General features: G+C 40.6%; 5 protein-coding genes across 7 annotated transcripts; 3 read left to right on the top strand and 2 right to left on the bottom strand.

Moving 5' to 3' along the window:
• The first annotated feature begins 49,890 nt into the window (after positions 1-49,890).
• On the top strand, positions 49,891-124,609 carry TRPM1 (transient receptor potential cation channel subfamily M member 1). Its single transcript, XM_083871237.1, has 27 exons — positions 49,891-49,972; positions 84,527-84,606; positions 85,343-85,538; positions 85,810-86,023; positions 86,726-86,850; positions 87,525-87,696; positions 90,146-90,320; positions 91,814-91,937; positions 92,705-92,777; positions 93,729-93,829; positions 95,345-95,518; positions 96,190-96,324; positions 96,579-96,629; positions 103,036-103,176; positions 103,784-103,813; positions 106,220-106,509; positions 107,070-107,298; positions 108,750-108,872; positions 109,212-109,343; positions 111,308-111,436; positions 111,752-112,003; positions 112,556-112,730; positions 115,866-115,886; positions 117,503-117,647; positions 119,699-119,898; positions 121,060-121,192; positions 123,048-124,609. Exons 1-27 carry the CDS (start codon positions 49,916-49,918, stop codon positions 124,309-124,311), a joined length of 4,941 nt encoding a protein of 1,646 aa, XP_083727363.1. The 5' UTR covers positions 49,891-49,915; the 3' UTR covers positions 124,312-124,609.
• A 9,310-nt stretch (positions 124,610-133,919) lies between these two features.
• On the top strand, positions 133,920-170,201 carry MTMR10 (myotubularin related protein 10). Of its 3 annotated transcripts, XM_083871238.1 has the most exons (16): positions 133,920-134,021; positions 135,310-135,370; positions 147,524-147,660; positions 148,749-148,821; positions 149,927-150,069; positions 156,887-156,977; positions 159,362-159,536; positions 159,912-159,999; positions 160,178-160,266; positions 161,258-161,388; positions 161,514-161,583; positions 161,762-161,832; positions 162,708-162,877; positions 164,159-164,329; positions 165,098-165,280; positions 165,786-170,201. In XM_083871238.1, exons 1-16 carry the CDS (start codon positions 133,968-133,970, stop codon positions 166,383-166,385), a joined length of 2,307 nt encoding a protein of 768 aa, XP_083727364.1. In that variant the 5' UTR covers positions 133,920-133,967; the 3' UTR covers positions 166,386-170,201. The 3 variants fall into 3 exon arrangements, with proteins under 3 accessions (XP_083727364.1, XP_083727365.1, XP_083727366.1); XM_083871239.1 differs by lacking the exons at positions 133,920-134,021; positions 135,310-135,370 and adding an exon at positions 139,980-140,090; XM_083871240.1 differs by lacking the exons at positions 133,920-134,021; positions 135,310-135,370 and adding an exon at positions 140,057-140,226.
• Positions 170,202-170,926: 725 nt separating this feature from the next.
• Positions 170,927-186,194, bottom strand: FAN1 (FANCD2 and FANCI associated nuclease 1). The gene is made up of 14 exons (XM_083871156.1): positions 186,146-186,194; positions 183,854-185,284; positions 181,509-181,649; positions 180,983-181,178; positions 180,457-180,690; positions 179,850-179,981; positions 178,628-178,736; positions 177,774-177,893; positions 177,183-177,347; positions 176,087-176,255; positions 174,169-174,272; positions 172,661-172,855; positions 172,162-172,290; positions 170,927-171,332 (listed from the first exon to the last, which is right to left on the bottom strand). The coding sequence occupies exons 2-14, from the start codon at positions 185,160-185,162 to the stop codon at positions 171,195-171,197; spliced, it is 3,141 nt and encodes a 1,046-aa protein (XP_083727282.1). The 5' UTR covers positions 185,163-185,284; positions 186,146-186,194; the 3' UTR covers positions 170,927-171,194.
• Positions 186,195-187,520: 1,326 nt separating this feature from the next.
• On the bottom strand, positions 187,521-194,484 carry MPHOSPH10 (M-phase phosphoprotein 10; the record flags this gene model as incomplete). Its single annotated transcript, XM_083871209.1, has 11 exons — positions 187,521-187,715; positions 188,546-188,776; positions 189,304-189,411; positions 189,649-189,759; positions 189,965-190,102; positions 190,780-190,847; positions 191,271-191,412; positions 191,703-191,874; positions 192,264-192,427; positions 193,217-193,871; positions 194,381-194,484. 11 exons carry the CDS (start codon positions 194,482-194,484, stop codon positions 187,566-187,568), a joined length of 2,043 nt encoding a protein of 680 aa, XP_083727335.1. The 3' UTR covers positions 187,521-187,565.
• Positions 194,485-196,673: 2,189 nt separating this feature from the next.
• On the top strand, positions 196,674-206,928 carry MCEE (methylmalonyl-CoA epimerase). The gene is made up of 3 exons (XM_083871026.1): positions 196,674-196,746; positions 200,772-201,097; positions 202,623-206,928. Exons 1-3 carry the CDS (start codon positions 196,716-196,718, stop codon positions 202,773-202,775), a joined length of 510 nt encoding a protein of 169 aa, XP_083727152.1. The 5' UTR covers positions 196,674-196,715; the 3' UTR covers positions 202,776-206,928.
• Positions 206,929-208,036: the final 1,108 nt, after the last annotated feature.

The following is a 208,036-nucleotide window of genomic DNA, read 5'->3' on the forward strand; positions in this document are numbered from 1 at the left end:
GAGGAAGTGAACATCTGTTCCAAAACCAAAATACTTTTGGTGTTAGGTTGAGCAAAAAGTTGGTTTCATACATGTGAAAATACCACATCCAGGAGTAAAGTCTGCTTGTGCTACCACTGTGCTTTGTGAAGAAAAATGGGATTTATGCTCACATGCAGCACTGCCCCTCAGGAGTAACCTGTTCCTGCCCCAGTGCCCCAGGTCTGCTCAGAACAGGGTAGCCCGTGGTGCTGTCTCTAGCAAAGAGAGAAATAAGGCACAGCCAGTGCCGGAGGATGTGGTTTTATGCTGAATCGAGACAGAACATTGTGATGCAGACATACCGTACTATACCATTTGTTCTGCTGAGCAGATCTACAGGAAATGTTAACACATTTCCAAATAAAAGGTTGAGTTTGAGACTTACCCATTAGATGAAAAGGGAATTCTGTGGAAAACGTCTTTATAAGAAATATTAGTTGTGCTCAAGCTCATCCTCCTCCTTGAGAGAGAACTGCTTTAGTAAACCTACCTGGCAGTTCTTTACTAGTAGATTCAGAGAAGAAAACCCTGCAGTTCTTTCAGCTTGAGAAGAAATGGGCCGTTTTCAGGGAAACGAGGAAAGGGCAATATTTAGCCACAAGTTCCCAGCCTTAACTCCGGGATCAAGGACAGTTATCAGAAAATGTACAGTAAAAGGGAGACCCGGACTATCCTGGTTGCCAACCACCAGCAGGCTTTGCCTCAACACTGATGGGTGTTGCAGAGGCTCCCTGGTATTCTCTGTGCCCTCAGCCCACGGCAACCTCCTCAGCGCTGCTGGGGCCGCTCTCCTCCCGCCTCTCCTCGACGCGCTCTCACCCCGTCCCGCTCTGTTCTGGCCGTGCTCTTTCCCACTGAGTAGCAGTGGCTTTCCCGGAGTCAGAGGGGCCGCTGTGGCCAGTCCCCGGCCGGGGCAGAGGTGCCGGCAGAGCCCACGGGGAGCCCGGCAGAGCCCACGGGGAGCCCGGCAGAGCCCACAGGAGCCCGGCAGAGCCCACAGGGAGCCCGGCAGACCCACAGGAGCCCTGCAGAGCCCGCAGGGAGCCCTGCAGAGCCCACAGGAGCCCGGCAGAGCCCACAGGGAGCCCGGCACATCCCGGGAATTCCCGCGCTCAGCCTGCCCGGCGTGAGGGGAGAGCCCCTCGGGAGAGACAAGAACTGTGATTGGCTATCCTGGCCCCCTCGGGATGGGCCAGCCAATGGGGAAGGCCCTTACATGCCGTGCGAGGCGTCCCTCAGGCAGGTGCCGGCGTGGACAGTGCGCACGGTGGAGTCCGTGTCGCCGGAGGTTTCTGTGGGGACACTCTGCTGCTACTGCTCATGTTTTGTGTTCATGGCGTGAGCGGGCAGGACACGGCTCACCACATTCATGGCGTGAGCGGGCAGGACACGGCTCACCACGTTCCTGGCATCTCTGGCCAGCGGAGAGCGGTGCAGCGTCGTGTGCAGGGCCGGGCCCGGTGGCAGAGGCGGCTGTCAGGGGGTGATGGCCGGTACAGCTGATGGCCGGGAGAGGGGTGGAATTTCTTTTTCCAATGATCTGTTGCGTTAAAGCCTTGTCTTTAACCAAGAGTTAAACTGCAGTTGTGTAGGAGTCCCTTTCATGTAAAGCCAGTGGCTGTAACCAGGCTCCCCATGGTCCCTGGCCTCTCCCGTCGTTCTGCCGCTGTGCGCTGGGAGCTTGTGTTAGTACCGGGAATGTGGCACAGGGGGGTCCAGGGCGGGGAGCCCTGGGGACGAGCTTTGCTTGGATGAGAACTTGCACCTGCCTTGGTTGGACGAGCCCTATGAGCTTCATTCTTCATCTAGGAAAGACCAATGTTATGAAGGTTACTTATAATAGAAAGGCTTTTATATGTGAAATAAAAGTTAATGATATTTGGCAGATGATTATGTAGTCCAGTTAGGGTTCATGTATTACTCTCTTTTAAATCATAACTATGAACAAAAATGTGCTTTTGACTTTCTAATAGCTCATTAAAGGAAAAAAAAAATTGTCATGTCTCACATAGTTAGTATGAAAGTCACTGTTGCTTCGTGTTCAAGAACAGGGTGTGAGGTAAGTGCATTTGTCACATGGACATAATTCCAGCTGCCCAGTGGGACCAGCTTTGGCTGCAGTGCAGGACTGCAGATCTCAAATGCAGCTGTCTGAACTAAGAGTAGTAAATAACCTCCCTGCAAGTCACGGGGGTAGGGAGTCAGTCTGCTTTTCAAGGAATTTCAGTCATTACATTAGATCCCTAGAACAAAAACAATTTATGGAAAGTCACTAGACAGAATATTGTGCCCATTTATCTTTCTTATAACGATATATATTTACCTGCCTATTAGTTCATTGTTAATTACTGCATGTTATTTTTTCTGATAAACTGGAAAAGTGAATTTCTATAAGTTCAGTAAATCTCAAAAAAAGTTCAGTAAATCTCAAATTCACCTCGGCTGAACAACATATACCTGACTTGCTCTCACCAAAGGATGTGCATTTTGCAACTGAGATTACAAAAAAAAAAAAAAAAAAAAAAAAAAAAAAAAAAAAAAAAAAAAGTAATAAAAATAGATCCTACCTCCTTATTTAATTTTCTTTATTTGATTATATTGTTGATGTGTTCTTACCTGCAGGCATTTGTTCCCCAGACTGAGGGGAGAATTTTTCCCTCTGTTATGGCACTATTTTTCTATCCACTCAAGAAATACAGCCTGTTTTTTTGGCAGAGGTTTTTAGTATTTATTGTTTTCATATTACACCACTTAGAGTTTTGTTTAGCTGCAAGTACATAGAAGCAGAATAATTTTACATGGAATCCACCTTGTTTTGCCTTTCCCAAAATAGCTCATTGTTTTAATTTACAGGAATAAGAAACTCTAAAATGCTTTGTGAAATGAAAATAGTTTTATGGACTCGGGTAACAGGAACTTTAAACAGAATAGAACAAAGTCCTTCTACAAATACCAGACTGATGGCATGGCCAAAATAAATAAATAATTGAGCTCTAGCAATGCTTTTTATAACTGGTGTTAAAACTGTTATTCCAATTAAAAGTTTGCTGTAAACCAAATAATAGTGGAAGACTCCAACATGCAAAATTGGGCAATCTGAAGGAAGAATTTTATGAGTGGGAGATATGAGGAATTTTATCTGAGAGAAGTTAGCTTACTATTCTGAAGAACATTATAAGATCAGAACATGCATTTTATAGTAGCAGCACTTTTCCTGTATGAGTTTGCTGAGTAATTTTATTCTCTTTTCATAACTTCTGCTTTAGGTCCAGTGAGTGAGGTACAAAAAGTGTAAGCCACAGGAGTTCTGTGGACTTCAGGGAAGTAACATTATTTTGTATCATCTCAGGAAGCACTTTATGAGAACAGGAAAAGGAAAAGGCCACATAGCCACTCTCCCTGTTTCAGTTCCTACAAAGCATCTGTAAAATGAAAAGATGTAGTTTCATGTAGTTTCATTTTATTTTGTCTATGTAAATAGTTCCTTTTCCAATAAAACAGAAGAAACAAAGTAAAAAGGAAACAGAGAACATGGCAGATGTCTCTGCCTGCTCTTGCAGTACTTGTAGCCACAATCCTACACTTCGAGAGAATCTGTCAGTCTGTGCTGATGCTTTCTGTGGTTCTTCCTTAGTGCTTTCATGGTTTGAGGGAGGGCTCTGGAAAGAAAAGGGAATAAAAGTGGACAGAATTATATGGCCTGCAACTCTCTCAAAGATAAGCTTGCCTAACACTGTCTCTTTTGTTGGTATCAGGTTAATAATAATGCAGAAGTGCAGAAGATAAGAAGAGGGGGAGGCAATGAACAGGTTCCTGCCAGAAGTGAGCCACACTCTAACCTGAATGTTCTGCACAGTGTTGTTTTTACCAGGTGTCCTGGTGTCTTAATAAAAGGGTGAGTATCAGATGTTTAGCCTGATCTTCAGAATCCCTTTAGCTCATTTTAATTTGGACAAATCACTGTGTTACATCAAGTAATTGCCTGAATTCATATCAACATCACTAATAAGTTTCCAGTTGCTAAAGACTTGGTAAAGAAAAATAAAAATGTTTTCGTGGCTTGTATTTGGCAGTACTTTTGCAAAAGATGGAGGCAAGGCTTGAATATTAAAAAAGTCAGGAAGCCATTTTTACCTGTGAGTCAGCAGTCTGCAACTCTTGACATTTCAGAAACACAGCAAGAAGCTTTGGAGGGCAGAGAAAGCACTGTAAGCTCTAGTGACAGCAGTGTGCTCTGTCACTGAACTCCCTGGACTGGCTGTGACAGGAATCCACACTGCCAGAATATTGCCCATTGTGCTATTGATTGCAGCTAATGATTGCACACAAAATGGGAGAAGATATTGGCATGGCAGTGATAAAAGTAGAACTAGGAAAATTAACTCTGAACGAAAAAGAAAATATTACATTTAAGAGGCATTTTGATACTTTCAGAAGATGGGACAGAAAAGAGATTGTGTTCTCTGGTGTGTACTACATCAGTTTGTGCTATTGTTTGTTCTGTGGAAAAGAGAGTTTAACATAAATGTAGACACATTCTTGCATTGAGCAGTGATTTAAAGGGTTTTTTTTTTTTTTTTTCAGCTGCTAATTTCTGTAGTAGGAGACTGAAGTGCCCACTATGGCAATGTAAGGGCAGGGAAATGGAGAGTCCCAACTGGGCTCCCTCCCACTGGTCTGAGAGAATTGGCATTTACTGGCTAATGATGAATCTTTGTGGAAAATGGTGAAAGCTGAGAAACAAAAGGGAGCACATTTGTTGTTCAGTGCTTAGTCCTTTTCTGTCATGAAGCATGAAATGATAGTTTAGATCTTAGAAGTAAACAGCAGTGATGTTGTATGCAAACTGAATCGATTTTAATGGATTTCTTGAGAGGACACAATGACACCATCCACAGAATCATCAAAGCCAATGTGTGTGCAAATAATGCTTGTGAATTTCTAAATGGCAACACTGATGGGGGGCTGTGGGGTGCCTTACATGTTTACAAGGTTCTGTGGCTTCTGGGCATTACCCCTTCCATAGTGGAAAGCCCAGAGGCAGAAGTCAAGCGCTCCTTTGTGACCAGCAAACTGAAATTTTGTAACCTGGAATTCAGTTTCTGCCTCAGCTGTCAGACATTGCATTGATTCCAGCAGATCACAGGAGATACCTGCAGTTGCTATGCTTATGGCATTCTTTCTTACAGACAGCCTCTGAGACAGCTGTGATCAAAGAAATATCATGTATGAGGCTGTAAAAGACTATTTCTCTAGTTTCTTTCAGCCATGAAGCAGGAAGTGAGGACTTCAAGGTGCTAGTGCTGTTTCTTGCAATAATGAAGAGCTGGTCATTATCCAAAGCTGCACAGTGATCAACATCACTGTATACACCAAGCAGGCTGTTCCATGGTGTGCCTGACCTCTGCAGCTGGGGCACAGGAGTGTCTTGGTTCAATTCCAGATCCAGATCTGTTTTTCTGCTCTGGTCAGACCTCTGAAGTAGTGACCCACAAGTAAACATGCAGGATTTTTCCTGTAAATTTCCTTTTTTATCATCCTTTTACCTTTCTAATTTCTATAAGGTTGCTATTCATCCTACATTACAGAAGAGTAATTCATGGAGAGCCAAGCTGTAGGTGAGTGGTCTGTAACACACTATGAGAAAACTTCCAGGTGAAGGAGTTGTGTTTGATGGCCAGTGGTTCTGAGATAAGTCAGCAGCTGCATCACTAAAGAGCCTTCTAACTGTTGATGTAAAAACTTAAGAATATTGGGAAGTGCAAATTTCCTGCCATAAGAAAATCATAGAACTTGAAAGGATGACATGAAGTTCTGTGCTTGCTATGTATTTGTGAGGACTATGGCCAGAAAAAGAGAATAACTTCTTTTAAATGCAACATCAAGTTGAATAAAGCTTACCAAAGAAAAGGAGAATGTTCAAGTTAAGGTACGGCAAACATGGGAAGGTAAAGCATTAAATAATTACTTCCTCTATTTGCACTCTGTAACCAGACTTTTCTGTCAGGTTTTGCCAGCTATGAAGCAGAAAGTGATGAAGTTAGAAGCTGTGTATTGAGCATAATCACTTCCTCTGGATTTGATCCACAGAGTCATTACTTTGAGCTCGGTTTAACTCATTTAAGTGTTGGTTTTGGTCTTTTATGATTTACCCATTTATTATTTCTGTTTCTTAACTTCTCCGTGCTTTTTGTAATGTGTGAATATTGCATGTTGTCACTTCTGCTAAGCTTCTTTTCATTCAAAAGCACTGAAAATACCAACATGTCATCAGGAAGTGCTCAGATGAATGAATTGATCCAGTAGTTTATTCAGTAAAAGTTGCATAACATTCATTCATGTTCATGCTTGCAAGTCAGCAATGACTCACAGGTGAAAACACCACTGCAAAATATTGCAAAAAATGCTGGATATTTTTGCAATGTGCTTTCTGAAGCAGATATTATAATGTCAGATGAGTTATATGTTAAGCCTACTGGAGTAGTCAATGCTCAAAAACCAGCATTTTATATTTTCAGAATCGTTAAAAAAATATACAATGCTTGTGTATAATTGATGAGTACTGAATACAATTGATGAATTGCTGTTGGGCAGTTGGTATGTTTGTGTGAGACTGCAAACTGAATTTGGAATAGGGAGTTCTGTCAGTTTTTCTTCTGCCTCTCAGTTGAGCCACTGCAAAGAATAAAATAAATTCTTTCAGACAGCGTCATGAGGTGGTGAAATACTGTGTATTTCTGGGTAGCTGTGCATCCCAGTGGAACCTCCATGAGTAAGAAAATGGCTGCTTTCCATGGCAAAACATTATTTGTAATCTGAATCTGGACATAAAGGTAAGAGATTCAAGAGCAGTGATTATGTGATGAGGCTGATGAGAGCTTAGCAAAGTAGCTACAAATTATACATAAAAGCACCTCTGCTTAGCCTTTTTCTTTTAAGGAGAGTATAGGCATACTGCTGGTGGAGGAAAGATAGGACATGGAGGGAGAGAAATCTGTTTTGTTGCTGCTTGAGTTAAAGGTCAGCTAAAGAGAGAGAGTCAGAGATTGAATGACACTGAACTGGGTTGCTCAAAGACTAGATAAGATATTAGAGTTGTGAGGTTGCTGAAAAAGTGGGCAAGTCCATGTGTGTGGTTATTGTGTCTATATGAGCCTGTAATTGTGATATGTAAGGTAAAAGTAGCTGGTTTTCAGCAGGCTCACATGACCTGTATATTTGCTTTCCCTGAAGATTGCCACTGAAGGCAATAAATAAACTGTTAATCCAAAATGTCCACTTAACTGGGAGACTTTGACCCATTTCAAGAGTCTGAATGTAGATGGGTCTAGGAGATCCCACCTCAGCAAAATTTGCTCCCCAGGGTAGGAGTGCCCTGCAAAAACCAAATCCAGCAGAGTTTGCAGTGTGTCCAAGAGTGTTACCCATGTCTGTGGCAGGAACACGGAGTTTTTAAGTGTGTGTCCTTTTTTAAAAGATTTATCAGTGCAGATTTCAGCTTCACTGGCCTTTGTGCAGTAAAACTTCCTGTTATTCCTGTCTTTAGTCTGCATCTAGGTCACTAGCCCAGGTGTGTGGTCTGTCCATCCATCCACACAGCCTCCTGTGTAAGCTGTGCAAGTCAGCTCCCTGAGTTTCATGTATAATAAGTGAATCTGTCTCTTACTGATTCATTAAAAAGAGTGAGGCACCTAAGCCTGAATTGCACTCCTCTGGAAACCATTACTCAAGTGCAGATGGAGGCTGAATATGGGATAATGGCTGTTGACAAGGTTCAGTCAGCTTTAACTGGGTGTGACTGGGTCCCTGTATTGGGTTTGCCTGAGATGGGGTTAACTTTCTTCCCAGCAGCTGTGCAGTGCTGTGCTTTGGATTTGTCACCCAGCAGTGCTGATATCACACAGATGTTTTAGCTACTGCTGAGCAGAGCCTTCCCACTGGCCAGGCTTTCTCCATTTCTCACTGTGCCCCTGCAGTGAGGAGGCTGGGAGGGGACACAGCCAGGACAGCTGACCCCAGGTGACCAAAGGCACGTTCCATACTCTACAACATCATACTCAGCAATGAGGCTGGGCTGAGTTTTCCAGGGGTTCCCATTGCTTGGGAACTGGCTGGGTATTGGTGTAGCTGGTGTTAAGTGATTGCATTTGTATAATTGTTTTTCTTCTTGGTTTGTTTCCCCTTTTCCTGATTAAACTGTCTTTATCTTGACACACAAGTTTTCTCACTTTTGTCCTTCCGGTTCTCTCCCTCATCCCACTGTGGGGAGAGTTAGGGAGCACCTGTTGTGGGACTTAGTTTCCTACTGCTGTATACTCTCTATGAAAAACAGTTCCTTCTCCTTGTTCTGCCTCCTCTGGGCAGTGTCCTGGTGCTCTGTTTCACTTGTTCCAACCCACAGCTTCTGGTGACTCCTGCTCTGCATTTTCTTGGCAGCAATGAGAGATTTGCCTGCGTTGATTTTTTTTTTCCCCACTGTCAGTTCTTTTGCAGCCAAGAACTTTTATTGTCTCCTCTGCAAAGGAGATTTAGACAGCAGGTAATCCTGCTCTCAGAAACAGGGCCTGAGAAGCTAAGCCAGCCTTTCTCAGCTGTGAACACACACTGCTTCACTGCCTTATTACTGTAAACTCTGTGATTCATTGTCTCCTATGTATTTAACACGTGTAGTCTCTTAAATGCTGTGTTTGTATGATTCCTTATGAACAGAAACTGTTTATGAAGCAGTGATTTGCTCTTCTCTCCTCCTCTTCTTGTTTACTGCCCATGTTTGCACTATACCCACTGTCAGCACAAGACCTGCATCTGGCCCACTGTGCTGGCACCTTTCATGATAGTGTTATGACTTCATCTTTACAAATAACCCTGAGACTCACATTCTGACACCTGAGTATCAGCCCTACTGATGCCTAAAATCCAGATACTTTGATGGAGGTAATTGAGTTACCCCATAATAATTCATATATGCCCAAACTTAATCCATGTGGGAAGGTAATATAAACTAGAAAAAGGCACTCACTCTCAAGTCCAACCAAGAGACTATCTTGTAGAACGAGAACTGGGATACCTTTGTGTTTTGTTTGAGAATCTGATCCTTGCATTTTCAGAAATGCTCAGGCACAGATTTTGCTGACATCCTAAAAGCAAATACTTTTTACCAGCACAGTTTATGCCAATAAATGGGTTACGTGCTAGACACACAATTAGGATGCTATGTGTCATATGCAGACAGACCTCAGAGAGGTCTCTTGGGGTTTTTTTAGGAACACTAGGTGACAGTGACATCATTTAACATGACAGGATGTTCCCCTCTCCTGAGTCAGTTCTTGATGCAAAAGATAGATCATATCTCTGTAGCAGAAGACAGTTGCAGAAATATGTCATCAAACTACAAAAAAGGCTCAGCTTGTAGAGTGAAGTACAGAAATGATCACACGTATGACTAAGTGCTGTGCTTTCAGAAACTTAGAGATATTTCCAGGAAAGTCAGGCAAAGGAGGAAAGTTGGACATGTCATATTATGGCACAGAAGCATGAGCTGTACCAGCTGGTGCTCTGAGAGCTGGCCCACAAGTTTCCCCATTGTCCAGTATGTCCCTGCAAAGCCATATCAGTGCTCTCCATTTCTGAGAGCCCTGGGCTCAAAGACATTTTGAGAACTGGGCTCCTTTAGTGTAATTTTAGAGACCTTTGACAACCATTTTGTAAATTCTGGCAGTAGTTTCTTCTTTTTAAGCTAGGAGTAGTTTAGTTTACTACCTGAAAACTTGTTCTGAGGCAGGTCTATGTGTGGCATTAAGCTTTAAGTGAGTAATTCTCTTTGAGCTCTGGAAATATTTATTTCCTAAAACACATTACCTGAGTGCAGTGTGCAGTGCCCTTCACTCAGCACTCGTGAAGTTGCACTGCTGCACCTTGAATATTGTATCCAGTTTTGGGCCCCTTGCTACAGGAAGGACTTTGAGGTACTTGAGTGAATCCAGAGAAGGGCAACAGAGCTGGGAAAGGGTCTGGAGCACAAGTCTGATGAGGAGCTGCTGAGGGAGCTGGGGGTGTTTAGTTTCCCACCTGGGGAGAAATATGCTCAGGGGTGACTTTATTGCCCTCTTCAACTCCTTGAAAGGAGGGTGTAGCCTGGTGTCAGCCTCCCAAATGACAAGTGAAAGGCCAAGAGGAAATGGCCTCAAGTTGCACTAGGGGAGGTTCAGACTACATATTAGGAAAAATTTCTTCACTGAAAGGGTTATTAGACATTGGAACAGGCTGCCCAGGGAAGTATTTAAATCACCAATTCTAGAAGAATTTAAAAGATGTGTTGATGTGGCACTTAGGGACATGATTAAATGGTAGGCTTGACAGTGCTGGGTTACAGATTGGACTGGATGATCTTAAAGGTCTTTTCCAGCCTAGATGATTCTGTGATTCTCTAACTTGCATGCTGATCCACATACTGTAGACATCTGAAATCACCTATGTCCTTCAGGAAAGGCTTACCATATCAGTAATTATCTCACTAGCTCAGACTTAAATAGGCTTTTTCAGGATCAGGAGTGATTTTTCACAGTAATGGTTTTCCCTAGGAGTTATCCTAAATCTCCAGCATTTGTCATTCAGGCCGATCATCCCATGTTTGAGGAGGAGAATGGGCCATCTTTCTGCAAAGTCAGATTTACCAAAGAGCTTCTTGGTGCAAATGGTTATGTTCAGTAAAAGTGAGCCCTAAAACTTCTTCCTCTCATTCCTTTAATGACTGGTGAAATTGTTACTGTAGTTTTTGTAAATCTTCAGAGTCCTTAGTGTACAATCCTGGTTTTTATATGACTGAAATCAAAGGTACCTTGCTTGCAACACTTCAAACTTAGCATCAACTATTAAAGCACGTGGTTTTGAATTAAAGGAAAGAAAATCTGGATCTCATTAGACTACAGAGGAACCAGTGCAGTCACCACATAAATTTTGCTCAAGGAAAAACATAAAAATCCAGAGCCAAATTACTGGAGTCTCCTTTGCGTGATCCTACTTCCTCTTAGTTGGTTGGTTGGTGTGGGTTTTTGTTATGGAAGCCAGGTTTACTCAATTCCATGTTCATTTTCTCCTTAATACATTTTCACCTTGTTGTGTGAGTTCAAGAGATAAAAACAAGTAATAGTAATAAACAATAAACAATGTCATAGATGTCCTTTGAAAAGAGGTAAGTGTCTAGAGGACAGGTCCCTGTCTGTGATAGGAAGCTGCAGCAGAATTTTCCCCTTTTGGGGCATAAGTCATTCCATGCTGATTAGCCTAGGAAATAGTTTTTCTTCAATTCATCTGCCATAAGAACTATTTGCTTATTGTTGAGCTGCCTGTGGATGTATCACAAACATGGTTTGCTGGTTAGCACTATTCACACATTATCCTGGGGAGTTCTAGGTATGCAGATGGTTTGCAGCCAGGTGACTGAAAATTTGCCATTTGTTTTTTGGTTAGTTTCCCAATTCTTACAGTAGTTCCATTTCCTGAATATAACGGCCACAGGAGAGCACTGACAGCATGGATTTCCAGGGCATCTTTTTATATTGCTTCAGAGTAATTATGTAATCCAGAATTTACTTTAAGTAAATGTTGAAAAAATAAATATGGACTTAGTTAGCTCTTCAGAGAACTTATCATTCACCAGAATCAAATGCATTCACTCAGATTCAAAGAGAACAAACATAGAAGGGCTCAAATAGCACGGACTAGAATGTGTTTAGAATACAGACTGATAGTTTTCCAAGTGCATTGGTTGATTTACTCTTAGCCCAGATTATTTACTTGGGGAATGAAACTGACTTTTGTTTTGTGCATTCAGCTGTTTTCAAAATAAAAATGTAGTGGAAAATGTGGTCTGGCTAGGTCTGCTAGGCAATGGGTTTGTGTTCTCTGCAGTTACGTGGTTCAATGCATTCTGCAGTGGGAATATTCATTGCCTGCCTGAGAAAATTAATTTCCTTTTTGTTGGTTTGTGTATAAAAAAAAAAAAAAAAAAAAAAAAAAAAAAAAAAAAAAAAAAAAAAAAAAGGAAGAAGCTTGTTCAGTAAGAGGATGAATTCAGTGACATTCAGCAGTGTACATAACATGCTGGTAAGTCATTTGGATTTAGGACAGAGACTTACCTGTGTACTTCAAGTGGACAATGAACTTAGGATCCCCGCTGGAGATGGAAGGAGTGAAAGGTTTTAGTGGTCTATATAACAGTAACCACCTTAGCTTTTTGGTGCAATCTGTGAGTAGCTCTTCTCAAACCCTCTCTTGTCTTCCCCCTGACAAAAAACACCTGCAGCAGAAGCCTCAGCATTTCTGCAGTTGGGCCTGCCTGTACCTAGGAGGAACGGGAGATTTCCCCTTAGTAACATTTAATTTCTGGGGTATACTGTGCTTCACTAATAATATCCAGGCAATGCAACAGTTGCTTGTCTGATTTGTAGTGTTCTCCTCGGTGTAGTTACTCTGTCTTTAGTAGCCTCCTTATCTATCAGGGGACAGCTTAATGTTGTGAATGAGGCTTGTGAGTGCTGTGATGGCAGGTGCTGGCTAGTTGCGTGTGTTTGTCCCACAGCTGCCAGGGCTCTTCTGTCCAGCTGAGCACGTCAGGGCTCATCTGAACCGTCACTGTGGTCAACAACAGCCCAGAACAAGGGGCTGCTTGTCCCACAGTGGTGACAGCAAAACGCCACAGGGTAGGGCTGACTGTTTAACAGTTTTTCATGATTTTGCATAGCACAAGTGCTGAACAAAACACAGTGAGTGAGGGACATGATGTCATGCGTTTTCCAAGAAACCTAGATACTAAAAAATTCATAATGAACGTTTTCAGTGAGTGTGATGCATTTTGGGGAACCAACTGGGCCTTTCTGATAGCAGTGCATTTATTCTGTAGTGCAGACCTGCCATGCTGTGTCTCGGAATAAGAGAAATAACATCATTATATAATCTCATTCAGTAATTTTGGACGTGTTTATGTCCTTCTCCCATAACTGTCTGGTTTTTCAGCTATACTATGAAGGCTGAGGCTTGCAACAGAAATCTTGTACAGACAAAATAAGGATGCAGGCTAAATTACTTGTTGTAGTAACTAGCACAGTACCATGACAGCACTTGTTTGTAAATTATAAACCTTCATTTAATAAGTAAGGTAGATTTTATTTTCATTCTTTGTGTTTCAATGCTGTAAATTGCAATACCTTTCAGAAATAATCCCATACAGGCAGTTCAGATTGGAATGTGATGATACTTAATAACATATGGAAATGCTTTACTGATTGTATGGTGAATATATTAAATAATATACTTGATGCCATTGGTTGGGGAAAAGTGTTAATGTGTACATTACAGTACTGTGAGTCAGAGCACACAGCCTCTAGCTGGAGCTCACAGAACCTACAGAAGTGAAGAAGATGCCTGTGTATTTCAAAGTAGCTGCACAAAGATAGTGTTGTCTCTATAGCTCATCTCTAAACAACATGTTTTCTTTGGGCTAGGGGATTCCCCAGGTGAGAAATCTGCAGATGAGGACAAAACAAACACAATGAGGCAGTTAACAGCTGCTGACCCTCAGTGAAAGGGCAGGTGAGTTGTGGTTTCCTTGGGGCAGGAAGGAGTCCACCAGGTGCTCACCTTAATTGAGGCTCTGCTTTCCAGCTCTTCTGCCTGCCACCAGTGAGGCCTTTTTACCTCTCAGGTCTGGCTTTTTTCCTTGAAGCTGTGCTCCAGCCAGTGTCCCTGGTTTGGAAAGAGCTGTATTCAGTAAGGGCTGCCTAGTTGTGTCCTTAAGGTCCACCAAAACCAACAATATTTTTCTGAATTAGAGTTTTTTACACAGGCAGGGAGCAGAGCTGGTGGTGCTGCACTGCATGGGTACAGCTCAAATAGAAAGCATCCAGAGAACAGAAATGTTTAATAAAACAAACTAAGACAAATAAATTCAAATAGGGAGAAAACACAAGGAAACCAAGGGGGAGGGGGAGGAGAAGGCTAAGTAAGTAAAAGACAATATCAGCAGCAAAAAGTCACTTTGAGGTACTTAGTCCAAACACTGTCCTAGGTTTGGAAACCCCTCTCTGAATTTCTCAAAGCTGTGTTCAGGAGATACATCACATATGTTATGGACTATGCACCATCTTTTGTTGAGATTACTAGAAGGACTTTATGTAAGTAGTGAATGACATAATTAAAAACACAAAAAGCATTCTTAATCTGAGTGAACCATGGGGCAAGGATACAGGGTTCCAAAGGGGCCTTTTCCAACCCTGGAGCTCACTGCTTGTAACCCAGAGGATTAGCTCTGCTGTACAAAGTGCCCATTGTATTCTGCACACACACTGTTCCTGTACATTTCCAGAGATGTAATGCACTGTAGGAAGTAAATGGCACAATTACAGACAAAGCCTGTGGAGGATGTCTCAGAGAGGATTTGAGCAATAAATCATCACACTCTTAATTAGCATGTTCCATGTAGTAAATAAAGATGCTCTGATAATCAAGAGAGGGAAGGCTGTGAAAGCTTGAGTGTAAATTTTGCTTAAGTGAAGACTGCATTTACCTTGTAGGAATATTTCCTGTGAATAGTTTATGCAATATTAAGAATAGGGATATCCTACAGTTTTGTATTAGGTGGGGAAACTGCTAGAAGAATCTCATCTCTCTCATTTCCTGCTAGAGTAGGCTCACCATGTCATCTTTATTTACTTCTCCAATTTCTTTTTAACACCCTTCTTGCCCTTCCGCCATAACTCTATTTAAATTAGGTCTGATTAAGTATTTACAGAAGTGCACCTTTCCAGCAAGCTGGTGCAAACCCCAGCACTGTGGGTCAGAGACAGATGAGGAACAATTAGCACAGTGGAGTTTTAGCGTTCTATTGCATCTGTTATATGGATTATGCACAAGTAACCCATCAACTAAGACTGCCTGATTAATTCTCTGATAACAGAGATTTCAGGCTCTGCAGAAGAGTTCTTCGAGGGCTTTTGTCCTCCAGAAAGCCTGGTACTTCTGATGTTGGAAGCAGTGCAGTGCTGGTAGTAGCTGTGAACTAGAGGAAAGTCCCATCTGCTACAGATCTTGCCGTTAAAATAAGCAGGAGACACAGATGTTTCCCAGTTCAGCAGGTGCTGGGAGAGGCTGAGAGACAGACAGGAGAGAAGGTAGTGGAAACATTTGTCTCCTAAAGACCTGGGTGTGGAGGAGCAGGAAGAAGAGGTTTAGTTTTCCATGGAGGCAACTGAAGAAGGTTGGTTGTGTGAGTGCTGGAGTGGAAGAAGACTTGTTCCTTTCAGAGCAGGGCTCTTGGCTTAGAGAAGAGGGAGGGCATCTGGTGCTTGGCTTACCTGCAGTGAGAGGAGTGGTTGAGTCAGAGGCATGGAAAGGTGGAACAAATGTCTTCAATTTTTGTCAGCCTTCTGCCCATTACCTAATTTAGCTGGTAGTCATCAGTGAGGGGAAAAGGATGTATCTCAGGGCAGCAGAAGAGGAGTCATTTGTTGTTCTTGTTGCCATGACAACCCCCCCAAAGTATTTTAGGAAACCCACATTAAAATATTGAAATTAATAAAGAAGTGAGTGGTGTGGGACAGAAGTTGCTGTTTTTAGGTAAAAGCTTGCTGCATTCCTGTGCTAAATCATGTGGATTGTTGTGTGCTCATGAGCTGGTTCTGAATATGTTTTCTAGAAACTGAAATTCAGTAGTGACAGCCCATTGAGTCCTTGCTTCTGTAATAAGACATATATGAATGCAGAGCCTTTGAGTCTGTAGTCCTCCATTCTTTGCCCTTTAGGAAGGCTGGGAGCACAGCCTACATAATTGGGCCTTTTTTCCTTTTTGTGTATAGGGTAAAAATTAAAAAAAAAAATCAAAGTAATTATTTACCTTCCCTTTTGACATAATATCTTGGGACTTCCACTGAGATTAAACCCTCAAGTTGTCAGTTATTTTCAGAAATAGATTCTATTCTAGACTAATAGAGGGTTACAGGGAAAGATTCTTATTTTTACACATTCTTCATAGGATTCATGCTTCAGAGAAACAATAAAAACAAGAACTGTGATTTCTGATCAACTTTGTACCTATGGGTCGTGATGCATTTTGTTCTTTGTGCTACAAGTGAGAACAAGCAATTCTAATTAGGATCTGACAAGTGGCACATGCAGTGAGATGAGAGAGGAGGATGAGATGTTGTGAGAGGGGCTGCCAGTCAGTACAGCAGCTTTGTGCAATGCCTTCAGGCCAGTTAGTCATAAGGAGTTGTGCTCTTGTCATCTGTGACATTCTTCACCAGGGGCAGGTGTGACTGGCAGTCAGATGAGTGGGGACAAGCCAGCAGAGGGGCACTTCAGCAAGGGAAAGAGTAAAAAAGTGACTGAAGACCTGAGAGTACCTGGAACAGAGCAGAGCCAAGAGCTAAGGAGCAGAAAATGGCACACAAAGTGAAGGATTTGGGAGATTATTGTTTGAGTATTGCAGTATTTAATGGAGGTATGGTCTGTCCTTTTTTCTCCTGTCCCCTGAGCAGATAGCAGTAGGTAGCAAATACCCAATGAGGGATACAAGACAAGCTGAATGGGCTCTAATTGACTCAGATGTTCAGATGCATGACTCTGACTCTGTGTAACACTGAATTAATTGTATAAAGTATTTGCATTCTTTCCGTCATCTCCTATTGCCAGTCATAGAACGAATTTAGGAAATTTTTAAATCTTGTGTGAAATCTTGTGAGCGCTGCTCAGCAAGGAACAATAGGCTCTGGGCTATATATGAATATCTGTATCTAGGTTTAAGGATACTCAGCCAGTGAAAAGAAGTGAGCTGACTTTAGTAACTGGAAAGTGGATTAAATCATGCAGTGGATATCCATTATTGCCAGTTGTCTGCTGGTAGAATGGAGCTTCAAACCACAGCTTGTTCTTCAGGGAGTGGTGACATGAGGTAGATGATACCTACACAAGTGTTTTCCCATTACGGAGAATAAAATATAACCTAGAGGTGCTGCAAACTTCAGCTTTAAGGAGTGTTATCTTTTATAGCATGTGTTATTGGGGGTGTGAGACCTGAAGCTGAGGATTTGTTTAAGGAGTAACTAAAAGCTTTGGCCAAAGTCCTGGAATTTCGATAAAACAGGAGTACTCAGCTGGCAGCAAGTGGCCTGGCAGTGCTGTTGTAGAGGCCCAGGATGGCTGCTGGAGGCATATGAGGGTATTGCTGGAAATACAAACTGCTTAAAAATCCCCATCAGTACCTGGAGGAGGGCCAGTGTCTACTGAAAATGATGAATAAAGTAGGCAGTCACAATTGTAGTCAAGCCTGGATGAACACTGTACTTGCCAAGGCCTTAAAGTACAGAAATCTTCTTTGGCCACCCTCACCCCTACCCCAAAGCCAATCAAAGGGCTTTGGATATGTTTTCCCTGTGTTTACTACTCCATGCAGTTTAGTCTAATGCTGCCATTGGAGAATTGTAGCAGGCATTCCTGGTTGTTTGAAGTAAATGGTATCCATGGCTTAGAGAAGGAGTGCTTTTCAATCTCTGCCAGGTTTCTTTGTTTCTCATGGATCAGCACTAATGGTGCTCATCCTCGTGCAAGTGTGGGTTCTCCAAGAGTATTAGTCTATACATCCCCACCACTTCTGACTCAGTGCAGTGAAACTGTACACCAAACTCATTGTCTAATTGTTTATCCACTCCTGGTTTCTAAAGCTGAGACACTGAATAGAGGCAATTCTTCTAGCTCTGGCTTCATGCCTCATAGCAAACATATCATTCCTGCCATTTGCTTCAGTTTTACTCTTGGCTGAAATTTGAACTTACAGCTCAGGGTTATTTCACATTACTTTTTCTCCCACAGGCTGGTCTCATTATGGAGGATCATCCTCACCATTGGATAAGTTTTGTGTCCTGAGTGGTGGAAGTGTGGGAGTTGGTTGTAAGTGTGGTGCTGCATCTCATCTGTGCATGAGCCATAGGCAGTGGAAATTGTTCCCTCAGCAGAAAGTTTTTGAAAAATACCATATTTTGTTTTGCTAGTAGCCAGACTTTCTGGAGGGGTGGAGAGTAATGAGCTGGAAGTGGTTACCAGATTTTTGAACTGCAGACTATATAGATATAAGAAAGTTATTTAAATATCAGTTAGGTCCTCAGGTGACTTTTAATCCTTTTATTTCAGTAGTCAGGGATCAGTGCTGTGGGAGGCAGACACTAGCTGCAGTAGCACTTGTTTTTCTGTTCTTGTGGTTACTCTTCAGGGTTAGGCAATGTTTATTTCCCAGCATAACTGCTCAACAGCCTTTCTTTCAGAGCTGTCAACACATGCTAATAGGTGTTTGAGGAACTGCTGCTACAGTGTAACCAGTTGGTTACACTGTTGGGTTTTTAAGTTCAGTTACTTGTATGTTGTAGGTTAAAGAACCTCAAGAATGCCACTGTAAAAGTGTACAAACTCAGCTGTGTAGTTAGTCTTTGTGTTTAAGCATGCACTGTACTTACTACTTGAAACTCTGCTGCACTGCTGCATTAAGGCTAAATATTTGTGAATTAATAACTTTCATAGTTTCAGACCAGCGGGGCTTCTTCCACCCTTGCTTTTCCTTAAAAACACAAGGCTGGGGGGTGAGTGGGTGGGGTAGTGTGTCGTGTCCCTGCAGAACAAAAGCATATCTTGTTCTAATAGTTTCATGTAAAAGCTATCAGCCTTGCTTGCATAAAGGCAGACTTGAAGCCAATCTCTGTCTTTCAAGGGCCACCAGACTCTGCACTCAACATAAACAGTGAAATGTTTGTGTCTGTCACTGTCTCCCACTGCACTAGTTTTTCATTCACTTCATGATCAAATCCAAGTTTTCTCTCTCTGCATGAAGTGCTGCCTCAGTAAAACAGCACTGGCAAACCCACGTTGACTTAAATGAGGGAAACGATTTCAAGTTTTGTGTTTTTTTCAAAGCTCCTCATATGTTTGTTGCAGCCTGTGTCAAAGACCTCTTCCTGTATCTTTGCCTCCTGGATTCCTCATCTATTTTTAAGTTTTATGTTCTTTCCTGCATCTATTTTAACTCTGTTACTGTACCATTTAACCCCTGTGGGATATGGAGCTTGTGGGAAAGAAATGGCATATTACAAAAAAAATACACTGGTAAATCTGCATACTCCTCCAAGGGTTTCATGGCACAGGACATGCAGAAACCCTGATTAGGTATTATGCATTTGTTTGTCAGCTGCTGTAATATGAACTGATGAAGAAATACTTAGTAAGGGTGTCATAATGTTTCTGTCTGATCTCTCTGCCTGGACTAATGCCTAAGCAAAATATGTAGTTTAATGCCTATGATTCAGGGTTTACCCACAACTCTGAAGTGTTTTCCTAATAGGACATGTACTGGTTTGGACTTGTTGTGGGAATTCTTTTCCCTCAGCAGTATCAGTCTGTGCAATGTCCCTGTGCTGTGCAAAAGTAAATAATATTCAAGCCTTGGATCTCTTAAATGTATTTTGTGCTGCAGATCCCCCAGGCATTCCTATGAACTTGTGTTACCTTCTGCTTGTGTTATTTAAACTGCTTGAACTTGTGTTACCTTCTATTTCTCCTTGATTCACTTTGTCCCAAGTCCTAAACAAGGCTGGAGAAGTATTTAATAAGACTTAATTCGGACTTTGGAGGGACAAAACTGGAAACAAAAAGTTGCATTTAAAACAACTCAATTTTAAATTTAGCAACTAGATAGCTCTCTAGTGGCTTACCCTCTGCTATGCATAATCCTAATGACATATCTCATTTTTGGGAGCTGGAAATTAGTGTTCATAGCAAAAATGTCTTCCAGGCATTTACAATAGGTCCAAGTGACATTTTACTTTTCTTTAGGAATAAGTTTTGGGGCACAAGTATGAATTATGTTGATTTGAGGTTTCCTGTATTGCAAACAGCAATTCCTTCCTAGCCCATGCTTATTTAGCCAGGCAGTGTGTTAATACAGACAGATGTTTCTTTATAACTTGTTCTGCCCAGCTACTTCCATGGGAGTGTGTTCCAGTTCCAGGTGGTAGCTGCTGGAGGTTGTGTTGTGCCCGTCCTCACTGCAGGCTCTGTCACTGTTGCTTGCTGCTTTGGTGCAGTTCAGGACAGAGCAGCCAATCCTCCAGAATTGGGTGTAAGCTGTTGCAATTCTAGTTTTATATAGTCAATTCCTATTGAAATTCCTCCATTATAAATTACCTTAATGCTGGAAGACTAACAGGCTGCTTGAGTCCAAAACTGCAGAAGTTAAATTTTCAAAAACTCTTGCATTCAGCAGCATCTTAATGTCTCACGGGTTATGTTTTCAGAATGGTCAAAATTATTTCCTTCTTCAGGAACGTTTTTAAAAGCATGTAAGTTTGCTCACAGACATATCTTGTCTGTTATGTTACTTGAATCTAGGAAATGTGCCACTGAAATAATAAAGTCCCACTGAAGTTCGTACGTGCCATGTTTGCTTTTCTGAGTAAAGCCAGTAAGATGCCAGATCTCCCGTGTGGCCTTTGGCAAGCCATTAATCTCAACTATTTCAAAACTTTCCAGTCCTTTTGGACTTTTTATTTTGGATGCCGAGTTGGAGGCTGCTAAATCAAGTACAAAACTTTCACAGCTTCCAGCTGGACCTGAGGTGGTCTGCACAGCCAGTGCTTAGCTTATCCAAAACTGCACAGCCTAAAACTAAAGAACATTCTGCCAAATGTTGGGTTTTTCATCCTGACCTCCACAGCCTCACCTACAACAGCAGGGTCACAGTACCACCTCTAACCCTGCTGCCACTTGATCCCAGGCCATAAGAACTGAGCCCTGTTAGGCAGAGAGACTTTTGAGCTTTGTGTTACTGCAGTACAAGCTGCTACTTATAGATACCAAAAAGCTGAAGAACAAAGAATATTGTGCACATTCTTTAACACTATAAGGACTTAAATTCTCTGCTGGATTTTAGTTCCATGTCAGCCATTTCCTATCAGTTCAACAGACTCCAAATAGTTCATGCAGCTCATTTATTTATTTATATATGATATATGCACGTCTTTTTTCCTCACTCAATTGCCTCAGCATTTTCAGTTCTTTTTTCCTGTTGACGTCCCATTCAAAGTTTTCTTCCACTGTTCCTATTAACTTTGGTATTGTCTGTTTTGAAAAATATTGTCTGTTGTTGAAAAATATTCCCATTCTTGTAGAAATGCTGAATGCTTTTTGCCAGTCATAACACCTCCTCTTTGTCCTGTTATTTTCTTTTGTTTTCTTTCTCTTTTAGAGACTCTCCCCCTCTTTTTCTGTTACCATTGCATGTTCCTACACATGTGACTAAAGTTTAGTAATCAAAATATGTGTTATCCCCAAGTAGGAAGGTTAGTTTATCTCTGTATTTGTTTGGGCTGAGTAGATTGTTTTGGTTTTTGACTTGATTGAGACTTCCTTTCTCAGCAGTCTGTCTGTTTGCTCTTAGGTTCACCATGAACATGTAATTTAACTGCACATAAATTTCCACTCTGGGAACTGTGGTGCATTATTTTCAGCAGGCTGGAGATTAAACTTTGGTGATGCCTCTGAAAAGTATGCATGTAATTTCAAAACCAAAAGAATCATGTTAGTTGAATAAGATGTTCCTCGTGAAACATCTTTATGAAAACAAGAGTAGTCTGTGGCTGGAAAGAATAACAGCATAACCTTTATGGCATATGTTTACATGCTTTGCACAATACCATGTTTTGATGAAGCATTGTTCATAACTTGGCAAAGATCTCTTAAAGATTGTTGGCCAGAACAAGCTGTTTTTTACAAGAAAAACAACATTTTTGAAAACTTTCAAATTAAATGTGTATTAATCCAGACAGACCCCACTATAATTCCCTTCTTGTTTGTAGAGGCTTAAATAAATTAGCTCCTGTACTTCCACCATCCCAGCCTCATGGGGTTTCACTTCCATAGGTGCAAAGATGCAGATTCATTCAAAAACTGGTGACAGAGCATTCCAGCTCATGTGTCTATGGCTGTGTGTATGGCATAGAAGACTGGAAAATCAAAGATATTAGTTCCAGGTCTGGTTGATATACCATAACTGGTAAATATACTGTAACTTGTCAGAAAATCACATGCTATAAATAAGCTTACCAAAATATATTGTCTGCCATGAGGGTATTCTGGCAAGTAGGGGTAGGGGGTAGAACATCACATTGGCCTGTGGTTCTGAAGTGTGCTTTAACACTTGGTCAATGAAGAATTTGGTCTGTAGAAAAATCATGGTATTGGCTAATCTCATGTCATTGTGCCACCATGCAGTGTAGCTGGTCAGCTAAACACTTAAAAGGCTGTGAGATGGCAATAATTACAGTAGCATTTGTAAATTCTGTGTATCTGTGTGTATCCTTATTGTAACTGCATGATGTAAGACACAAAAGGCAGCATGATTTAACTCTGTATGTGATTGTTTATTTTCTTCCTGCATACAGATTTCAATGTAGCAATAATCCCAAACCCATAAAAAGTGAGCATATGTGTGTATCTCTGTGTGGAGATGCAGAGAAAGAGCTGTTGGTATAGAACCGGGTCTGTTCCCTTCAGATGGTTCAAAACAGGCAAGTTCAGATTTCCATTTGTGACAAGCATGATGATAGCAGCAAGAAAATGGAGTCAAAGGTAGCATAATTACTTCAGAAAAACTAGAATGAGAGTTTTATTGCTGTTGTGATTAAGTTGATTTCTAAGAATGCTAGCAATAATCCTGCTAGGTGTAAAATAGCCAAGCAATCCTGATGCAAGAGACAGATTTCCAGCTGGTGGGCACATTCTGTTCTTATTTTGGCTTCTACACGATTGGGCTTGAGTGAGTAGCAAGAAAGAGAGTAGTCAGCAGCTTGTGTCAAAGTGCTGTGTCCAGGCCACAAAGTGAGGACTTAGGGACCTAAGACAAATGTTGCTGACTACATTAGAAATGTAGTCATCTTGCAGAGTTCAAGGTTGACTTAATTCAGCCAGGCAGAGGGCCAAGCCAGTAATTTCTGTTTAAGCCCTAAAGATTGAATGTAGTGTACCAAGTTTTGTGGCTTGTTGAGAGTGAGGGAGAGGTGGAAATCAGCAATTAATGTAGTTTCCTGGTAAGTGAGGTGCACAGCCAAGTATAACTCTATAGTCCCTTTCATGGAATATGGATTCCAGCTCTCTGTGACCTTCTGGTGAAACTATTGCTGAACTGCAGATTCAGACATTATAAATGTACTGGATGCTCGCAGTTGTGCAGGTAGGGCCTGATACGATCAAAGTCCTGTCTGCTGAGGTTTTTACCTTGGTCAGAGCATGTGCTTTGCATTCAGAAGACACAGGGTAATGTCTTTCTGATCTTAGCAAAAGTAGAGAGGCTTTGGAGGTCATTGTTTGGGTTATCTCAACCTTTTAAATTACAGTGAGGATCACATAAGAGGGGCAGGCTCTCTCTTCAGCTGCTTTCTTCCTGACAAAATCGTCCCCTGTGAAATGGAAATTTCCACTCCTGATGTATGTACCTTACTGCAAGTGGTATTCTGTCAGTCAGGACCAACGCTAGGCAAGTTTAGGCAGAAGTACCGCTGTACGAAAGGTTAAACCTCAGAAACTTTTGCTTCTTGGTCTTTAGATACGTTCTCTTTTACATTTCCTGCTGCTAAAAATGAGAGAGTATGTGAAATGTGGCCGATTTTGATATCCGGCGTATCCTTGTTTACTAGGCTCAATCTCAAGGATCGCCTGGAATGCGATGCTAAAGCCACAGAGCGGGAGGACCCAGAGGAGGAGCAGTGCGAGGTCCGGCGGACACCCGGGGCAGGGGCCGCGGGGGAGGTGGGGCCCCGCTGGTCGCGGGCGGGCCCGGCTGGCGTTGCCCGTTTAAGCGGCGGCCGCCGCTGTCCTCGCGTGCCCCGGCGGGCCCGCCCGCGCCGCGCTATTTATAGACGGGCGGGGGCTGGGCCGCCTCGACACGCGAGCGCCGGGCCCGGCCCGCGGCCTGCGGGTGTGCCCCTTCCTTCCCCCTGCGGGGAGTGCTGTGTGTGCCCCTTCCCCCTGCGGGGAGTGTTCTATGTGCCCCTTCCCCCTGCGGGGATCCTGTGTGTGCCCCTTTCCCGGGAGGAAACAGCGTGTGTGCCCCTTCCCCCTGCGGGAAACGCTGTGTGTGTCCCTTTCCCCGAAGGGTACAGTGTGTGTGCCCCTTTCCCGGGGGAACGCTGTGTGTGCCCCTTGCCCGGGAGGTACAGCGGGTCTGCCCCTTCTGCCTGCGGGGGATCGGGCAGGGCCTCCCTCCCCGCCGCACAGCCCCGCGGTTTGTGCAGCTCCCGCTGAGCAGGGGAGGGAGAGCGAACAGCACTGCTCTGCAGGCCATGCAGCAAAGATTTCTGACCTGTCCCTTGTCCCCTGAGGAGAGAACACTGTCTTCTTCCCTTCCCCCGTGTTTCTTTCTCCCGGGGGTTTGGCACAGGAATCTCCACCTGTTCTAACTGCAAATGCTGGATTTTCCCCTTCTTTCTGGTCAATGGGAAACATGCAAGAAAAAGGCCGACGTGTGCTCACTGAGCAGTCCACCCACGCTCTGAGCTCTGGAGAAAGGAATGGAATGCTTTCCCTTTGCAGAGGGATATCATTTACTACACACAAATCGTACTTTGTAAAACCAGTGAAGAGCCTTTGTCTCACTGCAGAGGCTGTGTAACTGTGTAATGTATTTGTATATCCCCTGTAATCAAAGAGAAAAAGAGGCCATGCTGAATGAGGCATAGGAATTGCCATACTGGATTAGAGCCATCTGCTTCAGTATCCTGTGTGAACCCAGACAGAAAAAAAAAGCACTACTGAGGAAGAGAATGTGCATCTCCTTTATTTTTTTTCCCTAACTTCAAAAATACTGCAGTATTTTGCTGCATAATACAAAAATTACTTCAATAGTTAGCATGCAGTTTGGAACCTTAATTTCTATTGGCTTTTTATTTCTATACAATGATAAATACTCCTGTTAATCATTAAAAAATGACATTATTTCACTCGAAGTCCATTGGACTATGGCAACAGTTTCCCTTCCCCCAAGTTATTTCTGTATTGCCACTGTTTTTAACAAAGGATAAATCTAGTCTGAAACACTCCATCTCTGTCAGTGGAGATGGGGAGCAGGTGTCTACATCTGATGCTTTCAATGTTTGCACCTTCTCTACAAGTCTTCACCTGAAAAGCAGCAGGTTGTTACCACTTTATGGTACAGCTTCCCTCCGCCCTTACCCTGGAGCACAACTGGATGCGCTCAGCACCCAGCCCTTTGGCAGGAGTGGTATCTCTCTGATCAGCAACTGCCCGAGTGTGACAGGCATTGAAAATAAGGCCAATTGCTTTAATGCCTCTGCCAGCAAAGCCGTGTGAGAGCAAATGAGCATGAGTCACTGAGTTGGAGTGGGTTAGGAGAATCTGAGACACTAATTTTATAGCTTTCCCTGGGTATTAGGGGATTTGCTCGCTTTTCGGGAGAAATGTTTTGTTCCTTTCCATACCCTTTGCTATCACCTCTTTTAATATAAAACAAATCAACCAGTGGCAGAGAGAGTTTACCTTGGAGGTATCTAGGGTGAAGAGAGCAAAAGTAATCTCTTAAGTGCAGGAACGCCCTCAGCACTTTAAACCACAGCATTAGAACAGGAGTCTCAAGTGTGCATTTGTAATGCTTTTGCCCTTTGCTCTTTAGAGGGTTGATTTGCTCCACAAATACTTTATGAACCTCTTGAGACTGTGGCACCATGTTATTCTTCAAAAGTGTCTGCTAGTAAATTCCCACTGGATTAGAACATGGGCTTCTGTCACAATGTGTTAAATAACCACAGGCAAATGTTGTCTCCATAAATACAGGTCTGTGTGCATGGTAGAATCACACACAAAAACAGCTGAGACACAATAAAAAGATCAATCTTGTATGAAAATAGTGAGAGGGTTGAGTGCCTTGTGTGTTCTGAAATGGATAAACAAAATTTGTAAGTCATTCAAGGGTAGCCTTGCTTGTATGCTGTGTGTGCTGGGGTGTCATCTTTTCTTTGAATAGTTGACAAGTTGAGCACAGCTGAACCAAATAAACTGAGGGCTACATATCCACAGATCTTTATTTTGCTGTGTAGTAGCAGTAACTGCACTGAGACTGGTCGTCTCACCATGTGAGGAGATTTTACTGATGAAGTTTGTAGCACCGGGAGTTTTGGTCTGGAGTTTATGGTCTGTCTGTTGTAAAGCTGAAATACACAATTATATTTCTGAATGTAAAAAGAGTTTAACTGCTTAGTACAGCTTCTTGTGTCAATGAAACTACCTGTGCTGCAGGCCTGATCGATCTGCTGGACCTCAGCTCTTTGCATACCCAAGAAGCTTTGGCAGAGTAACAATAACTTTCTTTCATGTAACCTTGCTGAAAATCATACTATTGGGGGCTTCAAAAGATGAGGAATCTTCTCTTTTCCCTTGGCTTTTGCTTACTGTGTTCAGCATGTTCCTCTTTTGGACTCTTCTCAGGTGCCAGTTGGTACCACACTGCAGGGAAGATGGGCAGCACTTTTTTGCTCAGTTGGAACATTTTGGCAGTAGGCAGGAAGTTTGGCCTTTGGTAGACTTGGGCTGATGAGCCTTTGTGGTGCCAAAGCTCCTCACAGAGACTGGCCTGTTAGTTCAGGCAACTCTGCATGAATCATCACTCAGGTACAGGCTAGACGTCATTCTACCATCACACCAAAACACCAAAGAGAATTATCAGTGAACTAACAGAGGAGACACAGTAAACCAAATCATAATTCTTCAAAGGACAGCAATCTCCTGGCACTTTCAGAACTCACTTTCAGCAACTTACAGTCTCCCTTTTTGCTCTTGAACTTATTTTGTAATCTTTTGGACTATTTGGCTGATTATTATTTTGTGTACTATGAAAAACTCTTTAGATTTCACTTAGTTTCACTCCTTGTATAACAGATGATCTAAAGACATAATTGCTTAAATGGTTTTTTGTCAGAATAGTAAGTATTTAGTCAAGCAATCCCACCAAATTTGATGGGAGTAATTTGGTAAGTTCATTTGTGTTGATTAAACTTTGATGCATATTTCACTGCAAATAATTTCCCTTTATAATGTGTTGCATTTGAAATTTACAATCTGAAACTTTAGGGACTGCAGAAATTTCTCAGAGTCATACCTGAAAATATCTAATGAAAAAACAAAAGAAAGAGAAGATTATAGTTAGGAAAAAGCAGTAAGGGTTCAGAAGTTCACAGTTGATGGTAAAATGGGCCATATGTCCTTTTAATCCCCATTCAGGAGATAAGTAAAGATCTATGTCAGACTCCTTTTCAAACATGTTTAGAACCACAGAAGGAAGGGATACATTTTAACAGTGTCTGTCAGTATTTAACCTTTTTTATATATAGGCAAGAGAGAAATGGGAAAGAATTTTCTTTTTTAAGCTGGTTATACCAGTTAGGAAAGGTTGGCTTCATACTGTGGATTTTTTTGTTTTGTTTTGTTTTAGGATATCTGAGACTGCAGTCAGATTGGGACAGTTTTGTGAACAAATGGCTTTTTAATTATCATCTTTGTTCAAGAAAAACTTAAGTAATTTTGTTGAGACCCTTACGAAAAAAACTCAAAACATCTTATGGAAGTGAATATGTGGACTAGAAAATATCTGCCCACGTGTGCTTCAAATTATCTGTCCAATATGCTCATTTTCCTTCTCTTGAAGATACAATAATGTTTAGTTCACTCTGGCCAGTTGCATGTTCAAAATTCTATAGGTAACACACAATCTTTTAAAAAATATTGCAGTAAAGAATGTTATATGCCGTTGTCTCATTCAACAAGCAAAAGATGATGGAAACATAATATGATTTTACTCAGGTCTAAAGTAATTTAGTACTGATAGTGCTTTGTTAGTGGGCATGTCTTGGTCAACTGAGTATATGTTCTTTTTAACATTTAAAGCTTATCCTCTTCCTGGATTTTTTTTTTAAGGTCAGGATGGAAGGACAGCCAAAGGGAACCTGAGGGATGTGAACACAGTGGGCTCATCATTCCACTGTGTCTTTCAATGAAGCAAGTTGATTTTCTCCTTGATGAGTTGAAGACACACAGGCTGTCCTGGTGTATGAGGTCAGAACTGTTAAATATTAACTTTCCAAATACCTGGGTAGGCCTGTGATTCAGGCGCTGTTCTGCTAACCAGGCAGTATTAGGTCTGGGGAATCCTATATTTTTGTAGGCTGACTGGAGTTTGGCCTCCAGAAAAGAATTTACTCTGAATTCTGTATTCAGAGAGTCAGAGTAAACATGCTCAGAATGTTAAGAATGTTCTCTTCCTGATCTTTCCTAACAGTAATTTAACCATAGTTGTGCAGAAGATGGATTATTTTTAACCTAGATTCCTAAATCTGGGAGAGACCCAAAGCAACTTTGCTGTTTGTGTGAGTAATATGGATTTCCCTGGCTAACTTTGTCTGGCTTTAACAGCAAAACAGTGTCTGAAACTAGACTGAATAGCATCATAGGCTGGAAGAGACCAAATAATTCTGTGACAAGGAGACTGTATCATGAGCTATGCAGCAGTGAGGGCCACAGAAAACTGACTTTGTCAGTGTCTGTGCTCATGGAGTTCACTGATTGACGTTATTTGGTGACAGTCATGTGGAGCACAGTGCTGTCTTGACTATGCTCAGTGCTGTCCAATCCAAGAAGCTCTTCTCCCACTGGAAAATAGAGATTTTCATATGAAATTTGGACTGTACTTGAACTGCTCTTAGAAAAGCAATGTTTATTACTTATAAGTTAAAATTTAAACTCAACTGTTGGCCTAATTGCCATCAGTGAGTCCAACAGAAACTGCAGGTAGTGACTAAGGACTCATTCCTACCAGTGATAAGGTACATAGGCAGGACTCTGTGTCACCAGCCCTGTCACCATCTAACTGGACCTTGCCTGAGGTCTCTGGAAAGTTCCCATGCAAGAGGAATCTCTTGGCACTGTGGGGCTTCCAGGAATATAGTATTTGAGTGTCATGAGGAGGAGTTGGTGTTTGTTGTGTACAGTCTGGCTCTGTACTGTGAGCTATTCTATTCCTCTCACATACAGAAGTTGTACTCTGTGATCTGAGTTTTAGGGAGCACGGCACGTGCAACTTCAAAGAGAGTAATCAGGATGAGATTCATTGCTCAGTACATCACAAGGCCTCATATACCTTAGCTCTCACCAGAGATGGGAAAATTCTCTTCTGGCCCCAGCACAGGCTGAATTTCATGCAGGAATGCATTTCTTCAAAGGTATTTAAGCTTCTAGAAGTTCAGATAAAATTTAGTGGGATTTTCAGAGTTGCACATCTCAAACATCTACAGCAAAGCAAATGGTATTAAGGTATACAGTGATATTTTTTGAAGTATTGTCTCCATCATGAGGCATCTATTGAAAAAAAAGTACTGTAACAAATTCGGCTCCAAATGTCCATTTATAATTGTTCTAGAAATTTTCCTTTGACTTGAGTGGGAAAGAATTGTAAAAAAACTGAAATAATTGGCATCTGACTTCATTATAGCACAGTGTGGTTTTATAATTCATTGAATAGTTGCCTAGAATGATTGGCCTGTATAGTTTGTTTATTTGGTATTAGGAAAAACGTTTATGCAATTCTGTTATGAACTCTCCTCTTCTGAAGAGATGTGTTTGTCCCCTCTACAGGGTTTACTTCTCAGACATTTTCTGGGAAATTTCCATGGCAAGAAAAATTGCATCTCTCCTCTTCTCCTCCTCTTCTCTCCCTGCAAAGAATATCCTATTGTTTGTGAAAGGTAAGTGCTTTGGTAGCAGCTGCAATCAACAGTGTGATAGATGGTTAATATTAACAGTGGTGGTTTAGTGCATAAGCCAAGTTCTAACTATCTGAAAGTGAAATTAGAGCTGTGGGGCCTCACACTGTCCCACTGCTGACCACTGAAAATTTGCTAATCCATTGCTGTTAGTGTGTTTGAGAAGCTTTTGGTGGAGGCAGCAGACTAAACCTCAAGATTATTATACATCAACTTCCTCTTAATCCCAGCATGGACTTTCAGATGTGTCTCACTCCTGTGTGAAACAGCTTCTATTTCAGCCAAGGTACCACGGTGAGGAGGGCAGCTTTGGGTGTCACTGTGTTTATGTACCCAGATTACTGAGAAACCAAGTGAAAATGCAGCTGTGACCCTTTAAAGCAGCATGCCATGGAAAAATAAAACACAAAGTGTGTATGTGCATGGGGGAATGTACCCAGTGTTTTGCACATTCCAGCAGAGGCCTCAGTAAAGACTGGAATTTTAATTCTCATCTGACAACATTCCACGAAGACAACTTACATTCCCTTCCTGTTTCCCCCCCAGGAGATTAATGTAAAAAAAAAAAAAAAAATTGGCTGATTATTTATTCTGCCTTGGCTATCAAGTAACTGTGGGAATGCCAGCACTCAGAGTAGCTAGAGTACTTTTGGTTAGTTCCTCATTTAGCTTTTCTGGGATTTGTTAGTGTTAGCTCTTCTTCTGTTATATTGCCATTCCAAATCAAGATTAGCAATGTCTGCAGCTACACTTGTATCTCTGCAGGGACTCTTCAAGTTTAACTACACACATGGTCCAACCCCTCCACCTTATACTACGGCTGTTGGTGTAGTATAAGGCAGGAAAGAGGTGAAGCAATGACTCATGTAAACTTCTTAACAGCACAATTGAAGTACAAAACCCCACCTATCTCAGTAGGAACTAAGATCTTGAGCTGCACAACACCTGCTGTACAGTATTCTTATGTTTGTTCCAATTTTTTTTGTTCTGAATACAAATATGGAAAGTAGGCCCATGTTCAAGGAATTTGAATGAAGGAAATGTTGGTTTTGGAACTGACATCAGTGTGAGATCAGGAGAACCAGACTTTGCACACAGTCGTCTGTTCATTTCTGGATTACAAACTATATACAAAAAGGTGTAGAAGTCTGTTTCCTCTATATAAGTGGGCCTGCCAGCATTCATAATTATCCCACTTCAGCCACAGCTCATGACTAAAATAGTCAGTTGGTTGTATAGCTGAATTCATAAAACAATGAGTCTAACCACTTCAAATGAGGATGTTTTTTTTCCCTCTTCTTCTAATTCCAGTACTAGTCACAGTAAAACTTCTTTATTGCAGAAACTTCTGTTTAGCACTGTTTAAAAAAAAAGTGTCATCTTAGGAAAAAAAACGTTGTCAGTGGGTTTCCCTTCTCTATTCCCTTTGCCTTTTAATTGATAGTCATGTCTTTTAGAATGTCAGTTTTGGCCCATACTGTGGCACAGCTGTAAGAAGCAGAGCACAAGATCCACAATCCAGCAAGGAGGAAGATGACTTAACTTATCCTTTTCTGCTTCTGTGATTCTAGACAGCTTCAGCAGCTAGGGAGATTTACAGAACACAGAGACTATCTCATGTGTGACATAGATAATAACATTGTGTCCTGTAGTGCTCTCCTTGGCACACCTCTGGCACCTGAACTGTCACTGGGATGTTCAGAAGCCCCCAATGTATTGTGCATTACTTGACTTCATTCTTCTCATGCACCTTTTCCCTGGGTAAGGTGGGTGAGAATTTTTCCTCATGACTTCAGTTAGTTCCTAACTTAGATTAAGACCTCTGGAGTTGTCCAAAGAGAGACACTGCAGAGATTTGAAAGCTAATTAATGTGTAGGGGGCAGAGCTATTTTTTTCTCTCTGGATTACACTACTACTTTTGAGCTCAATCATGAGCTACTAGAGGAGATGAGGGCAAGCATCATACCACACTTCCTATACATGGCTTACCTGTGTCACTGGGCTGTGCTCAGGATGGCAGGGAAAGCTGTCCTGCAGCAGTGCTACACATGGTGGCTGGGAGGGATCTTACAGGGAGGAAAAGGAGCAAACCATCCATTGCCTGTGTCCCTGTTTCCTGTGTCAGCCATTTGAGAGGGCCAAGCTGTCTCACCACAGGAGAGGCCCACTCTATTCAAGATCAGTGTTAAGAAATTGACTCAGTGCCTACGAAAAAGGCATCAGTTATTGCCCAAGCCCCACAAAACCCCTCAGGATGTCTCAGAATCGTTGCCCCACCTCATTTCCAACAAAGGCATCATATAACATGACTGTGAGATCAGCTCTTCTTATATACATTCTCCCTCTGTACCATGTTAGCAGCATAAAAGGAAAGGCAAGTGGAAAGTGTCCCTTAGGAAGACCCTTTACAGAAGGAAAGCATTTATTTGCCTTTGATTGTTCCTTGGACCATTTTAGAGAAGATGGTGGCTCTGTGCCAGCATATCTGCCAGAGTGTGCTGTGCCATGGCCCCACTGGAGGTGTTATGAACACGGTGTGCCCTGGCTCACTTCTGCTTGGAACACCCTGAACCTTCACGGGGTCTGTTAACAGCAGATGAGGAAGACAAGGACTTAAAAATTCTTGTCCCCTAATCAAGCTTAAGAACAAAAGCACTGAGCAGGAGAGCTGGTATGTGGGCTGGCTGCCTGGAAGGGAGCCCTGGGTGTCAGAAGGAAGATCACATGGTTGTGTCAGTGGGGTTTGCTCACAGAGATGGCTCTGGCTTAGGAATCACCCGATGCAGTGAAGCACCTGCTTCCCTTCTGGTAAGGAGGAAGAATAGCTGGGGGGAGGTTGATGGGCCAGAGTGGGAGCTAGAACATTCTGAAAGCCTTGCTGGGAATTGGCAAATGCTCTGGGACTTTGTAGGCCTAAGTATATAGTATATTAATCTATTTAATTACTTTTTGCCCAGCATCCTGACCAGTGGTGGGGCATTCTGAGTCTGTGAACACTAACCAAACCCAAAAGTGAATGTTCATCTCTTTTTTTTTTTTTTTTTTTTTAAGTTGGACTAATTAAAAGCAAAGCCTCCATTAAAATATTGTATTTTGCAGAGTAGTTGTAGTTTAGCATTAATGCCTGGGCTTGATACTGCTTACAATAGCAGTGAACCAATTGTCTTTTATGGTAGCTATAAATCTCCTAATTTTCCAGAAGTTAATAGTTTTAAGGCTCTCTTATTACCAGCTGTAAGTCTAATTTTCTAACAAGATGCTGCTAATTGTATTACTCTGGTTTCAGCAGTTTTCTTTGTGTCAGAGCCCCTTAGAGGGGCAGTGGATTCTTAGCCAGATCTCTTGTTTTGGTCCTGCAAAATGTAGTTTTATTGTAACAGTAGCTTCTTCTTAGTGATTTTTATCTGCTATATTAATTTATTATAGTCTAGATTTTGCTACATCAATTACTTTTGCATTGCTGACGGCCTAACTGCATGTAGTTCAGATAGATCAGTATCCCCAAACTGTCTCAACTGATCATAATTACATTACTCTCATTTCAGTGAGGACAACATTTCCCTCACCAACTGGTAGAATTTTGATTGTATTAAAAGTAAAATTCTCAAAACATTACATTACCTGAAAATTAATTTGGAGAACTATCCCCAAGAGCCTCTTTCACAGTCTGCTTGTGTGAAAAATAAGTGGACGTGTTAGAATCTGCCTTCAACTATGAGAGTTCTTGGGGCAAGTAATGTGTAGTCTGTTGGCCACATCTTGCTCATGACCTTCCAGCCTTCACAGCTGCTCTTGAGCATGTCTCAGTGCATGGCCCAACAGATCTGAAAGGGAAGGAAATGAAGAGCAGGGCTATAGTCAGTTCTGTACAGGGAGATGAAAATCCATCTTATGGGGTCATGTTATCTGGCTGAACCTGTTACACAGTCTCAAATTTAGCTAGGTAGAGGGATGTAGTGTTTTTGACCGATGTTAGCTCCCATTTTCAGAGACTCCCTTTAAAGGCCAGTGTTCCAGCAAGGGTTTTTTTCAGTTTGTGATCTTTATTAAATTAGGAGATTAGAAATTACAGTTGCATTTGGCACATTCTGTACTGTTAGTCCATCATCCTAAGAAAAGGATCACTGTAGCTGAAGAGGCAACCAAGGAACTAAGATTCTTAGAGAACATGTTACTTCCTTTTCACTGTTGGAAGCTTTGTTCCATTCTGAAATAAAAATTTTAGGATCCTCTGGAAATTTGTGTTATTGATCTTCTTCTATCTCCCATAACCCTCATGTCTTTCTTGAGTCTTGTTCTGGGGTGTGAACCAGATCTGTTCTGACCTGTTCCTTTGTCTTTGGGAGTTGCTGCCAGATTGGCCTCAATGAAATGTGTCACTTCACCTTCCTTTTGGATGAAGATAGATCCATGTTTTTGCTGTTTAGTAACATCTGGGACTGGTAAATACTTAAGTAGGGAGTTCACACCCCTGGCAACGTGTGACGGTGACAAGAAAAGCTGTCAGGTGTGCAGAGGCAGCTCGCGGGCCCTCTGCGGATCCGCCTTTCCTTGCTCGCAGGCGGGTTGCTCGCGCCATCTGCCGGAGCCTCCTGCTGGGAATGCTGGGGGAAGCTTGGCTGCGCACACGGCAGAGTGCGGGAGAAAAGGGAAACGTGCCTAAACCAAAAGGACTCGGTGTGTGTCATCACACTGTGAGCAGCCAGGTACGAGCAACCATCTCCAGGATGCATAAAGCGTAGAGAAAAATTAAAGGTTTGTTTGTGGTTGCATTAGTTACGATCTTTCTGGTTGTTTTTAGGACACACAAAACTACTGCAGCCACTTATATTTAGAACAGCGTACAAGTCTGTATGATCCTGTCTTTTATGGCATATGCTGCTGTGCAGAAAATAAAACTCTGAAGGTAGTTTAGTGAAAGCTAAATAAGATAATTACTAAGTGGATTAATTTAAAATGGTTTACTAGTTATGGGAACTAAAGCATTGTTTCAAAAGCAGCAGGCCATAGAGTAATTTCAGTTACACGTGGGTATTATTCTGTGTGTTTTAGATAAGAACTCCGTGGCTACTAATAGACTTCGAGAACTTCTACGCCTCTCTTGTCACCTCTTTGAAAACTCACCTGCCCATTACATTACTTTTTTCCTTACAAATCAAAACAAAGTGGAAGGTTTATTTGCAAGACAGCTTCTTATCTGCCACTTTGTTCTGCAAAGATTGTCTTGTGTTACCTAAGCTAAATGTCACAAAATAGTTTGTTCAAACATAAAACACTACCATAGGAGAGGTCAGTCTACACCAAAAATGCCTCATTTAGGTTTTTGTCAAAATTTACGTAAAACACAGAATTTCCCTTACAGAAACACAAGCTGTGATGCAGAATGTCATTAAATTCATGCCTGTGCTCATATATGCCTTGGACAAAGCCTTACTGACTAGTGGCATTTCCAGGTAGTTGGTGAGAGTTTCATATTGGTTACAGCTGGGTTGTGAGGTTTGGTTTCTTTTGAAGTATTGGAAACATCAAACAATGTCTGCAGTCAGTACCATTGTTCTTGTTCCTGCTCTAGGTGGAGTTACAGGTGTTAACCCCTCCTGGGATTTGTTTCCTTGTTTGGTAACCAGCCTTGGCTCTTAAGTTACGTGGTTAAAAAAGATTAGATGGCCTGCACTCAAAATTGAACACTGAACACAAGCACTGCTTTTTCTGACATGGCTTGACCTTCTCATAATTGCTGCCATCTGGGGAGTGGTATCAGCCTGCTCCCATCTGCTGTCATTGATTCTTCGAGTGCCAGTTTGGCTTGTGAGTGGAAGGGGTACATGACCTTACTGCCTATCAACTAATACTGGAAAAGTGAAACATAAATACCTGCTTGGTTCTCAGGCGTAAACAGCTACAGACTTAAAATTTGGATCTTTTCATTCAAAGCTGAACTTTGAGAAACCCTTTACCGTATCACTTTCATGATTATCTGTGACACAGCACTGTCACCTTTGGCAACCGGTAAGTCTCTAATAGGAATAAAGCCTGTAGAAGTCCATAGCAGCAAGCAGGCTTACTCAAGGGAATTAGGAATTAGCCTTTAGTAATACCCTGAGTGGACGTTTGCACATCCTCTACCAGAGCTAAAAGAACCTTTACATGCTGAAAGCTATGGGGAATACTTTGATTTTAGATGGAACATTATCTTTCTGTGTCTAATTAACACATACCCCAAGGATGTGGCGCTTTCTTCAAGTCTGACAAGGTAGGTGCTTGTCATTTTTCAACGTTAAGGAAACAAGGAAGGTGCAAATTTGGTACAGGCGAGGAAATAAATGTGTTTGTCTTCTTACCACTGTTCTAGTGGCCATTTGCTTGGGTCAAAGATCTTTTGCAAAGCAGAAAGCTAAATCAGGGTCATTCTGTCTTCAGGGAGATGAGAGCTGCCTGTGTTTTTCTCCCAAGAGGTGATTATCTCTTCTGGTGTGTCTTCTGATACTCCTTCATCCTAAGGAGTTTAAATATGAGCTCTTCTTTTAATACCACTATATTTCTGTATTCTCTATCTTGTCTTTAGAATGTCTCAAGACATTCTCTATCTTGTCTTTAATAGAAGAGAGGGGTTCTTTTTCTTCAAAATGAATAATGAAAGTAAATTTTTAGCCATCTGACACATGCTTGAGGAGAAAGTACAGAGGTACATATATGTTTTGTTGTGTATTTGTTAAATGCTTTATTGAAGTTCAGGGGGTTTAGTACTCATTGTACTTGTAGGACAAAATATTGCAGATACACAGAAAGTAGAAGAAACAGATGAATGAAAAATGCTTGGTGCTGTAAGCATGATGCAAGGCAAAGATTCCAAATTACCTGATTTTGTTTAACTGGTGTTATTTTTGTTTCACTGTCATGATTTTCTCTCCAGTGCTACTTGATCTGAATCAAAGGGATAGAGCTCTGAACATCTGTAGTTCATCTTACTTTACCAACCACACTGGCATCTGTTATGAACACAGTTACTTTGAGATGAACACAAAACAGAAAATCAAATCAGATCAATAGAGTAGCTTTCTTCATATCTGTATTGATTATGTGGCTGCTGAAATGGAGCTTGGCATGGACTTAGTCATCAGCTGGGCCTTGAGTGGCTGAGGTGAGAAATTCTAGCCCTGACTGTTCCTGGGATGAGAACTTGGGAGTTTTGCAGGGACTCAGTGCACAGCAGCTGAGAAGCACTGGTGAATATGGCAGTAGCAACTCCAAGAAGAACTCAATGGCAGCAATAAAATCTCAGTCTTATGGTCATCTGCTTTTGTTTGTGAGGACTCACTCTTTTGCTGGCTATTCATGCAACCACATATGTCATAAATATAAACTATATAAATACAGCTCAGACATCCTCTTTGCAGCCCTAGCAGCCAGTTTCAAGGGTCTCAATGGGAAATTCTTCAAAATATCTTTCTGCCTGGAATTTCTTACTAATTTTGCTGCAGGAATCTTGCTTGATGTACAGCTTTCTGCTAATAATACCAAGCTGAATTATACCAACATGTGCCTTCACACTTTCATCGGACCACTCAAGTTTGGAAATTAAAAGTTCATAAAAAAGTTGTAGGCAAACATAGTTCTTCCAAGAATCCATCTTGCAGGGACAATTTGGATAAAATATGGCTTAAGCTGAACAAGAGTAATGCATTATCAAGGAAAGTGTCTGCAAACGGAGTCCATCAGGGATATAGTCATCAGGACTAATTGCATATGTGTACGTTAAAGGCTACAAATGCTTTCTTTCAGTCTTGACTCCACTGAAGCCAGTTGTCAGACTTGCTTGAAACTACTTGCCATCACAACTAATTTAAAACCTTTTGCATCAAGCTGAGGCCAAGATTTCATCTGATAAATACCAGTGGTTCAAGTTATCACCATACTTCTTCCTTGTTCAGTTTGGAAATTTTTTTTTTGTTCACAGTTAGAACTACATGTGTCCTGAGAAAATAGGTCTTCAGTGTTCACTGAGTTCTGTTTAATCTACTTATTGCTTCCAAAAACAAATGTTAAAATTCTGATTCAAATGTGTGTATGCTGAGAATTGGTTGGCTGCAATGAAATGATATAACAACAGTTTTCTAATTTAGCAGTGGGCCCAAACTTACAGATCCTGGAGAAGCCTAGTTCATATCAACTTCATTAAAGGTGGAATTCAGCCTACTGCTGAGGGCTGGCATAAAGCCAATCTATGCTTAACTCTCCCTAAGTCCTAAAATATGCGCTGCTTTTGTTTCTGAACTATGGTAAATTTCATGTGGAGAATTTAACACCTGGAAGGATTGGGCCCCAAAAGCTGTAGTAATTGCTAAGGGGGAAAAAAATCTGAAACGTTCTATTGCACAGCACAAAAGAGTACTTCTTGATGAACTAGAAATTGTTTTCATAGTCAAGAATTTTTCTTCATCTTCTGTCAAACTAATCTTGGATTTCATTATTTACAAATTTTGTCTCAAGAAAGTACCTACTTATAAAATATTTCATGAAGCCTTCATTTAATTTTAATTCTGTTGTTCTGGAGCATGTGAAGATGAAATTTTTTGAGGACACGTGGGGAAAACTACTTTGGGTGCACTAATAATCAGGTGTATGTTGACTGGATATATGTGTATGTATGTTTGTAACCAAGTGGATGTGTTAATTTGAAATTTTGCACTTTCATCTGTTGAGACAACCTGGTAAGTTCAGCAGCAGTAGCAGAGTATGATGGTGCCATGTGGAACTCTGCCATGCAGGCAGAGGCATTGCTGTTCTGGTACTTCTGCAGTGGTGACTGTCCAGCAGTTTGCACAACCTGGTTTTGGTGGCACTTACTCAGTGCCTTCAGTAAAACAGTGTCTGTCAGCTCAGCATCTGGGTTACCCAGCTTTCCCAGGTACAACTGTCAGCCACGTTATCAGGGGACACTGAGCTGTGATTGTTTCCATGAGTAGAAAAACAGGAATGTGAGGAAACCCTGCCAAAACGTGGTTTATTTCTGTGGAATTCCCCCAGTCCCCCTCTTTCAGTCATATGTTGATATTTTGATGAAAACTCAAACTAGAGACCCTGGAATACATTTTAATTAAGAGAGGCGAAGGAGAGAAGTCTGCAAAAATGAGTGTGAGCAGCCTGGACTGAGATGGGTAGTTCCTAAAGATGTGCAGATTCATAGAATCATTTTTCTAGAAAAGTGTGATGTATGCACCAGAAAGGGGCTTCCTGTGAGGAAGCAAATGCCTCCAGCTCCACCTCAGTCCCTGGGCAAATGGGATGGGCAGATGGACAAATGCCATTACTCTTACTGATTGGAGAAGATGTGGTTCAGTGGTGTTTGGCAGGAAACAAACCCCAAACATTAGTGGTGAGCTGTGATCACAGGGTTCAGGGGCAGGGAAGCACAGTGGTTATGCTGCTCCTCCTCAGAGCTGCCACAGTACAGAGAGAGAGCTTCTTGTTTGCAGTCAGAATGGAACATTGCTCTGCCAGCCTAAGGGAGCCTGTCCCCCTGCCTGCAAGGCATCTTTTTGGTGGTGTGCAGGATGTCTCTTCTGCAGTCTCTCTGCACTGTTTATCTCAGGCAAAAAGTTGACTTTGAAAATGTGAAGTGGTAGAGTCTCAGAATTTCATAAGTCAAACAGTATAGTTTAAAAACCAGTTTAAAGAGTTTTTCCTTTCTGAAGGCACCTTAAAGTCAGTGTTGCAGCAATAATTCTGCTAAACATGCATTTAGCTGCAGTCTAGATTGTCTGTTCTAACTGATAAACATTTTACACTCGTGAGTTTTTCCCAGCTTAGTGAGTAAACATATAGTCTTAGGTGACTGCAAAAAGATTAATTTACTTTGGTGGGCTTAATCTATGACATAGACTAATCTTGGTGTGATCCTATTACAGCAAGGTCAGCTGGGATTGTAGTGTTTGATTGTCTTGCTTTGCTCACTTGATTCCAGCATTTGTGGTTTGGAGCAGTTTTTGTCTTTATTGGTATCTCTTAGACTTTGTAGTCTGGAAGAGAAATAGCTGACTCATGTGATCCCAACTTTGAAAAGAGATTGTGAAGGAGGGAAAAGGGAGGTCCGTGTCTACCCTCTTGTGTACCCCCTCATCAGTGTTACTTTTTGAAATTTAAGTTGCAGCAAAGGAAATCCAGCATCATTTGTCAGATCTCTGAAGATCTGTGTGGCAGGGGTTGGTCACCTGGAAGGTATTGCAGTGATAAATGTTCCTAGCAGAAATGGAGAGTCTGCCACTGATGGAGCTGGTAAAAGTGGAGATTCTAAAATTGCCCCTGGACCAACATCTGGCTAATGGGTCTGTCACAGGTAACTTCTCTTTGCCTCTCAGCATGGCAGGCTGGTGGCTCAGGTCTGGGTGTTGCTGGTTGATCTGTAACTGCCCAGAAGCTGTTTGTTTCCAGTGATTAACTTGGCGCATCTCGCCACTGAACATGAACTGCAGCTGATGTCAGAGGGACGAGGTGCTCCTGACAGCCTGTGAGTGAGAGTATGTGGTGGTGTCTTTCCCTGGCATAAGCACTACAGCAGCTCCTGTTGGCAATCCCAAGGAAATCAGTGAAAACTTTAAGTGGTTACCCCCTTCCTCTACAGAGACTGGCAGCAAATAGCACAGTTGCTTTTTTCTCTAGTGCCTGATAGACAGATGGGAGCAATGGATTTTTCTCCTAATTGGTGTTTTCAAATCTCCTCCAATTTAATTAGGTTTCGCTGTTTCAATGCACCTTTCTTAACAAATATTAGTCAACAGAAGGTAAAACACTACAGTCAGAAAACATCCAGCATAATGGCAAAAGTCACTGGAATGTCACAGGATTCTGTGAATTATGCAATGACAGTGATGACAAGTGCTAAGCTCTGTCAGACAAGGCCACCTAGAACATGCTGATTCACTGCTTGCTGAGGTGTGCTAGAGTTGTTTCTGGAATGCATCACCTGTCATGAGTAAATTTAACTGAAATAAAGAAACCTCTAAGTTGTAGAGTTATAATACAGAGAAGGAGAATCATAGTATTATGTTTGTATTTCTCCTCCCTTTTCTTTCTTCTGGTGATGGACTCTGAAATGAGATGTTAGGGGTTTTTAGCCATTCCTTTTAAATTAGCATTTTTTGGGGTTCAGTTGAGGCTTCTCTTTCTCTTCTCTTCTGTAAACAGTTTCATTAATTTGGGGAAAGTACTTAAAACATCTTGTAAAACTTGGAAACCATTACCATAAAGAACTGTAGGCTTGTCAGTACAGCTGAAAATGTTCTTTAAAAATGTAGGGATTGTTTGCTCAAGCACTTTTCAATCCATAATCAGGCTTGTATGTGTGAAAGAACTCCAACTGATTTTACAAATATAATGGAATTCAGTGTCTTTGCATAGGTTTATATGATTGATTCTTGTATTCAGATAGAGAAACCAAGATATTCAAGATATGGGGTGACTTGCATGTGGTCCCATAGAAAATCAGGGACAGGAAGAGAATATCTGATTCTCAGTCCCTTACTTTACATTGAAACCTGTTCTACATCTTATCTTTACAGTTATTTTAAAGCTAACTCATCCTTCATACGGTCTTGTTCTTCTGGCACCAAAATGTATTCATATGCACATTTCATAGGTCTTCTCTAGTTTTCAGTTACCATTACTGATAACTTCTCCAAGTTCCTTTTGTGTATTTTATTTACTCTTTTCATTTGAAAAGTATTTTTCACAATCAGAGCCAACATCATGGTGTACAATAGCAGTATATCAGGGTTTACGAAAGGTCAGTGGCCAATAAAATTCTTTTCGTACAGAGAGGTTTTTAAACCTCTTCTGGACAATTAATTGTGCGTAACAATGAACACATTTGACCTTTCCCACATGCCAATGTGTTAAATATTAGCCCTGGTTGTATTTCTGGGGGAGGACGAGCAATACTCCATGAGAAAATCCTGTGCATTGCCAAGGAAACAGGCGCTGCAAAGCAGCACCAGGTGGCGCCGCCGGCACCCGAAAGGCGGCGAGGGAGAAACGCCGAGTTTTGGGGAGTGGGAGCATTTCCCAGGGATCCCACACGGTGGATGCAGGACTGGGGCATTCTGTGCTTGGAACTTTGCAGCCGAGCCCAGTGCTGTAAATTAGAGAATTGATGCATTACCAAAGCATCTCAGGGAAGTCTGTCCTTCCCCGTTTTCAAAATTGGTAGCAATTCAGTTATTTCCTAGTAAGAGCCAATTGCTTCTTCTACCTCGGGAATGATGAAGCACAGTAGGAAGCCTTGTTTAACCATTTAATATGTTGAATATTAGCAGAGCTTCCAGCACATCTGCTCTTCAGACATTCCTTGGTTACCCAAGCAGGGAGCAGGTTTTTTGTCACCAGTTGCAGCTACTGGCTTGTGGTGGGAAGCAGAAAGAAGTGACTTCCAGAGCTACAACTTCATTTGTTCAGTTCTCAGATCAGTGGAGTTTTGTGGTTTGGTTTCCAGTGGGGCATTTCAAGGTTTCCATGCTTACTTGTCATTAAATTACTCATTTTGCTTATGCTCTAATTTTTCGGTTCTCTCTTTTTCTTCACTACCCTTTCAAGTCCTCTGTTAGTAGCTTGGTAAGAAACATTCTTTCTTGCAGCCTTTAGTTTCTCATAGATATAGAAATGCCCTGGATTTATTTAACTAGCTTTGTTTGAGACATGGTAATGCATTGATACATGAGTGCTATATTGAATACTGAAACAATGATTTTACTCAAATCAAATGAAATGAAAACAAAACCTTGTGTAATTCTTCTGAGATCCTGTTCTCATTGAAAAGTGGGTCAAAACTTGCTTTTGGAATTATGAGGCTGAGGCTGATTTCTGCCTGTGTTTATGCAGTATAGGTTAAAGTCACCCAGCCTGAATCTCATCTTCAGTGAGGGGCCACAATCAATGACAATGGTTCTCCCTGTGAAATCAGTCTAGTTTGCATTTTGAGTCTAGGTTTAGACCCTGCTCACACCTAGGAGGCCCCCAGCATCTTTCCAGTCTACCCAGCCCAAAAAATTCTTGGTGCTCCCCTCTAGCTCCAGATTGTGGTTCCAATAACAGAGTTAGCATTCTGTTTTTGTTACAGAGCAAAAGTAACTGTATAGATGTACAGACAGTTTCAGACTGCTTAAGGCATAGGAAAAAAACATTCCAAACTATATTTAACAATATTTAAAGGCATTTTGTTTATGACATCCAATTGTTTGAATAGAAACAGAGTGCTTGGAAAATAATGAAAATATAGGGAAAATGAAGAAAAAAATGTTGATCTGATTATTCAGACAAACTGATCATAATGGTCATGTGAGGTGAATAGTCTGTCAGTACTTTCTATCATTTGTCAGTCTAGGCTAACAGATGTTTTACTTTAGGACAAGGAAGCACCTTGTCACATAGATGAGTCTGAGACCAGTGAGAAGTCCTTTCTCAGGGTTATGATGCGCAGAAAATGGAAGACGATACAGCAAAGCTGGTTTGTAAAATAATCACATAAAGTGCAGTGTAATCCTTTCTGTCATCTAATTTATTTTATTACTACGGCTGTGAGAACTGGAAAGAGTTATGGTTTTCTATCTGTCTAAAAGGAAAGTCACTTCTGAGTCTGCTGAGACTGAACATCATTGTAATTAATTTGTTGTCATTATTCTTAAAGTGGACGTGAAATCATAGAATGTTTTTAGAGGCTTAGCTTTGTATCCAGAATAACAATTTGCTTATTCTGGTTTAGTGTACCTAAAACACTAAATGTTATGAAGTCCAGTCTCAATACAATTTTTCTTATTATTATATTCATAACCCTAGTTTTTACAATTCAGGTTTTACCTCCCTCATGTTTCAAAGAAACACAAGTCAACAAATCAATTTTCTTTTCTTAGCTTGAAGACCTATCCATTTGCAGAATCCTAGGATGAGACAAGGGCCTGATTTGTCAGACTGCTCCCAAGGGATTCTAAATGTGCCACCATCTCTTTCAGCTTGGTTGGAAGGTGAATGTGATCCCATAGTGAAGGAATCCAGTGTCCTGGTTTCAGCTCTGCCTCTCTGAGAGCAGCAGGAAGCTGTCACTAGCTCTCTAATTCCAGTAGGAGGAAATTTGGATAGATGTGAAGTAAATTATTGTACATGGGGGCATAGAATATAATATACCATTGAGGCCTGAGTTATCAGAAATACCCATTAACCATGAGCTAGATCTCCATAAATGCCAAGATTGATTTAGATAGTCTTCTATGCTGGATAAGATAGGTCTTTATCTGCTTCAATTTTTGAAAAGTCATTTGAGGCAACAACAATCTGAATTGAAGAAAAGTGGCAGCTTCCATTTGCTATTATAGGAGCTGTTGCTTTTTCAGCATTTTTCAAAATTAGGTCAGGAGCTGTCTGGGCTTAAGCAATCAAAATTAGTAAGTGTCTTATCAATATTGGAGCCTGCAACCAATTATACCGTTCCTTATCTGTAAAATTATGTTGGAATTCTGGTTCTACTCTGGTTAATATTTATAGGAAGAAAAAGGGAAAGTGAGCACAAGCAGAAAAATTATATTGATGTGTGAAGTATGGGTCTGTTACCCTTTCTATGGAAGGTATTATTTAATGCCTTCCTGATACTTAGTGCACATCCCCTGTTACATGAGCAATTCATGGATGAGGAAATGTGCAGCTCAGACAAGCTGGTGGCTGGTTTTCTCCTGGAAATCAACCCTGCCATCAGACTGTGGGTGAAGGGGAGGACACCAGAAACCAACCAAAAGGAAAAAAGGTGTTCATCAAATCTGGAGGTTCATGCTTTGTACATCACACAGATCTTAGCCACTCTCTTATTTGTTAGAGAGGAGAGTGCTTCCTTGCTTCCCAAGGGTGCTGAAGTTCAGGTTTTTAATGTTCAAGTCACTTGAATGTTAAGATGGGAAGTGCTGCAGAAATAGCTACCAAGCTCTAGGCAGTGTAATCAAAGTATAATTCACTATTATGGATAGGGGCAGATGAATGCACATAACATTTTGTGCTGTCCTCAGCCATCATTTTTTGTGTTGCTATTTTTTCCATCCCAGGTAGTTTCAAACCAGGGAAAGAAACGAACCAACTCAGTTTTATTAATCAGAGATTAACTCTGTTAATAGTAGCCAGAGCTTCTTGTGATACTGTTTGAAAACACAGTAATGTCAGAAGTGCAGTGCTGGACAAATTTTCCTGTTAAAAATGCTTTCTCAACACCATTTTCTGTGATGTGAGGTCTTCATTTCCATTTCTAATGTAACACCTATTCACTGAGATGGAAGCTGATTGTGTTTTAAATTGCTGTGTGCTGCCTGTACAAGCCTTAAATGTACTCAGGAAGGGGAAAGGAGCCACAGAGCTCCGAGAGAAGAACTTACTGTGGTGTTCTGTGGTCAAATGAAGCCCATTCAACCACAGTTGCTCAAATGTTATTACCAGTGATCATGTAACCACATGGAAAATGGTTAAACAGCTGGCAGCCAGCCCTGTGTATGCAAGAAGTTATCAGCTGGCTCAGCCTGCTGTTCAGTGGACTTCTGTCTGCTGAAAAATTGTTCTTCTGATGTCTGAGGATGCTGTAATAAAGCAGGACATAAGGAACACCCTCTATCACAAATTCAAACTCTTAAGTTATGTCTGTGCTTCAATTCAGCACATTCTAAACTGTTAAGATGAACAAGGGTTTTTAATTTTCAGTTTGAATATGTCTTTGTAGGTAAAATGTGATAAAGAATGGGCCAATGTAGTGTAACATCTTTGATAACCCTGGAAAATGGGCTGCACCTGTAGGAAATTTGCAGCTATACCAAGGGGAGCACAGCTGGAGGCTTTCTCCAACGAGCTGGAGGAATCGACTAACACAAACTTAATAAAAGTTTCCTAAGGCAAATGTAAAGCCTTAGGAAATGTATTAGTAGGACCTGGAATCCCAGTGAACAGCAAATTGAAGGTGAGTGAGCAGAGTGCCCTTGCAGTGTTGAAAGCTGTCTTAGTGTGAGGGAAATGTTTGGTCCCTGTGATTGGTACTTAGGAGTTTGCATCTGGAGTGCTGTCTTTATTTTGGGAACCTCATAGTACGGGATTGACAAATATCTTTGTAGGGGCCCTTGGGATGAGGATGGTTGGAGTATGGAAGCCCCAGATATAAAGATAGGCTGGAAGAGCTTGTTCCCCTGGGGAGAAGGAGGCTAAGGAAGAGTTAAGTTGCAGTCTTCCACTAACTAAAGGAGTGTTACAGGAAAGATGGAGTCAGATTCTTCTCATAAGTGCAGAAAGAAGAAACAGTACAGCAAAGGAAAATCCACAGAGACATAATGAAAAAATTCCTCTCAACAGGGGAATGGTGGAGTACTGTAGCAGCTTACCCAGAGGACTGGAAACATTATCCTTGGAGATTTTCAGCATTCAGCTGGGCAAAGCCCTTGACCACTTGATCCAGCTCCCAGGTTGTCTCTCCTTGGAATGGGAGGTCAGACTAGATGAGCTTTGCAAGTTCCTCCAACTTGTTTTTTTTTCTGTGATTCTACAAATATAGGGAAGCTGATGGTTGATCACACCTAAGGCTGAGGTGACAGTGTGACCTGGTGGGTTTCTACTCTCTTGGCAGGTTATTGATATAAGATTACTTGCCTGTGTTTTGTTATTTACTAGCATGAGGTTTGCTGTTCATGTGATCAGTGCAGATTATTTCTCGTATGTGAGAGTGCTCACATGGGCACGAGTTTACAGGCCCACTGGCACAAACAGAGTATATTTGTTTATCCTTTTCAGTCCACATCTCATGAACTGTTTTAATTTTTCTTTAAACTTGCTGTTTTCCTTGCAAAAGAAAAAGAGGGGGCAGACAGTTGCTAAATAAGAAAGGCTCTAGAATGGAGAAACAGACAATGCTGAAGTAAAAGTACCACAAATTGGCCCACAGTCTTCCTCTGAGTTTAGATGTAGAATTGACAACATGGAACATCTTCCCTCTTGCTGTCACCTGCCAGTCACTTGCTGAGTTTTTGTGTAAACTGTTCCATTTTTAATCCAAATATGCTCTTGCCTAGGTTGCTGCAGCAGTGCTTTGAGGATATGTAGTTCACAGAAGAAGTCGACTCTTCAGCCAGCAGTCCCCAGTGACCTCCAGAGTGTTTATTCCCATGGTAGGTAACCAGCACTGAGCAATATCCTGTCCGTGCTTTGCTTCAGGAAGGCAAAATAAAAAGTCAAGAACTGTTAAGTGTGTAATGGACCCTAGGCTGGTTTTTCAATTAAACACATGATTCTTGAAATTTTTATATTGTATCACAAATGTAAAAGGACATCAAACCAGCATGCTTTTTTTACAGAAAACATTCTTTTAAAACATCCCATTATTAAAAAGTGGTTTTAAAAAATCCATTGCCTATGAAAGAAACTTGTGTTTAGTTTACTACTCATGTCAAATGCAAAGTGAAGGAAGGCCTGATTCTACATGTCTTGTACATGTAAGTCTTTACAGAGGTCTAAGCCTCTCTTACCCCTTCCTGTCAGTGTAAATAAAGTTCATTGGATTACAGACTGCTGCTTTCCATATTTAGTTTGCTAGGGTGAGTGGAAACATTTTAGCTGACATGATGACACAGATCAAAGCTTTAAATCTATTGCTTTTTATTTCAAACTAACATCAAACATCTCTGATGTGATATCATAGAATACGGCTCTATGAAGAGCAAGAGCAGTGTTGTTTTATTTTCCTATGGACTGAAACAACTGCAATTGTCTCTAACCAAACTATTCACTTTTTAAAAACATGTTGTGTTTTTAGGGCCTTTGGGACATGGATCTGTTTGTGATGCTGATATTAAATTCCCATGGTGTGGTATCAGTAAGATGTACAACTACCTAGGTCTTGGTGTGTTACTTCTGTGCCCTTTGAAATGAGTCCATCCTGCTTTTCCCAGAGATCAGGCTGTCAAGGACCTTGATGGGGATCTTGCAAACAGGGTGGCTTGCCTGTACTCTGCTCCTCTATGGGAGTGTATGCTCTTGTTTTCATAATCAGAGGTTGACCAATTTGATTTCATTACAAAACATGGAGGACGATGGACAGATGTGTCATTTCACATCATGAATTGTTTCATTTCAGAACCAGTTTAAGGTCTTTAACTTCCATACTGTGCCAAATACTCATTTGTTGTCCAACAATATCCTGTGGCAAGAGATTACTGCGCTTTCCTTCCTCTGTGCTGATTTAGACCACGTGGTTACACAGATCTGATCCAGGCCACACAACCCATTGAATCAGCTCAACTGATGAACCAGAAAACTCCAACATGAGACAGGAACTTTCATAATAGCATTTGTTTAAAAGGTTTCCTGATGTGAGACTACACTCCTAAAACCACAAGCTCTTTTGGAAAATCTATTAAACTTGTGCTTCTCAATCACAGAACTGTTGAAAGTGCCAGCATGGTGTGTGCCTCTGTTTTCCCAATCTAGTGGAAATGGCCCATGAAGCCTTATATAAACACAGTGGGGGCAAGAACATCAACTTAGTTGCCTGATTTTTCAGCTGGGCTTAGTAGTCAGCAGCTTCTGTTGCACTGATTACTTTCATCTGGCTCTTGAATGCAAATGTCCCTTTGGTATTGATGACTTGTAAAAATCCAGAGTGGTCCTTAAAATACACCAATGACAGTTACAGGGAGCTCAGATGTCTTAGAATCACAGATCCAAAGGGACTGAGTGAATTGAGTTAATTTTTTACTGGGATTCTACACTGTGTTTTGCAGAACAGATTTGTTTTCTAAATTTCGGCTTTCTGAGGAGTATGTCCCTATTTTTGGTCTTTGCTGACCAGAACAACAAATTGGGTGCATCTCTGTGGATCAGTCTCTTCCATGTTGTTTTGTTTTAGCTTTCCAGCACAGCTTTTTGTGCCTCCACTAACCAGCTGCAAGCAGGCACCTATGCCAACTTTACTGAGGCACAAAGGGATGAACCTAAAAAAATATAATAAAGAGAAAAGTATGACTCTCCAAATAAATCCTGTAAGTTTGTGGTTCTGACTTAATCTCACAGTTATAAATCTGCTGTCCTCGTATATTTTTCTGAAATGGATCTCTGTTTTCTCAGCACTCTCTCATCCATTGTCTTTTTCTAAACTAGACTATGTAACAAATTCCTGGCCAATGTCTTCTGGAGCCAACTAGATATTTCCTAGTCAATAATTATTTCGTTTTTCTTTTAAAGCACCTTGTCTCATCCTCATTTCTTGTTTGCCTTCTTGTAACTACCTCCTTTTCTTCTCACTCTGCACATTTTAGACAGAATAGTACAGAACAGATGCATTGAGATATTAGTGAGAATTCATGAAGGTGACACAGCACACCTTATCTACCCTCATTCCCTAATTATTTAGAATCTAACTGGTGATCTTATGGGTTGTTTGCTTTTAAAACCTTGTCACTCTCATCCTGGGGCCTGGTGTAGGCACACTTGCCATCAGCAGTTGTCCTTTAGGGCTCCACCAGGCCTGTAACCCATGGTCTGCTGAGGACCATCTGCTCTTTTCATGTGCCTTTCTACTGATACCAAAACAATTTCCATCTGACTGCCCTGTGCTTTGCACAAATAAAAACCTTTCGGGCTGCTGCTTCTAAAGTAGATTTACCTTCAATCACCATTTATTAAATCTCTGTCCATTAAAAACCATAGCTTGCAGAAGCTGTGTGCATTAAGCCTGATTATAGAGTCAGTAGAGAAGAGGGAGGGGGCCAGCAGTTGCTATCAGTGGATTGCCTTTTATTTCTGCTTGGCTGGCTGCTGGTAACACTTGTGACAGGGTCCATGTCGGAACAGGAGTCTCATCACTTGGCTTTGATTTTCTTCTATGCATTTGTCTTACTTTTTATTTGAGCTGTAACTTAATGATTGTTGGCTTCAGGAGAAAACCTGCTCAGACTGAAATCAGGGTTTTCTTTGATGCTGGGGTACTAGTTCCATTATGGAGGGGATTAAGAAAGGAAAGTTCACAGGTTCCTTACGGAGGATGAGTGGCTCCTTCAAACGCACTTCATTTAAAGGCTCAGCATCTGGATCACAGAGGGTAAGTCTGCAATTGCCCAAATAGTACAGCTAGAGGTAAACAGCTGGAGGCACTGTTTGGCCCTCTTGCTTTTAACAGCTGGTACTGTTATAAATGAGGACTATTCCCTTTGTGCTTGTTTAAGTCTCAGAGGTATCAGTTGTGTTCATTGCACTGGTTCTACAATTAATTTTATTCCTGTTCCAGGAGTTCTTTCAGAACTTCCTGGCTTAAGGATCTTTGGGTTAAATGTCACTATACAGAGCTAGCCTGTAATTTATTCCTATCCATACTCAAAATCACTTTTTGATGACTGTTGATACTCAGTGTTTATCATCAATCTAGATGGATTAAACGTGAAGACTGGTAGGATGTATATAAGATTTTGATGTGATTCACTGAACTACAGATGACAGATTCTATGAGAAATATAGTCTGTGGTTAGACTATTTGCTGGGTAGGTTATGAATGAAGAAGCAAGGCAGAAGAAAGAAGACATGAGTGACTGCTTTATAATGTATGAGCTCACTGTTGTTATCATAAGCTTGCATGTAGTACATGACTAGTAAGAATTCATTTCTTAACTGTTTTCAAGCTATTAAGAGAATATATGTACATATTTTGTCCATAGATTGATAGATTCTTTTTACAACAAATACAGACTAACTTCAGCTCAGGATTACTTAGATTCCAGTTCAACTGGCCTTTTTCAAACTGATTCTACTCAAATAATGAGAAATAGTTTTTGTCTCCTCTTGGAATCCCTGCAATCCTCTTACCTCCAATTTCTGCTGATTGTCATCACAGTGTTAGAGTCAGATTCTAACTAAAGTGGTGGAAGGAAGTTTGAAGGAATATAAACTGAGAGAAAAATGCCACACAGGCAACTAAGTATGTATTAAAATGTTTTCTTCTCTAAGAGGATTGTTCTATACTATGTGCAATATTGGTCATAGTCATCTGTGATTGCAAGAGAGAATATGTCTCTGTTTGAGGGACTTCTTCAGCAGAGACTGATGGTCATGGGCCATCACCAGGGGAATTCCAAGCACCATCTCAGTATAAAGTCATTTACAGATGTACAATGGTGGTTTTTGTACTGACTGTGGTCAGGCTGTATGTAATACCTGTATTACAAGCCCAAATACAGACAATGAGTGCTAGATAGAAAAAAATGCTTCAGCTGTGATTTCCTTGGCACTAGGGCCAAGCCTAAACATTTGGGATCAAAACCAGAAGGTGTTTGCAGTGGGTTCATTTTTTCCTCCCCTGATAGATGTAAGGCAAAGTGGCAAAATGAAATGTCAGCTAATCCTTAGCAAGTGTTACTTTAGGTAACTTTGCCCATTACTTGCACAGTTGTGTCCTGGGTGCCTCATGACAAACCAGGCTGTCCTTCAAGAATCTTGAGTTTCATGAATCACTGTGTATTGCTTGCTTTACCCCCAAGATGACTTCAAGCTTCATAGGCTGGTAGTATTAACTTTATTTCTTGAATAATATAAAGAAATAATGATAAAGGAAGTTGAAAACTATTTCCCCTTTAAAATGTCCCCAAGCCTGCTTTGATACTGAAAAGCATACACCATTTTACTTCTTGAATGGAATAAAGTCAGAGTAAAATACCTAGGCAAAAATTGCTTAATTTTGTCCCACTATTCCCATGGGAAAGACCAGTCAAGTGACGGTAGATGGAACACAGTTTAGGTTTTGTTTTTCTTGACTACTTATAAGAAAATGTTGCCTTTCAAAAGCTGAAAATTTCTTTCATGGCTTGCTTATTTTAGTCTTCCTAATTCTTTTCGTGTTTATTTCTTTTAAAGTTCATTTCAGAAACAGAAACTTTACCTTTTGTGGAAAAAGTTAGACTTGAGTAAAAAACTAGATTTTTATGCTTATTTAATAGACTGAGTGTTACTTCTGCCAGAAATTATGTGGGTTGGCTCTCCGATGTCAGTAGCACACTGTCATCATCCAGGCAGGTGAAGTGTCATCTCTGGGAGTCAAGACATCTTGAGGCAGGAAACTGGGCACAGTTGAGCTTGACAGTATTTTGTGCTGAATGTTAATTTTTGCTAATGATACAGCTGAAAATCAGAATTGAAACTGGTCTTGAATGTGTGTGCCTCATAAGGGTGTAGTGCTTTGGGATATGTCTGGAAAAACTGTGCAGGAAATGGTTAAAGGCACATGATGTAGCCAAGCATTGAGATTTATAATGAAAATTTCACCTGCTACTCTAATCTTTTCGCCTTTTGCCAATGTGACTCTTGCTTTTTGCTGAGGAATGTGTAACAGTGTGTGGTCCTGGCCCGTGATTTTAACTTCCAGTTTTTATTGCAGTAGTGCTGGATACCAAGACTACTAAAAATGTATCCTGCTTAGCTCTTTACTCTGCTTAGCTTTCCTGTGCAGTCCCCTAGTTTTGACAACAGTGCTGTAGAGGAAGATAAAATTTTATTTCCTGAGCAGTTTTACAAAACCAGCTGTTGCTACTTGCTGTACAATTAAAGGTGTAATTCTCCACCTCAACAGAGAATTCACTAAATGAAATGTGAAACCCAGAATGTTTAAGAAAGGAGTGTCCTTGTGTGTCTGTGTTTTGATTTTGTGTCTTGTAAACATCTCAGTTTATTAACAAAAAAAGCAGCTTATCTGGATGCACATCACTGGTCTGTCTTTCCCACTAATGGGAATTACTTCAAATTACTTTTCTAGTACTAAACAATGCTTTCATCTCTGCTTGCTATCTCCATTGAGTTGATCTAAATGTCTTTAAGATGGACCTACTATGACTCATTTTCTGTTCCTCTGAAGAGAAAACCATTTTATTGAAACAGCTTTCCTCTGCATTTATTTCTCTTTGCCTATAATTCTTCTATGCTTGTAAATTCTCTGTGATTATCTGTATAAGGGTATATTCAGTACAAGCCTTCCAGATGCTCAGATTTAAGCTTTTATAGAGCCACTAATGTATTTTATCACTGTCTCCTTCCTGGCTATCAAATGTGGTACAAGAAATTACAGTAATGCCTAACAAAAAATTTAAAGAATATTTTATCTAGATGCAATAGAAAACTTTAAAATTCACAATAGCACTACTGTAGAAAGTATAATGGGTTTTTGTAATATCTTTGAGGTAGTGCAGTATTACCCAGTGGTTTATTGGAAAAACTTCCACGGATTACAAAGGAGGAAAAATTATTAGACCTTCAGACTAAGGCAAATAACTTGTTCTATATTTTGTAAATGAACAGACAAACCAGTGATGAATACATTCACTTTAGATCACAGAGAATGTAGCTTCTTGGCAGAAAACCAATTTTGTCTCCTCTTTAAGTCACTGTTTTGATCTGTCTTACCATTTGTTAATGAAGCTCGAAAATTGGTGTGAAATCCCTTGAAGTGAGTTGCAGTTGTTAATATTAAATTGTATGTTTTGTGTGCTTTCTTATTATAATACTAAACTTCAAATATGAAAAAACACTAACAGGATGAATTCACTTTCTGCTCCTAAACTATTATTCAAGCAACTGTGATTCCTTCAAATTGCATACCTTTTGATGGTTTAGGTTTAAGATGGTCATAGGTATACTTGGAAGTTTTCTGCAACTAGTTAATACTGCACTTATGGTTAAACAGATCCTTTGGTAACAGTGAAATAATTTTCATGCTCTGTCCCTTTGAATTTTTTGATTTCTGAATTTTTCCCCCCAGATTTCTGCTGTGATTAAGATGTGCCAGTATTTTAGTCAATAGCTCAAAAGATAAAAGTGATGTATTTTTTACATTTTGGGCAGTCAGTTGAGTGATGGAAGTGAGAAAATAACTGGGACATAATAAAATCAATTTCTGAGTACGACAGAATAGGTTCTATATCTTCCTTAATGTTAAAAAAAAACAAAACAGGGCAATAATTAAACTGTTGTCACAGGTAGACTTCCATGGCCCTTCCATAAGGGGAAATAGAAGCAGACTCATGTCTGAAGAACAGCCAGCAGGTTATCAGTTGCCCTTTTTCAAATGAACCAAGACTGTACTTAGTAACCTGTGCAAGGTCCCAAAGTGAGACACAGCAATACAGCCTGTGCTCCTCTCTGTAATGACTGAGGAAAATGTCAGTTTGGAATAATTTCTATCAGAGTAGCTGCTTTCTTAAGAGAAACTGAAATATGTTATAGTTGGGTGTATAACTTTGTCCAGTTTTGACAAATCTTTTCTACAGAGAGCATTCTGCAGGCTCTGTCACTTCCCTGCCCTGCTGGATCAACACCAAGGTGCTTTAGTGTTGATTGGATATCACAATGTCCTTCAACAGCCTGGATAAGAGCATTGTGAAAAACATCTATAATAGAGAATGTGTTAGACAGCACCAGCTGATCTGAATAGGAATTGGAAATAAATCCTTTAACACCCTAAGCAGGATGCACAATTGGCCAAGTGAGTTACAAGGCTTTTGTTTTGCTGTGACACACCCTCCAAAGGAAGCATATCAGTAGAGGAGAGGATTTGTCCAGTTTGAGATGTAGAACCTAAAGGTTCTCCTTGGCACATCCTTGACCTTTTTCTTGTCATCCTATTTCTTCCCAAGACAGACACTGCAAAGTATGGCTTTTAGGAATCTCTCAGTTGTCAGGAGTTGCTCCTGAGGACTCGTGTCTCTACTCTGCAGCAATGACTCATCCAGCACAGTCAGGCACGCGGCATTGCAGTAAACCCTGTCCCTACAAGTCAGTGCATTGCAGACATCCAACAGAAGCAGCTGGTGTGTGCATTCAGGGAGTAATATCTGATCTGTAGCATGAAGGAAAGGTTACCACAAAGGCATGGAAGCTTGCTACTGAGGATAGGATAAGAGCGTGGAATCAGTGACAAGACCTCTTGCACTGTATTGCTGTTAAAGCCTCATGTACCTCTCCCCAAGGTGTGCCTAGATACAGCTGCTATGTCATGGTGCCTTTCAGCAAGGTGAATGTCATGAGTTTTGTGGGAGCTTTTTTAGTTAAAGCCCAAATGTTTGGCAAATTCTTAAAACTGATGGTAGCTGTTACGTACAAGGAGCATCTGACAGAACATCTGTATGTCTGGGCAGATACTGCATTACCCCCAGAGTTTAGAGCCAGTGCAGCCTGTCCCCCAGCTGGACATGACATGACTTCTGTACAGGACTCATGGCATGGACTGAGTGTCAGAGTCACCTTGTGAGTTATGGGATAATGTTTCTGCTTTTCAGCAATTTGCTGCTGTTCTGTTCAGCAGATTATATTCACTCCTGGCAACTGTGGGACTTACTGCATTTGTGTCTTTTGCAACTCTATCTGCCGGTGTTCCAACATGAATTCCACCTAGTCTCACATAAAAATATCTGCCATAGTTGCTTGGTTCATGCTGCCCCTCTTGCTATAGTTCTTGCTTACAGCATCTATTCAGTGACAAACTCAAACAAGCCTAATGCAGCTCTGAACAGAGAAAAATCAAAGCAGAAAACCTTGAGCAGTTTTCACTTTGAGTATAGTTTTGTTGAAGGAATCCGTCAAGGATGCTTACTACAAACTGAAACAAATGTTCATAAATACTGAAAAATCTCTGACTTTCAGGCACAGAGAACAACAAATGCATGTTAGACTGTTTCTGAGGTGGAGCACGTTACAGTAGCAAGAGATGCAGAATGTGACTGTAAGAGGCCTAGAAAACACAAGTGTGAATAAAAAAAGATTAAAACATTTTTTCTGGAAAGTGATATTAGTTCATGTCTCATGCAGCAATAGCAGGTTAGTTGATCTTGCAATGAAGGATGTGGGTTGGAGTACTTACTGCTTTCTAGTTGTAAGTTTGAAAAATCAGCCACTGCTCTAGAGAACAAAACCTTTCTGGTGCTTTTTCATTTCATTGCTAGAATCACTTCTACAAGTGATTGAGATTCTTTTAATCTAAAGAGTTAAAAATGAGATGAAAAACATAGGCAGGAGAGTAAAGCAAGATTCAGCATTGAAAAAGGAACATTTAATGGACAACATGGTGGATTGTATCAGCAGTTGAACTTCACTGTTTTGTGAAATTGAGCAACTCCCTTTTCCTTTGTGTTTTTTTTTTTTAATGTGTCTTGTCCATAGAAATAGTTTTCTGCTGTGTGTGGGTCCCAATCTCTAGTACAACTTCCATGATCTACATTAATGTAAAAGTTAAAAAAGCTATAGCTGGTTAAAACTGATTATTGTTCCTCTGCTGGAGCCCCCCCCCAGTCCAAACCTCTTTTTAAATAAGAAGTAAGCCATAAGATAACCTGCTTAAGGGCTTACATCTGGGCCCCAGCTTTACCTCCAAGTATGTGTGTTATTTTTTGTGCTGTCAGTACTTTTTTCTGCCCCGTGCTTTTGCCAGCTGTTAGCAGTCAAATTATTGATATTAAGCAGCAGAAGTGTCATTGTAGGGTTAGCACTTAATCCAGTTTGGAGATGGGAGAAGTCCTGTAGATAGGCATTAGCAGGGTGGAATCAGAAAGCCAGCTGGTCTTGGAAAGTGTCATGAAGCTGAGAGGAAATAGCAAAATGTGAATGTACTTATTTGTGAGGAGTGGAAAAGGCCTGGAAACCAATGTTACATAACCAACAGCTGGTTCATCAGCAGCTGAAAAGGAGGGTGGAGAGGATTAAAGACAGGTAGCAGGGGTTGTGAAAGGCAGCTGTACATGCCAGATTGCTCAGGCTGGAGGCAGCGGGGCTGGAGGCAGCAGCTGAAGCAGATCAGCTTGCTCAGGCAGAACATGGGCAGTGAGAAAATGGAGCCTCTGCAGGACTTGAGCAAATCTGGGGAGGGTGACAGGGCAGTGGTTGCTGAGCAGACACAGAGAATTGCAGGGAAGAGTGGGAGAGGCATGACACAGCCCACCCCAGGCTGAGGAGCTGCTTCCTCACCCTTTAGGCTGTGCTAGAAAACCACCACACATTTAGTCTGGAGCATCAATCTAACGTCAAATGAGTGAAAAAACAAAGATACCCTGATGATTAATTGTGACATAATTAGAGAAGAGTCTTGCATTTAAGAAAATGAGGGGACTGCAGGTATAGAGAAGGTTGATTTTTTTTTCTGTAACTATGACAACTGATTTCCTTAGTGCAGCTGATAGTATCTTATCCAAAACTCAAGAAACTGATTAAAAGCTTATTTTTCATGCTAATCTCATAATCTTTAATGGTTAATGCTGGCCTTTTCTGCCAGCAATTTTACTTTTTGGAGGAGTGTGACTCTTTTTGTGATTTTAATAGCATTCCATGAACGTGTGATCCAATAGGAATTTCTCTGGAGTGTGCAGATGCAGTCACCTATGAAGTGTATCCAATAATTAAAGCAATTGCTCTTCCAACAGCCTGGCTCACCTGACAGGGATTTATGCTTCATTAGAGAATTCTATGCTCACAGTGTTGATTGTGCTTTGTGAAAAATCTGTTAAAATCCTAGATGTTCCTCATTAAGGCTCCATCAGCTAGATCATGTTAGAAGTTTTAAACTGGATTAATTCCCAGGTAACTGAAGATAGAAAATTGCATGACCTTGAACTTTCTGTAAGAGAAGATTCAATATCACTGGGAGAATATCCTGGTTCTTTTAATGTAAATAGGAAGCTATAATAGCAATTTTTTGCAGTCACAGTAAAAATTAACTAATCAACTGATTGTAGTGACAGTGTCTCCTCTAAGCATAAATGGCTTGGATTTTGAGGATGAACTTGAATAAAATTTTACTGTGTCATCATTAGCACCTGCTTGCTTCAACTCTTTGTGAAAATGTGCTGTAAAACAGTATCAGCTTGTATGATATCTTCCTGGAAATGACATGAAAAGGCAGCCTTGTTCTATAAAGATTAATCTCTAATAATAGCACAGTAAAAGATGCAACAGCTGGTATGGATTAATATTCCTTAATATCTACTTTCATGTGATTAATAGCTGCTTAAGCCCCTACCAGTGGAAAGCAAGCAGTGGTTACTAAGCTTTACTAAATGTACTGTTTGTAATTTTTTTAACAGAATAGACATTTAAATGTTTTCCATTTTTTATTTCCAGTGGTTTTAGTTGACTTTAATTTCTCTCCTCCTCAGTTTTCCTGTTGCAGGTCATATATTAAAAATTTTCTTTCACAAAAAAAGAGAGCAATGAGTTGTTCAGTGGTTCAATCTCTATTATTTCTGATACACAGTACCCAAGACTATTCCTAATACAATCATTAGTACAATCATCCTAATAGAATACAATCATTAACTTCTATGTTGGTTTATTACTTAATGTATTTTACAGAGATTGACAGGTGAAGAGGAATGCATTTGGTTTTAGGCTTGATGTTCACAATAAGTAATAAATATATTTGTCCAGTTCTACATTGTTGGTGGTGATTTTTATGTTGTATTTTTGTAAATGTAAAATCTTTTTCAGTTTGGAACTGAAGAGTAAAGGGTAAATTCCAAAGCTTTTTAAAAGATTTATTCAGCATGTGATTAGCTGGATCAGTGCTGTTTTGAAATTACGTCTTAATCACTTAATAATTTACCTACGTTTTATTAAAGTGAGTCCCCTAAATATTTTCAATTGTAGACGTGGATTTGCTCATGAAACTGAAGATTGGAAATCCATGTGGGAATCAGGTGTACTGCTCATGAGCTGGCAAGTTTTTTTCTATTTAATGTCTATTAAATTCAGAGGTCAGGTTTGAGTCTGTTCTGGGTCAGCCCAGACATCTGTGCTGCCCAGAGCTAGAATGGCACCGTCCAGGGAGTGCTGCAGAACAGGGAAAGGTGCAGTTCCTCTCCCCCAGAGTTTGCTCCTAGACAGAGATATTTCAGGTAGGGACTATGTGGACCAGAGGTACTCTTGGGGGGATTCAGGTGAAATTATGTTGTTGCCTTTTAGTCAGCGCAGTATCCTTCACCAAAGTGTTCTACAGCTTAGCTGCAAGTTGTACAGAAGTGTGCGAGTCAGCTTGAGCTCATTAGCTTTGGAAAATAGTTTATCTTTTATGATTTTTTTTAGCTTGACACTTAGTATCCCAAGTTGAGACTCTTTGGATTTTGTTGTTGAATTTTGTACATGCTTTTGTATTTAGTTCTAATTTCACAATTCTGTTGAACCATCCTTACAAAATCCTGATTCTTCCCATTCCCAGAAGCAGATCAGACTTTTTCTTTTATTATTCGTCAGGCTTAGTTTTGAACAGAGCAGTTGAAAGGTGAAAAATTAGTGTGTTTTCCTAAATCACTAGCTCTGAGCATTGAAACCCTGACACAAGATGACCTGAGATGCCTTCACCAAACATGAGTGAGTCTGGCTGTTCAGCAATGTCTTTCATCCTTAGAGAGTCCCAAACTGTTGTATCAGCCTTCTGTCTTCAGAGTAGCTAATTTACTAGAGAAATGCCTCCACCTTCTCAGAAGGATCTTGACATCAAGTAACACAAATTTCTATTCCATTTTAATGATAGTTCTGCTGGTAGATAGTGCTGCATGTAGATCTTCTGGTAAACCAAAAAGCTGGGAGGAAGAGGATCCTTGTAGGACCCAGGGGCAGCCAGGCTCAGTACCACACTGATCTCATCTAAAAGCATTCTTTGGTTTTGGTTCCTCCCCCCCAAGCACACAACCACAGATGATCCCCATGGCCCAGAATGCCTGATCTCTGCTGTTCAGCCTCTTCTTTCTGCTGTTCTTGCCCCTTGGTGCCTGCTCAATGCCTGAGGGGTGGGAGCAGCTGAGGCAGGTTGGCAGTGGAGATCAGCCTGAATCTGGATCCTGATCCTTTTGAGCCTTTAGAGATACAGAAACCTCCTGACAGCCCTCCTGAGGGGCAGAGCTGGGAGTGCCTGTGTTCCAGGAGCTCAGGATTACTGTTGCATTTGTGTATTTCATTCAGGAAATAGCAGAAGGGAAACAACTGGCTTGTTGGACATGGCTGGCCCAGTGCATTTGTCATTAGTGTCCCACTCCAGTCTGTGGCCTAGTTAATTTTAATCATTACTTCCCTCTCCCATAATAAATCCTATGGTATAAACGTTTTGCTGTTGATAAAGCTTTAGTAGTTGGAATAAATAAACCCACTAATGCAATCTCTGATCTTTCTGACATTCACCTGTGTCACTCAGTAGGATTTCTAAATGCTTTTTCATTTGAATTACAGATGTTCTGAGGTAATGTTTTTCAAGCACTGAGGGAGAGCCTTGTTGCCTTTATTTTGTATAATAGCATATTAGGAGGAAGGCACAAGGGCACTTGAATTTACTTGAAACTACTTGAATTTAAGCTGTTAGTGCAATTTTCCATCCTCTCTGGCCTCTAGCTGCTGAGGAGGTCTCCATTAGGCCCTTTGGGATACAAGCCCTTGGAAGGTGCCTTTGAGACACCAGGAACTGGTGTGTGGGTTCAGGCACCTGAACAAGATTTAAAAATTCTTTTGTTAGAAGATAATGTGGACTGGTCCCCACAAAGCCCTGTTAATCTTATGGGTCTAATTAGCAAACTCTGCCTGAATCAAGAACTAGAGCAAGTCATCTTGCTGTCACCTTGACTTTTTTTCTCTGAAAGGAAACAGAAGCTATGAAAAATTCATGGACGGAAGATATGGGGGGTGGATTTTAACTTGGTCAAATTGCTTTGATTTTTCAAATAATTGTCATGTTGAAAAGGTAAAATATTCTACTAATATTAAATTTTTACTAGTTTATACATGTTAATATGACTCTACTGCTCTTCAGAGTGTTGAAACCGGCAAGTGCTTTTGTTTTCTGTGCACAGGCACACAAAACATCAAATGCATTTTACTGTTTTGCTAGAATACTTAATTTGGAGCAGATTTGAGCAATTTAGGATGAAAATATACTAGTGAAACATTTCTATGTCAACCTGTGTTATGGTTGCAGAAATGCTAAATAAAATATGAGTTGAAAAGGACATGAAAACTGGGCTGCAAAGATATTTAATTCCTGTACACAAAATAAGGAAGCTGTGTTCAAGTTGCTTTCTGGAGCAATATGTAAAGAAACAGGTAGAGCTTGAATGAGAGTGTGTTTGCAATTGAAGCTTTTAGTGGTCAGAATTACCTAACCCCAGTTCTAGCAGTATTGACATGGCCCCAGTTCATTCTAACCATTCTAAAGGGTAGGTGATTTCCAGGCTTTCTGCAAAGTTACACAATGTTCAAAGCTGATTTCTTAAAACTGTAGTGTGGACTTAACCTTAAGTGGTGTTTAAAATCCAGATTATATTTTGGTTTTGGCTGTATGCAGCAGGTATGTGTCCTTTCCCCCAGCTGCAGTGCTTTCACATTGCTATTTTAATTTTGCTACACAGGTATCTGTAAGCAGGATTGCTTTAGTTTAAATGAAACTATACTTATTTATACAGTTACTAACCAGGATTATCATTAGAGCATTATTCAAATAACTGCTATGTGAATATCCATTATTTCCTTAAGCCTCTGCTGGATAAGTGGCCTGACGAGGTCGGGAAAAATGTAGGCACACTTTTGTGAAGCTTTTGTAATTACCAGCAAAAAGCAATGACCTTTCCCCCATGCTGGTGGAATCCATTACTCAGTTACACAGGACAGAAGTTAGCAGCTCTCCTTCTGCTGTGTTCAATTAGAAGCTGACACAGGTTAATGTCCAATATATCCCCTAGATGGATGATGAGATTGGGAGAAAATGCAGCAGCCTCTTGCATTTTCTGCATTGGGCTTCAGGGCTTTTTGGGTTCAATGTGTTGTGTTCACAGGGGTAGGCACCCAGCTCTGCCTGCTGAGGAATGTGTGTTACCCCACAGTGTTTATCTCTGGGCCATCCAGTGCTGGGGAACAGCTCCAAACCTTCCTGTCTCCCCCCGGCAGCAATCAAGTGGACAGACAGGCTTCCCAGCCATCTCTGACATTGCTCACACAGCCATTCTGGGATATCCCTATTGTAAGGGGTAAGCACATACATGTAACAGGCATAAAATGAAGCACAGGGACGGTGTGTCCAGCTTCACTGGGGTTATTTGTCTGGCTAATATTTAGTACCCTCCCTGAACAGGTATTTGAGCCCCTGGTTTGTTCCTGCAAATTGTATTGGAAAAAGTGTTCAGTACCAGGAGAACTCTCCACCAGATCACATTTATCAGTGTATGGAAAGGCAGGATATAGGTGTCAGTACAGCCTTTGCTGGTGTGCTTCCAGGCTTATGCAAGGTGAGTAACAGTAGGTCAGAATAAGAAAATGTCACCTTCCTAAGGCTTTCCTGGCCTTCAGGTTAATGGTTTAGTCTCCTTTCAACGGCCAGATGCACTTGGATTAATCAGCCACTAGATAGAGCTGTGTTATATAGAAAGGACCTCACTCTCCAGTATTACATTAAAATTTGGTATTCCCTAGTAGTGAGCCAAAAAAAGGCATCAGTTGTTGCACAGGACAGATATCAGATATGACAGGAAGCATTCTTTTTCCAAGATGCAGTAAATTCCCCCTCCATCCCTAATTATACAATAAGATCATGGATCTTTTCCAAGCATACCTTATAATAAGACTTCAGTGAATAGTCCAATTTAATTCCTATACATTAATTATTAAATAAGGCATATCTTTAAATTACCAGAGCAATTAATTTTTAATCAAGCAGTCATCACAGAACTGTTTTATCATGACTGTGGACAGGAACCTTGAAAGCAAAGTTTATATTACCTTTTTGATTTTTCATTTCCCATATTCCCCTTCTCCCTACCTCCCCTCTCCAGGGGTGAGAAATGCTCACATATTGATCAAAGAGCCATAAGCATGAGAAAAAGGAATTACCTGTAACATTACCTAATAAAACTAAGAACAAGAGTGCTTTATTTAATACTCTCTGCATTTTTATTCTAATTTATGTAATTTATAGTGCTAAACTTCTGAGATGTGTTTATTATAAAAAATCATTAGCAAAACAACAAGTGATAGGTTTAGTCTTTTGACTGTATTTAAGATGTTATTCACCAAATTTGTATTGAACTGGTACTAAACTACACTGTGTGCTTGAGGCTGCAGAATACAGTACAAGTCATAGTGAAAGATTTGCAAAAGTTGTATGAAAGTTGAAAATGTGTGAATTTGACAGCTTCTGCTGGCAGCAAGTATTGCTGTAAGAACAGGATTAAAGCAACCTCCCTTCAGCAAAATCTACTCTTGGCATCCTGTGGCTTCAGCAGGTACAGGCACAGACATTGTACAGATTATTCCAGGTGTATTCTGGCAGTAGGCCTCAGCCATGGACAGACAGAAATACCTCTGGGTGCTTCTTAGTGGCACATTCAGTTCTTGGCCCTCATTGGAACAGTTCCAAAGTGCAGAACTTGCAGCCAGTTCAGTAGGTGAATGTCTTGCAGCCACAAGCCCATAACAACAAAACAGTTTCCTAGCAAATTCATAGATTTCATTTTTCTAGTTTCAATTCTTCATATTCAAGTGGTTGAATTAAGCAGAGAGTCCATCATATGCACTTTATCAAACACAAGCAAAATTTTTAATAGCCAATATCATGAGTGCCTATTTGATTCCATTTTGTTCTCAATTCTTGCCAATAAAATGGCACTCAGCCTGCTGGTTGAGTGGATTTGTGATTCTTTCCAAGGATCAGCTGTGGATTACTGAGTGCAGCTGCTGTGTTTCTCACGCCAAATAGTTTGGGCACTTTTTTTAATGTCCTTCTCGAAATAAATCCTGCCTCTTTTCCTTTGCCTTTTCTCATCTTGTTCAGTAGTAAACTTCATCTTCTATCAAACTGTATGTTGATGAGACTGAGCAAACACGCTCAGTCAAATGGTTCTTTACGAAAAAGTGAATTTAAAGAGATGTTCTTCGTTTAGTTTAACAAGGAAACTTCTTGTTTAAGGAGTCTAACTCAGTAGTGAGTGAAGCTGGTGGTCTAAAATGCCAGTGATCTTACCCTGAGGATGTTACACACTAGTGTACAAGTTCTTAGAGGCAGAATTCATGAGACTTCTGTCTGATAAACCTTTTTCCATCTTCAGAGCCACATGGTAGTGGCTGTAATGTAATACTTCTACTGCAGTTCAGGACTTGTATTCCATATCCACCTTTCATTAAAGTTGCAGATAAGGAAAGTCTGTACATGATGGTAGAAATACGGCAGAGTTTCTGAGTATCTTAGAACAAATTGTTAAGTACTGAAGGTTTTGTTGTGGGGTTGTTTTGTTTTTTACTGCCTCCCATGGTTACCAGCTGGTAACACCTTCCCCTCTGCCAAAGATGGGACCAACCACAGTAAAAGCTAAAACTTGCCCTCTGAACTGGCTATTGAAGCTTAACTCAGCAAGATGCCTTTCTACACACAGCAGTACACAGCATTCAGGGTAGGAGACTGAAGTAGAGGCATATATTCATGGTTTTATTTTTCTTGCAACTTTAAGAATCCTACTCAGTTCACTTCCCTTTATATCTGCTGTAGAGGGTAGAGGCAAATTCATTCAGATACATAATTCATTCAGATTCATGTATGTAGGCTTTTATATACATGTGGAGGAACCTGTTAAAATGAACCTTGGTTTGGGAAGCTATGAATCCCTCATATCTCCCACTGCGTGGGGGGAGTGAGTAGTATTTTTAAAAGCTCTGGAAGGATCTGGAGACTAAGGCATGTTTATTCAGATGCTTATGACTTTTTTCTATCAAAAAGCATGCCCAGCATCTTAGAATTGATTAGATTTTCTGTTATTTCAAGGTTTATTTTTTATCTGAAGAAGAAATTTGTAATAATGAATTTAGCGAAGGATTTGAATTTATAGCACGTCTTAAAATACTGTAACTTCTGTTTCAGCCTCCCATGTCTGTTACTTTTGCACAGATTTAGCACAGCACTCCTCAATGTTTAATGTATCAAATGTTAATTATTTTGCTCCCCATGTGAAAAACGTGACTGAAGAATAAAAGCAACTGCAACTTAGCAAGTAATTGTACCTCAGCCATCAGAACATGCAAATTCACCATTTTATTTGCAGATTTTTCAGTCATGGTACTGTTGTTACAGGTAATTGTAGAAAGTTATAGAAACAATTGAGGTGGACAGATCCATTTTGGAGTTCTCTGTCCATAGATTCATTCTATTCAGTCAGTGCTGGCGCTGGCAGAATCCTGGCTCTGTGACTAGTCCCTTCACCAGCAGTAATCTGTTAGAGATACTAAAGGAAACCTAATGCCTGTTTTAAGAGGAGTGATGATTGCTCCATGGATGTAAAAGCAACACATCAGCTATTTCTGTAGTAGCTGTCATCAGCAGTCTCTGTTCTCTGAAGGACTAACATGAGTATTTGTAAAAATTACCATTTTTTCACTTAAAAGCAATAAATAGATGGGATTAATTATGAATAATGCTAGTGCCTTCTAAAATGTCTAGTAAGTATATTACAAATACTTTAAACCTTATTTTCTGTGTAGATATGTCTGCTCAATGCAAATCTCAGTTTGATGGTTGAGTTGCTTGGCTCTTTGCTCCTGTTTGGATTCATTTGCAGTGATAAAAAGATGCATTTACTCTCAAGAAGTTCTCAGGTGATATTTTCACACTATTCTCTTTCTCATACAAGACAGTTCCTTCTTGGATAACTGGCACATTTACAGTTCTTCACCAGACCAGTCTGAAGAGCCATGTTCCAAATCCCACCTTTCCGTGCTGGAAAAGTGAGGAGGTGTTTAGTCTGTGTAATTTGGCTGTGCAGCAGAGCATGTGGAATTACAATGTGCTTTCATCAACTCCTGCTCATAGCTTTGGGTTCTGCATCTGTTTTATTCAGTTGTGCTTGAAAGCATTGATCATAAGCCTTTTCTTTTGGAAGGACTTCTTTAACCTGTGGCCTATAACTGTAAATCAAGATTATTGCTTTCTTGTTCATAAAGCACTGTATGTTTCATGGGTCTTTTCCCAGACAGAACAAATCCATGCACAGATTTGCTCACTGACAGTCCCGAAAGAGCATTTTGATAAAATAAAGATTTCTGGCAGTACTTTAAATAAGATGCCTATTTCCTCTGTGATTCTTGTTTCAGAATGCTGTTTTCTTTCCCTTGTGCCATTCTTGAATGGCTGCTGGGGGAAAAAAAAGTAAAATATCATGCTAATGCTTTATGCCAGTGAGCTGTAGCTCTGTAGTAATCAGAGTTCAATGGAACTGCACATTCAGCAAAGTTGAACAGTGCTGAGAACATGTCCTGAGAACATTCAGCTTATCCTGAGCTTTGCAACTGAAAAGCACAAATCATCTTACCTAACCTTTCATGGGAACTTCCAGCCTTCAAAGCCAATAAAATAAGCACACTGATGCTTTCTATCATTCCCTGAAAAGGCATTCTTTTGGCTTTAGGCATAATTAAAGTATACCTATATAATTTGGCTAGATGCCTCTATCAGAAGTGTGAACAAAGTAATGAATGTAGTAAAGAGAGCTACACACATGCAACAAGAATCCAAATTTTTCTGTGTAGTGAATAGTACATGACCAGTCCCTTTATAGTGACTTTTCTCAAACCCCTCAGTGAGGCTGAATGCTCCTTGACAGGGATCTAGTACTCTCATGGACTTGTTCAGGAAGCCATTCAAGAAGAAAAGGATCATTTCAGGGTTTTTCAGAACTGTGATAGTTTGGGGACAGAAGAGGATTCAAGATAAGAATAGACATCAGCCTATATCTGTCAAACCACAGCCTTACTACCAGCTAAGCTAGGAGGAGAGTGGCAAGCACTTCCAGGGACATTGAGATAAATGCAGTGGGATCTGTGGAAGTACTCTTTGAAATCTTGGCTTTTAGAGCTGTAGGATAAGAGAACTTCATTCAGGCCTAGTGGAATTTATCCAGAAGCCACTATGCAAAACTTTTATATGAATTTCAATAAAAGAGAGACGGTGTCGTAATAGAGAAGGTCCTAAACAGGCCCAGGTAGCAAAAAAGCTTCAATCAGAAATAGGCACTTCTCCCCCTCTCCCCTCCCTCCCTCTCTCCTTTTTTCTTTCCTGCTACCCTCCCCAAGTAGAGTGCTACAATTTTGCTGAACAGATAAATACCATGAGAGTTTATGTAACTATATTGACTGGTATTGTATGGTCCAAACAGAGTGCACCCACAATGTTAGTTATGGTCTCCTTCCCAAATGAAAGAGAAAACAAGCAGTGAAGCCATCTAAGAGAAATTCTCATGGGTTCCAGCCAAAGAATATCTGAAAGAAAAGTACGGCAAATATCTTGATTAACCAGAGCACTGCAATAGTGTAATTGCAACTTGATGTGGTATAGCTTTGATGAAATATGAGAAACATTCACTCTTAAAGGGCAGGCTGAGGAGGTTGATACACACTGTGCATTCCAGTAGGATTATTACAGAACAGGTCTTGGAAAGGAGATAATGCCCCAGATTTCAGTCTGCCACATGAAAGCAGCATTAATGGGATTGCTACAGCTAAATTACCAGAGGATTGCTGAATGTTTCAAAGGTGTGTATAATATATTTCACATGTACATCCACATATATGAAGTTTGTATTTATGTTTTGCATTTTACAAACAAAAAAATCGGTGTCTGACTTAGCAAGCTCTCAGTCTCACTAGCAGGGCATGGTTGGAAGCCTAGATGCTTTTGATCATGTATTTTGTACTTCCACACCTGCAGTATTCACATCTCAAATTAGATCCAGGAGGGTACCAGACCTTTTGTAGTGAATTTATATTCCTTATAATCTGTTCAGATGAGTCAGCATGGAAATAGCCATAGAAATATGGTCAAATCTTCCCATATAAAGCCTGTTACCGAGTTTCATTAAAAACTCTGTTTACTTATTTTAAGTTTATTTTAAATTTTAAAATTTCTGCTTTGTTCTCAAACTGAGTTCTATGTTTAATGAACTTCCCTCAGACTGGACAAGTCAGAAAAGCAGTCTTGTGATGGGTATGGCACTAGCACAGGATAGGGAACGGACAGCAATATCTTGTCTTTGAATTCACTTCTTTTTTTCTTTTGCAATGAGAAATGTCTCAAGTAGTTAATTTGACAACCTTCCATTGAGAATTAATTAATTTATTGCAGAGTATACATTTGTTCAGTATCAAGTATCGCTCTCAGTTGTTGTTCCAACAGACATCAGCTGTTGGACTCTAACCATTTTAAATATTTTGCTTTTTAACCTCTATGCTGACGCAGCTTGTGGCTTATGCTGCTCTGTTGGCCACCAGCGACAGTGGCAATTCCTCTCCAGTTGTTTTTGTGGTGGTGCAAGGGGCTGGAGGTGTGTCCTGCACAGCTCTCAAGTGGACTGGGCAAATCTTAAGCTCAGCAAATGAATACATCTATAGAATGGCATTTAGGGTTAGGTGTGCTGTCAGCTCTGCTCTTGTGCCTGGTGCTGCTGTACAGAATCACCAAATTGGTTAAATTAACCGTCTTTATAGAGAGATATAATAAAGCTTGGAGCTACCATATTTGAACATGCTGTCCTCAGTCAAAGAGAGCTTGAAGATTATCTTGAATAGAAAGACAGAAGATTGTCTATATAAATTTACCTGCTGACTTGCACACTCTGTAGCATTTCAAGGTGAAATGATGGTATTGTAACCCATGTGTTTGTTTTCACTAAATGCTAGTCTGAGGAGAAAGTTGGAAATGCAAGTGTAAAGGGTAAATTATGCACATGTCTCATGGCATCTAATGAAACTGAGCATTTACTCAAACACTTGCATTTTTTCAGCCACTACTATGCTTGGTAGCAGAGAAAATACTTGCATTAAAATGTAAAACTAAATTTTCACACTAGGGTGAAAATTCCTAAATTCTTTCTTAGTGGTTATACAGCTGAAGATTACTGAAACTAAATAAGATTTAGATATTTCCTCCCCTTCCCAGTAATTCTTAGAAGAATTATTAACTTCAGAATCTCTCTAACAAGAGCATTTGCTGCTTGCTGGCATTTCTGTTTTAATTACTGGGGGGAACATAATGTGTTTGACAAAGCTGAAGGCTGCAATGCCTCATACTGTTTCAGCAACATACTGTGGTTTTAATTTATCTTAACCCATATTGATCAGGGGGACCTGAATTTATGACAGCAGATTTCCAGTCAAATGTCCCATGATTCCAAAATGCCTCCAAGCTGTTTGCCTTGGGACTAACACTAACTTCACAAGCTTTAATCAGCAGGTAAATAGCTGCATACTGTGTAAGGCTAAGTGGGACTTTGCACATGAAACTCTTCAGATGAACAGAGTGTTCTCTTTATTGTGAAGACATGGGTTTGTGTATACATAGACATATCAGTGACTGTGAAGAGCTTTCTGGGTATGGCATAATTTTGTGGCAATCTGTGGGTTCATCATGCCTGTAAATTAAGCACGAGTGTAAGCATTTACAGAATCCAGAGTTAAATATTTACAGGATCAAGAGTTAAGCAAATGCCTTTGTGTTAAAAGCTGAATGTGAGCAGTCCAGGTAGGAGAGGAATTAAAATGCTCAGCTCTCCTGTAGAGCTGCTGGCATGGATGGCACTGGTGTGTTGCTGCCCTGAGTGATCAGCACTTTTTTCTTCTTTGTCACAACTCATCTTTGATGTCAGTTGTGCTTAAGCAGAACACACAGTTCGTTGCTGTTTTTCTTGTACAAAGCCTCTTCAAACACCAAAAACAGGGAGTGGGGGAGGGAGAATTGTGAAATGTGTGCAATTGCCACTGTTGCTATGTGAAGTTTAAAAGCTTTCCATTAGGGAGGAGTAGTACTTATGGCACTTGACTGTATTACAGAAACACATATCAGTGAGTGAAACCTTGCCAAAAATAACTCATTTCCCTCACACTTCTCACAGGATCGAACAGCCTTTCTTACATTAGAACCAGATTTAAAAAAAAGCTGTGTCAATTCTTGTCCGTTCTGCCTTTAAAAATACTCTTTCCAATTCCAATCACTTGACATAACAGGAGTGCTGCAGATGAATTCAGAGTTGAACCTGGGCAGTTAAGAAAGCAATTATTTAGCTTAGTTATACATCTCTGTCATCCAGAGAAGAACTGCAGTGATACTATCACAAAGCTGAAAGAAGCAACCAATTTTATTTTATAGTCCTGTCCACCTAAAAGCACTTATTCCCTGCATAAGCAGCAGTATATATCTTCCAGGAATTAGGTGTTTTCAATGGATTGTAGATTGGGAGGGAAGGAGTGGATTGTATAAAGGAGAGAATAAAGGGAAGAAATTTTTTTTGCTGGTGCTCTGTGTGGTTTCATCGGATCCTACTTAAGGTCATAATACCTTTGCTGGGGATAATAGCCTGTACATCAAACTAGACAGATAATTCCATTCCTTCCAAACCCGTTTTGTGTAGAGATTATCACATTTCAATAAATGTACCTTGGGTTATAGGAACCAGATTGGGAATTAAGCCATTTCTCACCATTTCTGTTCATGAGATATACTGTTAATTGATTACACTTCAGGGCTGTTGAGTTGTTGTTTGTATCAGCTGTTCTACACCCAGAATGCCTGGGTAATTCATCACTGCTAGGAAGAGGGTTTATGATCATGTTGCTATCAAACTGTCTCTTCTTTGGGGTGAATTTTGGCTTTTATGAATGAATTAAGGTTTTATTGGAGTTCTAGAGGCTACAGACTCTGTTGTGCTAAGCCCACAGTGCAGTAAGGGAAGTGCCTGCCCTACCTTGTGTGTACCACAGCCACCTCACCAGTGGTACATGATTATCACACTCACAGTGACATGACTATCTCATCATTCCTCATCTATTCTGCCATCTGTAGCTGTGACATTTCTATTAATGCTCATCACAGTTCTCACTAGTTAGAAGTGTTTTATTCTGTGAAATCCTGGTCATTGGTTCAAGCTTTAATTCAGCTATAAAAGAAATAGAGGCTTCCTTGAGCTGCAGTTTTTCTCTGTTATGACAACAGGTTTGGCTTGTAAGTATCATTTGGTTCCTCTCAAATGATGGAACTTGGATCCAAGGGGATTTTGACACTGGGTTTTGTGATTTGGCCACCCTCTTCCCTTCTTCAACATTTTTTAATTATGTCACATTGTAATTACTGCTCACTCCTTTGTGACTTTCCCATTTATAGTTTACTTGGGCATTTCAAGTTTGGATTTGGTCTGATAATGACTCTGGAAAGGAGGATTACAATATATACCTTAGCTGTTTTTCATGTAGCCTGTCTCAGTTCCTACTCATGTACAGTTTTACAAAAAGTCCTACACACAAAAACTAAAACATTGCATCCTACAGTGCATTTTGGTATTTCAAAGTTCAGCTCCCACATTTGCTATCCATGAATTTAACTTTTGATCTGTGTAGGCACAAGTGTCTATATGATATGGCTTGAAAGCTCTCAGAGAATGCTACATAAACACTGCAGGAGAAGAAATTCAGGGGGAAAATAAATCCCTTCATACTATTCAAATTAATTTACTTTTATTAGGGAAGTAGTTTCAAGACCAATAAGTATCTGATAAGAAATGATACATTGTGTGGATTTCATTGCTAGACACACATTTGGGAGAGACCAGCAAATGCATCAGATCAGAGAAGTGTCATATGCTTTATCTTTTTGTTAGAAAGGCTATTGGCTGCATTCAGTAAGTGAGCTATCAAACATGACTAACAAAACTTACTACTTGGGAAAAGTTATGTGAGCTGTCCATTATTCCTACATAAATATAACTGATTACCCAGGTACTGGATTTGCAGAACTTGTAATAAAACTTGTTAAAATAAAAAAGTTGTTTGCTATCAGTGAAGCAAGAATATTTTCATTTTGATGGTGGAGTAATAAGGATGTGGTTTGACAGTGAAGGATGTAATTAAAGGTTTTTTTGGTGTGGACTCTTTATTGTATATGAAAATTCTGTTTAAATCAATAAAACCAAATTAATGAGTTGTTCCTTGCCGCTTACACCCTGTAGGCGTATGGGGACTGTTGGAAGCCAAGGGAATTTTTTTTCTGAGACAGTCACAGTGAGGGCAACAGAGATGCATATCTTTATCCCTTTCCTTCACAGTGCATTTATATCAAGCCATGTCACAAAACAAACTCCAAGTGCTGTGAGCCTTCCCATAGTATGAGTGCAGGCATCCATGAAAACTATCCTTTGTCTAGTGGCCTTTTCTCTGAGAATGTAATTTTTTTCACTCATGTGTGTTATTCCTTTGAACTCTGAATGAGCACTTTGGCTGAACTTGGCAGAATTATACATTTAGAATTAAATGCCAGCAGTTTCTTCCTCTTACCATGCAGAATTTTGTCATAGGCTTTTCAGACAGTAAGCACAGCAGACAGTGGCCTGTTTGCCCTTAACAACAGAAGTGCGTGTTTATTGGGTTTTTAGCCAACTTGGTTATGGTTTATTTTACACACATTGTGTATAAGGCCCTTTGCTTTTACAGGGCTGTTCCCCAACCCACCCCTGGAACATGCTGGTTAATTTCTATTGTATGCTATAACTATCGTGTTATTGTCATTATATTTTTAGAGATAGGGAATTATGTGTTATCCGAAGCACTGTTCAGAACATTCAGTGTAGGCATCCTGACAAGCTGTGGCATTGCTTAAAAATGCAAAAATGCTAAGTCTGAAAAATGTGGGTTTCAACATTATCAAAACTTGTTCTTTATTTGCAATAGCAGGTGAGGAAAATGTTCTTATTGCCTATAGACAGGTCTTTGATCTCAGTCACCTTAAACTGAAATCTTTAACAGTTACGATTTTCTTATTTTTGGGTAGATGCATGTCTTGGTTGTCTTTCTTGAGTCTTAAACTGAGGTGCCAGAGCAGTTATGGTGTTACCAAAGGGCTGGAAGCTGCATGTCCTTATCAGATTTCCGATAAAGAGTCTGCAAAACTTGTGTTTGATTTTTACGAATGCTGTACTTTCTCAGGTGTGCATTTCTGTCATTGCAGTTTGGGCTAACACGTGGAAGAACAAAACACACAGGCTTATATTTCCAATATTTGTCCTCAAAATGTGGCTTCCAATTGCAAGCGCTGTAGATACAACTCCCATTTTTACACAATGTCTGGCCAAGGAGAACTTGTTCAGGAGCAGAGAGGAATTAATTCCTTTTTAACTTCTATTGCAATAGAGTACCTAGCCAGAAAAACATACCACATTCTATGTCTGCATTCCATTATCAGAAGAGAGTTAAGTGCCCAAATCACCTTCTTGTATTTTTTTTTTTTTTGGCTTATATATCTTTGCTAATATTTGTTGTCCAATGGGTCGTCTTTTCCTAGCTCACAGAGTACCCCACATTCTAGATAAGAGGCATCCATAAAGGCCTCACAAATTTGATTTCCACTGGAGAAAGAAACATCTGTAGACTTCACTGTATGCCCTCTCTCCATTCCTGTGCTAACCTTTCAAGAATCTTCCATACTTCATCCTTTTTCTCATGAAGCCAGCAGGAACTTTGTCTCACTGGGGAGCCCAGGGTCTGGTTCTAAACCAAAGCTGTTTCAGCTGCACGCTTTGCCATTTAGGGCAGACAGAAGTTAAAATTATATCTGTAACATACTTTGTTGCCAACCATAGGTGGGCATATGTTCAGTACATTGGAGATAAGTTATAGGAACAGGGAAATGAGTTTAGAGCCTAACAGTGCAGTGCAGCAGGAGCAGACAGGCAGCCTTTAGCTCCAGTCTTTAGATCCAGCAGGATCCTTAGATATGATTCTGGATCTCACCCTTATCTGTTGCATTATGGCAATTATTTTGGCCCCTGGCTCAGCAAGGCAAATGTTGAAAGTTAGAACAAATAACTACCTGCAACACACAGTGTCCTGTGCTACTGGTGGTTTTAAAGTATTAGAAGATGCAAAAAACCCCTTGTCAGCAAAGGAATTAATTATATTGACAAAGGCAGCAGGGTATGAAAATGCATGTGATATGTAAAGTTACAAAATTAATGGCTTATTTACGACTTCAGCTGTTTTAGTACAGCATTTTGCCCAACTTCAAATTGTTCTAAAAAGGATTAGATATAATTAATGCTGTATGACCTCCTTTTTTCTTCTTTTCAAAGAATGTAGAGCTGTACATCTAATGAGGACCCCTGAAAGGACTATTATGTCCAATTGTCTCAATTATGCAAATAGCGTTGATATTTTAGCAGAAGGGAGGGGATACTTCAAATTAAAAGTTTCAGCTCCTGCTTTAGCCTTTCTGCAGTGCCGGCATTTTTACAGCAAGTACATCCACTGTTTGAAGAGAGGAAAGGAGGTTTAACAAATTGGAGATTTGGGCACTATCAAAGTAGATTTGTTGTGCCTTGTTCCACCATGAGATGAAAATACCCTCTGGGCAGAGAGATGGGTCATGAGACTTCTAAAGGATTACCTTCAAAGGGAGTCATGAGATTGGTTTGAACAAAGAAGCTGCTCACATGCTTATCATATGAGATTCTCTTCTTAAAGTGGTGGAAACCCATCTCCTTGGGAATTCTCATGAACTTCAGAGAGACTGGAAGTCCTAACAGTAAGATGAATGAGAAGTCTGAACAATAAACAGAAAGATGGGACAGAAGCGCAAAGTTAAATGCACTTTATTTATTCTAGCTGTAATTCATCTTTCCAAACTCTGAAACACTTCCAGGGACAAACAGGTAGGACATGATTTTAAATCATTTTTCATTTCATTCCTGATAGTCCTTCTACCTTTTGTAGCAGTGAAATGCACAACTGAAATTTGCACTGAAGAGCTGCATAGTGACCTGCACTTGATGGGAGAAAGATAATTCCGTTGAAATGACAGTGTTCTGATTAGACTTCTTCTTAGATTTCTCCTTTGGAAGGATGTGAAACATGAAGTACTAACTGCAAGAAGACAAAATGAGTTTTCATGTCCAAAAACGGTGTCTCAGACTTCAAAATTAAAAAATTGCTTGCGTGTAACTAATGCGATGTAGAAATGCCGGCAAAGAAAGATCACGTACCTTACATATTTCAATATTTTGAATGCAAATTTTGAGCTACAGAAAATGGGGATGGAGTTCTGGGGTTTTCTTTGTTTTTTAGGTTGTGACTTTTCATTTTTCGGGGGCTGTTTTGAGTTTTCAAAATTAGGCAGTAATATTACTTTCTGGAGCTCTCTTGTGGCAATACACCTTCTGATACGCAAGCTCCTTTCCGTGTGCATTTGTTTAGAGGAGAGTCTATCAAGGTCTGATGGTAGGCCAGGTATTATGGAAGCCTTAGAACGGAAAAGGGCAGAATTTATGGTGGTTTTCCCCACCAATGAGCATTGGCAATAAAGGAGTTTCCCCAGTGAAAGACATTTAACCAGCATCAGCAGCCCCGTCACATTTGTACCCGCAGTGCTGCTGCTGTCGTGTGAAGAAATGCATTCCTGTCATAAGGCTGTGAGGTGAGAGGTCTCACGGAGCCCCAGCCTACCTGTGATCTCTGAGTATTCACATACCAATCTTTCAATAGATTGAAGAGCCAAGGAAGTTCAGGTTTGGCCCTTGTTATCCCCCAGCTCTTGGAATCATGGCTCCAGAGAAGCTCCCGTGCACTGCAGTGTCCTTCCTGCCCTTTCTGTGGTCCCACTGGGGCCCTGAGCAGGCACCTACCACCTGCTGGGCCAGAGACAGCCACGGAAACAGCTTCTGGCCTGTTCCACTCTCCTTTAGCTCCCCTAATTCAGGATTTTAAAGTTTTCTTTTCCATTTTTGATAATGGATTAAATCCAGAAAATGGAAACTTTTATTATTATTTTTCCCTGCTCTCATTTTAATTCAAAAAATGGATAGACTGTGGCCACCATTTTAAAGAGAAGGAACAATGTGCTGCACAGCGTGATAAAAAAAGTCCAGGAACGTCACTTGACATACTGCTTTCTGTTCTATGGCTCCTGTTAATTCTCTTCACACACCTCTTCATGGGTTTTAGCCACATAAGGACTGAAAAGATTGACCAAATTTTCTGAAAACTCTTTTATCTATAAGCTCTGCAATCTCCCATTGCCCTCACCCTTTGTAATTATTTCAGCCCTGAAATATTCAGGTTTTCAGAAAGGTCCCAATGAATGTTGGCAACTCTCTGGTGCACATAATGCAATATTTCAAGCATAAGTTTTTAGAGCCTGCAGGAAATAATATAAACTTGAATTCCAATGTGTTTGTAAGGGTTTCTGAAAGATTATGAGAAATAATTTTGTGCAAACCCTGCAGCCCGAGAATTTAAATAGCAGGCAATTCTTTTTTTGAAAATGACAAAAAGCAGCAGGGAATAAAATGCATCTGATTGTGACATATTTTATGAAAGGTGTTAGGTCTTAGCTAATTCCCAGAAAAGAATTGCTCTCCTGAGTGTGAAATTAGCCACAGAAAGTTGCAAATTTTCAACAGCTCAAACTCTTTAAGAAGAATCTTGCTGTCAGGAAAACTCTGTGTGCTGTAAACTAATGTTAATTTCTTCAGAGGCAGATTGGCTAACTAGTGTATCACATACATATTTGCAAAAAGGTTGCATATTTACATTACACAGGAGAACAAAATGTTTATAATATAATTTCTCAAAATAGGTATTTGTTCAGCATCTCCAGAATTTAGGGACTTCTGAGATATTCATATATTCTTTATACTGTGAATATAGAAATGTTACTTCGTAGCAGTTTTAAAGTGTGTTTCATTAACGTGCATCTCAGTATGCCTTGAGTACTGGCTTTTTGTCACCACATTTTGAAAATGTCAGTGTAACAAATTCTTCAAGCCCAGCTGTTTGGTGTGCTTTGCACCTCAAGTAGTACTAATTGCAACTGTGCATTTAGAACAAACTCTCACAGATGAATAATATTCCATGCAACATGTAGTCATTTTCTTCAGATGTTTTACATTTTTGGTTTGGCCTATTTCATAAAGAAAAGGGTCCCAAACCATACTATTATGTCAGGTATGAAAAATCAGCACAACAAGCTGACTTGTCAGAAGTTGTATAGTTCTCTCTGAACTAGGAACTTCTCTAATCTTATGTATCAAAGAAGTACTTACTCTTTTAGCCCCTTTAACAAACAGCAAGCACATTTTTGATTATTTCTACTCTAATAGTCATTATTCTTAATAATGTGGACTCAAATGACCCAGATCTCTCTGAGGGAGGCAATACTCTGTCCAAATCAAGGTTATTTTGCATCTGCGTGGAAGTGTGGGCTAGTCTTTTCTGCAGGCATGATTAACATCTATTGACACAATTTTCTAAACCACAAATAGCCAAGAGAATTAAGTATGTGGGTAGTTTTAGTGAGAACCTTCTCAGGCTTAGTTTTATATTGTGGGAAGTACCTTGTCATGTTGATGATGATTTCATAAGTGTTGATGAATTGCACAAAGGAAGTTTTGCAGTTGAGGGTGTTGAATCCCAGAGGTTTCTATTATAATAGCAGTTTTATATTTCAGGTTAGAATGGCCTGTACTAAAGGCTCATAGTTTAGAATAATTCAAGAGCAATAGCCCATATGCGAATAATCTGGAATCACTCTGACTTCCTTTAAAACTATTGTCTAGCAGAGTCTTTACATTAGCCAAGACAGATAATAGTTATAATACAAAAAACATTCCTGAGCCTTGTCAAAACTAGATACCAGGGACATCTTGAATCTTTAAATAAGAATTATATAAAAAATTACAGAAGAAACTAATAATTACCAGGCTACTTTGTCTAATGTAATGTTAGAAGCTTACTGTCTCTCCCTGCTCATCCATTCTGCTCTATCAGACTTCTTCAGAATGACCACTTGCAGGCAAACTATACATAAAGGTAAAGTTGCTCACCAGTCCCTATCTTAGTCTCTTGGTTTGGGAGTAAAGCTAGCATATGGGGTGTCTGAAGGTTCTCTGGGGAGAGAAGGGCGGAGGCTCAGTACAGGTTGGTATTTGCGTTCCCCATCTCCCAGACATCCAGACAGAGGGGCTAAAGGCAAGAGGAGGATTTGGCAAGGTAATAACAGAATGGGATTAACTAACAAATGGAGTTTCACATTATTGTTAACATGTCTTCCCTGAAATTTGGTGCAGTAAAGGAAAGGACAAACTGTTGCAGGAATGCCTTTTGCTTCCTTAAAATGTGGTAGATGTGGTGTGTAAGATTGTCAGTGAATTTCTTTCTGTATTCCACACAGAAAAATTCCACACTGCAAAACTACACAGGTGTGTTCTCCCCAGGCATGCACTGAGCCAGGCTGTGCAGCAGTATACTCCAGATGGTTCTTTAAGTTGCTTTCTTATAGTTTCATTATCTGTATAGTTACATTAGTGCTGGGCTGTGCCCAGGCAGCTGTGTCTGTCTCTGTAGGAGCTCATCCAACACACTTTGCTCTTGTGCCTCCATGGACTTTGTGCTGGAGCTGGCGATCTCCACCATTTCAGAGCAAGGCAGTCTGCTGTGGTATTGAGGCTGTAGCTGTTTTTCACATTGCAAAGCCTTTGGAGAAGGGCTATCTCTCAGAAATGCAGCAGAATCATCTAAGCCTTGAAAAAAGACCTTGTTACTTCTTACTTGAATACTTTGCAAACTGTGTCCCTTCGTTAATGAACATGGAGAGAAAACGGAATAATTTCCTTGTTTCAGCAGATGTTTGCTGTGCCTCTCCAGGAACACAGAGCGTAATGAAGCCATGAAAGCTTCTTACAGCTCCCTGTGCAGTGTAGCACCATTTTCTGGTTTGCACACCAGCAGCAGGAGGGATTTCTGGCCTCAATTTGAAATCACAATATTGCTTGCTTTGCTTACAGACACTGCCATCCTGCCTGGTGTGTGTTAGTCTCTACCACAGAACAAGCGATTCCCTGACAAAGTTCTACAAGAGCCTGGCTTCAAATTAAACAATATGAAAAACACAGTGGGCTGACTGTTTTGAGATCATATATAAGATTTGATAGAACACTCTCTATCCCTAATAATAAGAATTGTCTTGTTAAAATGCAATTTTATTTGAAAGAATCTTAAAACTATTACAAATCCCTTCTTGATGCTCTTCTTATTAGCAAAAAATATTAGAGATCCTATTCCTATTCTTCATATTCTAATAATTACTAAAACTATTCTTGGTTCTACCAAAAATAGTTTTTTGCTAGAACTTATGCTAACAAGAGTTTTGGAAATTTAGTAGATTCATAGGCTATCGTTGTGTTCTGTAGTTGAGGACATTGTTCATGGCTCTGGCTTCTTCGTGACATAACACAAATTTAAAACAGCATTATAGTTTCAGGCCCTGTACTTTTTTAGCAATGAACTTTTAGCAATGTACTTTTTCAGTAGAATCTTAACAGTTTGTGAGTGGCTACAGAATTGGCTATTAACATACCTCACATAGTTTGGAGGATTTTTCTCCAAGCAAGACCCTGTTATTAGGAGGAAAGTAATTTCTGGGTAGAACTAATCACCTGAAAGATTAATTAGTTGAGCACTGGAAAAATTATTCCTTCAAAATGAAGAAGAATGATGGATAGTGTAATTGGGATGTTGCATTTAGAGGCAGTGCAAAATAGAAATTGTTCTCATGTCAGAATTTAAGTTCTAGATAACAGAGATTCTGCTAATATAATGATTTCTTTTTTTTCTCCCAACTGTTTATTGTTTTTATTTACTTTCAAGTAAGAGTGCACATGCTGTTGATATGAATTTTGTTTCACATTCAGATTACTTCTTTCTCTCACTGTCTCATCAAAGCAAACATCCCTAGACTCAAATCTAGCATAAATATCCCAGTTTAATTCTATAGAGCATTCTAATTTTATAACTGGGCAACACAGTTGAGATTTGAGTTCCCTGGTAATGCCACCTTTTCTGCAGTATACTGCAAGCCATAGGAGGATTGCCTGAAAAGTTGGTCAGATGGTGTTAACAGGGCCACAGATGAATGTTTCAATAAATGACAACAATCAATCCACATCTTAACAAGATGTTGGTCAAAGTAATTTGTATTAGTCCACAGATGTAAGCTCTGCTGCCCAGCCAGATCCATTTTTGTATTATTCTGTGCTTGATTTAGCCTGAACAGCTCTGTCAGACCCTGTATTATTCATGACATACATTTGCTTGGTCCCCTGCCTGCTCTCTCAGTCCATTTGTGCACCAGGCACTGTCTGCTGTGTCCAATCCCTGTCCATGCTCCATGCACCCAGCCTTGCTGTTCACATGCCTGCTTTCCTGCTGACCAGCTGTGCCTGGTGCAGGCAAAGCCTCTCTGAGGTGCAGCAGCTGTGGGATGCTCCTTTCTTGGGCCCCAGGTTCCTCCAAGCTGTGTCACAGTGGATGCTCTGCAGTTACAAGGTGAGGCCAAAGCCCTGTCCCATCCTGTTCCCAAGACAAGACAAGCCATTGAACAAGGACAGGAGTCCCTGTTCCAAGGAGCAGCACTCTGGGGGTCACTGGAGTTCAGAGAGCTCACTAGTGCTTTTAGATCTGCTTCAGTGTGGGCTTTGGATGTGCTCCAGTGACACAATTGACTCTCATCCCTGCCCCCCTTTCACTCCCCAAATTCTTTCAATTCCTTTGCTGGTCATTACTACGTTCTTCACAATCACTGAATACTGTGCCATCCTGCAGGGGTATATCTTTACTGAAATTCACAGCTTCTGGTGACACAATGTCATGTAAGAGTTTGTAGCATGACATTTCCAGTGGCTTTCCTCTCCTGTCTGGATTCCCACCTTGGAGATTCACCAAGGATGTATTTGTGGTCCATAGCCCTTGCTCTTGCATAAAGCTGCAGTGAAATAGAGCTGCAGGCTTTGTTTTGGTACAGCCTGAAATGCAGGCCCAGTACTTGTTCACTGAATGCTTGGTTATGCATGAAGTGAAATACATAAAATTTAATGTTAATTTAGTAGAAAAATGAAATTATTTATGTATGGGAGTGAGAGAAAATTCTCTTCAGTCGCTGCAGCCACAGACGTGCTTTTTTTTCAGCCAATAGTGTAATTCATTTCCAATAGTCAAAGGATAATTGGTCTTTGTAGAAGTAGTTCTTGTGTTTATTAGTTCCTATATTAGCAAGGTGACTAGTGGTTTAGGGTCTTGGTTTTGTTACTCTGTGATTTACAAACCAGTTATACTGATTTCCTTTCATTTCTGCAGGAGAATATATTTTTAATGCTAAAGACAACTAGTAAAACCATACAGTGGAATAATATGAATCCAGTATTAATTCATGCTGTTTCTCAGCAACATATTGATTTCTAGGCTGAAGTACAAGAATTAGCAGTGGTATGGTTTTGGTTTTATCATAGTTTAGGAGACTTGTTGTCAGTTTACACAAGGAGAACAAATACACCACTGAACATCTGAATATTTTTTTCCAAAACTAGGTTCTAATTAATATATTCAGGATTTGCAGTAACAAGCAAGTTTGAACTTCCCTACTGTCAACAAGTTGGGATCTGCTTTTTTTTGTTTTGTTTTCTTCAGAGGTGTATGGAAAACCTGCATTGGCTGTTGGTCTGAAAACTCTAGCTGATCTATCATAGTCCTTTAACAATTCATCCATTCCCAGGCTGTTAAAAAGTGCTTATTTTTTTCAAACTCACAAGAGACCATATGTGTACTTACATTTTTCCTTGAAATACCAAGAGCTTTTCAATCCAGAGAGAGAAATGTATAAAATCTGTATAAAGTAAGTGGAGAAAGTGCCCATTTTCTGACAGTAAATGTTTCTGCTCAAGTATTTGCACTGGATTATAATGAAGCTTTGGTTAAGCAGATTAAACAGACAAAAGCAGTGAAACTTCAAAGGCTGACCAAATGTGCTGAGGTTTTTATTTCCCCAGTCTGTAATGCCTGCTTTTGCCTTCCTCTCATTAGCACAGAAAAATAAGCCAGTAGAGCATAATGTGTAGTCCCTCTGTAGTGCCTGCAGCGACTGATTCCTAACGGGGTTCTAGGGGTGAGTATCCAAGGTTTTTTCCAATGTAGCAGTAGATAATAGACCTCCTATGAGAGGAGCAACTGCACAGCTGAGACTTCAGCTGTTTGTAGAGCTCCTTTTAGATATCAAGATGCAAAAGCTTCCTTCCAAACACAGCTGTTAAGTCTGTGACTTAATCCAATGGTTAATTAACTATTTTTACATGTTCAAAACAGCAAAAGAAACTCTGTGCTTTGGTAAGCTGCAAGGAATAAGGTAAAGCAGTATTCACTGACATGGTGTAACAATCCAATGATTTGATATTTCTAGGTTGAATTTTCCAGTATTCTCTACAGAACAGTTAAGGGTGCAGCATCTGTTATAGTTTTTATTTTGAAGAGTATTTCTTGCACTGTGGGGTTGTTTTGGGCTTTTGTGTCGCTTAGTCAAGGACTTATCAGAGACCACACAGGGATAAAAATAAATATGTTTCGAATACATAAAATAATAAAACCAAATTAATAAGGAAATTAAATATATACAATTTTAGAAGTACAGCAATTATGTAAGCTCTGTAACAGGTTCCTGTTAAGGTCATTTTATAATGTTGTCATTCATTAACTAATATGGTTACTTTCTGTTAATGTTATGGTTACATTAGCTAATATGGTGCATATGAGAAGTAACAACACTGGGCATAGTTGTTAAACATCAGTGAATTTGTACACTTGGTAGATTTGCGTGATTTTGGATTAATTTGGAAAAATTATTGTAATTCAAATCAAATGGACTATTTTTGAATCTCTGAATATTTTGAACTGCCTGAATACCTCTGAAGTAGCAAAATCTTGTTCTGAGCAGGTAAAAGGCATTTCTTTGGTTTAATCACCCACCTCCACATACCACAGAGCCTCATGGATCTCGCTGTCGGGGATGTTTTCTCTGGACTTTTCTAGAACTGGATTCTGATGCTATAGAACAAAAGCATTTTCTAAGCTCCACTTCAAATAATACTATTGCTAAAATTTGTCACATAAAAGCCTTGCAAGAAGGTGTATGAAAAGAACCTTTTCAATAATTTTGGATGTAAGGCTCTTTAGTTTCATTTGAAGAAGGAATCTGTGGAGTCAAGACAGAAAAGCTGACCAAGTCACATGGCCTTTTGATATTAAATTTAATACTCTTTTCTTATTATTTTGCTACATGACCAAGTTCTTTATGCCAAATGCTTAAGATACATGCCTTGTCATTCAGAAAGCAAGTTGAGTCGTAAGATATAGGAAGCTTTGTCTAAGAGTTCTTAGCTCTTCCTCACTGTTGTGCTGTGAAGTCCCAAACAACTCGTAAAATGACACAAGATGATTCTGCCTTGGTAAATCAGCAAGACGAGAGTGGAGAGCAGAATTGCAAGATGTCCCAGGCCACTGACTGCCCAGACTGGCTCACAGGCACCTGAGAGAGGTTAATGTTTGTGTACCTGAGTGATTATGGACACCTTTTTAATGAAGTAGAAGCTTGGTTTGGCAGCTTCTTGCAGTTACTTGCAATGAGAGAACCTTTAGTAGTCCCCTATAATTTTAAACATAGTGGAGCAAATGAAGAAGCCAAACAGGAAGTAACAAGTCAACAAACAAAGGAGCTTCAGAGACAGTTCTTGCCTCTCATGAGAAAGAAAGATGAACTGTGAAACCCTCTGTTAATCAGGCTGTAGCCTGTGCAGTACTCAGGGAGCTCAGCTGGTCCCGAAGCTGCTGACAGGCATCTGCAGCTGACTTCCTTAAGTCAAAATCAGCAAGGTTTTTAGTTCTTTCTCTAGGAAAAGTCCCCTTCCTCTTTTTTTAAGTCAGCCTGAAAGTTCTTGTGTCATTTTTAGCTTCTGTGTCTACAAAAATTTGATTTCACTTCCGCAGCAGAACCTAAAGCAAAACATACATTTGCTTGCAACTTGAAAAGGCAGTTTCATAATTCAAACTCGGAAGAGGCAACTTTTATCAGCAAAGCAAAGGTATCGGTGCCATCAAATTGTGAGTGTTTTTTAACTTTTTTCATTTCTTTAACGTTAAAAGGCTCCTTTGAATTCACTTTTTAAAATTGGTTTGCAAGCAGTATAATAGGCCAACAAAATTTGAAGGTCATTTTCTTTCTCCTGTTTCACAGATAACCAAAGAGTTTGTGTTTTTACTGTCACATGGTCTTTCAATTTAAAATTGCCTCCTTCTAAGGACATTCAGAGCAAGATGTCTTAGGAAAGACTAGAACTTGATTTACAATAGGAAAAAAAATATTTTACAACTTAGTTAATTATGTAGGGAAAGTTACTGAGGAGCACTTTCTGCATACAAAGAATGATACTAAAGCGTTATTTGGAGTAAATACCATTATCCATTTATTTCACAATTTATGCTGATTTTCTGTACTACATTGAGTCCATTTACTGCAGTAGGAAGGAGCATGTGCATTTTTTGGTAGACCTTCAAGACCATCATCTTTCTACATAAAGGTTTTTATACACATTTGAGGTTTGAATTTTATCCAAGTCATAGAAATTCACATCACTTTATGAATAGATGTATCTGATGTTTAAAAGTGTTGTAATATTAGTAGCTAAAAATAGAAGGTGAATGTTACTGTATCAGCCACACAGAAATATATCAGTACATTTCTGGGGTTTTTTTTCTTTTCTCTTTCAAGGGTCAGAAGGCTTGGATAGAGAAGACCTTTTCTAAAAGAGAATGCATCTATATAATTGCCAACAACAAAGACGCTACCAGGTAACATTTGAAGTTTTTGTTTCAATAGAAAAGCATAGAACCAGAGAAACTCAACTTGATTTGGGTTTGGACGTGTGAAACCCAGTTTAGTCACTGCCCCTAAGGGGAGATGACAGGGGAACAAAAGCACAAGTCATGCTTGCACTCCAATCTGCACAGAGCCATGGGACATGTCACACGGAGATGAGAGGGCTGGGAGCAGGAGAGGCAGTGAGTTGTTAGTTCCTGGCTTTGCAAACCTTAATAGATTCATTCTGAATTCTGAAAGCAAGGGTGCAGTAATGTGGTGCCATCCTTCACAGTTGGTATGATATTACCAATGACAGTAGCAGACAGGGGGATTTGATTTCTTAGTCTAATTATTAATATTACTCCATGGCCTAGCTGTATATTGTGGTCCAGCTTGTGTGGATCACAGAACAGTTAATGTCACATTTGAGCTATCACCTCTAAGTAAGAAACAGGTGGCCAGTGTTCCTGTTCTGCATTCTTCCTCCTTGCCTGACCTTTTACCTAGAACAGTTTTCTAGTGCGTAACACAAGTGAAGTGAATTTTTTTATCTTTGCATGTTAAAAAACACCTAAGCCTGTTAATTCTGGCATATATGTGTATGTGAGAGGTGTTTCTATGATTCATGTACAGCAAGGCTTGGGCAGCTTAAAATCTAATTTCTGATTTATTTATTTTTATTTTGAAGATACTGTAATCAAAGTCACTTCAAATTTTAACCTCCAGGTGCTGCTGTGGCCAGCTCATTAACCAGCATATTCCACCTCCTCCAAGTATAACAGCTAATAAAAATGAAGAAGAAACTAAGCAAGTGGAAGCTCAGCCAGAGAAATGGTCAGTCAGTAAACACACCCAAGCGTACCCAACTGATGCCTATGGAAACCTGGAATTCCAGGGAGGAGGACATTCAAATAAGGCCATGGTAAGGGGCATAGGGTACTCTAAGGTATTTATTCATCTGGTGCGCAACAGATTACTGAGTTTTCTTAGCAGTAAAAGTAACAGCAATTCAAACGTCTGGAAAAGTTCTCTTTGTTTTTCCTCTCTTCTGAAAAAATCCAAACTTAGATTTGTTTTTTTGTTTGAAAATTGTACAACTCTCTCTTCAGGAGGAAAGGCAATGGTTTCTCTTAACCATCTTTGCTCAGACAATTTACAGAACAGGTTGAGTGATTACACGTTGCTCTTTGCAGTACATCCGTGTGTCGTATGACACTAAACCAGATTCTCTGCTGCATCTCATGGTGAAAGACTGGCAACTGGAACTGCCCAAACTCCTCATCTCTGTCCATGGAGGCCTCCAGAACTTTGAAATGCAACCAAAATTAAAGCAAGTGTTTGGAAAAGGTCTGATAAAGGCTGCCATGACCACAGGAGCTTGGATTTTCACTGGTGGTGTTAGTACAGGTAAGCAATTGCCATCACTTTTAGTTTACTTAAGAATTCAGTGATGATCATTCACTAATCTTTCCCACAGGCAGAAGATTTAAGTCTACATGAATGAGTGATTACCCACTAGACCAAAAAAGGAGCATTGTAATCATTTGTGTTAATCTCCTACTCAGCCCAGACCATAAGATTTTCCTGGGTCAGTATTGATTTGCATTACTCGGTGTTTCCCCTGAAAACAAATTTCAACCTTGGTTTCAGTAGCAAGGAATCTATCACTGGTTTTAATATACTTCTTTTAGTGCTTGGTTATCCTTGTAGTTAAGAAGTTTCCTAGTCCAAATTTGCCAAGCTTTAGCTTTGGCATGGGGTTTTTTTGTACAAAGATCTTTTTATTACTGAAAGTGTGTCCCCGATGTTGTGGTTTGTGTCCAATGAATAACGTACGTCGAGATGGGCAAGGGTATAGATTACAGTGTGGTGAGTTAGTAACAGGGTAAGTCTTCCACAGACTTCACCGAATTCAGTATAATGATGTGAGAAGGTAATGGGACTTACACACAACCATTACAAAATAAAACCATGGTTGTCTGCATTACATGTTCTGCTCTAAAGTACCAGTACCAGGTTAGTAGTGAAAGCAACCCAGTAGCTCCGTGAGAGGCAAGAAGAAAATTCTGTTCTTTAGCCAAAAATGAATTTAATTAATTGTACCTATAGGTGTCATTCGTCATGTGGGAGATGCCTTGAAAGATCATTCTTCCAAATCCAGAGGACGAATATGTGCCATAGGAATTGCACCGTGGGGCATTGTAGAAAACAAGGAAGATCTCATAGGAAAAGATGTAAGTGTTTAAGGAAACAGCTGTGTAAAAAATACCCTGTTAATATTTCTGAAGTATTAATTTTTTCCCTTTCTAAAGCATGTGGAGGAGGTGAAATTGAAAAATTTCTTGAAAAAAACCTGTTGTTTAGATATATTTTTCGTGTTGTCATATATGCCTCAAAGTAAATATGGGACTAGTGAGGTTTCCATTGCTTTCATTAGTGAAGACCTCTCTGTGGTGACAGTTTTATGTCTGAACTTCAGTGTGGCATGTTGAGCCTTCTATAAATCACATGAAGGCCTTTTGTGAAAAGTTGGCATTTAATGTAGGTACTGTGGAGTGGCATATGAATTACTAGGAGCTCCAAATGAGAATGTATTTTCTAATGCACTGAGAAGATAATGTAACAACACAGTGTGTGAACAAGGAGAGCCCAGTAATGAGCTTAGGGGAATATGCAGGGGAGTGCACAATCTGACTGTCATCCTCCAAAGAAAACAATGCTCTCAGGAGTACAGATTTGGAATGTAAAAGCAAGCTCCATTTCTAATTCTCCTCTGGTTTTGGTTATAAAGGTTTGCTTGGTTTGTTTCCTCAGAAGACTCTGAGTGTGCCTCTGTTGGGTGGTGTGGGGCATTTTCCCATTTGATTCTTAGTTCTAATCTAGGTGCATCTCTTTTCTTGACACACAGGTAACACGGGTTTACCAAACAATGTCAAACCCTCTAAGTAAGCTCTCTGTGCTCAACAGTTCCCACACCCACTTCATTCTGGCAGACAACGGCACTTTAGGTAAATATGGAGCTGAAGTAAAGTTACGGCGTCAGTTGGAAAAACACATTTCCCTCCAGAAAATTAACACACGTAAGTACCAGTGGGGCAAACTGTGACCATAACATCTTGAGGGGGGATGAAGGAGGGCTTGAAGTACTTGAAAGTATGGATATTAAAGGCTTCTTCCAGGTCTTTCCAGTGGAAATATGCTCAGGACTATGTGGCTGGAATAGAACACGTGCTGTCTGATACGTGGTGAAAGAGCCCACATTGAACCGGGCAGAAAAACTATGGAGTAAGGATTGCATAAAGGGATGAAGAAAGATTGACAAATAATAGTGAGGAGAAGCTTCAAAGCAGTGAGAATCTAAGGAAAAGAAAATGCAAAGAATTTGTGCACTTCTAGGCTAGAATTCATAGGCATCAGTAAGCACACAGAATGAAGGGATTTTTTACATTTCCTGTTTATAGGAATCCTGTGCAGCTTAGTGATTTCTGATTCTGAATGTTCATGTGAGCATTTTGTTTTTTCTTTTGTATATGGATTTGTTTCATCTGAAATATCACACTCAAAATTCTTTGATCTTCCTGATAAACTTAGCAGGTACTTTGATTTTTAAGGACAATTAAGACAATTTCACCTTAGTGCTTTCATATTTAGAGTTTTGTGCAGTTTTAAAATTGCTTCCAGTTATTGTGCCCTCACTAAAATAATTTTGTAGAACTTGTCATCGTTGTTCAGAAAACAAAAATATTTTAAAACACATATTTTCATTAACATGTAAAAATAAATTTTTAAAAGGTGAAATTAAAAAATATGTGAACTATTAAAAAATAACCCTACAACTCTAATTAAAAATGGTCAAAAAATGTAAATAGTCTTTGAATTCACACAATTCTTAACATCAATTAAGAGCTACTGGAGAATCTACATCAGTTCTACCAGTTGCTTTTCTTACTTCTAACTGGTGCTCCTGTGTAGGCCTGTAGGCCTGTAAAAATAAGAGAAAAAATGTCCAGAATGGCAATTGCATTGAACTCCACAGAAGTTTCTTATAGGGTCTAAGTGCTCTTACAGATAGGGCAGAAAAATTGAGGGGCAGGTAAAGCCAAAAGATGGAATTAGGGATCAGCCATGAGGTATCCTAATGTTCTGGGAAGTCTCTAAGTACTGCCCTGTGCCTATGGTGAGCCTAATAAACAGCTCAGGAAAATGCTGCTCCTTTGCCTTTGAGCATGGAGGTGGTGCCAGGTACTGCTGCCCACAGATGGAAACAGCTCAGCCTGCTTTTGTCATCTTTGTCTTCTGAAGTGCTGGCAGAGCTGTAAGGTTGTAAAGGGGAGTATTGGCTTGGAAGATCAGGAATTCAGGGCCCAGAGACAAGATGTTCTGTGTTATTCCTTTTAATACCACTGAGGCTTGGGGGTATGGACTCTGATTTAGGTAGTGTTTGATGATTTTAGTAATGAAAAGGGCCAAGTTGGGAATACACATAGAAACCTGTTCTGTGAAGGGCTGCAGTACACCTGCTAGTTACAACGTACAGGGAGCTGTTTTGTTTCTTCTTAATCACTCCAAGCACAGGCACCTCTGCTGGAAATCTCAGGAGGAATCACTAAAGATTTCATGGACACACAGGCCGGCCCATGCTCTGTGACTCCTCCTTATCAGAGCTGGGGTGTACTGACAGGAGGATGTCAGGAAGCTTCTACTGTTACTGTGCATGGTGTTCCTGTTCTTCAGAGATTGATCTTTCAATCAAGGTTGAAAGTGTGAACTCTTTCATGCATTCTCAGCCAAACAAAAAGAGTGCATCTTTATAAAGCGCTGGTCATTTCACAGATTAAGAACTGAATTCAAATGCCTATGATAGTGGAATTAGTCAGCATTCAGGTAATGTTTTGTCCTTCATTTCCCCAAGTTTCTTGTGACCAAGGCTACTGAGACCATGTGACCTGTGGGCTTCCCTTTGTCATCCTATGCCTGGAGATCACAGTGAGGCAGGGACAGCAAAGGGATGCTCAGCTGTCGTCTCTTCCATCGGCCAACCATTTCAGCCTCATGATAAAAACACTAATTTCATTTTTTTATCTTAGGAATAAGCATAGGTATGTCACCTTACTGAAGACTTCCCATAGGTAGCCAACGAAGAGGTAAAGCATCAAAGGCTGGGAACCATCCAAGTAACAGTGAAGCTGATGAAGCAATAGGACAGTGATGTTAGCTGCTTTATCTGTACCTGTGTCTGTCGAGAGAGATTACCAGCATCCACCAACACTGAGTGGATAAGTGATCAGTATGGAGCTGATGCAAAACCAAGGGCAGAGAGACATTTTGATTTTTTCCTTTGGGACTTGGTGAACAGTATATGGATGTTTTTGCTCACACTGGCCACCAATTGTCCATCATTTTTCCTATGGGCTCTGTTCGGAAGTGGTGCTCTAACGCAGAAATCACATCCACTTATCTCAATTTCCTAAACTAACTTTTAATGACACTTCTGTTTTTCTCTTGTTTCTGTTCTTCTGGTTTTTGCAGGACTGGGGCAAGGTGTTCCTGTAGTTGGGCTCATAGTAGAAGGAGGTCCCAATGTGATCTCCATTGTCCTGGAGTGTCTGCGGGAAGAGCCCCCTCTCCCAGTTGTGATCTGTGATGGCAGCGGGCGAGCGTCCGACATTCTGTCCTTTGCACACAAGTATTCAGAAGAAGGAGGGTAAGGTTTCAAGATCTTCACCAAAGCTGTGTAGGCCTATATGCCTTGCTTTCACAGACCTTCATTAAAAAAAACCCTCAAGGACAAAATGCTGCTAACAGAGGCATTCTGCTGTCAGTGAGCTTTTGTTGCCTGCTTGAAATTAATGAGTAGAAGTTGTTAGCACTTTGAAGGCATGTTATGGTCCTTTGAAATGAGCTTGCTCTCAGTACAGCACACTGTTGTACAAGCTCCATTAGGGTTTGCTGCACTGCATTTGGTGCTCGGTTGGGCATGGTAGAAGCAAGGACAAGTTCCCAGGAGTAACTCTTTTCTTCAGGCCAGGGCTGAGGTTAATTAGTGCATGGATTCGCACAATTTGTACTGCCTGATTCTGCTGTGTCGTGTGTATGAACTTCGTTGTCCAAGAGTGCCAGACCAGCTGTGGAAAATTTGGACTTCTTCATTCTCTTGCTTTTGCTTTCCAGGCAAACACCTCATATATTATCTTAATTAGATTATGGCATACCTGTCTTGTGCTGAAGATAGAACCTGTTTCCTTGACTGAAGTTGAAGCTGAGCTTGGATTAAATATTAAGCAGACAAGTAGTGTTGCAAGCAATGTAGATGTTATCTGCTGAATTAGGAGAGCAGCTCTTAGGCTGGATATTTGTTGGTGATTTAATTGCACCAACAGTATTTCTGATTCAGCAACTTTCCTTTCTGTCTAACAAGCTTCCTTAGTTTAGATCAAACTTGGCTTGCTTCTTTTTCTTTTTTTTTTTTTTCTTATTTGTTCTTCCTATCAGCTCATAGGTAATTGAAAGAGCTTATCAGGATCAGTCTTTCTGACATGTGCTCACTGCATGACTTTCCCTCTCAGTCCATATGATGCAGTGTCCAATCTTCTTCTCCATTAATTATGATCAATGTTTTCATCTAGTAAGGCAGATCTGTAATGAGAATTTTTTGTCAGTCCAATCATTTTCTCACAATGAACTTTGAATTTTATTGCATCTCTCTGGCACCTGCTGGTAATGTTTGCCATAATCTGAAAATACATGTGTTTTATTGGGAAATGGATGAAGATTGAAGGGCTGTTTCATTTTGCTTCAGGAGATCAAACATTTCTGACCTTTCTAGAAAGTTTTCAATCTAATTTCTTTAATTATCTTTTGGATTGTTCATTTGTTTCTCAGTTGGGTATTATGAGGTTTCAGATGCATTAGCAAGCTCAGTCCTCTGTTTAAGGCCATAACCAAGGTGACATATCAGAAATGTGAAGTATTTTTGGGTTTTTACTATATGCAAAGGGACTTGGAACATTTAGAAGCAAAGGGTAGGGGTCCTGTAAGGCCTAGTGATAAAATCCTGAAGACTGATCTTGTTAACAGAAATATATCTATGATATATAAGAGGAATAACTGGATATTATAGTTTCTTAAACAGCAGGCCTTCTGAATATATATAATTATTCTGGCAATATCTTCTTTTATGTCTCATTTTTCATTTAGGATAATAAATGAATCCCTTAGGGACCAGCTTCTAGTTACCATCCAGAAAACCTTTAACTACAACAGGAATCAAGCTCATCAGCTGTTTGTCATTCTTATGGAGTGCATGAAAAAAAAAGAACTTGTAAGTATCCTAAAAGTAGTTCACAAAGGTAATTTCTGTGACCAAATTATAGAGCACTTTCAAGTCCCGTTTTCCCAGTAGTTAATGTGAATATTTGTTTTTTGAAAATGAAGAATTTGGGGTTTTTTGGGTTTGCATTTGGTATTAAGTTTGTTAATGTAATAACGTGTTGTTTGGTTATTCTGCTTTTGAATTATTAGTCTTCTAATATGTAGTTAAATGGCTAATCTTTACAATAATTATGATTTTTAAAATCACTGAATTGCAATGGGCTGAACTAAGCAAATGTGCCTAGAAATAATTGGGGGTTTTTACTTCGTTCTGCCTTTTTGATTGTCATATGTAGCACATCCTGCAGCTAAAAAGTGTATAATCAGTAAAATGGATGCTATGATAACTACTTTGGGTAGCTACCATTTCCATTACTACTGGGAAGTAATAGAACCATCAGAAAACCATCAGTTTTGCATGGCAGTTTGGTCACCACTTTTTAGATTTCATGGGTTTGGTGAAGATTTTTCATCAAGTTTGTCATGTTCACCAATGCAGGAATATTTTAGGATAACTTCACTGAAAGAGTTTAATTAAACACTTCTGTGAAAATTAAATTTCTAAGAAAAATTTAATCAAACTGTACTTTAAAAAAAACCCCTAAGTTGTAGGAAATAACAAAGCTTCACCATTCTGCTCTATTTTCTATCCACATGTTCAGTGTCTGTCTTTTCTGTGTTGTAATTTTGTGTGTTTGGTTTTGTGCTGCCCTGTAGATCACCGTGTTCCGCATGGGCTCAGAAGGGCAGCACGACATCGAGATGTCCATCCTAACTGCCCTCCTCAAAGGTGGGTGTTCCAGGCACTTTAGGAAGGATGCACAACAGCATCCCAAGTTTTCAGACTCTTTATAATAATTTATATTTACGGACTCTTTATAATAATTTATTTGGACCAAAGAGGGTAAAAATGAGTTCATTCTGGATGTGGCCATTATGCTGATGGTAAAAAATAAGTAATACTCTGTTCCTTTGTTCCTATGCATTGTCTGACGTTCACTCTTCGTGTTTTAGTCTTTGATCTCTTCACTTGGATTCTAACAAGTAGCTGAGTGTGTTTCGTTGATGTTCAGATTAGCATGAAGCATAAAATCTAGATTGAAAGTTTTGTGTGGCTTTCCCCCCCTGAAAGCGTGGGAGGAGAGTGCTGCAACAACTGTACTGCTGATATTGCAGCTCATTTTATTGCAGTTCTAGCATACATTAATAAAGCTAGGGAAAAAAATGGGAAGGCGAAAGGCTGTCTGGATTTTTCCAGATTTCAGATTGTGCCATTTAAACCTTAGAGCAATAGGATCGGTTCCATATATAATTGGGGTTTTTTATGTTTGCTGAAACAACTGTTTTCTGTCTGCAGTTGATACAAGCTCTGTATGGGATCTCTGGAGTCCCCAAAGCTAAGGAAAAAGAGGGGTATTTTCACACTTTTATGTACAGTATCAGCCAGAGGAGCTGAGAGGGGTCTTTGAGAAGAGTTAAATGTCTGTCTTTAGCATCAGAATAAAAGTCAATGTGGAAGCTTTATTAAAAAATGGAGATAATCTCATTAATCTTTTGGAAATTAGGATTGTGAGGTTAAATGGAAGATGCTATGAATTGATTGGATGAAACCATTGCTTTATGTCAGAATTATTCTAATGGTAGTATGGTATGGAGCCAGGCTTGTTTTCTAGTTATTGCAGAAGATTCTCCAGTCTTGTTTCATCATGTGTGAAATATGAAACTGTGTGTTTCTCTTTAGGTACCAATGCATCTGCCCCAGATCAGCTCAGCCTGGCTTTGGCCTGGAATCGTGTAGACATTGCACGCAGCCAAATCTTTGTCTTTGGACACCACTGGCCAGTAAGACAAAGTTTTCTCATTTGTTTGTCAGTAGTTTAAATGAGGTTGTGTAATATTTACACCTTGGATTTTGATGTTGCACTAGCAGCAATGGTGAAACACTGCAGTTCACCTGTGTAACTAAAATCTTTTATTTAAACTATGTTCATTTCTCACTGTATTGATGCTTTTTGCTTTACTGTGTGAACCATCTGATGCTGAATTACTCCAAAGTGGCATGAGGAGAGCAGCCTGAAATAGGCTGTAAGAATGAAGGGAAAGAATTTTGGTGGTTTTTTTGCTTAGTTGTCTTTCTTGAAACTATGCAATAAAAAGACACTCAAAGGAATACCATTCATGTGCATGCTGTGCATAATGGAGAGACTTATTTCATTTGGAAGCCTGTATCATTAAATTTAAACAAATCTTGCTGCATATGCAGTTTTATTCCTTCACTTCTAGTAATGTGATGATTTCAATATTCAAGGTTCATTAAATGCTTATACAGAGAGGATTTAATAATCCTAAAGATTATGAAGTATAACTACTATTAAATGTTTAATTGGATGGAATGTCCCAATCTCCATGTTATTGTGGCTAGATTTAGAGGTTCCACCAAGAACTGAAGCCTGTTTCTGGTTTGGCCTGGTTCATACTTTTCCTGCGCTGCAGTTTGTGGAGCAGTACCAGCCAGTTGGGATTTGTCATTCCATGTCCATAGAGATTGCTTTCAGAGCAGCCTGTGCTGCCACTTGGCAGTTGCAGTTTTGTTCAGGCTTTTGAATGGATTTGTGGTAGCTGGGCAGAGGAGAGGTTTTTTAGGACTAATAAAACCCCAGGAATGAAGCCTTGTTAAAGGCTTGGTCCTGGAGTGGTCAGTGCAGAGCACAGGGAGTTATAATCCAGTTTCCTTCTCTGTGGAGTTTATGTAACCTAACTATTATCTGGAGCAAGTTAAGCCTCCAAATCACAGACAAGTGGTGTGGTGCATGTGTACCTCTGCCCTGGGCAGATAGGTTGGAAAGGAGAAGGACTTTAACTGAAGAATAAATGTGTCTCAAGAACTATAAACAGAAATACTGTTTGCAGAACAAAAATGAACCAGTGAGTGGCTCTCTGTCCTCTCCTCTTTTTCTGAATTATGGATGCTGTTTGGCATCATGCAGCATTCTTATTAAGCTCTTTCCGTCCAGCTCTTGTTGCTATTTATTTTAACAACTATTGCTTTCAGAGAGAGCAAAGGAACTGAAGTGTCCCAGTCCACTCACACTGTTTTTATTTTCTGAGAGAATCGTCCCCAGTCAATTTCCTTTACTGCTTTAACTTTCATTGTTACTAAGTTAGACATAACAGATTTCAAAAGAGGGTAAAGTCGTGACTATGCAGAAAGGCCCTTAAACTCAGAGAAATTATCATTTTCAGTTGACTTAATGTGAGAAGTGGTGACTGGGGGGTGAGCTTGACAGGGTGTGCTCAATTAAATAGTTACTGTATAATCAATTGAATTTCTAATACTTTATTGCATTATAAATACAGCCTTTAGGAAGCCTTACAGCTCCTGATGGTACAGCTCCTGAGAAGGAAAAGAAGTCTCCAGCGCCCCAGACTAAAGCAGGCAGAGGGAAAGGAAAAGGGAAGAAAAAGGGAGGAAAAGCAAAAGAAGAACCAGAAGAAGAAACAGACCCAAGAAAACTTGAACTCCTGAACTGGGTGAGATGATAATATTTGTATAAAAACTGCTGAAGATTTTTTTTCATTCTGAGGTACAAAGGCAGAAGGAGGATACTTTCATTTTGTAGAATGGTCTCTTGCACATTCCCACAAGATCAGCTGTAGATTCTGCAGGAATGCTGGTTAGTGTTTGAGCCAAGAATCCCTCTCTTGTCCCATGTGCACCACATGCAGCCATATCTCAACAGTACAAGTCAGTATGAGCTGCATCTTCTTCCCTGCACTTGTCAGAAGGAAATAAGACCTCCAGTGAACATCTTACTTCTGTGAATGTGTTAGTTTAATTTGTTCCCATCTGAGCAAGCAAATTTGTTCCCATCATCCCATGCTGAGCAAGCAAATCCCTTTTTCACATAATGTGTCAAGCATGGTATGCCTGGTTTAGTTAAAAATACTGAACAAAATGATTAAAATGTGCATGCTGAAAGACTGAAAGCTACAGTTGTATTGCTAAAGGTTTGGGAAAACTCTTCTCCCTCTATTCACTTCATGTGGTAAAAACGTTACTTTCTAAATTCCTTTTTACTTGCAGACTAATCAACATATGTGGGAACTCACTCCATATCCTAAGTAGTGAAAATGGCTGTGGTTGCTTCCAAACCAACTCATTTGTACTGATGTGGTCTCCCATTCTCCACCCTGCAATTCAGGTGAACTCCCTGGAGCAGGCTATGCTGGATGCACTGGTCCTGGATCGAGTGGATTTTGTGAAACTGCTTATTGAGAATGGAGTGAACATGCAGCACTTCCTGACTATCCCTCGCCTGGAGGAGCTTTATAATACTGTGAGTGAGCAGTTTTGCCACTGTATTGTATGTATATTGAATCACCACAGAAAGGTTTATACAAAAGGAATATTACACAGCTTTTGATAGAAAGGTGTTTGTCAATGTAGCCCAGTTCCTTCTTTTCACCCCTCTGGGGTGTGATGGCACATGGTTGTTGTCTAAAGCTCTGTTTAAGGTGCCAGATTGTGTTAGTGTTTGAAAAAATATGAAGAACTGAAGGTCTAATGAACCATGAATTATTTTTGTTTCAGAGGCTGGGTCCGCCAAATACGCTGCATTTGCTAGTCAGAGATGTGAAAAAGGTAAGCAGTGTTACATTTGTGTGATTGCATTAGCCATGTGAATCAACAGTAAAAGCAAGCATAGCATGGGGCCAAGCAGGCATTTGAAATTAGATGGCAGCTGTTGAAAGTTAAATGTCTCATTGTGGCAAACAGTGATGTCAGCCTAAATTGGGTATGGCAGTGCTAGTAATTTAAAAACTAAGGAGTTAACTAAATTAAGTTTCTATAGTGTAATATGGAATTTGAGATTTAGGTTGATATTGTTTCTTCTCTACAAGAAGCTCCCAATGCAGCATTACAGGGGAAAGGCCTGCTGGGTTAACTGGAAGCCCCACTTGTGACTGCAGAATTTGTTGACTTTTGTTTGTTTCCTTGTGTGTTTTCCAGTTTCTTTTCTCCCACTAGTCCAACTTTTACCTGGGAGAAAATCTCTTCTGTCCTTAATTTGTTCTTCATTTGTTTCCATTTCATGAAAATTTGTTCATTATATGTGAATAGGGACAGTCATTGTGAGATTTGTCGTATTTTCTCTCTTAGAGGTTTTGAAGCTTTTATTCAGTAAAATTCATCTCCATGGAATCACCTGTGTTCATTTCTGTAAGGAAAACTCCCAGTTATTCCAGGGAGGTTCAGATGTGGAGATTATGCAGTATTGTGTTAATGTATAATTCATATAAATATGTTCTGGTTTAGGTTGAATTAGGGGAAACCCTCCAAGGAATCCCCTAATAACAAAACCTCTACCACCCCTCCCCCCAACCCTGGGTTTGGGAAGGAATCTCTTGAACACAAAGTGGAAAAAACCGGTTTATTAACAAATGAATAAACACCCCCCGACACAAGGGAAAAAAAAAAAGAACAGAAAAAGCTCAGGTTACTGTGAGGGGGAGGGCGCGCCGCTTCTTTTACAAGCCCCGGCGATCTTCCTTGGACTCCTCCAGCCAGATCAGCTCCGGGTGCCGGTCCTAAATCTTAAAGGGGGGGGGGGGGGGGGGGGGGAAAGGAGAAGAGGAAAAGGGAAAAAAAAAAAAAAAAAACAAACAGAGCACAGAGGCGGCAGAAGGAAAGGAAGAAAAAACAAAAGAACGAAAAGGGCAAGAAACTAGCAGAAAAATTTGCGATACAGCGAGCGACTAGAAGCGACTAGAAGCAGGGAAGCCAAAAGCCAAAGTGGAGCCAGCCCAGCAGGCCAGTGCCCGCCCCCCCCTAAAGGGGACGGATCACCTTCTTAGACATAACAAGGGTGTCCACGATATGGGATTATGGGATAGAGAGCACTGTCAACCCAGGACATTCCACCCCTTATCCCATATCGTGGACACACAATAAAAAACTCCCATCTCACTTACTCAGACCCTTGACACTTACACATTTCCATTCATCTTACTTGCTCAAACCTTTGACACTTACACGTTTCCTTCTGTTTCACCCCACATTCAGATCTCCCTGAGGTACACATCGTGTTGTTCCATCTTTCTGCATTATCCACCACGTATAACCTGGTCCTTGAGCAGAGACAATTCCACGGATGGGTTTGTCTGTACTCGAGGAAGGGTTGATCCATACTGTCTTTCCCAACAAACCTCTAACATGGGCCACTGGAGCTTTATCTCCATCTACTATATTAAGGAGCTGGGACTGAGCAGGACCCGCTCGGTTGGTAGAACCTCGGGTGTTAACTAGCCAGGTGGCCTTCGCTAAATGCTGTTCCCAGTTTTTTAAGGACCCCCCACCCAATGCTTTCAGGGTGGTTTTTAACAACCCATTGTACCTCTCCACTTTACCTGCAGCTGGTGCATGGTAGGGGATATGGTACACCCATTCAATGCCATGTTCCCTCGCCCAGGTTTTAATAAGATTATTTTTAAAATGAGTCCCGTTGTCTGACTCAATTCTTTCGGGAGTACCGTGCCTCCAAAGGACCTGCTTTTCAAGGCCCAGAATAGTATTGCGGGCTGTAGCATGAGACACAGGGTAGGTTTCCAACCATCCCGTGGTGGCTTCTACCATGGTCAGCACATGGCGCTTGCCTTGGCGGGTTTGAGGCAGTGTGATGTAATCAATCTGCCAGGCCTCCCCATACTTGTACTTAGACCACCGCCCTCCATACCAGAGGGGCTTCATCCGCTTGGCTTGTTTAATGGCAGCGCACGTCTCACAGTCATGGATAACCTGAGAAATGCTGTCCATGGTTAGATCCACCCCTCGGTCTCGTGCCCACTTATAGGTGGCATCCCTACCTTGGTGACCTGAGGCATCATGGGCCCATCGTGCTAGGAACAACTCTCCCTTGTGCTCCCAGTCTAGGTCTATCTTCAACTCTCCTATTTTTGCAGCTTGATCTACCCGCTGATTGTTTTGCTGCTCCTCATTAGCTTTACTTCTGGGGACATGGGCATCTACATGGCGAATCTTCATCGGTAGTTTCTCTAACCGGGCAGCAATATCTTTCCACTCTTCAGCAGCCCAAATGGGTTTTCCTCTACGCTGCCAGTTGGCCTCTTTCCATTTCCCTTCATAAGTCCTACGGTGATCGGGTTCTCGGACAGTCCAGGCAAGGTGTTCAACTGTCGAATACTTTCTGCCATCACAGTCGCTACTCCAAAGGCCCACCTGAACCCTTTCGGGTCTTTAAAATACCCACTCCGGAGGTAATCTATGCCCAAGATGCATGGGGCCTCTGGGCCGGTCGCAATAGGGTGTTTCTTCCACTCATTCTTAGTCAGGCTCACATCTGCCTCCACCAATGTATAGTCCTGTGATCCCCCAGTCACACCAGCAATAGAAATCGATTCTGCCCCTACACATCTCGAGGGGATCAAGGTACACTGCGAGCCAGTGTCAACCAAAGCCTTATAGTCTTGTGGCTTCAATGTGCCAGGCCAACGAACCCACACAGTCCAAAACACACGATTTTCCCTAACCTCTACCTGGCTAGAGGCAGGGCCCCTCTAAGCATGGTTATCCTTCTTCCCTGGGGTATATGTCTTAGAGGTTCCCTCAAGGGGATCGGACATGTCATCATCGACATCATACTTGACATCCTGGCTGCGAATAACTGGAGCTGCTCTCTGTTTAGTGAGACTTCCTCTTTGAATCCTACCTTCCTTCAAATTACGTACCCGTTGTGCCAGAGCAGCAGTGGGCTTTCCATCCCATCTCCTCATGTTCTCTCCAGATTCACGCAAGAAGAACCACAACTCAGCTCGTGGGGTGTACCTTCTCTCCCCATCAAAGGAGCGCCTGCGTTGGATACCAGGGCCTCTAATTTGCACAGCCGAGATTTGGAGGAAGTCCTCCTTAATCTCTTCCCTGAGTTTCCTATGATTCTCCTCTATTTTGTCCTCTAATTTCTGCAGTCGTGTTTCCACAGCTGCAATTCTGGCATGAGTTGGGCCATGTACAGCATCAGCATATGCTCGAAGCTTTTTTGCCATATCGAGCACAGTCTCATCTGTCTCCTCTCGCTTCATTATTGCTAGGGCAGAGGCGTATTCAGATGGCCCAAGTCGCACAAGTTTCCTCCACATTACAGGTGTACATGCTACCAGGTCTGGATTCCTAGTTGTTATGTCATCTGAAAAGATAAGCTCTGCTACTGCCATCTCTCTCAGACGTTGGATCCCCTGTTCTATGGTCCTCCACTGTGTCTGCTGCAAATAAAGGTCATCTGCACACAGGTATCTTTGTGCTACACCGTCCAGAATCCGTTCCCAGAGGCTGTGAGGGCTAGCCTCCCTCATCATGCCCTGATCAATAACAGGGTCTAGCGACAGAGATCCCAAATGCCTCGCTTCAGTGCCATCCAGAACTGTAGCCTCCCCTGCAGCATCCCAAAGGCGGACTAACCAACTTATTATAGATTCATCAGGTTGTCGTCTGTAATCTTTCCTCAGGCCTCGAAGGTCCTTTAGGGAAAATGAATCAATATTGGCTCCAGAATCTACACCCCTCGATGTAGTTTCTGATTTTTGTGAAGGTCCTTCTCCTGGATTATCATCATCATCCTCCACCTTGCGATCGGTCTTAGTTGTACACTTTCCACCTCTTCTATTAGCAGCAACAGCCCTTGGTTGAGCCCTGCTGTCTGATTCGACTACTGGCCTGGAGCCTGGGATACTAGCTGCAGCCTGAGTAATTGGGATAGTAACTAGCTTATCTCCCTGTTCCCTGTTTTCTGTCTGCTGCCCTTCAGTATCTAAGAGAGTGCGATAAACATATGCCAGGGCCCAGCTCACTGTAATAATCCTTTTCTCCTTGGTATTACCCTGGCACCTCTCTTTCAAATACTTAGCCACCTCGGCTGGGTTCTGAATTTGTTCAGATGGAAAGTCCCAGGCTATAGGGTCGGAAAATTCCTTTAAAATTTGGCCCATATCTTCCCATTTCCCACTCCACTCAAGATTTCTCCTACTTGGGTTTGCTGGTAACTCAGAAGTCTCATTAGCCCCTTTGGAAATCTCAGCTTTCAATTTATATAAACTGCAGACAATATAGAGAATGCTTATTAAATTAAATGTCAGAAAGATGGTCTCTTTGACACTCAGGGGAAACTGAACATTTCCTAATAAAGATATAAACAATTCAAAGGAGAAGAGGGAAAACAGAGGCTGAAAAACCTCTTCCCCTGCTTCTCCCCTAACAAACTGAGTGCCCAACCATAACAACGAATCATCAAACATATTTACAACCTTCTTGTAAACAATCACAAACAATCCGAGCCCGGTCAATATTCTGGTTAGTGCCCCACGGCAACATAAGTTACGTATAAGAAGAAATGCTAAAGCTATCTCCGGGTAAGGAAATAACCCTAGACACCACAGAGGTAATAAAACCTCAAAAAACCCTAGAGACCAGAAATATTGACAGGCTTTCACCCCGACTGCCATTACGAGTCCAGAAAAAAGCATCCTGATACACCCACCAAACAATTAGAATCACCAGTATTATTATTAAGGTTTTTTCCACTTTCTTTGACTCGGGTTTCCCGGGCCAACGCACCAAAATATGTTCTGGTTTAGGTTGAATTAGGGGAAACCCTCCAAGGAATCCCCTAATAACAAAACCTCTACCACCCCTCCCCCCAACCCTGGGTTTGGGAAGGAATCTCTTGAACACAAAGTGGAAAAAACCGGTTTATTAACAAATGAATAAACACCCCCCGACACAAGGGAAAAAAAAAAAGAACAGAAAAAGCTCAGGTTACTGTGAGGGGGAGGGCGCGCCGCTTCTTTTACAAGCCCCGGCGATCTTCCTTGGACTCCTCCAGCCAGATCAGCTCCGGGTGCCGGTCCTAAATCTTAAAGGGGGGGGGGGGGGGGGGGGAAAGGAGAAGAGGAAAAGGGAAAAAAAAAAAAAAAAAACAAACAGAGCACAGAGGCGGCAGAAGGAAAGGAAGAAAAAACAAAAGAACGAAAAGGGCAAGAAACTAGCAGAAAAATTTGCGATACAGCGAGCGACTAGAAGCGACTAGAAGCAGGGAAGCCAAAAGCCAAAGTGGAGCCAGCCCAGCAGGCCAGTGCCCGCCCCCCCCTAAAGGGGACGGATCACCTTCTTAGACATAACAAGGGTGTCCACGATATGGGATTATGGGATAGAGAGCACTGTCAACCCAGGACATCATCTGCTTCATAGTTGAACACTTTCCTCATTCAGTGTTGTCACTGTGAGTGTCACTAATGTTCCTGTGCATTCTGCTGTCTGTCTGTCTGTCTCTCCTCTTTTCCATTCCATTTCCATGCTCCCTCTTCAGCGGCAATCCCGGGGATTCAGTTGGGTTAACCTGGAGGTGATGTGCTTCCTTAGGCTGTAGTTGTTTCGTCATAGCAGCTGCTCAGTGGTGCTGTAGAATCAGTCATTGCTATAGGATGTAGTTTGGACAATGAAACACTGTTCTTTTTCCTGTAGAGTCAAAACAATTATCCAGTTTTAGCTGTGATCACCAAAATTAGAGTTTGCCTTTTCCTTTGTTTCTGGGCTGCACATTAATCATGGTCTGCATTGGAGTCTCAATGGTGGATAATATGATGAAATATCAGTTTCCATTTTAAAAGTATGTAAAGTATGATTATCAGGGATATTCACCATGAAATTGTCATGCTTTTATGCTGGATTAATGATAATCAGTACAGAAGATCATGAATATAACCCTTGTAAACAACATAAACTTGTATGGACACTAATATATGAGTAAATCAAATGGAAATTTGTTCAGAAATATAAATTCTGCTAACAACAAAACCAAAAACCTATGACCCCAAAAATTTTAATTATGTAACTCAATTTCATAGAAAAGACTGAACACAGTGGCTGTAAATAATACCCATGTGCCAATTTAATTGTGACATGCGTCTAGCCTAGCAATTTAATCCATGTCATGTTTTCTTATCCTAAATCCTTAGTAAGTTGTGGGGTTTTTTTGTAGGGAAATCTTCCACCAGATTATCATATCAGCCTAATAGATATTGGTCTTGTCTTGGAATATCTCATGGGTGGAGCCTATCGCTGCAACTATACTCGGAAAAGTTTTCGGACTCTTTATAATAATTTATTTGGACCAAAGAGGGTAAGAATGAGTTCATTCTGGATGTGGCCATTGTGCTGATGGTAAAAAATAAGTAATACTCTGTTCCTTTGTTTTTGTGAGACACTGCATATTAAATTCTAAAGAAATGCTGCAAGATAGAAGTTGAAACTCCCAGAGTGAAGTTACAAAAGACAGTTGTAAGACATCTGTGTTAAAGGGTGTGAGGACATAAGAGATGGTGAACACACTGATCTGGAGGTGAATTTCCTCCTATTCCAGTAGTTTACAATCCAAGTATTCCTAACTGTGGTGTGCTTAGAAGTATTTTTTTTTCGCGCTTTTGTGACCATGTGGTCATTTTATTCTCAAAGCATTATTTATCAAATTATTCATTTAACTCTTCAGTCTGAATTAAAATCTTTCCTTTGAGTGCAGGATAGTTTATTCCAAACTCATTGCATTCCTGCAAATACAATTTAAATGAAGAGTAACTAATTGCAGCATTATTGGTACAATTATTTATAGCAGTAAGTTTTATAATAAATGTTGTACATTTGTAAATAAAAATGGGTTTGCTTGGTATTGTTTGGTCTTTCAAATTTATCTCCCATCTAACTGACTTTCTTTTCAATTTTTTAATATTCAGCCAAAAGCTCTTAAACTACTGGGGATGGAGGTAAGTTGGATTTATTAAAATACTGGTTTTATCTAAACAGTATTTATTTCTTAATACAGTTCTGTTCTTGCTCTTAGCTTTTTCATTATTACTGTGATTTACAGAAAATTTCAACTAGACAGGATATTCCATTTTGCAAACACTGTATTAAATACCTCTGAACATTTTTTAAGGGCTGCATCTTTCAAACTGCCTAAAGCTCTGCTTAGTGGTCTTCAGGCAATTTTTAGCACTATTATGTAATAACATGCTTCATGGTGGAACATACTGTAGACTTAATTATTCATGTGTATACATTAATGACATTGAAAAGAGAATATAATCTCAGCGGTGCTACTTATGGCAAAATTGCCTTTAACCATGAAATAACAATTTCTGTGCTTAATGATGTTTTACCATATAGAAAACGTTTAACTTGACTGAATATCAAGGTGGTCAGATGCTGCCCTCCACTATAAAACATCCTTGCTACTGTGATGGCAATATGTTTTGTAAACAGTGATGCTGATCCAGAACTGTGGGTCCAGCCCCTTCCTCAATTGCTCGTGTGTCTGCAGAAATGTGTAATTGAGCAGAAACAAATCTGGAATGATACCTAAAAACTCACTCTGTTTCAGAAAACATAATTATCACCAGGAAAGCACTGACATCAAGAGACAGGTGCATTTCTGTATTGGGAAGTGGCATTTTACTAATGCTGTGAGAGTGCTCAAGCACACTGTGCATTCATGCTGCTTGTGTTACAGTTGATGTGAACCATACCCCCACACAAATGCCCCTCTTTCCCCAGGCAGATAAGCAGCCCTTTTCTCAACACAGAAAATCTGTAGAGAACCTCTCAAAGAGGCTGTGTTTAATCTCTCTGATCAGCTTCCTGTTTTCTAGTGGATCAAGGCCAAAAGCTCAGCCCCTCAGAGGTGCGACCCCTTTTGATCAGCATTGATCACAGGGCTTCTCCAAAAGCTTTCTTTGATCTTCATATTTCTTTCAGTGAGAAATGTTTTATGTGGCACAAAGTGAAATGTTCTTTCCACTTGACAGCAGGTATACCCTGCTCCTTCTTCCAAGAGAAAGAAAAAGTTAAAAGAACATTCACATTTCTTTTGCTGAAGTGATCAGTAAGTTGTTGTGACTCCATGTGGTTGGGTTTTTTCATTTCCTGTGTTAGCAGCTCTAAAACAGGAAGTTTAGACTTCTCAGCACTTTCTATCTTACACAGGGTTTTGTTTCCATTTGATTTTCCTAGGGTGTAGAGGACTTAATTTTTTGTCCTCCATTTGAGATTTAATGTCCTGGGCTTCAGAGATGGTAAATACTTTGTGCGATTGGTGACCCCTGAATTTTCCATAGAAGGCAGAGGTCACCACTTGTAGTTCTTAAAACTGCTGAAGGAGAAGTACATGCTCAGTTGCTGAGCTGAGTCATCATCTTTGGAAATGGTGTGAGAGTCTGAATTTTGAATTTGGATTTGAATTCACATTTTGTGGAAAAATAGTGCATTATGTTGGGCTTGCTTGAATGAGAACTGTTTTTGTGGAATAGCAATTTCTTTTTCTTGCAATCCACTTCTGAGATTGGACTCTAGGTCTACTATGATGATGAGCTCTGTCTACACTTATATATGCAATGTTTTTCCTACATTTTTTAAACCCTAATTTTCCCAATCATGGCTTTTCTCCCTTCAGGATCCTGCTTCATTGTCACTACTTCCCTTCCGTTACTTCCATGTTGGTTCCTGTAGTAATGGCCTATCCTCCCTATCCCTTTAAGAAATGGGATATTAATATCTTCCATGTGCACTGCATACATAAGAGGAGATTGCTTATTCCAAGGTGAAGACTCCCTTTGCTATCTTGCTGTTCTTAAGGGTGCTGTGTGTCTGTCTTTGCCTTTTGCATGTTGCCATGGCCTGCACGTCAGTGGGAAAAGTGCTCTGGTCCCTGGAGGATGTGCAGCACTGCTCTGCAGGGATAGACACAGACACACAGAGTTGGAAATGACAGTGGAGCCCATCTGTAGGAATTCAGCTTTGTTAGAGTCCCATTGAGACTGCAGAGGAATTCATTAAATAGTAATTTGTTGCACACCAGCCTGTGCAATTCCACATGCAGTAGAGGTCTGTGTACAATGCAGTGTGAAGGGATGCTTTCAGTATCAATGGGTTCTACTGCACTTTTCCAGGATGGGTGACTTATAATTATGTGTACAAGAAACAGCACCCTGAATAAAATCTGAGTCTGTGTGTGCTTGCCCAGTGCATGCTCTGTCCTATTGCATTCATGGTAGCAAATGGGAAAACCAAATTAGAACTTTGAGTATTAATGTGTTCTCTCAGTACTTGTTCCGTGCGTGGTGCTGTTGTCAAGTGAGCTGTTGAAAGCTGAAGGAAACAATTTGTCTTCCCAGGATGATGAGCCTCCCACCAAAGGGAAGAAGAAAAAGAAAAAAAAGGAGGAAGAGATTGATATTGATGTGGATGACCCAGAAGTCAGCCGCTTTCAGTACCCCTTTCATGAGCTGATGGTGTGGGCTGTGCTCATGAAAAGGCAGAAGATGGCCCTGTTCCTTTGGCAACGAGGGGAGGAGTCCATGGCCAAGGCACTTGTGGCTTGTAAACTCTACAAGTCTATGGCCCACGAGTCTTCAGAGAGTGAGCTGGTGGATGACATCTCTCAGGATCTGGACAACAACTCAAAGTTAGTAAATGCACAGCAGATTTTATATCCACTTGCTACGAGCTTGCTGAGAAGCTTTACTTTTAGTCCAGTACAATTCATTTATAAATGTAGTTTAACAGAATGCCATTTGGAGCAAATTTATCAACTACAGACAAGGCAAAACGTGATCTCAGCATCTCAAGGCAGCACTACCAAGGAGAAAACTTAGATTTTTTCTGACAGAATGCATTCTTTCTTCAGCTTCTCTCTGTAAAACTAGCTAGTTTTATTTCACAAATTTATTTTCATAATTTACTCCCATGAATTAAGGAGTATCTGATGATATATATAAACTGCCTTTAAGATGTTATTGGTCTAAGCGAATTCCCTCTGCTCACTAACAGTTGGTTTGGAACTTTTGTAGGCTGTCCCAAATCAAGCTTGAGATTACTTGTTCTTGTCACTATACATGTGTGTGGATAAACATGATACCCAGGGAACAGAACTAAAACCCCAAAGCAGACTGGGGTAACCAGCACAGGCTGGTCTGCAACAAATTACTAAGTCAAACTTCACTGATCTTATCTTGTATCTTCCAGAGATTTTGGCCAGCTGGCTGTTGAACTCTTGGATCAGTCCTATAAACATGATGAGCAGATTGCCATGAAACTGCTGACATATGAACTGAAAAACTGGAGTAATTCTACCTGCCTGAAGTTGGCTGTGGCAGCCAAACACAGGGACTTCATTGCTCACACCTGCAGCCAGATGCTCCTGACAGACATGTGGATGGGGCGGCTGCGCATGCGGAAAAACCCCGGCCTTAAGGTAGTTCTGTTCTGCATCAGTTCCAAAGAGAGTTTGTTAGATGGAGCACTTCGTCATACACAGTGTTTGTGTAGCAAAAATGCTTGCTTAGAGATGTTTTAAGAACGTATCTGTTTTAAATGTTTTAATTCCTTTTGTTCCCAATTTCAGGATATCTAAGGAATATTACGCCATGACAAAGGAAAATATAGCTCCATAAAACACTTAACATGATTGGAATCTGAGAGAAAAGTTGTGGCTTTCAATAAAGCATGAGATTTGTTAATTGAGAACATGCTCCTTCTATTGAAAATTAGTTGGAGACAAGCAAAAATATCTCCATTAGAGGTCCATGCAATGGGAGTAGAGATAAAATAAACCATATGTGGGCACATGCTTCTTATATTGCTTAATATCAGACCAGTTGTGACTCAGTGTTGAAAAGAGTGAAATCTGTGCAATTGCATTGTGTGAAACCATGTGATTGTTATTTCCTGCTTCTGTGATTTCACGATGCAGTTTCTCTTACTGATTTTAATATTTCCTAATTTTTTGATTTACAAAAAAACCAAGTGATGTGAGGGGGCTCTCACAGAAGAGAATCACGAGTGACTCAATGCTAAGAAAGCAGAGCAGTGTTTCCTTGTGTGTGTTTTTATATGAATATAATCCTTTCTTTGTTGAGTTATGCAGTTGCTGTCACGCATATAGAGGCCCATCCTGCTCACCTCCTTATTTCTTTAAATCCTCTTTACTGACAAAGTGTCTTCCCAGGTCAGACTCCCAAGTTTGCTGACACACACATTGCACTGTCTCTGCCATTCTCAGTTTATTTCCACTTTCCCATATCTCCCTCTTAAACCTGTTTAATATCTTCAGGCAACTGTCCTGCCTTTCAGATTGCATTATGATACTTCCTAAATCTGTTTATTATTCTCCTTTCTTTTCTCTAAAGAATTAATCAACCTCCTGATGTTTGTTCTAGCTTCATTACCTGCCTTCTTTTCTCTGCTCCTTTTCTGTACTTTGGCTTGTGTTTCTGTATCTAAGCCATCTCATATAGTAAGAGAATTTTCCCAGGGCTATCTGCAAAGATTCTTTCAATTTCCAACTTTTTTAACTATTAAAACTAATTACAGTAGGTGACTAAAGTAACTATAAATTCCAGTAACAAACCTGAAGACCTCTTCTAACCACTACTGTGTCCATTTCATGACATTTCTCTGTACACTAATTTTGGAGCACAATTTCTTATTTGCAGAGTATTTGTGGAGATGGGAGGCTTTCCGGGGTGCCATATTTCATGGAATACTTTATTACCAATGCTTCTTAAGTACTTACTCATTCCTATAGGCTTGAGGATGGCAGAATATCTTGAATACTGTACGAAGGAAAATTTTGGGTTGGGACCTACCTTGTTACGAAATCCATAATATAAATAAATATTGAGTTGAAATCTTTCTTGTTTACAGGTTATAATGGGAATTCTCTTCCCTCCCACCATCCTTTTCCTAGAGTATCGGAGTTATGATGACTATTCCTACCAGACATCAAAAGAAAATGAGGAAGGCAAAGAAAAAGAGGAGGAAAATGCGGTCAGTAATGGAGGTTATTAGAAAGTTCTAATATCTCAGGACTGCTCATTTTTCTGACTTCTCTGATTATGCTATAGCTCACTCAGGTTAAAATCTCAACTTCCTCTGGTGATAAAATCAGTGAAGAATTATGTGAGTGTATAGACTGGATTCTCAGGGCACAGGAAGTGTCTGTGTAGTTCCACAGATTTACAGAATTCTATTTATATACTTTTAAAAAGAGGTCTATTGCTCAGGGGAATCCCTGCATAGTTAACACTTGGCTGGGGCTGTGGTTGAGGGAAAACTACTATTTTTACTGCTGTGCATTGATGAAATCTGACAACTTTGGTCTTCCAGGATGCAAATGCAGATACAGGTTCCCGAAAAGGAGATGAAGAGAATGGAAAGAAAAAACAACCTAGCCTTCCAATTGGAACAAAGATCTATGAATTCTATAATGCACCTATTGTCAAATTTTGGTTCTACACAGTAAGTCATGATGATTAAACTGATAGTGATCATTTTTCTCACGCCTGTGAAACTGAAAGGATTCCAATGTAAAAGTAATAACTGTGTAATAAATAAATATTTTTCTGACATTTGTGGAATCTGATGAGCAAAGCACTCCCTTTATTCAGAGGAGAATGCACAGAGAGTGTAACAGAATGAATCACTGAAACTTACATTGTCAGCCTCTACAGCTCCTACATGCTGGGAAGTTTTGGTGTGGAATACACCAAACTGAGTGCAAGCTCCATGAGCCAGTCACTCAATCCAAGCTAGGCTGGATTCTCTTGCTTTCTAAAGGACCTGGCTTCTGTTCTGCATTGAAATGTCCTTTAGGACCCAAGAAGTAACCCCATAGTATCATTGCTATTTGCCCTGTTGCTCAGATGGGTGCAGCCTAGATGGGAGCACAGATCCCAGTCCGCTAAGAATTCATAGGTACTTTTATTTAAAAACAATTAAAACCAATCTAAAATAAAATACTTACTTTTGACAGGCATCTAATTTTCTGTTTATTGCATCAAGAATTATCTGCTGTTAAACTGTTATAATAAAACAGAACATCTGTTCATGCTACTGCTCACAAATTTTGGATGTGCCCTGTAAAAGGGATACTGGTTCAAGATGTGTTCAAGATTAGAGTGCCTGATACCTGATAGGTCATATTAATATGTAGGTTTTAGTTTTAGCACATTTTAACCACAAAACACTACATTGGTCCCTTTCTGCTGCCTGAGTTAATAATTTAAAAGTGAAATTCCTATTTAATTTCAAAGAAAATATTCAACATGGTTTTACAATGCAAAGAAATTACATTTTAGTAGACTATAAAAGCCCCAGGGACAAAGGGCCTGGTTTAGAGTGCTTTAGAATTGCTGGTTTTCTTCTTTCCACAAATGAGATAATTCAGCTGTCTGGATCATATATTCCACAGCCTCTATGATTCCTTTAGCTGCTGGAGGTCTGTGGAGGAAATATTTTTTCTTGTGCAAGTAAGGGTCTTCAGCAGCTGAATATTTCACACTTAGCCTCAACACACAGGTTCATATGAATGTCCTAATTAGCAAAGTTATTAGGGAACTGAGTAAAGAGGGCTTTGCTTTCATGCATTATCAGGCCCCTCAGCTAAGAGGATTTGACTGCCTTCTGTCTGGTGTTTCTTCTCCGGTGATGCAGCCTTCTCTGCTCTTACTGAATTAGGCTTCAGCAAGAAACTTGCTCCTGAGACTGGCAGCCACTTAAAATAACCAAAACAGCTGCAAACCTACTGTCCATGTAGATGGGTTTAAGTAACAAGTGTAGGAAGAGGGATTGATAAATAAACTTTGTATGTCTCTGGCTTCAGCTGAAGAGTGTATTCTGCCCAGACAGGCTCAACCACATCATTGCAGAGTGGAGAAAGCAAGTGGGCTGTATGGCTCTTTACTTTCCCTACTCCTCCAGGCAGGTGCTGCTCACAGCTTTGCTCCCTGTTCTGCTTTACATCTGCCTTGAGATGGTGGGTAAACATTTCACACTGAAAATTCCATTCTTTAGAAAACTCCATTTTCTCCCTGAAATATCTTTTGGGTTGTTACTGTTTTGCTTCCAGATTTTTTCCCTGCAGGCATTGAATCCTTTTTGATTTCTTAGCTCTGGATTTCCAAGATCTAAAATTTTTTTAGTTTGGCTGGTCAGGAAAGGCTGCTGTTCAGCTTGGAAACACCAGCACCACCAGTTTGATATTTACACAAGTGGTTGTAGAAAACTGAGTTTTAGTTCTTTTGGCTTAAGCTAATAATCCAGGACTTTGAAATGGAAATTAGTGGAGACTGGGTTTGTTGTGTGTGCATGTGCGTGTGTGTGTGTGTTTAAGTCATCTCAAGTAATTGAATACTGCCCTAATTTGGAAGGATCCTAGGACACATCATCTAGAGTCCATAAAGGATTTTCCTCTTTTTTGGCAGATATCATACCTTGGTTACTTGATGTTATTTAATTACATCATCCTGGTGCGGATGGAACGATGGCCATCAGTCCAGGAATGGATCGTCATCTCCTACATTGTGACTTTGGCTTTGGAGAAAGTCAGAGAGGTAAAGTCTGACCATACCAACATTTCATAATCCTTAGAATGAAGCTCTCTCTTAGAGATTATAATGGCATGGACTTGTGCACAGAGTTGAGAGGCCAGACAGGAGAGATGTATCCTCTCTGTATACATATTCTAGAATATACTAATAACTAAAAATACTCTTGCTTGAAACAAATTTTGCTGACAGTGGAGGGGGGGCCTCTGACACCTATTGAATATGACAAGATTGGTCTTTTTTCATTACTTCAAACATGTAACTTGGATTTTTTTCTAATTGTTTCTTTGTTGTATGTTCATTTGTTTGTTTTTATTTCAGATTCTGATGTCGGAGCCTGGCAAGCTAAGCCAAAAAGTCAAAGTTTGGCTCCAGGAATACTGGAATATTACTGACCTGGTGGCTATTTCAGTATTTATCATAGGAGCAATTCTTCGCCTGCAGAACCAGCCTTACATGGGTTATGGAAGAGTGATTTACTGTGTAGATATCATTTTCTGGTACATTAGAGTACTGGATATCTTTGGTGTGAACAAATATCTGGGACCTTACGTCATGATGATTGGAAAGATGGTTAGTGCCTAAATTGCTATAAATTCTGTCTTGAAGAACTCTGTGGGAAACTAAATTCCATTCTGCTTTAAAAAGAGGTTTTCTATGGAGTAGGACTGAATATAGCCTGTGAAGAGTTGCCATATGAATTTCACACACACACACAAGATGTTATACTCATGCAATGACAGATTGCAGATACACAAGGATCATCCAGAAAACCATCAGCTGTGCACAGGAGATAGTACAGCAATGATTGTATCATCTCTCTGCAACCACAGAGGAGGTCTGTGCTGAAAGCACAGCATAGTACATTTGATGCAAAGGAGAACAGGGATAGCAAAGATTTTAGCATTTTACGTATTTTTAAATGCAATCTGGTATTCCTTTAGGTAACTGCTTTCTCTGCATTTGTATGTATGCTTAATACTTGAGTATTACTTAAAGAATGCTGTCAAGAAGATTCTCTTGCTATTTTCTTGTTTGCTGTTAAAGCATGCTGGCAGACAGACCTGCTGCTGCCACCGTGCTCCCTGGTGGTGCTGAGAGCCTCTCTGTGCTCTCTCTGTGCAGATGATTGACATGCTGTACTTTGTGGTCATCATGCTTGTGGTTCTGATGAGCTTTGGAGTGGCCCGCCAGGCCATCCTGCACCCCGACGAGGAGCCCTCCTGGAGACTGGCTCGCAACATCTTCTACATGCCCTACTGGATGATCTACGGAGAGGTGTTCGCTGACCAGATAGACCGTAAGAGTAGAATTCATAGTAAGAGTCTGTTTCCTGTTTCTGAGGCAGATGATCAGATCCAAATTAAAGACTGCTTTTAATTTGGAAGTAGTGGTTTGGCTTTACGAGGATGTTGTTGTTGTTTTCTTGTGGCAGACCTGAGACTGAACAATTTTCTGTTCCCCACCTGCATGTCTGCTCTCTTGGTTTGTATTCAAATCCAATTAACACAGAAAGTGTTGTAGTTCGGAATATTCTCCTGTCCAGAGTATGGCAGTGTTAAGTGTTCTGTTTACTTGCAGGGATCAACAGAGATCATTCTGAAATGTTCTTTTCATTCAAAGATATACTAAGAGTCAGTTCCAGCAGAAGAAGAAAAGAAATAAATCCCTCGTGCAGGAGGTTAAAATACACATATCTTTTCATCTCCAGCTCACAAGCAATGAGCTCATACATTTTTACTCCCAGTCATACATCTGTCTGCTTTCAGAAACATTTCCATTTCATGAATCACTCATGTTGTTCTTTTCCAAACCTATGGGAAAACAAAACAAAAAAAGCTTGATTAGCTTTGAACAAGGAAATAGCCTTTCTTACAGGAAACCTGCACACTAAAAAAATAGCTGTCATTTTTTTAAAGGAGATGTAAGATATCCCGTTGCTGCTAATTTTGTGTTAATATCTGAAATTTGTATGACAGTCCAATGTGCAGCTGGCCTTCTCTAGTGTGTATCAAGTAGTTTGCACTTTATCTGAACTAATACAAGCTGTTTCAACTTGGTGCATGTGTTACTTCAGTCACCTGCATATACTGACAGGCAGGGAAGTGGAAGCCTGAAGAATCTGAAGGTCCAAGTTCAGAAACCGTTAAGATTCATCATCATGAGAAGCTTTCACTCTAAATGTCAATTAAAGTGTACTTTAACTGTTTAGAAAGAAATAAAGTCATTAGTCTGTTTCTGACTAGTGTACCATCACATCAACTTTGTTTCCTAATGAATGCTTGTTTCTTTAATGTAACATAGGGTACAGTAAGTTACTCTTGACAAGTGAAAGGTCAAGCCAGACCTGTCTGATACTGCAGTTCTGGTGCACAAGAGATCCTGAGCTTATCCTGGTTCACAAGTGGGACAATTCTCCCACGGAGAGGAAATTACTGTAATGGGCTATCCCTTATCTCACTCTGTGCATTCAAATCCTACTTCAGTTTGAACAAAGAATATTTGCCAGTGTAGACAGTTTGATTTCCTTATAAATCAAAATTCACACCTTGCCAGCCATCTCTTTAGTGTAAGAGGTGCACCAGGCTTCTCTCATGCTTCCAGTCATATACTCAGCAAACTTTGGATTGGAAATCATTTTCAGCAGTGCAAAAGATTTGGGGGACAAAAGGTTTGGACTTTCTGGTTGTACAAGTTCAGCTACTTGGTCCTTCCCAGGTCAGAAGCTTCGCTGTGTCAGTAGCCTAAGCATAAACTAATGTGTGGGTTTGTGTTATTTTAATATTAAAATAATTGTGGCTATGCATGGCATTTTTCTACACTGCCTTACAATTCTTCTGTACATTTCTCCTGTGTAGAAATCTATGGACTGACTCCCAAAGATCTTTGCTTTCAATAAGAAATTTTCACTCTAACCTGTCTGTGGTTCTCTGTAAACACACCACAAAAGCATCCTCAGAAGTCACTGGGGAGTAATGGCCATGGGCAGTCTAATATGACTCTGACTTAAGTGCTGATGGCTGGTTTTGGCAAGGCCCAGGGGTGTAAACAATTTATGGAAGTATTACATCAAATATTACCTCTGAAAGGTAGTTGGACTTCGTCAGTAGCTTCTCTGAGGATAGGATGTCATCTGGAGATCACAAGTCACCGAATTTGCTGGGCTTGGAAGGCACTTTTGGAGATCATCCAGTTGAACTGTCCTGCTCAAAACAGGGTAAATTAGATTTATCCCAGATTTCTTAGGGACTGTCCAGTCATGTTTACAGTATCTTGAAGGATGAAGACTGTGCAGCCTCTCTGGACAACCCGGTTTAGATGGAATTTCCCATCTTTCCACCTTTGCCCACTGCCCACTGCTGCTTCTCCTTTCACTGAGAAGAGTCTGGCCCTGTGTTCTTTTCTCCCACACATCATCAGGTATTTATAACATTGGTAAGATCTCCTTGACCTTCTCCAGACTAAATTATCCCAGCTTTCTCAGTCTTGCCTCATTTGTTAGATAGTCCAATCACCTTAGTAATCTCATGTGGCCCATGACTGGACTATTCTGATATGTCCATGCCTGATTTCTATGGGGGAGCCCAGAACCAGACACACAAGTCCAGTTGTGGTTTCACCAGAGCTGACTAGAGGGGAATAATTACCTCCCTTCATTTGCTGGTAGCACTTTTCCCAATGCACCCCAGGAAGCTCTTGTGTGCTTCACTCTCCTTAGAAGATGTGCACAAGCAAGAAGTTATCAGTATCTTGTACTCAACAGCATCATACTCTTAAACAATAGAGAAGCCTGGTTGAGTTTCTTTCAATAGTGTGACTTTTCTTACCAGGATTTGGGATTTGGCAAGTAAGTACCCAGACTGGTAGTCTAAAATGGGCATTAATGATACTGATGTTATCACAGTGTACAGTAGCATGCCTATTAATGGAAATGTAGCTATTCAAAAGAAACAGCTGACAGATTCAAAGCCAGGGTGGTTAAAAAGGAAAAAAAAAAAAAAAAAAAAAAAAAAAAAAAAAAAAAAAAAAAAAAAAGTTTCCATAATAGCTAAAAGAATGATTTTTGTGTGGTAGTTTTGAGTTGCTTTGTGTTGACGGCCAGTTTTGTTTACTTGCCAGAAATATCATGTATATTTAAATGATCATCTGCCAGAAGCATTTTGTGATATATTATTATCATTACTTTGCTGCCATATGTAACATTTGGGGAAAACAGCATGAGAAGGAAATTGCAGAATGCAATGCATTTTTAACAGGGACTTTTTCCTCAACATATGTCTCTACTATTCTGACATTTGAGTTGCTTATCTTTTCTTGGCAGCAGAACTGTATTTCCAATCATCTTTTTTTGAGTTCTGTTTTTTTACTATTCTATTGTTTTCTTTTTTCTCTCCCTGCCTCCTTTTCTATTCCGTTCCTTTGGAATGATGTTCAGTCTATGCCATGGAAATCAATCGTAAGTCTCTGTGGAGAGCTGATTATCTCATTTAGCTGAATATGTTCATTAATCTTTTTCTTGACTAGTTACTCATATTTTAATTACAGCACTCATCCAATATTCAGGTGTGAATGTTTTTTTTTTTTTTACTGTAATAACTTCATTTGCAAATGAGCAGAGCAAAGTGCAGATCAGAAGTTTTAACTGAGTTTAAGTTGTTGCTAAGACTTGTTTCTAATTCTAGTACACCAACAGTAAAATAATTGGGGTTTTTAAATTATGATGCATAAGTGGCATTGTATAACTAATTCCCTTTGATTACCTAGATACAATATTACTGTGGTTTTGGCGGTATTTTCATTGGTGCATTTGAATAAAATTAGGATTCATGTAACTTTCCTGCTATACTTTTCTTAGGAAAACCAGGAAAACATGTAGGTCTGATGTTTGAAATGCAAGTAAAATAAATGTTATTCATTAAAGTCCAAATACCTCTTTGAGACCTCAGTAAATAAGCTTAGTTTGTTTTTAAATATTTTGAAGTATTTTTCAAGTGAGGTTGAAGCATTAGGGTTTTTTTGCAAAATGTTTAAAAATACTAGGTTTTCTATTCACATAAACTAAATCTGTTACAAACTCTGTCAGACTTCACATTTGCTTAGATTGCAGCTAAAGAACCTGTGGTAGACAAAAACTTTACCTGCTACTAAATAGTTCCAAAAGTTAGCCTTGTATTTGAAATCAGATATGTTGGCACTGCACTTACAGACAGAACAAACTTGCTACATTTATCCAATTCCAAGACAGCTCTTACCCAAGACAACCTATTTATAGAATTACTTCAGGCAGTTATATTGGTTTGATCAATATTCTCAATTTTTGTCCCATTCTCAGTAGTCTGCTGTTGCTATATAATTTTCATTTTAGAAATTGATCTTTTTGGTAGCATTAACCTGCTGATAGCATTAATAGCCCCAGACAGGTCAAGTAATAGACTGGGATCCATCTAGGGAATCCAGTAAGGGGCAAAAAGAGACAGGGCCAGAGACAGAAGGGTCCAAGGTCCATCCTGGAGGCAGGGGTGACACAGCTCAGGCAGGGACAGGTGTGCACAAAGGGTGGAGATGTAAATTCCCACTGAAGCTGGTCAGGGCCACTAAAGGCCCCTTCAATACACTGGGCCCCCATAAATGTTGAATTTATGCTCAGCAATCTGGTGCCACAAGGCAATGCTTTTCTCTCTTTGGCAAGGTGTGCTTACAAGCAAGGTTTAATAATTTGTTTGTAATTCAACTATTAATATGTATGTATACATATTAATTAATATACATATACATTAATATGTATGTACGTATACACATTAAGATCTGGTCTTTGACTTACTGTGAGAAAAAGAAAATCCATGGGAATGTGAATAGAAGGCCACACTAAAGAAAGGAGTTGCCTTTCTGTTCACTAATATGGGAAATGTAATTAAAAGCAGAATTTGAAGTAGAAATTATACATACTTGCTCCCAGAAATAAACTGACAAAATTTGGCAATATTTATGCACGTGTCATCATTTAAAAAATGTGAATAGGATTTTTAAGTATCGGGCAATTTGTGAAAAATACCTTTGCTGTTTTTCCTTCAGCTCCTTGTGGGGACAATCTTTATGATGATGACGGTAAACGCCTCCCTCCGTGCATCCCAGGGGCCTGGCTCACTCCTGCTATTATGGCCTGTTACCTTTTGGTAGCAAATATCCTGTTGGTAAACCTGCTGATTGCTGTCTTCAAGTATGTAAACAATCATGCATCTTTGTCTTATTGTTGAGATAAAGTTTCTGTCCTGCAAGAACTGATTCTGCAAGGGTTTGTATTCAGTCTCAGAATGTCATTATTCCATGAATGTGACTGGAAAATACTGGCAGCAGGGTGTACCCTGGAGAAGAGTGAGGAAAGGTGGCTTTGAATTTGTCAGCGATTGTAGCAATGTATGAGAGAGAACCTGGCTCCTTCCAATTACCTCCTAATGGATAGTGACAGGCCTCAAGGTTGGTCTGGAAAGATGAGAAGTAGGATCCATGAAACCTGGCACACACCTGACAGAAACCCCTGCAGCCAGTGGCAGGCACAGCTCTGCAGGAGAACAGCAGAACAGAGCTCTGAACGTCAGACGCCTGAGGCATTTCCACTACATCATCTGGCTTTTTTTTTCTCTTGTTTTGTTTTCCATTTAGAAAAAGAAATAAGGGCCTTGCAGAGTCCTTTCATGACCCAAAAAAAATAGTCTGTAGTGCCTTAAACCAACAGGAAGGATGGCTATGTGTTGCCAAGGTCTGTGGCCAATCCAAGCAGCGTGCAGTATGCCATATCTCTATCTGGACTTATCTGGAGTAAACTTTAATAAATTTCTGCTGCTTGTTCTTCCTACCTGCACTTAAGTTGCATGTTTTTCCTCATGATGCAGGGATTAAAAAATAATAATAATTACTTGCTGGCAATACTTTCTGAACAGAGCACCTGAGAAAAGCAGGTGATCCGTATTTGTTGCCTTCAAACATGTCGTGATGGAGGGCTTGTGGGGTAGGTAGCTTCTGTCACAAATGCAAAAAATAGTACTTTGTGTGCCCAGAAATCTGCAGCTCACAAAGCCTGTCTTTCATTTGATGTATGTAGCTTAAAAGGTCATGAATTTAAAGTACTCAAATGCCAGTCACATAGCTGGGGAGAAGGGGAAGAATCTTACAATGGTAGCTATTATTGGCTGAAGGACCAAGGAATCAGCAGTTTGGGAAGTAGGTCATGCTGTTAACTCCTGCCATCCCAGCCTGCCTGCACAGGGTTGACATCTAGCTGGGGAATTCCTGCTTGTTATTTATCATGGATCATAGTTTCATATATACTTAACCTAAAGAAAGCAAAAGCTATGTGTATACAGGCATCCTTTGGTTTCAGAGAGATGTTTTAACTGATTTTATGAATGTAGATATTCTAAAGCACATGAAGTTAGGAAATAAGCGGACAGAAAATAGAAAAAGGAAGTTCCAGAGTATCATCACCATCGTAGAAGTGGAGTGAGCTGTCTGAAGATACTTGAAAATAGCTTGAAAAGCCTTTTCTAAGACAGAATATCAAGTCTGCTTTCTCTTAGTTGGTATTTCATAACTATTGTTGCCTCTGGATTGACTACTATCATTTCATACCAACTGAATTTCAAAATTAAACATCTTTAAAACACACCTTACTTCGCTGTAAAAATGATGAATCTTCCAAGAATAAATTCCTTTACAAGAATATGCACCATGTTTTCGAATCAGAAGTTTGAGGGAGTAAAGTTTGAATTTAGGACATTCTGTGAAAACTTGAAAAGTCTTCTATGTAGGTCAAGCTGATTAGCATATTAAAGGCAGACTATGTGAAGCTTCTGAGTTTAGCATACAAAATACTTTTCATGGATTTAATACTTTGTGTAGCATCAAATACTGGCGTGTGTTAAAAGAAATAGTTTTTAACCAAGCCCCAAAATACCAATTATGTGATGCATAAATTGTGTGAGTTTCTTTTCACTGGCACCTAAGGGATTTGTACAGTAGGAGCAAATGGTCTGAGAGGACTGTTCTGAGTGGTGCCTGAGGGATGCAGAGCACCTTCTGTTTGTTACCTTCAAAAGGAGTAGTGAAATCATGAGTTCAATTTAATCCTTAGTTCAGTAGCACCAACAGAGAGCTGAACCAAGCAAATCATGTGGCTCCATGAGGTTACTTAGCTGCTGCTTTTTTCAACATATGCTCAATGATAAGTGAGATTAGGGCCCTTGTAGAAACTGTTCCTATGTTTCCTTTCAGCAATACCTTCTTTGAGGTAAAATCAATATCCAACCAAGTGTGGAAGTTCCAGCGGTACCAGCTGATCATGACCTTCCATGACAGACCTGTCCTGCCCCCACCAATGATCATCTTCAGCCACATCTACATCATCATCAAGAGGATCTGCTGCCGCTGCAGGAAGGGCGATGGAGACCAGGACGAGCGTGACAGGGGCCTGAGTATGCAAGAAATCTTCTCTTAATTGAGCTCTGGGCACCATATTAGCAGAAAGCAGCAGCTTCCACAACACTGAACTGTTTTGTTCACCTTGACCATCAAGTGTATTTGCAGAAGACAGTATGGGCCAATATTTGTATCAAGTTAACAGCTCTTGGGCTCTGTGGGTGCCTGAGAATTTGCACCTCTCTGATGCTAATACCTCCTTTGACATGCTTTCTTAAAACAGTGAGATGATATCTACTCAGTCCAGGGCTTTACCAAGTTCTGGTGAAGCCCATATGTTGGGAGGGGCAAATAGGAATTTCAGAGGAAGGGATCACAAATGTTTCAAATGTCAGCTATAGTGTCAGCTCTGTGATATGAGCAATCTGTGACTGCCAGTATTCCCCTATCATTTAGAGATTTATCTGTCATTTCACAGGGAAACTGTGAGGATTCTTCTCCTAACATACTCTGTAACCGTTAATTAATATTTTCATTATATGCATCATGGAAATAGTCAGAGGCTCAAAACATCCCTCTATTTCTACATTTCACATGAAACATTTTTGCACAATAGGAAAAAAAAAAAAAAAAAAAAAAAAAAAAAAAAAAAAAAAAAAAGGAAAAAGGCAAATGAAACCCTCCTTCCAAATGCAAAGAGACAAATCCAGATAAAGGATGAATTGCTCCCCAAAAGCTTATATTCCTCTTGGATTTTTCTTATGTGATTAGAAATTTCTTAACATCTTATCCAAAGAATATCTATGAAGAGTCTCTTAAGTTTATCTGTTGCCTATAACTGGCATCCTTTTAAGAATAACACTTGAATGAAGGAACAGTCACACTGGCAGAGATTGCCCAGGTCTTTATCTTGTAAAATCTGGTCAGTTTGTTCAATGTACAGCTGTTAAACAGTGCCAAAGTCATTCAGAACATCAAGCCCCCCATGGATGGCCATGGAAACAGATGATGGTCATAATAAATTCCATTCCCTTCACAGCTCTGCCCATCCTTAGCTAAGTGCTCACTGCCTATTTTAAAAACTCATTTGTTCATTTAGTGCAGAAGTATAATCTGCAATATGTCCATATCCAAAATAAACTGCTAATTTGGATTTAAATTGTCATCCAGCAGTTCAGAAAAAGGAAACTCCTCTTTTGTTCTTCTCTTTTGCACAGAGTTATTTCTGAATGATGAAGAGCTAAAAAAACTGTATGAGTTTGAGGAGCAGTGTGTAGAAGAATACTTCCAGGAAAAAGAGGATGAGCAGCAGTCATCTAATGATGAACGCATCAGAGTTACCTCTGAAAGGTACCTATTGTAACAAAAACATCCACACCATTTGTCAGGAACAGTCTTTTTAATATCTTTTTTATGCACACAGTTGAGTTAAAATACAAAATATTTTGATCTTGAATAAAACTACCACTGACTCAGAAGCTGATCTGAGTCCCAAATAACTATCTGAGCAGGTGCATCTCACAAAAGAGCAAACTTCTTGTTACTCCTGCTATGTCACTAAATCTGCTGGTTTGGGTAGCTTTGTTATAAGAAAATCTTTGCTTATGATGAATTTTATACCTCTCATCCATCTGAGGATCACAGTTATGCTTTTTATTCATTTGAGAAAATTGCTGCTTGATGAGTTTCCAACAGTTCATCCAACCATGGGAAACATGTTGGAGCTTAATGACAAAAGCACTGAGGGTTCTTCCCTTGGACTTGTGGTTTGCATTAGGGTCTGGCACTCACAACTGCTGAATTTTAATCTCTGCTACAGATTCTCTTGCAGGCTTTGAACAAGGCATTTAGCTTTTCAGTATGAACTTCCCCATTTAAAAGATGGGGAATATTCACATGTAAATCATTATGCTTGTTCTGAGGACTAGGTAATGTTTGCACATTGCTGTGTAAGCACACAGTGCTAATGGCAGCAGCCTTTTTTACCAGGTCACTTGGCAGGACTGTTCCCAAAGGCTCTGCCTATTCTGTCAATAGATCTAAGTAAGTCAAGAGATGGGGTCTTTTGTCACTTCCTTGAAATGAAGAAAAATTCTCCCTGTAATGAAAACTATATGATTTTAAACACTCTTTCACCTTAATCTATCTCACAGTATTCTGTTGATGAAGTACACCACATACATATTTATCTATATATCTATATGTACCTTCATTTTAATATTTGTTATTAATTAGCTCTGTGAGCCATATAATTCTTCAATAGATAAACTTCTTTCTCTTGAGAGAGGCCTTGAACATCTTGCATTATTACATTTGAAATTTGAGAACAGAGAAGTAAATTAAACCTGCTACATATATTTGAGTAGTTTCTATCACACTGGTTATCCATGGCAATTTGTCAAAATCCTAGGTATTGTGGTAGAGAATAAAGAAGGGCTGATAAGCCTCACTGATTCACTATGGTCTCTGGCTACAAAGCAGATTTGCTTATTTCTCATGGCTCCTTGCTCCAGATGCTTTGTCATCTTTTGTGTACAGGAGCAAGAAAACATTAATTTAATTTCCAAAGTAGATTTACTAGTATATGATCCCTAGGCCACATCTCAATTAATTACTTTTATATGCATTTTTCTAGCACCATCACATTCATTATGATATAAATGATAAGAAGAAAATGGGAAAAAGTATTATTTTAATTGAACTAGACCACAGTTCCACTCCCTTCAGCTGATACAAAATAGAAAGGTATTTCAAGAGCTAAAGCAATCCCATCAACACCGGTATATGGTTCTCTTTCTACAGCTGCAGAACCTGTTTTACAACATGCTTGATGCTATTTTAAGTCACCCGGTGAGCATGTCATTAGAAAGTACTTTTCATGTAATTAATTTGATGCTTCACAGTGAAAGAGAACTGAGCACACAGTGGGTGGCACATGCAGAAATGTTAATAATAGTCTGTCCCTAAGGCCTCTCTTGCCATGAATATAAGGGCAAAGTTCAAATACCCCTCTAATATGTGTACAGAAAGCATAGATAACAAGAAAATGCTCATGCTTTTGTTGCCACACATAGGAAAAATGAACAAGGCATGATACACACCACAAAATTCTGCCTTAGGAAGAAATCAGGAGCTGGGTGCCTATAATGGGTCACTGCACCATTCTACAGGTTCTGTTCTCTGCTTCCTTTTTTACACTCCACAGAGTTGAAAATATGTCTATGAGGCTGGAAGAAGTGAACGAAAGAGAACATTTTATGAAAGCCTCTCTGCAGACAGTGGACCTGCGGCTGTCTCAGCTGGAGGAGCTCTCGGGGCGGATGGCGAACGCCCTGGAGAAGCTGGCGGGCATCGACAAGTCCGAGCTGACCTACACGCGCTCGCGGGCCTCCTCAGAGTGTGATGCTGCTTACCTCCTGAGGCAGAGCAGTGTCAACAGCTCTGATGGCTACAGCATGTACAGATACCACATCAGTGGGGATGAGCTCACCTATGATGACGGCACCACGCCCATGTCACCAGCCATGCGTAAAAAGGCCCACTCTATTGGTACCAAAGAAGATGGAGCAGACCCGAGGATGCTGGTTCCAGAACAGCAAACTGGGCTCCATTCCTCGAGTGCTAACGCAGTCACTACAGCAGATCACAGTAAATCCACATTAGACATTGCACAGAATGTTTCCAGAGCCCATTCTGGTTCAGGTGGTTTGGGGAGTGAAAAGCAGGGGGTGTTCAGTAGCGATGGAATGATTCCTCAAAGCGTAAACCAGATGAATGCTGTTACGAACAGTCAGTCAGTAGCAGGACCAGATTTTCAGAACACTCAGTTAAAAGTAGAACGTACCAAGTTAGAAGCAACCATCTCTTATCCCTTGGACAAATCCAAAGCAATGCGCTATTTTCCTCCTGAAACTTTCAGTGCTTGTCAAACCACTATGATGAAGTCAAGGAGCTTTATATTTGCACAAGGTGGAAAACTGGTTGGAGGAGTTAACAACTGGACCTCAGAGTATAGTACCATTATGGATCAGGTGTGCCCTTCTACAATTGAACAGTGGGCCACAGAGTGGAAATACGAAGTTGAGCAGCAGCTTTCTGAAGAGCGTCCTCCAGAATATCCCGGGTTGATCTCTGAAGCAGAAAGGCAAGCAGAGGAGAAGCAGTTGGACACAGATGATGATAGCAATGTTGGTGAAGCAGGTATGAGTGCCTCTTACACCTCTATGCCTGCCACTGTCAAGGCCGAGAAGGAGAATTTACTGTCAGTAAAGCCAGAAAGGACTTCTGGGTTCCCATCAGTACGCTCCAAGAGTTTGCACAGCCATTCCCGGAAAGCCAAGTCTGTGAAGGACAAATTAAATAGACCAGGACATGCCAGCAGTGTAACTAATTTGGTGGTAGCATTTGGCAGTGCAACAGAAGAACAGAAAACCAGCCAAGAAAATGCATCCACAGAAACTGAATGTTAAAGTGGCTTATGGCCCCTGTTTTACCAACAGTCGATAAAGCAGCATGACTAATTGAACAAATTAGCGATTTTAAAATTAATTTCTAAAGAAGAATTTTGAATATATATATTTCTTTTCTTTTAAACTTAATAGATACATGTTCTGTTCTTAAATAAATGCTTGCTTGGTTGGGTAAAAGGGAGATATTCTCTCAGGGGCAGATAAAAAGAAGGTACAGTCCACAGGTGCCGACTATATAGATCTTCCTTTGTTCCATTTCAGCCTCCCTCATAAGCTCATTTACTGACAAGCTCTTTATAAAAGCTCTTAGAGGAAGAGCAATATTGTAATGTGGTAATTTTATCAAACAATTTCTCAAACTGAACAAATTTTTAACCAGCCTGAGTTTTATCCTTACTTATGCAGCTGGTTTCTTTGTGGCCATGGTGTTTTCACATCAAAACAAAACTGTTGGAGGCAAGGAAAAGTTATGTAGTCCCCTCTTTCACTTCTGATTTCATGCATGCTGCTTAGCTACTCTTTCAGAATGGCATGACATAGCATTTTTCATCCACTAAAATAGGTCAGAGTGGCAAAATACAGTTGTGTTGGAAGAAATCTGACCTGGAAAGCCACGTGTAGACATAATCTGTCCTTGAACTTTAGTGGCATAATCTTGCTTTCAGGATCACATCTGTCCCCAGCCCAAAGCATGCTGACAGCCTTAAACTGTTGAAAAACAGGGATCATTGTTTCAAAATGTTTAGGGAGATTCTAAGAATATCAAGTACATGGAGATTTTAATAATAGAAATCCAAGATCTGCATTAGTGTTTTGTGTAAATGAAGATTACAACAGAAGTCCGTGTAGACTCAGAATAAGATTCTTACTTTTCTTAGATGCCTGCAAGGGAAACAAATCAAAACAGAACAGGAAAGGTGTTCTGATGAGGTGAGATCAAAATACAGTCGATCTTTGCTTGAAGCAAATCTACTGTGACAAATTCATCTTCCATTTTGCAATTTCATTTTAACACATGAAAAACAAGGATCAGTTTCTAGGGGTCCATCTAAACAAAATACAGATTTTCCAGATGAGAACAGAAATTCTGTATGTTTCTTGAGTAAATTTCAAAAACAAATGTCAAAGGAGGAAAAAAAGTCTCTACAGCAAAAGTGTTTTGAGGACTAAGCATGGAAATCAACATCTGTAGTTAGATGTATCCAAAGCACTTGTCTCCATGGCATTCTAAGTATTAGGTTTTGGTAATTTTCTTCATAATTGCAGGGTGTTATTTGCATCCTTCCACACTGTTAAATTCTAGGAACTTTGATTTCCCAAATACTCAGCACCTCTCTTTGCAGAGGGTGTTTATCACTGAGCAGACAATTCTGAAAATAAGTTAAAGATATGTTACTTGTTCACAGAATGCTGGTCAAAGGTTTATGCTTAACTCATTACCCATCAGGACTCATTCATACATGAATGAGAAAAGATGTGAAAAGATGTAATTTCTTTTTTCACTCACCATGAGCCCCACAAGTGCAGGTCTCAATGTCCTCCTTGACAGTGATGCTTACAGCATTTTGAGATGCAGAGATTGATGGAAGATTCTACAAATGCATTAATGGTATCTGATTTGTATTGTTTGCATTATGTTTTCATATTCCATCCATACATGTACCCTGAAGTACTGCTATCAAACTGAATGATGATGGAAAGTGCAGACATTTCACAAAGTTCAGTGATCTTTTCTTTTGGACTTTCTCTATCTTGGTTCTTACCAGCAGGTTTACTGGTTTCACTGCTGTTGGAACAGTGTTGACATTTTCCTTTTTATGTGGGCTTCTCTTTTCTTCAACTTTAGGGAACTTGACATTTTGTAAAAACAAAATGACATTTGAAATTGTTTCACTTCCATGTTTACTTCTGTGTTACCATTCTGTGCAACTACATAGCCATTGTGTATATGTGGTTAAAATAGCCTCCAGTTTGCCAATGCCTTTTTATTGTTTGCCTGCACATTCACCAGAAATGGATTCATTAACAAACACAAAGGGATGCAGCTTTTCAGCACTGTGCTAAACAAGCAGTATGCATTGTGGAATGGAATACAGCATGTTGCATACCTCTTGTTACATTGTCTTTATGAAATGTGTGTTAATCATGGTTTTGACCACTTAATTTTTTTAGCATTTACATTGAAAATTTATCTGATAGCATGTAGATTTCAAATTAAAATATTTTACCTTTGTATTTATATACTTCCATTGTGTAAAAATATTTATAAAGAAACACATGAAAAATATGGCAAATTAATTCAATATACAGTTTTTTCTCTATAATGTCAAAACACTTCACTAATCTGTTTCTTCTTATGCAGTGCATGGGCCAAACATTTTCTGAGCAAAGTTTCTTTCTTAACACTTGCCAGTAATTTTCCATAAAATTTTCTATACAGGGATGATTTAAAGAAGTTTGGATATTTTCTGTGCTCTCACACAGCATGAACTGAATGACAACCTCTCTGCCATTAACTGTGAAGTAACGACACTGGCTTTGGCAGAGTCATTTTAGACATACAGCCATTTTACTAAGATTTAAATATGGTTTTGTATGTGCATAGAAGACCGATAATAGATTTGGAGCTCACTAAGCAGAATAATGACCAACACATTTGCATGTCTGCCTCCGTGCTTCCTTGAATACTGGCTGAAAGGATGCAGGCAGAGAATTTGCATTTCTGAAGAGGCATGTTTAATACTGCTTTTCAGGAAGATGTGTCCCCCTTCACTGCTAAGCATGTGGTGACTTCACAGCAATGTCACAGTGAATTCCATTGCCATGATTTATTATGTGCTTGACCTGTGCTGGAGCAGGTCAAGCTGAAAGGGTGTGTGCTCTGGGGCTGTGTCTATGCAGAGATACTACTCCGAGGTAATTTAAATTTGTTCATCTTACAGTATCTTGCAATACAGACATTTCCCTTTCCCTCAAGGCAAATGTTTTCAACACAGTGACTAATTGCCATATTCACAAAGGCAGGTTCATGACCCTTGCACCTGATTCTATGGATTACCCCTTTTTACATTGCATCATTCAGGGACTAGCTTAACTTTGCCCTCACAAGCCTCTCCTGTTGCAGAGTCACTCTATCCATTTTAGAAGCTGGAGTTCGATACCTGAGAATCAAGAAAGTCCATTTTTCATATATTAATTACTAATTCATTAAAGTAGCCATTGAAACCTTCCAAGTATGGTTTCTCCACGCTGCTTATTTGGATGCTTTGCAAGGTTCTGTGCTTGACTATCATCTTTGGCAAAATATTTATCTGTTCTTCTAAACAAAAATAAAAAGAACACATTTGCAAGGCCTTGTCAGGAAACAGGAACATGAGGAAAGTGAATTACCAAGGATCATTAACAGGATCATTTCATTAGCTCTGCAAGATGAATAACAGGACTCTGCCCTGTTACAGGTGTTCTGGGCAGACATAAAGCCTGTGTGCTGCTGGAGCCCTTCGTGTGGAGCAGGTGAGTTTTCCAAATGACAGCAGGCCTTGGACATGGTGCTGGGGTCCCACAGATGCTTCTGCAGCACTGTCCTGTCCAGCAGATCACTTCTGCCTGAATTAGGGTTGCACTCAAAAGCTGTTGGGAGCCTTGGATGTAAAGTCAAGAATTTATTGTTAGTGTAACAAGTTTTAACAGTCTAATATATGAATTGTTATTAGTTTAGATCCATCTAATTAGAGAAGAGACAAGAAGAGAGAATAGAAAAGAATACTACCATGCTACTGATGGAAAAACAGAAAAACTACTATCTACCCCTTATTTTAATGTTTACTGACACCTGCTCTGATCCTCTGGGTCTAATGGTCAGTGGCTACAGTGAGGAGAGAGGACATACTGCCAGCTGTCAGCATCCCAGGTCCTTTGTAGGGTGAGCATGATGTTCATGTTGTTTCTTTGTCCTTATTTTTTGTTACTTTAGGGATATTTTTTATGTGAGCTACAAAGTTATATATTGTTTTTCATCACTAGCCTTTAAATCCTACAAATAAACCTGAATTTCCTCATCATTAGAAAAATTGCTTTCACAGCTAAACAAATGAGGGACAGCTCAGGGCAGGTTAAGGCGAGTTCAGACAAAGCAGTCCTGACAAGCCTCAGTCCTGAGGCCTTACAAAGTCAGCAGAAAGTCTGTGGCCTGTTACTAGCAGTGACAATTAGCCTCTGCTTGCTGGGTTATGAGGCTACATTAGCCCTAGGGATGTTTTCTTCTCACTGCAGCCATTGCAGATAACTATTCTACCACATGCAGCAGTCACCTATGCTGAAAATTCAGCTTCATTGTGGATTTTGATCCCCTGTTGTGATCTGGCATCAGACAGGAAGGCAAAAGCCATGTGAGGAGCTGGCTGATGTGACCATTTAAAGACCATTTCAAATGGTGCCAGGCACAGGGGTTTGTGGTAGTCATAAAACAGTACCTAGCACTACTCTGCATTGTAGGCTGACAAACCACAAGCCTTGGGAGAAGTGAGACAAAAACTACAGATTTTCTTAAAACTGCAATTTTATTTTGCTTTTTTCAACTTTTAGCCTTATCTGCAGAGTTAGATATGGCAAAGTGGTGCTTTATGGTTGATGCCCTCTATCTTTACAATGGATGTCTTCATAACAGGCTTTAAATTATTCTTTACAGATGTTCAGCTGAAATATTTAAGTGCTGGTATCCACCTAGTGCTTGGTATTGGAGTAATGAAAAAGAGGGTGCATAATTTCATTGCCTGCTCCTCTTTTGTCTCTGCAACATGAAACCCCCAATAAAACCAGAGTGCTTCATCCTGCATGACTCTAGATGTAAACATCTCCCTTTGCTTGCCCTAACTGGACTGCTCTGCTCAGCAACTATCACCTCAGCAAACCAACAGCCTTCAAAAAGGGCCATGGAAAAACATCAGAGTCTAGTTTAGAAGCACCAGTAATCCAATAGTCACTATCAAAATACCTGTTTGAAATAGTCCAAGCCAAGATAGAACACTGTGCCATGAACAGCACCCAGTAACTCCAGGCAAGTAATACCCACACAATGATTAACAAGGAAAGTACCCTTATGTGACTGTATAACAAAGTTCCATACCATTAAACCTCCGCACAAAGAACACAGCCTCCCCTTCTCAGTTGTGCCCTGCAAATCAGGCTTTTTTCCTGAGATACCTCAAGAAACTAAAACCTCTGCATAGCTTTTATGGCTTTTGTACATATTTGGCCAAGACTGTCAAAGTTGCTCTTTTATGTAAGTAAACACATTTTAAATATTATTCTCCTAGATCTTCATCAAGGACATTCAGGTATGACTGGGTTTTTTTATTAACTGCTTAATAAATTTAAGGCATTGTGTTTTTATTCTGTAAGAGGCAATACAGATGTGTAGGGCTGGCTCCCTCACAAGTCTCCAGTCAGAGTCCCACACTTCTGAGTACAGGCTGAGGCAAAAAGGGTGCACCAACTATTGAGTGAAAAACAGAGAGGAGTCCAGGTAAAGAAATAAACTGTACCACTTTCAGTGAAAAATAGAACTGACTTTCACCAGTGAATCCCTGACTTCACAGACCTGCTGCACATTTGCTATAGCTCTGGGCACATAGCTCAGCTGTGAAATCAGACAACACTTGTATCTTTTTGTCTTGAAGTTCAAACCAATAATTGAACCAGTCTTCAGAGAGCTATGAAAACATGTAAGTTGCCATAGAAATACAGGCCTGGAAGAGATCATCTGCACTAGGCAAGTTCAGCTATGTCAATAGCATCAGTGGCAGATGGTGGTCTAACCTGTTCTTGAACATGTCTAATAAAAGCCATTCTCTAATCTGCTGAGAGATCAAAAGGGACCATTGTGAAAATCTGTTCTGACTTAACCCCAGCCCTCATGCATTGCACAAGCCGAAGCACTTCCCCAGCCTCAGAGCTGCCTTGGGAGGTTGTACCAGAACTTTGGGTGCCTAATCTGAGTGTGCACTGAACACAGCAGGTTATGCACCCCAGCCATAGCTAACAGATAATTATCTGCACTGTCACAGGCAGTGGCGCTTTATGTAAAAAGAGCCCCAGGAGACAACCACACTGTTGGGGGTGATACCACTGGGAGAGAAGGCCAGGCTGCTTCTCAGAGAGAGTGGCCAGGTGAAAGGGTCCTGGTCAGGCTAGCACACAGGAGATACCACTGAATAACAAGGTAGAGGCAAGTAAAATAACTGTTGAGTAAAAAAAAAAAAAAATTAAATTATAACACCAGACATCTGCAGTCTTTCCAGTTCAGCTGGCTTTGTTGCATAGCTGTCTTCCCACTATGTTTTAAAGACTGCTCTCATAGAACAAAGGCATTCTCAAAAATCTCTGGCATAGCAGAACTGTTTGAAGAAAGTGAGCAAGTGAGGCAGAGCTGGGATGGCCAGAGATGGGCAGGCAGTTGAGTTCATTGCCAAAAAGGAGCCAGAGGATTTCCCTGTTTGCCCTTTTGCCTTGTCTGCCCTGCCTGCCTACCCTGCTCTACTTGCCTGTCCTGCTCTGCCTGTCTGCAAGTTGTGACAATTAACTTGCTTCTCCAAAGTACCCAATTCTGCCAAATCAGCCTTCTTCTCCTACTGGCATAAAACTGTTTCAGTGGAAACTTGTAACCAGTCCCAGTAACAATCTTCAAAAATCTTGTGAGAGCTTTTTTTAATTTTTTTTTTTTTTTTTTTTTATTTTGTTTGCTCTGTTTCAGAACAGCATTGCAATTTCAGTGTGTCGGTGCACACTGAAAATGTGCACTGGAAATGGAAATTTTTTGCCAGCTTGTGATCATCCTCTCATGAGTAAGATTGTTTTTGGAGCTACTCTTAAAAAGTCTCTGTGCTGATGCAGAAATGCTCTTTTAATTCTGATGTGGTGTAAAAAAATCATAATTTTTAATATCACTGGCAAATTAATTATGTGCAATTTCAAGTCTGGGCAATTTCTGCCTTCCTCACCCCCTCACTTTCTCTTGCCCCCTTTTTGAGTTAAATTCCCTTTCACTAGTGTTCTGAATATGAACAAAAACTTTAAAGAAGGATAAAGATAAGGGCTAGTCCTGCATTATTTCTCACTTATCAGACATCCAAAGGATTTAGGTTATGAAAGGGGATGAGAGGAGCTGTGGTTTGCTCTCACAGCACTCAGCTTTACACCATCAGCAGCATCTGCAGCACAGTGCACTCTCTAAAATGGACTGGGGCATGAGATCATGCCAGGCTGAATAATCCCACTTAGACAATGATGTTTGCAGAATAAAATAAAAGTGGTATATGTGAAAATAGAGGAAAAAGTGAAGGGCATTGTCTGCCAACAGCAATAAAATAGGACCTTTGTGCAAGGAGGTGCACTTGTTTTGAAAAATACACTTGGATTGGCTTTATCTTCTCTATCTGCAAGTCCAAGAGCAGGCTGCTCCCTCCTGGGCTGTTGAACAGCATTAGATGTATGCAGGTGAGCTGTCCTCAGTCTAGGCAGCTGCCAGTGAATTGTTTCCCCTCCTCACTGTTCAATCAAACATTTCTGCTGCAATCAGTGAGGCAACTTCTCTAAATTGTGGAATCCAGATTGTGCCCTAAAGTCTGTTCTTCCATTGAACACACACCCTCAGACTTCACAAAAAATCCCAGTGTCTATAATGCAATATAATATACTTTCTATTAATGAGAGAAGATCTTGAACTTGCAGCTGACGTTGAGTGCTGCATGTGTCATTTTGTGTCTAAAAATGTGTCCATTTTTCTGGAGTCTTCATCACTATGCTGTAGCAGGCCTTTACTACTGTTACACTGCACATGAGCTGTTCCTTTTTCATTACCAAAATCATGCTTTTTATTATGGTGAGGCTCCAAAACCCCAGCACTTTGTTTGTCAGGTCCTGGCCTTCAACTGTCACCCCTAAACCATGGTCCTTGCTGTGAACTCTGCTTGGCTCATAGCTGGAACCATGACTGTGGTGCACCAGCAGCCAGGGGCCAGCCCATCTCACCCTACTGAACACCTCAGACCTGGCTCCAGAATCTGGAGAGAGCTGCTGGTTTGACCCTGCTCCCTTGTGGCTGGATCATCAGGAGAACCCAGACTCTCCCCCTTCCTTCGATCTCACAGCTCACAGACCATGTATTCCTGATCTAGGGTTCTCTATTAAGGCACATTTCCACCCAAACTGTTGCTTTGTGTAGGAGGCATTTCCACTGTGGAGACCAAGTCCAGAGCAGTCATATAATCACCTGCAGTATGGACCTTTATGGGTGCCATAGGCCACTAAGCAAACATGAGCAGTTACTCAGTTTCCTACTTAAAAGAGATAAACAGGCAGTTTAGGTAGGTGCCTGTGTTATTTCCATGTCCTGGAGAAGCTGAGACGAACAACACACAAGTGCCCAGAAAGCTTAAAGAAAGTTACCCAGATGTTGGATCAACGTGCAGCCACCAGTCAGCTCCCAGGGCTGCCGAGGGAGAGGGTGGCTGCAGCAGCTGCCTGGGGCATCATCCCACTCTCACAGAATCACACACAGTATGCTGAGTTGGGAGGGACCCACACGGATCATGGCTCCAGCTCCTGGCCCTGCACAGAACCATCCCCAGAGTCACACCATGTGCTGGAGAGGGCTGCACACACCCCACAGCTCTAACACCTTGTGTAAAGGGTGACGGGGGAAGAACTCCACAGCAGTATGTGATTCACACAGTCACAGAATGTCAAGGGGTTGGGATGGAGCACATACATCATCCAGTCCAAACCCTGCCAGGGGCAGGGGCACCTTGCACTAGACCCGGCTGCTCTGGCCTTACAGAACCCGGCTGTGAACACTGCCGGCGATGGAGCAGCCGCGGCCTCCCCGGGCAGCCTGTGCCGGTGTCCCTGCACCCTCCCTCTCCACCATACTGGAGCTGGATTTTACCGCTGCCTCACGGAACACCCCGGGCTAGCAGCAACTCCTGCAGGGCCCCGAACGGGGCTTTCAGTCCCCAGGGGGCTCTGAGGCCAAACTGTGGCAAACCCTGAGCTTGGGCAGCCGGGCCCGCCCGCCGCAGGCCCCGCGTTTGGCCGTTCCGTGGGGCAGGCCCGGCCCGGGCAGGACCGGCCGGTGACCCGCCCCCGGCAGTGCGGCCGTGCCGGGGATGCGCGGTGCTGTGGGCTGGGCACTATCGCCACCGCGGGCCGGTCACCACCGTCACCCCGGGCCGGTCACCACCGTCACCCCGGGCCGGTCACTATCATTACCCCGGGCCGGCTACTGTCACCCTGGGCCGGCCGTCACCGCGGGCCGCGCCGCTTGTTCCCTCCGCGCCGCCGTACGCGGCCGCCCCCGCCCCTCACGGCCCGGCCCGGCCCGCCGGGGCCGCCGCCCGCCCAAGGAGCCGCTGGGCTGGGCCGGGCCGGGCCGGGGAGGCGGAGGGAGCCGCGGGGGCTCCATGCGGGGCGGCGGCGGCCCCAGCCCGGGCCTGCCCAGGCCGCTGGCTCCTCCCTTGGGGAAGGAGGGTGCGCCGGGGCCGCCCCCGCGGTGTGACGGGGAGCGCAGCCCGAGCGGCCGCGGGCGCCGGGCCTGAGCCGGCGGGTGTCGGCACCACCTCCGGGGCCCGGCCCGGCCCGCCCGCCCGTCGGCGGCCACAATGTTCTCCCTCAAGCAGCCCAAACCCACCTTCAAGTCGTACCTTCTGCCTCAGGTAACCGCCTTTTACTGCCATTACCGCCCTGCCCTGCCCTGCCTGCCCCGGGCCGTCCCTGTCCCCGGCCGAGGTGCCGCCCCGGGGCTGTGCTTGCTGGCCCGGGGCTGTGCCCGCTGTCCTGGGCGCTGTGCCCGCCCGCGGCGAGCAGCACCCGGTGCCCGCTGGCCCGGGGGAGGCGAGCAGCACCTGTGGAGAGGCTGCCGGGACCCCCAGCCCTCCGTGCCCCGGGAAACAAAAGCTGCGCAGCCGGTTCGGGGCAGCCCCTCGGCCTCGGGCCCCCGCGCCGCGCACGGACAGAGCCCGCTCTGCGCTCGGGGAGCGGGACTTCCATCGAAATGAAGCCTTGTGTTCATTAAAACCTCCCCGTGCGAGATTATTTTGGGAAGTTGTGAGTTATGCTTCAGGTGTTTGCTGGCAGCGCTGGGCGGGATGAGGAGAAAGCAGTGGGTGCGACTCTGCTGTGCCGATAATTCAGCTCTCACTTGTAGCCATCGCTTCACGTGTCTGAGGACATATCTATCAACAAATATATCTATCAACTATATATATATCACATATAGTACTGAGTGTGTTGAGAATCACCAGGATTTTTTGTGTCATCTGGATGTGCACTTGATAGAAAGTGATATTTATTTACTTTAGACAAGACAGGACCTCAACATGTTTGACATGTTGACTGATTTTTATCTTTTCACGGTTTCTTAGTAAAAGTGAGATGTCGATGTAACACAGTTCTGGATATTCCTAGTCCTGGGAAATGGTTATATTGCTGTCACTGTAGGAACCGTGGGTTATTTCACCAACAGTTCCAGGCTTTTTATAGAAGGTTTTAATTTTTAAGGTTTGAAACTGAAGTGCAAGTAGTCATATATGTGTTCTAGGCCTTGAAATCTTTCCTATGTTGGAAAGTTGTGCGTGTTAGAAGTTAGTAGAGAAGGGTCTTTTGGGTGTCTATATCTATAAAACTTGCTGAAGATCTCGAGCCATTATGAAAAGTCAAGCCAAACTGGGTTTTGTTCATCCTGTGACTTGTGATAGTTTGGGTTACCCAATTTGTTAAACATGAATATTTTAAATATTTTATTATTCTTTTGATACTAATCTAAATGCCCTCAAAATTGTTTAAAACTCTTGCTACAATTGGATTCTATCTCCTTAAGATGAACTTTTGAAGTTAAAACAACTTTCTCTTCTGTACAAGCAGATCAGGCTTGTGTCTGGCAGTAAAGTTCTGAGCCTTTGGTAAATTATCTTTTTGTTTTGTTTTTTTTTTTTTTTTCTTCAGGCTGATGACAATATAGCGTCAGAACCAAGGATTAAAAAACTGGAACCAGTACTTTTACCAGGTAGGTGTGAATCAGGAATTTGACAAATACCTCTGTTGGTCTTGGTTTTGTTATGTTTTAATCTTAGCATTGCTCATGGCAGGAGTATTGCTTTTGAGTAGGAAAAGGTAATATCTGTGTCTGTAGAAACTTACTCTAACCCACCTGAAACACTAAATAAATACATAGGCAGTTTTGCCTGTGTGGTGCTTTACTACATATAGAATAATGTCTTGGTTTTATTGTGAGTATTGGAAATTAAACCACTGTTAAGTGTTTTTACATTCTTGACACCTTTTGGAAGACTACTGGTAATTACACTTTGATCAGATAGTCAGATATTTATTTACCTGTGTGCAGAACCCAATACCAAAGCTTGTGTCAGAGTCTTCCTTTATTTTAGGAAAATAGTCATAGAATTTCCACTATCTGGGTATGATCAACTTCTGAATTGGAAAAGTTCTAATGCCATCTTTATTCATTTACTCTTATTGATTATGGTGCTGTTAGGTAAGGTTGGAATAAGTGTTTTCAGACCTCTACAGAATAATCTTTTTGGGGTATGTGTGAAATAAAGAGATGCTTTTTTTTACTGTTCATCATTACATATTTATAAATGCAGGGTATTAACCATGTCCATATTTTAAATAAGAAATAATCTCTGGTGAATGTCAGTTTGATCAATGAGGATTGCTAAAAGCCTTTTTTCAGATATGGAAGGAACAATCTACTGTTCTCAAGATTACTTTCATTGCCAACTGTACATCACAAATTTGGCTCACAGTTTCTAAGGATAATTTGGAGCTTAAAACAATGTCATACTACAGCTTTTTATTAGCATTCAGAATGTGTATTAAAAACCATGAATTTACACACACACTGATATAGATATAAACAACCCTTAAAAATTATTTCTGTCACTGCTTTACATGGGCCTGTTGCTAATTAATCACTACTAATTGATATGTGATATGGTCCAGTGAGGTGCCTAAGAGGCTGACATACTGTGGAAGAGGTTCAGCTGAAAGCGTAAATAAAAACTGCCTGACAGTCTTCATGAAACAAAAGAAGACGGCGTTTGCTTGAGACATAAGTATCTTAAAATACATTGCTGAGGTTGCTTGATATTTGGAATAGTTATATTTTTATGCTTGCAAAACTTCTGCTTACCACTTGGCATCTCAGTGATTATGTTGCAGTTGATATTCATCCAAGGCCTTTGACTCACAAGGAAGTGACTGCATGTTCTTCTCTGAGACATTCCACAGCAAATGCAAGGCAGTACGAGAGTGCTCTGCTCAAAATGTAGCATGTCTTGCCTTTGCTGCGGGACCTGGCCACCAGCAGTTACAAAAAGAAATTTCTGTGCAGCCACTTCCTGCAGTGTGGCTCATTATCTATTTGTGAAACTCCCAAATACTCTTAAAATGGTACGGACTGGGTTTGTTTTTCTCAACTGGCTTGTATTTATTCCCTCTTTGCATTATTTCGCTTGTCTGCACTCTCTTTGAAGTCAGCATTTCATGGCTTTTGGGACATTTGTAGTAAGTTGCCCCAAGTTATGTAGAAGCCACAGTATGATGTACCACAGACTTAAAATTTCTACCTCCATACCATTCTAAGGTATTATTTTGAATTATTTCACAATTAAATTCCCTACTCTGTATGGCCACAGAGTAGCTCTGACAAAATCTGTTCATTAGTCTGTATGAGAGTTGGGAGGGTGTTAAAAGTGACTTATTTAAAATTACTTAAATGCAACTCTTCCTGTTTGAAGTTAAGCACCAGCCTAAATGCATTTTTTTTGTTTCTGTCATCAGCTGTGCTGTAGAAAAGTGCATAAACAAGTACACATTGTACTGTTGGATAGACTGGCTTTTGGATTTGTCATAACCCAAGTTACTGGCCAAATTCCAACTCATTTAATTGTATTAAGGCTGACTTGCACTTCCTTGTAAATACAGTTTCAGCGTGGCATTCCTAATATCCTATCCTTAACAGTTGTGTGAAATGCTTTTGCTCTCAGGAACAGAGATAAACCTGAGTGGCTGAACTTTTGTTATGCTTTTTTAAGTAGTGGAGTTTTTAAGGAGTTCCTTTGTAATTAAGTTACATTAGGACAAGTGAGTACTGCCTTTAGTAATCTTCAAAACCTGCAAATGGTTGTATTAAGCTTTTGATTTCTAAAATTCTAGTTACTCTGAGGGGGTGGCCTGCTTACTAATTCCAAAGGAGCTAAATACCCTGCTGTCTAACTTGTATTTCTGTGGAGGTTAGGACAGGGAGTTACAGTCTAGGAAATAATACATCTGGTTAGAAAATGAAGTGGGTTTTACCAAAAAAAAAAAAAAAAAAAAAAAAAAAAAAAAAAAAAAAAAAAAATCATTGGAATCAACTTTCAACCTGTAGTTTGTTTTAAAAGTTTCCAGAGTCTACATCTCATCAGAATTTGGAGCAAAAACCTGTATTCTCATCAAACTGTATGTGCTGAGGAGGGTGTTTAGTGGAAAAAGGAACAAGTATCATTTAAAACAAGTAAAAACCTTGGTTGTAAGGGGCAACACTGATGCTGCAGTAGGGAAAAGCAAGTAATTTTCTAGAATTTGGTAAAGTTGCACTGCAAAACACATAATATAGGTTTGAGGTGAAGTTATAAAAATGTTTTGTTTTTCTTTCTGCAGCTCTGTTTTCCTAATGTTAGCTCTGTGAGACTTTCTGCAGAATTAGTTAAGAGTTGGCCTCTGTAACACTTTCACTTTTTTCCCCGTTGTTTGTTTGCATTGCTGGTTTTATAAGCATGTCAAAGAGGAAAATTACAGAAATAGCAGGTAGTCTTCCAGTGAGTCTGTTAAAATGCCTTGCCTGGCTGGTAGGAAATTAGTCTGTGTACCCTAAGGGAGTGCAGAGTTGTTAAACCTGAGGGTGTGTTTTGTTCTGGTGATCAGTTGTAGCCAATTTCCACAACTGTGTCTGTTGCCTTTCCAAGTCATCAACTTGAACATTCAAAAACCTGTCCAGCAGAAGTGGACTGTGACTGCAGAGTCACAGTCTCCATGATGTGAATGGCAAAGAAGTGTGGAAAAGTGCAATACAGGGATGGACAGTGGACCAGTCTGGTGTCTGTACTGGAACCAGTGCCACACTGTGGTTTGGGCAAGACCAGGCATTGAGATCCTCCCTGTTGCTCACACAGGCCATTCTGCAGCAGATTATGTAACCAGTGTGAGCAAAGGATTGTTCCTCCCAAGTCTTAATGCCCACTTGAATTAGTTAAATTGTTGCTCAGTATGCTGATTTGCTGGTGGATTAAGACAGTAGCTATTACCTGTAAGTTTTTACAAAAAGGCTAGAAATGGTTATAAAATTATAGACTAAACTGAATTAGAGTAGTATTTTTTTTTTAATCTTTAAGGCTCACTCATGCTAAGGCGAGTGAAAGGGGCAGTGGTGGTGAGGTGCTGTTGAACGCAGTTGTGCACAGTGTGTTGTGTCTGTGTGAGGTTCCCGAGTGACCTTAGAGCCTCCCGGTGCGGTGACAGCCGCGGTGGGGCCCAGCAGGGCTGGGCGGGGCCGGTGTCACCCCTCGCTGCCGGTGGCCGCGGGGACACCGAGGGACAGACAGGGGAGCGGGGCACGGGCAGCGCTCCCAGCTGCTCCCCTGCCCTCCCTGCTCCCTGCAGAGTGCGGCACCGGCATTTTCTCCTGCAGGAACCTCATGGGGACACCCCAGTGAGGAGTCCCAGGATACAAAATCAGTGCTGCCATGGTCAGTTCCTCTTGCTGGGTTTGTCTTACCTGAATTTATGCAGTTGCTTTCTGCAGCCCTGTAAATGTTTATCACCCACAGCTTCACATGGTAACGTGTTCCTCAGTTTAATTATATGCTGTTACAACTCCTTTTAATTGTTGTTTCTGAAATGGCCACCATCCAGTTCCTTTGGATAAATCCTAGTTCTTGTAGGACGCTGCAAACATCAAGCCATATTCCTCCATTTCATGCAAGTTGTGATTTTCAGACGTGTGTTATATGTCCACTTTGTTTTGCTTCCCTTTAGCTTAATTGTTTTAGTTGGTACTAAAAATAAAGTTTCCCATATTTGTAATCATCTTTTTGATTAATTCTGAACATTTCTTGGTTGTGCTGAGTTCCTGTTTTTCTCCTGAGGTGGAATTATGTATCATATTCAAGATTTTTGCCATTGGATATATTCGGCTTTTATTTAATAATGCTGATTGACTTTGACACCTGCTTTTTAAATTTTTGTTGCCTTTTTATATATATGTACCTTTAGAAAGGCAAGTGACTGTAGAAATATAACTTTGGGAAGTTTTTAAGACCGTATCATGAAAAGATTTAATCTTTTAGAAGAGACTGTTTCTCTCACAAGTCAGCTCGCAGCTTTTTGGGTTTTTTCTGCGATTCCTTGTTACATTGAGTCATGTGTTCCAGAGCAGCTGCAACACATCATGTGATAGAGAGGGGAATCCGCTGTTCACTGAGGCACCGAGTGCCCCAGGTACGTCCTTCTCTCCGTGCTCTGGACCCCCGCCCCTCCTCCTCGGCCCTGCGGTGTGCGGTTACCGGGCTGAGCACAGGCCGGGCCGGGCAGGGAGCGCTCGGGGCCGGGCAGGGCGGGCTGAGCGAGCCGGCCCGGGCTGATGAGGGTAATGAGTAACCCCGGGATCTGTCGGGTCTGCCCGGCTTGCCTGCCAGCAATCAGTTTGCCTTCATGCCTCCAAGGTAAACTGGGGTTATTTGGTTGCTACAAACGCTGTGCTGTCACCGTCGGTGCCTTTTCCTGTGGATATTTGTGGAATGAGGTGTTGATATCCAGGAAGGCATTGCCTGATCTGTTCAGGGTGTGCGTGTGCTGCTGGTGAGTAGCGACAGCCCCTCGGTGCTCAGAGCACCTGAGCAGAACTTGCCTGAGGGCAGCTCCTCGCTGCTCCAGAGCCCTCCGAGCTGTGCATTCTCATCTCCACAGCTGTGGAGTGCTCGCCGGGGCTCGCTCCCTCCTGTGCAGCCGAGTGAGACATCGTATTGCAGGGTTAGGGGGTTTGTTCCCTGCATCAAGTTTGTTACTTGAAACGGAAATGTGACTGTGAAAATTCATTTGTTTGTTTTTAAAATCAATATGTGATATTAAAAAGGAAGCAAAAAAACTTTGTAGCTGCAACTTGTTTTCAGGAGTCAGTGTCATACAAGAGCATGAAATTATTTTCAACGTTTAAGAATAGCCAGATTAGAATATCAGACTGGCAGTTTGGAAAATAATGCAATTCCCTAAAGCTTTTTTAAAGTGGATGTTTCAGGGGTTTTTTTTTTTTTGTTGTCTATACAAAGACTGCCAGAAGTTTTATATAAGTTACGAGAGTTTTGAATTTTGGATTTGAAATCTGAAACAGGTTTCTGCAAACTAGTTTTTCAGCATGCAAGAAGTTTAAAAATGAACCAAACATTTGACTTAGAGTTACAACTAGATGTCACTTACAGTAAGTATATACTAGATGCCCTTTTCTGTTACAGCTTTTTTGTTTGTTTGGCTCAAAATAAATTTTCAGGCGTGGTTTGGGTTCAGTTAACTGCTTGTTCTGTGTTTGGGTTTGATTTTTTTCAGGATTGGCAGGACATAAGTACAGCCAAGGCGGTCTGCACGCAGAATCTAAGTACCAGATACAATCTTAGAAGTAGATTTTACTGGATGGAGTAATTTTGTCCTGCCTTTTGTTATAAAAGGCATTTCTTAAAGCTTCTGACTAGTAATATATTTTAGTATTTGTAAACATCTGCAAAAATGATTTCCTATATGCAACTGATTAGCCATTATTGGCCAATATGAGAATAATTCCTTGAAGATAGAAGGATGACCATGTTTTAAAACTAAATGTTTTAATGTTTTTACATGTGCATTTTGCAAAAAAGTTACAAAGTTAATTGGTTTCTGCCTGCTCTGCCCCACGTGTGTTTAATGCCACAAGCCATTAAAATCCAGTAGATTCTGAATTGTCATCTATCCAAGCTACTGGGGGTTTTGTCTCTTGGCAATTATATTTTCTCCCAATGAAGGAAGTCTTCAGTGAACTGACTCCAAGCTAATTTCTAAACAAATGTTTCTGTATTAATTTATTCGTAAGCCAAACCTGTGTCATTTAACCAAGACTCAGTACTACATTAGAAGTTCAGCATCTGTAACTTGTATTGGTAACAGAGTTATAAAATAACAAGCTGAAAACCTCAGTCATCTCAAATTGTAACTGATTATATTGTTTAGGCAAAGTCAGGGTTTGGGAATCTGTAGTTTATGTAGCCAGACTTAAAAATATGCAAACACCAAACACAGTCCCTCCTCACTGGCTTGTCTGTTGCTCACATCACAGAACTCTGACCAAATCATTGCTAGAACTCTTTATTGGAGGGTTTCTGGTGATAAGAGTTTATTTTAATTTGGCCCACCTATACATACAGATGCCAACAGGAGCTCTTTATTATTCTGTTTTTCTCACACACAAGTGTATTCTTATTAACTACTTCATGTTCTTTGTGCAACCAAAAAACAAGGCCAGATCAGAGATAATTCAGCTGAAATTTGAACTGACAAAAAAGGAATAAAAAAAATCCATTTTCAACTGGATCAGTTCTCTAATGTGACTAACGAAGTCTGTCATAAATGGCAGTGCCAGCACAAGGCTTCGGTGGAAGTGAATGTTGAATATGGAACTGTTTCTATTTTAGCAGTAATTCAAGTTTGTGGGTTAAAGCAACTCTGTAAGCAGTTTTTTAATTTGCTGCCATACTTTGTTTTTGATCTGTTTAATAATGAGAGCTTTGCTCCTGATGGAAGTTCCATTCTTGCCATCTGAACTCCTGTTGTTGGGTGCCCACTCTACATTCCTGTGTCCTTCACTGTGTTTCTGAGATGTAGGGAAAGCTTTTGTGGAACATCCCATCCTAGTTCAGAGAAGCATTTATCTTCTCAGGTCCCAGCTGTGGGTTTATTTGGGTTTTTTGGGGGTTTTGTTTTGTTGTTGTTTTGGTTTTTTTCCCCACTGTTCATAAAGATTGGCCATTACTGGGCAAATACTGATTTTAGTCTTGATATTGGGAAACACAGAGACGATCTTTGAAGACTTACCAGGAAGCTTTTATTTTTTTCCTACTTTTTCCTTTACTGAGCGTTTAAAATTTATCTAAGCTCTTTTCTCTTAGCACACTAGAGAAGCTAAAATATTAATATATCATATTTTAATAACCATTTTCTACTAAGACTGGCAAAGCAAGGTCTTTTGGTGCTGTGCATTTATAGCACGCCACTCTCCAAGCAGTGGTCTGAATTGTTCTTTGGTAGAAATCTCAGGTTCTCCTATTAAAAATTAATGCAAATTGATTTTCAAACCCCAGTAATCACAGAATTGAGCTGTCTTTTTGGAACAACCTTGTAAGAGCTCATGAAAATCAGAAAATAGATGAAAAACAATTGCTTCATGAGCTTACAAATACTTTTTTTTCTTAAGTTTGGAAGTGCCTGAGCACACTGAACAGAAGATTCATTTAGAAGTGGATTAGAGACATTTACATCTAAATGCTTGGCGCATACTAATAAACTCATACAATTTTGGTATTCTCTCCACAAGAGAGCAGACAAAGGGGCAAAAGTGTTGTAGATTTCAGTTACTTATTAATGAAGTTTTTATTGGGAATTCTTACTTGGGAATTTCCGAAAGTTAATTATTTGCCAAATATTTTACAAGTGAACTCATTATTGTGCATTCTTAATGGTTAAATGGCTACTTGAATTAACTTGAGCTTTTCTATTGTGAACTTCTCTCTTTCACATAAACAAGCTGTTTTTCTGTTGTCTTACTTGGGTATAATCACTATCAGCATTGTAAATGGGAAACAGGAGTTCAGTTTCCTAAGTGCATTCAGGTGCTAGTTTGTAATGGATTTAGGTAGAAATTACGTGGCTGCATAAAGTACTTAATAACCTCTGTTATGCTTATGTCTATCAGACACTAAACATATCCACAGAGCTTCAATGCTCGTTAAAGAAAGTTTATGCTGATGAATCCATTCTCGTGCTTCTAGTACAGCATTGGGAAAGTTCCCTTAGCAGCATGTAAGGTACCTGCAAACTTACTGAGCTTGTAGGATTTGCATTAATAATTTATGGACTATGATCTCAGCCGTCTGTTGCCTCTGAAAAATACCAGGTTTTTATTGTGATAAAAAAAAATACTGCCTGTTAGCATTTTATGATATGTATATATGTTTGTGTGCCATGCTCCATCTCTGTGTAGATGTATTGATCTGTGTATGTGTCTGTATCTATAACATACTGCTCAGTTCAGTCAGCATTGTTAGTGTTGTTGAAAACTGCCCTGTCTGTATTACCTGCTGCATTAATAAGGTTGTGGTCCTTGATGCTACTCAAATCAGCCTTCTTCTCTGAAAAGTTACAAATTACTACCTTTCTAAGATAAACAAAAAAAAAAAAAAAAAAAATTAACCATGATCCTATGAGGCAGGGCACCAAAAGTTACAAAAATATTGTAGTGAAAGTGGTGTAGAACATCCTTTATTTTAGGAGGTTTGTGATTGGGGATTGTGTTTCAGATTTTGCGGAACCAAATTGCTGCCAGGCCTGGCACAGGGTGCTGTGGCTGCGGGCTGGGGGGAGCACAGCTGTGCTATCCAGGGCTGCTCCTGCTCATCCCTGTGCTCAGCAGGGTTACTCCTGCCCCTCTCCCTGCTCCCACATGTTCCCAGGCTCTGCTCTCTGCTTCTTATTTTGATTGTACTGGGTTATGCATTATGGTGGATTAGATACATACCATGAATTCTCTTAACATCCAAAATGTGAGCCAGTCACATTGCATATGCTTTTGGGAGATTTAGCAGAATTTTTCTGAAGTTTGACAGTTTTTGAGGCTGTATGTTAGGTGGAAGGTGTATTAGCTAGATAGATCCTTCAGTGTCTCCTGTTATTTTTGTGATTCGTGTATTCAGTGTAGAAATATTTTTATTAAAAATGATTAGGCTTTCTATGTAAGGGTGGCAACCTGTAATTTCTCTTCTGGTTTCCTGTCAAAGTTTAAACAAACTGCTCTTGTCTCCTGAGACCATTCTTTGACTCTTGGAGTCACATGGAAGTGTTGACTGCTGTTCCGTGTCTGGAACAGCTTGTGACTGTTTACTGGAAAAAAGCAGCAGCTACATTGTAGAAATGTGCAGTGTAGTATCTCTGAATAGCTCTGTTGTTGTCTTGTATAGGAGAAATCACCTACTCAACTACTGACACAAAAAGGATTCATTGTGCAAGTCCTGCACTTACTACTCACGTTGTTTATCTACTTTCCTAAATTTTCATTTTGAAAGGTTTGCTCCTTTTTATATTGCTCATTATAGATGTCCAAATGAGGGATAAAAGATGGGTCATGTAAAATTCCAAACCTGCATCTCAAATAAACAAAAAAAAAAAATCATTTTCTAGAGGTGTTTGGAAACCACATCTATTAAATTTGCAAACTTTTCACATCCTTTAGCTGAAGATGGTGTGCACACATTCTCTGTCCTGCCACAGGTTCCAAATGGACAGTTTTGTGTTAGGGCTGTAAACCTGAGAGCAGAAGATAAGCTAGGCCAGAAAATCCAGAATGTATTTGTGTTGGATGAAATGAAGCTAAATGCGGTTGCACTAAAATAGGATTAGAATTAGCATGTTGCAGTGTAGCCATACAATTATGAGGGATGAAGGAGGGCAGTAAAAAGGACTGGCTTTGGAAAGAGAATGATGTAGCAGGCATGTTTTAGACTGTAGTAAATTCAAATTGAAGATGTGTGAATGTATTTAATTTCTTTACTGTTTGGTTGCATCAAAGTAATGAAGTACTGAAATAGTAATTTTTGATAATTTTATAATAATAGTTTGTTTTTAAAAGTGTCTCTTATGTGATAGTAGAAAATGTTACACTTGGTAACAGATAAGTGAATGTTACCAAGAAAAAGCTATGGAAGTTGCGTTTCATTTCATGGTGTATTTAACTCTCCATATTTTTTTATTAGCAATGCAGTGATACACTGGCAATATGGAGAGAGAGAGAAATAAAAATTACTTAAAACTCACTTTGTGAGGAGCTCGTTTTTCTTCATAGACGGGAAGTGACTTAAAACTTCACATTGAATAGTTGAAGACTTAGCACCAACACTGAGGAAAAATTGCTTCAGTAAATGGTTTGGGCTTTTGCAGTTATTTAAGTAAATAGATTATTTGAAGAAATGCTGGGCATTAAGAAGTTTCAGGCCAGACCATGCTAAGTATTGAAACATTTTCATTACAATGTTTAACAGAAGTAGAGCTTGTCATTCTCATGTACCCCATTATTAGACATTGTTTTCAGCTGCTGTGGACTTGGATGAACTTTAACTATTTGTACTGAAGCTGTCAGAATCAGATTTTTTATTTTCATATTCAAAAGCTTATTTAAGCACAGTTTAGCACTGTTTGAGGAAAGACTTTGAAGCTCCAGGAGATCTGTTTATAGACATTTTCACAGTTCCTGCCACTTCTGGTATGGAGTATTCATGTATATGATAACACAGGTCAATGAAACTTGTCTCCTCACATCTTCAAACAGTCCCAGAACACAGATCATAATTCTGACAGCTCAAGGCTACAGACTTAGACCAAGACATTTTTATAGCTGAACAACTGAGCCAGAGGCAGAGATACTGCTGCTGCTTTTAGTGACTTCCAGGCAGATCCCTGATTAGATCAGGGGCAAGAGATCCAGCAGGACCAGTAAAGCAGCTGGTTAAAATAGCTCAGGATGAGGAGCCTGTGCAGGGGCTGGGCCCAGAGACAGCAAAAGGTGCATTTCTCTCACATCTGGGACACTAAGGGCAGCCCTTTCCAAGTGTGGTTACTTGGCTGCAGTGATAACCACCTGAGAAAAGACCTGCTCTACAGCAGAGATAAATGGGGAATTCATTCCAGGCTGTATTTGTACTCCTTGGACACACAGTAACTGATTCCTGCCAGTCCAGCTGCCCCAAGAGCTGCTGTTTCCATGCAAAGCGTGACTGTGAGATGGCATTTCAGGCAACTGGGACTCAACGTGCCAAACCTATTACGAGTAAATTAGGCTTCAGCAGTCTTTAGTCCTTAGTTTCTCCTAAGCAAAATCTCAGAGCCAATATGGAATTACACTTTTCTTGGAACACACTTGTACTCCCACGCTATTTATGGTAGACAGCAGCAGCAGGAGGTGGTTGATCTGATGACAGAAGTGAAAGCCCTGTACAGGAATAAAAGGAATTACCAAGTTAGATTACTGAAGGAAGAGTTACTGTTTAGTTTCCAGAAATCTTGGCTGTGGAACTGAAAAGTAGGGATTTACTTCAATTTGTGTAGGGATTTACTTTTTCTTTTTAAATGGTCCTCAGTCTCATTTGCCTATATGCTTTTTTTGCTTTATAGCTTATGCCAGACCAATTAGCATAATTTTTTCCTTATTTTGGATCTTCTGTTTTGTGAAGGAAACCAAGAAAATGTCTCCGTCATTAGACAGTCACAGTAAAAAGTTGGAAATCTGCTTGTGTTCTGTTTTTTGAATTCACCTGAAAATGTCTTTATAAATGCAGAATTTGATGTGGCCTGATGACTCTGAATTTAGGAATTTCATAAAACTCTCTGAAATACTTAGCAATAGCCAGCTAATTTCAGTTTTTAAAATAAATACTAGCTGAAATACAGGAATGTATACTTGCTTAAAGGACAGTGTTGTTCAAGCCAATGAATTTTTACTAATGGAGAATTACAGATCTTGATCTCTGGATCTAAGGGAAGTGGTGCGTGGTTTTGTTGGATTTGACTGTGGGTTGGGTTTCTTGTGGGGTTTCTTTTTGTTTGTGTTTGAGGTTTGTTTCAGTTTTAAGTTGGTTGGTTTGTTTTGGGTTTTGTTTTAAAAATGCAGTAGCACAATATTGTCCATTTTGGAATGGTAGTTTTCTCTTTTCTCTGGAGTGGTGTTAGTTAAACTCCATGTTTACCCAGAAGAGGTGGATAACTTGAAACTGGTAAAGAGTTGGAGCTTCCTTGGTACTACAGACTTAGAATTGTTGTACCTACAGGTTTTATATAGGCTTCTCCTTTCCCTCCCTTTCTTCTGTTTTAGGTGAAATTGTGGTGAACGAAGTAAATTTTGTAAGAAAGTGCATTGCAACAGACACAAGCCAGTATGATCTGTGGGGCAAGTTGGTTTGCACCAACTTCAAGATTTCCTTTATCACAGATGACCTGATGCCACTGCAGGTTGGTTATTGCTCACACGGGTGCATCATGAGTGTGATAAGTGAAATTATTCACAGTCAGTCTGTCTCATATCTGATATAAACGGATGCCTTCTAAGCAGGCTGCACGATGAGGTTCTGCTGTCCTGTTCTGAATGTGTTGCTGTTCCATCCGTTCCTACCAGAACAACAGTAAATTTGTGCAGAAGTACATCCAGCTCCATTCACCTCCATGTGTGGAGGCTGCCCCGGGAAGTGGTTTTACAAAGGCAGAGCAGGAATTACACACAGATGTGTTCCTCCTCAAAGGAGTTGTTCACAAATGTCCCTTGAACTAGACAAGTGTCAGATCAACAAAACTCCTCATGTGGTAGAATTTTATTGATGTTACTGATGGAGGGCAAAGCAACCATGAAATGAGTTTTCATTGTAGATGAAGCAACAAGAAGAGGGGAGAAGAACTCTTCTACTTTGTCAAAGCAGAACTCATGACACTTAAGAACATGATCAGTTTTTGAACAGCACAGCATACAACACTGGAAGTCCAAGTAGTGAGCTGCATGTTATTTCCAGTAGAGTTTGCACTTCCATTTGGGGCTTTTAAAGGAAATATTCCATTAACTAAAGAGATGTAAAGCTCTGAAAATAAATAGATGCTCCTTCAATAATGGTTAGGAAGTTTGACCAAAGCTACTTCCAAAAGTTAATTTTTGGCACAAAGTAGTTGTCAAAACTTGTCCCTGAAAGTAGAATTAATATTTTTTCCTTTCTATGCTTACAAAAGTGACAATAATTGGAGATTTCTTATGTTCCATATATATACGTATAGTTTATACTTCAAATTGTATTGAATTTCTAACAGTAATTTCTGATACTAATTCAGTAAATTCAGTGCAAATAGGGAGGTTATTTTGCATATTCCACTGAGGTTTCTAAACTGCTGGGTGTGTAGTTCAGCAGCCTCTAATTACCTGGGAATAGGCAAGGGTGGTACCTGTCAGAAAAGCCCAGGCATGCCTGATTTTTGTCATGGTTTCTTCAAAGTTGTGCTGTATATGTGGTTGCAAACTGCAGAACTGCAATTAATGGCTGTGAGTTCATGTGTTTCAGAAATTCCATTATAAAAACCTCCTCCTTGGTGAACATGATGTCCCACTCACATGCATTGAGCAGATTGTCACAGGTATGTCAAAAATATTAAAGTCTAATGACAGGCTTTATTCATATTCAGTACAAAACGGTTACCTGCCTGTTAAGTTCTGCAGAATTGTTGACACTTGAGGTTTTATGTCATTACTCTTCCCTGATTTTAAGTATTTGGCTTATTTAAAATTAGGATAAAAGCCTCAAATGCTGAATAAATCTTGAGGTGCCATGCAGGAGACTTAGTTGGGTCTTTATATTATAGACTTTGTATTTATAACTACCATACTGAATCAACAGGTGCTGTAAGGAGAGATGTTATAGCAATACAGATTTTTGTTAGCAATGTTTTTACGTTGAATCATCTGTATCTCTGCCACTGAAATACACTAGATTGCAAAAAGCACATAGTTTATACATAGCCAGGATTTCTGACAAGAGAAATTCTGTAGTTTTCAATCCACTCTAATTCTTAGCAAGTTAATAGCTGATGATCTCCAAAAAATCTGCAAATGGCAATCAACATCTCTTAATCTGAAGAAACAAAATACTTCTTGTGGAGAAACAGATTTTGATTTGTTGGATTCTTTAGACTAACCTATTTGTGAAGAATGTTTTTCATCTTGTAATTGCAGAATTTCAGAAAATTGATATTTTTTCAAATTTTGTTTATGACACGGGCTGTTAAACACTTGGTTTTCTTACTGTAGGTAGTCTAAAATTATTGGTTGTAAGTTTTCTATGCCCAAAGTTGGTTGTGATCACTGTGAAAAGATTAATGTGTATCTGAGGAAGAACATGATGAAGAAATGCTATTATTTTTACAACAAAGAGGTGCTGTTGACCTGTTATATTGTCTTCCACTGACCCACATTTATTGCCTCTTTTCTAAAACATGAGATTTACCCTAAGTTTAGTGAAACATAAGCTTTTACTAACAGGAATTAGCAGATTTTCTACCTGAATCAAAATATGCCAATTAAAAAAAAAAAACAAAACAAAAAAAAAAAAAAAAAAAAAAAAAAAAAAAAAAAAAAAAAAAAAAAAAACTTCTGGTAGCAACATTACTGTATCTGTTTGATTATTGAATAATCTTGTGTTTCCTTACAGAACACAGTCAAATAACTTTGTCTCTTTTTTTGCAGTGAATGACACCAAGAGGAAGCAGAAGGTCCTTGGTCCCAACCAAAAACTTAAATTTAACCCAACTGAATTAATAATTTATTGCAAAGACTTCCGTATTGTCAGATTTCGTTTTGATGAAGCAGGTCCTGAAAGTGCAAAAAAGGTATTATTATCTTGTTATGAAGTCATTGCATGTAGCAACAGCTGTGCTGATAAGAACATTTTGTATTGTTATATTTTGATAGAGAAGTGGGGAGAAGAATTGCAAATTATTCACATTTACAGGAAAATATCTAGACATTTGGAGTCAAATCTATTAGGGGAAAAATTTTAATGTGATATATTAATTGTTTAGTATCATATAAGATAAAACACTATTTCTTGTCATACCCATTGTACTTTTAAAAGTTCCTAGTTTATTAAATAAATATTTTTAAGGACTGGAATCAGAATATCACATTGCAGATGTACAACAGATGTTTGCATTTTTTATGGAATATGTTTCAATCTTTGATACATTTTCTGAAAGTCCTAAGCTTAATTTACCCAGAGACTGAGTGTTCTGCCTTAGGGATATCCTTAATGGTGTCACACAGCACGTTCTCCAGCAAACTGTTGGAATCACCATTTTGTCCAATTTACATGAACCTGGGCTCTTTGTCAACATTTTGTTAGAGAAATGTACACCTTGTACGGCTGCTGACAGGGGGAACTCCTTGGGTCTGTACATTCCTGGGGGTTTCCTTCCTTGCCCGTTGCGCGGCTGCTGCCGCAGGTCCCGGTGCGGCGGGGCTCCGGCTCGGGAGCGCTTCCCCCCTGCCGCCCTTTCGTAAGGAATGACCCACTTTGCCCGCAGAGCTTAACAATTCCCCTTCCCAGTAGGATCAGGGTTGAGTTTAGCCCCGTAAGTCCCAAGGACCATCTGCCCAGGCATAAGTCTGTGTGCAGTTAGTGACCAGGAACTGCTGAACTGGCTGAGCCCCTTGACCCTCCCAGAGATGTGCGGGCAGGAGCCTGTCACCGACCCCCCTGCTCTGGCCTTGCCCCTGTTCTGGCTGCCCCCCTGCCTGCTGCCTGTCCTGGTTGGAACCTTTCACTTTTGGCAATCTTTCAGCAATCATTCCCTTGCACAGCTTCTCCAAAATCCCCCTGGAGCAGCCGTCTCCTGCAATATCTTTACAGCAACTGTTTCTAATTGGCTGTCACAGCAGAGCAGAGTGATTAGCCTGGAGGAGGAGAGAATAAACTCAGCATCTCATTAACATTTTGTGCTGCATTTTCTTGTGCAAGAGAAAGGGTGAAACCCTTTTATGAAGGCCTTTACACTAGGCATTTATAATTACATGGTCTTAGATGGTTTCTTCTGATAAGAAGAACAGCTAGGTCTAGAGAACCAGAGCCTATGGGGTTATAGAGCTTGTGCTGGTGGTGACCAAAAGTGTAACAATTGCCGTGTTCAGATACCAGAATTAGTGGAGAGGAAAAAAACTTGTACAGATCTCAGCTCTGTGGTTACTGTTGCAGTTTCGATGCATGAGGTAGGCTACTGCAGCTTTGTGTGGGTGTAGCACAGAAGCACTTTTACTGAAGGGAGATCAGCGTTCAGCTAATCTAATGTTTCTATAATAACATTATTCTGTTACCATTAAAATAAGTTTTCCTGTATCAGGATTTTGCTTAAATGATTTTGGGATGCCAGTGAACACATCTAGAGCAGTCTTACGCAGCATATTGAAAGAAGTTGTTTTGTTCTCTCTGACATTTAGATGGCATGCTGGCACCACAGTATGGAAAGATTTTTATCTGGTTTCTGTTCCTGCCCTTCAGGTAGTACCTATTAGCAAGGTTGTCCTGATGTATAAAAACAGAAGACAATGAGCAGGCCTCTTTAAAATTCTGAAGCACCTCTTTAATCCATATTTACATCCAACTGTTTGTACAAGAAAATTTTGGTAGCTGTCTCCTTGGAAATAACTGTGTGTGCATAACTTTTGTCGGGAAGACCAAGACTGAAAGTGTAGCTGAGTTCTGAGGAGAAGCCTCCTCTTGGGCTGAGGGTGCATTGCCATCTGACTGGAAGAATGCTGTAGGAGAGGACTGACCATGGAATTGGGGTTCTGGATGGAGGAGCCTGTGGGCATCATCACATGGTCCACCTTTCTCTTTAGACTTGCCAAGATTAGATCAGGCTGTAATTAAATGTCATTTTAGTAATACACAGGAGTGTGTGTATATAAATAAAGCCTAGATAGGTCAAAACAAAATATCTGCCTACTAAAATATGCATTTCAAAGTACAGGAGTATAAATTTATACAGAGTATAAATGTCTTTACTTGTTGCCAGATGATTGTAAATGTTCTGTTTAGAGCAATAGTTATATAAAAACAATACCCATGGCATTAATGTTTCAAAACAAGCTTTAAATATATGGAATAGTAAGAAGGACAACAGATGCTAACTCTATGCAGTTAAGTAATTTGTTTCAAGCATAGTTCCTTGCATGTATTGGAAATACTCAGCAGCATCCAGTGACATAAATTGGTGTTGGCAAAGAGAGTGTAATCTGTTCCTAGGGAAGTGTCTCTATTTGCTGAGCAGGGCATAAGAGAGAATAACTAATTAAGCTGCATTACTAGAATAGAGATTACTGCAAGTCTCTCTTTGAGGATCTCAGAAAGATCCTCTTTCCAAGGACCTCTTTGGATGCTGTGGAAAGAAGGATCCAAGTTTGAAAGCAGGCTTCTGACGTGGACAATCTGACAGACTTGACTACACACAGACACATGGGTAATGCTGGCAGAACTTTCAGAGGTGTTTTTCTTTGCCTTTAAGCAGAAACACTGTGAGAAGACATTAATTTATTTTCAGGTAAATTATTATGGAGAAGCTTAAAAATCAGTTCTGTTAGAAAAATACCCTCAGTACTTGTTGCAGCCAATATATGCTAATAAAATACTGTCTCATCGTTAGTCAGCCAGGTAAATATTTTCTTCCTGATTTTTATTAGTGGCTATTTGGAAAACAAGTGTTAAGGAAAAATAGAAGGAATGGAATTTTGCACTCACCGCTGTTTAGCAGTTTAATTTTGTTTTGTCTCTAAAATAAAACGATAGAGTCTCCAAAGGAAGGAAAGCCAGATGGGTGTGGGAGGAAGTGGAGGATGGGGAAGCAAGGGTAAGCAGTTGGGGAAGTCTTAAGTTAGGCAGCGCAAAAAAAGAAGCATTTCACATTCCTTAGAGGAAAGGAATTATTTTGTTCAAAAAATGACAGCAAACAGTCAAACTGAAAACTCCTGCTATTTTTTAGGCACTGCAGTGTTTGACATTTGACTGAGAAAATAAAATGTATGAAAAGGTGAGGCTGTAGATCTGTTAGGTGATGGCCAGTGTGTTCCCTCACCGTGCCCATGGATCTTGGCAGTGCCCCAGAATGGCACCCACCTTGTGCCCCCATGAGTGTATCTCCCATTTTCTCATCCCTTTCTCATCTGCAATTCCCACAGTTCTTTTCCTTCAGGAAGCTTTTTTGAATGAGTGTGAGAGCCATTTCAGAATCACATGCTCAATCAAAACAGAAGGAAATTTTTTTATCTCAAATCTTGTTTCCTGTGCAATCAAAAGTAGCCTTCCTTACGTCATAACACTTGGGTTGGAGGGGAACATTTTTTCCCTAATTGTTATGAACAATAATATGAAACTCTTAAGAGGTTTGGGCAAATGGTCCTGACCCTTTCTAATGTGTTCCTCCTGCCTCCCCAACTCTATTATCTTGTTCTAATTGTTTATACAGATCACAAAATTGGTACTGCTTCAAGGCACTGGGAATGCATAGAATACTGTCTTTGGAGGGGATGAAGAAAATTTTTTTCAAAAGTAAACCTAGAGAATCACAAAATCAGAATGGGTTGAGTTGGAAGGGCCCCTAAAGCTCATCTTACTTTACTCCCCTACTGTGGGCAGGGACACCTTCCACTACACCAGGTTTTTCAAAGCCCTGTCCTGGTCTTGAACACTTCAGGGATGGCACAGCCACAACCTCCCTGGGCAAAGGTAAAAGGTATTTTTAAAAATGCAGATGAATTTTAATAATTCTCTTAATGCTGCATGCTTATTTTCCCAATAGGTTTTCCAGCCTAGGAAAATGAACAAAAACTGTTTGTGGGACTTGATGTAGTCCTGCTTGTGTGACTTTCTACCACAGGTGTCTGCTTGGGATAGGAATTGCAGTAGCAATGGAAAACAATATTTTTCCAGAGTTCATAAGCCAGGGAGCCTGGCTTCAGGAAGGAGGGAAAATGCAGGACTGTGCTAACTTAGCACATCTGAAATGTTGCTGTTCACAACTCTTCTGCAAGAGCATTAGCAATACTTTGAAGCTCTTGCCCTTGGTAAAATTCCTGTTGAAGAGGAGGGTGTGCCCTGAAAGTATCATTTATTTTTCTCAGATAGGAGTTGAGCAGGAGGCACTGACATAGGGAAGTGGCTTTTGTACTATGAAATAACTACAGCCATTGTGTTTACTGCTCTTAATAAATGAACTTTCCAACAAGCAGCCTATTCTCTTGTTATTTGTCTGAGCCTAAATATCTTCAGCTTTACACAATTGTAAATTGGCAAGAATACCAAACATTTTTCAGTTTGATATGAGGACGCTTCCTGTAAAACATGTTTGTCTTCCAATTTAGTGTTCTACTTATGGCCATAATCTGCTGAGATCTGTGGAATGTGCTTGTCTTCTGAATCTCTGAGACAATAAAGCTATTATAGGGATTTAGTGAGGAATAAACAGAAAATAAGTATGTCTTTAGTACTTGCTTAGTGTATTTATGAGTGGAATTTTTCTAAAATGTAAAAGTAGAGGCATTAGCAGGATGAATCTACCACTTTTGAAAATAAGAGAAATAGAAGTCCCGAACCTGTGGGTGGACTGTTACACCCATGCAATACATGGTGTGAGTTACATCTCTTCCATGGAACACCCAGAGCATTTTCCAGCTCCTGCTTTATTTAAAAGCACAACTATGGTCTCATATTTTTTGTGGGGAACTAGAGCTGGATGGTTACTATGTACCCCCCACCATTTTCTCCCTCTTTACACAGCACACACACACTCCATTTTTTAGATGTGGCAATCAAATGACAAGAGATTTAAGCTGCTGTCTGTTTAAAAATAGGTTTTACTGTATTTCTGTTGTGTTATTTGGCAGCACAATGGAATTTTTTTCCTGCAGTTTGTCCTGAAGCCTTGAGAGTAGATTAGCATAGTAAAAGGCTTTCAACTTTCGCTCTGTGAGAGAAGATGAGGAGTAGCTCTGCTGGAATCAGTTACAGTAGTGAAAAGCTACATAGAAAAATGGAATTCAAAATGTGCAAATACACAGATTTCCATTTTGTTTCATTGTGAATGATAGCCAACAGTAATCTGTTAGAAGTGGCCAAGTGTTGTGGATAGCTGGCTGCTTCTGCTTTGGTTCATAAACTGAAATCACAAGATTTAGTAAAATGTGCATGACTGCCAGTTATGTCATTAAAAATGTTATCAAATCCTTGAAATGAGCTCATAAATGTTCCTTAGGAAAGTCCTGCTATACTGTTCTTCAGGGACAGTTGTACTGTTTGGGATTTTTGGGGGTTGTCACCCCTGGAATGTTCTGTCTTCTATTTTCTTTTGCAATTTCATTGTAGAACTGAAAGTGTGGGGAGAACAGTTAAAGGAACTGTTGTTCTAAGACTCGACTGGAATTTTTTTGTTGAGTGTTTGTGAAATAACATTTTAGCTCAAGTTAGTCTACTGTCATTACTGGTTTTATAAACAATGAGGACTGTCCCCAGCAAAAGCCAAAGTATATAAAAATACAGTAAAGGTTCCATAGCACCGTGTATGTTGCATACAAACAATAAAAATGGAGCAAGTTTCTCTGTGCAGATCTCAGCACAACTGAGCCCTTGAGCTTTGTTCCTGTTGCCTAGTGCTGCCAGCACTGGTATTCCTTCAGTTCTGTGGTGCAAATCTGTCTGTTATGTCTATCACAATAAGGACACTTCCTTTCACTAGCAGAAAACAATTTCTTGGATGAACAGGATGTTTTTCAAAAGTAATATTCAAAACTACTAAACTCTGAATAACTTTTGTAAATGTGTTTCTAAATATGAAAAGTCAGGAAAAGGTGAAGGGAAAAAAGAAAATTTTAAAAATTGGGTGGTAGGAATGTGGGCTTACACTATGTGCCTGGTTAAAAGGTACAATTCAGTAAAATGCAGAAGCAAATATTGAGGAAAGAGGACAAATTTAAAGACTCCATTCATGTCCTGAAATTTGAAGAATAACAGCACCAATGTCTGTGTGATATTTTTTTCTTCCTGAATTTGATGCTTCTAGACATTAGGGTTTTGTCAAATCTTATTATTTATTAGTGAATATCTACATTCAAAGAGACGGAGACTAGAAATGCTTGATGAAATTTTAAGTCTAGGATCTGATCCTAAATCATGTGCTGCACTCTTTGAATAATCTTAGGGAAAGAACCAATAAGGTTTTTTTAAAAGGGAGTCACACATGAAAAACCTCCTGGCCCAACTGACAACTTTGTAGCCAAAAGATCTGTCAAATGCTGTTAAATACTGATACCAGATTTTAGTTCATGCCTGAAGATATTTAGGACATGCCTGAGCTGTTAATTGTTCAAAATTGTCCTGGTAAATTTCCATTATGTTATTTCTGTGTTTTTCCCCTCTTCCCTAAGCACTGATTGTTGACTGCTGTTAGAACAGTGCAAGATTGGACCTTTTGAACTGACCCTGCATACTCTTAGGTTCTTCTGCTGGATTGATAAATACTCTTTTCATGAAAGAAAATACCAAAAGACTGATTTTCAGCTTTTTCACAATTCTACATATTTGACACCATTACAATTAAGGGCAATATATTTTTTTTGTCTATATAGATATATAAATAACAGTAATAAATGTCTCTTTCTTAGGTGTGCCTTGCAATAGCTCATTATTCTCAGCCAACGGATCTTCAGCTGCTCTTTGCATTTGAGTATGTTGGGGAAATATATCATAATCCAGGTGAGGATAAAAATACTTGGATTGTGCTTTTTTTCCTGTTTTGTAATATGTATTTTTAGTAAGACTTCTGTCCAGAAGCAGTGGCAAAAAGCATTTAAGGCTTTTCTCCAAGGGTAACAAAATCAGCTTGTTCTGCACCCAACCTCTTACTTATGTTTGTAAGTCGTTCACTGGGATAGACATTAATGACCAAAATCTGAGGAAATGTCTTTCCTGTCTGAAACAAAGCCAAACTGTGCCAGCATGAATACTCCTACTCCTCAGTTCACACTTCCATCCTCCTGTTGTGTGTCTCTGTTGGTACTCTGGGTACCCAGTGAATGTCCCATCAGGCAGGCTTGCTCACCTGCCCTTCTTTTGGGAATAAGTTTCTCTTCTGGTGGTATTGCAGGAGGATTTGTGCAACTTGGGACTCCATACCTCCTTTCCTAGAGGCTTACTAGGCAGTTCTTACCACTCAAAACCTCCACCACCCCTGCTGAGTTGGAGCACACCCTCTCTGCTCAAGGCCAATCTCCAAGTTGTCAGTTAGGTAAGCCTGCAAAGATGCCTTTGGAACTTGATTTGTAGCGTAACGCTGTGCGGTCACTGCTGAGACACAGCTGAGAGCCAGCAGGTGTAGGGTGACAAGCCTCCCCACAGAGTGCTGCTGCTGCACAGCTGTGCTACTGACATCTGGACTCAGCAGCTGGCACTAGAAACCACTGAGCTGCCTGTTACAAAACAGGAACCTTGTGGAAATATGAGATCAGGCCTTCAAATTGGCAAAACAACGCATGGTTTTTATCCAGGTGCTTCTATGAATGCCCTGTGCATGCACAAGGATGAGTGTGCATGTGGTTATGTTGCACACATAATTACACATGGAATTTCTTACCTCATATAAAGCTTGGGCAATTATTAAGGTCCATGTATTTTCATGTTATAAAGTACTAGGGAGGAAGCCAATTTGCAGATAAAATTGCAATAAAATGTTAGGTTGTCACAAAGTTGCCTTTACTCTGTCCTTAAAATACCATTTACTATACGGAAAAATACCTAGTGGAAGAATTACATAAGGTGGGTAAAAATGTTCCTCTGGAGCAGCAGACCAGAATGGCAAAGGAGAGTTGTTCTGCCATGCTGCAGCTCCTAAGAGAATTTGAAATTGTTTTGGATTGGGTTGGAGTGTTTTTGTTGTTGTGAACCCTGGTGTTTGTCCCGTAGATCTCTGGCTTTGCTCTTGCAATTCCAGTGCTGTTTAATGACTCTCTATCCCTGCTACTCCCAGTAAAAGTGAAATGCTGTCTTTGTGCTTCCTGAGGAACATAAAAAGCCTGCATTGCTCTGGTGTATGTGTACATTTTTTTCCCCAGGCTATATTTAATATTTACATATATATAAATATTATATATATATATATATATAATATTATATATGCATATAATATTATATATATATATAAAGCGGGAAAATTGACTCTTTTTGTAGTTATTGTATTTCTCTGTTTACCATCTTTGAAGAACTACTTCAGTCTGATTTTAGTCCTGTTTTCTTCCAAAAATCCCAAGTAGTCAGAGAGCCAGTGCAAGAACAAAGTTGATAGATACAGAAAGCAGAAACCCCACAGGTTATGGGGTGTCAGCAGAGCTGTGATACTGTTCTGCTTCCTTTGGGCAGGCTCTTGCTAAGATCTTTCATGGGGGAGGTAACAGGGATGAATTTCAGTTTATTACTCTTCCATCTAAAAATGTACTTCAAGTGTCAAGAAACAAAATGTAATTTCTTTTTGACACAGCTGACTGTCCCCTTGGCATCTAAAGAATGACCAGCAAAGGAGATCCTTCTGTGCAGTAACAGCCTCTCTAAGCTCTTGGGTGCTAGGAGATGATAGGCCATCTTTTTGTGTGGATATAAATCTGTATAGAAACCCCAATATTTTAACAAGGCCTTCCATTTATTTTATTTGCTGTTAATACAGCAGTCATTTAAAGTTGCTGAAATTATATAGGTTTTATTTTGCTTTCTTGACATGGTAGCTATTAATGGGTAGCCTATAAAAGGGTTCACGTTTCTAAAACATTGCAAACTTTGGCATATTGAAAAAAGAAAGCCTGTGACTGGAGATAACATTTGTTCCTGAGTATTAGTATGCCTTGGCTTCTATCAAGCAGCAGAGCAGGCCAATTTTATGTTGCTTTTCTAATGAAACTGCAGGGAGAAAATACATTGCCATCTTCATGTATCATCAAGCTGCCATTAAATCACTGTTTTCTTGTAATACAACAGTAGGTCGTATAGATAATACCAATCCTGGTGCTAATGGCTTATTTTTGTAATTAGGAAGAAGAGTTGGACTTTTATTTATTTATTTTAATGGACATTGATGACTTTCCTTTTCCTAGCAAAGAAGGTGAATGGCATAGACCCAGGAGGTGGTGGCGGTGGCAGCGGCAGTGCCAGTGGTCAGCAGACTCCTTTGTTTGAAACTTACTCGGATTGGGATAGAGAAATCAAAAGGACAGGTGCATCCGAGTGGAGAGTGTGCTCAGTCAATGAAGGTTACATGATCTCCACTTGGTAAGTGTCTCTTGGGACACCACAGGAGGGGATTGGGCTGGCTTGTCCTGTGTGCCCCACAGCTGGGCACTGCACCTCTTAATTGTGCTGCTCTCGGGAGAGGCCCCCAGGTGAAAAATGCTGCAAATCTTGTCTCTAAAGGAAATGTCATGTTTTGGCATCTGTTGCTTTGGTGCTTCTGTACTTCATATGGGACATGCAGTTTCTCACCAGTGTCCTCATGGCTGTGCTGGTGCTGTGGCTGAGCCCTCACATGGCATAGGGACTGTTCTGGGACAGCCTCACTGAGCTGGTGACACAGCACTGCAGCAAGAGGGAGGATGGTAAAAAGCACAGAGAAAAGTAACTTTGTTTTATTGTGTTTTTTTCCACAAGCCTTCCAGAATATTTTGTGGTTCCATCTTCCTTAGCAGATCAAGACCTGAAGCTGTACTCCTACTCCTTCATTGGGAGGCGAATGCCTGTAAGTGTCCTCTTTGTTCTGGTACTGCTGCTGGTCATTGCTCCTGGTCATTATATTCAGCCTGGGGCTCTGTATGCCAGTTAACAGAATTCTGTGCACAGCATTGAGGAAAAAATTGGTACAGAATAGCTTTAACTTGTACCATTTTGTTGTTTTTTGTGGTTTTTCCCCATGTTAGTTATGGTCCTGGAATCACCCTAACGGGAGTGCCCTTGTGAGAATGGCCAACATTAAAGATGTATTGCAGCAGAGAAGAATTGATCAAAGGTAAATAAATGATTGTTGTGTCACACCCTCTTCAGTCAGAGGGTTAGGACAACACCAGTGGTGACTGTGTGACACAGCAGGGGTGGCACTGGAGGTGACTGTGTGACACCACAGTGTCGTAGTGCAGGAACTATGGAGAGACTGTTCTCTGTATCTGGTTCTGGCACAGTTTTTATTCAAGGCCATTCCAGTTTCAAATACTGGATAACTTTTCAGGTTTTAAAGTATGCTTATTTTTAGGGGGCTAATCATTCAGATGACAGAATTTATTGATAAAAGGATCAGATTTACGGTAATACAGCTTATACTGGTGATTTTCTTACCTCCTTCAGCAAGAAAGTGAAAAAAAAACAATTTATGGCATTGGGAAATAGAATCTGATAGATTTAGTATCAAAATGCACTGGTATTTCTAAAAATATTTGTGAAAGTTTTTGTGAAATATTTATGTGTTGTCCTTAATGAAAGACTGAAGGCATTTAGTGCCTTGTGTAGGTAGTTTATAAGCTAAGTGGGTTTTGTTCTTTGGTTTAATCTCTAGTGTGACTTTTTGTCATAGTGCAAACACTTGCATTGTGTGTTAGGGTGGAACTCTGAGTTTTAGTTGAAACTCTGTCAGATTTCCTGACTTCATAAACTTTATATATGTTCTCTTTATTTAACATAGGTCTTACTAAAAATAATGGAAAACTAAAAACTGAATAGAGTTATTTAACTGTTAGTCAGCCTCAGATTTTGTTTCTCAAATGTGATGTTTTCATGATCCAGCATTTCCAATTTTTTGTTTTGTAATTAGCAGACACCAAAAATGTTTGAGTCAGTAGCTTTATGACAGGAGCAATGTTTTTCCTGAATATGAAAAGTAAACATTTTTTTAGAACTAGGTGCATGTTATATGTGGGTTTAATTGTTTGCAGTTAGACAGTGGCACATTTCTTGAAAGACTGTTTCTTTCCTCTCCAACAATAAATCTGCTGATTCTCCTCCTGCAGGATTTGTAATGCCATAACTCGAAGCCATCCCCTGAGAAGTGATGTTTACAAATCTGACCTGGACAAGTGTCTCCCCAACATCCAGGAAATCCAGGCTGCACACAACAAACTCAAACAGCTCTGTGTCAATGGTACGCTGGGCTTTTCTTCTTTTATGGGGCTTGTTTTCCTGACATGCAGTGAATTTTAATTGACCTGGCTGACAGGGACTGTTACTGGAAGTTGTTCTGCAATGTAATTACTGTCCCTGTTGCAGAGCCTTTTGATGAAACCGAAGAGAAGTGGCTGTCCTCACTAGAAAACACTCGCTGGTTGGAGTATGTTAGGTTGGTACCATTAATAAAGTGATGTTCAATGGAATGTGCAAAGCACTGTAAATGACCAGTGCATCAGTTGAAGGATTTTTTGTTTTAATATATAAGCTAGGTAAATATAGATAACCCAAATATTTTTCTTGTATAGTGTGAATTTCTAACTGTTAAATCACTTTCTTTTCCTGTCTAGAGCCTTTCTTAAGCATTCTGCTGAGCTTGTCTACATGATGGAGTGTAAGCACGTTTCTGTAGTTCTACAAGGTAATACAATACAGAGCATGCTGTACTTGTTTGCATTACTGTGATAATGTAGATAAACAGATTTAGATAAAATCAACTGTAATCTTTTTACATAAACCCCATGGCTTCTGAATATCTCAGGCATTTGGGGAATTAGAAGGGAAAATAATTTTGTTATGTATCTGAACTGTAGTACAGTCCTTAGCATCAAAGGAATATTTTGCTTTGAGTCTTTGTGGCTTTTGTTCTGATAATGATAGAATCAAAACCTTAGGGTGCACCTTTCTACTGTGGTAATTGGGCTAATAGTCCCAGCCTAAGCAATATCAGTTTAATTCAGAGGTTCTATAGACAAAAGTATTTCACTCAGTGCCCACTCCTTGTGTCTGTGCAAACAGGTATTTCAGAGAAAAAGACAATGAAAAACTTGCTCATATCTGTAATTCTGTAATTTCTGTAGTTTTTACAAGACCTGTTCAGCTGGTATATCCCATTCTCCCCATGTAATGGCCTTCCAAAACTTGCTTTGGGGTGGAAAAATGTTAAGAATTTCCAGCAGCACGAACACCCTCCTCCACAGCACATCTTGGTTTGAGTACTAGGCAGTTGGGTGGGTATTTATCTCTTGATGAATGCACTGCTGTGCTGGATACTGCAGGAACCCTTCCTATAGTATGAGTCTCAGTTTAAGAAAAAAGAAGTGTGATTTTCTTGTAGTTTGGTTGGTTTGTTTGTTTGTTTGCTTTATGAGAACAATTGAAACAACTAAAGGTATATTTTAAAGGAAATTCTAAGAAAAACATGAAACCTAGTTGCATCTTTTTTCTCTTTGAAATCTAATTCTGTACATGTGAATTTACCTTACATATTCTGTACATTCTGTATGTTATTCACAGAGGAAGAGGGACGGGACCTGAGCTGTCTTGCTGCTTCTCTCATTCAAGTCATGCTGGATCCCTATTTTCGAACAATTGTTGGATTTCAAAGCTTAATCCAGAAGGAATGGGTCATGGCAGGATATCAATTTTTAGATAGGTGTAACCACTTAAAGAGATCTGACAAAGAGGTAAAAATGTATTTGCATGTATTTGTATTTGCATGTGATCACAGTATCTGCTTGATGTCATCCTGAACATTTATTCATACAGAAATCTAAAAGTAAAAATAATGTTTCAATACTTTCCAATCTCTATTATAATAGTATCAGACAAAGTAAATCTTTTTCCAGGGTAGAGATATCTTTTCTTTACCCTCTGTAGCCATGTGAGAATCAGTGAAATACCAGGTGCAATCCAATGGGTTTTTGTGTTGCTTCGGGGTTACACATGAAAGTGTCTCATTGTTACAAACACTAGCACAGCTCACATTTCAAATTTAAACCAAAGGAGGTGAGGAGTGGGGCTGATGGGAATAGTTTTGCTGTGTTTTACCAATCCCTGTTTCCATCCCTGTAGTGTTACCACTCTGCATTGCTTTCAGAGCAGGGAGCTGCTGGAGAAGCCCCACATGAGCTGATCTGGCTGATGGAGGGAGGGGAGCGCAGGGCTTGGCTTCCAGCACCGCCAGCTCCCCCTGCTTGGCCTCCTCATGGCAAAGGAGGGACTGCTAACTGCAGGTGGAAGCACAGAGGACCCAGGTTAGGAAGCTTTTTCAGGGCCAGTGCCCAGAGTCACAGAACAAGAACATCCCCAGAGCATGGAACCTACAGATAAAACAAGGGCACTGAGCACCAAGCACAGAAAATATGTGAAGGGATAAAGAAATGAGACACCAAGAGGGAAATAATGAAAAGCATCTATTTTGGCCCTAGGAAAGGATATACTGAAGAGTGAAAATGGGAAGGGGAAAGTATTTCTAAAGCTTTACATAAATGATGGTTTATACTTTTGTCATTCTCGGGCTGCCGTGGAAAAGAGCTAGAAAATGTGGTGAGAAATTAAGGTGGCTGAATCATAAGCCTTCCAGTCATTTCAAATAAGGAAGTAAATACATTGTAGAAACAAGGCCAAGTAGCAAGGAAGCACTAATTTGGAAATTAGGAGGGACATATAGATGGCAGAAAGGATTTTTGCAGCTGTGTGAGTATGAGGGGAGTCCAGGAAAGAACTGACTGTGTTTTTACACAGGAGGGAAAGCTGTGCAAAGGTAGTGCTGAGAAAGAAGTGGCTTAACAGGAATACAGAGTGTAACAGTTGCATAGAATCATGAAAAATGCAAGACTCCAAATAGTTTACCCTGTGGCTGAGTAATGTACCAATGGTACAGCCAAATACCATAACTGCAAAGAAATTGGTATGATTTGGAAAAGCTTATGTTAAATCTGATCATTTCTTGTTTCTTTTCCCAGTCTCCTTTGTTCTTGATGTTCCTTGACTGTGTTTGGCAGCTGCTGGAACAATACCCAGCAGCCTTTGAGTTCTCTGAAGTGTACCTGACCATCCTGTACGACAGCGCCCGCATCTCCTTGTTCGGCACCTTCCTCTTCAACTGCCCTCACCAGCGAGTCAAGGAAAGCACTGTGAGTAGGAGGGGCTGCACCTCCAGCAGGAGACTGCAGCCTGCCCCCCTGGAAATAACAGCATCCCAGCTGAATGCTTCCTCTGTGTCCTTCAAATCCTCACGCTCTCTTTGGGGCAAAACATTCAGGTCCCCAGGTGAATAAAGTCATAATGACTTTCAGGTGACCTGTGCAGACACAGTGACTATTCAGGAAGAAAGTCTATTGAATTTCTTTGTTGTTTTTTTTCCCTAGGAAAATATTGCTACTCTACATTGTTATTTGTACTCCTCTAGGAAGCAAATCTGTATCTGGAACTCAGAAAGTAGAATGACAGGCAACAAATAGAATTTCACGCTTCAGGCAAACTTCGAAATCTCTTGACATAATTGTTTAAATAGTTGAAAAAGTTGGAAATGCTGCATAAAGTTCCAATAAAAATGCACAATGGAGCATTTAGAAAACTGAACACTTAAATTTGTTTTTGAAAACCAGAGCTTATAAGAACTGTGCATAGAAAACATTTGATGGCTGATAAAAGTGAAACTTACTTATTTCATTAAATATTTTCCCTTTAAAGTTGTAGGTAGCAACCTTACAAAGAAATAGAGCATTGAGGGACTATTGGTGAATTCTCAAAATGCCAGATGCAGAGCAACTGTTTTCTTCAGCTGTCTTGCTGCTCTGTTGTGCTACCCTGCTCCTCTTTGCCCAATGCTGGTTTTAAGATTCATCAGGAAGCTGACTTTCTTTGCTTTTAATCTGCCTGAATGTTAACTTTTCTTGCAGGAATTTGCTATAAGCAAAAACATTCAGCTGGGTGATGAGAAAGGCCTCAGGTTTCCATGTGTTTGGGACTGGTCCCTTCAGTTCACGAGCCGGGACCGGCTGCTGTTCCACAACCCGCTGTACATTGGGAAGAGCACACCCAGCGTGCACAACGGGGCCCTCCGCACCTTCAAACGCTCCAAGGTACCCGGGGGGCTCTCAGGGGCTGTGCCTGTGCCTGGGCTCACACTCAAGGCTCCTGCTGGGGAGGCTGCATGTGCCCCTGGATTAGCAGCAGGAGCCTTCATTGTCTCTGCTTCCCATCTTAAAGAAAAGATTTTCTGTAGAAGTAAAGATGTAAATTGTTGAGTCTTGTGTTTTAGGACATTTTCTGACATGGCTGAGTCACTGCCAACATTTGCATTATATCACCTTTGGAAAAGTGATGACAGGCACATTTTCCCCCAGGGTTGTCAGTATTTTCAGTAAATACTGATTATAAGTCAATCATTCGTTGCTACAAAAAACCATATGTATTTCTTTTTAAAGGCCACAGTTTGCCCTGTGAGCCCTGCAGTAGTTAACTCACGAGCTCAGAACTATTTAAAGGTCACAGCATTTCTCTGGATGATGCACCCTGGCAGTTCAGGGAAATTTGTTATTCCAATGAACGTAGAACTGGAAAATTACCAGTCTTTATTTTCTGCAGAAAAACTACAGCTCCACATTGCGAGGCGTGCCCCCAGCACTAAAGAACGGAATCATCGGTGAGCAGGAGTTCCTTCCAAGAAGAAACTCTCTGATACTCAAACTGAAGCCAGACTTTCTCCAGGCAGCGGAGGGGCAGAGCCACAGTATGGAGCAGTACTTCAGAGACTGGTTTGCAAAGCCCGTTGATTTGCACGGCGTCATCCTGCCCCATCTGTCCGGAACACAAATAAAACTGTGGAAACTCTGTTACTTCCGCTGGGTTCCCGAGGCCCAGATCAACCACGGCGGCTCCATCACGGCGTTCCACAGAGTCTCTTTGCTGGCGGATGAGGTGGACATGCTAAACCGCAGCCTGCGGCAGTACAAGAGCAACTCCTCCTTGCAAGGCCACTGCTCAGAACTGGATCAAAGCAGGATGTACTTCAGAGCAAATGGTTTAAATGACACCTCAGGAGCCCCAGACTTTCTCTCCTCCTCATTCCCATTTTCTCCTGTAGGGAACCTATGCAGACGGAGCATTTTGGGAACACCTTTAAGCAAATTTTTAAGTGGTGCCAAAATCTGGCTATCCACCGAGACGCTCGCAAATGAAGACTGAGGTGATGTGGAGGTTAAAAGGTTTGGGGGAGAATACAGCATATCATTTTGTCTTTTCTAACTTAACACTGCTAAATGCGGCATTGAAAGCTGTAATAATTTTTATATACAAACATTACGTAAGATTTGCACAAATATTTAAAAGCAAGGCAAGTCATGCTTCAAATCGCACAATTTTGTCTTCAGTAGTTCTCATCTGCTGGGGCTTCTGCTCCCCAATTCCTCCTGTTCTTGGGGGTTTGGCTCATTGCAAGTGATAGAGCATTTCATTAGCTAACTGAAAGGCTTGGTGTGGTCCTTAGTGAGGGTTCTGCTTGAACCTTTGTTTTCCCAGAACGTGACTGAAGTGACCCTTTGATGAAACAGGAAAGCCAAAGTAATGCAGTGGAGATGAACTGACAGCTGAAGTCTGGGAATATACTATTTTATCAGACTGCCTCTTCAGGATTAATACTTACTTGCATAGATACAAACATACTAATATTCCATGACTGATCACCCTACATTGTGCTAATGCAGTGTATCCATGGAAGGGATTGTTCCCTTTCCTTTCTCTCCCCGAAATGCGTTCATTAACAATTAGTCAGATTTGTGCTCTTTGTCACAAGCTTGACTTTAGACTATAGAAATCCACATCAGGACAATGCACTGTTAACCTTAAAACATTTACTGTAGATATGGTATTGTAGTAGCTTTAGAAGTGCCTTTAATTGGGAGGAAACAGTAGCAGGATCACTCTAATGCAGCTGACCCCCCCCACCTTTGTAAAACAGATTGTTGTGGTAAGTTCTTGATCCATCCCCTGCTTCCCCCTCTCCGTTTCTGGAAACAACTGGCATCCAGAAGAAATGGATTGCAGGTGTTCCCTCTTTAAGGTTAAGCTTGTATGTAAATCCCACAAGATCCTCACCTTTTTATTAAAAACACCTCAACTACTCAGCATTATATCCCTGCACAGATCCCGATCCCTTGCCAACACTCTCCTCATTTCTTGTAGGGTGAAGTAGCTTTCAGCAAACTCATACCTGAGCCCTGCTGGCTTCCAGAGAGGAGCACTGGCTCCTTGTTACCAGTTCCATGAGGGGTGCAGGTGCTGCAAGAAGAGCAGTGAGTGGTGCCTTCTTTTTGCAGACTGCACATCCACAGGGGCAGTGCAATGCACAAGCACTGCCTGAGGGAATTACTTCCAACAGCCTCCCTCTGCTTAATGCAGCAGCCTCCTCGGTGTTCTGAAACCTTTTTAAATGATGCCTCTCCCTGGATGCTGTGCCACAAAAGGACTCACAGGGAAAAAGGCAGGAGTGTGAAGAATTCCAGGAGGTTGGAGAAATAGTGATGTGTCATTCTCATAGGTTAAGGCTCCTGTCAGCTGCCTTCTCTGAACAGCAAGGCTGTATTTTGTATTAAATTATTTCTGTATAAACACCAAGGCTATTGAACTGACACTGAATCTCTATGCAGGTGTTGCCTCACCAGTTAAGGCACCAAAGGCCTTATGCAATGGACTCAGAGCTGTTCTCAGTTTTCTCAGTGAGGAAAACAGAAAACTGCAGGATGGGAGTACACAGTGTATTCGAGTTTAAAAAAAGGGGAGGGGGTAGGATTGGGAGATCTCTGTTTGTAAACCCAAAGGGATCTTGAGCACAGCCTAAATCACAAAGTGGGTTTGGCTCCCAGGCTGTCCCTGACCTCCAAGGCTGTGCTGTGCTTGCACTGCTGGGAGAGGGAAGCAAGGCAGGGCCAATGCAAAGGTGAACAATGTTGAGGGGGGGCTTCCTTTTTACCTTACCAAACTTCCAAACCCTGTTCCTATGCAAAGAAGCTGTTGTGTGTGTGCTGTGCACAACATGGGCAGGCACGGGCTGTTGTGACACAATGCCAGGTGCTTCTGGGCAACTGTTTGTGAGGAAAAAACGTGTATTCACCTCAATTGCCTAATTATGCTGCAAGATGAGCTGAGCATGTTAAATGGTCCACAAACCAGTTGTGTTTATTTCCAAGCTTGCTGGAGCAGTCATCTCACTTGTTCATTATTCAAATGTTTGTATTAGTTTGCTTTTGCTATTCTTTTCCCATTAGCTAACTGCTTTCCCTGGCCTGATACTTGACATGAAGACCTCAACCTGTGTGCTTAGTGTCTTTTGGTACCAATTTTTTTCTTTTAAAATTACAGTTAAAAGTATAGTGTCTTTTTTTTTTGTTTTCCTTAAAAGTATAATTTCTTTGGTTTAAAGGTACCAAAAATATGTAAATAAATTGCTCCATAAAAGCAGCTGGTGGAATTAAAAAAAATGTTTAGGTAGTACCTTTGAGGGAAAAATGGGTACTATATTTAAACAGAATTGTCTTTTATAAGGAGATTTCAGACATTTTTACATTTCAGTTCTAAGATGTGTACAGATGCTGCAGAGGGTCTTTGTATTTTATATATATAGCATGGGAGAGGGTTAAAAATAATATGCCTTTATAATAAACAAAACCTGTCGAAATATGTTTGCCAAACAGATTTAAAAAGAAATTTTATACCATTCCAAAAAGGGACTTAGGTAAGCAGAGGCTGAGAGTGGGCACCTCCTTGCAGAGAGGAAGGGAAGGGATCCACCTTTCCCTAGACCTGAAGACAAGGTTCTTCTTCCTTGTATTGCACAGCCTTCTGAGGAGTCTGAGCAGCTGCTGTGTGTGTGGGAGTGAACGTGTGCCTGTGGATGCTGCTGCTTCCTCTGAGTCAAACAGCTCAATACTTCCTGATTCACTTTGAAAGACAGGTACCAATGTTGATTTTGAAATATCCTCCACTCTGCACAGTTGCCTTATCAAGTCAGTAGGGACTGTTCTGAATATCTTTAATAACTTTCAAAAGCAGTGTTGGGGTGTGAGTATGTATCTAACTTCTGTGTACAGAATACTGACATGCAAGTGTGTATATATATGTCTGTGTGTATATATATGTACACATATTTTCAAATTTTCATTTCTGTTCACCATTTAAAACAAGATACTGTTAAATGCCATTTTCGTGTTGCAAGAGTAGAAAAGCTACCAAGCAGCTCATCCTTTTGTGTTTGTAGAAAATGTGCATTACTGCAGCTGTTCCTGGCTGAGTCATGGCTTTGTACCACACAGAGGGAGGGAGCTCTGTGGCTGTGGCTGCTGAGCCCCAGTGCAGGGCTGGGCTCAGTGCAGGGCTGGGGCTGCAGTGGCACCTCAGCCTGCAGGCACTGCCCTGTGCCACATGAGTCCTGCCTCCAGAAATGCACTGAGAACTGCATTTGTGTGTGTCTGCCCAGGCCTGCAAGTGTGCTTCACGTGCACCTGCCCGCAATACCACTCTGATCAATTAACTGCCTTGTGTTTTAATGAAAATGTAGCAAGCTGGGCAAACCTTTTGGCTTATTCTCAGATGGAAAGATATTAAAACCAAAAACATTCTAACATGTATTTAAGCAAAGGACAAAATCTTAAATTTGCCTCTAACCAAGAGACAGAAATCTGTACCTCAAATTGCTCTAGGCAGTAGGTTTCTAATGCTGTTGCTGTGATGGTTTAGAGTTCACCATTTCAACTGAAACTAAAACCTTTGTGCCTGATAATGATTTACTGAGTAAAGTAGCAGTGGCAGGAAGATTATAAAATCCTGATGCTGAGTTGTGAATGTGAAGTAAATTAGAGTCAATAAAAGTTCATACCTTTCCACAGTGAACTTCAGGTGGTTTTCTTTCCCTTCCCCTAACAAAAAAATTGTGTGTGTGTGTTTTTCCAAGAATAGCATGGACACTGTGCTATAGAAAGATGATTAATAAAAATGATGTGCAAATTATCTTATTTCTTGCTATATTCTGTTATAGTGTCTGCAGTTTGCATGGTGATCAGAACTTCTGATAGCAGGGGACTTACTCAGTGCGAGAATGAAGATTCCAGAGAAAAGATGTTGGCTGTGTGTTAAAATTAAGAGAAACTCATGGGATTTTGGTGCCTTAAAAGGGAATTAATCTTTTTAGTTCCAATTGACTGACATACTTCTGAATGAGCAAACACATCCATTTATGTGAGGCAGAACTGACTATACTGAGTGTGGTCATCTTGGCACTGACCAGCTCCTGTCTACTAGAAATATCTCCCTTTATACAGGTAATGCAGATACAACAGAAGCGGCTGTTACATCAATTACCCTTTCGTACACAGCAGCACACTGGAACAGCATTACTGCTTTCTGCCCTACTCTCTGCCACCCTTGGACACCTGTGTCTGTTTATGTACAAGTGCTAAATTCAAATACATAATGGTCAGTGGGCACAGGCAGAGAACCACGCTGGACCTGACAATCCTGGCAAGGAGCTGGACTCACACCTTGCAAGGAGAGGTGCCCAAACATAATGAATTTAGGCCCCAAGGGCACCAGGGAAATGAGCAGGACCTGATGGCCCAGTTTCTGTATTGCAGAGATGTTCTCAGGCCACACCAGTCTGAAGACAGCTCCTCCACTGGGCAAACCCCAGATTACCTCAGAGAGTAAGTTGGGAATCGTGGAGAGAAGGGAATTGTGGAGAGAAGGGAAGGGCTCTGCTCTTCTGAGCACAAAGTGACATGCAGTAAATCATACTGACAGCTTTCCCAAATTACATTTTAGAATGTTTCGTGCTAAAAAGGACTACAGAAATGTTCCAAGAAACCAGAACTTTAGAAGAAACTATTTTTAATAAGCAGCGGCAGCCACTGTGTGTGCTGCCATTCCCTTAAGAACACCCGAGTTGCCCACATGATCCAGCCTCCATCAACTGAGGCATTTGCCCCCCACATGATCCAGCCTCTGTCAGCTGAGGCGTTTGCTCTTGCCCCCAATGTCCTGCACATGACAAACCTCCACTGCAGCCCCCAGCTCGTGCAGCTCACTCAGCCACAGCATCTGCTTGGGAGACAGGCGGTCGTTGGGGCCCTTCACCTCCACCAGCTACAAGGAAAGGGGGATGGATGGTTAGAAGGGTGTCTCTAAAGGAACTGAAGGATCATTAGCTCCTACACAAGAAGTATTTTTTTGCAGCTGTTATGTGTAACAAAAATAATCGAGATTTTAGCACAAAGGAAGGTCCGGCGGGTGCTGAATTACTACCCCATATTTCAAAATTTAACTGTAAGAAAAATTAAATTTTATATAGTATATATTCACCAAAACACAGACAGAAGCCCTCGTGAATGAAGATCTCTCATACTGAAAAATCGATTGTCTCAGCCTCACCTCTTTCAGCTGATACTGACAGCAACTTATTCAGGTGTTCTAGACAACTAATTTCTGCTCTTCAGCTCTGTATCATAAACACAGAAGTTTCTCTAACAGATGAGATGTCCAATAGTCATCTAGTAGCTATTCCACTACCATGCAAGGCACCTTCATTGAGTGTTTACTCAGTTTCTGTAGCAGACACAGACACAGTTGTTGTAGACTCAAATAGTCCAGATTTTGTCTAAGTGGTGCCAGTAGAACTCCTTGCTAACAACGTGTGGCTGATTGGTAACAGGTGCTTTACATTACGATTAATCAGAGACGGTTTCTCCACCCGCCTTGGCCAGGGCTGATCTCTGCTGCTCCCTACGCCCGTTAAAGCTCCAGCGCAGCTGCCGGAGGAGCCGATAATCACCCACGGCTCCCTGGGGCAGGGCAGCCGAGCTGCAGCTCTGACCCCACCGCCACAGGAAATGAGGATTTGTCTGGGCTGACAAGTGCACGGCTTTACACGAGGGAAGGCAACTGAGCCCCGAGTATTCCCGTGCCCCCCACACACCTTGAAGCGGCGGCTGTGGGAGCGCCACACGAGCAGGTCGGGCAGTCCCCCCCGGCAGTGCCGCAGGTCCCGGGAAAGCCGCCGGAAAACACCGCTCAGGAACCTTCCTCCGAGGCAGGACACCAGGCTCTGCGAGAGAACGTTTGGAAATTGGTTGGGATTGGTTTTCATTTTCTGCAGAACCATTTCCCAACCCTCGCAAGAATACTGGATGGCCCAGCTCAGCTCTGTTTAGTCTCGTGTAACAAGAAATAGATGTTTTTTACATCGATTTCCCTGCTGTGTTCCCAGCTACTCTTGCAGGAAAAGTGATGATATGAACAAATCGTAACACTACCTGTGCGGGCAGCCCAATAATCCCTAATCCCAATTCCTCCCTCCCACCACTCTCCATCTGCCGCGGGTCAGTGCCTCAGTATAACCTGTGAGCACACGAGGGCCATGTGTAATTGAAAGTCAAGCCTAATTGGAGTGCCCATGCTGGGCAACAGTTACTCACCTGCACTTGCTGGAGGGAAATAAAACGTCCCCAGTTAACCAGGGCTGCAGCTTTTCCCTCCTGAGCGGTCCAGACTTCAGCAACCAAGTTTGCCAGCGTCTCTGAGGAAGCTGTGTGAAGCTCCTGGAGTCTGGCCTCAATGACAGCCCTCCTGTTCTCATAAAAGCTGTCAGTGTATAGATCCAGGGGGGATGTCTGGATGGAAAAGGTAAATACAGCTCTCAGGAACTGCCACCACAGCAGCTATTCCCAGAATGACAATGTCCTACTTCAAATTTTTTTCTTAACTACAAAGTCGCTCAAACACTGAGCTGATTTATCTTGAACAAGCTCACCACATAAATATTTATTAATGGGGAAAAATTTGCCTATGTTTAACACCCAGTGCCAGTGCAACAAACACTGGTCACATCTCGGCCTCTGCTCTGCTGTTCTGAACTCTAGACAGAGGTTTCCTTCAACAGACAAAGAATCCTGAGCATTCCCAGCGCTCAGAGCAGTGACGCTCCAGGCGGGATCTGGAATGGGGATCAAGATTGCTCAGGCACTGAGAGCAGTTCGAGGTGAAAGAAAAGCCAAGATGAAGCTAGGGCGGGTCCTCCAGCGCCCACAGGAAGAGCCCCGGGACGGCGCTGAACACTCAGCGTGTAAAAAGCCCCTGCAGCAATTCAGCTTTGACCTGCTGAACAGGCAGCAGCTTTTCAAAACAAATGCACAGTGCTTAGGAAACAGCCTTACACGAACGGCTGCCACACATAATCCCACAAAACACAGCCTAGGAACGAGAGAGAATCAGGTGTGAGCTGTCAGCTCATCATTGGTGACGCCTGATCATCACAGCTTTGCTCTGCATTAATAAGGACAACAAGAGGAGCTATTTGTATGAATTTCATTTCACAGTTCTGTATGGCCTTTGGAGTTACAGCTGTCAAGCTTCAGATGGTGAAGAAAACTAAAGCCACAAGTTCACCTGGAATCATCGACCTTAGGGTGTTACAGCGAGCTCTTGGAGAGGGCTGTGTAATTTTGTTTGCTTGCTTCTTTCTTTGTCAAAAAGGAGGGATGATTAAAAAAAAAATGGTGGGGTGAGTGGGAGTGTTAAGAAACCCGAGTTTAAAATAAGGCTATTGAAAAGAAACAGACTTTATTTTTCCCCAATGGAACGTGTCATCTTCCAACGGGAGGGACTTGTCTGGGGCACAGCAGTTTCTCCACTGGCTATCAAGGACACCTTGCCCAGTGAGCTCAGCTACAGGACACGAGCATTTAACCAGACCAATCCCACCTTCTCTGACTGGGAATCCAGTCTGACACAGCTACTGGTTACTGAGGAGGCCCTTGGCAATAAACCAAATATAATAAATAATGAAGTAAAGGAAACACCAAGATCTGTTTGGAAAATCCCTCAGAATAAAATGTTAATCTAATCCTAAAGAAGATTTTAACATTGTTACTGAGTCTACGGCAATGGGAAAATAAATTAACTAAAGAAAGCCTTTCAAAATTACCTGATACGAGTTTCTGAACACATCAGGTATGTCATCCATGAAAATGATATCCCACATTAGAATCCCATACAGTGTAATAAACGTTGAGCCTTCCCCATGAATACCTAAAAGGCAGAATTTAATAAAAACGGAAACATTAATTTCTACAGCAACGGACCTTTCTACAGAAGAGGTACTGAGTCATCACAACCCAAAGCAGAAATATGCCATGTTCAGGTTCATGGCCAGCTGCTGTCAGCACACATTCCCACTGCAGCTGCAAATGCAGTTTATTCTGCCCCATTCCCCAAGCCTGCTGCTCCCAGGCCTCCAGCTGCAGCACATTTTCCATCCCTGCCTGGCCCCCACAAAGCTTACTGGGATAACTCCGACAATTTTTAAATACACAGCTTTTTTAACATTAAAAAAGATACAATATGGATGATGATAATATTATACAATATATTCAGAACATGATATATATTTATAGTATATATTAGATATTGCATAAAATATTATTATATATACCTGTTTTATCAGAAATATTATATGTTATGCCTTTTACATGTATACATATTTTTATATGTAAATACTTATGTGTTCATGCATGTATACATGTGCTCCTACATGTTTATATGTTCATGCACATATATGAGCATGTGAAAACGTCAAGGACACCAAGGAGGGCTTCTTTGAACACCCCAACACCAAAAGGAAAACTCAGGCTAATGTGGGCCTGCTGCTAAATGGAGGGGGGCCCTGGCAATGGGACACAGCAGGGCTCTGGAACACCTTCCTTGCACTGGTCTTCACTGCCAGATCTCAGGGACCTCTGACCCAGGAGACCTGGGGAAAGGAATGTTGGAAAGCCTTCCCTTGGTTCAGCAGGACTGGCTTAGAGAACAGCAAGGCAAATCTGACATCCACGAGTCCATGGGCCCTGGGGGGATGCACCCAGAGGTGCTGAGAATGAGCAGACACCATGGTGAGGCCACTCACCATCATCTTTGGAAGGTGGTGGCCACCAGGAGAGGTGCCAGAAGAAAGCAAATGTCACCCATTCTGCAGAAAAGGAAAGGAAGACCCGGGAAGTCTTGGCCAGTCAGCCTGACCTCAATCCCTGCAAATGTGACAGAGTGCCTCATTCTAGGGACCATCTCTGTCCACATGGATGACAAGAAGGTGATCATGAGTGGTCAGCATGGATTCACTACAGCTAAATAATGCCTGATGAACCTGACTGCCTTCTACAATGAAGTGCTGCGCACTGAGGCTGCCTGAGACACCGTGGAGTGTCCCTCACTGGAGCTATTCCACAACAATCCTGTGTCAAGTGCTCCAGAATGACTCTGCTTGAGCAAGGAGGTTGGACTAGATGACCCCACTGTGAGCCCTTCCAACCCAAACCATTCAGTGGTTCTGAGATTCTGTGAACATTTCTACACATATGTGTGAACCTAGGGAGACACATATATATGTATAAGTATATATGGATAAATGCAAACACAAGGAAACACTTTTTCACTGTGAAGGTGATGAAGCACTGGCACAGGCTGCCCAGAGAGGCTGTGGACTCACCCCCCCCCCCTCGTTTTACCCTTAGCTGTTCAATGGTAAGGAAGGCAAAGTCAGCAATCTTTCATGTCTTCTGGGGTTTTTTGGGGGTTTTTCCTAATAAATTTCAAAACCACCTTTGGTAAATGAAGGCAGCAAATCATTAAAGGTCAGGAAGCAGGTCAGGTTGAAAATACACATTAGGGCACTTTGGTAAGGAAGTGAGGAATTACAGGTGTTTGGGAAGGAAACAGAAGCAGCCGAAAATCTGGTTAATGAAATCAGCTAAAACTGGTCTGTTAACTAAAGTATTAGTAAATAGTTTCTTTGCTTACTCCCACAGTTATTTTACTGCAAAATACCCCCAAACCAACAGAGCAGTTACCCTGATCGAAACCATTCCTCCTGTAATGAGACAATGCCAGCTCCTCAACTGAGCACATGACTGTGGATACACTGCAGTCTTCTCCTCCTTCTCCATCACCAATATCCTCCATGAGAAACACAGATTTTCCCATTCCTGTCTGAGGACACATCTTTCCACTGATTGTAACCTGAACGCATTAAAACATTTGGTTACTTTCCAGCATCACATTTAAAAAGCTTTAGCCCAAAATCCCCTTTTCAGTTTTCTTAAAATCAGAACTAGATTTGTTTCCAAAAATCAACTGAATAAAATTTAACCTGTCAATCCTGTCAAATCATCCTGTTTAGCTTTTATAAACCAGCATATTTCTAAGAAAACAAATGTCTAGCAAAATTTCTGGGCAGATGGGAATGTAGCCTTTCTATCTGCAGGACCAGGAGAAAAACCACAGAAAGCTGAGGAGACAGACTCTGGGCTGAGAGAAAGAAGGGCTGCAGGGAGATGTGGTGAGGAGGCTGAGAGAGGAAGTGAGGCTTTGCTCTGATTTTGCCCAAACAGAATTATCTTTACAATGGTATGGAAAAGATAGATTTTTAAAAAATCCATTCTAATATGATGCAAGTGCCCCACACTGAATATTTGCATAACACATATTTAGGGTGCATAACTTCCAAAGGTTCCTAAAAGAATGGTGGCATTTTTTTAGCCATTAATCTAATGCTGACAACATGCTAAGGTTACTATTACTTTTTCTAGCACACAGAATGCTTGGCCTGCAGCCACCAGAGGCAATGCACTGATCTGATCAGACTCATTAGCCAGAAAGGCTCTGAGGGCATCACTGCTAAATTAGTGGAGTTTATGGCTGATCACATCCACAACAAATACAAAGCAATGCAAATTAGATCAGTGTACAGCTGACTAACTTCAGATAAGAAGCTGACCAACACAGAAGTATTTGATTACAAGAGGCTTTTGTTTCAGAAACACATTTGTACTCCTTTCCTTGCACCACACCAGTCAGAGGCTGGTGCACAGCATGTAGCAAGTCTCCCAGATTACTTTCCCTTGTCAGAAGCCAGAAGAGCTCCCGAGTGGCTGCTCCCTTACTTACATGTGTGACATCATGCACGGTGATCAGGGGCAGGTCGTGCAGCAGCCCCTGGAGCTGCCGGCAGCTGGGGGAGTCCCGGATGCGCAGGGCGCGCTGGCACAGCGACAGGCGGTGCCCGGTGCGCACGGCCGGGTCCGACAGGCCCCTCCGGATGCAGCCCACGGCCTGGCAGACAGCAAGGGACAAACAACCATTGACTGACACTCTGCACACCCCTCTGCTCAACAGCCATTGATATGAGCACAAGCATGCAGTGTAAGAACCACTGGACAGGACCAGGACACCTTGCTAGCTGATGTGAACTTCTAACCAAGGAGTAACATTTTGCACAAGGAGGCTTCTGCATTCAAATTTACACTAGTACTGTAAAAAACCATTCCTCTCAATTCAGTATAAGATAATCAATATAAGATTAAGGAAGTGGATTCATTTTCTTAGTTGAAACTTGTTGTCTGACTTTAGGATTCCTAAGAAAATGTGCATTTTTAGGAGACTCTACTCCACTGCTCTTTCCATAATAAATACTTTTAAAATTGTTTTCAGACAATGCCTGCAGTGTTCCCAGCTTTGCAGCAGCAGTTGTGAAGATACCTTCTTAGTGTTTTTCAAGTGCTGATGTAAGTTCAGAGCCAGGCGATCCCACCATCTCCCTCTGCTGTCAGCACAATACACGTCCTGGGCCAGGAGGCTCTGCAGCTGCTGCACGGCTTCCTGTGGGATTGTACCTTTATTAATCGAGTCACAAAACCAAGGTCAAGTTACCTTCTCACTTTCCCTCCTAATTAATGAATACTACAAAATCTTTGTCTCTGAACAAACCAAACTTTTTACTCCACTACCTAATATACCCATTTCAGATCCATACATGTATCTGAAAATCTTTAGAATAGAGAGATTTCTATGTAAACTTAAAGGTTAGATGCCAAAAATACAGTATTTTTATCCTTTCTGTATCCCTTATTGTATATTAAAAATATCTTAAGTATTACTTGTTGCTTTTTTGCAGAGGTGAAGTCTTTTTTCCAAATAATCTGATTTACTTTAACATGTAAGTCAGAGGCCTTTGGAGATATTAATTCCCTAAGGAAGAGGCAGGGATTTCTAGAAGATTTCTCTTTCAAGATTTTTCTTACTTAAAAGCAGTAGCCAAATCTAGTGAAACACAGGTATTGAAACACAGGTATCTAAATAATGAAACACGCACATCTCAGCCACAGTTTTATGGTGTATTATATATGGTAAATCTTCAAAGCATAAGCAAAAATAAAAATAATTTTAAACTTTCTAAAGCAGTACAAAAAACCGGCTTTTTTCCCTTAAAGGTAACATGTTACTAGAATTGCAGCAAGGCCTGGCAAACATTACCACCATTTTCCAGCCACATCAGAAATGTAAACTGATGTACAAAAATTAAGCACATGTTTCTATGCACCTTCCCACTTTACCTTATACTTGTGAAGCCTCTGCAGAATTTCAACTCCTTGAGAAAGGATTCTGGTGTACACCCAGCCAACTGTGAAACGTCGCAGGTAATCAGGTAAAATTCTGTGATAGCTGAAAATAAGAGCAGTTCAGATCAATTGAATTATGTCAGTTTTACTAAGGATACTTATACCTAAAGCATTTACCAAATTAAATGCCTTATATACGTCCAAATTGATCTGAAATGAGTATCCCAGCTGCAAAGTCAAGAACCCAAAGGTAAGGCATTAGTTTGGCTTAGGGAGCAGGTACACGTTGCACTTGCACAGCATATTTTAGTTTCAACACCAGTAGAACTATCAGTTAATCAGTTTTACAGCAGATGCAAAACAGTAACTTACTACATCATATTTCGTTACCAACTCATTCTCATAAGTCAGCAGTTTAGCTTCAGAAACAAAGCTGAACAAAAAAAAAAGTCTCAAGCAGGAATTTCCTACCATTAAAGAAGACTAGCATCTTTTCAGTACGCACCTCTGTGTTTCAGGACAAAGTCTTTTTAATGTCTTATTAAAATCAAAATAGATTTTTCCACTGTCTTCAGTGTAAAATGGAACAGATTTCCAAATGACCCTCTATGAATATTATTTTAAATCAGTTGTCATGGAATTGACTATAATGCCAAACATAAGGCTTTAACTTGTGGTGTAAGCCAGAAAACAATATAATTAAAAGAAAAACTGATGAGGAGCGCTTCAAACCCAATAGATGTTATTTCAGTTCTCAGATATTCAGTAACATTTCCTGAGCAACACCCACTTGAAAATCTGAAGACATGAATAACCCAGCATGTTTTCCCATAACATTTGCAACATCCTTTTGTTCACAGTCAATTTCAATTTCTGCTTATTGCCATTTGTTTGAAAGCCATTAAAAAAAAAAAAAAAAAAAAAAAAAACTGTGACAAGGGAGAAATAAGGCTCTTGTTCTCCTGCACTGGCACAACATAGAACAGAACTGCTTTAGTGCTATATCCATGCCTACCAACTCTTCCCCAAGATTTTATAAAAAAAGCCTCTTCATATTGTAACTTAAAAGCAAAACAATCAGGAAGTTCTAAGCTTTCAAGAACATTAAAGTCTCTTGCTTTATCAGGTTTGAGTAACATCCTGAGTTGATAAGCCTCTCTCCAAAGGAAAAGCACCCAAGGTAAGATAAGGCATTGAAGAGTTTCCAGTTCTCTACCTCAAAGAGGGGTGATTCTTCAGTTCACTCCACGTTTCTTTAGCACATAAATAGAGTTGATTAGCTTCTTCCCAGTTCCCATTTACCATTGCAGTGGCTATATCATTTGACAGATGAACAGCAGTTGCATACCTGTGGTAAAAAACCACAACTTCATTATGCTTAAAAAGCATCTATAGTTGAAAGAAATAAATTCTTTCCCTTCCAATCCCCAAAGACATTGAGCCATGCAGCCATCTTTACTCTTATTCTTGTAGGACTAGCAGAGTTTAAACTAACAGGGCACATTATTTAAATTTAAAGTTTAAATTTACTTACCACTAGAGAATTTAGTTTTTGTTTATCTCAGAATCAGCACAGCAAATGAAGAAACAGCTTCATGTGATCATGAAGCAAATAAATAAGCTATTTTGTTTCAAAATGCGAGTCACTGTGAATTACAAATCCTACCTTGATACAAAAATGTGCTTAAAATAGTTGCAAAATTAACACTTCAACATATTTACATGTGGAGTTCTACCTCTGAACTCTTATTTGCCTGCACAAGTGCTGCAGTAAAGCTTTTCCAGAAATAAACAGATTTCAAAGTTGCCAAAGCTCTCCCTACCTGATGAGATCCTCTCTGTCCTGGAAGACCTGTGTTTGCCTGTTTACTGTGTAACTGGGGAACACCATATGGCCCATGTTTGCCCTAAGGACAGTGGAGAGCAGGCCTTGCCCAGCACTGCCAGCCTCCTCCTCCTCCAGCGACTCGGGCAGAGAAAACAGCAGCAGGATTCGGGAGAAGACAGCCCGAGCGCCTTTGCAGACTCTGACACATTTCCCAGCCAGGTCCTTCACCCTGGAAGGACAAATAAAAATATTGTAACTTACTTGTAAAAAGGAAAATATGCTGAATGAAGTGTAAATTTTTTTCAAGCCAAATAATGCATAAACTTGATTTTCCTTGAAAGCAGAGAGATTATGCAGTTCAGTATTTACCCTTCTCTTTGACTCACTGTGAATTGAAATGTAATGCCACTCTTTTTATTAATAAATTTACTAAATGCATTCCTCTCTTGAAAAGGCATCTAGATTTCATCATTTGAAGCACAATTTCCATTCACCTGCAAAACTTAGCTGTGAACATTTACCTTTTTAAAATCACTGCCCCAATACCAGCCTGACTCCTGCTGAAGATCGAACGCTGCTTTGACAACTTCAGAAAATCATCCACAAGTTGCTGTTTCTGACCATTTGGGTTTGGCAAGTGAAAGATTTTTGCCAGTGTTTTTAGCTCAGGGGCTGAAAGCAAATCCAACCCTTCACACAGGTCTTCCAATTCAGTTTCTAAAAGTAAAATTATCCACATATATTCACTGTGTTATACACATAACACTCAAGCAACAGCTCACAGTACATTCATACAACCTAGTGCTAATCTAATGATTTAGGTTTGACACCCAAAAGATAAGCTGGAAATAAAACCCCACAGACCAGTGTATAGGGCAAGTATTTGTTTATTGCAGGGCTGGAGGTGAGGGGGATTTCTCCTCCTAACCCACCCTCCTTTGTCAAGCGCTGTGGTATATTCGTACAGTAAGTATTGCTCAGTGTCACTGTGTCACTACAACATCATCACATAGGAGTATTTTAAAGGTTTATTAATGCTGGCCTTACCTGTCTGTAGAAATCTGGCTGCAGCCAGTTCTTCAATAATTGGTGACAAATCCACACTTATCTCCTCATACTCTATTTTGTTCACCTTTAACCAGTTCAGCTTGCGTTGAAAAAGTCTCACATACAACTTCTGCCCACCAACTGCAAATTTTATTTAAAGCGGGGAAGGACAAAAAGAAGAGTAAATTCAGAACACAGTTTCTAGGCACAATCACCACATTAACTAGAAAAATTGCTTTGGGGCAGGTACTCTCTAAAACATATTTTCAATCTTCCTATGTACAAGCAGACTTGGTAAATTCCAGACTTACCTTTCCAAGTAATTAATAAGTTTATTAGAATTTTTAAGTTTTGTAGGTGGAAAAGTATTACAACATATTTTGTAGGTAATTTACATTACTAAAATGAATTTTGACATGCTTACCCTTCAAGAAATATTTAGTTTTATAGAAAAAGAGAACTTCTGTTTTCAACCCTGCATTTTGAGTTATTAAATAGGCTTTTCTGCTTTCTTAAACAGTCATTCAATAACCAAATATTTCATGCTAGGGAACAAAAGAAGCTGCAGTCTGACAGAATAATATCATAATCACAAAATATCTCTCTGTGCAGCATTCCTCATGTTCTTATTTTTCCAAAGATAAGCCAAATTATACTAATACATCTACTGAAAACAATAGAAAAACCCCTCCTATTCATCTGATTTTTATCAGAGAAGTATTATTTTAAAGTACTTTTTAAAAGACTTTTTAAATACTAACGATGCTGAAATTCAACAAAATAGCTTATTAAGCTGAAAATAGTCTAGCTATTATTACTACATTCAACAACCTTTTCAATATTTAATTTAACCCTCACTAACTTCTAAATTTTTTATCCGTCTGCTGTTGCTTAACTGAAACTGATCATTAATAAAAAAACACTGAAACACCTAGATATACTAGAGAAATGGCAGATAAACATTAAATGTTTATTTAACAATTCTCCTGTCCTTATAAGACTTTTTCAGCCTTTTCTTTAATAGAATCTTTCCAGGATCAGTTCACTGGGAGGACTATATTCATATAAGCTTGTCCTTTTCTCTTTGGGGTTATAACTCCTTAAAGTCTGTCCCAGCTTTTATTATTCTGCAGAAAGGAGAAAAGTTGACACGTGGACATTCTTTCTCCAGACCAAACTAGGGCTGCAATAATAATTTCATAATAAGCTTCATAAACTTACACTGAGTTGAAGACAACTCACTGAAGAATGGCAGACATTTCAGCAGAAAATAATTAAATACTGGAAAATACCTACATTCAAGCAACTTCATAGTACAAAGCAGGTGTGTAGGCTTTTTTGTATTATGAGAACTGAAAGACAATGCTTGGATAGAAACTTCTCACATGGGACAGATAACTCATCTACCTGAACTTTTCAAGTATCCTGCCTGGTATTTCTTGAAGGCAATGACATCCATCTGTCAGCTGTCCAGGATTTGTTATCTATTGACTTAGTGCTATCCTCTCACTTCTCACAGCTCAACTGCTGCATCTTTCCTACCCTGCAAAGAGAGATTGTTTCACCCATGACCCTCACATCCAGTGCAGACATGGATTTATCAGCACCACTTTGCAGTAATTCCTTCTGTATTCCCAACTCACATGAGAGGGGGATTCTGAAATTACACTACTGAAAGAGAAACAAGGAGTTCTTTTATCTAACACAACAAGCTCCTGTTACTGACCAGTGTTGTTCACATCCAGGGAACACTGTGGAAATGATGAAGGTCTATCCTGCACATCTCTAATTTTAATGTTTGTCAAAGTAGCCAACACCTGCATACACTGCTGGCCTAACTGTGAGTTTATTCCTGGATCTTTGGATGCAAATATGTGCATCTACTGCTTGCCTCAGAGAGCCAGTAACAAGACTTTTGTTGCTTTCTTTCTTTATACATTCTCCTTTAACTACAAGACAAACAAGGCATTGCCAGGCTCCAAGATGTCACTACTGTAATATTCTTATGGTCTGAAGTGCACCCATGGGCTCTGCAGACCCCCCTGAGGTTTGGCTGCTTGTGTCCATGGCCAGCTTAGATCCATCAGGATTCCAGCCAGGCTGCAGGGAGGGCTGTGTGAGGCTGTCCCCCCACCCTCTCAAGAGCTGTACTTAACATTAGGAGGGTTTATTTACAAAAAGCCACTGAGGAGTACATCTCCTGAGAAAAAGGAGCTTTTTCCCTTAAAAAATTCATCAAGTTAAATTGTCACTTGATATGGCACTTCTCACATGAAACTATGTAACAGTGCTCTTTACAAGAGGGAATGTGGAAATGTACTTTTTTTTAAAAAAAAAAAAGATACCTGATAATTTGTAGAACTTGGTTATAATGTTCAAATCTTGTTCATTAAATAGTCTGACATCATCTTCATTCTCCAATACTGCTCGCAGCACTACTAAAAAATTCTGGAGGTAGTATGGGTGTCCAGGAGAGCTGGGCACAGAGAGGACCTCATCTATTTTGTCTAGAATGTCCCCAGTGGAATCCTGAGGTTCTGCCTTTTCCACAGTTCCTAACAAAGTATGGTTCATGTCATTCTTAAAGTCTTCAAGAACTTCCACAGGAAGTACCTCTGCATCATCCCTGCTAAAGCAATTTTCTGGCCCACAGTTCACTTCTGCCTTTGAGGGAGTAACCTCAGTGTGAGGCTGAGTCTTGACTTCCAAATTACTGGTCAGCTCTGCTGAAGTATGGATGGCTAGAGATCCTTCAAATTTATCAGGACTAAGTATCCCACCTTCAGACCTGCTTTCTGCTTTGGTGCTCCTTGTACCAGATGGGAACCTTTTGTCATTACTGTTATCAGCCAGTAAAGGTACTTGAACCACATCCACAAGGTCTTCCTGTTTACATTTGTTTATTTCATTTTGAAATTCAGGCTCCCCCTTCGAAAAATTTTGCTCCTGGTCCTCTCTGTGAGAAGGCTGATTTTCTTTCTGAGAACTGTGCCCAGCATCAATTTCATCACCATCATCACTCTCTGGTGCTGCAGCACTTCCACAGGCACTGTGAAGAGCTGGAGGTGAAGAGTTGATCTCTTCATACAGGACCTGTTTTCCTCCCTGCAGGCAGCGTCTTCTGGACAGTTTTGAAGACAAGCTTCCCAAGGAGACTGTTCTAACTGTTCGAGCCTGGCATTCATTGTTAACATTAAAGACTGAACTATTATTGCTAAAATAAGGACTAGTCTGTTGTGCTGCACCCCCTCCTGCTTTCAATAAATCACTTTTGGAAGGACTTGTTTCTAGATTTAAGAGGTTTTTTGAAAAATATGAGCTGGAATTATTGCTCAGATTTGCAGCTGGGGGACTCTTATTCCTAAAAGAATTCAGTGTAGCATCAGTGGCACCAATCTCACCGTGGTCTCTCTGACATGTTTCATCAATGTGCTTATTTATTCCATATCTTGGCACCAATTGCCCACACATGGGACAGCTAATCTTGGCAGGGGGGGCATTGTTAAAAAAGGAAGTAATAGAGGATGATGCTGAAGGTGTAGATGGTGTTCCTGTAACTTCCACTTTTTTTGTTGTGTCTTTTTTCTTCTTATTTTTACTGACTGACAAACTTATTCGGGATCTTTTGATTCCTGAAGACCTAGCTTCAGCCATTATAAAACTTGACAGCAATTACATGGCACAGACAACTCCATTCAGGCCATATTTCTTTATTCTGTAATACTTTAAATACTTTTCTTGGCTTTTCTTTTTCCATCTGTAATCCTCTGACATGCCTTGAAAATAAAACAACATTGAATGAGTGATCATCTAAGCCACCAGAGGCAACCAAGATGAACAGAAGAGAAGCAGAGAAGTCAAGCAATCCTTAACTTACAATGCCACTGTCCTTTAGCTTGCCTTACCAGGCAGGAAAGCACAACACAGGCAAGCTGAGCACTGTGGCTGCCTTTAAATGGCTTAATAAATGGAAAATTAATCTCAAGTTTGCATTCACATCAGCAAGTGAACCTGGAATTCAAACAGGCAAGTCCTCTAATTTTCACAGAACAGTCAGGGTTGGAAGGCTCCGCTGGAGATCATCCAGTCCACCCCCCTGTCCAGGCAGGGTCACCTGGAGCAGGTGACATGAAACATGTCCGGGTGGGTTTGGAATGTCTCCAGAGAGGGAGACTCCATGAGCACCCCGGGCACCTCTCCCAGGGCTCTGCCACCCTCAGCGTGAAGTTCTTCCTCATGCTGAGGTGAAACTTCTTGTGTTTTAGCTTATGGCCATTGCTCCTCAGTCTGTTGCTGGGAACATTTTATTCTTGTCTTGTTTGCTACTGACTATTCTCGGCGCCAAGCACCGTACCCAGAGCGCTCACCCCGCAGCCCTCCCCTCACGGCTGCCGGGCCTGCCTGGGCGGAGCTCGACCAGGGCCGGGGCCCGGGGGCTGCCGGCGGCTCCACATCGCTCTCCAGGCGCTCGGGATGGCGGGGCCCAGGTTCCTGAGCGGTTCCCGGCGCTGCCATCCCGATGTGCCCGCCCCGCTGCTGGCACCACCTTCCCTCCCCGCGCCGGGACCCCTTGGGCCGCCCCCCGGGACAGGAGCCCCCACAGCCCGCCCGGCCCGGCCCGGCCCTTCCCCACGCACCAGCAGCGCGGCCGCTCCTGTTCCCGGGGCCGTGCGGGCCCGCCTGCCGCCAGGCCTGAGCAATCCACCGCCGATGGCGGCACCGCCCCGCACGCTCCCTCACCCCTAGGAGGACACGTTATGTTTAAATCTACTTACCACTAGAGAATATAGGCTTTGTTTATCTCAGAATCAGCGCAGCAAATGAAGGAACAGCTTCACATGATCGTGAAGCAAATAAATAAACTATTTTCTTTCAAAATGCAAGTCACTGTGAATTACAAATCCTGCCTTGATGCAAAAATGTGCTTATAGCGTGGTCTATAAGCACATCTATAAATGGGCAATAGCGGCGTCTATGGCAAACACCGTGCTTTTTTAAATCCGCGGATTTAAAATTTCCTTTTACGACAATGTGTGGAAAGCAGTTGAGGTCCACAGGAGCAGCAAGTGGAGGTTTCTTTTGTTGGCGGCGAGGTTTTGTTGGGTGGTTTTTTGTTCTGTTTTCGTTCAGCCAAAGAAAGAGCAAATAGTGAAATATTTTCACCCTGAGAGTGAAATTTGTCCATAGAGTCCATACAAATTTCAGAGTCCATACAAATTATTGTTTGTATGTACTCTGAAAACGGTGCTGGTGTGGGAGATTATTCCTGTGACTGGTAAAAACAAGCACGAAGAGAAGGGACCTCATCACCCCAGTCAGTGTGTGCAGGGCCCGGGCCCTGCTCGGCGCTGCCCGGCAATGGGACACGGGGCCAAGGGCAGGAACTGAGCCTGAGGAGGGACTCCTTTAGTTCTTAGGAACTCCTTCAGTGTGCAGGTGATCTGAGGCTGCCCAGAGAGGCTGCAGTGTGTGCAGTCTCTGCCCCTGGAGCTATTCCACAACAATCCTGTGCCATGTGCTCTGGGATGACCCTGCTTGAGCAGGGAGCTTGGACCAGATGAGCCCACCGAGGTCCCTTCCAGCCTGAACCATTCCTGGACACAGTCTAAGTTAAAAGATGCCAGTTTCTAGCTCGGGGTTACCACAGGCTTAAAAATCTTTTGTGTCCTCCCTCTCTGCCAATCACAATTTCAAAATATAATTTCTATAATTTAAATGCCTGGATACATCTTAAGTTCTTCAATAAATGCAGATCCTCCTGCTATAGATCCAGAGCTATTCCAACAGCAGATACAAAGCTCTGGGCTGTAGATTAAAGAGACTGTACAGCCACAGCACATGTCAAGTATTTTACACCATTATGTATCTGCCCACACCAAGAATCTTTCTTTTTTGAACAAATCAGAGTTCTAAGGTAGAAAATAAGAGTAAAATCTACAGAAAACTGTCTGAACATCACCTCAGAAGTTCACAAAGTATTTTAAAGATCAACACGAATAAAAACTACTCAAATTCAGAAAAAAAATTTAATATATACAAGATGCAACATATAAAAAATTACAACTTCAGTTTATGAACAGAGATTGCTTTCTCCTTCTTCTGTTTCTTCTTTAATTTGCTGGCATCTTTGATCTGCATTCTCACTTGATCTTGTAGCTGAGAGAAGAAGGCTTGGGATGATTTCAAGGCCTTGTCTTTACCTTCATCCTGTCATTGGATAAAACATTTGTTATAACCAAGAAATGTACAAACAGCACCATTATATTAATTACTAGATACTCAAGCATAATGATATTTGACTTAATAAAGATCTGGTAACTGATTTTCAAAGGATATTGTTCACCACGTTTTTATTCCACTCCTGCTATCTAAAGAAATAAAGATTACATTCTCTTCCTAAGTAGCAATTAGCATGATAGGTAAGAGCAGGCATCAAGAACAGATCCTTGCACATCATGAACTATAACTGGGTATCTTTATTTTGTGTTCTACTTGCCTTCTGAAAAGGTAAATACAAACATCTGGAAGTAATGGAGTTACTCTTCCTATTAGTTTCTAATACTTCAAAATTTCAGAGATTTTTAGAGTTTCATTTAAAGGGCACTATAAGTGGTGCACAAGTTTACTGTTTTATAGCATGCAAAACACTGTCAATCTGATGAGATTATAGGAAAGGCTCCACAATAAGGACAAAGTTAAATAGGAATATTGTATTACAAAACAGTTTAAATTACCCAAAGCTAAAACAGAACATAGAAACCTCAATGTGCATTCAAGTGGTCCCACTTGATGAAGTGGAATGGCTTAAAAGCAGGAAATAAAGAACATGTCTTAGTATTTGCAGGAACATCACCTTGTGAACTACACCTCACACAAGGTGAGGTGAGGTGTTCTGCTTGATGAACACACTTTTATATAGAGTAAATGTATCATACGGCTTTTTTGTATTTTTCCAACCTTATACTTGTAATTCTTTGGGATAAAGTTTCCTTTCTTCTCTAGCAAAAAATTATCTATTCTTAAGATTTTAGTCTTACCTTGAGCAGAGATGCTTTGCCTTCTTTGGTGAGCCTTTTTAATTTTGCTGCAGCAGCCTTTTTGCTAAGTTTTGTGCCTTGTTCTGGTTTCATCTTTTCAAGAAGCTTTTGACGTTTCTCCTTTTCCCTTCGCCTCATTCGTTTACGGAGCTTTTTCCTTCTTAGTTCTCGTTTTTTGTCTGTGGGAGTCTTTTCTGCATTTGTTTTTATATCACCAGCTTTGTTCTTTTCCTAAACAGATCCATAAAAGTGCAAAAAATAAGACTCACTTCAAAGAACTCAAATCTGTCTCAGCATTTCCATTATTTTCAAGTGCCAGCTCAGGATACGGCAAAGGCCAAAATCTGAAAGCTGGGAAATGAGATTTGTACAACTGATCCAGGACATGCTAATTTCTCTGCTCTAGTGTCATTTAGCTTTCTCCCTCTCAATACCCATAAAAATGCTGGGACAACAATGACCATCACGTAACAGTCAAGATTAAAACCAAAGCATAATATTCTGGCCTACTGGAGCCAAATAAAATATACTCTTTCCCCAGTTAGCAAAACAACAACAACAACAACAACAAAAAACAACCCACATCTCAGCCCTCCAAACCTCCCAACAACCAGCAATGCTAAAATTCTAGGCAAAAAAGTCCACAAGGTGAGGAACCACCCACCGGGATGGGAAGGGCAGAATTCCAACTGATCTGACAGACAGTACATCCTCCTATAAACCACACAGATCTTTCCCTTATGCCATTTTACATTTACCTTGATCTCCTCTGGTGCTAAGAGGGCAGCATCACTAACAGCAACTGGTGCTACTTCTTCCATACTTATAGCTGGAAGGTTTGAAACAATCTTAACTTCTGGCACGGGCTGGAAATGAGGAGACACAGTCAGGAGTGAGCACAGTATCTTAGCAGCTGACAGACAACTGAAGATCACAAATATCTGGGTTTGTTTAGAGGCAAACACAGTGCATTTAGTATGAAATAAGAATGAGCTCAGTAAACACTAATGTTTACTTTGCTTTCCATTTCTGGAATGAATTTGAAAGTATCCAGTTAAAAAAAAAAGGGAGAAAGCCACCAAATTTATGAATGGTGCACTTACTGGTTTGGGTGTGAAGTGGAAATTACAAAGTGCATCCAGCTTCTGGAAGAGTGAATCCATCATTTCCTGAATTTCTTTGTGTTCAGGATTTTCTTCCTCTTCAGTCTTTTGCTGCATTAAAAATGTAATGTAGCTGTAACATTGGCTATTTTACTTTAGCAAGTCTGGTAACAATACAATTTACAATTCAGAGCCCTTTCACTGGTGAACACACAGAGAAAGACTAAACTACTTCCACTCTGAAAGTGTACAAATGAACACACAAGAGTACATGGTGTGAACTTCAAACCCAAAGGAAAGGCATTGTTGATGTTACCTGCTGAAGTTTCATGTATTCTTGCTCGTAGATTTCAGCGAGACTCAGTTTACTCTTCTCATGATCCAAACTGATCTTCTTCTTGTACTCAAAAGCTTCCTCTTTGGGTTTTTCTTTTGGTACTACATCATCCCATGCCTGAGACAGTCATAAAGTAATGACCAAATGCAACTACAGTCAAGTACCAGCTACATCTTATTTAGAACATTTTTTAACTATTTATCTGGCACATTAACTAGTTTATGCATGTAACTTCCCAGGATTCATCAAGTTTTGCACTTTCATTTGAAAGAAAACGAAAGTAATAAAAGTTATAGCTCTGCTTGTGTCCTGGGTTTCAGTGAATGAAGGCAAAAACTATAACAAGTTACAAACTCCTCCCCATCTTTTTAAATTCAATGAACAGTAAGGCTCAACAAGCTGTGAGACACAAATTTTCTGTCGGTGGCTTTGAAGCAAAATGAAGCAAACAACAAAGTTTTGGTCAGTGTTCAGAATGCTCAGAGCACTAGTTATGGAAAAAAACAACACTTACAGGCTGGCTTTATATTCCAAATAAACTCCTTACAGTTTTATCTGCACACACTCATGTTTTGAAGTGCAGCAAAACTTGGCATATAACAGAGATATAAAAATAGGGCTCCTTAGAAATCAAAAGATACATTAATCAAGACAAAAGGATAAAAACAACCAGTTGCAGAAATTAAGGTAATTCTACACCTAACATTGGAAATGCTTCAGACTCATTCTTGGAATGTGCTCTGTAAATCAAGTCTATGAAGAACATAAGGAGGAACAGGTAAGATAATATTAACCTCATCCAATATTCTCTGTTTAATGATATCTTCAAGCTGAAAAGTAGTTTCTTCTGTGATCACAGGTGCTGAAAGGAAAAAAAACCAAAGAATTTTAAGATTAATGTTTCTACAGCAAGAAATAGTTCTTGTTCTATAAAGAATAAACTACAGAAAAAGAAAGTAAAGGTTTCACAGAAATGTAGCAACTGAAGGTGAAGTAAGTAAATATAAGTAAAATTAAGTCATCTTATGTAAGGCTGATAAATTACCAGGTCTGCCACCAAAGTTATGAACTCTCAGGTAAATTAAAAACTAACAAAAAAAATTATAATATAATATACTGTAGTTTCCACTGTGAAAATGCACAACCTCAAAATCACATCAAGAAGTTTAACCTGGTGTCCTGTTACCCTGCTCTTGAGTCACAGGTGTTTTCAGCAAGGTCAAAGGGCAGAACACCCAACATGGTCTGCAACATGCTGTGAGCCAAGCCCTGTCCCTGTCCTTACCCATTCTCACTGCGTGGTCAAAAAGCACCGTTTCTTCCAAAAGGCTGTTCTCAGGGCGTTTCTGCCCTGTCACTTCTCCTTTAAGCTGCCAAGGTTTCTCCTCTAACAATGCATCTTCCAAGCTTTTTATTTTTTTGCTCATCTGAAAAACACAATTTCCAAGGACGTTTAAAACAGAGCTCATTCATAAACTCACAGCAAGGAATTAATGTTTATTTCAGGTATGTGAGGGAATATATGATTACAGATGTATCTGTGTAGATAAACCATGTGTTAATTAAAAATTTTAAATATTGTATATTGTTCAAATTTTATATTTGCTAGACTCTGAACAAATGACACAGCCAGTAAAAAAAATTAATTTGCCACTGTTTCGAAGTATTAGCCAACTAAAATATGAACAAAACCCAAAGCAAAACAAACTAAAATTACCTTTTCCTGTCTCTTCTCAAATGATGACTTTATTTCACTGGGACTCATGTCCTTCTCTAATTGCACTTCAGGAACATCTTCTGTTTCACTGTCATCTGGCAAGCTAAAAGTTACTTTTTTAGAAGCTTCTTTACTTTTCATGTGCTCCACCATTTCATCAATATCCTCGAACCTGTAACAATAACATTCAATATAAAAGTTGAGAAGCCTTTATAATTTTTCACATGAAGATATTTCAGCCCTTAGATGTTTACCTGTTACAACTAACCTACGGTTTACAACAGGTCTCAAAGACCCCCTTAAAGGTAGAGGACACTAGAGAAACTCCTGGATAATAAAAAATAACTTTGAACAACTCTTAAATGCTTTATTCAAATAAAGATCAAGGGATAATAATTTAAAAAGTTAAATAAAGTGATTTTATATAAGGCGACAACACAAACCATGAACATACAACAGTTAACTGAGAATGGCAAACTATGACCAGAGTGAGTGTGGCATTCTCAGTATTTTCTGCTTTAGTGTAAAATTATGAGGACATTTTACCTGCATTTTACTTACTCAGACATACTTTCTTCATTTTGCTCTTCAATAGCACTGTCTGCTTCCTCTTCCTGATCCTCTTCAGCATCATTAGCTACTAAATCATCATCACCATCATCATCATCATCATCAACTGGATCAAAGAAATCTTTGTATGTCATATCTCTAGAACTTTTAATTGGCTAAAAAGGTGAGAGGGAAAGAAAAAAACAAACATCAAACCAAAGCTGTTAAGACTGACAGAAATCAAAGGGTATCCTGTCTTTTAAAGTCTTTAGTGCCTGGGAAAGAGCACCACTTGTGTAACAGTAATTCAGGTTAGTGATGCATTAACCTGTAGTAGGGCATAAAACTGATTTCTTTCCCTGATATTTACAATTCTCTACCACTTACACATACAGAAGTCAAGGAACTGCAGATTTTGCCAAATACTTGTTGGAATGCACACTAATTCCCTGAGTATATTTCTTACTTGTTAGTGAGAATGCCTGGTTACATTAAATAATAAAACACTTATTTTTGAATCAATTACTCATCAATTTAACTTTTACCAGAGTTACAAGGCCATATCCCTGGAAAAAGCCCTTTGCTCTGCATCAGCCACCTTAGTGACCTCTAACTGCCAGATGCTGAGTGACAAATCTTTTCCATTTGCTGGGTCACCTATTCTGCAATTCTTCAAGGTCCCTGATTTCCTGAGGGTACTGTCTCTTCCCTTATTTATGTAAAAGCCCAAGGCTTTGTAAGGAGAGACTGGAATAGCAGGATGCTACATCCTTCTACACCAGGAAGTTTTCTTATCAGATATTCATTGTTAAAGTAAAGTTTCAGAAGTAGCCATTCGTCCCCTAAATAAATGTAAACTGGCAGTTTCTACACAGAGTTAAACACTTTATGGTCATCCTAACAGATGTCAAATTCTGAATTAAAGGAAAAGAGATATCACAAAATCATTTTACTGATATTCTTACTTTGACTTCAGCTTCTTCAGAGTCCTCCTCATCATCTGAGATAATGTCTTCAAAATAATTAATATCTTCTTCTTCATCTTCTTCTTCCTTGTCTTCCTTCTCTGCATGTTCTAAAAAAGCTTCCATCTCAGCCAGCTTGAAAAACTTGTCATCCACTACAGATTTTCTTCCCTTTTTCCTCAATGTGGTTTCCTTGGCTTTTTTAGCTTGTTGCTCCACTGCTTCAATATCAAAGTCAATATCAGAATCCTCATCACTGTATTTCTGCATTATGCTTTCTCTGAGTTTACTTTGCTTTTCTTTACCTTTAGTTTTATCTTTATTTTTTGTATAAACAGTCATTTCTTCAGTTTCTACTTCCATTTTGTTGTCTTCCAACTCCTCCTCACTGCTGGTCTCTGCATCAGAGCCATCCTCTTCCTGGTCTGAGAGAAGCCAAAGATCTTCATCCTTGGCATCCCTTGCAATGGATTTCTTGAAGAAGTCGAGAACTGCATTGTTCCGGAGCTCCAGTTGCTGCCAAATCTGTTCCTCATCGAAATTTTCTATCACCAGCTCTTTTAGAGGGCCGCCACGAATTATGTTACTTCCTTTATTCAAATCGTAGAGAGTCTTTGTCATTGCTCTGAAGTCGGCAGCCAGTCCATCCTGCACACTAAGAGCAGAAAAATAAAAGAGCTCAACACTTTCCATTAAGTCAATCACAGGGTCACACTGCTGCTCTTGTTGTACCTGCTTTGGTACTCTCGTGCTGCAGGACAGCACCTTTCAATAGTTACTGCTGTGGCTTAACTTTCCACACATCTCTTGGAGCACTGTTACTACACATCCATAGGAAAAACAAACAAACAAACAAACAAACAAACAAACAAAACCAACCCTCTCAGTCCTTTCAGTGTTATTACACTTCGTGTATGAAGTAGCAGCTGGACAGAAAACTCCAGCTTTCTACAGCTCCATCTTGCAATATGTTGACCACTCCAGACATTTTGGGGAAGTAAACAGTACAGCAGTAAACACCTCAATGGTCCAAGAGCCAGACCCCGGGTTTCACAGAGGAAACTGCCCTGCTCCATCGCCCCACTCCTCAACTTCTACACCTGGGTAGTGTCCTCCAGGTCTTTCTCTAGGCTACCAAGGCCTCCCCCCGCCGCCCCGCGGTACCTGAGGAAGCACTCGGGGCGCGCGGCCGCCGCTCCCGCCACCCGGAGGCAGGTCTGGATGGCCTGGATGCCCGCGGCCCCCGGGCCGCCCGCCACGGCCGCCATGGCCCCGCGCACACGTGGGTACCGAGACCGCCACCGGCACCGCCCCCGCCGCGGCACAGCTCCGGCCCGGGCGGCTCCCGCGGCCGCCGCCAAGGTTCCGCACACAGTGGTTCCGCCCGCCGAGCTCTGCCCCGCCCCGCTGTCGAGCCGCGGCATTCCCTGCTCCCAAACAAAAGCATCTCCACCTCCTGGCCCAGCCCTCGGTTAGAAGCCTCGTTCTCCCAGAAACCCAAGCCAGGTGTGGCAGTCATGCCCGATGGCTGCCGCTTCCCGCCCCGGGAAGGGTGCAGTGTTGCTGTAGATTGGGGTGTGCACCAGCACTGGGAAACCTGCTCTAAATATAGTGAAGCTACAGGCATCTTACTTCACAGTTTTGAGTCTCTGTCCTAGATACAAGGGCTATTTTGAAACCGCACATTTCCAGCTGATTCTGTGGGCAGAACAGGCGATCTCACCTGGTTCAGGTTAATGAGGTGTGCACACACCCCTTCGCCATCAGCACAGCACTGCCCAGTGCTCTTCAACTCCTCTCTTGCATCATATAGTTTCCTTAAGTTTGTTTTATAAAGCCAAATTAAGCCCTACACCCACAGACCATTGTGTTTCCAGCCACTCACACAGCCCTTTGGCAACTTGATCCAAAACCGTGACTAACCTTTTAACTTCAATACTGTTTCTGCCTCTGCTGCTTTCATGTTTCCTCCCTACCAGCAAATGAAGCCTTTTCAGGGCTGAGAAAAGAATGCCCTGCAATGCCACCTCTGTCCACTTCTGTTTCCCCTCAGTGTCACTCAGCACAGTCCAAAACCCACGGTGTGGAGCTGTGACTGTGACCTGTACCTGCAATCTCTGAACATCAGAAACACACCTGTCACAACAACCTGGGCTGGAAAGTGAAAGTGTCATATTTTGGGATTTTCAAATACTCGTTTTGACCACTGATTTTAATCTGCACTTTTAACAAATCACATGTAATCAGCTGTTTATGTATTTAGGCTGTATCTCAGCAACTTGCTGTGCACTGTGCCTGACACAACAAGAGTGCAGCACCAGCAGCCAGCCTGCTCACTGTCCTGAGTCTCTCTGGCACAATGCTCCATGGCATCCTGGCCTGTATCAGGAACAGTGTGCCCAGCAGGACCAGGGAAGTGGTTCTTCTCCTGTATTCTGCACTGGTAAGGTTCTGGGGCCCTCAATTCATTGAGGTGCTGAAGCAAGTCCAGAGAATGGCAACAGAACTGGAAAAGTAACTGGAGCACCAGTGGGATGAGGAGCAGCTGAGGGAGCTGGGGGCCTCAGCCTGGAGAGGAGGAGGCTTGGGGTGACCTTATTGCCCTCTGGAGCTCCTGCACCAGGAGGGTGTAGCCAGGTGAGGGTTGGTCTCTTCTCCCAGGCAACAGCCACAGGACAAGAGGACATGGCCTCAAGCTGCTCCAGGGACATTTAGGCCGGCCATCAGAAGAAATTTTTTCACAGAAAGGATGATTAGATACTTGAATGGGCTGCCTAGGGAGGTGGTGGAGTTACTGTTCCGGGAGGTGTTAAAGAGAAGTCTGGATGTGGCACTTTGAGCTCTGGTTTAGTTGACAAAGTCGTTCAGTCTTAGTTTGGACTCGGTTGTCCCAGAGGTCTTTTCCAACCTAACTAATTCTGTGGGATTTGCTCATTAAACTTCCTCGGCAAATGCCCCTTTCTACCGAAGGCCTCTTTCGCACGTTCTGCCCCAGACCTGTGCAATGCCCACGGCCCTCGGCGGGCACAGCCCTTGGGGAGGGCACGGCCCCTGGGCGGGCACAGCCCCTGAGGAGAGCACGGCCCCTAAGGAGAGCACGGCCCTTGGGGAGGGCACGGCCCCTGCAGAGGGCACGGCCCCCGGGCGGGCACGGCCCTTGGTAGGGCATGGCACCTGAGGGGGGCACGGCCCCTGGGGAGGGCACCACCCCGGGAGAGCACGGGCCCGGGGAAGGTGCGGCCCCTGAGGGAAGCACGGCCCCTGAGGGAAGCACGGCCCCTGGGCGGGCACGGCCCCTGAGGGAAGCACGGCCCCTGCGGAGGGCACGGCCCCTGCGGAGGGCACGGCCCCCGGGAGGGCACGGCCGCCTCCCCTCAGGCAGGCCGGGCTGCAGCTCCAATGCCCGGTTGTGCTGCCGGGCTCGGCCCCCGGCCGTGACACGCCCGCTCGGAGCGGGGCCGGGGAGGGCGGCGCTGCCCGCGGCCGGTCGGGCGGTGAGATGGCGGCGGTGCTGTGGCGCGGAGTGGCCGGTAACGCGGGCCGGTAACGCGGGGCGGTGGCGCGGGGCGGTGGCGCGGGGCGGTGGCGCGGGGCGGCGGAGGGAAGGGCGGAGGGGACAAGGGCGGGGGCGGCCGCGGGTCTCGGTGCCGGCTCCGGCCTGGCCGAACACCCCGTGAGAGCCTCGTGGGCCGGACGAAATTACCGCTTCTGTAAATAAAAACAAGATCTCCCGACCAAACTGACGAGCACATTAACAGCTGACATTAGCTGGAATAGGATAAACTTACAGAGCAAATTCCAAACTTAAGGCTCAAGGAGGAGCTTGTCTTTTTTGATGTGTGGTTTGGAGGTCAAATTCAAAATAATTTTCTGTTCATGATAATAACCTGTACTGCTCGCTCTGGTCGGGTAGGTTAAACTCACAGTAACTAAACCACACCATTTTACTTGGTTGCCACAGAGCAGGAGAAAAGTGAACGAGAGGCTCGGTGGTGTCAGTGATCGATCAGCAGGATACTGGGAATGAAAACACCTTTGCTTTGATGGAGACTCACTGAGTCTCAGTTTCCATGAGCTGTAGAGCCCATCTGATTCCCAAAAGCCCCGTCCAGCACAGAGTTGAGCAGCACTGTGAGCCCAGTTGGCTTCCAGAGTTCCCAAGATGCTCACACCACCTTGAAATTGTTGGAATTTAAGAATGACATTATGCCCTTTCTCCATTTGGTCCAGAGAGTGAACACACAGCCCCTGTGTGCCAGATTCCCTGTGGTAACAGCATCCTCTCCATGCTTTCAAAATTCGTGTCCACCTGAAATGAGCCACAGTAAAGTAGTGACAAAGTTCTTACTGCAATCCAGTGTTGTAAAACTTTCTCACAGAGAACATGACTGAGTTCAGTTGGATTTGGCTTGATTTGGTTTAATTCCTTAGTTTCTTTGATTAAGTTAATGGACACAGCTCCACATCAGAAGCAACAAACAAGCCTATGAATAAACATTTGAAGGGTGAGGATCTCAGTTTATGGGGTACTTCAGACTTGTTACTTCATAATCTGCTTGGTTAAAGAATGTAACCCTTGCTTGGTACAAATTTAAACTCTGACGTGCATACTCCCGGTAGATCAGTCAACCATCAACAGAATGATCCCCAAATAGATAAACTTAAAAATATTCTTCAAATAAAGCTGAGAAGATTATGTACTATAGAGCTAGTTTAGTGATGTATATATAAATGCAAGTGTTTCTTTCCTGGAAACATGGAAGTGATGGGGTTTCAATCTAATGTTTGCTGAAAAGCCTTCTTTTTCACTGCAGGGCCATTTTTTGATTATTGCGTTAGAAGAAGATTAGAATTTTAAGTAATCTATATAGTTACTAATCTAGATAATGCAAGAAAAACACAAATGATTTTTGTTTAATCTCAGTCAATTCAATTATGGATTTAAAATTAATACTCTGTATGCATCTGACTAGAGCTATGATGCATTCACAAGATTTCATAGAATAAATGTTTTATGAGTGAGCATTTAAGTATCTTTGACTTTACAAAAAATCTTAGGAATATACTTCACTTTTTCAGTCTATTGTCTTTCCAGGAAACCCCGCGAGAAATCAAACATTTCTGGGGCAGAACCCAGAAGAAGGAGCATTTTCTATTACTTTTTCTAGTGCTTCACAAATAGCTAAGTAACAAACAGTCTGTGTCTTTGTCAACTTACTTGAAATAGAAAAAATACAAATTAAATTTTAATAACTATGTAGTCATATGCCCTGTGTGAAGTGCAGCGAGAATTATAGATGTCAGATGTAAAAGAATGGGAAAATCTTTGCCTTTCCATTAGTAAAGACTACTTGAAAAAAATTCACATTGGTAGTATTTCTATTGAACCACAGTCTGTTACTATTTGGAAGAAAAAATAGAACAGTAGAAGGTTCTGGAAAACATAATAAATTATATAGTAAGAGATCCTTCTCTTTCAAAGGATTTTTCTTATTTAGAGAATACTGTCTCCTCCAAGTGGAAAAATATCTCTTGCTTCAGCAAGAATTGAATAATGTCTTAAGAAATTAGAGCTACTTAAGAAAACAGAGCTACTTCAAGCTTAGGTGGGCAGGAAAGACTGTATAGCAGATGTTGGGGGGGTTGTTACTTTTTGTAACACAATTATTTACTCTGGTTAACTATGAAACCCTATACTAGTTAATTACCCATGCCTTTAATTATGCCATCTAGTTCCTGCCTGTTTGTACCTCATGCATTTTAGGCATTGCACAGTACTGCTCCCTCACAGAATTTCTTGGTTCACCCTGATTCAGCTGCATTGATATGGCAAGTGTTTCAACAAAACAGTTTCTGATCAGACATTTGAAAATCAAGAATTTTCTAGGGGATTTTTTTAACATGTAAAAAGTGGAAAAGCAGTTGCTGTCCTATAGCAGTATGATAGCTTAAAGGTAACAAGAGAAAGAATTGTCCCGAACTTCTGGCTGTGATGAAGGAGATGACAGGATGGACTGTGTGAAAGCCTGGCAAGAAATACTGCAGGAATATTTGCGGCACTTGTCAAGTTTCTGGAAATACATAGTGTAGGATGGTGATTTAGTATCATCAAAAGATTGTGAATAGACTTTTTTGATACGAAGTCCTTGCTAATATGCACATTGCATGTTGTAATTTTAAGTGTCAAATACGTGCAAACATTTCTTTCTCCATCACAGCACTGTCACTGTAGGACACGAAAGAAAGATGAGAGACTCCAAATATTTCAGGAGGCAAAGAGCATAGAAAAAAGGCTTTTATTGTCTAATTCTTAATACCTTTTATAAGGTAGTAAGTACTTCTTACACCTTTTATACAGACTTAACATGGTTGGTGAATAGGAACGACACCTCTCTAATCCCTTTGGTTAAACCAGAGAAACAGCAAAACACCACCTGGAGAAAGATTGTTTTGAGAAAGGATAGTTGTTTGCCAAGATTGTTTTGAGAAGAAGCTTTCTTGAGAAATCTTTCCTTGGGGAAAAGTTAGCAGCTGCCAGCAGGGTAAAATCTCGCAGACCCAGAAATATCAGGCCCACACAGCACCATGCCCAGAAGGGCTGAGGTTTAAGGATTTATCAGTTACCTTTTTGAGGAAAAGTTACCTGGTAGCTGTAGAATCTTGAATTCTTGTGGAATGAGTTCCATACAGTGGAGCTTGTAGTTCTCAGTTCCATGCAGTGAAGCAAAGCTGATTTAATTAATTACAGCTATTACTGACCTTACAGAGTACCAAGAGCCCAGCCAGGCTATCTGTCCTCAGAGTGTTGCAAGGCATCCAGAATCTCAGTGCATCATTGGCACAATCTCTTAGCAAAACAGCACATTTGTGACTTTAAAGCAAAGAATGCCTCAAAGACTCCCAAAACACTAAGATGCCTCTAGCTTGGCCTTGAGGCACTGGGAGCTCTGACTTGGCCTAAGGCAAATTGGCATGGAATTAAAATGTGGCTTTTATGAATATATCCTTTAATCTAATTCTAATTTTGGTTCTAGATACAGCTGATACTATCAAAATTTCTCGCCACCCCAACCCCTCTAGATTCTAGTACTGACAGATTAATTTTTAATATAATTAGTTTGTAAGTACCCTCATTTTTTATCTTTCTTTTTCTTCGTGATCTTTTTTGTTTGTTTGCTATAATTTTGAGATGTACAGGCATACCCTTATTTCTTTTCCTACTTTGTAAGAAGCTCTGAAAATTTCAAAAGTCACATTTAAACACATTATACAGTTAGCCTTTACAATTGGTTATGTTTTCCTCTTTTCAACAAGTATATGTAAGGATTTACACCAAATTTGAGTCTGCTTTGGGCTTTAATTTATTATTTTTTTAATACTCCTGAATATTTACTTAGTCTGAAAACAGAGTAACCATCCTTGGTCTCAGTCTACCCTGAGCATTGCACAAGGTGTGCCAATGTCTTGGCAGCTCTGCAGGCCTTTATAGGGGAAAGAGCAGGCATTGGGGCTTTCTCAAAAGCATCGTGTCTGTGCTATTCACTTTTTCTTTCAGGGCTTCTTAGCAGATTGCAGACTTCAGCTCTGTCATCATCGAAGTCCTTTTCACAAAACATTCCAAGCTGTTTGTGGAAACTGGGCCGACTCAATCACGTGGCAATTGCAGTGCCTGATTTGGAGAAAGCTCAGTCCTTGTATAAAGATGTGTTGGGAGCCCAGGTGAGTGAGACTGTTGCTCTCCCTGAACATGGTGTCTACACTGTTTTTGTGGAGCTGGGAAATACCAAGCTGGAACTTCTACATCCTTTAGGAGAGAAAAGTCCCATTGCAAGCTTCCTGCAAAAAAACAAGACTGGAGGAATGCATCATATCTGCATTGAGGTATTTTAACATAATATTTCCTGTAATAAGATAGATACATACAAGTATGCATATTTTAATAGATTTTACCTGTGTCAAGGACTAACATATAAGGCTGTCATATTTCTTCTCTCTTATACAACGGAAAATTTAGACAGATATTTTGATAGACAACTTGTTTCAGAAAAGGTAAGTATTTTAAGAAGAAATTAAATTATTCCTGAGCATTTACAGTTTAATACCTGCAGTGAAAACCATGCTGGACACAGTAGAGAGCAATCCAAGCCTGGTACTCTCCTAACATGGATGCACCCAAGGGCTTTCCACTGTTTACTGTCACTTATCCCTGGGGATGCAGGAATTCATTACAGCTGAGCCCAGACTTGGTTCCTGTTCAGGCCATCTTTGCAGGACAGGAGCAGCAGCTGCTGTGGCTTTTCTGCTCAGGGAAAGAATCTGGAGGGGGCATGGCACATGTCACATATCACATGTGCCCTTTCTAGTTTAGATAATTTGACAGTCACTCCTTTTTGTTTTGCAGACTGGTAGTTGTGTGTAGGAAGAACTGTAGTGAGTTTGGAATATTCATGAACAAAACTGCTGCAAATGGGTAGGAATTAGGTGATGTCTAAATTAAAGCTAGGAATTTCCTTCTTCCCTACAATGGCATCAAGAGAGTTTATTCACCAAATTATGTCCAGACACCTCAGTCATGAAAAAAAGCAATGATATTACTTTAATTCTGGGTCTTTATTGATTATTGACTATTGAATTTTCTAAATTGAGTGTTAATATTATTATTTCAAAAAATTAATGCCTTTAAGTTTTAGGAAAATTCAAATTTCATTGGATGACATGACATCAGAAATTCAGATCACAGTGTACAGTATAGGCATGTTTTTGTTAATTACATATTTCTGTAGGAAACTGAACAGAAATACTGTATTAATGGCTATTATTATAGCTAAATTCAATAGGAAGACCACATCTGGATGTATTTTTGATTATTCCAAGCAGTTTTCCTTAGGAAACTTTATGAACCTCAACCTACTCAAAAGGAGAATATATAAATCTAAAGGGGACTTTTACCTTCTGCCCACTGTCCTCCCTTTTCACCAGAATTTAATGACTCAGTGCTCTGTCATCACTTATAAAGTGAGGTATTTTTCTTTAGTTGAGAGCTGGAAAGTAATATAATCTTCCTAGTAAAAGTAATGCAGAATTTAGATTATTTATGGAGTCCTGATAAAGTAACAACCAAAAAAATCCAAATGAGTTTTGTGGAGGAGTGATTTTGTTTTATTAATTTCATAAATATAGCACAATCTGTTTAAATGGTATTTTATAAAATCTTCAAATAACAAATGCAAATTTCTGGGCTATTTTTATTTTTAAGACTAGATGTTTTAAAATTGTTTATAACTTAATTTATTTTCAGAATTATATTAAAATTTTGAAATAGCGTTTCAGTTAGGAATTATGTTATTGCTCTTAAATGTAAAATCTGCAATATGTTAATTTGTGTGAACTGTATCTTTTTGATAAGGTTGATGACATAAAAGCGGCAATGACAGAGCTGAAGAAAAAAAAGATACGAATATTGAGTGAAGAGCCAAAAATAGGTGCACATGGCAAACCTGTGATTTTTCTTCACCCTAAAGATTGCCATGGAGTCCTTGTGGAACTTGAGCAAGCTTGAGCTGCTATATTCATAAATAAAACAATAGAAGAGTTGTGAAGTTCCGGGACTGGTGCTGGGAATATTGATGTGGTATTCAGTCTTCACAAGTTCATTCTGGTTCCCATGGATGAAGAACAGCTTTGGAGTACTGAAATAATGCTACAGATTCAGGGTCTGTCTGTTGTTGTTGCTGATCTGATTTTCAGAATTACCATGTTGGCATTTCTTGAATTCTCTGTGATTCTAAACACAAATGCATGAGCTAAGCTACATATGTACCATAGTAATTTATCTTTTGTTGCCTGTTTGCAGGATGATTTTACCTCTGTAGCCACAGAAACTGTGCAGTTTCTAGGTCAAGCTGCATTATTTTGCTCTATATTTCAGAGCAGAGACCCACTTCTCAGTGACAACAATATAGCTTAGACATTTTCTTTAGAAATGAACGTTGTGTTTTCTCTTTTCACCATTCACCATCTGTGCTTCACACTGATTGATTTGTTCATGCAATAAAAATTCCATATATTATTGTCAGGGTGTCTGCAATCAGTAAATAAATTTTTCTTGGCATAACAATTACTGCCAAGGAAGTTACCATGCATAAATAATTATTTAGTTGTTTTATGAACTTTGTGGATATGCAGGCAATGCAAGAAGAGAACCTGAAAATTATGTGCCTGACATAATTTCGACTCTAATGCACTTGTGACATTTTAGTTTTTTCATTTTTAGGGGTTTTAAATTTTTTTTCCAAGCTTTCTCCATAGAAGGACATCTTGAAGAGACATGAACAAGCAGCAATTAACCTTTTCACTTTACAAATGTGGTCTTCCTGTGCAGAAGCACTTACAAAATCAATGGCAAACACACACTACGTAAGTCTTGCTTCTGTACATGGTTGTTAACATTAAAGACCACGCCAGAGTGCTGATGTCACAGGCTGCAGGCACAGTTTTGTTAACTTATTTATGGACAGACTTCACTATATTGGTGTCTATTACCCAAGCAGTCTTTTCCTGATACTTTCTTTTATAGGTTTGTTTTGACATTTCAGCTGTAGAAATAGAAGACTTGCTATTTCTTTAGTTTTCTCAAGCCTTAAAAAGTCATAATTTCATAGCTTAACTAAATCTGAAATTTAAATTTTCCTACATCTCTTCATTTACAGTAAGAACCTTCAGCTTGATATGAAGATCATTTTAGTCTAGGCAACTTTTTATTTAATGAAATTATTTGCAATGTGTGTCATGTTTGCAGCAACAAAATACAAATATAATTTTCACCTGAGATTTAAACATGTTTTTAAAGACATTAACACTTCCTGATGAATTTTGGTTCTGAAAAAATCTCTACAAAGCCATGACTTTTTTTTAACAAGATAGTTTTGTACTCAAAATAAATACTCCTCCTGTCATGTTTTAAGAAAAACACAGCCTTCCACAGGGTTTCTGCACTTCATCAAATCGCTGTTTAGAGGGTGGTTTGTGAAATAAATTCTAAACTGTTTAAATTTAGAAATCCTAAGGCTTATGATGGAAACACAGAATGATTTAATATTCCTGAAATATGATTCGGCCATTCTAGTAGATATTCTATAAACACAGCTGCTTCTGTCGGTTCTTTCTGTGAAAGACAAGGAGGTACCTTTTCTGCAAAACCAGCATAGGAATGCCAGTACTAAAAGCCTCACTGGTTAAGATAATTGAACAGAAGTCATTAAACCAAACACCTTAGTTTGGTGCAACAGAAACAGTCCTCCCATAGTTCATTCTCCATTTCTTTGTCCTGTCTGAAGGAGATGGATTTTGTGTATGACATGTGTCAGTACACTTAGAGTAGTGGCTTGAGGTAGTGCTAGAGAACAGAGATTTTTGAGTAAACAACACTTGCTCCACCTGCTGATTTTGCTCCCTATCTTATTGGCAGAAAGAGGCTTGTAATACTTTTTAGCTGGTAACCAGCAATTTTCCTGACTGACTGACATGGGGTTGCCCAGCTGTCAGTCAGCTGATGTATTTTGTTTCTCATATCTAAGTCATGCTCCTATCTCACTCACAGTTTATATCTTTCTTCTGACTACTCCTAAGGCAGAAGTCAAGAAAACACCAACACACACACACAACCCCAGCCCTGCAAAAGAGAGTTTAAGTCTCCAAATTAGTTCCCAAAACCGGATCATGTTCTTACAAGCTCTTACAATTTGATGGGATCAGACCCCCTGACTTGCCTGGGTGTGCACTACAGGGCAAGAGAATTTCCCCTTCTGGAGCAATAGACTTAGAGAATAGCCACGGGAACTAAACAGCTACAGGATCTGAAGACAGGTGCAACTGAGAGAAGTTTCCTGTTCATAAGCTTCACTCCCTTAGACTTTGATGGGAACAGAATCAGCCCCTATAAACTGTGTAGTCCTTCACCTTAAGGCCAGCAGCCTTCACAAGTCATTGTTCTCCCTTGCCAAGCTTACATACATGGGCCTTACTCTTTGTCACTGCCATGATTATAAGAGGGGAGTATCAAGAAAAACAGTTGAAATTCAGGGATGGAAACTGGGGAACAAGAGAACTGTGATTTGCTCCTTTCAGTGGAGGGACATTTAACAATACACCCCTGTTGCACCATTATACAACTTCTGGGAAGAACATCAGTGGTTCAAACAACTGGAGCCTGATTATCTTGGAAGGGAATTAGGCTTTGACAGAGTTTCTTCTTTTTTGGTTTTTTTTTTTGTCTGTTTGGTGGCTTTTTTAAACCAGCAAAACCTACTTCTCTGATAATGTCAAGCTTCTCAGAAGACAGAGTGTTAATATTTTGCCAGTAAATTTTCTCAGGCTTGTGCCATTTGTCAAGTGCGAGTTCCCTGTTCCCATCTCTCCATGTGCCTTTCTTCCCCTCTGAGCTGAAGCGTCTTCCCATGTTATGCTGCCTAAGGCAGACAAGACACATTTTTCTGGACTCCATCAACATTACTCAGGCAGCTAAAGAGCTCATAATTAAATGATGCAAAATATCTTTTTTTACTTCCTCTCTGCAACCCTCAAATCACTCCTGGGTCAGAGGAGGTGAACAGGCTGCAGAATGAATCCCATTCCTTATGATGAGACAAACCTAGAAGCAAACTTAAAAACCTGAGGAAAGAACTAACTGCATACTTTTAAAAAGTTAACCTTACAGTTTTGCAATTCTGCAAAAACTCCATTCCTGTCATGCTAATTCTGCAATTAATGCACCTGAATTTCATTCTGAATTCTGTTGCTTTCATTAGTACCATATCAAGCTGAAGTCTCATAGAAAGACCATGAAACATGGAGATGTTTACATTGTCTGGTTGAGGTACTTACAGGAGCTTTGAATGATATTCTTGGCAATTCATTTGAGTCTGTCTTTACAAGGAATTCTTCCTGTAGTGACATGACAGAGGTTTGTTGGACATAAGAACTGTTAATTAAGAGAAAAACTCAGAATTAATTGTTTCAATACTCAGTGCTTTTACCAAAGCAGTTGCCATGTTGGCCAAATGATGAGGCTGTCAAACAGAATAAGATCATCAAATTCAACTAATTAATTAATATGAAAATGGAAACAATGTATAAGTTAACCAAACTAGGGCGGACATTTTCCACTGGAAGACCTCAACCACTTGGGAATGCAAAATCTGTCACCTCTGATAAGCATTTTCAAAGCACTTTGAACAAATTATGAAATAAATATTTATCTTTTTGTGGAGGGATGTTTGTATCCTGTATAATCCTTATGTATCTATAAAATCATGTCAACTGTCAATTTTAATGTTCATTTACACTGTCCTATATCATTAAAAAGCATTGCTAACTGCAAAGTTCATAGCATAGAGTCACAATTGAGGAAGAGTTCTCTGATACATTTTAAAGTAATGGTACATTTTGAAGCATTTAATGACTTTTCTAGATCTAATCTAAAGTGGCCTTTTAACTTACTGCTAACATGAAAATAGCAAATATGTACTAAAGTCTTCTATGAAGTAGATCTTTAATGAAATTTTTTACTTATTTTAAACATTGCATTTTTTTCAGTAATAAAGACTGGTTCAAAACATGATTTTAAGATCTGAAGTAATTTGTAACTGCAAGTACCCTGAAAGCATATGTGATGATGCACAATTTGCATTAAATAAAGTGAATATCCAAATCTGCACCCATGTCTGGCTTTTATGGAAATGATTATTTCCAGAAATTGAAGAGTAAGAGAGGTACATTCATGGACTGGTATCATGCACCCTATTTTTACCTTCCATTTTGGTATGTAATTTTCTATAACAACCATCTGTCTGAATCACTGTCTCCAAAATTATGTGAAAGGAGAATGTTTATTAGAAATGTAAATTTAAAAAAGTTTAAAAAATATATCCCACTCCCTTTGGGACCTCTGAAGTCTCTGAGAGGTCAGTTGTAGTACAATACTTGCAGCTGTAGTAACTTCAAAAAGAAAACACCTGCCCTGTTGGGCTGGAACTACTGCTTTTGGTATGTTGATAAAGTGAGACTTAGTTATGTATATAAGGCTGTTTCATCAAGTTAACAATTTTGAAAATTAATAATATGAATTAAAACATCATTTGCCAAATGTTTAAACAACCAGTTTACAGATTATATCTGCAGATACACTGGAGTTCTGTGTAAAACATACACGTATTACAGTTTGGATAATGTTTTGAATTTTTAGTATCTTTAAAAGAAAACCAAAATCAGTCAAGTAATTGGGATGTAGAAAGGGACAGATGGGAAAAATCATCATAGAAAACCGTGGCAGAAAATAACCTCTTAGTAGCAAATGGAGAGTCTTAACAAAAATCTTAACAACTAGACTAAAAACTAAAAAAAAATCCACACAAAATGGTGTTTCCATGAAGGGCCTTTGCATGTACAGGGAATGTGCCTTGGTGCCAACACCTGGGGGTACAGCTGCCCCAGGGCAAACAAACACACACCACACTGAACACACAGCTCCTACAGCAAACACTGATACCTACCTGAGTGCAATGCAGGATAATTACATCAGGACAGCTTTTCACTTTTGCTATAGTGAGAAAGATTAGCTACTATCTCAAATTTGCATAATTATGAGCAAAGCCTGCCATAATTGCCTTAAGATATGTGTTTCTTTATATACAAAGTCATTATCACCGAGCTGCCCTAGGAGGATCTAGAGGCTTCTAATAAAAGGCGTGAGGAATCAACTGTGGTTATCATTCAACATAAAAAATGTTCTTGGAGAAACCCTCTTCAGTGAGCTCATAAATA

Source organism: Zosterops lateralis (assembly GCF_965231275.1).
Source record: "Zosterops lateralis genome assembly, chromosome: 13".
Classification (NCBI taxonomy): Eukaryota; Metazoa; Chordata; class Aves; order Passeriformes; family Zosteropidae; genus Zosterops; species Zosterops lateralis.

Coding starts and splice junctions, on each gene's coding strand:
- TRPM1 (XM_083871237.1), top strand. CDS start 49,916: ATGAGTGGCTCCTTCAAACGCACTTCATTTAAAGGCTCAGCATCTGGA. Junction 84,607..85,342: donor AACAACAAAGACGCTACCAG/GTAACATTTGAA, acceptor TTTAACCTCCAG/GTGCTGCTGTGGCCAGCTCA. Junction 117,648..119,698: donor CTGCTGATTGCTGTCTTCAA/GTATGTAAACAA, acceptor GTTTCCTTTCAG/CAATACCTTCTTTGAGGTAA.
- FAN1 (XM_083871156.1), bottom strand. CDS start 185,162: ATGGCTGAAGCTAGGTCTTCAGGAATCAAAAGATCCCGAATAAGTTTG. Junction 178,737..179,849: donor AAGAATCACCCCTCTTTGAG/GTAGAGAACTGG, acceptor TCTTATTTTCAG/CTATCACAGAATTTTACCTG. Junction 176,256..177,182: donor CCGTGCATGATGTCACACAT/GTAAGTAAGGGA, acceptor TAATGCGTTCAG/GTTACAATCAGTGGAAAGAT.
- MCEE (XM_083871026.1), top strand. CDS start 196,716: ATGGCGGCGGTGCTGTGGCGCGGAGTGGCCG. Junction 196,747..200,771: donor GCTGTGGCGCGGAGTGGCCG/GTAACGCGGGCC, acceptor TTTTTCTTTCAG/GGCTTCTTAGCAGATTGCAG. Junction 201,098..202,622: donor TGCATCATATCTGCATTGAG/GTATTTTAACAT, acceptor CTTTTTGATAAG/GTTGATGACATAAAAGCGGC.
- MTMR10 (XM_083871238.1), top strand. CDS start 133,968: ATGTTCTCCCTCAAGCAGCCCAAACCCACCTTCAAGTCGTACCTTCTG. Junction 134,022..135,309: donor AGTCGTACCTTCTGCCTCAG/GTAACCGCCTTT, acceptor TTTTTTCTTCAG/GCTGATGACAATATAGCGTC. Junction 150,070..156,886: donor GTCCTGAAAGTGCAAAAAAG/GTATTATTATCT, acceptor TCTCTTTCTTAG/GTGTGCCTTGCAATAGCTCA.